Source organism: Neofelis nebulosa, chromosome X, assembly GCF_028018385.1.
Source record: "Neofelis nebulosa isolate mNeoNeb1 chromosome X, mNeoNeb1.pri, whole genome shotgun sequence".
NCBI lineage: Eukaryota > Metazoa > Chordata > Mammalia > Carnivora > Felidae > Neofelis > Neofelis nebulosa.
In genome coordinates, this window is record NC_080800.1 from 126,086,355 (window position 1) to 126,289,641 (window position 203,287).

The 203,287-nt window shown below is 53.4% G+C and overlaps 7 protein-coding genes and 6 long non-coding RNA genes across 21 annotated transcripts; 6 read left to right on the top strand and 7 right to left on the bottom strand.

Annotated features, from left to right (window-relative positions):
• Window positions 1-14,340: 14,340 nt before the first annotated feature.
• LOC131502167 (paraneoplastic antigen Ma6F-like) lies at window positions 14,341-19,004 on the bottom strand. Its single transcript, XM_058712746.1, is given in 4 exon segments — window positions 14,341-15,940; window positions 17,002-17,401; window positions 18,242-18,297; window positions 18,418-19,004. Coding segments are annotated over 4 exon segments (2,190 nt in total). The 5' UTR covers window positions 18,968-19,004; the 3' UTR covers window positions 14,341-14,756.
• Window positions 17,723-18,209, bottom strand: LOC131502441 (uncharacterized). Its single transcript, XR_009257054.1, has 4 exons — window positions 18,094-18,209; window positions 17,902-17,937; window positions 17,825-17,847; window positions 17,723-17,752 (listed from the first exon to the last, which is right to left on the bottom strand). It is a non-coding gene; the product is annotated as an uncharacterized LOC131502441 (long non-coding RNA).
• Window positions 19,005-36,764: 17,760 nt separating the features above from the next.
• ZNF275 (zinc finger protein 275) lies at window positions 36,765-53,643 on the top strand. The gene is given in 6 exon segments (XM_058712319.1): window positions 36,765-36,880; window positions 45,691-45,783; window positions 46,244-46,352; window positions 47,110-47,124; window positions 47,127-47,214; window positions 47,544-53,643. Coding segments are annotated over 6 exon segments (1,557 nt in total). The 5' UTR covers window positions 36,765-36,781; the 3' UTR covers window positions 48,697-53,643.
• A 2,628-nt stretch (window positions 53,644-56,271) lies between these two features.
• On the top strand, window positions 56,272-58,589 carry LOC131502456 (N-acylglucosamine 2-epimerase-like). Of its 2 annotated transcripts, none has more exons than XM_058713224.1 (2): window positions 56,272-56,521; window positions 56,824-58,589. In XM_058713224.1, the coding sequence occupies exons 1-2, from the start codon at window positions 56,312-56,314 to the stop codon at window positions 56,905-56,907; spliced, it is 294 nt and encodes a 97-aa protein (XP_058569207.1). In that variant the 5' UTR covers window positions 56,272-56,311; the 3' UTR covers window positions 56,908-58,589. The 2 variants fall into 2 exon arrangements, with proteins under 2 accessions (XP_058569207.1, XP_058569206.1); XM_058713223.1 differs by having other exon boundaries at window positions 56,274-56,521; window positions 56,841-58,589.
• A 31,603-nt stretch (window positions 58,590-90,192) lies between these two features.
• Window positions 90,193-98,149, bottom strand: LOC131502412 (paraneoplastic antigen Ma6F-like). The gene is made up of 4 exons (XM_058713153.1): window positions 98,026-98,149; window positions 93,527-93,942; window positions 92,946-93,166; window positions 90,193-92,810 (listed from the first exon to the last, which is right to left on the bottom strand). Exons 2-4 carry the CDS (start codon window positions 93,924-93,926, stop codon window positions 91,551-91,553), a joined length of 1,881 nt encoding a protein of 626 aa, XP_058569136.1. The 5' UTR covers window positions 93,927-93,942; window positions 98,026-98,149; the 3' UTR covers window positions 90,193-91,550.
• A 6,612-nt stretch (window positions 98,150-104,761) lies between these two features.
• Window positions 104,762-110,585, top strand: LOC131501985 (uncharacterized). Of its 4 annotated transcripts, none has more exons than XR_009256937.1 (5): window positions 104,763-107,712; window positions 108,005-108,435; window positions 108,631-108,757; window positions 109,562-109,722; window positions 110,092-110,585. It is a non-coding gene; the product is annotated as an uncharacterized LOC131501985 (long non-coding RNA). The 4 variants fall into 4 exon arrangements; XR_009256938.1 differs by having other exon boundaries at window positions 104,763-105,529; window positions 105,871-107,712; window positions 108,005-108,757; XR_009256935.1 differs by having other exon boundaries at window positions 108,005-108,757.
• An 87-nt stretch (window positions 110,586-110,672) lies between these two features.
• On the top strand, window positions 110,673-115,213 carry LOC131501986 (uncharacterized). 2 transcript variants are annotated; one of them, XR_009256939.1, is made up of 2 exons: window positions 110,673-114,496; window positions 114,910-115,213. It is a non-coding gene; the product is annotated as an uncharacterized LOC131501986 (long non-coding RNA). The 2 variants fall into 2 exon arrangements; XR_009256940.1 differs by having other exon boundaries at window positions 115,057-115,213.
• A 3,430-nt stretch (window positions 115,214-118,643) lies between these two features.
• On the top strand, window positions 118,644-119,920 carry LOC131501975 (uncharacterized). Its single transcript, XR_009256934.1, has 3 exons — window positions 118,644-119,162; window positions 119,605-119,636; window positions 119,712-119,920. It is a non-coding gene; the product is annotated as an uncharacterized LOC131501975 (long non-coding RNA).
• Window positions 119,921-127,541: 7,621 nt separating this feature from the next.
• TREX2 (three prime repair exonuclease 2) lies at window positions 127,542-129,210 on the bottom strand. Its single transcript, XM_058712425.1, has 2 exons — window positions 129,099-129,210; window positions 127,542-128,568 (listed from the first exon to the last, which is right to left on the bottom strand). The coding sequence occupies exon 2, from the start codon at window positions 128,532-128,534 to the stop codon at window positions 127,824-127,826; it is 711 nt and encodes a 236-aa protein (XP_058568408.1). The 5' UTR covers window positions 128,535-128,568; window positions 129,099-129,210; the 3' UTR covers window positions 127,542-127,823.
• A 1,917-nt stretch (window positions 129,211-131,127) lies between these two features.
• On the bottom strand, window positions 131,128-157,357 carry HAUS7 (HAUS augmin like complex subunit 7). Of its 3 annotated transcripts, none has more exons than XM_058712423.1 (10): window positions 157,209-157,357; window positions 156,216-156,331; window positions 151,677-151,744; window positions 148,645-148,706; window positions 139,623-139,714; window positions 138,928-139,086; window positions 138,715-138,811; window positions 137,946-138,158; window positions 136,794-136,908; window positions 131,128-131,224 (listed from the first exon to the last, which is right to left on the bottom strand). In XM_058712423.1, exons 1-10 carry the CDS (start codon window positions 157,305-157,307, stop codon window positions 131,157-131,159), a joined length of 1,089 nt encoding a protein of 362 aa, XP_058568406.1. In that variant the 5' UTR covers window positions 157,308-157,357; the 3' UTR covers window positions 131,128-131,156. The 3 variants fall into 3 exon arrangements, with proteins under 3 accessions (XP_058568406.1, XP_058568405.1, XP_058568407.1); XM_058712422.1 differs by having other exon boundaries at window positions 138,928-139,089; XM_058712424.1 differs by lacking the exon at window positions 157,209-157,357 and adding an exon at window positions 156,787-157,181 and having other exon boundaries at window positions 138,928-139,089.
• Window positions 157,358-175,515: 18,158 nt separating this feature from the next.
• On the bottom strand, window positions 175,516-178,661 carry LOC131502746 (uncharacterized). The gene is made up of 2 exons (XR_009257157.1): window positions 178,552-178,661; window positions 175,516-177,846 (listed from the first exon to the last, which is right to left on the bottom strand). It is a non-coding gene; the product is annotated as an uncharacterized LOC131502746 (long non-coding RNA).
• A 1,297-nt stretch (window positions 178,662-179,958) lies between these two features.
• On the bottom strand, window positions 179,959-181,693 carry LOC131502745 (uncharacterized). The gene is made up of 3 exons (XR_009257155.1): window positions 181,218-181,693; window positions 180,842-181,112; window positions 179,959-180,062 (listed from the first exon to the last, which is right to left on the bottom strand). It is a non-coding gene; the product is annotated as an uncharacterized LOC131502745 (long non-coding RNA).
• A 295-nt stretch (window positions 181,694-181,988) lies between these two features.
• Window positions 181,989-196,683, top strand: BGN (biglycan). 2 transcript variants are annotated; one of them, XM_058712641.1, is made up of 9 exons: window positions 181,989-182,132; window positions 189,468-189,595; window positions 191,622-191,873; window positions 192,208-192,320; window positions 192,663-192,876; window positions 193,430-193,540; window positions 193,757-193,850; window positions 193,936-194,074; window positions 195,448-196,683. In XM_058712641.1, the coding sequence occupies exons 3-9, from the start codon at window positions 191,624-191,626 to the stop codon at window positions 195,643-195,645; spliced, it is 1,119 nt and encodes a 372-aa protein (XP_058568624.1). In that variant the 5' UTR covers window positions 181,989-182,132; window positions 189,468-189,595; window positions 191,622-191,623; the 3' UTR covers window positions 195,646-196,683. The 2 variants fall into 2 exon arrangements, with proteins under 2 accessions (XP_058568624.1, XP_058568623.1); XM_058712640.1 differs by lacking the exon at window positions 189,468-189,595 and having other exon boundaries at window positions 181,990-182,132.
• The last annotated feature ends 6,604 nt before the right edge of the window (window positions 196,684-203,287 follow it).

The following is a 203,287-nucleotide window of genomic DNA, read 5'->3' on the forward strand; positions in this document are numbered from 1 at the left end:
AGTGTAGTACACACTATATTACGGTAGTAACATGCATGTGATTTAGAAATAGCTAAAGTTCACACATATTTAGGAGAGGGGGGTGTCAGTTGAGTCCCCCAGGGACACTGAGAAAGCCTTAGGAGTGCAGTTTCTGTCAGCCCTGAACAGATAAAAACTTGGTTCCTTGGTTTACATGCACACATTCTGTATATATGTGTACAAATCTGCCCTGGGGAAGTCTTCCAGACCACCTGCACTAAGCCAGTTCCCTTTCATGCACCTCCATTGCCCTGGGGACCTCTCAGTTTGATGGCTATGACTGTAAATAGCATTGTGTGGTTATTTGAGCAATGTCGCTGCCCCCACTATGTGAGGCAAGGGGCTGTGTGAATTGGTGCTTACTGTGGTGTCCTCAGAGCCTAATGCTGTGGACACACAGTAGGAGCTCAATAATAAATACTTAAATGAAAGTGAGCAGACAACATCATCTATTTGTTCTAGCTCTCCCACAGCACTGAGCACCAGAATATGCACTCAGTGAGAAGATACTCATGTAGCTCAACCTGTGAAATCATATATATTCTAAAATGACTCCAGGGTGAACAAGCTCAAGAAGTAATGACTACAAAGGGAAATTATGGTGATTCAATACATGTAAGAAGAGGTCTTTGATAGGACTGGGAATGCAACCTATGCCCTCTTCCTCCTTACATGTGTTGCGCCTCCATAATTTTACCCTTTGTAGTCATTACTTCTTGAGCTTGTTCACGCTGGAGTCATTTTAGAATGAAGCTCTGGCACCTGCATCTGTATAGGCCCCCTGAGGATCTGGATGCTCTGGGTGTCCGCAGTCCTACTCTGTGGGAGTCCAGCCCTGCTGTCAGTCAGAGTCTTGGCTCTGGGAAGGCGCAGGAAGCACACGTTCCTACGTAAAACCCGCGGTTGCTGGCCTAGAGCCTTCAGACTCCAATTTGCCCACTTGGCGACCCACAGATCGCCGTAGGCCACGCCCAGGCCACGCCTCCGCAACTTGGTCACACCCGGCGCTTTCTGAACAGGAGGCGCCGCAGTTAGTGTGGCTGAGTCTGCATATCAGGAGGCGGGTCCATGCCAGTGGTGGGTGCTGGTAGGGTTTTCAGATGTCCTCTGGGAAAACCGCAAGGCTTCTTCCCACTATAGTCCTGAGCGCTGCTGGCATGGTACTGCGTGCGAAGGAGTAGGGGACACAGTGCCCAGCACCCAGAAACGCTCCTGCTGAAGAGTGATGCTGAGGACATGCAGAAGGACAGTACCAGCAGCGAAGAAGACCGAGAGAAGGTTGACAGCCAGTGCGCTGGAGAGACCCTCTCCTGTAATCCCACTTCCCTGCTTCACCTCCAGAGTGCCTGCCTTTCATGGTCTCCATTCTGAGTAATGGATGAGGAAACTGAGGACCACAAAGGAGAAGGGAAATGGTGTTTACTGGGGGGCGAAATAGGTAATCATCAAGAAGCAAGTCAACTGAGGATTGGGACATACTTGAGTGTGCCTGGTTTCATGTCAAGAGAGAGTTCCCCCGTCTGTCAGCTCATACATGGACAGTGCTCATGGAAGCAACTGAGGAATGCATCCAAGACCAGACTGAATTCTGTATACACACTGTTCCATCCAAGCCTTCCTGCATGCCTGTCAGGGAGAGATCGTTATGGTCATTTCATAGTTGCAGAAACTGACGTTCAAAAAGGTTGAGAGTATTGCTCAGGATCACAAAGCTAAACTAAGCGGTGGAACTGGGCTTAGAATCCAAACAGTCACACAAAACCCTACACTCTTAACCCAGTGCTGGGCTACAGTGGTTCTAGAACTGTCTTCCCTGTCAGAACTACCTGGAGAGCTTGTTAGAACTTAGAGTGCTGGGCTCACTCCCAAAGTGTTCAGAGTGGGGTGAGGCCTGGGAATTTGCATTTCTGAATGTTCCCAGGGGATGCTGATCCTGTGGTTCCCAGGCCTCCACCCCACCTCACAGCCTACCTCCAGCACTAACCTGGCTGTGATGTCAATACTGCCTGCTTTGGGACAGGTCCTTTGCCCTTTCTGGAATGTTCCCTTCTAGGGCCACCCTAGGAAAATCCTCCATCTCCATTGGAGATGTCTTTCTCTGATCCATCCACCCCCTACAACAATCCTCCCCAACATTCTACTGCTACTCCATGGAACAATGATCTTGTGGTTTGGCCCATACTAAACTTTAGGCTTTATCTTTCCCCCCTGCTGGGATCTTACTTTTTTTTATGGAAGGAAGTGATCTTGTTCTATTTGTCTATTTATGCTCAACAGCAAGTACACATTTACAGAAATGCTTGTTGATGAGTGCATGACTCCAGCCTGCCTTTCAGGTCCCTCCACAGCCCTGGCCTAACCACTGTTTAATTTTTTTAAAAATGTTTATTTATTTTTAGACTGAGAGAGAGACAGAGAGACAGAGAGAGAGAGAGCACTCACATGCGTGCACACACATAAGCAGGGGAGGGGCAGAGAGAGGAGAGAGAATCCCAAGCAGGTTCTTCACTATCTGCACAGAGCCCAACGTGGGGCTCCATCCCACAAACTGTGAGATCATGACCTGAGCCGAGATCAAGAATTAGCCATTTAACCCACTGAGCCCCATTCTTATCTTTCGACATTCCTTTGACTCACCCTGCAGCTCCAGATTGCTTTCCATGCAGTAACAACATCAGACAGGATAGATGGAGTGAACATTCATGAATATAACATGTATAATTAATGCTAACAGTGACCAGGGCCAGTGCAATAAATACATCTCAAAGACCCAGAAAGTATGGAATAGCACTGGAGTTCTCAAAGCAGAGTCTGGGGAGCCCCCAGGGGTCCTTAAGATCCTTTCAAGCATGGGTCCAAAAGATCAAATCTCTTTTCATAATGATGCTAAGATATTTTTACCTTTTGCACTCTCTTTCCCAAGGGCAAAGTGGGGTTTTCTAGAAGCTATCTAACTGTGATATCATGGCAGACTGAAGTCAGAAACAGATATGATTACTCAGCTGTCTCCTGTTAATCCAGACAATAAAGAAAGTTGCAAAACCTAAAACTCTTTCCACTAAATTTCATTTGTTTTGTATAGATTTTCTTCATAAAATATTTTATGCTAACATATAATGGTTTTATTGCTGTCATATTTAAATGAGTGAATTTTTTAAATTTCTCACTTTAAATTTTAATACAGTAAATATTGATATGTATAACTCACATAAACAAAAGTTCTTTGGAGTCATCAATAAATGTTAAGAGTACAAAGGGGTCCTGAGAACAAAAAGCTTAAAAACGTGCTTTGATACTCCACATCGGAATGAACAAAAAAAAATATTTCATGGTATATTAAGTCATGGGGGAAGATCTTCACTTTTTTAAAGATGACTTTATGTTTTGTTTCCCTCTTGATGATGGTGCAGGTACCACAGAATGCAAATTTAGAAGGGCAAGCATGGGAGATTTTTGCAATCAGTGTAAAACATCGGATATTTTCACTAACAATTTCTATACCTTAATTTAAAATTTTTTCTTGGGGCACCTGGGTGGCTCAGTTGGTTAAGCGGCCAACTTCGGCTCAGGTCATGATCTCACGGTCTGTGAGTTTGAGCCCCACGTCAGGCTCTGTGCTGATAGCTCAGAGACTGGAGCCTGTTTCAGATTCTGTGTCTCCCTCTCTCTGACCCTCCCCCATTCATGCTCTGTCTCTTTCTGTCTCAAAAATAAATAAAAGTTAAAAAATTTTTTTTTAATTTTCTTAATTTGCTTTTATATGGGAAGGGTATATAAATGGAGTAAAAATAAGGAATTATGGCTTAAGCTTGAAAACTCCCTGAGATAAAGAAATGAGTTGCATGAGTTTGCTAGAGATGCTGTAACAAAGTACCACAAACTGAGTGCCTTAAACAATGGAGATTTATTGTCCCACAGTCCAAAGCCAGAATTCCAAGATCAAGGTGTTGGTAAGTACCTCTACAGGCACTGGGGCAGGGCATGCTCCGGGCTGCTCTCCTAGCTACTCCTTGGTTTGTGGAAGCATTACTCTGATCTTTACAGAGTGTTCTCCCTGTGCACACGTGTGTTTCCAAATTCCCCCTTTGTATAAAGACACCTATCCTATTGGATTGGGCCCATCCTAATGACCTCATTATAACTTGATTATCTTTGTGAAGATCCTGTCTCCCAAATAAGGTCACATTCTGAACCACTGGGAATTAGGACTTCAACATATCCTTTTAGGGAGACACAATTCAGCTGGTAAAAATGCACAATGATACAAGTTAGAGAAATTATAAAAGAAAGAGGTATGAGTTAAAATCATGGGTTTGAATCAATGAAGCCAATTCCATATTTTGGTTCATGATAATTAAGAGCTGAGTTTCCTGGGTCCAAACCTTAAATTTCCTTGTTGTATTGTTATTTGTCACCACATGCATGGAAATGTTACTTGGCAACTGGGTCTTCTGCTGTTAAGCTCCTTGCTGGGCCTCACAGATGCTAGGAAGGTCTGCTGGTCTGGCAGAGCAAGTTCACATTCTTTTAAGTCATTCCTGCTTAGGTGACTCGGGTGGCATGGAATGATCTGGACCTGCAAATTGTAGAACCAATTCTAATACCTTTCCATCAAAAGTCTGGGAGTGGAGTGGGGCATGGAGGAGGAGAAAGACAAAAAAGAAAAGTGGAAGCTTATAAAACTAAAATATTCTAAAACTTGGGACCTCACAGCCATGTAAAGATGCAACTTGTGATGAGCAATGTCACTAAGAAGGAAATGAGTTTAGTCTGTGACTGTACGGAAAGAGAACTTGTAGAAAAGGACAAAAGAGGCAGAAACTCCTGTTGAACTGTGCATTGTTGCAACCACAGTAGTAGGCTGAACCAGGAAAACAGTTAAAAGTTGACCAAAGGGAGCCAGGAGCCTGAGGGACATTGAAACCAGCACCCACCATTCCTGAGGGCCTTAGCAAGGAGGAGAAAGCCACACTGAAGGGCCACAAACATTGGAAGGAGCTGCATTTACAACAGGAAAGCCATGCTGAATACTTAATACAGCTCATGGAACAAATCACTACAAACTTAAAAGCTTAAAATAATGCCCATTTATTATGCACAGTTGCCCTGGGTCAGGAAACTACCTCCTAAGGCTGCAATGAGAAAGTCAGCTGACTGGGGTCTTTTCTGGAGGTTTTGGGGGAGAATCTTTCCAGCTTCACTAAGGTTGTTGGCAGAATCCAGTTCTAGTGGTTGTCAGTTTGGAGTCCCAATTCCCTTGCTGGCTGCCATCTGGCAATTACTCTCTACTCCTAGGAGCCACCCACATTCCTTTACAAATTTGTTCCCCTCCATCTACAAACAAGCTTCAAATCTCTCTGAATTCCCCTTGTGCCCTCAGCAGGGATAAGGCTTTGGTTGAAGAGACCCCACCAGAGAATACTAGATAATGTTCCTATTGTAAAGGCAACTGATTAGTAACCTTAATTACATCTGCCATGCACCATCGCATATTCATGAATGTGACACCAGGAGGCAAGGGTCATGGGACCAAAAGCCTATCTACCACAGAGGGCAAGCCTGTGTCTCAGGGAATGCTGTCTTTGGAGTCTACATTTTTCATTCATCAGAGGATTATTTTGGCTCTGTCCTGAAAATCTCTCCATCATTCCAAATTGCTTGCCAGCCACTTTTAACTTGTATCCATCGCAGTTCCCTTAGCAGCAAGTGGAGTTGGCCACCTCTTCATGAGAACCACCCTTGTGTATTTTACCACAGAATGCTTTTCCACAGCAGCTTTCAAAAGAGTCCTCAACCTGTTATGAAAAACTTCATTATCAGTTCCTGCTTGCTGAAGAAGCACCCTAAGATGTGAGTGAACAGGTCAGCAACAGACCCCACGGATGCACCCCCCACCTCTTCTAGGACCTCCCAGTGCCCATCTCCTGGAGAAGAATGCATTAGGCATGGGACACCCCCTTGGCAACCAGTGAAAGAAGCAGACTCCCAGGATGTGTCCTTCACCTCTCCTCTGAGCAGGTGTGTCTCACAGAGGTAGAAGGCAGTTTTTCACCACTAGATCTGCTGGGGCCCTGAGTCACCATGGAAGCCACCTATAGGGCAGGCAGGATGATGCTTGCCTCTCAGTCACTCCCTCTGTCCTTGTCTCCTTCTTTTCCTCCTGGCCCTTCTGGCCCTGGCAGCCCCCTCAGCCCTCCAGGCTTTCCCTCTTCTGTTGGGGGTGGTGCCTAGAGACCTACACAGAAGGGACTTTGCCACAGTCAGAGCCCAGGGCCACAGGTACCAGAAGTCTTTGCCCCTACCCAGTGATGCCTTGGCTCTTCCCTGATCCGCTTCCTGTCTTGCCCCTTCCAGGCCTTCCCAAAGGCCTCATGGGCCACTCTACCTGTCAGCCATCACCCTGGGTTCCCACCAGGCCAAGAAGTTCAAGAGAGGCAAGCATATCTCCCACCCCCCTCAGGGGCCCTTTCCCACACAACCAGGCTGCTTCTGTATGCATTCCCTGAAGCCTTCCCTCCCAGTGCAACTCCCCTCTGGGAGGATTCAGGACCTGATCCTGCAACTGGAGCCCCCACATGGGCGGTCTCCTTGTCAGTCAGACTGGGGCTGCAAGAACACAAATAAATACACATATGCCCCTGCCCACCAGCACCAGGGCAGGGGCCTGCTCGGGGCATGGAGCAAATAGGCCAGCCTGACTTCTTCCAGCAGCATCTCAAGCCCAGGACAGCTCCCCATCTGCAGCGCCTCATGGCAATTCTAGATATGGCTCTGGATCCACAAGACCATGCCCACAAAGCTGACCAGAATGTTTGCACATTGGTCCTCAGGAAGGCATAATGAGGGGTGATGTGAAGGAAAAAGGAGAGGGGGTTGAACTGATCAAGGAGACAATTGGTCTTTAAGGAGTTTGCACCAGCTGTCTGTTTAAATGTTACCATGCAATGACCATGTGGGAATATAGTCCAGGGTTACCTAAATGTAATCTTACCATCATTTAATGGTATGGATTGGAGGAGTTTGATACAGCTTTTTCTTTGTGCCCTGAAGTACCAGATTCAGGTGATGCTCCCTAAAACTAGACAGATGTGATGTGAGAATGGAAACAGTCTTTGGCATATGTATAGGAAAGAGCTATGGTGGCCACTGCCACTTCACAGTCTGGTTCTGTGTGCACTGGGGTAGGGTGACTTAGGAGCTGCTGTGGCCTCCAGTGTAAATAAATAATTTGGTCCTGGATCCATATGTGGAAGGAGAAGAGACTATTCCTACAAGTGGCAGGGGCTGCATGGAGGAGGCCCCTAGCTTCTCCCCACCCCTCCACCCAACAGTCCCAGCACCCCTGAGCCCCCACGATGGAAAAGGTGCACTTGGGCCCTCTTTGGGCCCATGTTTGGCAACATGAAAGGGGAGCCTTGGCCCTGGGCAAGGCTGCACTGGATGGACTCTGTGGGACAGTGCCCTCTGAACTAGGGTGTTGCGAATGCCACCACTGCTCCTCTGTACTTGAATGACAGAGAAAAAGAAGACCCCCTTCCCTTGTCCACCAAGTTGTGCCTGGACACAGCCACTAAGAGCCTAAGGTTCCTCAGGAAGTCCTGGAGAGACAGGGACATGGCCTGAGGTAACAAGTCCCAGCTTGGAGCTGTGCAGCTGGAGCCCCAGGAGAGGGAGTTGTCCCAGATCCAGCAGGGGTGTGGGCGAGGGGGTAGGGCAGAAGGGGTTGTCCTGAGGGCTGTGCCTGACGAGGTTGAGGGCCTCCAGCAACAGGCGATGTGCTCCGCTCCGGGGCAAGGAAGCACAGCCCTGGGAACACCAAGTACAATCTAAGGGGACAGGAGCTCCTTGTTTCAAACTGCATGGTTGCTGCAGGCTGAGGGGGTCGGTGAGAGGACTGGCAAGGGACACGGGGTCCACAGGGTCTGCGTATGTGGGCAGTGGCCTGGCCCTGATCACCCCGAGGCCCTGTGGCCTCTCTGGGGCCTTCCCCAGGCCTCTCCCAGGGACCAGTTTCTGCCCCAGGAAAGACCCCAAAGGCTCTGGGACAACGTGGGCAAAGGCATCCCCTTGTGCCAGCTCAAACCCACTGGCCCCACAGGGGGCTCCCCATCTTCTTGTGCAGCCTCACCTTGCTTCCTGCCCATGTGTCCAGATCCCCTCCAATTTTAAAGCTGTGCCAAGCCCTTTCAGTCCTGTTGCTTGGTCTCTACTAGGAAGTCTGACTCCCAGGATGGGGTGGGAGTGGAGATGGGGACATGAGTCCTGCCTGACATGCACTTCACACCTGAACCACTGATCTGCCTCCCCTCTGGGAGTCCGTTTCGCCCTGGGCTTCCACAGAGCCTGGTGCTGGTCCCCACATCTTCTGGTCTGAGGACAGCCACAGCATCAGACGGAGGGCCTGGGAAGGACATGAGGGTCCCCCAAGGTCAGGTACGGTGGGAGTAGAGCCCACGTCTGCAGGCCCCGTGTCTGGCGTCTGGTGTGCTTTCCGGAACAGGGACTAAGGTGAGCCGAAAGGTCTGTTCCACTTCTGCCTTAGCCCTTCTGTTGCTCTCTTCCTTTCCATTTCCAGGGGTCCTGGCCACCCTTGCTTGTCATCACACTTGGACCAGGGTACCATGTGTGCAACAAGTTTGACCTGGCTAAGAGTGAGCAGGTGGTGTGCACAAAAAAATGGTGCACAAGGACACACCCAGTAGGGCCCCAAGACAGGGAAGGGATGACATCCCAGGGGACGCCAGAGAGACATCCCAACACCTGCCCCAGCAGAAAGCTGGCAACAGGGCCATGCCTAGGAGCATGTGGGAGGTGAAGGCTAGGGCACACCCCACTGGGTCTCTTCTGCCACTGTGTCTAGGAGTGCACGCTTGACTAAAGGCTTCAGAAGGCAAGCTGAGAATTCACCATCATCGCATCTCATAAGCATGCAGTTGCCGTGAGTGTGCGACACGTGTACATCCAACCTCTTTCTTGGAGGCTTTAAAAAGACATCGACGTTCTTGAGTTTTTGCTTTGATGGCAGAAGCACGACATACTCCCCACCCAGGGAGCATCCATCACTGCTCCCCACGTGCGGTATGTCTTTCATTCAGCTATTTCTCAGGGCTGTCACCATTAGCAATCTGCCGTGTGTCCGTCGGCTCTGCTTCCAGGACCGTCACTGCTACCCACATGCTTCGAGGTTCTTTCCGTTGTTTCCAGGGGCCGGGCTGTGTGGTCTTGCCAGCCTGACCTAGAATCCCAGCACATCCACTGAGGGGCTGTGGGACTTTGAGCAAATCTCTGCATCTTTCTGCACCCAGTTCTCATCTGGAGAAGAGGGGCCATAACAGTGCCCACCTCCCGCCAGGGCTCCTCTGAGGACTCTTGGAAAGAGCGCAGGCCCAGTTGCTCAACCCAGTGCCTGGCATGTAATGAGAATTGACGTTACTTTTAGTTGTTGTTTGTTTGTTTGTTTGTTTGTTTTCATAGTTAAGGCTATGCTATTTATGTGTACAATTTCATGTTTTGGCTTTTTTCTTTAGCACTATTAACCATGTACCTCTGTTCTTTAAGTCTTTGTTTCTTTTTTTAACTTTTTAATGTTTATTTATTTTTGAAAGAGAGAGAGAGAGAGAGAGAGAGAGAGAGAGTTGGGGGGAGGGGCAGAGAGAGAGGGAGACACAGAATCTGAAGCAGGCTCCAGGCTCCGCACTGCCGGCACAGAGCCCAATGTGGGCTTCAAACCCATGCACCATGAGACCATGACCTGAGCTGAAGTGTAACGCTTAACCGACTGAGCCGCCCAGGCACCCCTGCTTTCACTGTTTTTAAGCTCAGAATATTCTTTCCTATCCAGAGTCGATGTAAGTACTCACTGGTATTTTATTCTAATATTTGTCTTTACATTTAGCCTTTAATCCTGTGGATATATATTTTAGAGTACGCCATGTGTTAACGATCTGCTCTGTTTTCCTCCAAATTGCTAAATGTTCTGATACCATCTCTGAATCATCCTTCCATGGTGATGACTGCTGTTTCCTTCATTTATATTGTACATATATGTGCATGTGTATACCACCTGTAGTCTCTTTCTAAACCATTTGTTTGTTTATTTTGATGCCACAGTGATTTGGTGACTCTACAGTCTAGAGTTCTGTGTTGTAGCACTAGGAGACGTGTGAAATTCTGGCATCAAGTGAACCACAGGCAAAAATAGATGAAAAACAATTTGTAAACATGAAGTTTGTTGTGAAGGAAACCTATGGTGGCATTGTGTTAGTACCTAAGTTTTAGTTTGCTTTAATGAATAGAGTTCAGTTTTGTACCATATTTTGGCAAGGAAACTTAAGCAAGGAGGCAGGAACTCCCTCCTCCAAATATACAACCCTGAGGGCCACAGCTCCCAGAATTTACTGTCTGAGCTGCCCCACTGGCGACAACATTCAATCATTACAAGGCAATCACTAAAAGGTCTACGTGTCTTAAGTGAACCAAGTGATTAGCAGCTATGTAATGTGAAACACACAGTTAGTGAAGAGAAAGGAACCAAGGAGCATTTGCAAGAGGCCCAGAAGTAGCCAAAGCTACTGGGAGTGTAGCACAATGACACAAAGCAAGTGGCTTGTGTGTGTAGGGCCATTAGTGCTAGGTTTCTGCTGTCCATTGTTTAGCCAGGTGGGATCATGGCTCTCACACTGTTAAGTGGGACTAGAAGCAAAGTGTAGGGGTGCCATGGATGACATTGGCATGGGCAGTGCCACAGAAAACACACCATGGAGGGTATGCAGCATGGGGATCCCCCTGTGCAGAGCCCAAGTGGGCATGTGCTAGAACACCTGCATCTGGGCTCAGGGAGAATATCAGAGCCCAGTCTTAAGCAGCACAACGTGCCCTGGAACAAGCCCAGAGGCCCCAAGGGTACTCAGTGGTGATCTAGGCTGGCTGTCAGCTCTGCCAGAGAGAAATCTACCCTAGCCATACCCTGGAAAGGGAAAGCAATCTGCTTAGAGGGCTGATCTTTCCTCTTTGTAATGTGAACCACGGCTTACAAGGAGAGCTAAGGACATAGGGACCTATGGATTTCTACTGTGAGAATGGGAACCGTGAGTTTGAATTCAGATGGTCAACTAGGGCCAGGAGCACTGCAGCCAGAAATGCTGGCAGCACCCAAAGTGCTCATGGAAGGGATTCCCGTGTTCAGGGATAGCATTCTTGGTTGGAAATAATCCCTGCTCTGGGATCCATGAGGAAAGGTTGGGATCTAGAGGAGGATGGTGGCCTTGAGAGGGGCTGCACCCCAAATGATGGGGCTTTGGCCATGGAACAGTTCAGAGGATAAGACAGGCTCCTGGGCCTGGGGAAAGCTTGGCTGAGGAGGAATGCAGGGCACACAGCTCTGTGGGGTCTCCAGCAACAGGGGAACTGGGCTAATCACCCGAGCCTGGGGAAGTGGCTGGCACCTAGGCTTTGAACCTGCCCTACTAGCACTAGGTGAAGTGCCCAGGGGCCTGGACATGGCGATCCTGCAGAGTAAGCAAAGGGAAAAGGGAGAAAAGGCCACATTCATCTCTTTCCAAGTTCTCTCCCTACAGGGGTGAGATGATGAAAGGCCAGGCTAGAGTGGCCACCAGGGGCCTCTCTCTTCTAAACCAGCCCCAGAAGGAGGAGGGCAGATTCCCAGGGCCAGACTTGGGCCAGCCTGCCTGGGGTCCAGCCCTCCTCCTGTCTCCCCTCCTTGAAGAAGCAAGAACAGAGCCCACCTGGGGACCTCACCCCAATCCTGAAGCACACTCTGATGGGACACATACAAGGGTCCCCACAACACGGGGCCAAGCTCACTAGGCCAAGGAGGCTGCAAGCATGGTCCTGATGACCCCCTTCTCAACAATCCCCTGCAACCCTCATTCCATTGTCCATTTGTCTCATTACCAAGCATCTCCAGGGGCCCATCTATCCATGCAGCACCACTGTCTGCAGCTCTCACCACATGGCCTGGGCCTCCCGAGATGCACAGCTCCTGAAGGCTGGACAAGCAGCTGTGGGCCTGGGACTCAGCTTTCTGCAAGGTCCTCACTCATCATTGGCTGCTTTGGGGAATCTGTTCTTCATCTGTACCATGGGGTTGGTCAGAGCCACTGTTCCTTCAAAACAGCCGGAGAACACCTCTGGGAACAGACTGAGTGAGCCCCCAAGGGGCCTTCACAATTTCCAGGTCAACAGTACTGTTCTCTCCCCAAACACCTGCAGGGAGAGGCCCTATTGTTCCTTCTGTCTCTTAATCAGTTCAGAGGCAGATGGAGGCCTGCCCTCAGTTTGTGGAATGCAGGGCCCTAGAGGGTTTTGGCAGGCTCCTCAATCCTTATGATGGCCCTCTCCAAGAATTTCCCCTCCAGCTGCAGCATGCAAGTAAGGAATCCCTGATCAACAGTGCCTTCCACCCTGGATGGGTGCCTGCCTCAGGTGGCACCAAGCTCTCTGTGAGAAGCAGAGATCCAGAACTCACCTCCAAGCAGGAAGAGGCCCACTCCTCAGGCCACATCTGCAGACCCCTACTCGTGTCCCACTACCCCGTCTGCTCCCAGGACACATGACTGGTGCCCTCAGAGTTGGCTGGAAGGGGAGTAGGACAGGGAGAGGGTGCTCCCTCCCCTTTGGGGGCCACCCTGCCCAGGATTAAGATCAGAGGACAGCTCTCCTTGCCTGTCCTCCTTCCTGGCAAGGCAGAAGCACTGTGGAAACCCAGCCCAGCCTGCCCTCTGTCCCTTGACATCATAGCCTCCCAAGTACCCCCAACATCCCTCAGTAGCTAGACCATGATGGGCCAATTGTCAGCTGGCAGGGGTAGGTTGATCCCAAATGGAAGCGATAACCCCCAACTTGGAGTCCTGCATGCAGCTCTCGGCAGGGGTGTCTAACCTCATGCACAGGCCTTTCTGTGCCCATTGGGTCTCTGGGATTATACACGTGAACTCTCTGACCCATCTGGATGCCCTGAGCTGCTCAGCCCTGCCCAGATAATGGGCCTCAGGCCCTATCTGCTATCCCTCCCCCCCAGAATACCTAACCCACTTATTCCTGGGGTGTTCCCTGAGATTTATGGGGACCCAATCAGACACTTCTTGTGCCCAAAGTTCAGGTCACCTGGCTCTATCCAGCCAGAGGACCAGAAGCAACTCTTGGATCCTGCCCTGGCCACACCCAATGCCAATGGCAGGTACCAAGCCACTGTTACTCCCCAACCCACCCCCAGGTGACCCTTCCCTCAAATGCCCACAGCAGAAGTGAGACTCAGCTCAAACATTCAATGAAATTTATTGAAGACAAACATTTACTGAAACCATTGAAAAGACCCTTCCCTCCAATGCCCACAGCAGAAGCGAGACTCAGCTCAAACATTGAATGAAATTTATTGAAGAGAAACATTTACTGAAACCATTGAAGAGAGGGAATGACAACACAGAAAGGAATGTCGAACAGCCACTACAGCCCATAGGACACGAAACCCCTCCTCCTGGGGTCCCAAAGGATGTGCCTCTGTTCCCCCCAACACCGTGGCCCTCCTGCCGTAGTCTCCCTTTCTGAGGGCCCCATGATCAGCCTTTGGCCAGGATGATGGATGCTGGCCATGGCCCCTCACTCCATGGCACTCTCCCCTCTGGCCGACATGCTGGGGCCTGGCCCTGCCCTATGGCCTGCACAGGACAGTCACAGGACTCTGCAAAATGCAGCATGGGGCACTCAGACAAGCCAAAGAAACTCAGTCACAAGTAACAAGAGAGTGGCAAATCACAGCACGGTTTCCACAGAGACTCCCGCAGGCCACCTCTGTCCTTGGTCCAGTTCCTCCTTCCTGAGGTCGTGGGGTGAGCACCAGCCATGCCTTCTTCTGTCCTTCCCGCCAGCTCCTGGGACTGGGCTTCGACAGGTCTCCGGGGTGGGGTGGGGGCGGCTGCTCAGATAAGAACACACACACATCTCCACAAGAACAAGCAGCAGTTGGCCTAAACCTACACCCAGGAAGCAGAGGCTGAGCTCACGACACCACACGACAGCGAGCAGAGCCTGGGCTCGCACTGAAGCTCGTGCCACACACCCGGGGCTGAGAGGTGGCTGCTGTGTTAGGCCAGGACACCCGCCGCGGGCTCCTGCACACCTCAAGGCTCTGCACGGGAATGGTAACTAGGGTGCGTGTAGGGGGAGCTGGGGGTGTCACTTGACACGGGGGTCACTAAGGGGCCTACAGAGGCACAAGTGGGCTTCTCAGAGCGTGGAGTGGCGTGCTCCACGGGTCAGTGAACGAGGGTCCCCCTCTTGGGTGGCCCGAGGGGCTGGCACCCTTGAGACGGCCCCTAATATCTCCCAGGCCAGTGTGGGTGGCAGACATTTTCAGGTGCCCCTCACCTAGGCTAGGGCCAGCCACTCAGGGGTGCTTCCCAGGCTGGCTGCCTGGACTGGCAGGGTTTCGGGCTGGGGCTGGGGCTGGGGCTGGGGTGGAGCTGCCATGGGAGGGGGCACCTCTCCCTGCCCCACTCTGCATCAAGTATGGTCATCCTGGTCCGTTGGAAGGGCTGATGGTGGTGGCCATGGGGTCACCAAGGCATGGTGGTGCCTTGGGAAGATGGGGTCCTGGGAATTTGGGCTGGGTGGGTTGTTGCCTCCATGTGGGGAGAGGCTGCTGCCCTGGCGTGGCCTCCCCCTGCCTCCAGAGCACTGCTGCCTGAGAGGAGAGGGGGCCCCTGGGCCTTCTGAGCCTATTTGCCCGAGGAGGACTTGGGGGGCCTCACCTCCCCAGCCCCATCCTCGTTTCCCGACTCCTCTGGGATGGGCTTGGGCCCCTCCTCCAGGGGCTCCCCAGCCTCCTGGTCTCCTGCCTGGGCGAGGCCCTCCGGCTCACAGCCAGGACCTCCCGGGCCTTGCCTGGAAGCGCTGCCCATCTGGGCAGGGGTGAGGCCCCCAGGGGCCTCTGAGGGCTTTGCCTGATCTAGGCCCGCAGAGGCGGGAGCATTTTCATCTTCCTGCGTGGCAGGGAAGATCTTGGGGGCCTCCTCAGGGACGAGGGCTGCCCTGGCGGCATCATGGGCTTCAGGAGCAGCCGTATCAGCTTCGGCACTGCCAGGAACTGCCTCACTGGCCCCCAGGTTGGCCAGGGCAGCCTGGGAAGCATCTTCCCTGGCTGGGGAGGCTTCGGCAACCTCTCCACTGGCCCGGGCAGCGGCCAGGCCTCCGGTGCCCACACGGGCCCCCTCTTCCACTTGCAAGTGCTCACTCCTAGCTGCGGTGGCCTCCCATGCCTCGGTCTCCTGAATGAGCCGCAGCATCCCCAGGAAGCCAGGTGGTCTCCTGTCCAGCCGCATCCTCCTCAGCTTGTTCTCGAGCATCTCGTTGGGGCGGGCCCGCGTCAGCACCTGCCGGGTGCGTAACTGGTCCGCAAGGCTGGGATGGATGGCCCCCTTCTCCACGGCCGACTGCAGCAGGCCTTCCAGGCGAATCACATAGACAAAGAGAGTCTCCTGGGGCCGCTGGCCACAGGTCAGGAACTTCAGCCGTGCGGTCGTGGGGGTGTCCTTCCTCCCAAACACCTGGACCAGCGCGGCCAGGCAATCCTGCGCAGGGACGTCAGGGTTTTCTGCCAGGAGGCCGCACACCAGATCCAGTGCGGGGCCACCCAAGCTCTCCATCAGCCTCCTCCTCCTCTCCCTTTCTGTGATGTGGCACCACAGGTACAGCATGTCGCTGGCGTGATCCAGCCAGCTCTCAAAGGACTCTTCTGCTCGGTGTGGCTCTTCCATTCCAGGAAAGGTTCTCAGTTCCATAGAGGCCCTGTTTTCCAGCACAGGCTGCCAGGCCGGGCTCCAAGGCTGGGTCCAGGATCTTCCCGCAACTATGGCTCCTGCCACACCCACAGCTCCTTCCTCACCTGGAGGTCCCGCCTCACCTGCAGCTCCTGCCACACTCACAGATCCTAACCAACCTGCAACTCCTGTGTCCCCAGCGGCTCCCTCCTCATCTGACTCTCCTGCTTCCTCTTCAGGCCCTGCCTGGCCCACAGTGGCTGCCCTGCCTCCAGCTCCCTCCTGGCCTCCAGCCGCTGCCTCCCCTCCAGTTCCTTCCTCACCTCCAGCTCCTGCCTCACCTCCAGCCACTACCCCGCCTCCAGCTCCTGCCCCGCCCCCAGCCGCTGCCTCCCCTCCAGTTCCTTCCTCACCTCCAGCTCCTGCCTCACCTCCAGCCGCTGACTTGCCTCCAGTTCCTTCCTCACCTCCAGCTCCTGCCTCACCTCCAGCCACTACCCCGCCTCCAGCTCCTGCCCCGCCTCCAGCCGCTGCCTCCCCTCCAGTTCCTTCCTCACCTCCAGCTCCTGCCTCACCTCCAGCCACTACCCCGCCTCCAGCTCCTGACCCGCCTCCAGCCGCTGCCTCCCCTCCACTTCCTTCCTCACCTCCAGCTCCTGCCTCACCTCCAGCCGCTGACTTGCCTCCAGTTCCTTCCTCACCACCAGCTCCTGCCTCACCTCCAGCCACTACCCCACCTCCAGCTCCTGCCCCGCCCCCAGCCGCTGCCTCCCCTCCAGTTCCTTCCTCACCTCCAGCTCCTGCCTCACCTCCAGCCACTGCCTCGCCTCCAGTTCCTTCCTCACCTCCAGCTCCTGCCTCACCTCCAGCCACTACCCCGCCTCCAGCTCCTGCCCCGCCCCCAGCCGCTGCCTCCCCTCCAGTTCCTTCCTCACCTCCAGCTCCTGCCTCACCTCCAGCCACTGCCCCGCCTCCAGCTCCTGCCCCGCCTCCAGCCGCTGCCTCCCCTCCAGTTCCTTCCTCACCTCCAGCTCCTGCCTCACCTCCAGCCATACCCCGCCTCCAGCTCCTGCCCCGCCCCCAGCCGCTGCCTCCCCTCCAGTTCCTTCCTCACCTCCAGCTCCTGCCTCACCTCCAGCCACTACCCCGCCTCCAGCTCCTGCCCCGCCTCCAGCCGCTGCCTCCCCTCCAGTTCCTTCCTCACCTCCAGCTCCTGCCTCACCTCCAGCCGCTGACTTGCCTCCAGTTCCTTCCTCACCTCCAGCTCCTGCCTCACCTCCAGCCACTACCCCGCCTCCAGCTCCTGCCTCGCCTCCAGCCGCTGCCTCCCCTCCAGTTCCTTCCTCACCTCCAGCTCCTGCCTCACCTCCAGCCACTGCCTCGCCTCCAGTTCCTTCCTCACCTCCAGCTCCTGCCTCACCTCCAGCCACTACCCCGCCTCCAGCTCCTGCCCCGCCTCCAGCCGCTGCCTCCCCTCCAGTTCCTTCCTCACCTCCAGCTCCTGCCTCACCTCCAGCCACTGCCTCGCCTCCAGTTCCTTCCTCACCTCCAGCTCCTGCCTCACCTCCAGCCACTACCCCGCCTCCAGCTCCTGCCCCGCCTCCAGCCGCTGCCTCCCCTCCAGTTCCTTCCTCACCTCCAGCTCCTGCCTCACCTCCAGCCACTACCCCGCCTCCAGCTCCTGCCCCGCCTCCAGCCGCTGCCTCCCCTCCAGTTCCTTCCTCACCTCCAGCTCCTGCCTCACCTCCAGCCACTACCCCGCCTCCAGCCCCTGCCCCGCCTCCAGCCGCTGCCTCCCCTCCAGTTCCTTCCTCACCTCCAGCTCCTGCCTCACCTCCAGCCACTACCCCGCCTCCAGCTCCTGCCCCGCCTCCAGCCGCTGCCTCCCCTCCAGTTCCTTCCTCACCTCCAGCTCCTGCCTCACCTCCAGCCACTACCCCGCCTCCAGCTCCTGCCTCGCCCCCAGCCGCTGCCTCCCCTCCAGTTCCTTCCTCACCTCCAGCTCCTGCCTCACCTCCAGCCACTACCCCGCCTCCAGCTCCTGCCCCGCCTCCAGCCGCTGCCTCCCCTCCAGTTCCTTCCTCACCTCCAGCTCCTGCCTCACCTCCAGCCACTGCCTCGCCTCCAGTTCCTTCCTCACCTCCAGCTCCTGCCTCACCTCCAGCCACTACCCCGCCTCCAGCTCCTGCCCTGCCCCCAGCCGCTGCCTCCCCTCCAGTTCCTTCCTCACCTCCAGCTCCTGGCTCGCCTCCTACCTCGCTTCCAGCTCCTGCCCCGCCTCCAGATCCTTCCTCACCTCCAGCTCCTGCCTCACCTCCTGCCTGGCCTCCAGCTTCTGCCTTGCCTCCTTCCTCACCTCCAGCTGCTGCCCCGCCTCCAGTTCCTTCCTCACCTCCAGCTCCTGCCTCACCTCCAGCCACTACCCCGCCTCCAGCTCCTGCCCCGCCCCCATCCGCTGCCTCCCCTCCAGTTCCTTCCTCACCTCCAGCTCCTGCCTCACCTCCAGCCGCTGACTTGCCTCCAGTTCCTTCCTCACCTCCAGCTCCTGGCTCGCCTCCTACCTCGTTTCCAGCTCCTGCCCCGCCTCCAGATCCTTCCTCACCTCCAGCTCCTGCCTTACCTCCTGCCTGGCCTCCAGCTTCTGCCTTGCCTCCTTCCTCACCACCAGCTGCAGCCCCGCCTCCAGACGCTGCCCCGCCTCCAGCTGCTACCCCGCCTCCAGCTCCTTCCTGGCCTCTACCTCCTGCCCCGCCTCCAGCCCCTTCCTTGCCTCCAGCTCCTGCCCCATCCCCAGCTCCTGCCTCGCCTGCCAGAGCAACCCCTGCTTGCCTCTGGGTCTGTGCAAGGAAATTGAGTGTATCCTCTGACTCTGATTCCGGGGCCTGGGGCAGAAAGACCACAGTCCAGGGTCCTCCCATGCCTGGTATTTGTCGGGGGATCACACTTCGGTTTAAATACTGAGCCATCTCCACCAAGGCGACCTTGGATCTGAACTCCTTTTTGAACACCTTGTCCAGCACTCGTTATCTTCCCAGGGGCTGGAGGGCAGCCTGCGCGGCCTCCTGGAATTCCTGGTCCTCACAGTCGTGGGGAATGCCCAGGATGAGCAGCGAGCGCTGCTCATCCACGCCCATCCACCTGCACCAGCCAGGAAGCATTGCCAGTGCCATCGCGGATACCTGTGCGGGGGAGGGGCGCGATCGCACAGGGGCGCGCAGACTGTCACAGGCTCTGCAGTGGAGGCCTGTGGGTGCAAAGGGGAGAGAGGGACACTGGTGCCAGACAGCCCACCGCACCGCCCCCCACAGCGACCTGGATCTCCTCCCTGGCCAGTTCACGTCTTCCAGGCCACGACTCCGAACCCCCACCATGCAGCCCTTCACCTCTGCAAGGAGAAGGTCCCCTTTCGCCTTGTCCGACACCCCTGCTGGGGCCACTGCAGCCGGAGCCCCTCCCACCATCGTCTGCAACCCCGCAGCGGCCGGGAGCCCTCCCTTCCTGATCCCCACAGCCAGGAGCCCTCCCATCCTCTCTTTCTTAGGGCTGGACCCAGGGCACCCCTGCTCTGCCTGGGCGACCTAGACATGGGTCCCGCCCTCTCCCACCAGCACCTGCCCCTCTGCAACTGGAGCCGCCCTCCGCAGTCAGGAGCTCTTCCCACCCCTCCCCTCCAGCGCGGGCTGGGTTCCGCCTCCTGCCCCCACTGCCTGCCTTGGCAGAGATCCAGCCCTTACCCAAGGCGCTCGGTACTTCCAGGGTCCCGTTGGAGCAAAGCCCCTGGTCTCCGGCTCACTTTCTCTGACTCTGCAGGCGCTGCCTGGCAGAGACACGCCGCCTGCGGGCTGCAGGGCGACTCTGGAGGCCACCTCAAAGCCCTGGAGCGAGAGGATCACAAGAATGCACTTCAGCTTCACTGCCCAGGACTGCACAGTCCAGCAGGTCTCCCAAGTCCTCGGTACTAAGGCCACGTGGGCTTCCCGGTGTTCCCAGAATCCCCAGGTGGATGAGGGAACAAGATCTCGGTATCTCAGTGCAGGGCAAATGCCAGGATCAGGAGAGCAGGAGAAGAGGCATCCGTGTTGCCGTGACAACGGGACCTGCTTGGTTAGGGCTTGATGTGACAAGCCTTGGAGCCTCCAGAAGCAACAAGCACACCCTTTGGCCCTCCAGCTACAAAATAGACCCATCAATAATTGTGGCCAATGTGTGGGGGCTGCAAACTAAGGGTTAGGGGACAGAGGAAACTAAGAACAGGTCCCCATTACCACTCTGCACTCACAGCTTTCCCTCATTAAGTCTGAAATTTCCACAGGAGACACAGGTTATGTGTTCCAGGTTAGGAGCCCCGCCACACCTTTTTGCATTGTAAAGCCAGCTCTCAACCACCCAGGCTGCCATTATGTTGGAAAGTGTGTGGGCATTGTGTCATATAAATTATAGATTCACCTAACAGCTGAGTTGCGAGTCACTGAACACTTGTGCCCTGAATCCATAAATAGGCAATAGAAAAACTCCTTTTTATATAGTGCTGGATTTGATTTGCTGATAGTAAAAGATTTTTGCTATATTGTTCTTGAAGGTTGTTTTTCTGTACTTCTTTTACATATTTTATCAAGATTTATCATAGCTTCACAAAAATGACTTGGGAAGTGTTCCCTGCTCTTCTATCTTCTGAAAGTGGTTGTGTGAGATTGATGATGTTCATTCCTTAAGTATTTGCTAGAATTCACCATGAAATCATCTGGGCCTGAATTGTTCCTTTGTCGTGTTTGTTATGCTTTTAGGAAAGTTTTTGATAGAAAATTAAATGTATTTATAAGAAATTGAGCTATTCCTATTTCCTATGCAATCTGCCGTCATTTTCAGTAAATTGTTTGGTTCCAAGGAATGTGTCACTTTTGTCAAAGTTATCAAAGTTATTGGCATAAGGACCATCCTAGTAGTTGCTCATTATTCTTTTAATACCTATATGATCTATTTGCTATCCCTATTTCATTCCCGATATTGACTAGTATACGTTCTCTTTTTTCTTAATTAATCTTGCTAAGGGTTATATAATTCATTCTTCTTTTAAAAATGTATGGCTTTATTCTTATTCAACATAGTATTGGAAGTCTTAGCCTCAGCAATCAGATAACACAAAGAAATAAAAGGCATCCAAATCAGCCAGGAGGAGGTCAAACTTTCACTCTTTGCAGATGACATGATACCCTATATGGAAAACCCAAAATATTCCACCAAAAAACTGCCAGAACTGATCCATGAATTCAGCAAAGTCGCAGGATATAAAATCAATGCACAGAAATCGGTTGCATTCCTATACACCAACAATAGAGCAACAGAAAGAGAAATCAAGGAATTGATCCCATTTATTCAAAAACCATAAAATACCTAGGAATAAATCTAACCAAATAGGTGAAAAATCTATACACTGAAAACTATAGAAAGCTTATGAAAGAAATTGAAGAAGACACCAAAAAAATGGAAAAGGATTCCATGCTCCTGGATAGGAAGAACAAATATTGTTAAAATGTCAATACTGGGGCGCCTGGGTGGCGCAGTCGGTTAAGCGTCCGACTTCAGCCAGGTCACGATCTCGCGGTCCGTGAGTTCGAGCCCCGCGTCGGGCTCTGGGCTGATGGCTCGGAGCCTGGAGCCTGTTTCCGATTCTGTGTCTCCCTCTCTCTCTGCCCCTCCCCCGTTAATGCTCTGTCTCTCTCTGTCCCAAAAATAAATAAAAATGTTAAAAAAAAAATGTCAATACTACTCAGAGCAATCTACATATTCAGTGAAATCCCTATCAAAATAACACCAGCATTCTTCACAGAACTAGAACAAAAAATCCTAAAATTTGTATGAAACCACAAAAGACCCTGAATAGCCAAAGCAATCTTGAAAAAGAAAACCAAAGCAGGAAGCATCACAATCCCAGGCATCAAGCTATACTACAAAGCTGTAATCATCAAGACAGTATGGTACTCGCACAAGAACAGACACTCAGATCAATGGAACAGAATAGAGAACTCAGAAATGTACCCACAAATGTATGGCCAACTAATCTTTGACAAAGTAGGAAAGAATATCCAGTGGAATAAAGACAGTCTCTTCAGAAAGTGGTGCTGGGAAAACTAGACAGCGACATGCAGAAGAATGAATCTGGACCACTTTCTTACACCAGACACAAAAATAAACTCAAAATGGATGAAAGACTTCAATGTAAGACAGGAAGCCATCGAAATCCTCCAGAAGAAAGCGGGCAAAAACCTCTTTGATCTTGGCCACAGCAACTTCTTACTCAACACATCTCCAGAGGCAAGGGAAAGAAAAGCAAAAATGAACTACTGGGACTTCACTGACAGAATGGGAGAATGTATTTGCAAATGACATATCTGATAAAGGGTTAGTATCCAAAATCTATAAAGAACTTATAAAACTCAACACCCAAAAAACAAATAATCCAGTGAAGAAATGGGCAAAAGACATGAATACACACTTCTCCAAAGAAGACACCAGATGGCCAACCGACACATAAAAAAATGCTCAACTTCACTCATCATCAGGGAAATACAAATCAAAACCACAGTGAGATACCACCTCACACATGTCAGAATGGCTAACATTAACAACTCAGGCAACAAATGATGTTGGCAAGGATGCAGAGAAAGAGGATCTTCTTTGCACTGCTGGTGGGAATGCAAACTGGTGCAGCCACTCTGGAAAACAGTATGGAGGTTCCTCAAAATATTAAAAATAGAATTACCCTATGACCCAGCAATTGTACTACTAGGCATTTATCCAAGGGATACAGGTGTGCTGTTTCAAAGGGGCACATACACCCCAATGTTTATAGCAGCAGTATCAACAATAGCCAAAGTATGGAAAGAGCCCAAATGTCCATTGATGGATGAATGGATAAAGAAGATGTGGTATCCATACACAATGGAGTACTACTCAGCAATCAAAAAGAATGAAATCTTGTCATTTGCAACTACATGGATAGAACTAGAGGATATTATGCTAAGCGAAATTAGTCAGAGAAACAAATATCATATGACTTCACTCATATGAAGACTTTAAGAGACAAAACAGATGAACATAAGGGAAGGGAAGCAAAAATAATATAAAAACAGAGAGGGGGGAAAACATGAGACTCTTAAATATGGAGAACAAACAGAGGGTTACTGGAGAGGTTGTGGGAGGGGGAATGGGCTAAATGGGTAAAGGACATTAAGGAATCTACTCCTGAAATCATTGTTGCACTATATGCTAACTAACTTGTATGTAAATTTAAAAAATAAATTAAATAAAAATTTTTAAATAAATAAATAAATATGGCTTTGCTAATATTCATCATAGTTTTTTATTTCATTTATTTCTGCTCTTATCACTATTATTTCCTTTACTGAAACTTATTTTGGATTTACCTTGCTTCTTTTCTAGTTTCTTTAGATGAAGCATTAAGGCATTGATTTTATGCCTTTCTTCTTTTCTAATATAAACATTTAAAGCAATAAATCATCCTCTAATCACTTTGCTACCTGCCTGCCACTAATTTTGATGTTTTATTTTTATTGTTATTCTATATGAAATATTTTCTATGTTCCTTTGTGTTTCCTTCTTTCACCCATGGGTTTTTGTAGAAATGTAGTGTGAAATCCAGATATTTGGAGATATATTATTGCTATTAATTTATAATATAACTCCATTGGGGACTCAAATAACTTATTTTGTAAAATTTCAGATTTTCTAAATTTGTTGAGACTTGTTTTACGGCCTAGCATTTGCTATATCCAGGTGAATGTACAATGTGCCGATGTAAAGAATATATTCTGCCATTGTTGGGTATGATGTTTTATAAATATCAATTAAGTAAAGATGGTTAGTAATGTCATACAGATATTCTATATTTAATTATTCCTTGTCTATCTATATCAACTGCTGAGGAAAGGGTGTTAAAATCTCCAAATATAATTTGGAAATATCGATTTCTCTCCCTGTTCTGTCAAATTTTACATATTTTGAAGCTCTGTTGTTGGGTGCATACAAATTTATGAATTCTTTGTGGTTCTGATTGACCCTTATATTTTTGCCTTTTATCTCAGGTAATAATCTTTGTCTTTAATTCTACTTTGTCTAGTATTAATATAGTCATTATCACTTTTTATGCTTACTTGTTGCATGATATATCATTTTGCATCATCTTACTATCAACCATCTGTGTCTTATATTAAAATTGCATCTCTTGTAGACAACAATAGCCTTGCCCATTTATCTGTTCTAACAAGTTCTGCTTTTAAGTGTTTAGCCCATTTACACTGAATATAATTTTTGTATGGTTGGACCTAAATTGGTCCTTTTACTATATGTGCCCTCTATTTTGTTCCTACATTCCCTCTTTCCTGCCTGAGTTAATCAAAATTTTTTTAGATTTCCATCCATCTGTTATATTTTTGGCTACACCTCCTTGCATGGTTTTCTAGTTGTTGCTCTAGATATTAATATATATCCTTAATTTTCACTATCTACTTAGAGCTAATATTGTACATAAATGTAAGAATCTTTCTACCATACAGATTCAATTCCCCTTCTAATGCATCCTTTATGCTATAGTTGCCATATGCATTACATCTAAATATGTTATAAAACCTATAATGCACTATTACAGTTTTATTTTTAAAAGTCATATGTACTATAAAGAAATTAAGAGAAAACATTCCTTAATATTTACTCAAAATTTTGCCATTTCTGGTGTTCTTTATCTCTACCCAAAGATCAAGATTTCCTTCTACTATTATGTTTCTTCAAATTGAAAGACTCCCTTTAGCATTGCTGTTAGTGCAGGCTGTTGATTAATTCTCTTAGCTTTCACTTATCTCAAAATATTCTTATTTCACCTTCATTTCTGAAGAATATTTTTCTCAGATATAGAGTTCTGGGTTGAAAGTGTTTTTTTTTTCTTTATTACTTTAAATATGTTGTTCCAAATAATCCTAAAATTTGTATGGAACCACCGAAGACCTTGAATAGCCAAAGTTATGTTGAAAAAGAAAACCAGGGGCGCCTGGGTGGCGCAGTCGGTTAAGCGTCCGACTTCAGCCAGGTCACGATCTCGCGGTCCGTGAGTTCGAGCCCCGCGTCAGGCTCTCGGCTGATGGCTCGGAGCCTGGAGCCTGTTTCCGATTCTGTGTCTCCCTCTCTCTCTGCCCCTCCCCCGTTCATGCTCTGTCTCTCTCTGTCCCAAAAATAAATTAAAAACGTTGAAAAAAAATTTATAAAAAGAAAAAGAAAACCAAAGCGGGAGGCATCACAATCCCAGACTTTAGCCTCTACTACAAAACCAAGACAATATAGTATTGGCACAGAAACAGACATATAGACCAATGGAATAGAATAGAGAACCCAGAATTGGACCCATAAAGGTATGACAAAGCAGGAAAGAGTGTCCAATGGAAAAACGACAATCTCTTTAGCAAATGGTGCTAAGAGAACTGGACAGCAACATGCAGAAGAATGAAATTGGACCACTTTCTTACACCATACACAAAAATAAACTCAAAATGGATGAAATACCTAAATGTGAGACAGGAAACCATCAAAACCCTAGAGGAGAAAGCAGGAAAAAAACCTCTTTGACCTCAGCCGCAGCAATTTCTTGCTTGACACATCTCCAAAGGCAAGGGAACTAACAGCAAAAATGAACTATTGGGACCTCATCAATATAAAAAGCTTCTGCACTGCAAAGAAAACAATCAACAAAACTAAAAGGCAACCGATGGAATGGGAAAAGATATTTGCAAATGACATATTGGATAAAGTATCCAAAATCTATAAAGAACTCACCAAACTCCACACCCATAAAACAAATAATCCAGTGAAGAAATGGGCAGAAGACATGAATAGACACTTTTCCAAAGAAGACCTCTAGATGGCCAACAGACACACTAAAAGATGCTCAACATCGCTCATCATCAGGGAAATAAAAATCAAAACCACACTGAGATACCACCTCACACCAGTCAGACTGGTTAAAATTAACAACTCAGGAAACAACAGATGTTGGCATGGATGTGGAGAAATGGGAACCCTCTTGCACTGTCGGTGGGAATGAAAACTGGTGCAGCCGCTCTGGAAAACAGTGTGGAGGTTCCTCAGAAAATTAAAAATAGACCTACCCTATGACCCAGCAATAGCACTGCTAGGAATTTATCCAAGGGATACAGGAGCGCTGATTCATAGGGGCACATGTACCCCATTGTTTATAGCAGTGCTATCAACAAAGCCAAATTATGAAAAAAGCCTAAATGTCCATCAACTGATGAATGGATAAAGAAGATGTGGTTTATATGCACAATGGAATACTACTTGGCAATGAGGAAGAATGAAATCTTGCCATTTGCAGCAACGTGGATGGAACTGGAAGGTATTATGCTGCGTGAAATAAGTCAGGCAGAGAAAGACAGATACCATATGTTTTCACTCATATGTGGATCTTGAGAAACTTAACCGAAGACCATGGGGGAAGGGAAGGGAAGGAAAAAAATAGTTACAGAGAGGGAGGGAGGCAAACCATAAGAGACACTTAAATACAGAGAACAAACAGAGGGTTGATGCGGGGGCAGGGAAGGGAAAATGAGTGATGGGCATTGAGGAGGACACTTGTTGGGATGAGCACTGGGTGTTGTCTGTAAGCAATGAATTACAGGAATCTACCACCAAAACCAAGAGCACACTGTATATTAGCCAACTTGACAATAAGTTATATTAAAAATTAAAAATAAAAATAAAAATAAAGATGTTTTTCCACTGTTTCCTGGCTTCAACTGTTTCTAAGGGCAGTGCTGAGAAAAGTCTTGTCAATGTACTTCCATATGTAATGCTTCATTTTACTCTGACTTCTATTAAGATTTCTGCCCTGGCCACACTGCCATGATGATGGTCTGGGATTTAAGTCCTCTCACACTGTGACCCAGCTATTAGAAGTTATTAATATACATTGAGCTCTGGCTGTGCATATGCGTTCAGCAATTGAATGTGACCTCAAAACTCAGTTGTGTATGTCTGCCTTCATTGAAATAGAAAAGATTTTTCTGTTGTTTTCTGATGTGTGCATGTGACTAGAAAACATGTTCAGACCCTGAGGCTCATGGAACCTGACCTTTCTGGCAGGATGCTTTAATTACTGGTTTTGATTTCTGGCTTAATTTTTAAAATCTATTTGGCAGTTTATGGCCCTTTTCTGACCCTTTGTAAAGATTTTATCATTTCTAATAAATATCTCATAAATCAATAAAAAAAGGTTTTTCTCATTAACCTTGTTTTCAGTAGTTTGACTACAATGTGCCTAGGTGTGGTTTTTCTTTGTATTTATCCTCCTTGGAGTTCATTGAGCTTCTTAAACCTATAAATAATCTTTCTCCAAATTTTGGAAATTTTCACTTCTAATTCCTTCAAGTAGCTTTTCTTTTCCATTCTCTCCATCCTCTCCTGGGATTCTAAACACCCACGCATTAGAACGTTTTTATTACTGCACAGATCACTGCTCTTTTTTTGATCCTTGTTCCTTTTGGTGTATCAGAATGAATCATTTCTATTGATATATCTTCAAGTTTGTGATTCTTCTGTCATCTGCAATCTGTTATTAAGACCATCCAGTGGGGCACCTGGGTGGCTCAGTTGGTTAAGCATCTGACTTAGGCTCAGGTCATGATCTCACTGCTGGTGAGTTCAAGCCCCACGTCAGGCTCTGTGCTGACAGCTCAGAGCCTGGAGCCTGTTTTGGATTCTGTCTCCCTCTCTCTATGCCCCTCCCCTGCTCACCCTCTGTCTCTCTCTCAAAAATGAATAAACATTAAAAAAAATTTTTTTATTCATTTTTGAGAGACAGAGCGCAAATTAGGGTCAGGCAGAGAGAGATGGAGATACAGAATCCGAAGCAGGCTCCAGGTTCTGAGCTGTCAGCACAGAGCCCAACTTGGGGCTCAAACTCACAAACTGTGAGATCATAACCTGAGCCAAAGTCAGGCGCTTAACCTACTGAGCCACCCAGGTGCCCCAATATTAAAACATTTTTTTAAAAAGACCATCCAGTGAATTTTTCACTTCAGACATTGTATTTTTCAATTCTAGAATTTACAGTCTGTTCTTTTCAATAGTTTCTTTTTTGCCTGTTAAAATTTCCTATTTTCTAAATTTGTTATTATTCCCTTGGAGCATGTATTTTTTGCATTTACATTTTTACATTTTACGTTTTTACATATTACACCATACATTTATATTTTACATTACACACTTGATTGTGTGTAAATTATAATAAACACAATAGCCAAAGTGTTAAGTAGTAGGGTTGGTACATATAATCCATTCATTTATTTATTCATGTATTCATCCATTCGAAAAGCATCTACCATGTACCTACTGTGTCAGGCTTTGTTCTAATTCCTAAGAACTTGGAAACAAACTATAAATGGTCCCTGCTCCCAAGGAGCTCCCAGAATGGTAAGGAGAAGCAGGCATATAAATAAATTGGCTAATATGATATTATGGGTGGTGGTGGTAGGGTGCATACAGAGTATAACAGGGACACCAGGTGGGCCAGTCTACCTTGGGAGGGTAAGAAAAGCCCTTACATAGAAAGTGACGCTTGCATTGGCATAGAGGAGCTTGAAGAACATCGTAGGAAAGTGTCCAGTGGGCAAATTAACATTGGGATTTGAAAAGCAGAAGAGAATTTAGTCCTGGATACCCAGGTTTGGTAGCCCAAACTTTGAGCTTTGAGGTCGTTGTGTGAGGCTGAGGGAATGGCTGAGATTCCTCCAGATGGGATGACAGGCAGCCTAAGAAGATGAAGGTGAAATAAAGTTTGTCTGAGCCTTAGTCAATCAGGAGACCGAAGCAGATTGGGTTGGAACTGAGGACCAGTCTCCAAGCCTGAGATGCTCCGAGTACATTTATCTTAATACTTTAAGAACACAGACCTTGGACTCAGACAGATCTGAGTTGTAATGTCAGCTGTGTGGCCTTAAAGAGATTGCTTAAACTCTATTTGCCTCAGTTTCTATAACAATAGAATGGGTATAACAACAGTACCTGCTTCAGGGTTGTTTAAGAATAAGATAAGATTTATAAACAGTGCTTGGCACATATCAAACAATCTTCAAATAGTAGCTGTTGTTATCAATTCATTAGTAAAATGGATGTGAAAGATAGGAACAAATTTTAATTTCTTTACCACTAGATTGGAACACAGATGCACTCATTTATTTAAGAAATATTTATTGAGGGGCGCCTGGGTGGCGCAGTCGGTTAAGCGTCCGACTTCAGCCAGGTCACGATCTCGCGGTCTGTGAGTTCGAGCCCCGCGTCAGGCTCTGGGCTGATGGCTCGGAGCCTGGAGCCTGTTTCCAATTCTGTGTGTCTCCCTCTCTCTCTGCCCCTTCCCCGTTCATGCTCTGTCTCTCTCTGTCCCAAAAAAATAAATTAAAAAAACGTTGAAAAAAAAAATTTAAAAAAAATAAATAAATAAAAAATAAAAAAAAAAAAGAAATATTTATTGAGTACCTACTGTATTCCAGGCATGGTTTTTTGCTGTACTTGGGAAAAACAGTATCTGTGACCTTAAGATCTTAACCTGACATTAAGAACTCAAGGGATCTGAAACCTGAATGGGGGAACATGTATTATTTTTACTAAACTAACTAAAATTTAGCATTTCCTTCAATTATGAATGTAGACAACAAACCATGGTAGCATCACAATATATGTGACTTTGTCACCACCAGAAATATTTTCACATCACATTATAGTTATTGCAAATATCTAGAAATACTTACTAGAAATAGCATTACTTCAAAGTTGGGGAGTTGGTAGACCATTTTAGATATTGTTAATTTATCTTGTTAATGATGAAGTACATATATCACTGTAAAAATTTAATAATGAGTATGCTTTATGTCCATAAGTGTATTTATAATAGCTTCTTTGAAAATATTGTCTGTGAATTACAATGTCAGGGTCATTTCAGGGTCAGTTTCCCTCGAACATTTTTTTTCTTAAGTGTCACCACATTGTCTTGTTGTTTTCTTTTTTTTTTTCTAGTAATTACGCATCATATCCCAGACATTGTCAATAATGTTTTCTAGTGGTTCTGGCTTCTCATTTTCTGCTATATTTCTACAGAGAGGTGTTGTTGTTGCTGCTGCTGCTTTGGCATGCAGTTAACTTCGCTAAACTCAAGCTCCAAACTCTGTCTCTCCAGCGTTGGGCATCAATGGAAATTTCTGCTCCATTCTTTCCTTGGAGTCTGCCCTATTCATACACCCAAGGATGACCAAAGATTTGGGCAAAGTGTATATGCCAAATTTGGGTTCCCTGACTGTGGTTCTCTCCTCTCCAGGATTTTTTCTCTTGCTTTCCCTCTGAAATGGTCACCCTGAACTCTGTCCCCTGGATCTCTGAGTTTTAGCCATCCAGCTTGGCATCCTCTATGGCCTGCCCAGGAAACTCATATTCTACCAATTTTTAAAGGAAGAAATAATGCCAATACCACACAAACTCTTCCAGAAAAGGGAGGAGGAAAGAATACTTCCAACTTATTCAATAAGGTCAGCATTATCTTTACATCAAAACCATACAAAGACATGAAAAGAAAACTACAGACTGATATTCTTTATGAACATACTTGCAAAAATTCTAAACAAACTTTTAGCAAATTGAGTTCAACAAGATACAAAAATGATAATATAATATGACGAAGTAGCCTATCATGTGAAAGCAAGTTTGGTTTAAACATTTGGAATTTTATCAGTGTAATTCAGCATATTAATAAACTAAACAAACTAAAAATTTTTAAAAAACATGATTTATGTATTAGTCCATTTGGGCTGGATACCACAAGCTGGATGCCTTGTAAACAACAGAAATTTATTTCTCACAGTTTTGGAGACTGGAAGTCCAAAATCAAGGTACCAGCATGGTCACATTCTGGCGAGGGCTCTCTTCCTGGTTCATAGCCAGAAACTTCTTGTTATGTTCTCACATGGTGATGGAGCAAGGCATCTCTGGAGCCTCTTTTGTAAGGGCATTAATCTTACCGGGACCTACTTACTTCTCAAAGCCTCCACTTCCTAATACCATCATTTTTGGGGGCTACAATCTCAACATATGAGTTTTGGAAAGATACATTCAGACTATAGCAATCTTCTCAATAGATGCAGAAAAAGGATATGACAGAATCCAACATCCATTCCTGATTTAAAAAAAACTCGCAGAATACTAGAAGTAGAAGGGAACTTCCTCAACTTCATAAAGAACATCTAAGAGCTGCAGCTAATGTCATCCTTGGTGCTGTTAAGACTGTGCTTTCCCCCCAAAATCAGAAATAAGACAGGATGTCCACTTTTACACTTTCTGTTCAACATCATGTTTGAGGGCTGAGCCTGGGAAATTAGACAAGGAAAAGAAACAAACAGCATCCGTACTGGAAAGGAAGATGTAAATTGTCTTTTTTCACCAAAGACAAGATTATCTATGTAGAAAATGCAATAGAATTGTCAGGAGTTACTAGAATTAATATTTGAATTTAACAGGTTGCAGGAGATAAGATCAAAATACAAAAATCAATTGTATTTCTATATACTAGCAATGAACAGTCAGAAGTTTAAAAATTTTTAAATAACACTACTTACAGTAGCATCACAAATATGCAATATTTAGGAATAAATCTGACAAAAGATATAAAAGACCTGAACACTGAAATCCAAGACCAAACTGAGAGAAAGAGACCTTGTTCAGGGGTCAAAATATTCAATATTGTTAAGATGTCAATCTTCCCCAGGGTGCCTGGGTGGCTCAGTGAGTTAAGCTGTAGAATTTGGCTCAGGTCATGATCTCACAGCTCATGAGTTCGAGCCCTGCATCTGTGCATCTGTGCTATTAGCACAGAACCTGGAGCCTGCTTTGGTTTCTGTGTCTCCCTCTCTCTCTGCTCCTCCCCTGCTCACACTCTGTCTCTCTCTGTCTCTCAAAAATAAATAAATATTAAAAAAAAGATGTCAGTTCTCCCCAAACTAATCTACAGATTAGTCCTAATCCAGTCCTAATTAAAATCCCAGCAGACTTTTTATTTTTTTCTGGAAACTAAGATGATTCTAAAATTTATATGGGAATGCAAAACACCTGGACTAGTTAAGACAATACTGAAAAATACAAAGTTGTAGAACTTAAATTACCTGATTTCAAAGATTATAAAACTATACAAATCAGGATGCCTGGGTGGCTCAGTTGGTTAAGCATCCAGCTTTGGCTCAGGTCATGATCTCACGGTTTGTGGGTTTGAGCCCCGCATAGGCTCTGTGCTGACACCTCAGAGCCTGAGGCCTGCTTTGGATTCTGTGTCTCCTTCTCTCTCTGCCCCTCCCCCACTCACACTCTGTCTCTCTTTCTCTCAAAAATAAATAAACATTAAAAAAACTACACAAATCAAAATTGTATGTCATTGTTGTAAAGATAGAAAATACATCAACAGAACAGCAAAGAGAGTCTTGAATCCACACATTTACTGATATTTAATACAGGCACCAAAAAAAGACAGTAAAGAAAGATAGTCTCTTCAACAAATGATGCTGGAATAATTGAATAACCACAGGCACAAAAATGAACTTTGACTCTTATCTCACACTACATACAAAAATTGACTCAAAATGGATGAGAAACCTAAATAAGTATAAAACCTAAAACCATAAAACTTCTAAAAGAAAACAAGATCTTTATGACCTCGGGTTAAATAAAGATATCTTAGGGGCACCTGGGTGCTCAGTCCGAACTTCAGGTCAGGTCATGATTTCACAGATCATGAGTTTGAGCCCCACGTAGGACTCTGTGCTGACAGCTTAGAGACTGGAGCCTGCTTTGGATTCTGTCTCCCTCTCTGCCCCTCCCCCACTTTGTGTGTGTGTGTGTGTGTGTGTGTGTGTGTGCGCGCGCTCTCTCTCTCTCCCACTCTCTCTCTCTCAAAAAAAAATTAAACAATTTTTAATAATAAATAAATAAATAAATAAATCTTAGATGTGACACCAAAAGCACAATCCATAAAAGAGCAGACTGATAAATTTAACCTCATCAAAATTAGAATTTCTGCTCTTCAAAAGACACTGTTAAGAAAATGAAGAGACAAGCCACAGACTGGGAGAAAAGGCTTGCAAAGCATAATACCTGACAAAAGACTTGTATCTAGAATATATAAAGAACTGTTATAACTGAATAGTAAGAAAAGCCACCCAATAATAATAACAGGGCCAAAAGGTTTAAGCAGACATTTCACTAAAGAAGATGTATGATGGCCAATGAGGACATGAAAATATGCTCAACACCATTAGTCAGGAAAATCTAGATTAAAACCAGAATGAGATTATACTATACAGCTACTGGAATGGTAAAATTCAGAAGACTGACCATACCAAGTACTGACAAGAATGTGGAACTGGAACTCTCCTACAGTACTAGTGGGAATGTAAAATGGTACAACCACTTTGGAAAACAATTGGTAATTTTTTGAAAAGCTAAGCATACCTCTACTGTATTATCCAGTCATACTATTGTTGGTAGTTATCCAAGGAAATATATGTATGTATAAAGGAATATACACAAATGTTTGTAGCAGCTTTATTTGTAGTTGCCCTAAACTGGAAACAACCCAAATGTCCATCAACCAATGAATGAATAAACCCATTATGGTACATCCAACAGAACATTGATTTTATGATTCCATTTATATAAAACCCTAGAAAATGCAAACTACCTTATAGTGACAGAAAGCAGATCAGTGGTTGCTTGAAGACAAGAGGGGCAAAGGAGCAAGAAGAGACAGGAGAGAGGGACTACAAAGGACACAGGAAAATGAGAGTAATGGATATGTTTATTGCTTTGATTGTGGTGATGGTTTCATGGAAATATATATGTCAAACCTCATGAGATAGTACAGTTTAAAGACGTCTGGTTATGTCAAATATACCTCAAAAGATTTGTTTAAAAAAAAAACACCTACAAGAGTAAATAATAAAAAGACAAATGACCCTATAAAAGTGGGAAATCTATTTGAATAGACACTTTACAAAGAAAATATAGAAATGGCCAGTAAGCACAGAAAAACATCATCCTCAACATGATTAGTCATCAGGGAGATGATAATTAAAATCACAATGAGTTGCCACTTCACACCCACTTAAATAGCTAAAAATAAAGGTTGACATCCCTAAACGTTAAGGAAGATTGGAAAGAAAAGGAACTCTTGTACATTTCTGGTAGGAACATAAATTGTACAACCACTTTACAGAATATTCTGGCAGTTTCTTATAAAACAACTATCCTATGACGTGGCAATTCCCTTTCTAGGTACTTATCCAAGTAAAATGAAAGCAAATGTCCACACAAACTTGTAGACAAATGTTCAGAGCAGCCTTATTTATCATAGTCCAAAATGGAAACCGCCCAGATCGTAAACTGGTGAATGAATAAACCAACTTGGATATATCCAGACAATGGAATACTACTCAGTAATAAAGGGAAAGAAGCAATAACACATTCAACAACATAGAAAAATCTCAACATCATACTGACTGAAAGAATCCAGACACAAAATAGTACCTACTGTATGATTCCATCCATATGAAGTCCTCAAATAGCAAAAGTTACCTATGCTGGAGAAAACTTAGCACTGTGGTTGCCTTTGTGTGGGATTGTGGTGGTGACTGACTGGAAACGGGCACAAGGGAAATTTCTAGGGTGTTGCGTCTTCTGTATCTTGACAGGAGCTTGGAGTATGCATTTGTCAAAACTCACTACATGGGGCACTTACGATTTGTGTGTTTTTCTGTAGTAAATTTTACCTCCCCCAAAACAGTAAACAGGTATCCATCTCTAGTTAATGCTATGCATGCTGAGGTGTTTAGAGGTGAAGCATACTGATGTGTGCAGCGTGCTTTGAAATGTATCAGTAAATTAAGGATGACCTGGGGCGCCTGGGTGGCGCAGTCGGTTAAGCGTCCGACTTCAGCCAGGTCACGATCTCGCGGTCTGTGAGTTCGAGCCCCGCGTCAGGCTCTGGGCTGATGGCTCGGAGCCTGGAGCCTGTTTCTGATTCTGTGTCTCCCTCTCTCTCTGCCCCTCCCCGTTCATGCTCTGTCTCTCTCTGTCCCAAAAATAAATAAAAAACGTTGAAATTAAGGATGACCTTACAATCAAGCAAGTAGAGCATAAGGCTAATTGTAGAATATTGGTGATTGGTACCTGGGTACAGATCTTTGAATTGATCCATATGTTGCAAAGCTGTCATAATAAAATCTGAAGGAAAATAAGAAAAGAGTTGTTAACATCTAAAATGGTTACAAGAATATTTAAGAAGTCTGTTATCACTGGGGTGCCAGGGTGGCTCACTCGGTTAAGCATCTGACTCTTGATTTTGGCACCTGTCAGGTAAGTTCGAGCCCCGTGTAAGGGCTCTGACAGCACAGAGCCTGCTTGAGATTCTCTCTCCCTTTCTCTCTCTGCCCCTTCCCTTCTCTCTCTGTCTCCTTCTAAAAGTAAAAAAAATAAACCTTAAAAAGAAGTTGGTTATCATTATCACTAATAAAGCATTAAATGCTTATTAATAAGGAATAAAGAAAAATGTTAAATCGTGTCCTTCAGACTCAATTTCAAGTGCCCAGCTTCACCCCACCTGTGTGGCTCTTTCTTTCCCTTGGCTTGCTACACTTCAGCATTTTCCTTTTGATCCTAGGATATACCCAATTTGTTCTTGACACATGGTCTTTGCAGTTGCTGTCCCTTTTGCCTGAAGATGTCCTTCCTCTCTTCCCATGGTTGAGTCCTTGTCATTGAAGCCTCATATCAATGGTAGCCTCACCCAATTCCTCCACCCATCACTCCCAAACATCACCTTAAATGATGCTCTTTACAGTTCTTACCACTCTTATGCATTTTATGTTGATCCTTGTTAATTATAGTCTTCCTTAGGAAACAAGAGTCTTCAAGGAAGCACTAACGGGCGTAGCACACTGCAGGGCAGCTGCAGCTTCCTAGATTTCTAATGACTGGCAGCGAATTCTTCTGGAACTGGCTGTCACTACTTGCAGCGCCCCCCCCCACCCCCATCGAAGAATCCTGTTGGTTTTTCTTCATAGTATGACCTATTTTGAAATTAACTCAAATGCCTTTCCCCTCTACCCCTATTCCCACATGGGTGCGCGCCTACACACACACACACACACACACACACACACACACACACACACACACGAGCTTTTGGCGCCAAATACGCACCCCCTGAGGGCAGGGATCCGGCCTGGTTTTGCTCACAGCTGTATTCTTACTGTCTGGCACAGTAAGAGCTCACAACGGCATTGGTGACTCAGTAAGGAGCTTTGACCCCTCCCGTGAGATCTGGCTTTGCTCTGCTTCGCTTTCGGTTCCCGTCCCCCCACCGTCACTAGCATCCAGAAGGCGTCCGAGGGGGCAGGGTTCTTTCCATTGCTTCGTTCCTTCTTTCATGGGCTGGTTGCTTCGTTCGATCACTCATTCATTCATTCATTCATTCATGCATTCATTCATTCACTCACTCATTACCACATTCATTCCACTCCTCCCTCCTCCACTTAGGAATCTGGCCCGCACGCGCAGATCCCCAGCAGTCGCGCCCGCCCCTCCCCCTGGGCCTGAGCCCCGCCCCCGCCCCGCCCCGCCCCCTCTCCGGGCCAATTGGGGCTGGCTGACCGGGCGGGGCCGGGGCCGGGGCGGGCCTTGCTCCCCCACTACCCCCGGCTGCGCCCGCGGCTCCGGAAACGCGCCGCGGGGCTGCTGGGCTCAGCCGGGCGCGGGCGGCTCCGTGGCGTTTCCTGCCACGCCGGGCCTGCCTGGGCCGCGCCAACGCCGCTCTGCCGAGGTCCGAGCGTCGGCCGCCACGGGGCCGGGGTGAGCGTGAAGGCCACGGGAGGATGTGCGCAGGGCGCGGGAGGGTGTGCAGGATTGGGCTGATCGTTTGGGCCACGCGAGGATTCGCAGGGGGGCGGCCTGGGAGAGTGCGCGAAGCTAGGGTGAGTGTTCCGCAGAGTGTGCGGTGGGGGGCGGCCAAGCGTTTTTTGGGGGGCGCCTCGGGGCCCGCTCGGCCCTGAGGCCATCCGGAGTGAAGGACGAGTCTCTTATGGCGGGTACGAGGAGGCCCGAAGGCCTTCTCGCGGGGGCCGGCGCTCGGAGCGGGAATCACGGATGTGCCGAGGCCTACGCTGCTTTTGAGGGGACACGATGAAGTGGGAACTGGTCGTTATGGGAAGGAGGGGACCCCTGCGCCAGCGCAATGGAGGCTAAGGGGGAGGGGGCGTTGGGAAGGTTAAAGGGCTTTTTCCCGGTCTGGGGGAGGGGCTGAGACGCAGTCAGGGGCGCTGGATGGATGAGCTGAGGACGGTTCCTGCTGATGGAGTTCCTCCTTTTCTTTTGGGTGGGGGTTGAGCCTCAGGGTGGCGGGGAGGGATGGGGGACTAGCCCAGAGTCCAAGAACTGTGAGGGAGCGCAAGGGGGGGCAGCCCTTGCTGGGTGAAGATGAGCTCTAGGCTCTGGGTCTGAACAGGGCTTTTTCTGTCACCCTTCTGGGGGGCCATATCTCCTGCTCCTGTGCCCCCCCCCTTAAACTCCTTTGCTGCCTCCTCTAGTCTATATTTGGGTGATTAATTACATGTCTTTTTCCATCCTACCCCCCCAAACACACGCTTGCCTGCGGCCCAAAGCCCATGGTCCCATTCAAACACCACCCCCCTCCCAAAATCCTGGCCCTCTTCCCGGAGGTCCCACCCTGTTCCAACTGACGCCCTCCAGCCAGCGTTGGCCTAGCCTGGCTGCCAGCCCCCTCCGGTCTCTTTGGTCAGTGAAATATTTTCTCTTAAACCTCAGACCCGACATTTTTCATTTACCAAAGGATTTCAGATGAGATTGCCAGAACAGCACCCCCTCTGGGTACTAATGCTGCCTCACCCCATTCCCCATCCTCCCTTCCCCATTGAGCCTTTAAGTAGAAGCAGCTTGCACAGTCCAGTCCATTCCCCAAAAATGTCCCTGGATCTATGTTTAGAATCCTGATGAGCAGTGATTTTCAGCCTTCTTTGGGTGAGAGACCCCTTGGAAAATCACTAGAAAGTGTGAATTCTCTTCCGAGAAGTCTGACAATCAGCAAAGACAGTGGGATCCCATACTGGAGGCTCACAGGCCAGAGTCCTGTCTTCTGAGTGCTGGAGGTAAGGAAGACTCCAGATGCTAGACAGGCCCAGCACTAACAAAGTGCAGCTCCACATTCCAGTCCCAAGAGTGCTGGTTGAAAATGCAGATTCCTTGGCCCCACCCACACCCGCTACTCTGCCCTTTGAGTTCTTAGCAAACCCCAAGCCAGGGTTCTAACACACTGATCTAGCCCTGCTCCTAACCTGCCTGGGCTCCCCAAATGAGCAGCCCCCCATACCCATGTAGAATCTCTCATATCCAGGGCAATGTAACCTAAATGAATCAAAACTTCACAATTTATTTTGATTTTTAGTAAGATGCCATGCATCTTCTTGGGGAAAGGGCAACATAAACCTTTCCTCAGTTAAGTACAACAAACACTACAAAATCCCCTTCTGGTCTACCTTCTGGCTTTTAATAGAAGGAAAAGAAAACGGAAACCTAAACAGAGAGGGACAGGTGCCCAGGCAAAGTGAGAGAGGAAAACTGGGGAAGATGGAGACAGATGCCTCCCACCCACGCACATGGAAAAAGACACACACAGACACAAACATCCCAAGAGAAACAGACTTTCCTGGTGAAACACCCTCTCTTGGCCCTTTAGGATTCTGCCACTTCTAGCAACAGCGCGCTTACACGGTATAGGCTGGGCCCAAACAAGACCTTCATGGCCACATCCTGACGAGACAAGTTGAGAGCATGTGAAGGGCAGGCTCAGCTCCAGCCCAGAGGCTCGGGTCAGCGTCCTGGCCTTGCCTGGCTGGGGTGAATCAGGATCTCGGCAGTGTGTGTTGTCTCGGTCTGTCCTTTGGTTAAGTACTCACGACCCAAACAGACACGTTCTCGGAAGATGCATCCAAGTCTGCTTCTGTCCCCCCAAATTATTTCAGTCTAACAGGTGGGACCTTTCCTGCCTGACTTATCGCTCAGAATTGTCCCAAGACACAATGAGCTATCCTTGTATGTCTCTTTTGGGTAAGTCTGGGTGTTTACAGACCACGTCTGCTGGCCTTAAAGCTGGTCATGCTGTTAGGGTGAGGATGCCCATGGGTGAGGATGAAGATGGTGTGAAATATTCTTTGCATTCTAGAAGTGCTTGTATTTTCATGTATGTCAGTGTCACTAAACCGTCTTTGCCCACAGACAATTCTCAGTCTAAGCAACAAGACTCAAAGGAAAACAGATCTCTAATAAGGAGAATTGGGAATCTAGGTAATCATTTGAATGGGACAGAAAGCTGCAGGCACCCATCTGAATTAGATGCTGAAGAGTGAGGTCTCTTGTCTGACCTATAAAGACACCCTCCAGGGCATTTTTGCTCTGGCCCAGAACTGAACTGAACTGAACACCATGAGCTACCTATTGTCTTCCAGGGCCTGAGGACATTCTGCTACAGGTCCTTATTTAGATGTTCCAGGGAGTCCAGGTATTTCTGGCACCCCTTAGAAGTTTCTAGAAGCTGCCAGATAGATCTAGTTTGGGTGGCCTTGCTACCTCACCCCTGTTCCCCTGTGCAGGGAAAAACAGTACCTGCTAGGGAGGTTGCATGGCTGTTTGTGCCACGGACTTGGTCAAACACTGATCTTTTAGGCTCAGAAGTGACCCTTACTAGTAGCCAGACATCCTGAGGAGGGATTCTGAGCTCAAATGCAACCAGAAGACACCTAATTATTCACTACCTTTTTTTTTTTTTTTGACATGGGTTATTTTTTGTCTCCATTGAATTCAACTCTTAATTTCTGTTCTTTCATATCAGAGAGGAATGATTATTCTGGTTCTCTGAATGTTTCTGGTTCTATACAGAAAATTCTACATAAGTAAGTTGACTAAAATTTACATTGCCATCTAAAGTACATATCAGGGCTATTTCTGCACTCACATGAGCTCTCATGTTGTAGAATACATTATTCAGATTGTCAGGCACTGGATTAGCATTGAGAGGATTTCCCTGTGCTCATCAAGCAGCTGCAGTGTCTAGGGTGGAATCTGCAGTCAACCTTTGATAGGGCCTTCACTCTCAAGGAGCATGTAGTCATTAGACCACACTTCAGATCACACTTAAAGAAGAAAGATAATATTACTTTATATTAAGAGGCAGAGATTTGCCCCATGTCAGGCTCAATGCTGACTGCGTGGAGCCTGCTTGGGGTTCTCTCTCTCCATCTGTCTGTCTGCTACAGGTACTTCGTTACATTCAGTAACTGCCTGTTCTCTGGATACGGCCTGGTGTTAGAAGGCTGCCTATTTCTTTTCTCTGGTGTGGCTCAAAAAGTCTTAAATCTTAGGAGCTGGACCTTGGGCAAGTTACTTAAGCTCTTGGATCTATAACTCCCCTCTGTGTAAAATGGAGGTGGTAATAACTATAGGTTGCAATAATGAAATTATGTGAAGGGAAGGAGAAGCACAGTAGCAAACACATAGTAAGTGCTCTGTAACTGAAGGTTTGCACCATTTAACATGCCCCTCCCCCCACAGTTTATCCCGTGTCCACTCAGTGCCAGGGGCTCCTAGAGATGCTGGGGATTCCAGGGGTGACCAAGAAAGAGCAAGTCTCTCTCCTGTGGGAGGTGACATTTCTCCTGGGGAGTCAGGTAAAAACAATTTCAGAGGATTTTTAGGTAGTGAAAAGTGTTATGAGTACATCGTGATAGGGCTGGAGAGTGAAGACACTTTGAGGAGGTTGACACTTGAATGAGGCCTAAATTCTTAGAAGGAACCTCCTGTGGCATGTTCAGAGCCCTGAGGGGCATCACCTTGGCATATTTAGGACAGAATGAATGCCAGAGTGTCTGGAAGGAATGACTAAGATGCGGGATGAAGGATATGGGCCTGGTGGCCTGGGCAAGGGTCTTTTTAAGGAGTTAAGGCCTTAGGTCTTTGGCTTGAGGACAGTGAGACAAGTTTATAACAGGCCATCTTTCTCAGAAGGTAAATATGAGCTATTCTGTCCATTCCACTTATGAGCAAAAGCTCAATGTCAATGGAAGTGAACTTTTTCAATGAATTATATAAGTAATCTCTGACCAGTTTGTTTTGTATTGGAAGTCAAAGTCAAACCAGACATCAAATATATACCAGGAAGAATCCAACTGCCCAGAGGGGGCCTACCCAGGTGACAGTGGGACATGGAGGGCTTGGCTGCTGGGTACCTAGGGCTTCACTCACACACCAAGGAACCACCCGTGCTGGGCAGTGGGTTAAAGATGAGAATGGGGCTTCTGTGGGCATTTAGACCAAAGGATGCCTTCTGCTCTCACCTGTGCGTGACACTGAGAACCTGGGGAGACGAGCCCAGGAAGTCCCAATCCCATAGTCCTATCTCTAAGCTTTCTGGAACTGCCCACACATTCCTAGCAGCCCTTTCCCCTGTATCTCCCTTGACCATGTCAGTATCTCAGGATGTTGCTCAGCTCCCAGGGCCATTCCCCATTGTCTCTCTGGCCTTAGCCCTGCCCTCTTGCATGCTGAGCATCTTTCTTATCTAAAGTCTACCCAAATCTTTTAAAATTGTTATTCTTTTCTGATTACCAAAGAAATACAGCTTGGTCACTAAAAATTCATATGTTTCAGAAACAGAAAGCAGAAGACCATTCTAAACCCAGACTCTTCTCCAGTGCGGCACACGTTACAGTATAGGTGTGCTCATTTCAGCTACAAGTCACTCTGTTTATTCCTTTTTTTCTCCTAAAATGCAAATATATACTTAGCAAGTCACTCCCCTTCCCCCACGCTCTTTGGAGTTTTTAATAAACAGTTACTGTTGGTCTACATCTTCTATGAAGGATTTGCATTTTTGTAATCTGCATGTCATCCATATTGGCCACCTGTTGATTTTTTTTTTTGCATTTTTTTTCTTGTTTTCTACCACTTGTTGATTTTATGTTCAAGATCTCCAGTTTTCTTCCTGCTCCGAGTGCTAGGACTCTTCAGTAAGGTCTCCTGAACACTGCACCACATTCACCATTCACCCTCTCTTCTTATTTTGGTCCTTGGGATTATTTAGACCCATAGTATATTGTTTTCCATCGTTTTATTTTTCACCTATCTATGTCTTTACATTTAAGGCCTTTATATGTAAAGCTTCTTATAGACATCATAAAGTTGAGTATTGTTTTTTTAATGCAATCTAATAACCTCTGTCTTTCAATTGGAGTGTTTAGTCCATTTACATTTAACTTAATTATCCATGTGCTTGGATTTAAGTTTGCCATCCTGCTGTTTGTTTCTTTTTGTCCCATCTGTTCTTTTTCCTTTGTTTCTTTATCTTTCTTCTTTTGGATTTTTTTTTTTTAGAATTGTATTTTATCTTCACTACTGGCTTATTAGCATGCATCAGAGTCTTGGAGGGCTTCCTAAAACACACAATCATATGTTTTACTTATACATATGTTATAAAACCCCACACTACCTTAATATTATTATTGTTTTAAATGATCAGTTATTTTTTTTTTTAAGATTTAAAAATAAAGTAGTAGGGGGTCTCTGGGTGACCCAGTCAGTTAAGCGTCCAACTCTTGGTTTTGGTCAGGTCATGATCTCACAGTTCATGAGTTCAAGCCCTGCACTGGGTTCTGCACCAACAGTGCAGAGCCTGCTGGGAATTCTGTCTCTCCCCTCTCCCTCTGCCCCTGCCCTGCTTGCTTTCTTTCTCAAATAAACTTTTAAAAAGTAAATAAATATATATAAATAAAAATAAATGAGGTAGAAGTGTTTTCTACTTCCTCACATATTTACATTCCTGTTCTTCTTCATTCCTTTGAGTAGATCCAGGTTTCCATCTGGTATCATTTTCCTTCATCTGAACAACTTTAATATGTCTCATAGTACAGGGGCGCCTGGGTGGCTCAGTCGGTTTAAGCATCTGACTTCAGCTCAGGTCAAGATCTCATGGTTTGTGAGTTCAAGCCCCACATCAGGGTCTCTGCTGTCAGTGCAGAGCCTGCTTCAGATCCTCTGTCCCCTCCCCACATCCCACACCCCTCACCCCTCATCCCCCCACCCCCGCTTCTCTGCCCTTCCCCTGCTCACATGCTCTCTCTCTCTCTCAAAATTAAATAAAAACATTTTTAAAAAATGTGTCTCATAGTACAGGTCTGCTGGTGACCAATTCTCTCAGCGTTTTGTCTCAAAAGTTTTTATTTGCCTTCATTTTTAAAGGCTATTTTCCATGAATATAGGATTCTAGGTTGGCAGGTTTTTTTTTTTTCCTTTAGCACTTTAAAAATGTCATTCAGTTGTTTGATGGCTTGCAAATTTTCTGATAAGAAGTGACTCTTATCTTTGTGCCTCTGTAAAGAACAGGGTCGTCCCCACCCCCCACAGCTGCTCTAAGATTTTCTCTTTATCACACTAGTTTTCAGAAATTTCATTGTGTGGTTTTTTTGGTTTTGTTGTTTGTGTGTTTAGTCTGCATAGGGATTGGTTCTCATCAAATTTGAGGGAAAAATTCCAGCCATCATTTTTTCAACTATGTTTGTATCCTTTTCCCTCTTTTCCTCATCTCAGATTCCAATCACTTATGTGTTAGGTGATTTTCTGTTATCCCAGGTCACTGAGACTGTTTTTTAAATATCTTTTTTTTCTTTCTGATCTTCACTTGGGATAGTTCCTATTGCTATGTCCTCAAGTTTTCTAATATTGGAGGGGAGGGGATTCATTGTCTAATCTGCTGTTAATCACATCCAGTGAAATTTTTATTTTAACTATCATAGTTTTCACCTCCAGAAGTCCCATTTGGATCTTGTTTATATTGCCCATTTTTTCATTATGTTTCTGTTTTTCTTTCAATACTTATCCATAAACTAGCTGTTATCCTTGTCTGTAAGTTTCATTTTTGAGTGTTTCCTATTGACATGATTTTCCTTGCCATGGGTCACATTTTCCTGCTTCTTGGCATTTCAGTAATTTTTTCTTGGATGTTGGACATCATAGAGATTATATTGTTGAGTGTCTAGATTTTGTTGTTTCACTTTGAGAAGTGTTGGACTTCCTTTTTGGGAGGTAGTTATTTATGGAACAGCTTCATCACGTTGAAGCTTATTTCTAAGCTTTTCTAGAGCAGGTTCAGGGTAGCTGTGACTCCAGGGGTCAGTCAGTCGTACTACAAGGCCTGGCCCCTCTGATTCTATACTGAATGCCCCCGGTGATCACGGAGGACTCTCTACCCTGGCTGGTTGGATACTGAACATCTCCCTACCTTTGTGTGTCCTGGAAATTGTTCAGCTTAAAGCTTCCTGGTCATTCTTTTCCTAGTCTTTGGGAGTTTTATTATGCATGCATGTTAGGAAAAGTTCAAGGGGAGCCTTCTGCTGATTTTTTGGAGCTCGTTTTTCCTGCATAGCTCCCTCCTTTCTGGAACTGTGTTCTGCAGCCTCTAGCTGCATCAGCTGCCCCAAATGCTAGTCTGTGTCTTGATGGAGCCACCAAGCTCTGTTTGAGTCCCCCCCTTCCCTACACTCTCAGTCTGGCAGTTGCCTCCAGGCAGAGCCGGGCAATGATAAGGCTCATCTCCATTGTGTTTCTTCTGTTGGGATCATGATCCAGCACTTCCTGCTGTCCAATGTCTGAAAACTTGTTTCACAGCTATTTTGTCCAGTTGTCTACTTGTTTATGGCAGGACATCATTTGTTCCTTGTTACTCTATCATGACCAGAAGTGGAAGTCTCTGTCTATCCCTTTTAATATAATATCTAATTTTATGCAAAAGTCTTCCTGGAGTATCTGGGTTTTCTACTCCTTGAGCTACTGGAAAAATGCCTCCTTCTCAGTCAGGTCTGGATTGAAGTGAATTGACTTGATATCAGAACAGAAACCATAATCCTGTTTCTTTGAACTCACTGAAATGGGAGGCCTATGATGCATACACGTTTGTGGTATCTTAATTACAATATTTCACATATTTTGCAATCTGGGAGAAAAAGGTAAATTGTACATATCGTTCAGATCTTTTATTTAGCAGCTAGGTATTTGAAGATCTTTTCTTTGCGGCTTCTTTTTTTCCAGCAATTTTGTTCAACTTTTCATTTTGTCAGACATACCACAGAAATGGTCTGGTCTGCATCTCTCTCGCTGTCACCTGGTTCATTGTTTCAGTAGAATGCGGTATGGCCTCTACAGGGCCTTGCTTCTGGTCAAGAAGACATAGCTTCTCTTGCCTCCAGTGGCCCAATCTGGTTTCTCTGTTGCCCCTACAAAGTTGGAAAGGTCTCTCACTTCTCACTCAGTTAGTTCTTCTGATATTCTTTTGGGGAAGCTTCGTTCCTGGGCAGTGTGAGCACTGACCTCTTTGAGGCTGGCTGCTAAGGAAACCTGTGGCCGGCCTGTCTCTGAGAGTCAGTCTCGCTACCTACCATTCGTTCTGCATCTGTGTCTATATTCTCTGGGCTGTTCCTGGGCCAACATTCATTTGTTTTGTTTGGGTTCTCTCTGGCCTGCCTGTATTCTCTGCTAGCCTGTTTTCTCCACTGTTTGGGGTCTGTTTTCTTAGGCATACCTGTGGCTCCGGCTTGTCACTCAGCTGCTGTGCAAGAGAAGACTGAATAAGATTTAAAACCAGGGAAAAGGAAATCACTAGTCTTGTCCTAGGTGACCCAGAGACAGGGTTATTGTCGCTCATGGCTCTTTTCACTTTCCTTAGCTCTGCCTGCCCCCCCAGGGTCTTGCCCTTCCCCAGGATGGACCCCCAGGAAACCAGGTCCTGGCAGGCCCTCTTGAGATCCTTGAGGCCCAGGTGAGCTGTGCTTCCCCCTGCCTGGCTTGGGAAACTGTCACTGCTCCCTGAGTCTGCCTTAGCCTCTACCTCTTTTCCCAGCATGACACACTACAGGACTTGAACCCCTGCTGCTGCCTTCCATCCCTCTGCTGTCCTGAGAGTCTACCAAGAAACGGGTACCTGCTGGGCTTATAATTCCCATTATGCTGGTGCGGGAGCTGCATTTCAATCCAGGAAAGTGATTGAACTGGGGTCTCTTGGGAAGACATTGGGAGGCCAAAGCGAAGGCCATGGCCCAGGTCTTCTGGTGCTTGGTTAGTTCTCTTTCCAGGATTTCTTGACGCTTGTGCTTAGATCTCCACGCTAGCGATGCATATCTACTCCAGACCCTCACCTCTTATCCCTGCTGTTACTAGTGCTGCCCCTGCCTCATTCTAGAATGCACAGAAGGACTGCTTATCCCTGGGAATTCTTACAGGATTCAGTGACATTTGATGACGTGGCCCAGTACCTCACAAAAAAGGAGTGCCTGAGACTGGACGCTGAGCAGAGGACACTGGCATACTACAGGAATGTGAACTCCGTGGGTAAGGATGCCCCTGGCCCTCCACCAGCTTCCCCACAGCTTCGTGGTCCTGTGCAGCCGAGTGAGGGTTGAGGGGCACCTGGATTACCCCTGCACAACCTTGCCTTCTGGGGGCTTATGCCCCCCCACCCTAGGGATCAGCTGTAAGAAAACGCAAAGGGTCTGCCAACCCTCACCATTTCAAATTGGCAGGGCCCCCTCCCAACTCCTAAGGGCATGGAAAGAGGCCTCCTCAGGTTTTTACTGGGAAAGAAATTAGAACAAAGTGGCCACTATCATTTGGAAAACTTTTTTTTTTAATCCTAAATTGCACAAAAACTGAATGGCCATTTTATTACAGTTTGTTGTTGAGAGAGAGATTGGCACAGCAAGGCCCTATGCCCTGTTGAGGGCTGCACATGGTGGGAGGGGCGAGACTGCTGAGTCACTTTGGGAGTCGTGGAACAGTAGGACTTTCCGTTTGCAGGCACTGAGGAGTGTGAACAGGCAGAAAGGGAGGACCAGCTCTTCACAACAAGTCCCTGGCACTCCACCCAGGTGGGCCCAGACTCTGCCTCATCCAGTCTCTGGCGGGAGCCAGCCCTTGGGAAAGGGCAGGGATGAATGAGTTGCCTGAGGGCACAGCCAAGCTACCTACGCTTGGTGGATTAAAAGAGTTTCGACTTTGAAGGCCGTGCGCCCCGCCCCCCTCCCCACCCGGCTGTGTTCTGATGGTATCTTTGGCTGCCACCAAAACCCTTTTCCTTTTCTGCCAGCAGGAGTTCCTGTTTTGATTGCCGCCTGGCTCCTCACCTGGTACAAGGCCACTTGGTGCTGGCATCTGAGCCATCCCTGAACACAGATTGAGGTAAGCATTCCGCTGAGTGCAAAAGAACCCTGGAAAGTGTGAAGAAACTGTGGAGGAGGCCCCCGCCGAGCCTTTGGGGAGGCGGTGTGGCTGCTTCTCAGTCACAGGAGGGGAGACCTCCTCAGCACCCCTTTGGTAGGGGGCGTCCAGCAGTGACACCTTTCTGCCCCTTTCCTCTGTAGTCCTTGCTTCTGGTTGGATGGGCACTGGCCACCTTGCTGCGTGGTCTCTGGGCCCTGTGCTCAGCAGCTGTCTCAGGAGGAAGGTGATTGTTGACCAAGGAAAGTAACCTCCTTCCCTCCTCCTCTGCAGAGTACAGTGTCTTGCGGTGCCCGTCTCCAAAAGCATCTTGGTGACGCAACAGCAGAGAATGGGTGAAGACGCTCAGCCCCAGGAGATGGCGTCCACCAGCTACCCGATGGCCGGTGCACCCAGCCCTGAGGTCAAACAGAGCAGAGACTCGGAGGGGAGTGGGGGGAGCCCCCAGAACCTGCCCATAGAACATCACTTTGCATGTAAGGAGTGTGGGGATGCCTTTCGGCTCAAGGTCCTCCTTGTGCAGCACCAGAGAATTCACAGCGAGGAGAAGGGCTGGGAGTGTGGTGATTGCGGGAGGGTCTTCAGGGGCGTCTCTGAGTTCAACGAGCACCGGAAGAGCCATGTGGCTGCAGAGCCCCAGCCGGGGCCCAGCCGAGCGCCGGAAGATGCCATGGAGGAAAGGGAGCAAATGGAGAGGGAGGCGAAGCCCTTCGAGTGTGAGGAATGTGGGAAGAGATTCAAGAAGAACGCGGGCCTCAGTCAGCACCTGCGCGTCCACAGCAGAGAGAAGCCGTTTGACTGCGAGGAGTGTGGGCGGTCCTTCAAGGTGAGCACCCACCTCTTTCGCCATCAGAAGCTCCACACTTCCGAAAAGCCGTTCGCCTGCAAGGCATGCGGCAGAGAGTTCCTGGATCGCCAGGAGCTCCTCAAGCACCAGCGCGTGCACACCGGCCACCTGCCCTTCGACTGTGACGACTGCGGCAAGTCCTTTCGGGGTGTCAACGGCCTGGCCGAACACCAGCGCATCCACAGCGGGGCCAAGCCCTACGGGTGTCCCCACTGCGGCAAGCTCTTCCGGAGGAGCTCGGAGCTCACCAAACACCGCCGGATCCACACGGGCGAGAAGCCCTACGAGTGTGGCCAGTGCGGCAAGGCCTTCCGGCAGAGCTCCAGCCTCCTGGAGCACCAGCGCATCCACACCGGGGAGCGGCCCTACGGCTGTGGCGACTGCGGCAAGGCCTTCCGGGGGCCCTCCGACCTGATCAAGCACCGGCGGATCCACAGCGGACTGAAACCCTACGAGTGTGACAAATGCGGGAAGGCCTTTCGGCGGAGCTCCGGCCTGAGTCGCCACCGGAGGACCCACAGCGGAGCGAGACGCTGCGAGTGCAGCGAGTGTGGCCGCGTGTTCAAGAGGCGGGCGGCACTGCAGAAGCATCAGCCAACCCACCATGACTAGACGAGGCCCCGAGGCCCACGGCCCCACGGCCCCGCGGCCCCGCGGCCGGCGGCGGCTTCCCGCGGGGGGGCGAGTCCCTAGAGGGGAGGGCAGAGTCAAAGGAGACGACCAGTTTTGTAGCGCTTATGTCTGTTCTCGTCCGGAAGGTTGAACCCAATTTATACCGTCACCAGCAATTTATAAGTGCACACGTTTCCCATTTTGCCTGTTGAGAGTTGCTTCTACGACATTCTAATTTATTTTGACTCGTTTAACTGGCAGGAAGTACCCTCAAGGTATTTGACATCCACGGGCCTTGAAGCAGGAGGAGAGAAGAGACACCTGCCTGCGGGGGTGAAGGGGCTCGCAGCACCTCTTCTCCAGGCCGCTCCCTCAGGAGCGACTCAATGATGGCCTCCGTGTGACGGGACCCAAGCTCTCCTGGAGAGAACAAAGCCCCAGAGTCGTTTGGCCTACTTGAATTTATAAATTTTTAGGGATGTAAATAGAATACTCAAATGTCTTATAATATTTAATTTATTAATTCAGTTATACATGCATATTGTAAATCACATACTACATAGAATAATATATTAATTTAGAAAAGCCGCCTGTTTTCCCTCACTCCGTTTCACAAGATCATTTTATCCTAAAGCCTCACACGCAACTCTGACCTCACCATCTTTCCCAACCTCGCAGCCCCCTCTTGAGTCATCCGACAGTTTCAAAGCACATCCAATGGCTTCAACTCATCTAAGCTGTGTGCCATGTAGCACTGTGACAATCCCTGCACAAAGCTCTCGCTAGAAGTTTCCTCCCAAGCCATAAGTACCTGTTCACATAACATTAGGACGATTGTTGGTTTCTTCAATTTGTCCTGTAGCCCTACAACATAACCACTTGATGTGTTTGCCTTTTCAAATGACCTTTAAAAGACTTTTTTGAAGCATCTATAACTTGTCGTTGTGAGGTCATACTCTTATGAATAAGTACTGAATCTGGGTTACATTTCTTTTGCATCCATTTTTCTTGAACCAGTTCATTCCAGTGACTTCCACGTGTGTCCAAAACTAGCATCGGTTGGGGTCTGTTCCAGGCTAATAGGTCTTGTCCTCAAGCAGCACTGTTTTCTTCAGAATTAAATAGCTGAGGGCACCCCCGTAACAGGGACGTCTCCAGGACTCAAGTATAAGGTGATGCCTCTTGTTCGGGAATGGTAGCCTCTCATACAGAGCCAGCCCTCTGTTTCGAGCTCTGTAAAACAGGGGCGATCCCAGGACTACCCCTAAGGTTATCGTGGGAACTGTGATGCCACGCCTGGCCCGAAGGCACACACTCAGTGAAGGTCATCTCCTGTCATCACCATAATTAATGCCGTCATCCTATGACTCATTAGTACCAGAACTGGGGATGGACCCAGGCCTCCTGACTCCTAGTCTCATCTTCTTTCTCTCGTGCAATGACTTTAATACTGTTCCTGTTTCCTTGCATGCAAACCGTACGTTCATCTCCTTTGACCAGTTATCAAGTTACCTTTGGACATAATGACTTTATACAGCAGTCCTTTCTACATCGATTGTGACGGTCTCTTTTCCAGTTTTATTGCTTTGCTCTTTGGAGCAGTTTTATTACATTTTTGTTGTGCGAGCTCTTAATTTTTACATACCCGGGCATTCACTGTTGTCCGTGAAGCCGTAACTTTCATTGCTTCAGTAGTTAGATATGATGATGTTTTTTTCTAGAATTTTAATTACAAGTGAAAAGTTGAAAGCCCTGCCCCACCAGAAGGTGGATGCACCAGGTGGGCAGGCTGGATGGGAACGGGCCCCAGAAGCAGGCTCTCTCCTCATCCACGATGTGGACTCTGCATGTCTGTGGGCAGTACTTGACTATCCAACCTGGCCACTCAGACACGCGAGAGAAACTTCCATCTCGGATGGCCAGAACATTCTGACTGTTCCTCAGTATAGCCCTACCTGGCAGCAGCAGGGCTGGGCCTCAACTAGATCAATGGGGCGGTCCAAACGTGGTCTTGGCCACAGCTGGCTGTCCTCCAAGCTCCAGGGAGCTTTGGCCATGCCCAGCACGGATTCAGTGCTTGAGCAGCAGACCCACCAGAGACACATCTCCTCGAACACAAGAAGACTCACTTGACCGATGCTGTCATGTGGATTGCATCCTCCTCCTAGCGAGTGACTCTGGAACTAGAAAGAGGTCAGTTTGGTGGCTTTTGCTTTGGGCAACTAGGGGGAAATTCACCCACGTGTTCTGATGTTACCTCCCGCAGCCACACCCAAGGAGCAGCAGAGCAAAGGCTCGGAGAGGAACGGCGCCCCTCCAATGCCCGGTGTGGCCTGGTGATAGAAGCTGGCCACCACGGGCCTGGGCTGTGACTTGCAGCAGCCATGCCCGGGAGGGGTGACAGAAGAAGGGTTTGGAGGGCACCGATGCCTTTCTGACGGCCCGTGTGGCATAGAAATAGAAGCTGGTCATCCCGGGGCCAGGCTGTGGCTTCCAACAGTCTCCCCCGGGGGGAACAGCAGCAAGGGCTGGCCAGAAACCTGGCCCCCGGTGGCCTGCAGAACCCGCAGGTAGAAGCCAGCCATGCTGGGGCTGTGGTGTGACTTCCCAGCAGCCGCGCTTGGGGGGCCTCTCGAGGGCCCACAGAGGAAGCGTACGCTTCTGATGGGCCCGCCAAGGCTGAGGCCGAGCTTCCTGGCAGGCACATCTGGAAGAGCTCCTCAGGACCCCATCCTGGGAAGCAGGGTCCCATGGCGACCCCTGTGACCTTAGCCAGAAGGTCCTCTGGAATGGCCCCCCGGGCCACAACCGTGGCTCTCTGTGACGTCTCCAGCCTGACCCTCAGGCTGGAGAGAAGCCAACAGCACCTGTTACATAGCAACTCCTTTTGCTCTGTGGGCTTCAGTTCTCGCAGTAGTTGTGAAACTGTGTCTGCCATCACCGCTTCCTTCGGCATCAGTTTTCTCTCTTCAAGCTGTCAGGACGTGTTTGACACCACTGTCATTCGGGAAAGAATTTGACGTTCACGGGGGGCAAGTCTGGCAGCTTTCACTGGGAGCGCTCTGCCATTTCTTGCTTGTTCGCTAGCCATCTGTCAGGTTTTATGAAGGATCCAGATACAGTATTAACTCAGAACCTAGCATTGTCGTCACTGCTCCCTCTCTCCCAAGCCAGGACATGGCATCCTGGCATCCTGGCCGCCTGTCCTGCCCTCCTTGACTTTTTTCCATTCCCTGTTCTATAATTTTCTCCCAAACCCTCTTCTAGAGTTAACACTAAAGACCGCATCTTCTCTGTCACTGTGTTTGCGGGTGAAGTCTGTGCTCTCTCCGGCGCAAGCAGTCTGTGGCTTTAATGTGTGTCCTGTAGTTGTGCCAAGCTCAGTTTTTGCCTCTGGTAACTTGGGGGTGGATTTCCTTGGCTTCTGTAGGTATACTGCTACATCAGATGCAAAATGTGATCAAGCTTCCTATTGTGTGGGCTCGTCTATGCATTTGTGTATCTACCTCATTTCATTTTTTCTTTCTAATCACCCGTATTTCTTTTGCAAGGGAAATGAAGAGCAGTTGGGTTACATAGAATGCCGACTCGCGTTAGAAATATATCCTTTTCTTATATTCTGAAAGAAACCTTCCATTGCTTTTATTAAAGTTTTGAATACTTGCTGAAATTTTTAAATGAAAGTTCCTGTTTACCATTTTTGCTGCTTATTAAGATTAACTGTGTTGATTAGTTGTGTCGTACCCACTTCTGCATTTCCAGAATGAGCCCCACCCAATCACAGAGGGTACCTTTGTCTCACAGTGTTGGCATTCCACGTGCTCTGGGCTTCAGCCCTGTTGTGTGCCCTGTGACCCTCACTCCCCTTCCAGGCCACACTAATCAAACCAGAACTGAACACTTGACTCAAGGGCAGCACCTTGTCATCGGAGCTGGCTGGCAACGACAGGCTGGGCCTTTCGGGTTCTCTGTGAAGTGCAAACAAGAAAAACGAGAGAGAATCTTCTCGTTGGTACTGGAAGGAAGAGGGAGCCACGCAGCATTTAGGGGAGTTGACCCGATAGGTGGCACCAGCTTGAAGATCCTGCTAAGCACTCCAGAGCTGTCTCCCTGAGGCAGTCCAGGCCCCATCATGTTCTTGGATTTCTGGCAACTGCCCTCACCAGTTCATTTGTGTCCCCACCAGAGACTCCCTTGACCTGAGCCAGCCTGATTGGGTCTCTGCTTTTTGCAATCTGTCAAGAGTCAATTGCCTTTTACCAGTTGGCTGCTTCCTGAGAAGAATCACATGGCTGGTTTCCCTCATGTTCTACCTGACTCTAGTTCCTGGCCCGAGTCCCACCTGACTGTTGTAGACACCTGTTTAAATGTGGTACTCTGTTCACTCAGATGGGGAAAACCTATGCCTTTTAGTCTCAGTGAGTTTGACCAATGCCTCTGTCCGGGTGTTCCTGTACGGATCCCATGTGTGCCCCATGAAATGATTTAAGTCAACACCCACCCTGTTCTTTATTTTGGAAGTGTCTCGCTACTTCCAGAAAATCTGTGAGATTGGGGAATTGAGAATTTCTCTATTACTAGCATACTCACATTCTGTACTTCTCATGGTATCAGTTTAGCTGTTTACTTTGGAAACTAGAAATGGTCTCTTTTAACTTGGCCTTTAATGTTATTTGCATATCTAAGAAGAGTAGCTGTGTCCGCCCCAGTCCACGGTTCATTTGTTGGCGCTTTTTTCTCATCCCTCCCTGATCTCCTTAACTTGTCTGTTTTATGGCACTTACTATAATCAGCCTTGCACTAGAGCTTCGCCCTCCCCACCCTCTCCCACCTGTTAGATTGTGAGCTCTTATAAGACAGGGGTGACCCTTCATGTCTGATTCCCCTACCAGATCTAGCACAGTGCCTTGCATCAAGTAGATTTCAATAAATATATGTTAAATGGCATTGGTCTTCCTTGACTTATTTTGTCAGAGTTTTGGTTAACAGCTCTTCCCTTGCTCCTTTCTCTGCCCTCTAAAGTTCTTGCCCCACCCCCCACCCCCACTTACTGGATGCCTGGAGGGGACAGGAGGTGCCCCGATTAGAAGGGCTGGTTTCCATGGACATTTGAGCTGTCCCTTGGCAGAAGAGGCCTGTCATTCAGCCAGGTCCCTTCTCCCACCCTGGCTAGGGCTCTCCTCAGAGTCTGAATTCCGGGCGGGAGCAGAACACCAGGCTGGACCCTGAGCTCCTCCCTTAGGGACCAGAAATAGAGTGACGGAAGTGGCTACTAGGACTTGAGGATCAGCCAGCCTCTCTGGTCTAGGTGAGGGTGGGAGTGAGGAGGTCAGTCCTCTTGACCAGTGGCTGGCCCTCTCTCCAATGATCATTGCCTCCAGAAAGGCAGGTAGTGAGGACAGGCCCCTGGCTTCCTGACCCCCCTCACCTGCCAAATACAAACAAGGCTCAGCTGTGGAGTCAGCTGCCCAGTCCCAGAAGGGCAAGCACCCAGGAGCCCCATGAGCACTTGGGTTGGGATCTCAAGGGCCATGGTGTGCTGTAACAGCAAGGAGAAACTGTTGGAAAGGAACACGCCTTCCCCCACCATCCCAATCTCCCTGGAGGTGCCCAGGAAAGACCCATGTCATCTTTCCCCCAGGGTCCCATCCTCATCACTCTATCAATTAATTTTCCACCCCAAATGCAGCTTCTTGGCAGGTGGTGGTGATACGACCACACCCCACTGCCATCCCAGCCATCTCTGCTCACAAGCCAGTTGTTTGGAGAGAACCATTCATCTGCTTTGCTAGTTTCATGATGTACTTGCCACTGAGAAGTCCACCTATGTTTCCCTCAAACATACGCAAGCTCTGTTCAGGCAAATTTCAGTTATGCGAAAGCCAAGGCCACAGATCTGTTTGGACAACTAACACTGGGCCCAGAGGGTAGGGGATATCCTGGGACTTCTTGTAGGGGGTTGAGCATCTTCCTTTCTGACCCTCTCCTAGGGCCCCCTGACTTCTGGAGCCCTGTAGCCTCTCCAACAACACCCTCCTCTGAGACCCCCAATAACTTTTGCTTACCTGAGAGTTGACAGTCCCCAGACGCCCACCTCCCGGGCCAGGCTCCTGCCCACGGCCATCTGCCCCAACCCACTTCTATCCAGCTCGCATCCCACCTGGGAGGGGCCGCTAGCCTTGTTGTCTGTTGAGGCTGCTATCACCAAAATGCCATCAAGGTGGCTTATAAAACAACACTCATTTGGGGCGCCTGGGTGGCGCAGTCGGTTAAGCGTCCGACTTCAGCCAGGTCACGATCTCGCGGTCCGTGAGTTCGAGCCCTGCGTCAGGCTCTGGGCTGATGGCTCGGAGCCTGGAGCCTGTTTCCGATTCTGTGTCTCCCTCTCTCTCTGCCCCTCCCCCGTTCATGCTCTGTCTCTCTCTGTCCCAAAAATAAATAAAAAATGTTGAAAAAAAAAATTAAAAAACAACACTCATTTATTGCTCACAGTTCTGGATGCTGGGAAATCCAAGACCAAGATGCTGGCAGAGCCAGCATCAGGTGAAGACCTGCTTCCTGCTTCATAGATGGCTGTCATCTGGCTGTGTCGTCACATGGCGGAAGGGTGAGCAAGGTGCTTAAGGCCTCTTTTATAAGAGTGCTAAACCCATTCATGGGGACTCTGCCCTCATGACCCAATCACCTCCTAAAGGCCCCACCAACTGATGGGGTCACACTGGGGGATAGGATCTTAATGTATGAATTTTGGGGGACACAGACATTCAGAGGAGAGGGTACTTGGGCTTCTCATGGTTTCATGCACTTATTAGTTTGATTTATACATTGGTGAACTGTTTCAATTTCTTCCCACTGAGCCCATAATATTGCTTTGATTAAAAGATTTTAAAATATATAATAAAAAGCATGGTCCCCATTTTTTTCTTCAGGGAAGACAGGTCAGAAAATCCTTGCATTCCCTCGCCCCACACCCCTTTTCTGACTTTCATCCAACAAGCATTTATTGAGTACCTGCTGTGTGATAAGCTCTCAAAGCGGATGACACAATCCTCACCCCCCTTTAAGGACAGAGCACCAGGGCAAGACAGACACGTTGCCAAAATGTCACAAGTGGGACCTACATTCACCAAGCTGGGCTCCTAGGATTTGTATACTTTAGTGGATGCAGGTTACACTTAGAAAAACGACAGACCTAAACACAGAAGTTCAATATTGGCAAATGAACTCCCTTCCTCTGTCCGCAGGTCCTGCTGATTTCACACCTCCACCTCTACACCCTGCCCTGACCCTGAGGGAGCTCTCCCTCCTCCGTGGAGCCCCCTGTGCTTTCAGATCTGACATGGCTGCCTGACAGTGGCCTGCATCCACACACTGGGAACCCCCGAGGCAGGGTGGGGCAGATCCACCCCGGCCCCCAGCACCCAACACGATGCTGGGCGCAGAGTCCGCCCTCGGTGAAGGCGTCCCACCAGTGCGTGGAAGGAGAGGGCTCTCACCCCACCCCACATCCCGGTCAGGAACCCACCCCCAGGCAGGACCTCAGGGACCGGGATGCGTCCTCAGCCCGGACCTTCCCCTCGCCTCCCTTCTCCCCACCCAGAGCGAAGCAGTGGAGATGATGGAGCAGATCGTGTACTGGGTCCGGGAGGACCCATCGGGGCTGGGCCGGCCCCGGCTCCCCGGGGCCCCGGCCTCCGAGTCCATGGCGGTGCCCATGATGCTGCTCAACCTCGTGGACCAGCTGGGGGAGGCGGACGAGGAGCTGGCGGGCAACTACGTGGAGCTGGGGGACTGGTGCGCCCAGAGGATCCTGCAGCATGTCCAGGTTGGGGACGCGTCCGGGGAACGGGAGGACGACGCTGGCCTCCAGGACGGGTCCCCCGCTCCCCACCCCCTGCAGCACCTCCTTGGCTCACGCCCCACCACCGCCACTCCAGCTGGGCGCCGATGGTCCCCTTTATGGATGGGGAGACACGGAGGCCGGGGAAGCGCAGGACCCTACACCCTGGGGAAGGAGGAGGGCCCAGGGGAGCTCGAGGGGGAGGGGCCAAGGGCAGGAGGGAGGGTGCCGGAGCCCCTGGCGTGTTAGAGGGAGCAGGAGACCCGGCCAGATCCAAGTCCTTCCAGGCCTCTGTGTGTTCCAGGACAGCCACTTTGGTGGTGGTAGCAGGATATCCTGCTTGGAGATGGTCGGACTTGGCAGGTGCCTGAAGGATGAACTTCAGGAAGGCGTGGGAAATGCATTTGGTCAAATGTCACTATCAGGGAGCGAACTTCTAAAATTCAAGAAGAATTTGGAACTCTGTCTCCAAATGCAACTGTTATTATAATTTTGTCGTCCACTTTCACCCTCCGACTGTCAGGGTCGGCCTTCCGCTCCAGGGGCCATGGTCTCAGCTGCCGGCACCTGTTTCTCGGGTTCCCGCACCATGTGCTCTCAGGCTTTACAACGGCAGCTGCATGATGCCTAACGCTTTTCAAGCAGCCCACTGGATTTCGGAAGAAAAGTTTCAGTAGCATGTTTCCCAGAAGGAACTTTGTACCTAGGATAAACAGTTTGGTCAAATCTCAGAAAATCTTTGTGTTTAGTTACTATAGCAATCCTTGTGACAGCAACTATTTCCCTAAAGCACGTTATAAAGTCTGGTGTGAAGTGTGTTTAGTCGAGATCAAATGTGTTTTAAGAGCCTTGTTTTTCTCTGAAACTTGGTTCCTTTCTTCATGTGTTACATTCTTTATTATTTCAAGATCAGAGATGATTTATCAAAGAAACAGTTGTATACAAGTTGGGAGATATTTCCTCCTGGAAGTTCTGCTTTATTTCATCCTGGCAAAAATGAGAATTCTCCATAGGACTTTTTCCGAAAACACTCACGGCCTATGTGGAATCAAACAACGGAATGATGCATCCCATTCTGAAAGTCGTTCTACTCAGTGCTACGATGGGGTCCTCAGGGAAGTGGAGGGTCCCGGAGCAGCTGAGTGAAACTGAAGGCAGGAGCGAGGGGGCCAGAACCCGAGGGCATGTTAAAAAGCAGGAAACCCAAACCACTATGCGAGTCTACCAAACCAGCGAGTGAGGAATTATTCTGTGTCATATTATTATTATTAACAACACATAAACACTCTCTATTTTATATTCTTTTAAATTTATTGTTAAATACACAAGCAAAACATGAATATAATTCTCATTTTAAAATATTAAACAAATGGGAATAAAATAAAAGCTCCTTTTAGCCATTCTCTAGGCCCCTCTCAATTCCCCCTGTCCCAGACAAGGGGATCCTTCCCAACATTTCCTGCACGTTTACATGCATATATGTACAGACACACTGGAGAGTTTCTCATACTATATGCTTATTCTGCAACTTGCTCTCTCTCCCAATTCCCCCTTTCCCAGAAGATCCATAAGGAAGCGTGCCTGGGAGAGAGTTTTTAATTATAGCTCTGTACTCCACAGCATGGATATAGCAGACGTTGTTCCCAGCTTCCCCTCCTCGGTGCACATTTAGGGGTCCTGCAGGGTTTTGCTGATGGGCACAATGCCGCATGGACACTCTTGCCCCATCACACACACACACACACACACACACACACACACGAACACTGCTGTAAGATTGAGTCAGGGAGGGCAGCGCTAGATGGCTCCAACCAAGAGACCAGCAATGATGCAGCTAGTGGCTAAGAGAAGACTGAACATTGTTACTCGCTCTCATAAGGGTCAGCCGAGCACTCCAGGTTGAAAGGACATCTCTGTTCCACGCTGTCACTCAGGAAGCCCAGTGCTTCTCAAACCATTTGTGGTTAAAGACCAGTTTATGTCCACCCACCCCCCCAATCCATTTTGCCTAAGGCTTTTGTAAAATGCAATAAAGATATCATGGTGATGTTGAGTTGCTATAAAAAGCTTCACGACACTTCCTCCTGATGGGCTCGCCTCATCCTGGACCCTAAGGGCACCTTGTGGCTGAGCAGTGGTCCAGGAACCACGCCCAGGAGCTCATCTCGAGGGCATTGCCTTGACTGCTGGGTCAGCTCCTGCACAGGTGTATCTGTGCTCTGGATCCTGTGAAGTGCAGGGAGGACAACCGTGCGCATCCAGGGTGAGCACTTGTCCCCTGAGCAGGTGAGGGAGAAGTTGGACACATCACCACTCACTCTTGCATTCCGTTGGTGAATTCTTACTCCCATGGCCACCATACCTGCCCCCAAGGGAGCCTGGGAAACAGTCTAGCTGAGCCACCCAGCACCCGGGAAGAACAGCCTTGCACAGAGACAATGAGCAGTCTCCCCCATAGATACCCAGAAGTGGGTTCAAATGGTACAGGCATTTGAAAAATACATACCGTCAAACTTCTCTCCAAAAGGGTGTGTACCAAGCATGTACAAGAGTTCCCATCCCCACACACACACAGTAGCCAATACTGATTGCCAGAAATTATGTCTCCTTGTCATCATTGGCATTTTTCATGATTACTAGTGTAGTCGGGGTGGCCATCTTTTCAAATATTTATCGTTCATTCATACACTTCGGCAAACTGCTTGTTCTTATTCTTTGTCATTTTTCATATTGACTTGTAGGGATTTTTATATGCTGGACATGAACCCTTCATTTGTTATACATGTTGCATATGCTTTCTTCCACACTGTCACTTATTTTTAACTTAATTTATAGTGCTTTTATTGCGATGCAAATGTTGTAGTTTTCCTCTTTATGCTGTCAAATGTATCGCGTTTTTTTTCTATGGTGTCTGCTCGCTTCAGCATCTTCTTTATCCGAAGACTAGAAAGATATATTTCTCTAGTTTTTTTTTAAATAACTTTTTATAGTTTTACTCTCACAGTTCTTCTCATGTTTAGATTTTTTAATCACTTAGGAATCTCTTTTCATCTATGGGATCTGTTTAGAATCTACTGTTTTGCCCAACACCATCCTTTCCCCTGTTAACTAAAATGCCAAACTAATTCTGTAGACTGTAAGCTCCACACTTTTATGAGAACAAAGGCTTTGTTTTATCCACCCCTAAAACAGTATCTGCCACATCATAGACAATCACTGTTTGTCAAATGAATGAAGGGATGGATGGATGGATGGATGGACACTAAAGTGCCAAATTTTCTTCAGTGTATTTCTAGAATTTCTGTCATTCCATCAATTAGTATGCTGATTCTTGCATCAATGCCATTTCAATTACTCTAACATTATAATATGTTTTGATACCTTTCTTTCAAATTTTGGGGCCTGTGTTGTGCATTTCGCTTCAGAGTGGATTTACAAACCAGCTTATCAGTTTCCATTAAAATCTTCTTGGGATTTTTATTGGGGTGCATTGAAGTTATAGATTAATTTCAGAGGAACTGACATCTCTCAAAGTTGAGTCTTTCTTTCCAAGAACATGATATATCTCGTCTTTTATTGAGGCTTGCTTTTATGTCCTATAATGAGTTTTTGTATCGTTCTTCACATCTGTCTTAGACATTTTAATACATTTTAGTCCAAAGCATTCAATAGTTTGTGTTGCTCATGGGATCAGGAGGTTTTTTGTTTTTGTTTTTGTTTTTGTTTTTTGTATAACATATTTGTCAGTTGCTAATTGCTGGGAAGGTAGAGCTTGTGAAAAGCTCTCATATGATTCCCAGGTCCTTCTTTAAGATTCTCTAGACAAATGAGCATAACATCTCTGAATAATTAGGTTTTTCTCCACCAATACATTCATCCTGTATTTCTTTCTTGTTTCATAGTAATCAGGACAACTCCTTTACGGAAGAGTAGCAAGGATACTATGAATTGGTGTTGAATTTTATCAAAAGTTTTTCCTACATCAATTGAGATAATACATTTATGTTTCCTCTTTAACCAGTAATAAGGTGAATTACGTTAACAACTCTGTCAGTATTAATTTAGCATTGCATTCCTGGGGAAAACCCTACTTGGGCATGATAAGGGATATGAGTTAGTGTCTTTTCATAAGAAAGATTGGTCTACACAGAACTTTTACTCTGCTAGCTCCATCCAATTGGTAGTCAGGGTTATGATAGCCTCAAAGAATGTCTTTGGATGCTTTCCATATTTTCCAGTGCAGACAAGGGTTTGAACAATATGATTACCTGTTCTTTTACGTTTTACTAGAATTTAACAAACCCACCAGGGCCTGAGGACGTTGTAAAGGATAGATCTTTGACTATCTTTAAGTTTCTTCTGTGGATATTGGTTTATTCTGATCTTACACCTCTTGACCTATTATTATTATCATTTCTATTTTCCCTCAAGGTACCCATCTTATCTACAGTTTCCAGTTCATTTACATAAAGCTGTATGCATATGTATTCTTTTCCAATTGTTTAGACAACTTGTATCTGCCTCTAAAGTTATAGCCCACCCTGTTTCTTACGATACTTATTCATTTCTTCACATTCTTTTCTCTTGACCAAAATTACCATAAGTTTGTGCCTTTTTAAATTTTGCTTACTTAACTAGTCTCTAGCTTTTTGCAGTGTATTTGTTTCATTAGTCATTATTTTCAGGGTCAGTGGCTTTCCTTTGGTCAAGAACTTCTAATTTTAATGTTTTGGATTCAATTAATATGATTTCTGCCTCTGAACTTGTTGGGATTTTCTTTGTGACTAAATACATAATCACTCTTGGATAATGTTCCATATACCTCTGAGAAGCATCTGTATTATCTGATTCTAAGGGCAGTTATATATACACCGTGTATCTCTTATGTGGAGCTCATGACTTCTGTTACTCAAATCTTCCATATTCTTACTTGTATTTCGTCTCCTTGGTCTGTTAATTCCTGATAGGAGTACAGTACGTCTTTCCTGCTCTGATTACGTCCAGTTCTTTTTGAATTTCTTTCAGTTTTTTGCTTCATATATTATGAGGCCATGTTGGGCACAAACGTTTGTCCCTGTCATAACTTCTTTGGCCTTATGTCTTTTCTTTACAAGGATATTTATATTTGTCTCTTTCGAAGCATTTTGCTTTGGATTCCATTTTACAGGATAGTATTGCTCTACCTGCTTTTTTCTGTCAGTATTTTTCTAGCATTTTTTAATCTATTTATTTGGCCCTTCTCATGATTTCTTTTTTAACAAGACTCTCAGTTTGTTGGGGGTAACAATGTGCCGAGTTTCCAAACTACATTTCCCAGCCTCCCTTCTAGATAGGGACGACCAATGAAATGAGAGTGGAAGTCATTGGGTAAGGGTTCTAGAAAGTTTTTTACAGTGATCTGAATTAGTGGGAGCTTCCCCCTTTTGGTCCTCTTTTGCCCCTTTTTCTTTCTCCCAACCTGCATACACATATTCGATGGCTGGAGCTTCAGCAACTCTCTTGTTACAGTACGGAAAATACTAAAAGAATCATAAAGACTTCTTTTGATGCTCTTGAGGAACTAACCAAAGCCAGTCTACTTTCAAACATCTCAATACATGAGAAAAATAAACTCTGTGTTTAAACAACCACTGTTGCATGTCTGTTCTTCCATCATCACTGTTCCTGTGTTTTAATGCCTGTGGAGGTAACCAGTGTTATTAGTTTCTTGTGTACCCTTCTAGAGATATTCTTTTTATTTTTGTTATTCTAAGTGTACTTTTTACTTTACATTATGAAAATTTTCAGACATACACATAAACAGCAAAGAGTATAATTTGGTACCTCCATGTACCCATCACCCAGCTTCAACAACTATCCATCAATATTCTATGCATCACCCTGCTTCAACAACTATCCATCAATATTCTATGCATACACACACACACACACACACACACACACACACATTCTTGTTTTATACAAATGCCAGCACATTATTCACATTCTCCATTGCCTTCTTTTTTATGTTTTGTTTTTTCTTTGTGAGAGAGAAACAGACAGGACGTGAGCGGGGGAGGGGCAGAGAGAGAGGTAGGCACAGAATCCGAAGCAGGCTCCAGTCTCCGAGCTGTCAGCACAGAGCCCGACGCAGGGCTCGAACCCACGAACTGTGAGATTATGACCTGAGCTGAGGTCAGGCATTTGACTGACTGAGCCACCCAGGTGCCCCACCATTGCCTTCCTTTTTAAAATTAACATGTATGATGGAGATGGTTCCCTATCAGTACATAGTTTCTTCATTCTCTTTAGTGTCTATCAATATTTCTTTATCATTTCACATGTATCCAATTATATGTGTAGAATAAATTCCCAGATGTGGAGTTGCTGGGGCCAAAGGTGTATGTATTTGTAATTTTGATGGATGTCGCCAAAGTACCTGCATAGAAGTTGTGCCACAGCTCCAACCCCAATTAGCAGTGCAAGAGAATGCCTGCTCTCTTTGCCCACACCTTTGTCAATCATGTATATGTGCAAACGGCTGTACTTTTGCCAACCCGATAAATGAAAAAAGGATATCGCATTGTGGTTTTAATTTTGGTTTCTCTTATTTAGAAGTCATTTGTATTTCTTTCCTGTGAGCTGCATTCACAGCTTTTGCCCATTTTTCTATTGAGTTGTCGGCATTTTTCTTACTATTTTGTAGGAGCTATTTATATAATAGAGAACTTAGCCCCCTTGTCTCTGATATGAGTTGCAAATAACTTTCCTGATTTATCGTTTTCTTTGGCCTTTGTAACAGTAATCTTTGTATTAAAGAAACTTTTTTGTTTTTGTGTATTGAATGAACCAAGCTTTGCTTTTCTGGTCTTCTGAGGTCTACATTGTACTTTACTTTTCTTAATGTTTATTTATTTTGGGAAGGGGGGAGGGGGGAGGGGCAGAGACAGGGAGACACAGAATCCGAAGCAGGCTCCAGGCTCTGAGCTGTCAGCACAGAGCCCGACGCAGGGCTTGAACCCACGAACCGTGAGATCATGACCTGAGCCCATGTCGGCGTTTAACCGACTGAGGCACCCAGGTTCCCCTAAATTGTACTTTAAAAAGTCTTTCCTCCTCCAACATCATATTTTAAATCTAACACGGTTTCTCCTAGTATTTTTATAGTTTCACTTTTTTAATCTTTAAGTCTGATTTATCTGAAATTTAGTGTGCTGTATATTGCGAATAGTGATCCAACTTTATACTTTGCCAGGTGACCACCCACCTGTCCCAACGCCATTTACTGAGAATCCATTTTCCCCCCAGGGAACTGAAATAACATTTTATCATATACTAAATTCCTGTCTGTATTTATGTGTATTTTAGAGTATCTATTTTTTTCTATTTTTCTGTCATTTGATTCCTACACCAGTACCACACTGTTTCCTAATTACTGTCCCTTTATTATGTTTTAATATCTGATTGGACCAGTGCTTCTCTCATAGTCTTCCTTTAAGAATATCTCTGGCTATCTTCACGCCTTTAGTTTTCTATATTAATGTTAGAAGCATCTTGAAAAGTTCCAAGAAACTCTGTTGTCATAAAATGTTTTAGATCATATTTCATTTATAGATTGATGTTGGGAGATTTTCCACCTTTATAAAGCTACAGTTTTCTAAAAACAGAGTAGACTTTTGCATTACTTTAGGCCTTTCTATGTCTCTGAGGAACATTTTAATGTTTCTGTACGTAGATCCTGCATAGTTCTTAAATTTATTTCTACATACTTTATTTCCTTTTTGTTAAACAGAGATTTTTCTTTTATTATGTCTTCTAACTTGTCATTTGTCTCAATGATTTTGTCCTGGCCCACTTACTGTATTCCTCTTACAAGTCCTTGTAACATTTTTTAAGAGCAGGTTCTCTTGGATTTTCCAGATATAGAAGACATAGCATCTGCAAATAGCCATCACTTTAATTCTGCTTTTTCATGTTTTAACCTGTCAGATTGTGAGGTACAGCACAGACGCAGACACAGGTGTAAATCCTATATGGTTTGCATGCATTTCCTGTACTTTACATAAAAGAACATACTCTTGTAACCATCCCCAGATCAAGAGCTAGAGCCCCACTCTCCAGCCCCAGCGTGTCTCCCCACAATCAACTCCCTAACTTCTACGGTAACCCTTCCCTTCTTTTCATCAGAGTTTTGCTACGTAAACATCCATCCATCCATAAATAATATGGTTTACTTTTTGCCTGTTTTTAAACTTTACATAAATGCAATTCTAATACATGTATCCTTCTATGTCTTGTTCCTTTCACTCAGTGGTATGTCCTTAAAATTTAAACATGCTGTAGTGTATAGGGAGTTTATTCCTTTTTATTCTAATAGAGTATTCCATGGCATGACTTTACCATAGTGTTATTTATCTATTCTATCCCTGCTGGATATCTGGGCTGTTTTCGGCACACAAATTCTGTGGCAAGCCATTGTATTAGTTTCTTGTGGCTGCCATAACAAAGCACCACAAACATGGTGGTTTACAACAACAGAAATTCATTGTCTCGGTTCTGGAGGCCAGAAGTCCAAGATCAAAGTGTCAGGAGGGCTGTGCTCCCCCTGAAAGATCTAGAGGAAAATCCATCCTTGCCTCTTCCAGTTTCTGGTGGCTGTGGGAGTCAGTCCTTGGTGGTGAAGTCACATCACTTCCATCTCTGCCTGTCCGATCACATAGCCTTCTCCTCTTGTGTCTATCTCTAATTTCCCTTTGCCTTTCTCTTGTGAGGTATCCACTTGTCACTGGGTTTAGGGCTTACCCACATATCCTAAGATAATCTCATCTCAAGCTCCTTAAATTAATCGCAACTGCAAAGACCCTTTTTCCAAATAAGATCACATTAACAGGGTCTGGAGGTTAGAATGCACACATATCTTTTGGGAGGCCACTGGTGAACCCATCGCAACCATTTACACTTGCTTCTTGGTGCCAGGGTACACAAGTTTCTCCAGAATTTGTACACTTGGTATTGAAATGCTGGCTCCTCGAAGAAGCACGCTTTCATTTTTTCTACAAAATGACAGCCAGTTTTCCAACACACACTCCCATCAGCAGTATGTGAAAGCTCGCCCGTTCCATGGCCTTGCCAACTCTTAGAATCATCAGACTTTTTAGTTTCCACCAATCTGGTGGGTGTGTACTATCTCCCGGTAGCATTAAGTTCTGTAATGATAAATGAAGTTGAGCGCTTATATTTGTACACCATTTGGGTTTCTTTTACTGTAAAAAAAAAAAAAATGTCTGTCCAAGCCTTTGATCCATTTGTTATATCGTGCTATTTGTATTGGTCTTGTTATTTTGTTCCTTCAATCTTCTCTTTATTAGAACGTTCTCGGTTACATGCATTTCCCTTCTCTTCTCCAAACCTTCCATCAGAATCTTTCCTATGGCCCACCTGAACTGAAACCTAGACGAAAGGGAATTCTGGGAAGTGTAGTTCAGTTGACACATTACAAAGCCATCCCAACCCCTTTATGTGACTCTCCTCAAATTACTTAGCTTGCGTGTGCCGTGTGCTTCCTGTCAGACCGCTTACTGATTCATGTGTGTAGTAATGTTTTAATCATTCAATAAAATGTTTCCTAATTTCCATCATGTTGTTGTCTTTGAACCATAGGTTATTTAAACATTTATTTCTTCCTTTCTAAACATGTGAGGGTTTTTCTCATTATCTTTTTGTTATGAGTGTCAATTCTCTGCTGCCAAAGACCCCTGGGGAACCCGTCCGTAGGTGAACAAGTTGGGCCAATTACTCTGCACTGAGGGAGAGCACACCATGCAGAACCGAGGGTATCTCAGAAAGAGTGTATTAGAAAGAACCTACTGTAACATCTGGGCTTTGTGTGATCTTGGGGGGAGTCCAAGGAGGCAAGGGTTTGCTCTAGATGCTGTCAGAAAGCAAAGGCAATTCTGTGATTGAAGCTCTCAATAAATCTCCTTTACAGGGAGGGCAGACTATAGCAAGGCTAAAGCTGTGATCGGGACACCAGCAGCAGGCAGCCATATTAACCAAGCAGGAGGGAGGTGTTTGGTATTTGTGGGGTGCACATTGACCTTGGCTTTATCTGTGCTGAGAAAAATGTACGAAGTAGCCTTGCTTCATCTCTTTTCATCATGATCTCAGAGCAACCTTGTCTGAGGTTCGGTATTCTGTGAGATTGTTTATGTCCAGTACGAGAACAACATCGCCTGGCTGTGAGCGCTCGGCCAGCTTGCAAATGTCAGAAGCCGCTGTTTTGTTCTTTTTCCCCCCTTGCTCATGGGTTTCCAGCTCAATTACACTGTGGTCAGAGGTCATGCTCTGAGTAATCTTAATCCTTTGAAACATCTGAAGACTTGCTTTAGGTCCCAGCACATGGTCAGTTTTGTGTAAAGTTTCCATGTGTGCCCAAAAGAATGTGCAGTCTGCAGTTGGGTTCAATGTTCCGTACTTGCTCATGAGATTAAGCTACCAATGGTTCAAACTCACATCCTTACTGACATTTTGTGTGCTTCATCTGCCAATTACTCAGAGAGGTACGTTAAGGTCCCCCAACTCCACATATGAATTGGTATTGCTACAAAAAAAAAAAAAAAATATATATATATATATATATAACCCAAATATGATCAGCCCTCTGATTCCAACTACTAATTTACAAGAAATATGAAGTTCAGAGGAACTCTGCATGTACAGAGATGCATTCAGCAACATTCAGACCATGGGAACTCTACAGTACAAACAAAACGACTTTCTCAACAAATAAGTTGCAAGAAAAAAGTAGAGCTAGAAGGAGAACCTGCAGATTAAAAGACACTCAAAATCATCTCGTTCCACATATGGACCCCAATTGGTTCCTCATGCACACAAACAAAGGAGAAAGGGAAAAAATGTGACAACGTGCAGGATATAAAACCAATACACAGACTTCTGTATGTTTCTATACGCTAATAAAGAAGAAGCAGAAAGAGACATTAAGGAAACAATCCATTTACAATTGTGCCAAATATAATAAAATACCTAGGAATAAACTTAAGCAAGGAGGTGAAAGACCTATACTCCGAAAACTGTAAAACACTGATGAAAGAAATTGGAGGTGACACAAAGAGATGGAAAGATATTCCATGTCCATGGGTTGGAAGAACAAATATTGTTAAAATGGCTGTATTACTCAAAACAACCTACAGATTTAACGCAATTTCTATCCAAATACCAATAGCGTTTTTCAGAATAAAGAACTCAGATATAAGCCCACGATTATATGGTCAATTAATCTTTGACAAAGCAGGAAAGAATATCCAATGGACAAAAGACGGTCTTTTCAACAAATGGTGTTGGAAAAACTGGTCAGCTACAGCAAAAGAATGAAACTGGACCACTTTCTATCACCAGCCACAAAAACAAACTCAGAATGGATTAAAGATCTAAATGTGAGACCTGAAACCATAAAACTCCTAGAAGAGAGCAGCGCAGGCAGTAATTTCTCTGACAGCGGCCACAGCAACTTCTTTCTAGGCGTCTCCTGAGGCAAGGGAAACAAAAGCAAACATAAGCATTCATTTATTCGTTTATCTCTCGATTATTGGTTTGCACTCGGAAGTTTCCGTTTTTCAATGGTTTGTAATTCATTACCGTCCTTTATTATCTGATGCTCAAACTGTCCCAGATTTAGCCAGTATAAGCTCACTGAAGCTACTTCCAGTGTCCCTTTTACACACCACTATCATTTTTTGAGCCCTTCCTTACTTTCTGCCCCAGTTCTGAGATTAGCCATTTTTCTGAGGATCCCTGGTTTCTTTCAGTGAGGAGTAGTAATAGGGACCAAGATATGATTGCTGGGTGGGCCTTTTCAGCGGCAGGAACTGAGAAATGTATGCATGCACCTCGAAGTATACACACATACATTATTTACATTTACATATACATATGCACATATCCACACATACACGTCTATCCCTTCATTCCAAAGCCCTCCCCACAGGCTTTTTCTTGTTTTCAAGTTTTTATTTCAATTCTAGTTAGTTAACATATATGTCCACAGGCTTCTTTTTTATCTTCCTCCATTTCATATTTGTATCTCCATTCTTCCCCCGTGAGAACCCTGGCTCCCAACATTTACTCACTTGCCCAATCCTACAATACATCAGAGATAGTTTCAAAATTGCTTCAAGCTCCCCAGTACCAAAAACAAACCCACTAAGAGCTTGGAATCTCTGGGCAGTCCCCCTTGCCTCTGCAACCTTACCCAAGACTGAGAGTAGATCGTCAAATAAGCTTTAAAAAGAGTTTGGGGTGGCTGGAGGCTCAGTCATGTAAGCGTCCGACTCTTGGTTTCGGCTCAGGTCATGATCTCACGGTTCGTGAGTTTGAGCCCTGCCTCGGGCATTTGCTGTCAGCACAGAGCCCGCTATGGATCCTCTGTCTCACTCTCTCTCTCTCTGCCCCTCTCCCCTCTCAAAAATAAATAAACATTAAGAAAAGAGTTTTCAAAAATAGCTTTTACGAGTTACTTGGTGTTTTCTTTCCCTTTCAATGTGATTATAGTGTGCACTTGATAGACAATTAGGTTCATTTGCTTGCAGTTTTTAACTTTTTCCCCTTCCCCTTCCCATTCCCATTGATTTTTCTGTCTGAATATGAAGAACATTCACATGTTCACAAAAGTCGAAACTAATCAAAAAGGCATACTCAGAGAAATACAACTCCCTCTTGTACTCCTGCTCCATTTTCCCCATCCCTTGTAGGTAACCAACTTCTTTGTTTTCTGGGTTATCCTTTCCGTGTTTCTTTTTGTAATGACTAGCAGATGTGTGTGTTTTTCCTTACTTTCCCGTCTTTATTACACAAAGGACACCACACTATAGATGATCTTTCCACTTTGCCCTTTCCACTCAACGATGACCCCTATAAAACCACTCCATATCAATTCACAGAGAACTTCCTCATTCTTGTTTATAGCTGCTCAGTCTTCTATTGCATGTATATACCACAGCCTGTTCAATCGCTCTTCCATATTTAGACATGGGGGTAGTTTCCAACTTTCCAATATTTTTCAAGTACAAATAAAGCTGCAATAAGTAACATTGTGTATATGTCTTTTCATATTGCTAAATGCCTATCTTAAGAGTACATCCTTAGAAGTGGGATTGCTGCTTTGAAGGATAAACTTACCACCCTCTGATAATCTATACATACATGTTTATTGTCTGCCTCCTTCCTTTAGAGTATCTGCTCCATGAGGACACAAACTTTATTTTATTCACTGACTGGAATACACTTGAACAAATGGATCGCTGTGCAGCATTTCATCATATAATTAAAACATGTCTTATTCACCTATTCTCTTCCAGACGGATGTTTAGATTGTTTCCAATTTCGCCCTATTATTTTAAAAATGCCTCAGTGCAAATCCATGCGTATGTCTCCATGTGTAAATGGACAAGAGTTTCTCAAGTGTGTATCATAGCATTTGCTCTTATCTTACTTTTTATTGTCAAATTGTTCTCCAGAATGGTTCTATCAATTTACATCCTCCCTCAGAAATGTAAGAAAATACCATCTTTCATGCACTCGGCCAGCATTTGACATTTCTTTCGGCGGGGTACCTGGGTGGCTCAGTTGGTTAAGTGGCAGACTCTTTTTTTTTTTTCAATTTACATCCAAGATAGTTAGCATACAGTGCAACGATGATTTCAGGAGTAGATTCCTTAACGCCCATTACCCCATTTAGCTTATCCCCCCTCCGACAACCCCTCCAGTAACCCTCTGTTTGTTCTCCATATTTAAGACTCTTGATTTCAACTCAGGTCCTGATCTCGCAGTTTGTGAAATCAAGCCCTGCATAGGGCTTGGGCTGATAGTGCAAGGAGCCTGCTTCTGATTCTCTCTCTCTCTCTGTCTCTCTCTCTCTCTGTCACAATCTGTCTGGCCTTCTCCCACTTGTGCTTGCTCTCTCTCAATATATGTAAATAAACTTAAAATTTGAAAAAAAAAGACACTTATGTGGTCAACTTAGTGAATACAAATGGTAACTTGTTCATATTTTAACTTATATTCCTATGATATCTAATCATATCTAATATCTTTTCACAGATGTATTGGCTATTTTCATTTCTTCTTCAGTGACTTTTCTGCTTATATCTTAGCCTATTTTTTCCATTGTATGGTTTGTCATTTTCCTCCTGATCTGTAGGAGTTCTTCATTCAGGCTTGAAATGAATTCTTTGTCTGGTTTATACTTTACTAATGTCTTCTTCCAGTCTGTCATTTGGTTATAAGCCATGTTAATGGTGACTTTCATCAATACGATTTTTAATTTTGACATAGTAAAATGTATCTCTTTGCCTCTGTGCTTCTTATGTCTCATTTAAGAACGTTTCAGAAAATTTCCTACCACAAGGCCATCTGTCTTGTATTTTATTTCAATGGTATTGGAATTTTGTTTTTCACCTTTATATATTTAACGCCTCTGGAAGTGATTTTTGACAATAGAGTAAGATAAGAATGTGTTTTATTTTTTGTCCGTGTGGAGCACTGAATTGTCCCATCATCGTTTATTGAGGACACTCTCCTTCCCTACTTACTCATGATGCCTCCTCTGTCATATACTAGGTATGGAAACGTCTCTTCCTTTTTCTGAGCCAATACCAGGCTGCTTTAATTACTCGAGCTGAGAAATTTCTTACTATCTGGTAAGGCAAATACTCTTCTTCGTTCTTTTGAAAAACATTCTGTACGATCTTTACCACTTTACTCATCCATATAAATTTTAGGATCTGTTTGTTAGCTTCCCACAAATCTATTGAATTTATACTTAATTCAGAGATCAATTTGGATAAAAATTGTCATGTTTGCAATGCCAAGCCTCCTCTTTCATGAGTATAGTATATCTCTTCAAATATTTACTTAGGCGGACTTTTACATCCTTCACTTAATTTTGATAATTACCTCCATGAAGGTGTTGCACATTTTCTGTTAGGTTGACTCCCAGATACCTTGTCATTGGTATCGCTCTTGTGAATTGTATCTCCTTTGTCTCTGTCTCATTTTCTACTAGGTGATTGATAGTATTTAAGAAGACGAATGATTTATCTTATGCTCAATGAAACAACTCAGTCAGAGAAAGACCTCTACCATATGATTTCACTCATATGTGGAATTTAAGAGGCAAAGCGGATGAACACGTGGGAAGGGGAGGGGAAGAAAAGAAAGGGAAACAAAGCAAGTAGGGATACGAGGATCATACCTCGATCATAAAAGCCATATATGAAAGACCCAATGCTAATATCATCCTCAGCGGGGAAAAACTGACAGCTTTCCCCCTAAGGTCAGGAACAAGACAGGGGTGCCCACTCTCGCCATTGTTATTCAACATAGTATTGGAAGTCTTAGCCTCTGCAATAAGACAACACAAAGAAATAAAAGGCATCCAAATTGGCCAGGAGGAGGTCAAACTTTCACTCTTCGCAGATGACATGATACTCTATATGGAAAACCCAAAGGATTCCGCCAAAAAACTGCTAGAATTCAGCAGTTCTAGGATATGAAATCGATGCACAGAAATTAGTTGCATTCCTATACACCCACAATGAAGCAACAGAAAGAGAAATCAAGGAATTGATCCCATTTACAATTGCACCAAAAACCATAAAATACCTAGGAATAAATCTAGCCAAAGAAATCTAACCAAAATCTATCCACTGAAAACTATAGAAAGCGTATGAAAGAAATTGAAGAAGATACCAAAAAATGGAAAAAGATTCCATGCTCCTGGATAGGAAGAACAAATATTGTTAAAATGTCAATACTACCCAAAGCAATCTACGTACTCAGTGCAATCCCTATCAAAATAACACCAGCATTCTTCACAGAGCTAGAACAAACAATCCTACAATTTGTATGGAACCCCAAAAGACCCCGAATAGCCAAACATATCTTGAAAAAGAAAACCAAAGCAGGAGCCAACACAATCCCAGACTTCCAGCTGTATTACAAAGCTGTAATCATCAAGACAGTATGGTACTGGCACAAAAACAGACACTCAGATCGGTGGAACAGAATAGAGAACGCAGAAAGGGACCCACAAACATATGGCCAGCTCATCTTTGACAAAGCAGGAAAGAATATCCAATGGAATAAAGACAGTCTCTTCAGCAAGCGGTGCTGGGAAAACTGGACAGTGACATGCAGAAAAAAATGAATGTGGACCACTTTCTTACACCAGACACAAAAATAAACTCAAAATGGATGAAAGACCTAAATGTAAGACAAGAAGCCATCAAAATCCTCGAGGAGGAAGCAGGCAAAAACCTCTTTGACCCTGGCCACAACAAGAGACTTTTAATGATAGAGAACAATCTGAGGGTTGATGGAGGGAGGTGAGTGGGAGATCTCGGGCTAGATGGGTGACGGGCATTAAGGAGCACATGTGTTGTGATGAGCCCCGGGTGTTGTATGTAAGTGATGAATCACTGAATTCTACTCCTGAAACCAATATTGCTGTATGTTAACTAAGTAAAATTGAAATTAAAAAAAAAATACTAATGATTTATATATGCTGATCTTCTATCTGGCTACCTTGGTGCAGTTGTTATTAATTTTAACAAGTTGTTGATTGATTCTCTTCTCTCTTTCCTGTAATATAGACTCCATAATTCAATAGTTTTCAAATGCTGGTAATTTAGTCGCCTTTTGTAAAATCTCCATCCTGCTCATTTCTTTTTCTCATTGCATTGGTACTTCCAGTGCAAAGGCAAACAGCAGTGGTGGTAGCAGACAGAGGGAATTTATTCTCTAACAGGTACGATGCTACGGTCGGCTTTTTGGTAGCTAATCTTTATTAGGTTAAGGAAGGTGTCTTCATTCTTCGTTTGATAAGACTTTTCATCAGGTACAAGTATTGTTTTATATTGAATCCCTTTTCTGGATCTATCGAGATGGTAATATGATTTTTCTCTTTTAATTTGATATTCATTGAATGACAATGATATATTTTTTTCTGACGCTGAACCATCCTTGTGTTCGTGGGATATATCTTATTCAGTTGTAATGTTGTGTGTGTGTGTGTGTGTGTGTGTGTGTGCAATGTGTGTGGGTGGGTGTGTGTGCACGTGTGTGCGCATGTGTGCTTAATATACTTCTGGATTCAATGTTTTCATAGCAACTTTATTGAGATATAATCCATACACCAAACAAGTCATCCTTCTAAAATGTACAAACCAGTGGTTTTAGTTGCTGAATTCAAGTTGTTAATATGTTCTTTAGCATTTTTTACCTATAAATTCCTACACTTCCTATACTTTTTATGTTATACTATATTCATCAAAATACATTTTTGGGAGGCACCTGGGTGGCTCAGTCCATTAAGCATCCGACTCCGGCTCAGGTCATGATCTCACGGCTCATGGGTTGGAGCCCCGCGTCAGGCTCTGTGCTTACAGCTCCAAGCCTGGAGGCTGCTTCAGATTCTGTTTCTGTCTCTCTGCCCGTCCTGTGCTCTCTCTCACTCTCTCTCTCTCTCTGTCTCTCAAGTATAAAATAAAACATAAAGAATTGGTAGATATTCCTCATTTTCTTGTAGCTTGAACAGTTTGTACAAGTTAGGAAATCCTTGAAATCTTGGGGATTTTTTTTTTAATACCTGGAGCCTATTTGTTTCTGGGAAACGTTTGAATACTGCTTTAGGTTCTTTAACGGTGATTTTTTAAAAATTCGGACTTCCTTCCATCCATCCTTACTTAGGGGCTGCTTCCAGGAGCACTGAGCCTGCACATTCAGATGAGAACACGGCCAGCCAGTAAGTGGATCACAGCCTGGTGGCATCCTGAGCAGAGGACCAAGTACACCCACACTTAGACGTCAGGGAGACTGGGAGATAATGAATGTGTGCTGTTTTAAGCCACTAAGTTTTTGGTCATTTGTTATGTAGATCAGAAAACTCACACACCTGTTACAGAGTTGAAGGGTGGTTCCCCCAAAGACGTGTCCACGTGGAAGCTGTGTATGTGAGCTTACTTGAGCATACGGTCTTTACAGATGTGATTAAGTAAAGGATATCAATGCGCGGTCATTCTGGATTAGGGTGGACCGTAAACCCAATGACCAGTGTCCACATAAGATGTAGAAGAGGCGAAAGACACACACAGAAACGCAGGAGAAGACCGTGCGAAAGCGGGGGCAAGAGAGTTGAGTTAAATGGCCACAAACCAAAGAATGCCTAGGATTGCCGCTACCACCAAAACATGGAGAAGCAGACTCTCCCTCAAAGTTCTCAGAAGGAGCCAACCCTGCCCACATGTCAATCTCAGACTTCTGGCCTCCAGAGCTGGGGAGTTGGGGCCAGTCCTACTGCCAGCCCGGGCCTCTCTGCTGGTGGCAGCAAGGGGCTACCGGGCAGCTTTAAGTGTGAGGGCAAGATGCGGCTCACACTTGTCAAGGACCTCTTTGCTTCTGGGTGACGAGGGGTTTGCGGGAGACTGACCTCGGAGGCTAGGCAAGCCAGAGGAGACCGTCACAGTGGTCCGGAGGACAGAGGGGGGACATGTGAGCAAAGTGAGATGGAGGGGGTGACACACGGGAAAGTTGAATCAGCCAAACAGCAAGAGGAAAGGAGGTAGGAGAAAAGATCCTCAAGCCTTGAACCAGGGTGACAGAGAGAACCTGAAGCTGACAGGAGGGACAAACTGTAGAGGGTGCACAGAGCCCTTTTGAGATCAAAAAGGGGCCTCCATTTTGGTACCAAAGTAGACATTGCTTAATGCTTACTAAGCATTAAAGAAGCAGGAAAAGCAACTTAAACAGGTAATAAGCCGGTTACGAGAGGCCTCCCCCAAGCCTGTCTGAGCCCCTAAGCCGTCCCCAGTGGACTGATCCGTTCACCAACTTCATCCCTGTTAGGTGACTGCAGTGGCCTTTCCTTCCATGGAATGTGATTCTGAGGTCATTGGATTCCAGCTGGGCCAGGGCCTTCCCAATCCTTCCCTATTCCCAAATATGCATAATTAACTTCTATGTACATGGGGCTCAGCTGTTACAGGGATTAAATCTTCTCGGCCTGTTCCCCAATTCTTACATTCCTTTTGAATTGTGCTGTAAATCCTGGCAGAGAGCAGAATTTTCCAGAGGGGGCAGGCTCTGCCCTGGCCATGCGCCCAAGCTTCCGTCCCTCCTGTACGCTCAGGGCCCGTGTGGCCAAGGCCAGTAAACATGTGGTAGCTCCTCCCCTCCCCCCAGCCAGAAATCCTCACGTTCTAATCCCTGGAACCTGTGAATGTGACCTTAGATGGCAACAAAAACAAACAAACAAACAAAAAAGCACTAAAGATGTGATTGAATTAAGGACTTGAGATGGGGAGGTGATCCTGGATCATCTAGGTGGGCCCGAGCTGCAACCATGTGGATCACCTTAGAAGACGGTGATTTGAAAGACAGAAGTAAGAAGGCAACGTGATGGAAGCAGAGAGAGATTTGAATATGCTCTGCTGCTGGCTTTGATAATGGAAGAAGGAGCCACGAGCCAAGGAATGTGGCTCCAGAAGCTGGAAAAGACCGGAAAATAGATTCTCTCCTAGAGGCTCCAGAGGGAACATGGCCACGCCAACACCTGGATCTTGGCCTAGTAAGGCTGAACTCCTACCTCCATTGCTGACTGTCTAAGCTCCAGGTGCTGAGATGGGCCCTAACAATTTCATAGCTATAATTTTACATTCTTTTTCTTACAGAAGGCCCTCCAAACTGCATAAGCTTTAGACCCCACAAACCATGCATCCACCCATGCCCATGCCTAAACCACCCACTGCCACACCGAATGAGACCCTCACGAGTAGTTTCCTATGTCAGTGACATTCCAAATGGCCCAGAGAGAATGGCTAAAATTAACAACACAGGAAACAACAGATGTTGGCAAGGATGTTGAGAAAGGAGAACCCGTTTGTCCTGTTGGTGGGAATGCAAACCAGTGCAGCCACTCTACAGAACAGTATGGAGGTTTCTTCAAAAACTAAAAATAGAACTACTCTATGATCCAGCAATTGCACCATTAGGTATGTACCAAAAGGCTACAAAAATACAAAATACAAATCATGATTTGGCCCCTGGCTAGAGACAGCTGAGCACATGGCTCCAGCAGGCTAATACTAAAAAGACGGGGGCTCTTCTCCTCCCCTTTCGGCAGGTTGTAGCACAGAGGTCACTTCCTCAGCACCCCAATGTTTATAGCAGCATTATCAACAATAGCCAAAGCATGGAAAGAGCCCAAATGTCCATCCGCTGAGAGATGGATAAAGAAGATGTGGTTTATATGACAATGGAGTATTACTCAGCCATCAGAAAGGATAAAATCTTGCTATTTGCAATGACATGAATAGATCTAGAATGTATTATGCAAAGCGGAATAAGGCAATCAGACAAAGACAACTACCATGTGATTTCACTCATGTGTGGAATTTAAGAAAGAAAACAGATGAACATAAGGGAAGTGGCGGGGGGAGAAGAAAGGGAAACAAACCATAAGAGACTCTTAACAATAGAGAACAAACTGAGGGTTGATGAAGGGGAGGTGGGTGGGGGGATGGGCTAGATGCGTGATGGGTACTAAGGAGGGTACTTGTTGGGATGAGCACTGGGTGTTGTATGTAAGTGAGGAATTTTACTCCTGAACCAATATAGCACTGTAGGCTAACTAACTAAAAACAATTTTAAAGAAAATAAAAATAAAACGTTAAAGTTAAAAAAATAGGAAAATAAAATGTTGAAGTTAAAAAAAAAAAATGGGGGGCGCCTGGGTGGCGCAGTCGGTTAAGCGTCCGACTTCAGCCAGGTCACGATCTCGCAGTCCGTGAGTTCGAGCCCCGCGTCAGGCTCTGGGCTGATGGCTCAGAGCCTGGAGCCTGTTTCCGATTCTGTGTCTCCCTCTCTCTCTGCCCCTCCCCCGTTCATGCTCTGTCTCTCTCTGTCCCAAAAATAAATAAATGTTGAAAAAAAAAAATTAAAAAAAAAAAAAATGGCCCTGACAAGGACTCTCTCCTTGATCAAACTCTAGGCAGGCTCCTCAGAGCCCTCTTCCTGACTAAGCTACTAGGCACCAACCGTGGCCTATAAAGACTTGAACAAAGCACAAACATAGTTTCTAACAGCTCAAGTCTCTATCTCTAGGATGACTCCAGCCCCCGTAAAGGGCCTGCCTGAGAAAATTCAAGGCTACCAAAAGAATCTCCATTTTGTTCCAGCCAATATCTGAAGATAAGACTCCCGTCTCTCAGCCTCTGTGGGAGAGCAGAAGCCTAATTTTGAGAAGTGCCAATTAAGAAACTCAGTCAGATTTCATATGGCCCGCACCCCCTTCCCACTTCTTGTAACTTTTCACTCCCTGTTCTCTACTGAGCCCACTTACTGCCTTCCTTTGCTCTTTCCTTCCCCCTTGAAAATGCCCTGTCACCTCCCATGAATCAAGTTGTGTTGAGTTTACGCTGGGCTCTCTTCCCTATCGCAATAGTATCTTACAGATTAAGATTTGTCCTTGCCACTTTAACTAGGGTCCAGCTCTGATTTTCTTTGACATCCCCCAAGTCCCTGCCCCCTGGTTTATACTCCCTATGTGATGCTACAGCCTGCAGATCCAGTACGCAGCCATGTGTATTACCTAATCCCAGGAGCCCTTTAAATCTGGGTCCAGAAGCCAGAGACTCAAATATGAAAGGGGCTCAATGAGAGGGAAATTCTCCTGCAGGCTTTGAAGATGGAGGGGTCCACATGACCATGAAAGCAGATTATGTATGGAAAGTAAGAGCAGCCTCTGGTTGACAGCCAGCAAGAAACAGGAACCTCATTCCTCTAGCGACAAACAGCCAAATGTGGCCAATGACCTTCACGAGTGTTCAGAGCAGAAGGCAGCCTGGCGACACCTTGGCTACAGCCTGTGAGGCCCTGAGAAGAAGGCTCAGCCATGTAATGCCTGAAACTTTCACTCGACAAAACTATGAGCTAATAATGAGAGCTGGTGAACGCCACTGGGGTTGTGGTCATTTGTTATGCAGCAATAGCTAGCTAATATACTTACCAATCATGATTTGGCCCCTGGCTAGAGACAGCTGAGCACATGGCTCCAGCAGGCTAATACTCAAAAGATGGGGGCGCTTCTCCTCCCCTTTCTGCAGGTTGTAGCACAAAGGTCACTTCCTCAGCATCCCTTTTTCGCCTCCCTCTTCTCCTAGGCGACATTTGGACTCTTTTCTAATCTCAGGTGCCTGGCATTTTCCTACATAACAGTTATCACCCTTTTTAACCACACATGTAACTGTGAGCTTACTTTTCAATGTCTAGATTATGACATCCACGAGGGCAGGGAGCTGATCGATCCCGGGTCCCCGCTGTATCCCAACAGCGAGCAGAACACCTGGCACACAGTTGGTGCTCAATAATTGGAATGAATGACCAGGCACAGGGGAGGCAGAGATGCTGAGGAGGTCGTCAGAGAAGCAACCCTGGAATCCCAGGCAGTGAAGAAAGGGAGCCTGGAAAGGGCTGGGCAAAGGTGGGTGGAGGCAGGGACCGGCACTGTCTCACATCAAGGTCAAGGGATTGTAGAGGAGCAAGGGTGGGTGAGAGGATGCAAGGAGGAGGTATGGGCCCAGAGAAGGCACCCAGGCAGAAGAGGTTGGGGTGTGGGGGAAGGGCGGTAGGCCCAGGGCTGTGCCCTTTACAGCAGGGAAGCAAGGCAGCTATAGGAGGAGAGGCTAGACACAAACAACAGGGACACTCAAGATGGATTTAACTAGATGAGGTGAGCCTAGAAGGGCCAGATTTCACACGTGGGTGGAGGAATGCAGGTACAGGAAGTAACACTGTAGGGCAAAGAGGGTACCAGCCCTTTCTTTTGCCCCCATGGTACGTGGGGCAAGAGATGGAGTGTAAGGTGGTGGCCCCTCAGTTGAGGTAGGAGGTGGAGGAGAAGGAAGTACGAAGGCCAAGGGTAATCGGCACAGTAGAAGGCCCGGGGAGGACAAGAGCAAAGGAGGTGATGCAGGTCCAGTGCAGAGAGGGAGTGGGGAAAGGACGGATGCCCAGCATCTCAGTGCCAACCGACAGGAGTCAGGGAGTGAGTCTGATACAGTCAACTGCAGGCAAGATTTCCCAATGGACCTCTGTAGTCGCTGAGAGAGTCCTTCTCTCCCACCAAACTCCGAGCACCACGTCTATGCCCCAAATCCCTAGCCCAGGCTGGCCAAAGCGGATGCCCCACCAATGTCAGTGTCTTTGAACGATACTTACTATGCGCGCCAGCCTGAGGACGCCAATGGCTAGGAGCTGGGGGTGCCTTAGGGAGCCATGCATTCCCTGCCTTCACCGAGCTTATAGTCGCAAAAGTAAAAGGGGCATCTCTCCAGGAAGACAGTGGGGTCATGAAGTAATGATGCTGGCGACAGAAGCTCTGAGCAGAGCAGGACTCTGTCACAAAATCCAACACAGCAGAGCCACTCCCTGATGGTGCCGTCTTGGGCACAGCATTCACCGACGTGAGCCTCAGTTTCCTAACACATTCCTCATTTTGGCCGCGCGTATGTAACCCATGAGGCTTTGGCACGTGCATCCCAATTCTATGGGATCCTCTCCTGCCCCTGCTATTCATCCTTCAGGCTTCAGATTCAAGGTCAACTGCTCAGAGGCCTTCTCTAAGCCCCACCCACAGGCAGAATCAGTAAAGGGAGGGCTTGTAAAAGTGAAATGTGGAAAAGTGCTACAAAGTGCTTTCGGTATTTCCTTGAACCGTGCGATCTGAACGGAATGTAACTTTCGGAAAGTTGGTAACCAAAGCAATGGAGTTGAGAGTGTTTCTCAGCAGGGTGGCTTTAAGCACTTGACCATGTGGCCACAGAAGCTGCCTCTGGCCCTTCCTGGGCCACCCTGGCCTGAGTCACGGGACTTTCTAGGTTAGAACATATGTTTCCATCAGCCAAGCTGCTGATCAAAGATCTTGTCACCAGTGGCCACTCTACCACCCGCTACCTTTGGAACTGTGCTCACTGACTGAGAGCCAGTTCTCAACCGTGAAGCCTCGGGGTCCTGAAGTAGAAACCACCAAGGCAAGGCTTCTGAAAATGGTGCCTTCAGATGGAAGAGAGATTACCTGGGCTCTCAGGAGCTCCCAAGGAGGTTAAGGACAGCGAGTGAGACACAGGTGGCCCACGATGTTGCAGGCACTAACAGAGGCAAGGCGGGAGACACTTGGAGAGGGTGTCTGTGGCAGAAGGGGTCCCAAATGTGGGAAAATGACCCAGCCTGAGGAGGCAAGGGCACCAGTGGCCAGTGGGGATGCCAGCCTGCTGGGCTGTGTGATTATGTTGACAAAATATGCCAGCTACCTCCTCTGGGCCACCTTCTTTCCAGTTGGGGCACTTGGAGATGCAAAGAGAAGGCAGCCATGCCTCTTATCACTTCTCTGCCTCCAAAGGTCCCTCAGATACCCCATCACCTGCCCTTGCCTGGAGAGGGTACTTAAAACTGGCCTTCAAGGCCTCAGGCAAGACCCAGGGCCCCCGGAGGCCTGAGAAAATAGCCCTCACAATCCCCCTTTCTTGGACGCTGCAGCGTGGGAGCCCTGCTACCCTCTACATTTCACTTCATCTTCAGGTAGTACAGTTTTGAGAAACATGTCATGCCTTAGGCACCAAAGAAATGGCTTTCCTCCATCCCTCAGATCCTAACTTGAATCAGGGCCGAGGGACACCCACCCTGATATCTGTGGATTGTCATGCGCATGTATTTTTGAGGGCTCGCTAATTCAACATGGCTACCTGAGGCCTTTTCATTGGCCACAATAGATGGGGGTGGGGGGTGGGGGTCTTTAAGAAAATGCCACTGCTGGAGCGCCCGGGTAGCTCAGTCGGTTGAGCATCTGACTTTGGCTCAGGTAATGATCTCGTGGTTCATGAGTTTGAGTCCCGCATCGGGCTCACTGCTGTCAGCACAGAGCTCGCTTTGGATCCTCTGTCGCTCTCTTCTCTCTGCCCTTTCCCCACTCACGCTGTCTCTCTCAAAAATAAATAAACCATTTTGAAAGAAAGAAAGAAATAAAGAGAAAGAAAGAAAGAAAGAAAGAAAGAAAGAAAGAAAGAAAGAAAGAAAGAAAGAAAGAAAATGCCACTGCCATAGGACCCCATTATAGTTCAAAAGTCTGGAGTGCCTTGGGACAGACAGGAGAAGTGACGGAGAATTGCTGTCCTTAGTTGTAATATCAGCGACATCGAGAGTACACAAAGCCACTCACTTCCTCCACCAGATTCCCCAACATGCAACACACACATGCACATCAACCATAGTCCCCAAGTCCTCACCTAGCATGGCCAGCCTCATGCCCAGGTGGCCCTCCTTCCTGCCCATGTTCTCTTTTCAGCCTTTACTCCTAGGGGCTGGGAGGGAGATCTCCTCATTGGGGTGGGGGTGGGTTTGAGGCATATCCACAGGAGACCATTCTAGGTGATATTTGTGACTCCACAGGCCTGTGGGACTCCCCGGCTCGTCCTTGTCTCCCTCATCCAAGCATGTGGCCCACAGACTGCATAGTGGCCCCAGACCCCCACTTACCAAAACAAAGAACACACTGCCAGAGAAGAGAAGTGTGAGCTAGGTGGTGACTGACAATTGGCCTTGGGCCCAGAAATTAGGAGCGAGATCAAATCTTAAGCTGCAACGTTTTGTTCTAGAACCACTATCTGTCAGAACTCATTGGTCTGAGACCCACAGAGGGCGGGTGCCTTTAGTCCCACAGGGAACTAGTGTTAGAGTTGATCAAATGCTTAACTTGACCGGGAGCAGCGCAGGCTTGTTTACCAAGGGCAAGGTGACTCATATGAATCTTCAGATGGAACTAAACACCTAAAGCCAGGTCAGGTAGGATGGCTCCTGTTGTGATATATTGGTTACCAGTGGCACCGTCTGCCTGGCTGGCTCTCTCGGGCAAATTACTTCCGTTGAACTTTTAAAGGATTCTGTGCCTTTTAAGGCTGTGGATTCCAGATTCCACCGGAGTAAAGCCTATTGTGTGGTGCAGACTCATTGTACCTAAAGGCGAGATCACTTGGCTGGGAAGCAGCTCTCGGCATGTGGTTTTTCCCTTGCAAATCCCATCACCCATGTCACAGGAGTACTCTGCTGTGGCCATGGTGAATTAGAGTTGTACCGCGACCTTGATTCTGAGCAGAAATGTGCGTTGCCTTGACCATGATTACACAAAATGCGTTGTCTAGGAAACAGAACAGGAAGGGCTAGATCATTCTTGGCTTTGACTAAAAGCCACACAGGGTTACCTTGTACCCAGTGGGGTCTCAGCTTTCCTCCAGGGTCTCTAGGCTTTGTGTTTGTGTGTGTGTGTGTGTGTGTGTGTGTGTGTGTGTGGCAGAAAGACTGACAGACAGACAGACAGAAAAGGGAAGAACGCTAGCTTCCCTCTACACACGTTGGGAAGTTTCAAGCCAAGCCAAGCTTGTGCAGCTGTTGTTTGGAAGCAGAGGGGGCTTGCAGAGCCCTCTCCCGTCTCTTACTGGGAGGCTGCTGGGGAATGGAGCAATAACAACTCTGGCCTCCTGCGTGTTCTGTCACGCAATGCAGTTCCAGAGCTGATGAGGTGTGACACTGTGGGAGGGCCCCACCGGGCTCTGGAAAGTGCTGGTTTCCCATAGAGAGTGCCTGGATCCATCTATGGGAAGCTCCCACACACTCTCCTCTCTCCCTCTTCTCTCTCCCTCTTCTCTCTCTCTCTCTCTCTCTCTCTCTCTGTCTGTCTTTTTCTGTCTAACACACACACACACACACACACACACACACACACACACCCCAAGTGCAGATTGACACAAGAGTAGCTTGTTGAGACTCCAATCTCTTTCTTTCCTCACAGAAATCATGTGTTCCTTCAGGGCTGGTTTCCCAGGCCAGCCACAAAAGCCACCTTGATCTAGAAAAGAGCCTACAAAGACGGACCCGATGAGCCTGTGGCCATACATGCTGGTGTGGTGGCAGAGGCCATTTCCAGCAGGGCACGCTGAGTAAGGCATTGTTTGACTTCTGGCCCAATGGCTTCCTGGTGCCCCTAGCCCAGGGCCCCTCCTTCTCACAACTTGAGAAAAGCCCAGGTTAGGAGCACATCCACTCCTCTCTCTCCCCCAACCACAAGCTCACGTCCCTCACCAATCTATCAGGAAGTGCTGTTATTTCAGCACCTTGGTGGACTCGCAGTCCAGCCACCTACCCCTTTCCATTCTCCCTGCTTCTTACTGTGTCCCAGGCCCTGTCCTCATTCAGTTGACAAGTGCATATAGAAGGGATACGGGAAATACTTCCCAGAGAAATAAGCAAGAGACAAAGATCACCATGAGGCAACTAGCCAGGAGAGGAAACAAGAGGTTACATTCATGGTGGAACAAGTCAAGTGTTCCAGAAAAGTCCAGAGAGGAGATCGAATCCAGCCCAAATCCTGGCACCCAGAAATTCCCATCATTAACACTGCCCCAGATGTGCATTGATAGAAAGATGCACAGATGCATGAAGAGGTAGGGGAGACAAAACTATTTCCCCAAAATAGGATCACCCAGTATATTCTGTGAGAGAAGCCAGGCTCAAAAGCCACATGGTGTATGATGCCATTGATAGGAAATGTCCAGAACAGGCAAATCCACAGTGACAAAAATAGATCAGTAAGTTCCAGGGGCTGGGACAGCAGAGAATGGGGAGTGCCGGATAATGGTCACAGAGTCTCCTCTTAGAACAATGGAAGTGTCCTGGGAGTCAAGGGAGATAATGTCCATACAGCTTTGTGAATATACAGCACTAAATACACTGAATTGTACACTGAAAGGGTAAGTGTATTATATCTCAGTAAAAATGGAGTCATGACACATGCACTGTTTAATATGAAGTATTACACACAAGGGGCACCTGGATGGCTCAGTTGGTTGAGCGTCTGACTCTTGATTTCGGCTCGGGTCATGATCCCAGGGTCATGGGATGGAGCTCTGTGTCAGGCTCCACACTCAGCCTGGAGCCTGCTTAAGATTCTCTGTCTCCCTCTCCCTCCCCCTCTCCCTCTCTCCCGCTCAAGCTCGCTCTCGCTCTCTCTCTCTCTCTCTCTCTCTCCTCTCTGTAAAATATAAATACATAGGGGTACCTGGGTGGCCGACTTGGTGAAGCGTCCGAATTTGGCTCAGGTCATGATCTCATGGTTTATGAGTTCAAGCCCCAAATCAGGCTCTGTGCTGACAGCTCAGAGCCTGGAGCCTGCTTCAGATTCTGTGTGTGTGTGTGTCTCTCTCTCTGCCCCTCCACCCTCTGTCTCTCTTTCTCCCTCTCAAGGATAAATAAACATTAACAAATTTTTAAAATTAAATACAAATACATTTAAAAATAAATAAATATATTACACACAAATACACAAGCGTTTGTGAACAAAGGAAAAAACAGAAACTGAAAAGAATTGCTGAAATTGTAATAAATGTTTCTTTACCAGAGGTCTTAGTTCCTAAAAGATCTCACAAAAGTTAAGGAATGAAACTATGGAAAACACTAAGCTTTTTGAAATACTGGAAACATTATGCTCGATTTCCTGTTCCAGCACAGTATCCAGTGACCCTGCTCTAACAGATAAAGAAATCCTCCCAGGCTCTTCCTCCCACCCCTCAGTTTTCTACCTCCGGTTTGTGCTACATGACGACTTCTACATTGTCAAGAATTCTAAGATTTGCATCATGTCTCTTTATTGTTCTCTTTTATAGAAACACCAATTTTTTGTCTGTGTGTATGTATACGCGCGCACACACACACACACACACACACATTTCCTTGCCTAGCTTCTCTCCAAGCCTCTGCTCTCATTTTGTACAAGACAAATATGTCTCCAGGTGGCCATTGTGTATGTGGTCTCCTTGGTTGTATTTACTCCAAGTGTGAATTGCTCTTAGTGTGGCTTTTATCTCAGTAATATTTGTATTTCTCTCTTCCAATTCTTTTCTGAGTACTACTACCTTCCTCTCATTTCCTTCTATTTTCTCATCGTTTGTTTAAATTCTCTTTTCTGGGGCGGCTGAGCGGCTCAGCTGGCTAAGCATCCAGCTCTTGATTTCAGCTCAGGTCATGATCCCAGGGTCTTGGGATCTAGCCCCACATCAGGGAGCTCTGTGCTGACAGCACGGAGCCTACTTGGGATTCTCTCTCTCCCGCTCGCTCTCTTCCTCTCTCTCCCTCTCTCTCTGTCTCTCTCTCAAAATAAGTAAATTGAAAAAATAAATTCTTTTCTTTTGAGAAATCATCTTTTCTGGAATTGCTTTGCACCTGTGGAGGTTTTTTGTGTTTTGTTTTGTCTCGAGTCTTCCTGTATATTTTGTGCAATTTCCCCTTGTGATGTGCTTTTCATCTGCTGTTTGCTTCTGTTCCTTTCCTCCTCTTACTATGTTGCCAGTTCATGTATAGGACCCACGATGGGTTGTGAACACACTTGATTTTGCCAACATGTCCACACCGTCTCTAGCTTCCACATTATCTGACTGGGTCTCTGCAGTGACGCTCCACACTCCTGCGGCCTGTCCCTCAGTTTCATCACTCGAACCAGAGATTCGTTTTCTATTCTTCTATGACTTTGCAGACTGTGACCCCTGACTCGTGAGCAGTCTGATTCTTGCTCCCTTCCTGAGGAGGCATCGCTGACCCAGCTGGCTCCCTACCCCGTCCGGACATAGCAGTGTTTGCCTGGAGAGCATCTTAATTTGTGGTTTGGAGTTGCTGCGGTTCCCAATGCCATTTTTCTCTTTGAAGCTGTCTTTGAAGTGAAGCCAGCCCATCATTCTTCTGTACGACTAGAGAGGAAAAGAGCCCAAGGCCTTGAAGGAATTTCCTTTCTTAAGTGGGTATCTTTTGCAGGCAGCTGAAACTTAGGCATGAGCGCAGAGCACCCCTGGCTAGTCACCAGGGGGCTCTGTACTAGCTCTGGCCCTTTTGACGGGCAAGATAAGGCTTCTTGGGCAATTCCTGAGTCTGAGCTGTTCTTAAACCAGGACCCAGCAGGGCATTAGATTGTGGACCTTCCCATTCACTTCGGAATAAGTTAACAGAGAAGCAACCCCCGGCAGGCAAAAGTAAGAAGGACAATGAGGCATGAAAGCATGCCCCAGGAGGACACAGTGGAGCAAGGGGCAAAAAGGAGCCAGCAGCCATGGGCTGGGGGCAGCCAGGGCAGGGCAGCCCCCAGGCAGGGAGGTCTCCGTGAGCCGGGTGGATAAGGGCCTGGTTCAAGGCCGGGCCTCGGTGTGCCTGCCGGTTAAGGCTCCTTCGAGATCAGAACGCACTCCCTAAGGGATACAGATGATGTAGCACAGGGATTACACCCCTCTCGGTCAGGGGAGCTGCTCCTTTGGGGCCTGATCTCAGAAGAGCTGGCATGAGGGAAGCAGAGAGGGTGAGCACCGCAGGGGTTAAGAACAAACTGGAAGCCACATCTGTGTCCCACCACTTCACCCCTGACCCAGCACTTGGAGAAGTGGAAGGAGGCAATTTGGTGGCAGCAGCAGGGCCATAACACCTGGCCTCACTGCTATACTGGCCTCGGGAGTATGTTTGTAAATGACCCTTGCTTCATTCATCTGTCCCTTCCAATTCTTGTGCAGATTGCTCCTGGGGTCAACCCTAACCCGGACCGGACCATACGGGGCAGGGAATTCTGGGAGAACTAGTTGCAGCTTAGCCCAGTGGACACGGTAAGCCTCATAAATGCTCTCCTCTATCTGGGGGTGCCTCCCTGCCTCCTCTGCCCCTCCCCAACACGCCCCTATGTGGTGAGGGGTCACCCATTTTGTTTCCGAGGGACATGTGCCTTCGGCTCCCTGAGCCTCCTCCCACAGTGCTGTGGGCGTCTGTCTCCTCCGGTGCTGGTGGGCGGGGCTGGGAGAGAGGATCCCTGAGGGGAAACTGCCCAGGGCCAGTCCCAAGGAGAGCACAGCTAGGCAGCACCGCCCCTGCCCCTGCCGCACCGCTGGCACCAGCGGAAGCCTGAGCTCCTGGTGCAGCCCTCTTGGCAAGCTTCCCGAGGCCACCTGGATCCCAGCACATCTGGAACGCACCAGACGGCAAGAGCGGCAACTTAACACAACGATGAGGGAAGCTGGCCACCACGGGAACAGGCGTGCGCTGCGTCTCAGCCCTAAACCTTCGAAAAGACGGCTCTGGGGCCCGCGAGGTGGCCACTGGGCACAGGCTCACCGAGGTCTCCTTCAAGCCACCCTCAGCCCAGATCCCTGCATACCCAGAAGTTGTTGGCTCCCTGGGCACCTGGCTGCCAGGACGGTCTCTGGAGCCCCGCCCCGGTGGACTTGTCCCCTGAAGTCGTGCGGCCACCAGAATGTGTGTGCAGAGCAAGACTCAGCCCCCCGCGCCAAGCCCCTGTTGGGGGGCTGCTCATGGCCAGCTCCTGAGTGCCCTCCAGGGGCAAAAAGCCGCGCCCCCCCCACCCCCCACTCAAGCAGCCAGCAGGCTTCCCTCTGTTTCATTGTTCAGGGCACTCCACAGTGGGGTCTTACTGGTCCTTTGCTGAATACAGTCACCCCCTGTACAGACAGGAGCTGGGCTGGGACTGGAATAGGCACGGGGCCAGGTGGGGGTGTCAGCAGCGTCTGCACTAGGCTTCAGGGAGGGCAGTCCTCTCTCCAAGCTGCCACCCCTTAGCCAACTGTCAGCCATGGATCTGCCCTCCCCACACCTGGAAAGGGTGTGACCGGTGGGGCAGAGGGCCCCCCCCACCAAACCTCAGGACTCTACCAGCCGCCCCAGAGTACAGGCAGGGACAGGAAGGGGCTAGACCGACACGGACTTGCACTGTGGGCCAGACAGAGGGCACAGGAAGGAAACTGAGAAGGAAACGTGCAAGATGTTATCGAGGCCTGTGAGGATGTCCCTGACCACCCCATCTGGGACACGAGTGAAGCACCGGAAGCTCCGGGGAACTGGGGTCAGGAGTTCCCCCGAGCAACCAGGCTCCTCGGCCCCCTCAGCTGGCTGCTGTCAGCCAATGGAGTCTTCCTCTAATTCACACACAAACTTCACCTGGGCCTGGGAGGGGTTCTCAGGCAGGGACGTGTGCCCTCACCCCAAACCGGGGGCTCCCCGCTCTCCACCAGACTGGCTCCCCCTGGGACGTCAGCTGTAGCACTCAGCCCCAAGACACAAGAGGCCAAGGCCCACCCACGCTGTCCCATACCCCAGGGGCCAACACCTTGAGCTCCCCCACCCTGCTTGCCCCCAACCTGCCCTGGAGGCACGAGACATGGCCCCAACTGCCAGCTGCCCAGCAGGAACTGCAATACAAATACCTACTCCTGTGCGGACACTGGATGCTCTTCTAGCAGGTGTCATCGGGGGCTCCCGCACCATGCGGAGTCTTTAGCAATCGCATCTCACTGCAGCTGATGGCAGCACAAATTAGCTGAATAGCAGGTGTCTCGTGGCTGTTTGGGGAGGGCTGGAAAGCCAGGCTTGGGGGCTTTGCAGAGAGGAACAAGGGTCTGAATCTCACTGCTGTGCCGCACTGAAGGCACTCCTATGGCAGTGGGCACAGACACTGTGACTTGCGGCCCTGATGCCAGACGTGGATGCTGCCATGGGACCTACGGCTGTGGCTGCTCCTCAGGAGACAGGTCTCACTGCCCCTACTGCCACCAGCCCCCCTGAGAGCAATCTGGGGGACCCTGACTCTTTCCCGTCTCTGGCCCCAGATTCATCTGATTGATGGGTCCTGCTCATGTGCCCAGGCCCTAGCTGTCAGGGAGGCTGGAAGAGTGCCAACCTGGCATTTTCTGCTCATTTCACAGGTGGCACATCAAGGGGCAAATTCCTGGGACACCGGGCTCACCCAAGTGGTCTGACGGCTTCCCACTGCCCTTAGTGTGAAACCCAACTACCCGCCCTCCCCCATCCTTGAACATGACCCCTGCAGACAGCAAACCTTCCCCGCCCCCAGCTAGTGTGGGTCCTCCTTCATTGTGCATCCCAGTAGCCCCAACTTTCTCTTTGCCTTGAGAGCAAGTCTTTTTGCAGGTGGAGGGGGTAGGAAAATGTACCCATTTTCCAGAAACCCCTCAAGTGTCTCATCGTTTGCTCAGTAAGTATTGTCAGTGTTGTTGCATGCTGAGATTTTCACATTTACAATACCTCAAATTAAAATACATTTGGGTTTCTTTTTTTTTTTTTTCCAAAAATCCTATCACTTTTTAATGCTGGCATTCTCACCAAGGATGCTATAGGTTTTGGAAGCACGACAGCTCTTGGTCGCATGGCCCCACTCCATGCATCACACACCTTAAGCAATATTCAATCCCAGGAACTGGATGCCAGTGACCCCTTTAGCATAGTCAAGGGAAAAAAAAGCATGACTACACCCGCTCAATTTCAAAGGTGACAGGACCATCCCAAGATGAAGACCAATGGGACCGCAAAACTTTGTAATTCACCTGTAAAATAGAACGGCCCTCAAAAACATCCTATTTTTCCTGTCAAAGTGCCTACCCTACCCTGTCATTGGAGAAGTCTCCCATGGGTGCCAAACAAGAATATTTTCTCTGGCTCCCTCTCCCAACCCCAGCTGACCCCTTCCTCGACTGCCCACAGCAGAGGCAGCACTCAGCTGAAACATTCAATGAACTTTATTGAACAGAAACATTTGCTGAAACCATTGAAGAGAAGGAGTGACAACACAGAGAGGAACGCCGAACAACCACTACAGCCCACAGGTCACAGCGCCCCTCCTCTTGGGGTCCCAAATGAGGTGCCCCTGTTCCCACCAACACCATGGCCCTCCCGCCATAGTCTCCCTTCCTGAGGGCCCCACGATCGGCCTCTGGCCAGGATGATGGACGCTGGCCATGGCCCCTCACTCCATGGCACTCTCCCCTCTGGCCGACATGCTGGGGCCTGGCCCTGCCCTATGGCCTGCACAGGACAGTCACAGGATGCTGGAAAATGCAGCACGGGGTACTCAGACAGGCCGAAGAAACTGAGTCACAAGTAACAAGAGAATGGCACATCAGAGCACGGTTTCCGTGGAGACTCCCACAGGCCACCTCTGTCCTTGGTCCAGTTCCTCCTTCCTGAGGTCACGGGGTGAGCACCAGCCATGCTCTCTTCTGTCCTTCCCGCCATCTCCTGGGATTGGGCTCGAGAGGTCTCTGGGGTGGGGTGGGGGCGGCTGCTCAGATAAGAACACACACACATCTCCACAAGAACAAGCAGCAGTTGGCCTAAATCTACACCGAGGAAGCAGAGGCTGAGCTCACGACACCGGACGACAGCGAGCAGAGCCTGGGCTCGCACTGAAGCTCGTGCCACACACCCGGGGCTGAGAGGTGGCTGCTGTGTTAGGCCAGGACACCCGCCGCGGGCTCCTGCACACCTCAAGGCTCTGCACGGGAATGGTAACTAGGGTGCGTGTAGGGGGAGCTGGGGGTGTCACTTGACACGGGGGCCACTAAGGGGCCTACAGAGGCACAAGTGGGCTTCTCAGAGCGTGGAGTGGCGTGCTCCACGGGTCAGTGAACGAGGGTCCCCCTCTTGGGCGGCCTGAGGGGCCGGCACCCTTGAGACGGCCCCTAACATCTCCCAGGCCAGTGTGGGTGGCAGACATTTTCAGGTGCCCCTCACCTAGGCTAGGGCCAGCCACTCAGGGGTGCTTCCCAGGCTGGCTGCCTGGACTGGCAGGGTTTCGGGCTGGGGCTGGGGCTGGGGCTGGGGTGGAGCTGCCATGGGAGGGGGCACCTCTCCCTGCCCCACTCTGCATCAAGTATGGTCATCCTGGTCCGTTGGAAGGGCTGATGGTGGTGGCCACGGGGTCACCAAGGCATGGTGGTGCCTTGGGAAGATGGGGTCCTGGGAATTTGGGCTGGGTGGGTTGTTGCCTCCATGTGGGGAGAGGCTGCTGCCCTGGCGTGGCCTCCCCCTGCCTCCAGAGCACTGCTGCCTGAGAGGAGAGGGGCCCCTGGGCCTTCTGAGCCTATTTGCCCGAGGAGGACTTGGGGGGCCTCACCTCCCCAGCCCCATCCTCGTTTCCCGACTCCTCTGGGATGGGCTTGGGCCCCTCCTCCAGGGGCTCCCCAGCCTCCTGGTCTCCTGCCTGGGCGAGGCCCTCCGGCTCACAGCCAGGACCTCCCGGGCCTTGCCTGGAAGCGCTGCCCATCTGGGCAGGGGTGAGGCCCCCAGGGGCCTCTGAGGGCTTTGCCTGATCTAGGCCCGCAGAGGCGGGAGCATTTTCATCTTCCTGCGTGGCAGGGAAGATCTTGGGGGCCTCCTCAGGGACGAGGGCTGCCCTGGCGGCATCATGGGCTTCAGGAGCAGCCGTATCAGCTTCGGCACTGCCAGGAACTGCCTCACTGGCCCCCAGGTTGGCCAGGGCAGCCTGGGAAGCATCTTCCCTGGCTGGGGAGGCTTCGGCAACCTCTCCACTGGCCCGGGCAGCGGCCAGGCCTCCGGTGCCCACACGGGCCCCCTCTTCCACTTGCAAGTGCTCACTCCTAGCTGCGGTGGCCTCCCATGCCTCGGTCTCCTGAATGAGCCGCAGCATCCCCAGGAAGCCAGGTGGTCTCCTGTCCAGCCGCATCCTCCTCAGCTTGTTCTCGAGCATCTCGTTGGGGCGGGCCCGCGTCAGCACCTGCCGGGTGCGTAACTGGTCCGCAAGGCTGGGATGGATGGCCCCCTTCTCCACGGCCGACTGCAGCAGGCCTTCCAGGCGAATCACATAGACAAAGAGAGTCTCCTGGGGCCGCTGGCCACAGGTCAGGAACTTCAGCCGTGCGGTCGTGGGGGTGTCCTTCCTCCCAAACACCTGGACCAGCGCGGCCAGGCAATCCTGCGCAGGGACGTCAGGGTTTTCTGCCAGGAGGCCGCACACCAGATCCAGTGCGGGGCCACCCAAGCTCTCCATCAGCCTCCTCCTCCTCTCCCTTTCTGTGATGTGGCACCACAGGTACAGCATGTCGCTGGCGTGATCCAGCCAGCTCTCAAAGGACTCTTCTGCTCGGTGTGGCTCTTCCATTCCAGGAAAGGTTCTCAGTTCCATAGAGGCCCTGTTTTCCAGCACAGGCTGCCAGGCCGGGCTCCAAGGCTGGGTCCAGGATCTTCCCGCAACTATGGCTCCTGCCACACCCACAGCTCCTTCCTCACCTGGAGGTCCCGCCTCACCTGCAGCTCCTGCCACACTCACAGATCCTAACCAACCTGCAACTCCTGTGTCCCCAGCGGCTCCCTCCTCATCTGACTCTCCTGCTTCCTCTTCAGGCCCTGCCTGGCCCACAGTGGCTGCCCTGCCTCCAGCTCCCTCCTGGCCTCCAGCCGCTGCCTCCCCTCCAGTTCCTTCCTCACCTCCAGCTCCTGCCTCACCTCCAGCCACTACCCCGCCTCCAGCTCCTGCCCCGCCCCCAGCCGCTGCCTCCCCTCCAGTTCCTTCCTCACCTCCAGCTCCTGCCTCACCTCCAGCCGCTGACTTGCCTCCAGTTCCTTCCTCACCTCCAGCTCCTGCCTCACCTCCAGCCACTACCCCGCCTCCAGCTCCTGCCCCGCCTCCAGCCGCTGCCTCCCCTCCAGTTCCTTCCTCACCTCCAGCTCCTGCCTCACCTCCAGCCACTACCCCGTCTCCAGCTCCTGCCCCGCCTCCAGCCGCTGCCTCCCCTCCAGTTCCTTCCTCACCTCCAGCTCCTGCCTCACCTCCAGCCGCTGACTTGCCTCCAGTTCCTTCCTCACCACCAGCTCCTGCCTCACCTCCAGCCGCTGACTTGCCTCCAGTTCCTTCCTCACCTCCAGCTCCTGGCTCGCCTCCTACCTCGCTTCCAGCTCCTGCCCCGCCTCCAGATCCTTCCTCACCTCCAGCTCCTGCCTCACCTCCTGCCTGGCCTCCAGCTTCTGCCTTGCCTCCTTCCTCACCTCCAGCTGCAGCCCCGCCTCCAGACGCTGCCCCGCCTCCAGCTGCTGCCCCGCCTCCAGCCCCTTCCTTGCCTCCAGCTCCTGCCTCGCCTGCCAGGGCAACCCCTGCTTGCCTCTGGGTCTGTGCAAGGAAATTGAGTGTATCCTCTGACTCTGATTCCGGGGCCTGGGGCAGAAAGACCACAGTCCAGGGTCCTCCCATGCCTGGTATTTGTCGGGGGATCACACTTCGGTTTAAATACTGAGCCATCTCCACCAAGGCGACCTTGGATCTGAACTCCTTTCTGAACACCTTGCCCAGCACTCGGTATCTGCCCAGGGGCTGGAGGGCAGCCTGCACGGCCTCCTGGAATTCCTGGTCCTCACAGTCGTCGGGAATGCCCAGGATGAGCAGCGAGCGCTGCTCATTCACGCCCATCCACCTGCACCAGTCACGCAGCACTGCCAGTGCCATCGCCACTGCTCACAACCTGAGGGTGGAGAGAAATGACTGGAGAGGGGCACAGACTGTCGCGGCGTGAGCCCAGCCTGTGAGGGCAAAGGGGCGAAGGGTGTGTCCAGAGCACCCCACCCCCCGCCCCACCGCACAGCCAAGCCCATCCTCCTCACAGTGGTGGCCCGCTCTGCCTCTCCTCCTGTTTTGTTTGATTTTTCAAAAACTTTTTTGATATATACTAGTTTATTTACTAGATACAGAGCTAGTCACCTTTTCTATTTTTTTCTGGCATCACCTTTAGGAATTGCTGTTTCTCCCGAGGAATATGTCAAGGTTTCAAATTTTTTATGTACATTTTTCCATAATATTCTCTCCCTTCTCTTTTTGATGTCTGTCTGATCTATAGGGATAGCCCTCTTTCATTCCTGATACTGGTAGTGTTCCCTTCCTTTTTTCTTGATTACACTCAACAGGGCCTTACCACTTTTGTTTCTCTTTAAAAAAAAAATTGGGGGGGGCACCTGGGTGGCTCAGTCAGTTAAGCCTCCGACTTCGACTCAGGTCATGATCACATGGTTTATGAGTTCAAGCCCCATGTCGGGCTCTGTGCTGACAGACAGCTCAGAGGTGGGAGCCTGCTTCAGATTCTGTGTCTTCCTTGCTCTCTGCCCCTCCCCCATCCCTTCTCTCTCTCTCTCTCTCTCTCTCTCTCTCTCTCTCTCTCTCTCTCTCCCCCCCCCCCCCCGCTTCTTTCTCTCTCTCAAAAAAAAAATTTCTTTTTTTAATTTTTTTAGGTTTGGGGCACCTGGGTGGCTCAGTCGGTTAAGCGTCCAACTTCAGCTCAGGTCATGATCTCCTGGTTCACGAGTTTGAGCCCGGCGTCAGGCTCTGTGCTGACAGCTCTGAGCCTGGAGCCTGCTTCAGACTCTGTGTCTCCCTCTCTCTCTGCCTCTCCCCTGCTTGCGCTCAGTTTCCCTCCCTCTCTCTCTCTCTCTCAAATGAAAACATTAAATTTTTTTAAGTTTATTTACTAATTTTTGAGAAAGAGAGAGCTAGGGAGTGTCAGAGAGAGAGGGAGAGAGAGAATCCCAAGCAGGCTCTGCACTGTCAGCACAGAGCCCATTGTGGGGCTTCAACTCACAAACCGTGTGATCATGACCTGAGCCAAAACCAAGAGTCGGACACTTAACCAGTGAGCCACCCAGGCTCCCCTTGTGTCTCTCTTAAAAACAAAAGCCGACACAGTCGGTTAAGCGTCCGACTTCAGCCAGGTCACGATCTCGCGGTCCGTGAGTTCGAGCCCCGCGTCAGGCTCTGGGCTGACGGCTCGGAGCCTGGAGCCTGTTTCCGATTCTGTGTCTCCCTCTCTCTCTGTCCCTCCCCCGTTCATGCTCTGTCTCTCTCTGTCCCAAAAATAAATAAAAAACGTTGAAAAAAAAAATTTAAAAAAAAAAAAAAACAAAAAAAAACAAAAGCCGGCATATGGCTTTGTTAAATGTCTCGATAATTTGCTTTCCAGTACTGATTTCTTTTCTTAGTTATAGCATTTTTTCAGCCAGCTAATTTTGCATTTACTTTATTCTTCTTTTTATAGTTTCTTTGAATGCACCATTAGGTCATTGACTTTATGCCCTTCTTCTTTTCTAATATAAATATTAAGAACAATACATTTTCTTCTGATTGCTTCTTTAGCTGCCTCCCAATAATTTCAGTAAGTCGTAGGTTTATTATTCAGTTTGAAATATTTTCCAAGTTCCTCCGTGCTTTCTTCTTTGAGCCACGAGTTTCCAAATATTTAAAAATATGTTACCATTACTAATTTTAAATAAAACTCCCCTGTGACCAGAGAACTTATGATGTAAAAGCACAATCCTTTAAAACTCATAGAGACTTTTTTATGGCCCAACATATGATGTATCTGGGTGAATTTGCAAAGTACTTTTGTAAAGAATCTATATTTTCTGTGGAGAACAAGGTCTTGCCCCTGCCACGGCTAGAATCCTTATTCCATCTCCCATCTCCCAGGCGACCCAGAGCTCCCCGGGACCCCACCCAGAACCCCTCCCCCATGCACCCTGGGCCAGTGGCAGTACCTTCCAGCCCATCCCCCTCCCCGCACCCAGGCTCACAGCAAGGCGGCAGCACCCTTCCAGTCCCCGGAAGCAGGGCTCCCCGACACGCTTAGACACGCTTAGACATTAACCTTCGTCTCCCACCTCCTCACAACCGGGAGCTCTCCGTCCCCCCTCCCAACCTTTACCCCTGGCTCCCTTGCTCTCCACACCCTCAGTCAGTCACCCTCCCTTGTGGTCCTCCGAGTCGCGCACCCACGTTAGCCGTCCCCTCTAGCCTCCCCACACCAAGGAGTCCTCCCACCAGCGCCTGCTGGCTGGGGCCCTTCCCCCCGCCCCCCACGCACACCCCGAGCAGGCGCCCCCTTCTTGCCAGGGGCAGTTGGCGCCCTTCTTTCCCCGCTCCCCCTTCCGCCCCGCACAACCCGGTAGCTTCCCCCCCCCGCCACGCCTCCCAAGTCCTGGGGTCCTCCCTATACCCCCCACCTCAGCAGGGCGCTCTTCCCCCTCCCCCTCCGCCCCCCCCCCCAGTAGCCGTTAGTCCTCCCACCCAGTCTGAGCGCCGGGCACCCTTCCTCTCCCGCACCCCCGACACCAGTAGTCAGTAGCTCTCTACCCCTAGCCCCTGAAGCTAGCCGCCACCGCCTAGCGGCCAACCCTGCCCTCTCACCACCCCACCAGGGAATCGTCCCCGCCACCTTCCTCCCCAGCGGTGCTCCCCTCAGGCCTCCAGCCTCTGGCACCAGGGAGCCCTCCTTTCCTGCTCCTCACAAGCTTAGCTATTAGGCCCCACCGGAGCGCCCAACCAGACACCCCTCAGCCAGCGAGCCTCCTCTGGACCTCCGACATTGTGGAATCTTTCGTTCCCTCGGCCGCCTCCCGCCCCGCTCCCACACCGCCACGGGCGTCCGCGTTAGTTCTCCTCTCACCCGGAAGCATGCCCACCGTCCCCCCACCCCCCACAGCGAGGCCTCCATTCAGGCCACGAGGCCTCTATTCCACCACCGCCCCCACACAAAGCCGCTATTCCGGACACCAGCGCACCCCCCCCCGTGTGTCCTGTATTCCGGCTACCGCCCCCCAGCCCTCTTTTCGGGCCACGAGCCCTGTATTCCGGCCACCGCCACCCCCCCCAACCACGAGCCCTCTACTCTGGCCACCGGCCCCCCCCACGAGCCCTCTATTCGGGCCATGAGGCCTCTATTCCGGCCACCGCCCCCCCCCCACGAGTTCTCTATTCCGGCCACCGTCCCCCCCCTCACGAGGCCTCTATTCCGTCCACCACCACCCCCAGCCCTCTTTTCGGGCCACAAACCCTCTATTCCGGCCACCGCCCCCACACGAGCCCTCTATTCGGGCCACCGCCCCCCACCACGAGGCCTCTATTCAGGCGACTGCCCCCCACCCGAGCACTCTATTCAGGCCACGGCCCCCCCCCACGAGCCCTCTATTCAGGCGACTCCCCCCCCCCACGAGCCCTCTATTACGGCCAACGCCCCCCCCCCCCACGAGTTCTCTATTCCGGCCACCTTCCCCCCCCTCACGAGGCCTCTATTCCGGCCACCGCCCCCCCCCCCCAACCACGAGCTCTCTACTCCGGCCACCGGCGTCCCCCCACGAGCCCTCTATTCGGGCCACGGATCCCCCCCACAAGCCCTCTATTCAGGCGAATGCCCCCCCACGATCCCTCTATTCGGCCCACGAGGCCTCTATTCCGGCCACCGCCCCACCACGAGCCCTCTATTCGGGACACCGCCCCCCCCCCCAGAGCCTTCTATTCAGGCGACCGCCCCCCCGACGAGGCCTCTATGCCGGCCACCGCCGCCCCCCAACCACGAGCCCTCTACTCCGGCCACCGCCGCCGCCCCCCCACGAGCCCTCTATTCGGGCCACGAGGCCTCTATTCGGGGCACACACCCCCCCCCCACGAGCCTTCTATTCCGGCCATCCTCACCCACCTCGGCTCCCCGCCAGGGCACCCCCACCCGACGCCGCCGGGAACTCCGAAGCCCCGGCGCTAACACGGCCCGCGCCCACCCTCTTACCTTCTCCAGCTGGGGGACCAACCCCACGCTCCCACTCACAAGGGTCTGAAGAACTCGCCTCAGCCGCACAGCCGGGAACTGCGTGGCCGCCTCTCCCAAGCACTCGGTGCGAAGGCCACGCGGGCTTCCAGCTCTCCCAGAAGCCCCCAGGCCGAGAAGCTAGAAAGTTCTCGGCGACGCGCTCTTTACGGAGCAAATGATTGGACCAGGAGGGCACGTGAGGAGGCAAAATGTTACTGTAGCGACTGGGCCTCGCGAGCCGTGGGGGCTCGAGGTTCCAAGGCTCGGAGCCTGCAGAAGGCTCCCCGCCTTCACTTTGCACCCGTACGACGGCCTACCGACAAGGCAGTGGCATCGGAGGGACAGACCTGCAGACCCAGGGCTCATCGTGGCGAATCGGGCAGAGTTTCTTCAGAGGTGGCTTTCTATGGTGGTTGGTAATGTCACAAACATATTCTCTATTTCTGTTGATTTCGGATCTAGCTGTTTCAACTGCTGAGGCAGAAATGTTAAAATCTCCACCTATACTTGTGGGAAAGTCTGTTTTTCTCTGGAGTCTGTCAACTTTTGTCTCATATATTTTGCAGCCCTTTTATTGGCTGCAAGGACGTCTATCGGTTCTGTGTTCCTGATTAATTGATGCTTACATCATCATTACCTTTTATGTCGGGTGATAGTCTTTGTCTTTAAATATATTTTGTCTAATTTAATAGAGCCATTCCCACTTTCTTAGGCTTACTATTTGCATGCTATATAATTTGGGATTCTCTCACTATCAACATATCAGAGTCTTTATTTTTATTATTTTTTTTTAATTTTTTTAAATGTTTGTTTATTTTTGAGACAGAGACAGAGCATGAACAGGGGAGGGGCGGAGAGAGAGGGAGACACAGAATCCGAAGCAGGCTCCAGGCTCGGAGCTTTCAGCACAGAGCCCGATGCGGGGCTCGAACTCACGGACTTCGAGATCATGACCTGAGCCAAAGTCGGACTCCCAACCGAATGAGCCACCCAGGCGCCCCATATTTTTAAATTGCATCTCTTGTAGACAGCAAAATCCTCGCTCCTTCTTCATTCTGACAATCTGTGCCTTGCAGTTGCAGTGTTTAACCCATTAGCTTTGACTATACCTTTTGAACGGTTAGATTTAGGTGTGTCTTCTTACTGTCCGTCTCAGTCTGCTCATCAGGCTGCTATGACAAAATATCACAGACTGGGTGGCTTATAAACAACAAAATATTTCTTTCTCACAGTTCTGGAGTCTAGGAAGTCCACGATCACAGTCCTGGCAAATTCTGTGTCGGGTGAGAACCCGCTTTCACAGTTAACAGCCAGCCATCTTCTGCCCGTGTCCACAGAAGTGGGTGAGGGACCTTTCCGGAGTCTCTCTTATGATGGATGGCACTAGCCCCATTCAAGGGCTCCTCCCCACGACCTAATCACCTCCCCAAGTCACCTCCTAACTCACTGCGATTGGGATTTAACATGTGAATTTGGGGGAGGACATGAACATTCAGTCTGTAGCACTGTCTGTCCATCTATTTTTGTTCCTATGTTCCCCTTTTCCTGCCTGAGATAATGAATTATTTAAAATTCCACCGTAACTTATCTATGGCTTTTTTAGGCAATTATCATTTTGCATTGTTTTTACAGTGGTTCCTCTACAGACTACAACGTATACCCTTAACTGTTCACTTGTCTACTTGAGGTTAATGTTGTACCACTTTACGTAAATGTAAGAACCTTCCCACCATATGGATTCATTCGCCCTCTACCTCATCCCTCATGCTGTAGTCGCCGTATGTATTACGTCTACCTCTATTATAAAGCCTACAATACGCTAGTATAGTTTTTACTTGACATGGTCATACGTACGATAAAGATATTAAGAGCAAATAAGTATTCTTTAATAGTTGCCTACATGTTTACCATTTCTGGTGTTCTTCGTCTCTAACCAAAAAAAAAAAAAATCAAATTTTCCCTCTACTGTCATGTTTCTTTAGAAAGACTCCCTGGGGTGTCTGGGTGGCTCAGTCGGTTGGGCGTCCGACTTCAGCTCAGGTCATGATCTCACGGTTTCTGAGTTCAAGCCCCAAGTTCAAGGTGAACAAGGCACACATCCTCAATTTTGGGCCTTTCACATGGGGATTCCATTCACTGTGGCTGGGGACTCAGGGAGAGCACCAGCCTGGGTAGAAAAGCATGAGTTGCATTTTGGACATGTGAGTTGGACGCATCCAAGTGGAGATGTCTAGAATGCAGCTGGATAGAAGGGGCAGGGAGTCTGAGGAGACGTCTGGGCTAGGGAAAGAGTGGGGCATTATGGAAAGCTCCAGGTGGCCCGGGGATGAGTCCACCTACAGACGTGTCTCACCTGCCCCTCCTCCCAAGTGTAGACATAGGCCTGGGGACGGGCCCCTAGTGGGAACAGGCAGTGGGGGGCGAGGTGCAGCTGGCTGCAGGTCGACCTCAGGCTGAGTAGCTGCCCTAGGCTGCTGGAAGGTGAGCCTTCCGTCCGCCAGGACACCTCGGAAAAGCTGGATAGCTCTCGCAGGTCCCTATGATTGGTGACCCTTCTGGCCACAGCCCCTGCCGCCCAAAGGAATGCCTGGAGACAGGACACTGCTGGCTGCTCTCCCAGCAGCCATTCGCCCTTACTTCTTTGCTCTGAGGACCCCCTTTTTTGTTTAAGTCTCTGTCCCTCCCTCACACAGCTCAGGGCATGATAACCCCCAATCCCCAAATCCAGAGGCAGGTCTGATTGGTCCACGGCCAGCGGCGCATGGCATTCCTAGGGCAACTATTAGTGATCTGGGCAGCCCACCACCCAAAAGGCCCAGCAGGGTGGGAGGAGAGGACTCACATTCTGTGTGAGGAGGAGGGTTTCTCTTTCTTCGCGCAGGGTCAAGGAAGCAAGTGGTCCCAACTGCTGCTGACAGACCTTCCCCAGAGCACAGAGAGCAGCCTGACTCTGGAGCCAAGACTCGATGCTACAAGGAGGCTGGGTCGGGGTGCCTGGGGGACTCAGTCGGTTGCGCGTTCCACTTCAACTCAGGTCATGATCTTGTGGTTCACGAGTTCGAGCCCCGCGTCGGCCTCTGTGCTGACAGCTCGGAGCCTGGAGCCTGCTTCGGATTCTGTGTCTCATTCTCTCTCTGCCCCTCACCCACTTGTGCTCTGTCTCCCTCTGTCTCTCAAAAATAAATAAATGCAAAAAAAAAATTAAGAAGCAGGCTGGGTCTTGGGGCAGTGTAACACCTAAGGACACAGAGTGGGGGGGGGCATGAAGGGACAGTGGTAGGCACATTGGGAGGGTCAGTGAAGGGACGGGGTGGCCATACTGGAAGGGACAGTTGAGGGACAGTGGTGGCCACACTGAGGAAGGACAGCAAAGGAAAAGTGTTGGCTCCCCTCTGGGAGATTCAGCGGCCAAAGCAGCAATGCCGTCATCGGCAAAGCCCCAGCTCCAGCCTGAGCTTCAAGCCCACAAAGGCCAAGGTGGGCTGTTTGGAAGGGAGGGTTTTGCTCCCTCCTGGCACCCAAGCCCGACGCCACTGCCCCCACCATCCTCGCTACGAGCGCCCCATCAAACCTTAGGGACCCCAAGGGTATGATGACTGGCCCCCCATGTGACATAACATCTCCCCCCACACGAGCCACTTAGTGTTCTGACCCTCGCGCCGGGTAAGGAGCAGCCTCCGTGACCCAGCACACTGCCACGCGCATTCCCAGCTACCGCACACCCCAGGGCCCCCGTCTCCCAGCAGGACGGTTTGGACCGCCCCCTCCTCTACCCGCAAGCTCCACTCCATCCATGCCACCTTCACCACAGGGGTGCGCAGGTGCGGGGACCTGCCTAGAAACAGCTTGTGCTGTCCATCTGTCCACGAACCAGCTCACCTCCCATGTCAATCCCGGGCTCTGTCTGTCACCCTCAGTTGGTGTCAAGGCTCCGCACGGGCCCCAGACCGCCCTCCTCCATGGGAGGAATGGGCTGGCAGAGCAGGTCGGCCACAGCGTAGGTGGCATGGGGGGCAGGGGTGGCGTCCTCCCGCAGCACCACCCCAGGCCAGCCACCTGCGACTTTGTCCCACGGCCTCCTCGGGCCTGACCTCCCTGCACCTGGCTCAGACCCCACCCTCCCCAGCGAGAGGTTCACTCACTTCCACTGATGACTTAGATTCCCCTGGACTCCTTCTTCAGTCCCCTTCCCCACTGGGGCCCCTGGGACCTGCTGCCCTCAGGGCACCATCCCCTGACTGCAGTGGGTGAGGCTGCCTCTCTCCAGGAAGGTTCACCCTCCTCCCACAATGAGGGGAGGCACATGGGAGGAGAGAGGGAGCAGGATGGCCCTGTGCAGGTCACTGTTGGAGCTGACCGGGGCGTCCACAGACTTTTGTCATATTACACTCTCCGGGCTTGGCGTGTGTTTGAAACTCTTGGGAATAAAAAACTTGAAAAAAGGCTAGAAGGGAAATTTTCCTCCTGCTACGATGGTGGGCTTATCAGTTTCTCTTCGTAGGTCTATCACCTCTGCTTTAGGCATTCTGACGCTGTCCAGGCTAAGTGTATAGTAATGCCACCACCGCCGACGTGAGAAGCCCAAACAGTCGAATACAATGACACATCGTCTCTCTTTTCTTTGTTTTCACAGCCCTGTTACAACCATTCCACAGTGGGTGCTGGCACGCACTCCTAGAACCTGCTCCTGGCCTGCGGCTCTCACGCCCATCCTTCCATAAAGGTTGAATGTTCCAGGCCAAAGGGGCTACCTTCCCTGAGTCTGTCCCACCCTCCGCCATCCAATGACTGCCAGCTGATGTGGGGCGGAAAGGCCCAGTCCCTTTCCCTCAGCAGGCTCAGCCCATTCCCTGGGATGTGGGTTTTCTGGGGCTGCTGCCGTGAGTTCCCACAAGCCAGGTGGCTTAAACCTCTAGGAGTGCACGCCCTCGTGGCTCTGGGGGCCAGAAGGCCAAACTTAAGGGTGTTAATAGGGCTGCGCTCCTTCCAAAAGCTGGGAGCAGGGGAGCGTCTTTCTCGCCTCTCCCGGTCTCGTGGGGCTCTCAGCATTCCTGGACTCGTGGCCGCACGCCTCCATCCTCTGTCTACGCCTCCGTGCGGGCTTCTCTCCGTGTGTCTCTTCTGTCTCTCACAAGGACCCGTGTCATTGGATTTAGGGCACACCTGCAGAACCCACGATGACCTCTAGATTCTTAACCTCATCACACCCGCAAAGACCCTTTTTCCAAAAAAGGTCACAGTCACAGGTTCCAGGAGTTAGGATGTGACACATCTTTTCAGGGGCCACCGTACACCCAACTAGACCTCAAGAGCCCAGGCCCAGGCCTGCCCAGCCAGTCTCCCCGTGGGAGGGTCAGAGCCCGCAGCGAAGGACCACAGGGGACTCTTCTGCCTCTGTTCCGGGGAAGGGCCCCCAAAGCTGTGTTGCCCTTGGCCACCTGCGAGGCCTGCTCCCTGCAGCCAGAAGTACCCTGAGTGAGTGTCCCAGCTCTCCCCCTGAGCCAGGGGCAAGGAGCTGAAGGCCTCTGGCTGCAGACCAAGGCTCTCCTGGCCAGGGCCTAGGGCCATTTGAAAACAAGAGATGCCCGAGCTCTGTTTTTGTGAGGAGGGGTACAGCTCAGAGGCAGAAAGGGTGCCCACCTCATACTCACTTCCCAGCCCCCCGCCCGGGCAGGGGGTGAGGGGGGTGCTGGGTGGGTGAGACACGCAGTTCGCCGGTTCTTCCTCGTTGCTTTTCTTTGCCAGCCTCTTTCATAGTCCTGACCTCAAGTAACCCATTATCAGTGGAGCAAGTGTCCCGAGTCAGCCCTGCATTCCAATCCTGGCTCTGCCACATGGACGGTGGCCTGTCAGAAAATGGAGACCCCGGTGCCCAACCTGCAGCCCAGCTCAATGGTCACGAAAAGGTCTGGGGGGTAGGGGCGGCAGATGGAAAACGGGTGCGGCTCTTTCCTTCATCTGTCTGCACACGGACTTCCCCAAGGTCCCGCCTCAGTGCACCCCCTTTTCTCCTCTTTGCCCTCCCGGCTTAAGTCCGTTGGTCTCTTACTGGATGCCCCCACAGCGTCCCATGGATCCCCGATGGATGAACAGATGACTGGATGGACGCAAAACCCCCGCGGTCTGACCCACGGGAGGTGCTCGGCCAATGCCGCCCCTCCCCTGGCCCCTTGGGGTGGGGGGACCACGGCGGGCGGGCCACTGCTACTCAAGTCCTGGAAGCAGCGCAGATGGGAAGCAGAAGTGCCCCTGGGTGCGCTGGCAATCAGGCCAGATCCCCTCTTGGGGCGCGCTGGGATCCGCGCGGGGCCCAGCCGCCCTCCGGCTGCGACGCGCATGCTCCTTGCCCCACCCGCCGCGCCTGGTTCCCACGCCGCCGCCGCCGCCGCCGCCGCCGCCGCCCCCGCCCCGGCCCCGGCCCCGGCCCCGCCCGCTCCCCGCCCGCCTCCCAGCCCTGCTCCAGACAGAAGACGACGACGGACAGCCTCGCAGAACGCGCCTCCTGAGAGCGGCGCCCAGGGACCAGGTCGAGACCGGGCAGGGAATCCCGCCATCTCCTGGGGCCGCTGTCCCCGAGGGCTTCTCGGAGGCGGCAGCCTTGGCCTTGGGCCTGCCGGGGGCGGGGGGCAGGGGGTGGGGGTTGGGACCGACAGCCCGGCGGCGGCCCGCGGAGCCCAGGTACGCCGGCCTGGCAGGGCTGTGGCGGCCCAGAGCAGGACGGGGCGGAGGCGGGGCGGCGTCTCGGCAGGCAGGTGGCCGTGGGGCGAGGGAGAGGGCCCCTGGAAAGCAGCCTATGTTTATTGACTGCGATTCGCCTCTGATCCTGGAGCTGGCAAGGGAGCCCCCGGCGGGTAAGTTTGGATTTTGCGCCCCTGTGTGTGGGTGCGCTTGGCAGGCTGGCAATGCGAGGTGGCGGCACTCCTGCTCAGGGGCACCTGGCAAACTCAGCAGGCACAGGCGGTAGGGATCCCAGACGAGTCCTGGCCGCTAGCTCTCAAGGGGGCGGGGGGCGGTGGTGCCCCGCTTTGGTGAGACCGCTGGTGGTGAGGAGCTCCCCAGAAGAAGGTGTAAGAAGAGGAAGCCAGGGGTGGGATGGAGGGCCCGCAAGATCAAGAGAGGGAGGGAGCGAGCTGAGCAGGGAAGGAGCTCCAGCAGTCCTCCGGTCCCACAGATGTGTGCCTGGCAGCCCCTGCGGGCCAGGCCCCTGCAGACATTGGTGATATGGCAGGGAAGAAAATGGCAAAACTCGCCCCACGTGGGTCCAGGCCTAGTGGCAGGGCGCACACGACAGGATAGCAAACATCTTAAATGAAGGATGATAGAGTGTGTTCATCGGTGGTAAGTGCCCTGGGGAAACTAGAGCAGAGGGAAGGAGGTGAGGGGTTGGGTCACAAGTCTGAGTAGATGAGGGTATTTCAGAAAACCTCGAAGGAGATGAGAGTGTGTACCGGGCAGAGGGAACAACCAGTGCAAAGGGCCTGAGGTATGAGTGGACTGGTGTGTGGAAGGGAATGCTCAGAGGGTGGTGTGGCAGGAGCGGAGGGAGCAAGCAGGTGGGCGGGGGGCAGGGCGAGGCCAGGAGGGGCCACATGGGTCTACTCTGAGTCAGATGGGCACCCCGGGGAGGGCCGTGAGCAGGCAAGGACAGAACCCCATTAGGAGGTGGCCCTGTTTACCATCAGTTCAGCCTCTGCCCCTCCCCCGCCCCCCACCGCCCAGGACGGGGGAGACCCCAGTTGCAAGGCTGATCCTTAGATGATCCTTAGGGGGCTTTGTTGGGTGGAGCAGCGTGGAAGGCCCTGGGGTGACCTGCGGCCTCCCTAGGCCCAGGGCCCTGGGGCCGACCCACCCAGCGGGCTGCAAGCGCTGCGGTCCCCAGGGAAGGCTGCCGGAGCCAGGAGGAGGCAGCCGGGGTCTCCAAGTGCCAGGCCTCAGAGGAAGTCCACCAGGAAGGAAGAAGCCTGACTGCAAGAGGCCTGGCGCCACTCCTCCTCACAGATGAAGAAACCCCAGTTCCTGATCCCGCCTGTGTGGGGTCGCCTCCTGCCTTTCCTGGGGTTTGTGTTCTGTGTTCTTTTCCCGGGGAAATAGCCCCATCTCCTGGTCTTCTGTAGGCACCAGCACGAAGCCCACTCACTGGCTGCCTCCTTTTTTTTTTTTTTTTTTTTTCAATTTTGTTTAAATCTTTCTCTATTTTTGAGAGGGACAGAGAGCCACAGAGCACAAGCAGGGGAGGGACACAGAGAAAGGGAGGCACAGAATCCGAAGCAGGCTCCTGGCTCCGAGCTGTCAGCACAGAGCCCGACACGGGGCTCGAACTCACGAACTGTGAACTGTGAGATCATGACCGGAGCCCAAGTCGGAGGCTTAACCGACTGAGCCACCCGGGTGCCCCTCCCTTTTCATTTTGAACACCAGCAAGCAAACAGACGAAATCGAGAGGACAGTCTAAGGCAGCGCAGGTGCCCACCCCCCAGGGCTAGCGGCAGCCTCCAGCTTGCCTTGTTTGCTCGTTTCTCTCTTTCTCGGTTTCTCCCTCCCTTTGTCCTTCTATCCTTCGCTCCCTGCTTTTCTCGCTCTCTCGCTCTCTCTTTCTCTCTCTCCTTTTCCCTTTCCTTTGTTTTTGCTGAAATAGTTTACAGCAAGCGTGCATACCATTTTCTCCCTACGTGCTTCAAGAAGGAAGGACATTTCCTCCCATGACCCAGTGCCGTTATCCATCCAACCCATGCCCAGCGCGGGCTCCTGCTGTCGTCTGAGAGCCACTGCACAGTCACCCTCCAGGCCCCCACTGCCTTTGACTCCTCTTTCCTTCACACCAGCATCTCATCAAGGACTTCGTTACACTTGACCATTGGCCATCTGGTTATCCTTTCATCTGAAGCAGCCTCTCTCCCCGGCCTCGTCTTTTCCCCCTGACGCTGAGACACGCAGGAGACCGGGAACTGCCCACCTTCTAGATTGGGCCGGTTGCTCCCTTGTAGCTAGTGTCTTGAAGTGGTCCCTCTGTCCCCAGTATCCTTTATAAACTGGGTGTGGGGGCACAAGGCTGCATTAGAATTGGGTCAAGCTTTGGCAAGAGCCTTCCTTGTGCCCTCCCTGGGGTGGCATCGTCACAGCAGGCATGTCCGACCTCTGTCCAGCAGCCATTCGCTTAGCTTTCTGTCTCGTGACCAGCGGTAAGCAGGGGAAGACATCTTGACATCGTGCGGCTATCCACGCCTCCTAGGTCTGTCACCCGGCGGTTTTCGTGTCCACTCCACCTTAAGGGATTCTTTCTATCCGATTAATGTAAATGTCGCCATCAGACACATGAGTTTATTTCTTCTGGGCTAGTGTTGATTGACGGCTCGTCACTGGCGAAAAGGGACCTTCTTGCGGCAATTTAAATGCTCCGGGACCCCGTCCCCCCATCCTCTCTCCTGTAGCGTGAGTAAGCTGTAGTCACCCACGCAGCAAAAGCATCCTGGACCCGCTCCCCACCAGCCACTGCCTGGCTCTTCCGCTTCCCCACCGGGGAATTGCACATTCTGGCCTCCAGCTGGGTGCAGAGCACATCCTTGGAGCAAACTTTCTTTGGCCCCGCTGTTTCCTGGCACTGAGAACCGATGCGGAGGAATCAGACACTGCCCACTCTGTCCATGACAGACTCTTCCTGCCCTTGGTGTGAGCCCCCGCTCCCTCCTGTCCCCAAGGCGCACACGTGGTCTCTCCCCTTTTGCACCCCCACCCCGGCCCCAGCCTCAGCCCCGGGACCACCCGGCTTGGGCCCACCCAAGGGCCAGATATGAGCCATGCCCTTAGCCTGCTACTCTCTTTGCTCACCCGCAGCCTTCAGCTCTCAGCCTGAACGTGACTCCTTCAGAGAGCACCCCTCCCCTAGCTATTGTGGCGCCCTCCATAGTGCGTTTCGCTAGCCTGGTCTTCCTCTTTTCCTTGACAGTGAGGCTGTTCACAGGTGGAGTGGTATGTGTGTGTTGGGAGGTTTTCTGTAAGGACCCTGACCTGAGAGGAAAAGGGGTCAGCAGTGGAGCTTCCGGGGATGGCTGGAAAGTCGGGGTGCAGGGGTCCTGCCCCCATGGGAAGAAAGGAATGAGAAAGAGGAAGCCAAGGCTCGCCGGAGGTGGGCAGGACTCCCTGTCTGGCAGCCCACTGCCCAGGTGAGGGGAGAGGGCGGCAGCTCGGTCTGGGAAAGTGTTATGGGTTGGATTGTGTCCCCCAGGAAAGATGCGTTCGAGTCTTGCCCGCCAGCAGCTGTGACTGGGACCTAACCTGGATGAGGTGGTGCTGCACTAGGGCGGGCCTCATCTCGCACTTGGCTTTTGCCAATCCCCTTAGCTTGTTTGTACCCCCGCGGTGGCAGCCGTTCTCTTGAAGGCCGGACCCAAGGTGAGCGGGGCTCCCTGACCGTCTCCATCCGCCCCCTCATCATGCCCCAGCCTCACAACTCTGGCAACCCCGAGTCTCCCCTTAGCTGCTGAGTTCTCTGAGTCCCCACCCCCACCCCATGTTTGGTTGCCGCCCGCCCATCCTGCGACCCATGGGGGTGAATTCCCCTGCAGCCCCAGGAATTTCTCATTTTAGGTGCCGGTATCGTTTGAAGACGTGTCTGTGTACTTCATCAAGACAGAATGGAAGCTTCTGGACCTCAGTCAAAGGATCCTCTACAAGAGAGTGTTGCTGGAGAACTACCGCCATTTGGTGTCACTGGGTAAGGACCTCACACCCACGTCCAGTCGCCGTTACTGGATCTCTGAACGGAATCGCTTGTTGGTTACTGTAAGCCCGAGAATACGTGCATTGACCCGTAAGTGGTAACCGCATGGGCCCCCATCATAGTACTTTTGCATAGAAAGTCGTGGGTTGACTAGACCTCTTCTACCCAAAAGGTGGACGCACGTTATCCTTGAATGTGTATGTGCGCTCTTTGAGACTTCATTTATTTTTATCAAGGCTGCACTGTACAGAGTTTAGCAGTTTCTGCTCCTTGAGCCAAGCCAGGCGAAGAGGCCCAGGAGAAGAAGTGCGTTTGGTTTTGCAGCATGAATCAATCCAGAAAGGAGCTGGGGTGGGCCCCCCCCCTCCCCGCACTGCGACTCACTGCGACTCACTGCGACTCACTGTGACTCACTGAGACCCACTGCCTGCGGGGCTGCAGGGGGCCTGTTTCCTCCATTTCTTCTCTCCAGATTTAAACTCTATAATCTAACCACACACAGGAGGACTACTTACTTCCCCTTGGTTCCTTCTGACCCTCACTGGGCAGATGCAGGGTTCACAGCGCAGTTCCGGAATCGTCAGTCCATGCCACATGTCCCAGCAGCCTCCTGACCTCCCTGCAGGCCAAGGAATAACACCGTTATCCTGCTGGCCCCAATCACCACCTGCTTGGGGCTCCTCGGGCCGCCTGGCCCCCACGCATCCAAAGTCCTTTGCTTCCTTAAAGGGACTCTGCACTTTATCGGGACCTTCCCGGGGCAATCTCTAGAGAGTTCTTTGTTCTCTGTTCTTGAAGATGCTGACGCTGGGCTGAGTTCAGGAGTGACTGATCTGCTTCGTTTCCATGGACAGGACTTTTAGCCTCCAAGCCTCACCTGGTCTCCTGGCTGGAGCAAGGGGACGAGCCCCAGGCAGCAGACATCCACGGGACACGGGCTGCTGCGGGGGTGCGGACGGGTGAGTGAGGTCCGTGAGTCTGGCTCGCCTGAGCCTTTTGGCAAGAGCGGCCACCCGAGCAGGGCAGTGCGGCCACCTCGGGTGGGAAGTTCCCGTTTGTGCCAGACTTTACTCTCCCAAGGAGTCCCTGTTGAGGCGCCAGATGGAAGGAGCGCCTCCTGCTGCGTCACACCAGTTCTGGTACTTCCAGCTTGTTCCCACCACTTCCCCTCTTGCCCTCCTGTCCACTGACGGTCATCTTGCCTCTTCCCCCATGTCTTCGTCTCCCCCATTCATTCCTTCTCGGCTTTGGTGTGAGGGTGACAACAACAGACCCTAAACAGAGCTCCGGGGAGAGGGTGACACTGTTTGGTGTCTCTGTCTCTGTAGGTGACGGGATAGAGAACAGGACGTCGACTTCAAAGCAGAAGCATTGCCCCCAAGAGCTCCTGAGGACTGGCCCTCGGGGCGGTAACAAGAGCCAGGTGGCCCGGCCAACAGGGGAGACCGCTAATCACACAGGGAAACATGCTCGTTCCCCACAGACAGGTTCTGGCAGGGGTGATCAGCCTGGGGAGAGAGGTCAAGGCGGCTCCTCCGGCGAGGGAAGAGCGATGAGGTAGAGAAGACAGGACGGCGTTAGGTGGGATTAGGGTCTCAGGCCGCGGGGTGCGCCGGGCGCCGACAAGCAGCACCTGTGTCCGCAGTGTGGGAAATCCTTCAGTCGCAGTTCCAACCTCCTCAAGCACCGGCGCACCCACAGCGGCCACAAGCCCTACACGTGCGGCTAGTGTCTCAAGGCCTTCAAGGGCGCGTCCCAGTTCATTCACCGCCAGCGCGTCCACAGCAGGGAGAAGCTGTTTGCGTGCCAAGAGTGCGGGAAGGCGTTCTGGGGACGCTCGGGTGTCAGCCTGCACTGCCGGGCACACGGCGGCGGCGAGCGGCCCTACGCATGCGGCGAGTGCGGGAAGGCCTTCGGAGGCACTCCCCCCTCTTCAAGCGCCAGGCGACTCGCGGCGAGGGGCAGCCCTGTGGGTGTCCGCACTGCGGGAGGGTGTTCTGGAGCCGCTTGTCCCTCCCGGAGCACCGGCGCGCCCCGGGCGGCCAGCGCCGCCTAACCTGTGAGGGGACAGTGTGGCGCGGCGGCCCCCACGGCAGCCGCGGCGGTGGGAAGCCCTCGGAGAAGAACGACGGGGGAAAGGCGCCGGCCTCTTTGGGTGCGAGGGCCAGAAAGTCTGGGGACACCGCGAACGCGCAGCCACCGGCAGTGCAGCCTGCTGGCCTGGGAGAGGGCCCGCTTTAAAGCCTGGGGCCTCCCGCTCCCCTCTGCCTTTGATCGCTGAGGACGCGACTGAAGCACAGAGACCTCAGAACAGATCCATGTTCTGTGCTGGAACTGCCCAGATGCCCCTACCCGACGCGGGTCAGAGCCGCGCTCCAGCAGGGCCCTGTCATGGGCACAGCCGCCTCCGGTGAGGGACGAGCGGTCTCTCTCGTGTCGTGGGACCATCCGCTTCGCCCCAAGACTTCTTGGTGTTTCCAGGTAAAAGCACTAAAAGCACTTTAATCCTTTCAGAGCTCATAAACGGGGGGGGGGGGGGGGGGGGACGTGACGGAATTCTACAACTAGACTGTGGCCGGCCCGTGACATCACCTCAAATGCATCAAGAAACCGTCCGAAAATGGCCTTGGGCGAACACATTCGTGGACAGCTCACGCCCAGGTGCCAGGCTGCGGGAAGCGGTGTCTCCTCTCTAAGCCCGCAGCTCCACGGGAAGAAACGGGACACGCTGCCATCATGCTGACTGGTGACCCGCTCTTTTTCCAGGCCCTCTGTCCCCGTGCCAGAGAGGCGCAGGCTTCCTTTGAGAAGCAGCCCCCTGGGCCCATATTCTCGGAGCCCTGGGGCGGGGCAGAGGAGTCAGGGGACACTCTGGTCCCTCGCAGGAGCGGGCTCCGGGCAAAACCCCGCACCAGCTGGCCTGCTGCTATCCGTCTCCTCCTGCCCGGTCTCCCGGGCTCACCCTACTCACTGCCGTCTGCCTCCCACACCCCAGCAGCAGAGACCAGCCTGGCCTCTCTGCCCCTCCTCCCCACCCTCAGTGCCTAAAGCTTCATACTTAGCTGCTCTTCCTCAAGCGGCCACCTCTTGTGGCTGGTGCCGATCAGGAACAAAACGAGACGGGCTACGAATTTGCACAGAGCATGCCCAGTGATGGCTCTCTCATCGGACCTTTCGTATGATATTTCTTACAATACTGCACGTTCCCTTGCTTTCAGCATTTTTGTATTCAGGAGTAACGTAAGCTAGAGATTTGGGCCATATAAGGAAGGGTGTTGGTGAATCGCTCCTGAAATAAGAATCCCGCCAACCCTCTGAGAAGACCTCAGGCAGGAGAAAGAGACACCCGATGGGTGTGGTGGTGAGCCTGGCCGCTCTTCTCCCTCCTCCCCCTGAGCCCCACGGAAACAGGGTGGCCCCTTCAAATGGCACTTTCCTGCAGCCTCCTGCTGGCCAGGGGGTGGCGGCTGCTGGCAGGCTCTGCCCTGTTCTGTCCGCACAGTCCCCAGAGCCAGGTTCAGGAGTTCGGCCCCTGGGTGCTCTCAGCCCAGCGTCCTGGTTGGCTTGCCTCCTCCTTCCAGCCCCCTCCACTGCCGGGACCTCTGGCGGGCAACTGGTAGGTATGCTGGGCACCCCCATGGGCCTCCGAGGATCGTGTGTGCCTTCCCTGCCACACAGTGAGAGGCTCAAAGCACCCTCAGGACAGTGTGGGGAAGATCTGGAAATACAGAATTTCTTCCGAGCATGCTTCTTGGAGCTCCAGTCACTAGGACGACTCCAGGAGCAAGAGATACAGATAGATCGATAGAAACACATTGACATAGAAGTTTTCTATAGCCATATTAAAATGATTTTTAGACACGACTTACGGAAAGTTCTAGAGTTCTGGCAACTTGCTTTTATCTCAGAGCCCCTTTCACAGGGTCTGTGTCCCCTTGTCCTTCGATCGCCTTCTGCTCTTTGTGTCACATTCATCTTTGCCGGCACTTCAGAAACAGGAAGTATTAAGGCCACTGTCTCTGAAGTCCACGGACAGGGCATGTGGAAGCGCGTGTTTTTATGAGGCGCAATCTTTGCCAGGGCTGGGGTGGATTCAGGAAGCCAATCCCAGTGCAGAACAAGAGACAGTGGCAGGAGGCATTGGGGCGACAGCTGCCACGCGGTGGTGGGAACTAGAAAGAGATCAGATCCCGGGGCTCTGATGTCTGTTTCCATCACCGTAGTAAGTGAGCCGTCTCAACTCTGCAGGCCAGTCAGTAACCGGCTTCACTAAAGAAGAGTCGTAGCCCCCCGTGGAATGTCATCCCATGGGTTCTACTGGATGAGCCACCTTGATTTTGTGGTTTTCTTTCTAATGTGCTCTGAAATTGGGCTCCCACACAACTGGATGCAAAAGCTCACGCTACTGAAGGACATCCTGCCGGCTTTCCAGTCCCTTCCCCAAGAACTTCACTGGACGTCGGCCCCGTCGCGCTTCTCGACTGGTGTGCTTCAGGGATGGCCCCGTAAGACACGGTGCCAGCGCACAGTGTGTCTGATGTTGAGACCACTCGCCCTGTGAAACTGTGGAGACTTTCCAAGAGCCATTTAAATGCTGTGGCGGTTCCTCCACGTAACTGGTGAATAGCCCCGGCCGCATTCATTTACTTTGGGCGCGAGCAAACGAGGGTCTAAGAGTGCTGGCCTTAAAGGAGCCCTCTCGTGGTGTCAAGTAACCAGATGGCAGTTGGGCCAAAGGTCCCAGGAAAAACTCTAAGTGTGGAATCGTGGGGGAAAACCAAGACACTATGTTGGCGTGAAGGGAAGGCAGAAACCCTGGAGGGCGAGACACATGGGCATCAAGAGCTGCCACCCCCGGCCGGTGGGACACCGTGACTCAGATCAGGAAGGACAGAGTAGCGCATCAGTCCCCCGAGAGACCCAGCTGGGTCTTCCTCCCAGTTGCTTCTTCAGACAACATGGCGGCACGCACACTCACTCAGGTGGGTGCCCCGTCCAGCCCCGTGCGGGCCTGTATAGAAGGTGGCTCCACCTTCACCCTTCCGTGGTTTGCTTTGTGGCCTCCCGCTGTGGGGGGACTCCAGGGTGGACACCTGTCTGTACTATAGGCCCTGCGACCTCTCCATCTCCGTCTTCCCCCAGCCATGTTTGAGGTCCTCGGCCCTTTCCTCTGTCCTTTATCTCTGATGGTCATTGAGCCACCAGATCCCTTCCGCCCTCGATTGTGGTTGCCCCAGCTGTGCCTGCCTGCATGCGGCCGTGTTTGAGTTGCAAGGGCGGTCCTGCAGTTGTCACCTGACTGACGGAAGCATCCTTGTCTGGGGCTTTATGTAGGCCCGGGAACATAGCTCTCTGCAAAACGGACCATGTCTACAACCTTGCTCAGATTGTAGCTCGCGAGACTAGCTCTGCTTTGCGAAGCTGGCAGTGCTCCAAACAAAGAGGGAAAGCTGTGTTCCCTGTGACTGTGTGGCTATAATCCCAGACTTGCCCCCAAGGGAGGGAAAAACAGGCCTGGGAAGGGGGCTCTCAGGATTGTGTTGCCATTGTCGCCAAACATCCTTAGCTTCTACATGTTTTCTTTGCTCTCGCTCCCGAGGTTGGTTCTGCTGGTGTTATGGCAGCAGGGGCGCAGCGGGATGCCTACGGCATGGCTGATTCTCCGTGAACGTCTCAGGACGGGCCAGGACCTTCACTCCTTTCCTCAGCCGGAGTTGCACAGCAGGCTTTCAGGTGGGGATGCTACATGTATGTCTTGTCAGGCGGCAGGGACAAGTGTGTCTTGAAGCCACGGCCAGAGCGAGCAGCAGGGGAGCTCTTGAAACGGGAAGGAGAGGTCGAGGGATTTCAGGCAGGGTAGGGGGAAGAAGAGGGGGCACATGGTGTGGTCAGGAACCCCCAAAGAGCAGAGGGATTTTGGTAGGACTGTTGGGGGGCAGATGGTCATGAGAAGCAGAGTGCAGAAAGCCTCGGATGATCTCCACCTGCTTCCTGATGAGGAGCGATTTTTTTTTAACATGAAAGAATTATTCTAACATTGAGGAGGGGACGTTAGTGTATATTATAACCGCTAGAGCGCGTGACTTTCAAGGCTGGCCACCAAGTATACACACGACAGTCAGCCAGATGCTTCTGATGTTCATTAGGTGTTGACCCGGGATGCTTTGACGTGAGCACCTCAAATGACGTTCCCAGGAATTGCCACTTGCTGTGGGCTCACTAGATCATCCATCCTCTCATGCTCCTACTGATGTGTCTATAACTTCACAACACAGGGACCCCCCCCCCCCCAGGACTTGCAGGTCGCCGATTCATCTTTCTTTGACCGCCTCATGTAGAGGTATCATCCTGCGTGGGCCACAAGACCTGTTGAATGCTTGCTGGTGGACCTTTGGGTTGTTTCCAGCCCGGGGCCATGACAAATAAAGCTGCTATGAGCACTTGAGTGCAGTTTGTGTGTGTGTGTGTGTGTGTGTGTGTGTGTGGATATGTCTTCATTTCTCCTGGGCGTACGGCTAGCAGTGGGGTAGGTCTTATGGTAACTCTACATGTAACTTGCTGACGAGCCGCCAGACTAAGTTTTCCTAAACACCTGCCCCGTTTTACATCCCTACCAGCAGCGTCTGCGGGTTCCGGTTACGACACGTCGTCCTTAACGCTTATCTGTCCTCTTCATTCCAGCCATCCTGGGGGAGGGGGGGCGGGGGCGATGAAATGGTATTTAATTGTAGTTTTGATTTTTATTTCTCTGTTGGCTAATGATGTTGAGCGTCTTTTCCTGTCCTTCTGAGCCACTCATATATCTTCTTTGGTAAACAGTCTGTTCAAAGCTTTTGCCCATTTTTAATTGATTTATTTGTCTTATCATTTAGTTGTAAGAGTTCTAGATACAAGTCCTTTGTCAGGTATGGTTTCCAAATATTTTCTTCCAGACTGGGGCTTTGCATTTCTATTTTCATAACAGTGAGGGTTTGTTTTGTTTTTGTTTTTGTTTTTGTTTTTGTTTATTTATTTATTTTTTTTTTGAAGAGCAGAAGTTGGTTTATTTGACGAAGCCCAATGTCTGGATTTCTTAAATTTTATAGTTTGCACAGTTAAGAAGTCTCTACAAAACTCAACTCCGTACAATTTGATCCTGTTTTCTTGTAGAAGTTGTAGGGTTTTTGCTCCTACATTTAGGACTATGATCCATTTTGAGGTAATTTTTGTGTCTAGTGTGAGGTGAATTCACATTTTACTTATTGTTTCTATACGGAGATCCAGTTTCTCCAGCACTGTCTGTTGTAAAGATGATCTTTTCCCCAATTGAGTGGCCTTGACATCTTTTTAATTATTTTATTTTTTTTAATTTTTTTAACATTTCTTTATTATCGAGAGACAGAGAGACACAGAGCGTGAGCAGGGGAGGAGCAGAGAGAGGGGGAGACACAGAATCGGAAGCAGGCTCCAGTCTCCAAGCTGTCAGCACAGAGCCCGATGCGGGCCTCGAACTCACAAACTGCAAGATCATGACCTGAGCCGAAGTCGGTCGCCCAACCAACTGAGCCACCCAGGCGCCCCAAATTGTCTGGACATCTTGCTTGAAAATCAATTGGCTGTGTGAAAGTCTACTTCTGGACTCATTGTGGTGCCCCATCAATTGGCTTGTCTATTTTTGTTACTTTTTTTTTTTTTTTTGGTTACTGTCACTTTATAAATAGTCTTGAAATCGGGTAATGTGAATCCTCTGAGATATGGTTCTTTTTCAGACTTGTTTTGTCTATCCTAAGTGTGTCACTTCTGCATGAGTTTTAGAATACCTTGTCCATTCCTGTGGGGCGGGGGGTGGGAAGCCTGCTGGGATTTTGATTGGGATTGCATCGAATGTATACATCCTTTTGGGGAGGACAGACATCTGAACACCCTGAGGCCTTCAGTCTGTGAACCTAACATAACTCCTCATTCAGGGGCCTTCCCTCCTTCCTCTCGACAGCAGCTTGCGATTTCAGTGTCCAAGCCCTGCACACGTGTTAGCATCTCTTGATTCCCGTGTTGTTGCAAAGGCCCTATGTGTAAATAAGGTCGCATTCTGAGGTACTGGGGGCTAGGACCCCAACATACCTTTTGGGGGGACATGATCCACCTCATAGCATCACCCAGTATCCATTCCAGCCTTCTTCTCTGGGGATAAGATCCCAGTTTTGTTCAGGGCATCAGTAGGCTCAGCCTCAAGTGACAGGTCATGACAATCCTGTATCCAGCTTTCTCCAGCCTCTCTTCCAGCTAAGGGGGGCAGGGGGCATGTGATCCGCTGTGACTGAGACTTAAGTGGAAGTCTGCTGGGAAAGTTTCTGGAAAAACTGTTGCTTTCTTGATACAAGAGGACAGGTGTGGTTATCCTTGCCCTTTCCCCCTTCTGTCCTTGAATGTATATGTGATGGCTGGAGCTTCAGCAGCCATTTTGTGATCATGAGTCAGCACACATTTGTTCCTATGATGCCTTTGCGTAGCCCAGCCCATATTTGATAACAGCTTCAGCTATAATATGAAACAGAACTGTGCATCCCATGTTCGTGGTTCTGAGAACCCATTGTTCCAAGATTAAAAAAAAAAAAAAAACAGCTTTCTGGCAAAGACTTCTAACAGGAAAACAAAATCAAATTGAAACAAGGAAGTAAGAATCAAATTAATCTTTTGTCTTTTTTTTCTTTCAGTTAAAATATTCCTCGCTTAATATATAACTTACTTTCTCCCATATTCTGGCTAGTTCAGTGGGAACAAGGTGAAAGGAGGTGGAGAGAGAATGAGTCAGGCAGGCAAAGAAGAGGTGGGGAGAGAAAGAGACAGGAGGAAAGAGAAAAGCAAGGTTGAGGAGGAGAATGGAGATCTCGGCTGTCTCCTCAGACTATGAGGGTGGAATAAAGAAACAAACAAATGCAGTGTATCAGGAAAGTGGCCACAAGTACAGGTGACCACTGTGTGTTAAATACAGATTTTCTCTGTGTTGAATACAATCCAGGACTGTAAATGTCCTTTCTCTTCCTTGCGATTTTCTTAATAACATTCTCTGTTCTCCAGCTTACTTTTTTGTAAGAATGCAGTATATAATACACGTAACATCCAAAATATATGTGTTCGTCGACTGTCTATGTTATTGGTGAGGCTTCTGGTCAACAGTCAGCTATTAGAAGTTAAGGTCTGAAGAGTCAAAGTTACACATGGATTTTCAGCTGTGCAGGCGGCCAGCACCCCTAACTCCCATGCTATTCGAGGATCATCTGTAATAGAAAACCTGACTGTGGTGATTAAATCCAAGTTTAATTTTCTTATGTAAGGAATCTGGAGGGTAGCTTGCTCATTCAGCAGCAGGGCATTGGTGAGGCCCAGTATCTAATTAGCTTAGCTTTGCCTCGTGATCACAAAATGGCTGCTGAAGCTCCAGCCATCACATATACATTCAAGAACAGAAGGGGGAAAGGGCAAGGATAACCACACCTGTCCTCTTGTATCAAGAAAGCAACAGTTTTTCCAGAAACTTTCCCAGCAGACTTCCACTTAAGTCTCAGTCACAGCGGATCACATGCCCCCTGCCCCCCTTAGCTGGAAGAGAGGCTGGGGAAAGCTGGATACAGGATTGTCATGACCTGTCACTTGAGGCTGAGCCTACTGATGCCCTGAACAAAACTGGGATCTTATCCCCAGAGAAGAAGGCTGGAATGGATACTGGGTGATGCTATGAGGTGGATCATGTCCCCCCAAAAGGTATGTTGGGGTCCTAGCCCCCAGTACCTCAGAATGCGACCTTATTTACACATAGGGCCTTTGCAGATATAACTAGTGAAGATGAGGTCATACTGGGAGAGGGTGGACCTTTCATTCAGTGTGACTGGTGTCCTGCGAGAGAACACCACGTGAAGACCCAGACACGGGGAGAAAATGGCCGCATAAGGATGGAGGTAGAGACTGGAGTGACACGGCCACAAGTCAAAGAATTTCTGGGGCCTCTGGCAGCTGGAAGAGGTGAGGACTGATCCTCCTCTAGAGCCTCTGGAGGGTATGCAGTCCTGCTGACCCCTCCCTTTCTGCCGGTCCTGCCTGAGTGCCCTCCCACGTGGCTGCTGCCGAGGTGGGTGCCATCCTGACCCCAGACCCCGGGACACCAGCACCACGGCTCTTTCCACTGTGGCCGACTCTGTTCTCGAAACTAGAGGGCACCCGGCTGGCCGCCTCGGTTTCCCAACTCTGCCCCCCTTGGGGATGGCTGCTTGCAGTTCCCTCCGTCACTAACAACCGGTCGTGTGGCGGGCCGTGCACCTCACTTTTCTTCCTGCGAAACTGAGGTTCTTTCACAGACGCAGGTTGTGATAAAGGGGAAGAGAGCCTGCGTACTTTCAGTCAACGGATCGACACTGAGGCCACGGTGAGCAAGAGAACATCCCTGCCCTTGTGGAGCCGGCCTTCTCTCCAGGGACTGGGCTGCTGTGTGCAGGGTGGGGGTGGGCTGGAATACGGCCGGGAGCAGAGGAGAGACAGTGAGAGGTGGTGGAAATGGCGGCTCGGGAGAGTGGACATTGAAGCAGGGACCTGGTTGAGGGGGGTGTCTGGAAAAGCAGTCCGGGCGGAGGGCACAGCCAGTGCAAAGGTCCTGGGGCAGTGCATTGGCCTCCTGGGGGTGCTGTAACCAGTACCACAAATCGGGTGGCTTAAAACAATAGATATTTAGTCTCTCACAGTCCTCACCTCTTCCACCTGCTGCCGGTCCCCTGCATTCCTTGGCTTGTGGCTACATCATTCTAATCCTTGCCTCCGATGTCACCTGGCCTTCTCTGTGTCTGTGTCCCTCCCCTTCTGTCTCTTATAAGGGCACTTGCCATTGGATTTAGGACCTGGGTAAGTCTGGCTGATCGCATCTCAAGATCATCTCAAATGTAACTGTATCTGCAAAGACCAAATAAGGTCATATTCACAGGGTCCAGGGATTAGGACGCGGACGGACCTTGCGCATGGCCCCCATTCGGCCCGCCACGGATGGGAACGTTCGTGTCGCATTGTTCCGTGTGGCTGGAGCTCAAGGAGCCGGAAGAAATGATGACGGGGGCCGCGCCAAGAGTACGTGCTCAACACCTAATCACCTTCCGGCCACACTGCGCTGTCGCCGTTTACAGACGAAGGAAGCTGAGGCCAGCTGGTCACAGAGTTGGGGAACAGGGAGCGGAGGGGCAGGACCCAGCACCCAGGCCCTGCCGCTGCACAGCCCATGCCAGGTCCCTTCTCACCGCCCCCCTGGGGCCCAGACCAGAGTAGGCACATGGCGGGGGGAGGGGGGGAAGGGACGGGGGGGGGGGGAGGTCAATGCAATGCCTCGTTGCTCTTTGTCAGTGAGCAGGCTCTCCAGGTTCTCAACCTCTCAGGCACCGGAGGGCAAGGACGGTGCTCCATGTACCCCAGTTGCCGGGGTCTGAGAACAGGTTTCTAGCTGTCAACCGGAGAAGTGGCCGGAAAGTCTGCGCCCAGCCCTGTACCAGCCGGCCTCCTCCTGCCCTCCTGCCTGGTGGGCCACCAGCCCTTCCCTGCCGCCATCACACCCGTCATCCTGCGCCAGCGGCCCCACGCTTCCTGCCTTCTCTTCCCGGCCTGTGTGTCAGGCCCAGGGCAGCCAAACAAGCGCTTCCCCAGACTCCTAGTTTGGCCAAGTTGGTGGAGGTGAGAAGAGGCAGGGAGCCAGTAGGGGAGCTTGCTGGGGAGGGGACAACCCACCTAGGCATTTGAGAGGCCACGCGCCGAGTGTGCGGGCAAGCTGACTCTGGCATCCGGCGGACAGCGGCCCTCGCGAGCGTCTGAGCAGGGCCGTGCGCTGAAGGGCACTCCGGGCCTGAGGCCTACACCGCGGGGCTGCGCCCGGGGCGCCACCTAGCTCAGCCTGGAAGCCTCGGCCTGCGCCGCTGGAAAGGCCAATCAAATGCAAATGAGGCACGAGATTCCCCATTGGGAGACCTTTCTCTTGTCCCTTCCTCAGAGCACCTGGGTGAGAACCCTAAGTAAGCCTCTGGCCAGCCTTTCAGCCCAGGAAAGTTCTTCTTAAGGGCCCCTTTGAAATGCAAACCCCGAGGAGAGTAGGCCCCTAACGCCGGCTGCACTGAGAAAGCTGTCATTGTCCTTAGGATAAAGGGAGTGCGAGGGCACAGAAGGCCCCCTTGACTACCAGGTGAACTGGCCGCCAGCTAGGACGGCGATCTTGAGAAGTGTGCAAGGTTTTGTACACTAATTATACCCCAATAAAGCTGGGATGAAAAAATTTCATTTTAGGGGCGGCTGAGTGGCTCAGTCGGTTACGCATCCGACTTCGGCTCAGGTCATGATCTCACAGTCCGTGAGTTCGACCCCGTGTCGGGCTCTGTGCTGACAACTCGGAGCCTGGAGCCTGCTTCGGATTCCGTGTCTCCCTCTCGCTCTCTACCCCTCCCCCACTCGTGCTCTGTCTCTCTGTCTCTCAAAAATAATAAACATTTAAACAATTAATGAAAACAATTTTTTTCATTTTAAATTAAATTAAAAGAGACAAGCCCGGGGTGGCAGCTAGGAGACAAAAAATAAAGAGCAGGCTCCGAAAGGAAGCAAGGTAACACGTGAGTAAAGAAAACCTCGCTGAGGACACCAAGGCCCCTCAGCTGCTCCAGCCCAGACCCGGGAAGCAGGCGGTGCCTGGTGAACGTTGCTGGGCTCCCCGGAGAGCGGGAACATCTCAGAAGCCTCCAAACAAAAGGGAGCGGCCACAGCAGAAGCGGATATAGGTGGGCCAGCTCCCCAGGCAACTCTAGAAGCTGGAGGCTGGGGAAGTGACGGCAGCCAGGTGCACTGCAGCCTGCAAGCCCCACTCCCAGCCGAAGGCACTCACTGGGCAGGGTAAGGGGAGCAAAAATTTGGAAACTATGTCCTAGAGGCTGTTATGCCCAGAATTCGTGATCCCCAAAGACCACCAGGGAGCCGAGTCTGATGCAAAAGCAAAGAGCCTTTATTCGAGCTACCTCGAGCTCAATCCCCTACCTGCACCGACGCAGCGGTGAGATGCCGGGGAGAGAGAGCGAGTTTCAAAAGCACAAAGGTTTTATTGGGGTCTACGGGCAGTTGGTGAGGTAATGGCTGTGGCCTCAGCCGATTGGCTGGGGAAGGCTCGTGGCCTCGGCCGATTGGCTGGGGAAGGGTCGGAGTCCGGTTACGCAGGTCGCCGGGCGTGTTTTGATTGGGAAGTTTGAACGGGTGAGCGGGAGGTTACTCAAGGGGAGGAGGCGTGGTCAAGGTGAAGGACACAGAACAAGATGGAGTCGGCCAGTGTAGGTCTGCCCTTTCGGAGGCCTCGGGAAGCAGTGGCGGGCCATCGAACTGGGCAGTGCTGTCTCAGTGAGTGACAGAAGGCCCAGGGAACAAAGCCCGGAGAACAGGCATTGCGCTGCTTCGTTCTCTGGGTCACCTTGGCTAGGCTAGGGTACCCACTTTTTGGACAAACGTGACTGTAAACGTCACCGTGAAGGGATTGTTTCAGATGGATGGACACCGAAATCAGTAGACCCTGAGGAAAGCAGATCAGCCTCCATGGCTCTTTCCTGCGTCTCCAGCCCCCAAAATCGTGTGAGCCAGTTTCTTGTACTTATATCCCGCTGGTTCCATTTCTCAGGAGAATCCTGACGGATACGGTCCTCGAGCCATAAGCACGAACACACAGCAACTACACGCATAGAAACTGCAAGGCGGGCAGGCAGATGTCAATAGCATGCCATCATAACAGCGTATTTTCATATAATGGCCTAGAACGGGATCGATGTCATAGTCCAAAACAAGTCAAAACGGAAAGGAGTCAAATAGCACAATTGTCGAACGAGATTCTGGAGGAATATAGATAAGTGCACATGTCTTAAGGAGACACACATTGTCACAGTCTGTGCAATGTGTTTTCAAAGTTATTTATACACTTGGCCCCTGTTATGGGTTGACTGGTGTCCCCCCCATGAGAACGACATGTCGGGGTCGTGACCCCCAGGACCTGTGGAGGGGACCTTATTTGGAGACGGGGTCTGCACAGAGATGATCAAGTTACCGTGCGGTCATTAGCACGGGCCCCAATCCCGTAGGACTGGGTCCTCACGAAAAGGGGTAGTTTGGACACAGAGACACGCACACGGGGAGAAGGTCACGTGAAGATCAAGGCCGAGATCCGGCGATGCTTCCACAGGCCGAGCAACGCCGCAGATGGCCGGGAAGAGCCAGAAACCGGAGGAGAGGCCAGGAGCGGACTCTCCCTCGGAGTCGCCGGAAGGAGCCAACCCGGCCCACACCCGGACCTCAGACTCCTCCTAAGCCAAGGAGTTTCTCTTGTGTGAGCCACTCAGCGTGCGGTGCTGTTACAGCCGCCCTACGAAACTCACACAGCCCCCAACAACCTTAAGCAACACATCCTCAGACCACTATCCAATACAGTTAGAAATACATAGTAAGAGATGGTCACAAAGTCTTGACAACTCAGAAATTAAGCTAAATTCTATTCTGCAAGCATCAGCTCCGGGAAAAAATGAAAGCGAAAGGAGAAACATTTGTAACACAAAGCAAAGAAGAATGTTTCATAGCAAACCATAGAGACACAGAAGATCTCACTGGCAGAAAAGTTAGTCTTTGGCCTTAGTTATTCAAGATAGAAGACAAGAAAGATATGAGTCTGCCCCTTAAGAAATTAGAAAAAAAAAAACAGAAGAAAAAGTAAACCCAAAGAAAATAGACAGTTGGATTTAATAAAGATAGAAGTTGAAGCTAATGAAGCAGAAAACCAGAGGGAGAGAGAGAGAGGATGATCAAAATCCTGGGGGTTTTTTCTTTGAAAAGCCCAATGAAATGTACAAATGAGAAAGGAGAGATCGCTGCAAACACTGAAGAAACAGGAAGAATTATGGTATCGCACCTGAACGCCTGGCAGAAAGTGACTTTATAGAAACAATGAAGACGTGCTTGTGATATTTGTAAGCAGAATCTAATGAGATCCACTCATGCAGAATCATAAGCACGTTTGTGTGAATGGGGCGCATCTAAGTATGTGGGGGGGCGTCTTGAGGGGTGTGTTTGCACACCCGTGTGAGTCGGTGTGTGGGTGTGAACGGGGAGGAACGTGTGGTGGCGGGGTGCATGCGTGGGAGCTGAGGTGCAGAGAGCAGGGTCCCCACGATGCCAACACTGCTCTCAGGGACAGGGATCCACAATATGAATTTCTTTTCCACACACTCGTGTGCCCCGTATGAATCCCATACAAGGCCAAGCATCGTTTAGAGAAAACACAAACAGCGGGTAGCTTCCCTGAAGAAACAATGGCAGGAGGGCCGGCCGTGTCCTGTCTCCAGCTTTCTGCTCGAGGCTCGAGGTTCGGCTCGTGGTGGCCCGCTTCACACTTTGCCCTCATCACCTTGTTTCCTGCACAAAGACAAGCTGAAAATGCTCCTGGCCTTGTTGTTTGGGTTCTCATCCCTGTGCATGGATACTTCCGTTTTCAGTTGGCTTGCGTCGTGTCCCCCAGGAATGCTCCTGGTCACAGACACATCCCTATTGGCAGCCACTAATGTGGCTTCGAAGCCAGTGACACATCTTGACAACAGGCAGGTGGGTGGCCAGGGTGAGCTGGAGTAGTGGTGTTGTTTCTCTGGGTCTGTCCCCTTTCAAGCCACGTAATTACTGTGAGTGCCCCCCCCCACAACCTGCTGTGTCTCAAACGCTCGCTGTCACTGTTCAGTGGGGTGCCGTGGTACGGATGTGCTGCTGAGGGACACTTGGATTCTTTCCAGTCTGGGACTGCTGTGAATAAAGCCGCCATGAACCGTCACGTGCAAGTCTCTGTGTGGACACATAAGGTCATCTCTGTTGGGTAAGTAAATACCTAGGAATGGAATCACTGAGGCATTATGGGAGGTGCACGTCTCACATTTTAAGACGCGGCCAAAGTGTTTTCCAAAGTGCTTGTATCATCTTACATTGCCACCAGTTCTGCCACATCCTCGTCAGCACTTGGGATGGGCAGTTTTATATTTTAGCCATTCTAATAAACGCTAAACGTTCGGGAATTTGGGGAGCTGATTGGGAAACACCACCATTATTAGAAATGAAATTATATGAACTCCCACTCACATTATATTACAAACAAAGGAGAAACTAAAACCCCATCATGTCTTATTTCGCTGCACTCTACTGTTATGGATGCATTGACATCCATTTGGTAGGGACGTACATTAACAGTACGTTACGGTGAATCTCTTCCCAGCTCCACATTTGATGACGTCGTGTGGGTAACCTAGAATCGGCCTGGTGAACGTATTCACACCATGGCAATCAGCATACACAACAAACCAGGGCTTGGTCCATTATTATTTGTTGATTGTGTAAACTCGAGCCTGTAGTCAGTACATTGTGACTAGCAAAAAAAAAAAAAAAAAAAAAAAAAAAAGAGGAAATACTCTTCCAATAGCAGAAACTATTATCCAATTCAGCTTTGGTGCTGTGTCTCTGTTTCACTTCCTCTTACTCATTGAGATAAATGAAAATAGCAACCGACATTTACGTGGGAACCACGCTCGCTCGTTCACCAGCTGCAATCACGGGTTGGGTGTAGATACAAAAGTTCAGCAAAAGTCAATGAAGGGATTTGGTAAGCATGTTGCAAGATTTGTAAGGGATTTTGCAAAACTTTGGCCATATGGAACTTATAAATAGCATATTGTGCATTTTATTGTATATTTTGCGTGTGTGTAGTATTTTATTATTGGTAAATTGTGTGTTCATTCTTCATATCGATAAAACTTATAATGAAGTTATTTATGTATGTACGTGTGTGTATATACACACACACATACACACACACACACACACATATATATATATATATAGAGAGAGAGAGAGAGAGAGAGAGAGAGAGAGAAACAGATATACCTACGTACACAGATACACGCATTCATGGGTTTACATTTACTTCCCAGGAAAGCTGCTGTCACCCCCTTCTGAGCACATTGCTGCTTTCCAGCAGCAGCACGGCAGCCCTAGCCTGGCTGTGTGGCACACAAGGCATGACGTTCGGCCTGGCCCGCCAAGCATGGGCCTAAGGAGGGTGCCTGAGGCCAGGCCACCAACAGGTCAGGGGAGCCCAGAGTGCTGAGACAGACGCATCTGGGCCCAGAGACCACTCTGGGGCAGCGGCAGTAGCCACAGACCCGGCTGTCACCTGGTCTGTGACAGACCCTGCCCACCCGGGCCTGGACTCGAGCCCCTCCTGACTTGCCCGGCGAGTGAGAAGGGAGCCTTGTGGCATCACCGCCTCTGCGAGTCGGTGGCCTGGAGCCTGGCCAGCTAGATAATGGACACCTGGATCTGCTTGGGCACCAGAGGACCTGAGCGTCCCTGGCTGCCTCGAGCCTGGTGGCGTCCCCTACTCTTTCAGCTCCTGCCTGGTGAAGGCTCTTGGACTGAGGACCCACTTGGGCCCGGCCTCGGGGCATCCTTCCAGGTGGGTGCCCGCGGGGGCAGGGATCCAACCAGTCTTCCTCGGGAAGTTCAATGGCGCACAGACCACACTCCGCAACTAGCCCCCTACAGGTCTTTCCCTTACCGTGTACCCTCCCCCACCCCCACTATTCTGTCCTTGGCCCGGCCAGTGGCGCTCCCTGCAATAGAGCCCCAACCCCACTGCTCCTCTCTCCCTCAGTTGCCAACCTCCCGGTCCGAGGCCTGCTTTAGTCCATCCTCCACAAAGGAGCCCGACAGGCACTGTGAAAACTTAAACCGGATTTTGCCCCTCTCCTGCCGACAACTGTCTGCGCCTCCTCATCGCCCCCAGGGTCAATGCAGACGCCCTGGCCCCGGCAATGGGAATGACCCGACGGGGCCACTGCCTGTGTTCTGACGTCACCGTTCTTCTACCTTCCACGTTGCAGTGGCTCTAGTCACTCTGACCTAGTTAGAGTGTCCTGAATGGGCTCAAGGCTTCACTCAAGCGAATCACACGGGTGTGGCCGCCCCACCCACCCCACCCCTTCTCACCTGCTCTCCCTGTCTCCCGGACGTCCCGCCCCTGCCTTGCCCCATCGTTTGGTCACACAGGTGGGGCTCCCGAGGCAGGTTAGCTGGCTCCTCAAAGCCCAGCAGAAGCAGCTGCTGAGAAGCTGTCCTCCCCACAGGGCAGCCTCCTGGCCCTCCTCAGGCCAAGCCACAGGGGCCCAGGACAACCTCCTTCCTAGGTATTGCCCCCACTGCGCCGGCCACCCCACCTCTGCTATGCACCCCCCCCCCCTGCTGCAGGCCCTCCTGGAGCTTTACCTGCACATATAAGGCCCCTTCTGCATACATGTCTGTGTGCGAATGGGGGCGCTTCCCATCTTGTGTGCCCATCTTGTTTCATCCTGTCGTCACCTTGCAGGGCAGGGTCAGGGGCTCCAGGAGAGGAAGGAGATGCCCAGGGCCCACAAGGGCGAGGACTGGAGCTGGCCTTTGCACCATCTCCCTCCCCAGCACAGACTCGGGACCAAGGCACATGTTCCTGAGGCCCCGTGCACTCATTTCTTGGGCCTCCGGGGTGACAATGCAGGGAGGGGACGATAGGCCAGGCAGCAGCAGACCAGCCAGGGAGGAGGCCCACGGCCCCCACCTGACAGTCACCCACCGGGTTCTCAGCAAGGAACGGCCACAAGGAGGCAGCCCCAGGGGGCTCTGCTCCGGCCCCTGGCCTGGCTCCCTGCCTGCTCCCTCTGAGCAGGGTGGAGAGGGAAACTGGAGGTTCAACTGCTGAGTACTCGTCCATGTTTATTGAGAGGCCAGGTGAGGGGTGGCCGGCAGGGAGCTCTGGGGCTACAAGGCTGGGCAGGCCTGGGCAGGGAGAAGGCCCGGCAGGTGCGCAGGCCCAGGGCTAGCCAGCTCAGAGGATGGGGAGAGGGACAGTGGGACACCGGTCCGCTGCCGGCTCCGGGCCCCAGGGCCTGACTGAATGGTCAGAGCTGGCGCTGCCCACGGTGCTGGGGGGTGGGCCTCACGCCCCTGGGCGGTGGCGTCACCGAGCCCCCGGCATTCAGGCTTCAACGCTCGGACCATCGGGTGGCTCGTACATGGGCTCGATGCGGGCCCAGCTCCGGGCCTGCTCGTCTGCCCAGCCGAGCAGCTCAGCGGCGCGGTGCAGGAAGACCATGAGCAGGGTATGTACATCGCCCTCGGCTGAGTGGGCGGCACTCGGCTCGGCGTGGAAGTAGCGGCGGAAGAGGCTGCCCAGGCTGTAGCCCTTTAAGCCCTGGGCCCGGGTGCCATGGCCGTGGGCGCGGTCCAGGCCCCGAAGCGCAGGCAGTGTATCCAGGCAGATGGTGTCCGGGGGCAGGTGGGCACCCAGGCGCCGCAGCTCTGTGCACAGCAGGGGGAAGTCGTAATCGAAGCCATTATGGGCCACGAGGCAGACGGGGCCCTCCTGGCGGCTCAGGAAGGCCTGTAGAGTCCGCACGACGGAGCTGTCAAAGCCAGCCTTCCGGCACCGGGCCAGGCTGTCACTGCTCAAGCCGGTGATCTCGCTGGCCTTAGCGGTGAAAGGACGCTCTGGGCTCATGCACAGCGTGAGTTTGTCCAGGACCCGGGGCAGCACGGGGACACCAGACTCATCTCGGTCTGGGTTCTCCAGGGAGGAGCGGTGCACCGCGAACAGAGATATCTCGGCCACCTCGGGATCTATACTGGGGAGCCCAGTGGCTTCCAGGTCCAGGAAGACGAAAGTCTCGGCCCGGGGCACCTCGGACATGGTGATGTGCTCGCAGGGACAGCAAAGCCTAAAGCTGCCAGAGCAAAAGGCACAAAACCTGAGGGCCGAAGTGATGGGGATGCCTGGGCCCAGCCACACACAGCTGACCCCGTGGCCAATGCTCCAACCCCTTTGTCGACGGTGAGGCCTCCTAGGGCCACGTCACCCTCTCCATTCTGTGCCCCAGTCCCTCCCTGGCCATCATCACCACCACCAGCTAGTCAACGGCAAAAGGCAGGCCTGATGTGCCCGGATCCCGGCCCAGAGGCCTCTGCTGCCTGCCTCCAGGTACAGGAGACACAAAGTGAGCCACGTCCACGTCATCAGGGACCCGGGAGGTGCTAGCCCAGGATGGCATCTTCACTGAGACACCTTAGTGAGGAGCCTCAGGCACAGCACCCTGCGCCTGCAACCCTAGGGTCAGCTGTCGGGAAGCAGGCAGCCAAGCCTCCCTGGTTTGGCCTCCTCTGGCCTTCTCCCTTGCACACAGGTGCGTTCCCCGACCTGGTCACCTGCGTCTGGGCTCCCGGCAGCTGTCCTCACCAACCCTGCTGGCCGGCTTACCTGGGGCGGCTGCTGGCCGGCTTCCTGGGCTGCTGGGCACCTGTCTCCACACAGGCTGCTCCAGGCGGCCTTTAATCAGTGGCCACGGCCCGCCCCCAGCCGCCTGTTGGGCAACGAGGAGGCCTAAGGCCGCAGGACCTGTGCGGCCGGCTTGCCACCCCCTCGCTCACTCACAGCTGCTCAGACATACGCCCCATGTTTACAGATTGGAAAGCAGGCTCCCGGGCCACACGCAAGGCTCCCCACAAGCTGGAAGAACGTGTCATCACAGGCACGAGGAGGAAACGCGAGTCTGAGCAGGGCCAGGACACGGCAGCCGAGCCGAGGCCCCTCCCGCCAAGGTGGCAAGCCTTCCCCTCCAGGGCACCGCTCCACCTGGGTCACAGGGGACCCAGCAGCCCCTCGTGAGGCTAAAGGGGGCCTAGGAGCAGCAAAGAGGTGCTTGCACAAGCCATGCTCGGCCAGTAAAGGGAAGGGTGCATTCCCTGAGGATGGGACCTCAGTGTCGCCCCAGTGATCTTGGGGCGGCTTCCGTGCTGCCTGGCCATGGCTCGCACATCTCACAAGCTCGTCCCCACCGGGAAGGGAAGATACTACCCGTTTCACAGGTGCAATGACCAGTACTATCTAAGAGACCCTTAGCAGAGGCCGCCAAGGAGGGAGAGAGGCGGAGCCTGACCTGGCAAGCCAGGTGGGCTCCAGCTGAGCCAATGTGGCTCCACATTGTGGTGATGAAGGACGGGCAACCCGAGAGGTGGGGGTACGAGGCGGCCTCGGCAGCGACCCCAGCCCCAGGACCATGGGAGGAGAAGTGAAGCCCAGCCCCTCCCGGCCCAGGCTCTGGGGCCCTCCCGGCCCACCTGGCTCAGTCAAGGACAAAAGGCACATTCAAGACAGGTAGAAAGCAAGAAGGCCCTCCGTGGCCAGAAAGTGGGTGGCACCGTCCCGAGTACCTCGTTCCAGAGCAAGCTATGCCAGCCCTTGGTTGGTGGGTGCCCGCGGGCCCAGCCTCCCACCAGGGGCACGGGGAGGCAACAAAGATGCTGGCTGTGGCCTGCCTGCCACAGGCCTTCGTGGGTCCCTTGGACCGTGAAGCTGCTGGCACAGCTGGACAATGGTGACCCAGGCCCGCCCGTCCCCCTCCCTCCCTCAGCAGCCTTCCTGTCCGGAGCAGCCCCAGGGAAGTCGAGGAGGAGCGGGAGCAGGAGCAGGGGAGGCTCGCAGCCAGGGCAGGCCTGTGTGGTGGGCCAAGTGTTTAGAGGGAGGCCCCTCCACAAGCCCCTTCCGGCCCGCCGCCAGGCTGAGGGAGGCAGAGGCCCCGCCAGTGGTGCCTGTTCCCATGCTCGGAGGGAGGGAGGTGGCCACGACGGGCGCACTGCTCAGGGAGATACTGGGTCACCCTGGGAAGCCCAGAGAGCAGCTTCCTGGACAACCAGTCAGGCCACTGGCAAGAATTTCCCAGGCGGGTGCAGGGAGGGAGGGAGGAAACACGTGCCCGCCCACTCAATTCCAGATGCGCTGGGTGCCGGGTGTCGGTGGCTGGGCCCGGGGTCTGCAGGGAGTCCTCACGTGGGACCCCAAGGCCAGTCACAGTGCAGACGGCAGTAGGGCGGTCAGGTCCCACGGCAAGGTGGAGACATCTGAGGCTTGGTGTCCCCAGGTTTCACCAGGCAGGGGCAGGAGCAGGAGCAGAAGCAGTGCCAAGGCCGCCTGGGACAGCAGGAAGCCCAGAGCCCGGGATCTGGGACACCACCACGGGGAGAAGGGCAGACTGAGCAGTGGGGGAGCCATGGCCCCCTCAGCCCCAGCCAGACGGCAGAGGGGAGGAGGCAGTCAGGAGGCGGCTTCTTGGAACCCGAGCTTTCCTTTCTGTCCAGCTCAAGTCTGCCCTCTCCCTCCTTCTGTCCCAAGCCGCCGATGGGGCTGATGGGACTGCTCCCGCTGAGCGTGTGGCTGTAACTGCCTCTCCCGCCTCAGGGCTGGCCCTGCGCCCCACCCCCCCTCCGCCCCCTGCCCCCGCGGCCCTGGCTCCTCAGGGCAGAGCTTCCAGTCCCCAGACTACTCCATGTCTTTCAGACTGTCATTGAAGATCTTGTATTTCTCAGTTAGTTCTTCCATTTTGGTGGCTGCAGACAGAAAACAAAATACAAACAGCAAAGTGAGCCCTAGTGCTTCCCGGCCCAGAAGAGGCCACTCCGCACCCCCCTCCCCCCCAGCCAGGCCTACACTGTGGTTCGCTGGTTCTCCTCCGGCCCCGGGCCCACCTGCGCCTGGCGCTCAAAGGGCTTGCAGCCCGGGCGCCCGGCTCCCAGCGTGCCCCCAGACACCGCCGGGCCAGGAGCCGCCCCTGTGGGTGCCAGGCCGAGCCCCAGCTCAGGCTCCACTCACTGGGCCGCGTCCGTGCCCGTCCCCACCCTCGCTCCAGAGCCCAGGAGCTGGGGCTTCCTCTGATTCTGCCGGTGTGTTCGATCTCGGTCAGAACAGCAAGCTACGCACGCAAGCAAGGCAAATGCCACGCGCCTTAGCTGCCCTCCAGCCTGCAGGCGACTGCCACAGCCCGCTACCCGGCTCTCAGGGAAAGGGGATGCCACCATAATTCGCAACTGCCTCCTGAGGTACCAATTTCAGACAGTGACCCCTGGGCATGACATACAGGGACTTTCACTCACACCCCTCCCCCACCCTGGGGACTCGGGGCACCACTCTGGGCTCTGCCTTAACTTAAATAGACACCTTCTTCCTTCTTCCGTCTCCTGGCTGGCCCTCTGCCCTCCCACTTGGCAGGGTCTCTCACTGACATTTGGTCCTGCCTGTCTGGAGGGGGACCCTGAGGCTCAGGCATCACGGGCACCCACGGCCCTCCCCACTTGTCACCAGTGCTCCCACTGGGTGCAGTTTACCGCCCTGATCACACTTCTCCACCGATGGGCTTTTCCTAGGTCCCTCTGGGTGTAACCTGCCTCTCCCGAATCCTCAGGCCATCCCCACCTCGAGCCCCACTCCAGCTCCACTCCGCCCTCCGTGGGCCGCCTCAACCCCGGGTGCTCCATCAGCCCGCACCCCTCCCCTTTGTCCTGGGCTCACGTGGCTCAGAGCTGTCTGGGCTCTGGGTTTAGGCCAGAAGCCCCCCGCCCTCCAAACGTGCAAGGCATTAGCTTCTGGAGGCTGCGGGCTTTGTGTCCGCAAGCCTGGACCCCAGCACTGGACCTAGGGGTGCGTATTTTCAGTTCTGTCCGCGGTGCACTTGGAATCCAGAGACACCCCGTCAGCTCTGCGCTCACCGGTCCCCGCCCTCTATTCTCCTTCCTCGCCTTCTCTGGAGGGCCTGCTGGCCACGGGCCGCTGAGATTGCTTATGCTTGCTGTCACTTTGTTTGCCTGTCTCTTTTCTCTCTATTCTCACAGATTTGTTGCTGCTCCTGCTGCCCCACCCCCCACAGAGCTCTTTCCCCGTGATGTTTTTCAACACTTTTAACTTCTAAGAGCGTGTGCTTGTTTTTCTCTTTGTTGGTGTTTCCTAGTTTTCTAGGTTAGGGTTTGCTGCAAAGTTCTCTTCTCTCCAAGACCCACGAGCCCTGCTGGTCCAGGTCTCTCTTCTCTCTTCTCTGGCGTTGGTCCAGGCTGGGGAGAGGGGGCCGCCCCCGCTCCACTCTGGGGGAGACACTCGTGCTCCCCAGCAGGAGCCCTGCGGGGCGCAAGGCAACGGAAGTGGCCTTCCTGCCGTGGGCCCTCGGGCCAGACAAAGGCGGGCTTCTCCTGTGCTGCCGGCCACACCGGGGGCCCGGGCTGCCGTTCACGTCAATCATTTTCTTTACGTGACAGCAGGCTAAGGCCTCACTGGCAGCACCGACCTGCCTCACTGGCCTGCTTTGCCTGCTCTCTCCCCTTCTGGCCCGCCCACCACTGCCCCTCCCCGGGGCCGCTGGCCGCAGGGCCCTGGGCCAGCGGCAGCTCTGGCAGACAGGATCCCCCTTCTCCCTTGGGCCGTGGCTTTCTCCATCCACCGCATGCGACCGACCGCTACCATCCACCCCTCCACGCCGGTGCTGTCAGCTCCCCTCCACTGCTCTCGGCACCGAGGCAAAGGGGGCTTCGGGTCCACCGGGTCGACACGGTGACTAGTGAATGACGACGGGGTGGGCTGCCCGCCCCACGTCACCGAAGCCCGCTCCGCGCACGCAAGGGCACAGCTCAGGACACAGGCCCGGCAGGCACTCCAGCCCCTCGCTTCGGGTTTCTTATACTGGGAAGGGAGGTGGCGCAGACACACAGACCTTCCCCCGCCGCAGAGCCTGAAGAGGTCACGGAGGCCGAAGCCCTCAGTTTGTCAGGTGGGAACAGGGAAGGCGGGAAGGCCGTTCCGACTGGCCCTGGCACAGAGGTGGCATTAACCGCTTCTCTGGGGTGCGTCTGCAGCCTAAGGACTCATGTCGAACAAAACCTAGGAGCTGCAGCGATGAGAGCCAAGCCCCGGCCCTGCGCCCCGGGCGCGGAGCTTTCCCTCATTACTGTCCAGACCTACAGGACGCCAGGCTCTCCAGGGCGAGCAGGCAGTCCTGTGCACCCAGCAGTCCTGCAGTCAGGTGAGACGGCACACGGCAAAGGGCAGTAATGACCGCTGTTCTATTAATGACAGCACGGTTCAGAAGCATTTTATTAACAGCAATTAAACACAGTGCAGGGGGGAAGTCACAGTGACAGTGGTGACCAGGAGGAACATTACGACAGCTTTTCAAATGGACGATTTTGTGGGAGTCAGTCAGGAAGAAGAGAGACCTTTGAGTGCCCGGTATACACGTGGCAAGTATTCATGCCAAGGCCAATGCCGGCTGCCTGAGGAGAGGGCTGGCTGGAGAGTCCATGCAAAGGGATGACTCAGAAGATCTGTGACCTAGCGCCACTCCTTGGGGCTGTGCTGGGGGGGGGACACATTTATAGGCGAATGCATCCACTGCTACCACCTGAGGCCGTGGCTGAGAGCTGGAGCCTGGGAGGAGAGGCAGGGGAGCAAGGACTTCCGACAGTCCTGGCGGGGCCGCATGTGTGCCCACGGCTGTGCACGTACCCAGGAGAGACCCAACAAGGACCCGAGCAGTCACCTCGGGCTGACCTCAAGGCTCGGAGCAAGCAGGAAGTGAAGGAGAAGGAAACGTCGTGAACTATCTGGCTGAGTGTTGATGAAAAATGAAGCTACACATCCAAGAAGCTCAAAGAGCTCCAAAGGGGCTAAAGCCGAAGCAGTTCACACCAAGACAGATGATAACGAAAGTGTTCCAAGCCAAAGACCAGGATGATCCTGAGACCAAGAGGAGAAGAGGGGCTACAAAAGGGTCTCCATGAGATCAGCAGCTGGTCTCACATCACAGGCTACGAAGGCCTGGACACAGACTGTGGCCCACACAGCCTAACGGTACAACCGGACCCTCTACAGACCGAGCTTGCCACCCTCAGCTCCATGGCGATGAAAATGAACCAATTACGGAGACCGACGTGGTAGATGCGTCTCACGAAGACGTAATCATCAGGGTCAGGGTGGCAGTTAGCCGTAGACAAGAGGAGACACACGACCTGGGACAGGGCGGCACCTGAGCCCGGCAGGGGTGGGGGGTGCGACTATTTCGTATTTCCATCCCTATGAGTTCAGGTTCCTCCCTAAACACTGTGTTTTGTATTAAAAAAAAAAAAAAAAGACCTTTTCTGAATGCACATTTCCATAATAAAACAATAAATGTACTCGGCCGAAACTTTAATTGAAACTAAATGCAGACACACTTTTGGCCCATCCAATAACAGAAATGCCAGAAGGGCCCGATCTAGCACTGATGAGGACGCAGGAAGACGGGTACCGCGTGGCCTCAGCGACGGAGATGGGCCTCGCTGCCGTGACGCCAAGAACCACATCCTAAGGACACGATCTAACATGGGAACACTGCATCTCCTGAGCAGACTGCTGGGGGGAGGGCACGTGGAGCACATAAGTGAGCCGTGCTCATGATGCAGACTGTGAAGACTGGGGAGCAGGATGGACGAACCGCGTGTGAACTAGACCGCCCCTGCCCCTGCTGCAGAAGCTCGCCCTCTGCCAGGGGCTCATCCACATTATATTATTATATTATATTATATTATATTATATTATATTATATTATATATAATAGTAAAAAGCTGAAAATGACCTACAGGCTCAATAATAAAAAATGTTAAGCAAATTACAGCAAATACATGGATAGAATAGCGTTTCACAATTAAAGATATTATATTACTTCAAGGGGTGCCTGGGTGGCTCAGTCAGTTAAGTGTCCAGGTCTTGATTTTGGCTCAGATCATCATCTCATGGTTTGTGAGTTCAAGCCCCACATCAGGCTCTGTGCTGACGGTGCGGAGCCTGCTTGGGATTCTCTCTCTCCCTCTCTCTCTGCCCCTCCCTGGCTCATGAGCGCGCTCTCTCTCTCTCAAAATAATTAATAAACTTTAAAAAATGTTACTTCGAGAACATGGGAAAATGTTTATAACATTTTTAATGTGTTTTTTAATTGCTTTTAATGTTTATTTATTTTTGAGAGAGAGACAGAGACAGAGACAGAGCTTCAGTGGAGGAGGGGCAGAGAGAGAGGGAGACACAGAATCTGAAGTAGGCTCCAGGTTCCGAGCTGTCAGCACAGAGCCCGACGCAGGGCTCAAACCCACGAACCGTGAGATCATGACCTGAACCGAAGTCAGACACTTAACCGACTGAGCCACCCAGGCACTCCAATGATGCTTTTTTTTTTTTAAGTAAGCTCTATGCCCACTGTGGGGCTTGAACTCACAACCCCAAGATCAAGACTTGTGTGCTCTAGTCACTGAGCCAGCCAGGCATCCCAGGAAAATGCTTTATAAAATGGTCCCAGGGAAAGAACATAATATAAAAGTGTATATGCGGGGCGGCTGGGTGGTTCAGTCGGTTAAGTGTCTGACTTTGGCTCACGTCATGATCTCATGGTCTATGGGTTCGAGCTCCGCATCGGGCTCTGTGCTGACAGCTCAGAGCCTGAGGCCTGCTTCGGATCCTGTGTCTCCCTTTCTCTCTGTGTCCCTCCCCCATTCATCCTCTGTGTCTCTCTGTCTCTCAAAAATGAATAAACGTTAAAATAAATAAGTAGAACTGTATGTGTGCTGTGATTACTTACACAAAAAAGTAAAAAATGATGAGAGGAAAAAGAATAGAGATAAACAGACCAAAATACTAACATCAATCATCTCTGGGTCATCAGGTCATAAACTGTTTTTTTTTGTTTTTTGTTTGTTTTTGGGGGTTTTTTTTGGGGGGGAGGGGAGCACAAGCGGGGAAGGGGCAGAGAGAGGGGAATAGAGGATCTGAAGCAGGCTCTGCGCTGACAGGCTGACAGCAGTGAGCCCAATACGGGGCTTGAACTCACGAATCGCGAGATCGTGACCTGAGTCGAAGCCGGACACAACCAGGTGAGCCACCCAGGTGCCCCAACGAACTGTTTTTACCATACCTCCACACATCTCTGGGTTATCACAATTTCCCACAATTAATTTTTTTTATTTTATATCCATAGAAAGCATTTTTTTTCAAAGGAGGGAAAACCTTATGCATCCGAAGAAGAAGAAGCGAGCAAGGGGCAGTCCCCAGCTACTCCCCAAATGCTGGTCGAGCAAGAAAGGGCCACACACGAGGCGGGCGACCACATACCTAGACTTGTGAGAGGGTTGCTGCCGCCCCAACAGATGCGCTCGTCCTGCTGCTGCTTCACCATCTGCACGGCTTCTGCCGAGGTGTCCGCGACCTGCGTGACCGCTCTCAGCAGCTGTGAGGGAGGGGGAGTGGCACAGAGGCATCAAATGCTGCTGAGCCCACCTGCAGAAGCCATCCCCTGCTTCCCCCAAGGGCAGCTGGAGAGTCACCAATCAGAGTTCTCCGTCCTCACTCCTTTCTTCTGGGCCCAGTGGGGATGCTGCGCTATTACGTGTCCCATCCCACACTAGTGGCCCAGCAAAGCCAGGGCACGATGGGAAAACCCATGTCCCAAGATAACAGAAGGGCCTCTCCAGTGAGAAAGGCCTGTACCCCATGGGACCCTGTCGGCAGAACTGTGGAGGACAGGACGGACGGAGGTTTGGAAAGTCCAGGAGTCTTTGTCTTAAACCGACATGGTTCTCGCTTCAGCAGCACTTAAGCTAAAATTGCAAAAAAACAAGATAAATCCCATGGAAGCCCTGGGCCAATGTCAGAGTTCCACGTGTGGCAACTGCACTCATAATCACAACCAACCCAGTGTTTTAGGTTGGACTCTAGGGATCTGAAATGTGAAACAACAAATGAGGAGGTAAATATCTATGTAGTCAGCTGAGCAGCGTGAGACCACTTTTTCCCATCTGTGTGAGCTGGGTCACAGGCAGGCAAACGTCTGGCCATCTGGCTGGCTGGCTGGCATAGTTCCTGGTCATACACAAGAACAAACTGGCCACGATACATTTGGGTATATCATGAAGACAGAGTGGCCCCAATACAGGGACAAAAAAGCTAGAGGCTGGGCTAAGGGTCCCATATGGTCCACTAGGACCCAGCACAGGCAGTACACAAACCTCTTCTGGCCCCAGGGTCTCAGCTCACCTAACAGCCCCCTGAAATGCGGTAGGATTCTCAGGGAACATCCACATCAGCCCTCCCCCTTCCATGGCACCAGGAGAAGCGCCCTCCCCAACCTGTCCAAGCCCCAGGCTGAGGGCCAGAGCCCAGCCGTGCCAAGCCCGGCCCAGGCCCCTGCCCTCATGTGTGCGGCTGGGGGCTGCGGAGGCAGCCGGAAGGGAGGGGGGGAGCGGGGCAGGAAAGGGTGATTCTTACTTGGTTGCACGAAGTCAGGGTCTGGTGCACGGCCTGGACGATGGGGCCACACGGGTGGAGGTAGGGGCCCGGGCGCCGGCAGCACTCACCCAGCTCGTCGTCGTAGACTTGGAGGAAAGCCACAACGAGCTGGCGGAAGTCAGAGACGACCAGGCGCAGCTTCTGGTCCAGGGTGCTGGTGTCGGCCCCGCTCACAGCGCCCCCTTGCTTGTGCTGCTCAAAGCACAGCGAAGCCAGAGGTAGAGGGGTCCTCGAGGCCCTGCCTGCCCCTGGGGCACCAAGTCTCCTCCCGCGTCAGATACACAAGACCGGAGGCAGAGAACTCGGTTTTGCGCAAAGCCGCCTAGCTTCCAGCCTCAGCGCAGCAGCTGCCGCCTGTGTGCGCCTCAGTCTCCTCCCCAGGAAGAAGAGGACAGGCCAAGGACTGGTGGGAAGGCCACGTGCAAGAGAGCCCATGAAAGCCCAGACCTCAGGACCCGGTGCACAGCCTGCGTGAGGCCGATCTCTTCCATTCTTCCGAAAGCCTCTCCACATCTGCCCAGTCTGCCTGCCTCTCCCCTTCACATGGGCTGAGCACCCACAGCATCCTAGAAGCCACGGAGCCCTGCGCGCACACCACCTCACTTAACCCTCACAGCACATTCGCTGTAAAGGTGGGGCCCCTGAGGCGGGGGAAGTCACGTTCCTCGCCCTGGGCACAAAGCGGGGCCCTTGCAGTCGGGCCCTCAGCCCCAAGCCCCATGGCCCCCGGGGAGCCGACAGCCCTCACCTCCACCCTGAGCGCCTGCAGTTTGGCGGCGCTCTCCTGCAGCTGCCTGCCCAGCTCCACCACGTTCACGTCCTCCAACTCCACGCAGGGGCTGGCCCTGCAGGGAGAGGAAAGAGGACGTGCCCAGCTGTGTGCCACCGCAGTCATCGGAGCACCCACCGGCCCCACGGGGAAGGGCGTGTCCCGGCTAACGGGACCAAGTGGGACACGTACCTCTGCCAGGCACCGCTCTGCTGCCTGAGGAAGGGCTGAACGTCTAGGGACCATGGCTCACACTCGGGGCTCAGGAGCGTCTGCAGGTGGGGGCTGGAGAAGAGCTCCCCCAGAAGCACCTCGTTCTTCTCTCTGGTGTCCTCTAAGAGCTCCTTCACACTGCTGGGGCATCCCCAAGGCCACGCTGTCACTGGCCACAGCACAGCCTCCAGATCTGCTGAGGCCCCCGGCCGAGGAAGCCCTCAGTCCCCCAGGGGAGACCCCAGGGGCAAAACGAGACCAGGCAGAGAGGCTGGGAGACGATGTCTCCGCCAGTCCCTGCCCTGCTTTGGTGGCCATGCCCAAGCCCCGTTCCCGTGAGAGCCCGCCTGCCTGCAGGGACAGCGCGGGCACCCGTGTTCCTCCGCAGGCCAGCCTGTCTTCTCCGAGGCCTGCAGAGCACCTTCACACCGACAGCCCGGCAGCGGGAGCGCTGTGCTGTGAGCACTGTCCCACGGGGACGTCCTTCCCGGGCTCGCACCTCGCCGCGCGCCAGTGTGCAGCTGCCACCACCAGAGTGGCGAGTAAGACCCCAGCTGGAGACGTACGTGGTGGTGGGCCTGGGTTCCCAGTGGGCCCCCCAGCCCTACCACCTCCACATGGAGCTCCAAGGTGCCCACCGGCCATTCTGTGGAGAGCCCGCCCTGAGCCTTTACCTGGAGCGGCTGCAGCATCCGGCAGTCAGGCTCTGGACCCCATCCAGCAGCTGGTTCATGAAGCACAACTGCTTCTGGGCGCAGGCCCGGCCCTGGGCAGGGAAGGGCGCACCCACTCACTAGGCCAGACGTGCTGGGGGGTCCCCTGCCCCACACCTTGCCCTGCTGGGGCCAGTGGGAAGGAGTGGCCTGCACCAGCAACTCCCTGCGCCCGACCCGGCAGCATTTTGGAGCGGCTTGGGGCCCACAGCCTCAGGGGCTGCTGTCATTGAGTGCTCCCAGCCTCGGGTGGCGATGATGCCCGGGACCAGGCTCTGGGAAGTGCAGCAGAGATATACGGGAGCAGGGCCCCGGGGCAGGGGCTGGGGGCTCCGGCGGTGAAGCACAGGACTCTTGATTTTGGTTCAGGTCGTGGTCTTGCGGTTCGTGGCATCAAGCCCCGCGTCAGGCTCTATGCTGAGAGTGAGGAGCCTGCTTGGGACTCTCTGTCTCCCCCTCTCTCTGTCCCTCCCCTGCTCTCTTTCTCTCTCACTCTCACAAACAAATACACCTTTGAAAAAAGAAAGGAAGATACACGAGCACGTGCCCATCACACAGCCCACAGCACAGCTTCTTGGGCGGCTGTGTGGAGCACGGCAGGGCCTGCCGAAGGCAGAACACGGCCCGCAGGGACTGAAGCCGCTCTGTTCCTCAGGAGCGCCCCCGGGCGGAGGCTTATTCTCCCTTCAGACTGACCTCTGCAGCCAGGAATGGCCTGTGATGACCCTTCTCCTCACAGGAAGAACAAGTGGCCAGACTTCACGGCTGACAGAGCCCCCCGGCCTGAAGGCAGCTGGGATTCCCAGCAGGGACCCGCCTGGCCAGGAGCTCAAGACTTCAAGAAGGAGAGGAGACTCACAGGACCCAAACACTTACAAGCTGAGAGGCCCAGTCCACTCCAGACAGCCTGGTGTGAGCAACGGTATCAGAAAGAAAGCCGGAGCCTGCCTCTCCATTTTAGATCTTCCCTGCCGCTGCCCTCACAGACCCACTATTCTGAGGGATGCCACAAAACGATTTGCTCAGCTGGCATCACTATAAAGCCCTCCGAGAAGCATCTGCACTTAAAGTGGGCATGGAAGGCACAGGCTGTGGTAGAAGGGCTGTGCGGTTCCTGGCAGCATTTCAAGCCAGGCAGCCCTGGCTTGGGGAGTAGATTTGGGGACAGGAACATGCTCTGCTACGTTTACAGCCCAGCTCCCTCTCCATGGGTGCCAGGCCTCCTGCCTATGGCTGCCTGGCACTTTCCTACAAGCCTGGCTCCCGGCTGTGTAGCCACGTCAACAGGATCAGTGGCTCTGCAAGCTTCTCAGTCTAAAACTGGGCGACTGGGCCCGGTCAGTACCTCCTGTTGACCCATTCTCCCAATCTGGCCAAGTGACACTGAGCCCGAGTAACATACCTGAGGGCAGCATGAAAGCAGAGACAGAGGTTGGGACACTGTCTAGACAGGAGACAGTCCAGACAGAAACATGACAGCAACTATCACTCAGGACCTCACGAAGCCTTGACCAGTGGCCAGGGCTGGGCCACCCTGCCTGCTGTGCCCTCCTCGGCACAGCCCTGACTCTGGTAGCCCCCCGAATGCCCGGGAAGAGATTGGTATCCCTGCTCTGGGCTCTGCCAGCCCGGGTCAGGACCGGGACTGTAGTGCTGAGCCCACTGGGCGGTCCCAGCCTATGTGTCCTGCCCGCTCCCTGGTCACGCTCCGGCAGCCTGGGGCACTCCTCTCCCAGAGGTGTTCCATTCCATTGAGCTGCGCTGGTGATTTGTATTTGAGATGTAACGCACACACCATGAGTTCACCCTTCTTAAGTACATAGTTCAGGGCTTGCTATGACAGTCACGGAGCTGCACAGCCCTTACCACTAGGTAAGCACAGGACATGACCATCACTCCCCAAAAGCAATCCAGTCCCCATGAGCAGTCACTCCCCATACCCCATCCCCCCACCCCCGCCAGCCCTAGCCCCTAGCACCCACTGATCTCCTTTGGCTTCTATGCATTTGCCTCTTCTAGACACTTCCTATAAATGGAATCTTACATACGTAGTCTTTTGTGACTGGCTTCCTTCACTCAGCATAATGTTTTTAAGGTTCGTCCACGTAGTAGTTTATTCTTTATTATTACTTGTTTATCCACGCACCGATTAATGGAGATTTCAGGGTTTTTTCCTACTCTCTGTCTACTAAGTAATACTTCCTGTTCATGTACAAGTTTCTGCGTGGCCAGTCCTGTGGGGTCCGCAGCTGGCAGTGGAAGCACTGGCCGTGAGGCACTCTAAACTGTGAGGCACGGTTTAGAGGAACCAGCAGGACTGTCTGCCACGGTGACTGAACCGTCGGACACTCCCAGCAGCAACGGATGAGGGCTCCAACCCATCCTCATCCTCACCGATGCTTGTTACTTTCCTTTCTGTTTGTTTTTTTAAATCCTAGCCCTCCCACAGCACATGAAGTGGGATCTCATCGAGGTTTTGGGAAAAATGTATTCAGCTCCTCTGCCCAGTTTTCTGTTGGCTTCCCTGTCTTATTATTATTGAGTTGTGAGAACTCTTTATGGATTCTGAATACCAGACCCTTATCAGATACATGATTGACAAAGATTCTCTTTCATTCTATGGATTATCTTCAATTACCTTCAATTTCTTGATGTCCTTTGAAGCACCAGAGTAGCTCATTTTAATGAACTCTAATTGATCTATCTTTTTCTCTTGGTTTGTGCTTTTGGTACCAAAATGACTTTTTAAAACTATTATGAACCCATGGATTTGAAATAATGTTGACAGGCCTCAGTCTACTGTGGTCATCATCCTTCCGATGCATTCATCATCTCACGATGTTCCCTCTCTGGCCAATGAGGGCTTCTATTGATAGCTGCCTGCTGAGTCCTTCAGATGTAACTGTAAATTCTTGGATGCCTGCCTGGTTCTCTTGTGTAACAAAGTGTTCCTGACTCAACTGGTACATTTCCTGCCCCAGGCCTTTGTTACAACTGGACTGTCATTGTTCTTGTCCTTTTAAGAGGATAAAGCGAGGAAACACACACACACACACACACACACACACACACCACACCACACACTCAGGTTTTAAGTTAAAATACATTAAGAGCTCATGCTGATATTCCCAATTCAAATTCCTACAGGGTTTGACCAAACCTAATTATCTTATACCCATATCTCCATATCTCCTTTCTCCCATGCTCCCCACCAACTCCCAGCTCTCAACAATGCCAACATGAATTATTTTGTTTTTATTTTTTATTCCATAAAAAGGAATGAAGAACTGATCCATGTTCCAGCATAAATGGCCCTTGAAAATATCGTGTTAAGTGAAGAAGTCATTACAAAAGGCCACATACCATAAGACTCCATTTATATGAGATAAAGACAGGAGAGTAGCGGGTACCAGGGCCTGTGAGTAACAGGGAGTGATGGCTTAATGGTCACAGGATCCCCTTTTAGGGCGATAAAAGTGTTCTGGAACTAGACAGAGCATACTATGGTTGCACGACAATGCGAACGTACTTAACGCTGATTGCACACTTAAAAGTAGTTCAGACGGTAAATTTTACGTTATGTGTATCTTACCACAATAAAAAATATTTTTTAAAACAGAATAGAACCCTTCAGAGCTTGCTGGGAAATTTTTTTAATGGTTAAAATGGTAAATGTTATGCTATGTGCATTTTACCACAATGAAAAAATCTTTAAAGATAAAAAGGAAGGGAGGGGTTCCAGTTCCAGGTAAGATGAAAAGACCAGCTTCCTCTCCCACTAAATACTCACCTCTCAGAGCAGGACAGAATGCATGTGGCAGGTGTCTATAGTCTCAGAAGGGCAAGTATCAGCAGGCATGTCAAGGACACATGCCAGAATCCTAGGTGACCATCGAGGCTGGCGACGATCTAGCATGTTCTCTCCTCTGGTCTCTCTAGACCTGCACTCAGCCCAGCTCAAACCCAGAAGGGAACATAACAGTACAGACAGAGAACTCCAGAAAAGGAAAAGGAAACCCCTAACACTCAGAGAGAGTAGGGAAAATCTCCAGGCTTTTTTCTCTCCTTCTGCTCTGTGACCCCAGACCCCAGGCAATATCATGGCAGTGGTGGCCGCAGCAACAAAGGTGGTTACTAAAAGAAAACTGCAGAAGCCAATACTCTGGGAGCAGGGAATCTTCCTCTCCATTCAGTGTGGTGCAGTCACAGAAGTGGGTGCTTTATGGCTGCAGGGCAGCAAAGGAGAGCCCTTTCCCCCAGGAACCAGATAGTATCAAAGAGAGGACAGGGAGTGACAAACTAGAGAAAGGGATCCCATAAATCTGTTTTGAATGTCTGGGCTCACCCCCACCCGTGCAGGGATAGATCTGATCTCCAGGAGCATACCGACAAATGATCACAGGGGAGAGACCGACACCAGATCCCAGGCTGACCGTCAGGCGGTCCACATGCAGGGAGGGCCTGAACAGTAGCACAAAGGCTGTGGAAAGCGGGCCGACCCTGGAAGCACAGGCCAGAGAAGGAGGCAGAACGTGCAGCTTACGCCTGACCAGGTCAAGTACCTGCTACAACACAAGTATCAACATTCTTCATAAAACTCAACAAGACCCAGAGTCAAAGTCAACGTGCATGAGAAAAGACAATGAACAGACGCCAATCACAAGATGGCACTGATGTTGGAATTACCTGACAAATTTCAAGCAGTCATTATAAAAATGCCAAGTAAGTAATCATGAGTTCTCTTGAAACGAAAGTTAAAATAGAAAACATCAGCAAAGAACCAACTTTTTTAAAAATATTTTTTAATTTATTTTGAGATAGAGATAGAGAGAGCATGAGCACGGAAGGGGCAGAGAGGCAGGGGGAGGGGGAGAATCCTAAGAGAATTCCCAAGAGAATCCCAAGCTCTACACCATCAGCACACAGCCCAGTGCAGGGCTTGAACTCCTAAACTGTGAGATCATGACCTGAGCCGAATTCAGACCTTAACCAACTGAGCCACCCAGGCACCCTAAGAAACAATTTTTTAAAAAAGTATCTTTTTTGGGGCGCCTGGGTGGCGCAGTCGGTTAAGCGTCCGACTTCAGCCAGGTCACGATCTTGCGGTCCGTGAGTTCGAGCCCCGCGTCAGGCTCTGGGCTGATGGCTCGGAGCCTGGAGCCTGTTTCCGATTCTGTGTCTCCCTCTCTCTCTGCCCCTCCCCCGTTCATGCTCTGTCTCTCTCTGTCCCAAAAATAAATAAAAAACGTTGAAAAAAAATTTAAAAAAAAAAAAAAAAAGTATCTTTTTTAGAGCTGGAAAATAAGAATAAATGAAATAAAAAACTCAGTGATGAACACAATAGCAGAATTGAGGGTACAGAGGCAAGAGTCAGTGAACTTGGAAACAGATTAACAGAAACTATCCAATGTGAGCAACAGAGAAGGGAAAAACATTTAAGACCATCATGGACTTGTGGTACAATAATAAAAGGTCTAATATGTGTGTCGTAGGAGGCCCAAACGGAAAGGAGACAAATGTGTGCACTGATAAAATATTTGAAGGAATAATGGCTGAAAACTTGTCAAATTTGGGAAAAGACACAAACTTATAGATTTGAGAAGCTGAACGAATCCAAAAAGGAAAGCCAAGGAAATATTCGCACAAACACATAATCAAATTACTGAAGACTGATAACAAAGAGAAAGAAAAAAAAGTTTTAAAGTAGCAAGAGAAAAACAATGCATGACCCACAGGAGAAAAATTACCCAAATGACTGCAGATTTCTCACTGGAACCCGTGGAGAGAAAGAACTGCCAGCCCAGTACCCAGTACCCACCAGGAATAAAGGGGAACACTAAGAGAATTTGGACCCAGCAGACCACTTCTAAAAGAATTGCTAGGGGTACCTGGGTGGCTCAGTCGGTTAAGTGTCCCACTTTGGCTCAGGTCATGATCTCATGGCTCATGAGTTCGAGCCCCGCATTGGGCTCTTGTGTTGACAGCTCAGAGCCTGAAGCCTGCTTTGGATTCTATGTCTCTCTCTCTCTATGCTCCTCCCCTACTCTCTCTCTCACTCTTGCATGCGCTCTCTCTCTCTCTCTCTCTCTCTCTCAAAAATAAACATTAAAAAATTAAAAAAAAAAAAAAACAATTGCTAAAGGCCATCCTTCAGAGAGAGGTGAAAGGATACCAGAAGGAGACTTGGAACATCGCAAATAAAGGAAGAATAAAGGACAAAACCAGATAATCAACTCAGTAGATGCAAAGAAAGCATTTACAAAAATTCAACACCCTTTCATGACAAAAGCACTCAACAACTAGGAATAGAAGGGAGTATCCTCAACCTGAAAAAGGGCATCTATAAAAAATTCACAATTAACATCATAGTCAAAGGTGAAGATCAAATGCTCTCCTCCTAAATCAGAAAGTAGGCAAGGATGCCCACTCTTGCCACTTCTATTCAACATTGTACTGGAAGTGCTAGCCAGAGTAATTAGGTACGAAACCGAAATCAAAAACACACAAATTGAAAAGGCAAACATAAAGCTATCTCTATTTGCAGATGATACAGTCTTTTATATAAAAAATCCTAAGGGAATCCACTAAAAAACCATTAGAATAAACAAGTTCAGCAACGTGGCAGGATACAAGAGCAATGTGCAAAAAGCAATTGTATTTCCACAGACTAGCAATGAGCAATACAAAAATGAAATTAAGAAAACAACTCCATTTATAATAGCATCATAAAGAATAAAATACTTAGGAACAAATTTAGATGTATATACTGGAAGCTACAAAAAAGCTTTTAAAGAAATTAAAGAAAACCTAAATAGGGATGCCTGGGTGGCTCAGTCAGTTAAGCACCTGACTTTGGCTCAGGTCATGACCTCACAGCTTGTGAGCTCGCGCCCCACGTCAGGCTCTGTGCTGACAGCTCAGAGCCTGGAGCCTGTTTTGGATTCTGTGTCTCCCTCTCTCTGCCCCTACCCTGTTCGCACTCTGTCTCTCTCTCAAAAATAAATAATAAAACATTTTTTTTTAATGTTTTAATTAAAGAAAACCTAAATAAATGGAAAGACAGTCCATGTTCATGGACAGAAAGACTTAATATAGTTGATGGCAATACCTCCCAAAACAATCCACAGATTCGACACAAACTCCATCAAAATTCCACTTGGCTTTTTTGCAGAAATTGACAAGCTTATTGTAAAATTCATGTGGAAATTCAGTGGAATCACTAATAAAAGCCAAAGCAATCTTTAAAAAGAGCAAAACTGAAAGATTCACATGTTACAACTTACTACAAAGCTACACTAATGAAGACAGTGTGGCATAAAGTCAGACATAGATCAATGGAACAGAATGGAGAATCAAGAAATAAACCTTCACATTTATAGTTAACTGATTTTCATCAAGGATGCTAAGACAATTCAATGAGGTAAGAATGGTCTTTTCAATACATGGTGCTGGGAAAACTAAACAGCCACATGCAAAAGAATGAAGTTGGAGACACACTTTACACCATACATAACTAACTCAAAATGGATCAAAGACCTAAATGTAAGAAGTAAAAACTATAAAACTCTTAGAAGAGGGGCACCTGGGTGGCTCAGTCGGTTGAGCATCCAACCCTTGATTTTGGGTCAGGTCATGATCCCAGGGTCATGGGATCAAGCCCCGCGTCAGGCTCCACACTGCTTAAGATTCTCCCTCTCCCTCTGCCCCTCTCCCCCACTCATTCTCATTCTTTCTCTTTAAAAAATTTTTAAAGACTCTTAGAAGAAAAGATAGGTATCCATCTTCATGACTTTGGATTTGGCAATGCATTGTTAGCTATAACGCCAAAAGAATAAGCAACAAAAGAAGAACATACATAAATCGGACTTCATCAAAACTAGAAAGTTTTGTGCTCTAAAGTATAATTCCAGGAAGCGAACAGACAATCCACAGAATGGAAGAAAATATTTGTAAATCTGATATCTGACATGGCTTGTATCCAGAACATATAAAGAATTCTTACAGCTCAACAATAAAAGACAACCCAACTAAAAAGTGGGCAAGAGAACTGAACACAGACATTTCTCCAAAGAAGATATCCAAATGGCCAACAAGCCCATGAGAAGACGCTCAACATCATTAGCCACCAGGGAAATGCAAATCGAAACCCACACACCAGGATGACTGGAATGAAAAAGATGAACAAATTTTGGTGAGTACGTGGAGGAACCGGAACCCTCACACACGGCTAGTGGGCATGTCGAATGGTGCAGCCACTTTGGAAAACAGGTTGGCACAACATTCTTCAAACCGTTAAATGTACTCCATTTACTACATTGACCTGTCACTACCACTCCTAGCTATGTACCCCCAAAAGAACTGAAAACGTGTCTTCAGTTAAAAACATATACACTGACATTCATCTTATTATTTAATAGCCAAAACGTGAAAATAATTATTTCAAGAGTTTGACAAGATTCTAAGGGTAGGGGTAGGGTTCCTTTGACTGATGCGGGTGTAGATCAGGGTCACTTCTGTTCAGAAAGTTGCAGGGGGCCAGCGAGTCAGGGAAAGTGCATGGGCTTGGACCAGAGGCCTGGGTTTGAGGCCAGGCTCTGTCACTGGGTGACCTAGAGCAAGTTGTCTGACACTTCCCCTGTGAAATGGGGCTAAGATAAGTACCTACTGCCAAGGGTGAGTGTGACAGCTACTCCACCACAGTGGCAGTGCATATGAAGTCACTGACCGAGGACAGGATGTGCTCTGTCCCTTCAGTCACCATATCCAGAGATCTGCCTCAGGCCTCCTCAGTGGCCTTCGCCGCTTAGCCCTAGGGGTGGCTGGGGTCTGTGCAAGGGAATCCTACTGATTCCTGTCCCAGGGGGCTGAGGAACAGTGGCTGGGATGCTGGCTTCCTGAGGCCAGAGGAAAGATACCCCTCCTACCCCTAACCCAGCCTCACCAAGGTCCCTAGCCTGTGGGGATGGAGAGGAACCTCTCTTACCTTTAGGAGCTCCTGGTCATCCAGCCCACACAGCATCAGCTCCTGGCCTAGTCTCACCATCTCTGTCAGAACACAAGGATCCTATTACCGCAGAGGCCCACCCAGGCAGGAGAGGACACCGTGCGCTCAGGGGCACACCGACACGCAGAGTGCCGAGCGCCACTCTGGGGACAGTGCTCCCGCTCCAGCATGGGTGGGCCGGTGTCCCAGAGGCCAGGCTAGGCCCAGAAGGCCTAGGTGGACAAGGAGGCAGGGACAGGATACCTAGGAATGCCTCTGGCTGTGTGACCCGCATCAGTTTCCTGGGCTGAAAATAGGGCGTCACATCTGACGTTCTTCCATATAAGGAACACTGTCTGGCTTCTAGGAGAAGCAGCCAGCCTCCTGAGGAGCTGACAGAGGTCAGGGAACCTTCCTACAGGCTTTTATCATCATCGTCTCCTTTCACCTTGCCAGCAGCTCTAGGAGGCAGACCTCAGCTCCATGGTACAGATTGGGAAACTGAGTCACTGCCTGGTGCCCAGCCATACCTTATCGGGTGCCCTGGGCATTTTCTGAGCAACCATCTGGTACAGAGACAAAGGCCCGGACTTGGAGCTAGAAAGCCTGAGGCCAATGCCAGCTCTGAACCCCCGAAGTAGCTCTGTGGCAGTGCCCTTACTCCTTCATGGGCAAAGCCCATCTCCTATGCCGACATGGCTCAGTGATCCAACAGGCCTAACTCTGGCATCTGCTTTGGAAGGTTTGGTGCAAGAAACGAGCAGAGCGTTTTTGTGAAAGCGCTAGTAATCCCGGAAACAGAGTACAAATACCCTACTCTACCCACAACCCTTAACCCCAAACCCTCGTGTCCTCCACAGCTCCTCTCCTGCTTAGGCCACGTCCAAGTCTCGGTGAGCCCGGCCAACCCCCGCTTCAGGATAAGCCCGGGATCTGGCCAACACTCTACCTCCACTGCCGCCCCGTCCCCATGTCTTGCCTGCATCACCGCAACATGCCTCCAGGGCTCTCCCGGCCTCCGCCCGGGCCTCCCGTTCTCAGCTCAGCGGCTGTAAGGCCCCTGCGACACCACAGCTTTAAGCTTAAGTCAGGCCACAGCTTTCCTGACAATAAAAACTGTCCTTCCATGGCCCACAGACCTAGCCTGATCCGGCCCTGTGGCCTCTCTCTCTGCCCTCGCCCCACCACTCTTCCCTTGCTCTTCGCTCTGCAGTGGCCACCCCGGCCTCCTTGCTGCTCTTCACAGCTGCAAGACACAAGCAAGCCTACCTCAGGCCCTTTGCACTTGCTGTCGTGTTACCCTGAACACCATTCTTCCTGAGATCTGCCAGGCTCGCTTCTTCCCTTCCTGCAAGTCTGTGTTTAAAAGGGAGGCCTTGGGCACCTGGGTGGCTCAGTCGGTTAAGCGTCCAACTCTAGATTTTGGCTCGGGTCACGATCTCACGGTTTGTGAGATGGAGTCCCATCTCTGCGTTGACAGTGTGGAGCCTGCTTGGCATTCTCTCCCTCTCTTTCTCTGCCCCTCCCCCGCCCATACTCACTCTTTCTCTCTCTCAAAATAAGTAAATAAATATTTTTTTTTAAAATTTTTTTTTAATGTTTTTTATTTATTTTTGGGACAGAGAGAGAGACAGAGCATGAACGGGGGAGGGGCAGAGAGAGAGGGAGACACAGAATCGGAAACAGGCTCCAGGCTCTGAGCTGTCAGCCCAGAGCCTGACGCGGGGCTCGAACTCACAGACCGCGAGATCGTGACCTGGCTGAAGTCGGACGCTTAACCGACTGCGCCACCCAGGCGCCCCAGTAAATAAATATTTTAAAACGAAGAGAGAGAGGGAGGCTTTCCCCAACCATCTTATATCCACAGGAGCACCCTTCACCGCCCATGCACCACTCTGCCCTCACCTGGCTTGCTTTATGGCACTTCTCACCATGCAACACAGAACTTTGCTGCCTCCATCTATCACCTGTTTCTCCCAGCTGGCATGTAAGGGCCGTGTGAGCAGCACCTAAAACGATGCCAGGTGCGTGGGAGACACTCCACAAATACCGGTCAAATGAATTCATGAATTGTCCGAATCCTCTTTGGAGGATTATACACTTTGACAAGCACCCATGTCCTACCACCTGCTCTGACACTTGGCATGCTTCCCCGGGTGGGCGAGGCTGAGGCTGTCACCCCAGCTCTACAGAAGAGGAAACTAGGCTGGGGATGGCGAGGTCGAGGCTTTGGCTGGACTAAGGGCACGGTTAGTACCTATGGGTGGGTGGGTGTGAAAGAATTCAGATGCAGGCTGATGGCCAGGCTCACCTGGCCTTGACGTAGTCCCATCAGTAGGAAAGTGCCGGCCATAACACACTGGGGAAAGGGCAGCACCGCTGTGCAGCCCAGGCCGGTCCTTCACGCTCCAAGACACGACACCCTGTTCTTCTGGGCCATTTCAGCCTCGGGGACAACTGTCCCTGGATAACTAATCTGGCAGTGACAGCCGGGGCCTGCACTGGGGCTCCAGGGTCCAGGTCACCCACCCTGGAGTAGATGGGCCAAATGCAGGCCCACGAAAATCTGACCTTCGGAGACACCATTGTGAGGACTGTTCCCTATCCCCTTTTGCCTAACGTTCATCACCAGATTAAGAACCGTTTTTGCCAACAAAAGATCGAAAAGAAGCAGTTACAAGACAAGCCCTATGGAGAGCTATCGAGCGTGCACATGGCAGAAAGATGGGGACGGAACCACCAGTGGCATCGGCAAGAACCAGTCCCCGCCTCTGGTGCCCTGGCGGGTGGGCTGGCAGGGTGACACATTCTTGGTCTCATTCGCATGCCCCTGTGAGAGGAACTCTCCCACTGGCCTACGCACAGGGTGTGAGTGTGCCCTGATTCTAGAAGGCTCTGGCAAGATCTCCAGGGTGTGCGCTGGCCAGAAGTAAACACCAATCCAATGGGAAATTCACTCCATCTTGCTAAGGAGGGCACGCACAAGCTCAGAATCCACCCCCCAACTCCAAAGTCCTGTAACGCAGACTCACCTTGGATCTTCACCTCGACTGGGGCCCCCCTTAGTGAGCTGAACTTGTCCTGCCAGGAGGGGCAGACCCTGCAGGCAAAGAGCAAAACTGGTCAGTCCTGAGCGGGCCGCAGAGGCTCCTCGTGACCTCTCCCCGCACGTGCTCTAAAAAAGTGAATTACTTGTGCATGAGCTAAACACCACTGAAATGTTCACTTTGAAATGGACGCTTTTATGTGATGTGAACGTCAACTCCATACGTTAGCAGGGGGAAAAAAACCACAAGATATTTCTGCAAGTGAACCTCAGAAATGTGGATTTGAATACTGAAATTTAAATTCTCATGATAAACAAAATGACCACCCAAGAGGAAAATCCTGATTTCCTCAGAGCTTGAAGCTCTTTCTCAGAAGGAACCGAGGGGCTGGCTTTTCTTTCAACCATGCTGCAGGTTCATGTGAAGGCTGTCCACCAAGGCCCTTCCTGCCCGGGCATCCTTGAAGCCCTGCCTGGGTGTCCCCTGGGAAGCTGGGGGAGGGCCAGGCCCACAGACATCCTGGCATCCCTCCATCACAGCAGGACCCGGGCACTGACCTCCCACTGAGCTCCCATCTCCCAGACCGCAGGCCCACTGAAGCCAGGAGCCAACTTTTCATTTTATACATCTGGGCTCTAATGCCATGGCAGCCAGCACAGAAAAGGCAGCCAGTGTGTATTAACAAATGAATAATCAGGGCCTCTTGCCATGGAATAATGTGCCATTAGTAAATGCCCATGCTTAGCTCTTTCAACGGAAGGACGTTTTCTCTTTTTTGAAAATCTTAAATCAGCAGGACATTAGGCTACTCCAGTTCACACCTTTAAACCATTTGGGGGCTCCTAGTGTGATAGGTTCTGGGATCACAGCCCCAGCCCCTGGGTTGGGAGACAGCAATCCCAGCTGTCCCCCTAGGTCCAGCAGAGCCCCAGCCCTGATGATACCAGATAGATACATGGGACGGTGGCCACTCATAAGCATCTTGCCTTAAGACACCGAGCTGATGGGCAAAACCGTTTCCAGAGACCACATCCAAAGGCAGGCGTCATAAGCAACACACAGCAGGCCCCCCAGACTGGGTCTCCTCCATGATCACGAGACGGTCTGAACACTGCACCCCCAGCCCCTAGCACCAGGCCTAGCACAACACCAAGGCCGTGGGGACGTTGCTCCAGCTGCTGAGACTAACACCTGCCTGCCAGGGAGCCTCAGGAGCTGGCTGCCAGGGCAAGCCCCCCCTACAGAAAGATGAAGAGGCTCTTTCCACAGGACAGCGGGGACCGGGACTCCACTCTGCCATCATGGTGTGGTGGCCTGCCAGCCCTAGGGACCTGCTGACTTTGCATGGTAGAAAAGGGCAGGGCAGCTGTTCCACGAAGCGGGCTCACTTCTCCATCCCTGGGGCCACGCCTCCGAATGAATGCCTGCGTCCCAGGCCACACCTGCCCTGACAATACTGGGACCCTGGGAGCTGGTGGGGCCACCCTGCACCTGAGGCCCTGGGCCCCACGCCGCAGAAGTACAGCAGAGAGGGAGCCTCAGCTATATCGCCTGTCTTCAAGACTCACTGAGGCAGCCAACTTTTCTGCCAAAAAGGGGTGGGGCAAAAGGAGTGGGAGAAGGAGCCCCCCCGCTGTGTGAAACGCTAGGAGGCTGGGCCCTGGGCCTGGTTGCTGGGCGACGCTCCCACTCATAAGGCGCCAAGGAGCAGAGAGCACTCAGCAATCCATCAGGCTGGACCACAGCAAACCACTTCAACACACTAAAGAACAAATCCACAAAAGTCTAAGCGACCTCACTTGGAAAGGGCTTTCATTAAAGTTGATTTTCCTGAAGCAGCAGGGAGCAGGGCAAAAAGGAACGGCACTCAAGGCCTTGAAAAGCAAGCACAGCTCTTCAGGAGCCAAGGAAAGCCAGGCGCCCTGAATTCAGCAACGCAGGGGACCCCGTGGCCCTGCTCCACCCCACGCTGCGGGCCAGCTCGGCACACGGGCCGGCCAGAGCCAGCACGCTGAGCCCCACGGCCGACACTGGCTACAGCTCCCAGGTTCCACCCGGAGTGGGGTGAACAGAGCGGCCGTAAGCAAGAGCTGAAACGCAGAAGCCACGTGCAAAGAAAGCCTACATGAAATATGGGAGAAACTGAATTCTATCCAATTCTCTTTTCAGGCCCTTGAAAGGCCCAGGGCACTTTTGCCAGGTTGCGATTGTAAGAAGCAATTATCCGTTCCCTGCCTATTCCTTCAGAGGATTCAGCTTCTTGTATTTATAAAAGTACTAAAAGCACTTCAGGAACGTACCCATATACTCCCACGCATCGCTCTCTGGGCAGCAGGTGACCCAGTCCCCAGCATCAGATTGGGCCAGGCAGATCTGGGCTCTGTCCACGAGAGCCTCTCCAAGACATGGCTGTGGCCTCCCTAGTTCTGGGAGAACGCTCGAGACCCCATTCCCACTACTGCCTCTCCTCCTGGATTCCTGGACCATGCGCTGGTCCTTCCAGGGCTGGCAGTGGCTGTCACATGAGCCATGTGTCATTCCAAGCCAGCCTCCTGCCATCCTGGGGCTGTTGCAACAGTCTCCATCTTGGTCTCCCTGCCTCCAGCCTCTCCCCTCCAAACCCATCCACCACAGAACCCCCGAGTCACCTTGCCAAAACTGCCAACTCCAGAAGGTCGCTCCACGCTGGCCCTGCCTAGAGCGTGAGGTACAAAGGCCTTCACGCGGCTTGCAAGGCTCTGCATGAGCTTCCCCGAAGCTGCTCTTCAGGACACTGCTGCCCAGCTCTCCCTCCCACACCTCAGTCCCTCACCCCTGTTGAAATGAGCACCCGCCATTATCTGTCCCCTCCCAGATCAAATGCCACCTGCTCCTTGCCAGCACCCATAAGATTCAGAACACAGAGATATGCCCAAGTCTGGGGCTCATGCCTGAGCCCTTTGCAGCACTGGAGTCCCCGTTCCTTGAGGACACCCGTCCGAGCCTGAGGCGCCCAGAAGGACACACGGGTGCGCATGTGTCCATGCACCTGCTTGTCAGCCCACAGCCTGGACCACACGTGCGGCCTGGGGCTGATGCAGGAGTCCTACCTGCTACCTGCCCTCCAGCAGCTCCCAGTACTTTGCAGAGCCAGACAGGACAGCAGGCCAAGACAGAACTCATGGGCTGAGGGCTCTGGTAGCGGTATGCTCAAAAGGTTGTGGGTATCCAGGGGAAAGATGGATATGTTTTGCCCTGGGAGCTGGGGAGAGTTTATTTTTTTTTTATTTTAGAAAGAGAGAGAAAGAGAGAGGGAGAGAGGGAGAGAGAGAGAGAGAGAGCGTGTGAGCCAGGGAGAGGGGCAGAGGGAGAAGGAAAGGGAGAGAGAGAGGGAGAATCTTATGCACGCTCTAAGCTCAGCATGGAGCCGGACTTGATCCCACAACCCTGGGATCATGAACTAAGCTGAAATCAAGAGTTGGATGCTCAAGTGACTAAGCAACCCAGGCGCCCTTGGGAGCTACTTTAAAAGGAGTCGGGCCATGTGAGCTGGGTCTTTGAAGGCCATGTAAGAGAATGTGTAACATGCAGAGACCTGAAGGGTGTTTCCAGGAGGGAGAGAAAAGGTTATGAGAGTGCTCTGAGGCCTGGAAGACAGGACAGGCTGCTGGAAATGCAGAGGCCCTAACATGCAAACGCCTCCTCTTCCTCCCAGCCATTCATTGGACACCCAGCCCAGGGCGAGGCCTGCTGCCGTCCAGTGGCCTGGCAAGTACACCAGCTGGGTGCAGGCTGGATCCTTGCTGCTCCAGTACCGGGCGCCTGCCCGGGCATCTTCCTTAGCTGCAAGGGCAGACAGGCAAGGCTGAAGAGGAACAGGCCCACGCCTGGCCTCCTGAGAGACTCCTGTACCAACCGTGGCCACTCCAGAGAGGGCCCCGGGGTCACGCCCAACAGTACAGGAGGCTGTTCTCCATGAGGCTTGGTCAAGCCTTCCGCACTGCAGCCTTAAGACAGATGCTCAGCTCAGGGGCTGCTGCTCCTAAGGAACAGACTTCCCTTAAGACTTTCTGGATCTTTGCCCTTGCCATCTGGGCAGGCTTTGCTCCCCTTGCAGAGTGCCAGGCACACACAGCAGGGCACACCTTGACCTGAAGGGCTGGGAAACAGGGTCTCGGCCCTGGTTGTCACTCCTCAGTGGCAAGACGTAAGACAGTTCACAACTCCAGACTGAGAATGAAGGGATGGAGGCCCTGTCAAGTCTGAAACTAGTAGAGCGAGAAGAACACTCAGAAGCACCACGAAGCACTTCAGCAGGGCAGCAAATGGCCCAGCTAGAGCCCTGGTGTGGGGGTGCCAAGGCAAATTTGAGCCCGGCTTTCGTGGCTGGCACTTCTTTCCCAAACAGCTGCTCTCGTGATGTCCGGGGGTAAGGTATGAAGCCCTCTGGGAGTACCACTGCTTGTAAAAATATCAACCCCTCCCCCTTCCCCAGGTGGCCCCGGGGGTACCCCAGGGACTGGGAGGAAGAAACAAAGATGTTACCGAATACACATCCACTCCAGGATTTCCAAGCGGTACTTCGAGGGACTACACAGCAGTTCCTGAATGGTCTTGGGTTCTGTGATATAAAGACCCTCCAGGACCGGGCAGTTGAGGTCCTAAGCAAGGAAAGGGAAAACCAGGAAGCTTTAGAAAGTCTGACCGAAGGGCAAAGATGCACTTCTGCTCTCATGCTCTCCATGCACCCTCCCTCACACCAGGCTGGTGAGCACACGCGCTCCCCACCCCCGCGGCCGACACGCGGCCAGCAGCGCTGTCCCTCCCACTGTCCTTCCGTCTTGCCCAGAGGTCAATTCCCCTCGTTCTCAGCCCACCTGCAGTGGCCTGCCACCCCGCCTCCTCAAGTACGCCCCCTCCGCGCATTGTAACCTAGTAGCAACTAGGGGCTCTGACGAGATTGCGAGATTCTGATCCCGGCTCCCGGCTAGGAGACCCAAGGAAAAGTCGAGTGAGAGCGCCCGTAGTGCCGGTCTGCAGGGAACGGGGAGGGGGACCGGCGAGGGGTGGGGCGGAACAGAAGCAGGGCGTGCGGGACCCGGGCCGGCGGTCGGACCTGGTGGAGCGGGTCTCCTCCCCACGGGCACCTGACTCCCACTCGACAGGGTGACACGGACCCCGCCCGTCCGTCTCCCCCTAGACCCCGCGAGCTCCTGGAGGCCAGGGCCCGTGCCCTCCCCGCGTCTGCACTTGCTTCATGCGCCCAGCCAGGTCCCGCAGAATTCCTGCAACACAAGTTAAGGGGCAGCACCCGCGTGGCGCCAGCCCGAACTACCAGGCACGGACCACGCAGACGGCAAGCGTGGAGGCCCAAGGAGCAGAGACAGGTGCCCCCCAGCCGCCCCTGCAGCGGGACACAGGCCGCAGCCGGGAGCTAACACAAGGGCGGGCGCGTCGCGCCGCCGACTTCCGCTGTAGGCCCTGCCCTCCCCGCCGCCCGGCCGCCGCTGTCCGGGTGGCTCCCTGGGCCCGCGGCACCTTTAGCTTCGCGAACACCTCCACGGCCGCCTTGAGCACGCCGTCGTCACCCTCGTCCCGGTAGCCGCCGCCGTCGCCGCCAGCACCCAGTCCAGCCATGTTTCGCGCTCTGAATCGCGCCCCGCCCCCGCCCCAGGCTCACCGGCTGACCCGGCTGCCAATCACACCCAAAGCCCTGCGCCCGTCCCGCCCCCCTGCCTGTGCCCGCCCCCCGCCCCTCCCACCCTCTCCGCGCCCCCATTGGGCTGCCGCTCCACGCGCGCTGTGGCACCACCCAGGAGGCCGGCCTTGGGGAAGGGGCGGGGCGCGGGCTAGCGCGGCCTGGCTCTCCGTGGCCCCCTCGCTCACGCCGCCTCTGCTAGCTGTCTGGGCGGAGGAGGCGTCCGGGCGAGCCTTCTCCGGGAGAGGGCGCTCCTGCCTTGGGCGGGTTGTCCTCTCGAGGATGGAGAGGCGCCTTGTGGGTGGGACGTAACTGGGACTTGAGCATCCCGCTCCCCGCGCGGGGCTCTAGCTCCCGTTTCCCACGCTCACGGCTGCAGCTAGAGGGACGTTTCTTGTGCTCCAATCCGGCCCCACGACTCACTAGCTGGATCACTGTGGGCAGCCTACCCAATCTCTCCGTGCCTCCTTGCCCTCACCTAATGGGGAATGACGAGAGCGCTTACCTCATTGGGTTGCAATGAGAGAATAATTCCTCTGACAATGCCTGGCACGTACAAAGCACTGTGTAAATGTTCACTATTATGCTGGGCCCTGCTACCGCCCCCACCTCCTCCTCGGCTCTCTTTCATCTTCCTGGAAGGTTCTGTGGCTCCTTGCCTCCCTGTCCACTTGTAAATTTCTTAGCATCTCTCACAGCCCTCAAACTCAATGAGTCTGGCATGAAATTTCACCACCCATCTGCCCCCAGACCTCCAACGCCCCCATCCCTGCGACCTGTTGTTCAGACGAGGTGGGCAGCTGCTGTCAGCTCCATCCTGTCCGGAGCCTCTCCCTCCTCTGTGCCCTGTCTGGCCACGTCCTGGAGACAGGGATCAAGAGGCAAGTCTAGAGACCGGGAGACCCAGGGCCCTGACAGGACACAACTGCAGTCATCTGAGTGATAGCCAAGGGCTCTCAGCTCTGTCCTAGGAGGCGGGGGGACGCAGGAGTGTAAGTTAACAGAAAAAGACCCCAGCCCGACTTTGTGGGGCAGGGCCTGATTCCCTACTGAATGCTTTGGAATTGCAAGCTATTCTGAGGACCCAGCGCCTTGGAACTGAGCTGAAGAGACACGCAGGGCACCACAAGGCCCCTTCCCCTGTCCAGCATGGCTGCTGCCTTGGGCCCTTCTGGCAGCTGAAGGCTATAGGGGCTTTGGGTGTTTTTTTTTGTTTTGTTTTGTTTTGTTTTGTTTTAATTTTTTTGTCTCTTTTTGTTTTTGTTTTTCTTTCTTTCTTTTTTAAAAATTTCATTTCAATCACAGCTCCAGCTCAGACATTCAAATTCTTGTGGGTTTTTCTGTGGATCTTTCCTAGGACTGGGGAATTTGGCGGGAGAAACCACAGCAGTGTGGTGGCCTCCCCCACCCTCCCCATATCCTCTGCTCCTAAGGATCAGGAAGAAACCAGCTCCTGTGTATTCTGGAAGAAAATTCCCCTTCTCCACCCAGCCCGATGGAGCCAGTACTCCTCTAAGCAGCCCTTCCCCAAACTCAGCAGCTCTGTCCATGGCATGGGGTGGGATGTGGAGGGGTTGGCAGGGCCTCGAAGCAAGAAAACCATCTTGAGAGGTCGAGGGGTCCATCCCCCTCCATGAGGGACGTGCTGGCTGGCCCTCAGCTCGGGGAGATGGCTGCTGAAGACACAGCAGCAGGCCGCAGCCTCCCTGTGCACACCACCCCTAAATCATGGTGCCTCCCAAGCTTCCTCCACTGGAAAGGCTGGAGGCTGGGCTGGGAACAGAGGCTGCTGGGCCCCTCAGGGAGGGGGGAAAGAAGGGGCCAGCTGGTAGAAGCGTCTGGAAACTTGGACTCAAGCTCAACACAAGGAAGCACCTCTCCCAGAAGACACTGTCTAAACACTGGCTGGCTGCCTGGAAAGGGAGAGCACTCCCTGTCTTGGGAGGTGTGCAAGCCCAGAGAGGTGGGTAGGGATGTGAAAGGGTGGATAACTAGAGTAAAGAAGGAGAGTGCAGCCCTCTGAAGGGCACTCCTGCCCAAATCGCCTGTGTCTAGGAAGGAGGCTTTGGTGCATCAGGGGCCAAAAATGAGGCTGAAGAACGCATCCACCTAGGAGGGGGTTGGGTAGGGGTAGGGGGTCAGTGGAGAGTGCGGGTCCCCAGGCGGACCTAGGCACTTTGCGCAACAAGAGCCAACCTCCTGATCGTGGGGGAAACTTGGCCATGGGTCCCAGCGGGGCCTCAGCCATGTGTCAGTACTTGGAAAACAGGTTGGAAAATGAGGCCAGTTGACAGGCACTGGCCCCACTGTACCAGGGATGGGCTGGCGGGCAGTGGAGGCCAAGGCGGTCAGCCACGTGAGGCACCTCGCCTTGTGCAGTGGGCACAGAAACGTAAGCCAAGCAGATGCCCTCACCCACTGGCCTCCCTGCCCTGGGGCAGCAGCTGTTGGCGGGAGGTATGCAGGACATCCGGCAACAGGAGGGTCCGTGAGAGCATCTCCACTGCAATGTTCAAGCCGTCCTTAGCAACAGACCCCAGGGCTCAGGGGGAACCTTAACCAAGGCCCCCCTCCCCCAGCAGACACGGCCAATCACAGGAAGCTGGAGTTCAAAGGTTTGCCTCTCCATCAAGGAAGAGAAAGCAGACTGGCTTCTGCTGCGTCTGACAGGGGCCGAAGGCCTTGTTCCCTAGAAACTCCTGCCCCCGAAAGAGGGCTGCCTTTGAGGGACAGAGGCCCCCTCTAACTCCCTCTCTTCTCACCCCCCTCCTCCTCCCCAGTAGGGAGAGATGGAAAGACTCCTCGCCACGTCCCCTGGTGAGCACCAAAGGCAGGCTCTTGAAGAAAAGGCAAGTGACGAATGTGTGTGACATTTCGGAGGAAGAATTCAGTTCTTCTCCACCCCGTGGGAGAAGTAAGTGGCCGTTCCTGACTCTGGATTTGGGGGCGAAATGAGACAGGGTAACGAGGTCAGGCTGAGGATGGTCTGAGGTGCAGACTTTCCACAGGCGAGGCGAAGGCTGCCTTCTCTGCCCCTCCCTCTCCCCTTCCTCCTTCCCCAGCCTTATTCTTCTGCCCCTGACCGAGCTACCCCACCGCACTGGGCTGTGGGTCACCGCCCACCCTCGTGCCCAGGTCTCGAAGCCAGCGCCCACAACATGCATGCCAGCCGGGAGCCTGCTCAAAACGAGCCGTCTTCACAGGTGGGAGGGGGGCTGGAAAACCAGAAAGTAAGGGCTTTTGCAAATGAGACCCGGAGGAGCCACAAAGACTGCAGAGACCCCAAACTGCCACATGGGCAACGAGGCCTAAAGGGCTCCTGGAACAAGGGTGATGTTGACTCTCTTTCAGGTGGCTGTCATTCACCCACCTCAGGGCCCTGGGGACTCGCCTGGCCAAGCACACACACTACTGGAGTCTAGTAAGTCCAGAGGACTCCAGAGCTGCCACTACGGGCCCGACAGATGTGAGCCTGCCACAAGTACTGGGTGGATGAGGCTGTCAACCTAGGAGCTGACTGATGACCATCCATTCGTGAATGCTGTCATTCTACACCTCTGTGTGGACACCGAGAGTCTGGCACATGAGGGTGGGGAGGCTGTCCTGGGAACTTGGCATTCCTCTTCCTATCCTTTCTGGTCCCTGTGCTGGGGAAGGGACCATGACAATAGAAGGCAGGGGCAGCTGGCTCCCTGCCCACAGGAACACTAAGGAAACCTCAGCCTGCCTTAGGCCTCCTGATTCAGAGCCTCGGCCTCACCTCCCGCTGCTGAGGGGCCCTCAGAGCCGAGGGGACGCTGGGACTTCCGAGGCCACAGCCTCCTGCAAGGGCACACTTCACATGCCTAGAACCCAGATCAGATCTCAGACTACTCCTAGGGTCTGTGAGGTCCGTCCCCTCTGCAGGCATTTCTGGGGGTGTAGACGGAGCCAGGCTGCGTATTTGGGGGTGGACCCATGACTCGTGAGGCTGATCCTAGCCCCCATAGATCCGGGGGTGAGAATGAACAACGTCGAGTGCGGCGGGGGGGGGGGGGGCATGGTCAGGGTCTTCACTTGCCTTCTTGAGCCAGGCTCTAAAAATGGGGGGTGGGGAGGGGGGCCCCTGGAGGCCTTTGGGATCCCAGCTCCAGGTCTCATGCTCCCCATCTGCAGCGGCCCAGGCCACGATGCGATGCGCCGCCCTGGTGAGGGGTGGGGGTGGCCTCCCTGTGCTGGCGACAGTGCTCAGTGGAGGCAGGGGCGGAGGGGCGGGGGAGGGGGCGGCCCCACACATGTGTGGGGGCTCAGTCGCCCCAGGCAGCAGAAGAGGAAATGGCGGGCGGGATGGCCCCCTCCGTAGGGAGACACTCGGGTCTAGACGGCTTGGCAAAGCCAGCAGGGCTGAGTCACATGCGTCTGGAGCTGGAGATGCAGGCGCCAGGACTGGAACACGACCGTGCCCACTCCGGAGGGCCAGGCGGGGGAGGGGCGCTCAGCCTCGTCTTCCCGGTGCCAGGCCTCCAGCTGGCACCCAGCCTTGCTCCCTGCCTGAGGCCCCTCAATGCCCACCTGGCAGTCGAGCGGGGCCCAAGTTATTGGTAGGAACCAACTGAGTTTTAGGCGTGGCCGTGCTCCCTCAACCCGGGCCGCAGCAGCCTCCTGGGACCTTTGTGCCCCAAAGCCCCCCTTGTTGCACTCCACCCCCTCCGGCCCACCTTCTACAGGCACCTTCCCCCGGGGAAGCTGAAGGTGATGGCCCCTCTACCTGACTGCCAGTGTACCTCGCTCCCCACCACCCCATCCGCAGCCATCGTGGTCCTGCTCGGGGTTCTGTGTTCCCCTTCCCTCCTTCTCCTTTCTCTGTCTCTCTGCCTCTCTCTGTCTCTGTCTCTCTTGCCCTCCCCCCGCCTCTTGTCCTCCCTCCTCCTTCACTCACTCAGGAACACCAGGTCTCTGGATGGGCTGATGTATTTAGTGCTCACAAAAGCATCTGCAAAAAAAGTTGTTTAATTGGGACCAGATCCTCTGAGGTTTTAATGGCATTAAAACAAGATGGGTTTTCTCTGGGGAAGAAACTGCTGGCAACAGGAAGAGGGCACAGAAAGTTTGGCTTTTTTTCTTCTCAAAGCTTGAAGGGGAAAAAGGCCCCTGCACCTTTCTTTATATACTCTAGATGTGTGAGCGTGCACCCTGAGAGTGCGTGCCACACATTCCCATCGACAGAGCCGGGCACCCACGTGTGTTTGCACCTGCACACAGGCACACACGTCAGCGCTGGTTTCCATGTTACTTGAACACGAAATGGAAGACTCAAGGACAGGGCTGTTCCCTTATTCCCACGGTCACCCCAAGGGTGTGTCTTTGGCTGCAGAGCCACTGTCCCTCCGTGGTTCCTTGCAGAAGGCCTGGTCTATAGTGGGGGCTTGACGCACTTATCAAATAACAGATAGAGGGAGGGCTGGACCAGCAGCCCAGATCTTGGCCCCGAGCTTCAGATTCATCTACGGAACTGCCTTCTAGATACCACCGCCTGGCTGTCTCCTCACCAACCTCGCACCTGACCGGATCGTGAGGTAGATTCCTGAGCTTCTGCCCCAGGCTCACTACCCCCTCAGCCCTTCCGCCACCGGCAGCGTCTACCTGGAGCCAGCCACCTTCCCCTCTCCCCCAGACTGCCTCCCCTAGCTGCCTCTGCCCTGCCTGCTGTCTTCTCCCTCGTGGCCCCGCCAAGTCTGTTCTCTGCCCTGCAGCCTGTGAGATCCTTTTATAATGGAAGCCAGATCATGTGACTCCTCTGCTCAGAAGTCCACGGTGGCTCCCTGTTTCCTTCAAGGTTATAGGCGAGATCGGCCCGCCATCCATAGACTGCCCTATCAAGCTAGCCCTCCTGCCCTTCCCAGCCTCACCCCTCACTCGGCCTGCTGGTTCTCAACTTGGGCCACACCCCTTTCTGCCTCGCAGCCTTGCTCTGGCCATCCTTCCCCTGGGGAGGACTCTGCTGGAGCTCTGCTTGCGAGGTTTTCTGCTCTTCATTCACATCTCCACCCAGATGTCACTGTCTCACAGTCCTCATCTGATCCCCTGTCCCTCCAGTCACCGCGGCCAGTCTCTTTCCTTCTGATGGGGGTCCCTGTGCTCCCCCAGTACACGGCCAGCCGCCGGGGGAGCACAGGGGAGGTGGCTGTGTGGCTCCCGCATGGGGCCCGGCCCACAGCAGGGGCTCAGGAATGTTCCCCGAGCCAAGAATCCATTTTCCAATCCTCCCTTGATGGGAGGAGAGCTCTCAGCTGTGCAGTTCTGAGGAGGCCTGAGAGATGAGGGGTGTTGCTTTGGCATCCCCCCGGCCACCGATCGGAGCCCCAACTGATGAAGGTATGTGTGCACCTGGGTGTGCACGAGTGTGTGGACAGTGGGCCACGTGGAAGGTAAGGGCAGGAGGAGAAGAACCAGGAGTCCGTTCCTTGCCCTTAGAATCCCAGGGTTGTGCAGCTAGAAGCAACCTCAGATTCTAGAACTTTGTAAGGAGCCCACACCCACCACATTAAGACGGAAAGACCGAGGCCTTGAGCACAGAGACTTGCTCCCGACATCACATGGCCAGTCTGTCCAGGGCAGAGCTGTGAGCCCAAAACTCTTTCCAGCAACCCCCAGGCTGTATCCCTAGTTCCTGGAAAATCCCGACACCCCTCCCACCCTGCGCTCCAGACATTAGGCTCAGGGTTAGTGTTGGCTGGGGGCCCTGCCTGTCCCAGCCCAAGTCCACGAGTGAGCTCTGTGTGTAGGAGGGGTGGGCGTGGGAGGGCACCTCAGGTTCTGCTGAGCACCCCCCACCCCTGCAAGCTGGCTCTGCTCTCTGGGAGTTTTCTCAAGGTCCCCATGATGTCCAGGTGCCCCAAGACTGCCCAGAATAGGTGGCCAGGTGGCCACTGGGTCCCCAGCACAGGAAGGACAGCAGGACAGAACTCCACAGGAGCTGGGGAACTGAGAGGGCCCAGGCCTCGCCCCTTCCTGCCTAGGTGGGTAGGAGCGGGGTCCCTCCCTCCTCCAGACTGCTGTGCCAGAGAAACCTGGGAGCAGGCTTCCTCCCACCCCCAGCCCAGCTAATGGGAACCAGATGGCAGGATGTTTAGTCAGCGCCTGGGGAGCGGCACGAACAGGGGAAATGGGTTGGGGGCCAGGATTCCAGAATCTATCCCCAGGCAGGGGGAGGGTCAAAGCAAGGGCTCCTGCCACAGTCCCGGTCAGACTCCAGGGGCCCACTTTGGGAAGGGTCCTACCCCTCCTCAGGCAATGCCTGGACTGGGAGACAGGAGGCCCGGCCTCCAGCATCTGACCTGGGCAAGCCCTACCCCCCTCTTGGTTCCTTCTCTGTACTGGGGAGGCTGGGAGCACTCAGACTTCCAGGATCCCCGCCACACCTGCAGCCTCCATTGCCTGAGTGCTCCTGCCCCCCAGAGCCTTAGCAGACCACCAGCTCAGGACATCCTGTGTCCCCCAGGGCCACACAGGCACACTGATGGCTTCATCTCTGGCTCCCAACGTAGTTGCTCATGCTCAGTCCACAGACAGTCTCTGTCTCTAGTCTGTGTGTGGCACAGTCCCAGATTCAGGCCATAAACCAGAGCCCTGGATGGGAGAAGGGAGAGGGTGCCAGCGGCCCCCATGTGCTTCATATGGGACTGTGAGCTGGCACGGGGGCTCCTTGAGGGCAAAGGTGCAAGCGTGCGAATGCTGAGGAGCCCGGTGAAGACCCTCTTGCTGGAGACTTCCGCCCTGACCCACCCCCACCCCCTCCTGCATCTCACACCACCCCCAGCCCCGTGGCCCTGGACAGAGACCTTGAACCCCAGATGGTGGTGGGAAGCTCCTTCCAGATGGCCCTTCTTGGCCCTGCTCCCCCCTCCCTGCACCCTCCCCCAGTTTCCCCCTCTCCCCTCCACCCAAGCCTTGCCCACAATTAACTCATTTTTTCAGATTGCTTCCAAACATAAGTCAACGCTGGACAGAGCTGTAGGAAAAGCTTCCTCAAAGCTGGCCCCAAAAAGCCATGTGGTGAGACGGGGCCTCTTTGCCAGCCCCCACCCGCCCGCCCTCGGCTCTCGTAGCGGGGCCTGGGGCTGGGGCCCTCTGAGGGTTGGCCCGGAGGCCTGTGGTCAGATACCCCCTTCTTCGGCTCACGCTCCGCTCCACGGCCCCTTCCCTCGGGCCCGGCTTCCTTTCCCCCTGGTCCACAGGTGTCCCTCTGACCAACAGGGGAGGCATGAGGCCTAGAGGCATCTTGGGAGTGCCCGATGACGGTGGTCACACTGGGACCCGGCAGACCCTGGTTCACACGCAGTTTACAGTGGGGGTGGTGGCACAGCTAGGGAGGCTGCAGGACGGGTAACTGTCCCCCCCACCGACTTTTTCCAGAGGAGAAAATGGAGGTCTGGAGGGAAGGGAGCTGCCTAGAGGTAGTCAGGGAGCTGGAAGGGGGACCAGCCTGAGGCGGGCCTTGTGCCCAGGTGGCACTGGAGACCCAAGGGCTGGGGTCCATGCTCGCCACCCTAACTCTGCCCAAGTGTGGTTTCCTCCGGAATTGGGAGGCCTCAGCACTGGCGCCCATGGCAGAAGCCCACAGGCTTGGCAGGTTCCAGGCGGCCCTGGCACCTGCCCCCTATCCCGGGGACCCAGGAGGCCCTGAGGCCTGCTGCTTGCAAGGCCCGGCCCCTCTCCTCTCCCAGCCATGGACGGAGGACCTGGCAGCCTGGGGTGGGCGCCTTGCCCTGTGGTGGGCCTCACAGGCCCACTGTGTGTGCAGACAGAAACCCCATTCATGGGGGCCACTAGGCCTGGTCCAGTGGAGAATAAATGCGGGCCTTACAGCAAGAAACCAAGAACACTCAAGTCCAAGAAAAACTCAATCTCTCTTTCTCTTCAGGTGGGAAAAGAGGACATTGGGGGAAGTTGGGGGCAAGGGTGGGGGGTATTTGTTTGGGGGGGCCTTCCTGGGGGAGGGCTGGGTCAGGGAGGCTCAGAGCACTGCCACCAGGGCCAAGAGCCTAGGGAGCGGGACTGCTCGTGTCCCATCCTGCTGTGGCTACCGCTTTCACCTCTCCCAGCTATTCACGCCCTCTCTGGGCCCAGGAGGCCTGCACGGCCCAAGCGAAGTGGCCATGAAGAGTATGATGTTCCAGTCACAGCTCTTTGGGTGGGGTGCTGCCCTGGAGGGGTCCTGGCCAGGCAGGCACCGCCGACTCCCATGGGCATGCCGACCCTACAGCCGCTGCCGCCCAGCCAGCCAGGGCCCCCCAATGGTGAGTAGGTGGCACCAGCAGGAAAACTCTGGCAAGCGGGGAGCAGTCTGCCTTGTTATTAGAATTCCACCCCCCCAACCCTGAGGCTGGCGCAGGAGAGAAAGCCGGTCACCCCAAGGCTGCCCGCCTGGTACTCACCTTGGGGGTTTCAGCAGGAGCTAGGAGGGACCCAGGGCCTCAGGGAACCCTCTCCGGAGGGCAAGGAGGAGTTACAGACTCTGGGAGGCCTGGTGCCTGTAGCCCAGGGTGAGGGCAGGGGGAGGAAAGACACCCCCTTAGGAGGGTCCCCAGCAGATGGGGCTGGAATAATGGATCCAGCTTTGCTGGTTTGGGAGCCAGCTGCCCCGAGTCCTACTGAAGAGACCTGGAGAAGTGTGGGAGGCTGACAGTGGCGGACCCAGGGCTTGGGTGGGATGGCACAATGGGCCCCAGTAGACCAGCTATGGTGTGACCTTTGTCCCATATGCCAGCGGTTGGCACCGTACTTGGTCGCCCCACCCCAAGGCCTGAGGGCGGGATGAGAGAAGCAGTGGGTGGGCCCAGGCCCCCACCCCCCGCAGATAGCAGGATCTGCAAGGGAGGCCCATGGTCAATGTCACCATGTGTTAGAGAGGAAGGAGGCAGGCAGGGTGACCCGCTGGCCACCAGTCTGCTTGTGACATTGAGCAGCACTGTTTCTCTCTCTCTCTCTCTCTCTCTCTCTCTCTGTCTCTCTCTCTATTTCTCTCTCGTGCTTGGGGTCCCCCACTCTGGGGCTATGAAAAGGCGTGCGGGAGACCAAGGAGTCTCTGATACTTGGTAGCCTGGGAGCGGCAGGGGTGGGGGGTCTATGACAGAAGGCTGCAAAGTCCTGAGGGCAGGAGAGAGAGGCAGAAGTGAGGCCTAGGCAAAGAGAGGAGGGAGGTGGACCAGCCTGTGACTGGTCTCCCCACTTAGGAAGGAGGTGTGGCCTCAGCCACACAGGGGTCCCAGCCAACTGAGCCCACACTGGCTCCTTCTGCAGATCAGGTGCGACCCACCTTCGGGAACCGCGGCCTGCACCAGCCACAGGTGCAACCCACTTCCAAGGAAGGAGCCCACAAAGCCCCCGCCCAGCCCCCAGCACCCAGCTCGAAGGCCCCCGCAGGCCAAAGCTGGCTCAGAGGGAGGAGTCACCCCGAACAGCCTGGGAGCAGGAGTGGGGTCACAACAAGGGGCCCAGCAGCAAGCGGGCCCAGCCACAGGCCATAGCCAAAATGGGGGCTGAAGCAAGGCCCCAGGCCACCAAGCTCAGACCCTTTCAGGCCAGCGGGGCCTCCCGAGCCCAAGAAGGGACAGTGGCCACCAAGGAGGGCCAGGGCAGGAAGGCAGGAGGCCAGGCACCAAGGCGATAGGGCCCAAAGCCCAGAAGGCCCCCCAAAGGTGAGAACCGGCCAGGACAGGTAGCCCCCAGATGGAGCCTGCAGGGGGTGATGGGGCTGTGCCTGAATCTCAAGTGGCTGAGGCTTGGTCACACATCTCCCAATCATACCAGCGTCACCAGCCTCTCGGGCCCCCACCCTGCTGTCAGTGTGCCCAAGCTGAGTGGCCCTGCGTACAGGGCCCCGGGCGAGCTCCTGTCCCTCAGCAGGCCCCTGTTGCTACATGACCAGGCTGGGGCTGTGTCTGTTGTCCTCTAGGGGCCTTCCACCAACCTGGCTCAGGGGGCCGGCATCGAAAGAAGGATCATGGCCAAGGCCAAGGTGGCCGCGGCACCAAGAAGACCACAGGCCATGGGCAAAAAAGGCCTAGAGGCAGGCACAGGCACGGGTTCACGGACCTGGGCACCTCACAGCAGGCCATGCCATCCCTGCCGGCCTCCTGCCTCCTGACCCAGGAGGCCATCACCCGCAGCAATGTCAAGATGAAACACGTCCCTGCCCTGACTGACCCTGGCCTAGCCATGCTCCACCTCGCAGGTCGGTGACCCCTTTCCTCCACACTCACCCTTGTGGCAGGAGTAAGAAGGCCACGCACTTGGGGTTCTCCTCTAGTGGGTCCTCGGCCACTGTGGCTGCAGCATCGCTATGCCTGGAAATGGCCCACCTACCTGTGCGTCCTGGTTAGCAGTGAGAAGATGCCCCGATGCCCAAAAGCCAGCTCCTCCGGTCCACGTTGGGGAGGAACCGAGTGGCAGAGGGGAGGGGGACAAGGGAGCGCGGAGTCCAGCTGCCCTGTGTCTGCACAGAGCATGAAATGGCCAAGATCCCATCCCACACGTTCCCTGGGCTGCCAAATCTGCGGCGGCTGGACCTGAGTCAGAACAAGCTGGATGCCCAAGGCCTGCACCCCTGTGCCTTCAAGGTGTGCAGCACCCTTCCGCTTGTGCTCCTGGGAGGAGGGCCGGCAGGTCTGAGATGGCTCCAGGCGGCCACCGCGCCTCTCCCCACCCTGCCTGGGGGGATCAGGCCCGGAGGAGGAGCTGCACAGACCACCCAGCATGGTGGGCTTCAGTGATTTGGGACAACACGGTCCACAGCTGGGTGTGGAGAGCAGCGCGGATCCTCGGGCCCCCACAAGGGATCCTTGCGTCCCCACAGGAAGTTCTGGGAGAAACCGAGCAGCGATTCTCAAAACCCGCAGACAGACCTGCTCCAAGCCGCAGTGCAACCAGATAGGTGTCTCTCGGGCAGAATCAGCCCAAAGCTATGCTCAGAAGGCCTAGCCTGCCTAGTGGCACCGCGGTCCCCAGCCCCCTCTTCCCCCTGCCCCCCAGAATCTGACACGGCTGAAGCTGGATGGGAACTCGCTGTGCACAGTGCCAGCCCTGCAGCAGCTTTCAGAGTGTGGGGGTGGGCCCTGGGGGCAGGGGTTGACAAAGCCAGGCCTGGGAAGGGGGGCGGGGGGCAGGGGGGGCGGTTGGTGAGGCAGAGGAGAAGTGCAGGCGAGGGGAGGGCCGCCCGGGGCAGCCTGGCTGGAGGACAGAGGAGGGAGGACTGGCTGGGACAGTAGCCCTGGCCTCTAGGAGCTACACAGGGAGTTCCCAGGGGGCCCCCAGACCCCTGCAGTCAGGTCTCGTGCCCCTCCGCCCACCTGCCCTGCAGGGCTCAGCCGGCTGCTGACGCTGGAGGTGGAAGGGAAACAGCCGCAGGGTGGCAACATCTCATCCCTGGCCTTTCAACCCCTACACAGCCTGCTCTACCCGGGGCTGGACCGAAACTGTCTGCGGACCATCCTACCTGGCCTGCCAGCCTCCCTGCAGGTGAGCCAGTGGGTACAGCTGCCCATGAGGATAGTTTTAAAGATAAACCCACAGAGCCTCGGTGCCAGAGGGCCTCTCCTCTGACTGACCTAACCTTCCTGAGGCCCACAGTCGGGCCTTGAGGACCGTCTTGGGCCTTCTGGGTGTCCCTGAACAAGGCTCAGGCCCGCCCTGGGCCACCTGGCCCCCCTGTGCTGGATGGTGCTCTTTGAGGCCGTGAGGAGCCCTGGCACAGCTGGCAGGTGTTGCTGGGATCCTCTGCAAGATGGCCATGGCCCTGAGGGACAGACATGGCGACACCTGCAAGGGGATAGGGAGCCAGGCCAGGCAGGTGGGCCCCTCACCCTCACCCTCAGCCCCGGCCCTAGGAGCTGTACCTGGGCACCAGTGTCGTCAAGGAGGCGACAGAGGGCATGCTGAACCACAGCCTCGGCATACTGGTGCTCTGGGAGGACCTCCTGTCACCCCATGCTTGGATTGACTTTCCGAGAGTGCTGCTGCCCACCCTGGCACTGCATGAGCTTTACCCCGACGGGCACGCAGATGCCCAAGAGGGAGGATTCACTCAGAAGGACCCAGAGAGTCACAAGGAGGGGTGGCTCCATTGCTTTCGGGCCTGGTCTCAGGTGGGTCACCTGGGTCATCTGCCTCCCTGCTCAGGGCTCAAGGTGACCTGGGCCCTGAGCCACCCACCTGCTACTCCAAGAGTTTCCTCTGTCCCTCCCACCCAGCAAGATCCCCAAAGCCACAGAAACCCCTTCCTTTGCTGGGAATTGCCCTGTAGGCCCCCAGCCAGCTCCCCTGGGAGGTGGCGTGGGAGGGGACAGAGGGGCAGCAGGGGCAGCGGAAACTGGCCAGGTGCTGAGTGAGATCAGCTAGGAGGTGACAGGGCAGGAAGGTGCATGGAAGAGGTGGTGGGCACGGGAAAGAACAGCGTGTGGGTGTCCTGGGGTGTACCAGACAAATGCCACATACAGGGTAGCTTAAGATAACAGAGATTTCTACTCCCACAGCTCTGGAGGCCGGAAGTCTAAAATCGAGGCGTTGACAGGGTCACACTTCCTCCACAGGCTCTAGGGCACAATCCTTCCTCGCCTCTTCCAGCTTGGTGGCCCCGTGTGTTCCTTGGCTTATGACCACACCACTCTAGTGTTGGCCTCCATTGTCACATGGCCTTTTCCTCTGTGTGTCTCTGTGTCTGTCCTCTTTTGTCTCTTATAAGGACACTTGTCATTGAATTTAGGGCCCTCCCTAATCCAGGATGAGCTCGTCTTGAGATCCTTCACTTACATAGGCAAAGACCCTTTTGCCAAATAAGGTCATGTTGACAGGTTCGGGGCAGACATATATTTGGGGGCTACTATTCACCCCACTACGGGAAGGGTCCAGAATGAGTCCTTATGATCTGGTTTGGACAACTGGGTGGAGGTGCCAGCAGAAGGGATCCCGGAGGAGACTCGGCTCTTACAGGCACTGCCTAAGGAGTAAGGACGTGGTCCTGGGAGCAAGCAGCAGGAGGGCTGGGAAGTACAATCCGTGGGGTCTGGTGACCGCCATGGCAGGGCAGGGGGTGGTAGGCAGGGGTCAACAGACACTCCAACCGTACATTCCAGGGACCAGAGCCTCCCGCCCTGTACCCTCATGTTCCAGGAAAATGTTACCAGGACGTTTGGGTTTAATTATTCTTTTTTCCTCCCCCCCCCCCTTGCCAAGGGGGCAAAGGAAAGCAGACAGCAGCCTAGGGAGGGGCCTCCCAGCCGCTGTTCCACTCCCACCACGGGGCCTGGGCAGGGGGCCGGCAGCCGGTCAAGGCCTGCTGGCGCCGCCCCGCTTTCCTCTGGCTGGTGGAAGAGGAGGGGGCCCCTCTGCTGGCAAGGCGGAAGCCCTGGAGCCCCAGCCCCCGTGGGCTGAGGGGTGGCATGGGCCCCAAGGCCAAAGGGCTGGCCCCGCCCACAGGAGCTGGGGATGTCACAGCCCGCGTGGAGTGACCTGGGCTGACGTCCACCCAAGCTGCACCGCCTGCTTCCCTGATCCCTCAGGGTCCCAGCCACGGCCCCTGGGAGCCTTAGTTTTCTCTCCGTCCCCATCCGTCTTCTGCTGATCAGGCTGAGTGAGACAGGAAGAGGACGAGAGAGCGTAGGGACGAGAGGAAAGGGCTCTGGAGCTGAGCGGGGCAGAGTGGAGACAGACTGAAGTGGGCCAGCACCTGTATCTACACTGCTTTGTCCCCTGGACGTTTTAGGAGCCCCCGAGGCGGGGGAAGGAGTGGGAGGACGCTGGCCTCACTAGCCCTGTGGTGAACCAGGAAGGGCCCCACCCAGATCCCCTTTTCCCAGCCTCTTCAGACAGAGGAGGACGCAGAAGCCAGACAGGGCCTGGCCTGACTCACGGTCAGGCTGCAGCTGGCCTCCCGGCCCTTCCCAACGGTTGGGAGCTCTGGTGGCCTCTGCCACCTGGGAGCCAATGCCCACTCTCTTCTTGGGTGTGGACCAGGCACCTTGATTTGCGGCTACGGCTGTGGCTGCGGTTCCTCCTGGGCACCACCGGCTCACCCCACACCTGAACACCCATCCCGCAGGAAGCTGGAGACCCTCGACCTGTCCCACGACCCGCTGGTGCACGTGCCTTCCTTCCGCCATGGGGCCTTCGGCGCCTGCCACCGCACCACAACCGCACGAGCGCATCCCCGGCTACGCGTTTGCGCACACGAAGCCAGGCCTGGAGCTCCTGTCCCTGTCCCACGAAAGCCTGTGCACCGACGGCGTCCATGGCGTGTGCTTCCTCAGCCTTCGCGCCTCCCTGACCGGGCCGCTGCTGGATCGCAACCAGCTGCGGGCCGTCCCCCGGGGCCTCGGGGGCCTCAGGGGGCTGCAGGGGCTGCGTCGGAGCCACAAGAAGATCAGGTGGGGCTGTACGCCTGTCCCACCACGCTGTCCCACCACACCCCACTGCCAGCCAGGGGAGAGAAGGACAGCTGAGGCCGGGGGCGGGGGGACCCTGCCTGGCAGGTGGGCCCATGGGAGGAGCCCATCACTGCTCCTATCCATATCCATCCTGGTTGTCACGACGGGAGGCCGTGCCCAGTGGTTGGCAGGCCCGGGCAGCCACGGTGGAGGGCTGCAAGCGGCAGAAATCTGGGCAGGGGGTGGCCAAGGGGGAGGTGAGAGGGCCCTGGCCCAGAGACACGAGGGCTGAGCCTCCAGTGGGGAGGTGGCAAGTGGTGGCCGTGACCTGCGTGACCAGCTTCCCTGGGTCTGTTTCTCTCCTCTTGTATGACCTGCCTCTGCTTTCTGGGGTCTTCACTCCTCCGCTTGACCCTGCCACCCCACTCTATAGACAAGTGCCCCTGAATTCCATCTGTGTGACACTCCAGTGGCTCAGGACTCCAACCTCATCCCCACGCACCTGGAAAACAGCCTTATTGACCGGTGCCACATCCCGCCCACCGCCTTCTCCTGCATCTGAACCTGCCTCGGCAGCAGCGTGGTCCTCCAGCCCCAGCAGGGGGTGGGGGCTGGGGAGGGATCCTGGGATTCCCGCCCCCCACCGCTCCTTAGGACTGGTTGGGGGGGGGGGGGCCAGGCCTACCTCCACTTGATCTTTGCACTACTAACAGAAAGATCTAGAAGACCCAGTTGTTTCAGATGCTCCCACTTCCCATTGACTGCTGAGGCCCCTTCACTTAGTAAATGGCCCAGCAGGGTACTGCGCTGGTCTGGACTGGAACATAATAAATGCATCTCATTCAAGCCCAGAAGCCTCCATCAGCCTCCCTCTCTCCCTCCTGGATTTAAGCTGCACTTGCGTGCTGGCTGTCTATTGTGCAGGCAGTTAAGAGGGCCTGCTTCTAGAAGCTTCTCCAAGAGCCTCCCCAGCCCCACCCACCCCGGCCAGGGTACTGAAGTCCCCAGTAGTTCAGCCCCAAGCCGTCTGGGGGCCAGGCTTAGCTCAGTTGCTCAGGACAGTATCAGTACCTCTCTTCAGGAAGCATCCCCATCCCAGGTGTGGACCGACAGAGATGGGCTCTGCTGGCAAAGCAGGCTGATGTGGAGGCCCCTGGTGCCTGCCCTTCGTCCTAAAGCCACTCACACTCACACCTGTACCAAGGCCGGGGACACCCCGCATCCCTCCTCCCCCTAACCCAGGTCCCAGGGCCCTCACCCTGGTCCCCTGCCCATCCCTGGTGCATACACATCCCCATGCCAGCCTGAGGGTCACCATGGCCCCACCCAAAGCCCTTAGAGGCAGGGGCAGGCATCAAAAGACGTGGGACCCAAATGTACCTTTATGAGACCTGGTACCAGGGAAGGGTAGGGAGTGCTTGGTGTGTGGGAGGCCAGACCTGGCCGGAGATGCTGACCGTCTGGTGGACGAGGCAAATGCACACACCAGCAAGCTGTGAGGGCTCAACCCTGCCGAGCGCCGAGGACAAGACAGAACCCCCGCGCTGGGTGGGGACACGGGCTTTGCAGAGCCCCCTGAAGCCACTGGGGCAGTCCCTCTGCTTGTGCGAGGGGACCACTGGGAGCAGGGTAGGGTCACCAGGTCAGCCTTGACAGCTCACGGTGCCACCATACCTGGTGCTGGGGCGGGTGAGGGGTTGGGGGGGGCGGGGCACAACCAGCCAAGAGCACAGCTGACCCAGCCCCTGCCCCAAGGGAGTGAGAAGCTCATGGTGGTGTGAGGGCCAGAGAGAGAGCCAAGTGACAGGCATCAAGGATGTGGCAGGAGCAGGACAAGCCCCAGATTTCAGTGCTGCTGGATGTGGGTGGAGTGAAGGGAAAAGGGCACCAAGTCCCCCAGTGCAGACGCCTTGCCCTGCCACCACCTCTGGCTGGGGTCTAGGACTATGAACTGCAAGTCTTATGTGGGTCCCATTCCCGCAGCCAGTCCCCCACCCCCAACCCTCATCCCCACCCCCACCCTGGAATTCTCAGCAGAGAAAGGGCCAGACTCAGGCAGGGGGCGGGGAGAGGCCTGGGAAGCTTGGGGAGTGTTTGCTTTGGACTCATCTTTACATTCCTTCTCCTCCGGGCCCGGGCCCGCAGATATGGCACTTCCTGTTTGGGCTGGGTCAGAGGTCAGCAGCCCTAGAGGCACTGGCCCGATGGGAGGGAGGGCCTGCCTCGTTCCCAGCTCTCATGAACCCTCCTCCCCAGCCAGCTGCCTGGCCTGGGCCCTGCACTCCTGCTCCGGTCAACCCCCGGTCCCCTCCTCCCCCATAGTCATAGAGGTCAGGCCCTAGGAAGGCACAGGAAGTTCAAGTTAGGTGACCCCCCCCCCATCCCCCGTGGGCCTCCCCTTCCTGCTGCTCTTACCTCTACTGAGCAGATGAGGCCAGAGGGCCTGGGAGAAGGGCCACACCCCAAGGCCCACCTGCTTGTCAGGGCAACCTGGCCTTGAGGGACAGAGAAGGGCAAAGGACACAGGAGGCAGGCAGCCCAGGTAGTTACTGGGGTAAATTCCACTTCAGACGGGCAGCTACTTGGCCCTTGGGGCTGTTGTCAGGTGGGCTGAACCCAGGCCTGGAAGCCTGTCCTTGATCTTCCCGAGCAGAGCTGGGCCCAAGACAGCACAGACGCAGCCAGACCCCTAGTGGATGTCTCCCATTGGGCTCCCCAGAAACACACTAGGACTAGGAAGCAAGGGTTAGCTCACAGGGAGTTTACTGGGATGTCTTGGGGCCACCACCTGGGGGAGGGGAGGACAAGAACAGGAGTAGCCCAGGGAGAAGGTGGCCTGTGACTGATGACCGTCCAGGCAATCTCCACGGGGGCTCTGGAGCTGAGCCAGTCCTGAGTGGGGGCAAGGGGACTGGGAGTCCATATAACCCATCATCCTTACGTGGGGCTGCCCAGCGGAGAGTAACATTCTCTCCTGAAGGCACGGGGTGCCGGCAGCTGAAGGCCAGGACCTTCAGTCCGACAGGGGAGATGGCCCAGGCAGCACGGCATGCCCACAGTGGGACATCCCCGGACAGAGCCCCAGCCGGGGGGTGGGGGTGGGGGACAAGTACAGTGTAGCCGAGACCTGCCGGTGTGACCAGGCCCGCCCATTGCCCTGCACCCACGCCTTCCTCACCGGCATCTCTGACCCCATATCCTCTACTCATGCATGCCAGTGTAGCAGCGATTACTGTGCTCCTGTTCAGGGCAGAGCTGGCTCCACTGGGGCATACGGTGGTGGGCACGGCCCGGAGCGCTGGGCATCTGAGGGGTGACTGCAGTCAGGTGGCAAGAAGGGCGGCACTCGTCCGCCCTCTGATTGAGACGGGGGTATTGAGGTGGTGGGGGTGACACTGAGGGGAAGGACGGTGGGGACAGTGCAGACCCAGAAGGGGACACCTGGGCCAACAAGTGCAAGCGGTGGAAAATACGGACATGGAGCAGACGTGTACCCCTTGGGGCCAACCCCCCGTCTCCTTCCCCGGGACCTCAGTGGAATGTTGTCCCACTGCCCACCCCTCCCAGCTACAGGCCCAGAGTCCTGCCCATCGGCTTCCAAATTCTTCTCCGACCTGCCTGCTCCTTTCTGTCCCCGGCGCCCCCAACCGAGGGCCTGCCTCCCGCCCCTTGCCAGGCTCTCTGCTTAGCTTTGGGCACATTTGCTTCCAAGCCTTCCTCCTGCCTCGTACCGTGGTGGCAAGCTTGGTTCACGTCCAGGAGAAACAGGCCCCGGAAGGAGCAAAGGATACGCCCGGCATGGTGTGCCCATGCCTGGGCTCCCCTCCCATCCCTGCCCGTGTAGCAACTGCCACCAGGGCAGCCACACAGGGCCGATCCAAGAGACGCTGGCCACCCGGCCCCTTCCCCTGTGCCTGCCCTCACCCACTGCCCCCGCTGGAGCCTCCTGGCCCCACAGGCAGCAGGAAGACCCAGGGGCGGGTCCTGGGTGCGGGCCTCCCCCAACCTGGGGAAGACCATGGCAGCCTCCCCGTATCTCACCGGCTTCTTGGGCAGCCCACAGATGCCTCCCTGAAGCACAGCCCCCTGTCCACCTTCTCTCATCTAGCCACACCCCAGACCATGCCTCTCTAAAGATAGCTAGACACAGGCCCAGCCCCCATGGAGACCCCTCTGGGCCCTGAAATTATAGCCCTGACGGCCTGGGGCAGAGAGCCACTGTGTGATTATGTCCTCAGGGGCAGGTCAAAAAAAGCTCTGGCATAGAGAGTGCCAGCTTTCACTGGCCGCACCTCAGCTATCGGAGCTGGGAAACTTCCAGATAGTGGAGGCTCGGCTCACTCTGCGGCAGCTCAGTTTCCTCTTGGGCCTGTTCAACATGAGCCTCATCCGGAATGGTTCTTAGCCCCCTGCACCCAGAGGGTCCCCCTGAGCACTTAGGCTTGGAACCTCAGGGCTTCAGGATGTTACGACTCCAGCCTCCAGGGACCCTCGAGGTGGGAGGGGCTGCCTCCTGGTGACTGTGGGCCTGGTTCTCACCCTGTCCCTGCCCAGCCACTCAGAGTGTGGAGCTTGGGAGTGGATGAAGCCAGCGGGCTGCGAGTGACAGTCACGTGCAGGGCTGTGAACTTGGAGATGCTGGCTTGCCTTCAGGGGCTGCAGCACCCAGGAGTCCCGAGGGCTGTCTCTGAGATCTCGGCTGAGTTCCGGGCAGGGTCACTTGCTCGAGCAGTGACCTTGATATGCATGATATGTCCCTGCCTGGGCGTTTGTCCAGAAGGCAAAGGCGTCAGGGCACTCCCTTGGTGAGACCACTTGCTTTGGGCCGGCTTTGCAAGGGTCCTGTGTGGGCACCCCAGGGAAGGGCTGGAAGGTAGCCCAGGGTGCTGCTGGAGAGCCACCTCCTCCCAAGAAGCCCTCTCTGCAGTCCCATCCAGCGCTAGTACCTAGGCCTGTGCAGTTTCCTTTGTAGCACTCATCATAGTTGGTCACCATCATGCTTCTTCTAGCACATCCTTGCTTCTGGTCCAGCAGCTCATGTGCTCAGGGGGGCAGAGAACAGTGAGGCTGACTGACTCTGTGCCCAGGGGAGGGAAAGAGAGACAGACGGGAGATCTAAGGAAGGAGTGAGGAGCCAGGAAGAACAGACTGGGGAGCAATGCGTAGAGGCAGACAGGGATGAGCAGGGGCCCAAGCAAACAGTGCAAGGCAGAGAGGCCAGGAAGGCCCCAGAAGGGGGCTGGCAGAGGGCCCCCAGAGCTCAGGGCCATGCTGTTCTTTCCAGGCCCCAGAGGCTCACGGGGCCAGCAGCTGGGTGGGCTGGAGCTCAGGAGGAGCTCCCTCAGCTGCCATCACCTTGGTAGGGGCCCTTTCAAGCCCTTGGGAGCCCCAACTGCTGGGCCTCCTCCCAGGGCCCCAGACTCTGCCCTCCAAGCAGCCCTACCAAAGGCAAGGTTTCGTGCCCCAAGAGGAGCGGCGGCTCGAAGCCTGCCTGCTGTGTGCCCCACTTCTTTCCTGGGCCTCCCCCCTCTAACTTTGAAGGCAGGGCACAAACAGCTGCAGGCCAGCTGTTAGGGGATGGGCTGCCGCTGACTCCAGGTCCTTCACACACAGCCCTACAGGATGGCAGGGGGCTTGGATTGCCCCACCCCAGGAGCCCCCCACAGCTGCTTACGGGCCCTGCCTTCCCCTCTGCTCCCTTCAGCCTGCACACACTCCCACCTTAGCACCCCTGCCCCTGCCAGTCCTCCTCTCTCCCGACCCAATACCCCTGCCCTGCTACCTTCGAGCACCTTCCCTGCACCCTGGGGCTGCAGGCCGGGTACCGGAGAGCTGGCTGGGGCAGCTAGGTGAGGGCTCGCTGCAGTCTGATCTGGGGCACCAGGATCACCCGGCACTCTGCAGCCATTTGGGGAAAGTGTCCGGGCTAGGGCTCTGGGGCCCTGTGTGCTGGTATCCCAGAGTCCGGGGCATGCTGGGAGAGGACCCTCATCACCCATGGGTCCACGCTGGCGGGGGCCGGGGTCTGCCTCCCACGGCCCCCATGACCCCCATGACTTGGCCGGCCCTGTCCACCGAGTGTTCTTGTGGAGCTAAGACAGCTGTGCCTTGGCCTCCTTCAGAGCCTGGGGGCCTCAGGAAATGCATGCACTTCCTTCCTGCCTTGCCCTCCATGCTGCCTTCCCCTGCCTCCTGCCGCCTCCTCCCAGCACTGGGAGGCCAGAGGGCAGGAGGCCACTGCTCCTGCTAGCCAGCAAGGACTTGCTGTCCCCGGCACAGCTTCAGCTGGGGTTGAGGTAGTTCCTTGTGCTTCAGGGAAAGCCGAAGCCTGGGGACAGGGGGGGGAAGAGGGAGGCCCAGGACTGAGGTGCTGCCTGGCTGGTCTGGGAGTGGCCCCCAAATTAGAGGGCCAAGCCGGCCGAATGACTCAGTGGGCCTTGGGCCGGGCATGCAGTTATGCCTTATTGCAGACTGCAAACCACAGACACAAGAGCCTTCCAGGCGCAGGAACCGTATTTACAGAAATATTGCCCCAGATGCATCCCCCAGCTGCAGGAAAGAGCTCCAGGGTGCATAATGTGCCCTGTGCACAGGGCGTTGCCTCATGGTCACCCCCAAGCTCCCTCCAGGAACGTGCCTGGCTGACGCCCAAGGGTGCGCACTGCGCGGGGGACCCTGAGGCTGCCCCACCTACTTGCGGTGATACTCTCCCCTTCCCTGCTCCCCACACCCTCTGCACCTTGGTATGTGCTGATCCTTCCACTGCCAATATTTCTCTTCCCTCCTCTTTCTCTTGTCTACTCCAAGTCACCTCCTCCAGGAAGCCTTTCTAAGCCCCCCGTGGCGCTATGTGTGGCTCTGAGGAGGCAGGAAACAAAAGTGCCCCCGTCCCCTCCCCACAGAGCTCAGAGCCCAGCCCCGGAGCCCCCAGAGTGGCCTTTCCCTAGCAAAGCTCCGGCCACTGTATTCAGGGCTCTTTTCGCTCCCACTGGGACTCCTGGATGCTGAGGACCTGAGTGATGGCTCCTGGGGTCCCAGCCCCCAGAGCAAGGCAAGGCACAGTGGAGGGCGGCCTGGGGCACCAGGCTGGGTGGGGCCTTGGACGCAGCTAAAGGCTCCTGGGGCAATGGGCGTGTCTTACATGGCTTTTTCTTTTTTCATTTTTAAAAACATCTTTATTAAGATATCATTCACATACCATAAAATTCGCCTATTTAAAATGTACAGTTCGGTGATTTTTAGTATATTCAGTGCGCGACATCACCGCAGTCAACTTTAGAACGCTTTCATCCCCTGTAAAAGAAAACGGACGCCTTTAGCTGTGGCCCTCTCTCCCCCCATTGCCCCCCGGGCCCCCAAGAACCCTCTAATGTACTCTCTGACCCTATAGATTTGCCTACTCTGGATGTTTCGTGTGGAATCACAGTATGTGGTCCTTGGCGACTGGCTTCTTTCACAGAGCACAGTGTTTTAGACATGTTGTGGACACGTTTTTCCTCCCATGCAGCCGTGGTTGGGGATATCGCAGCTAAGGGAGGCTATCTTCTGTGATATAGTTTTTCTACTGCCAGCGATGTTGGGAGTGTGTCTCCCATAAACAGGAAAAAACAAACATGGAGACAAACGACGCGTGCTCCCAGCCAAGACCCTGTTTTTCCCACATCTCCCTTCTCCATGGTCCAGCCTGGAAGCTTCTTGAAGGCAGGCACCACAGCCTGGTCAGGCCACCATGTGTCTCATGTCCCCGGCCGGGGCCCCTGAACTGAAGCTGGTGCACATGGGAGGGGGAAGCCACACCCCCAGGCGGAACCTTCTAGATCCCACCTGCACGTGGCCCGGGACAACTGGCCAGGTAGTCAGGACCCTCAGACCTCATCCTATTCTCCTTGGACCCACCTCTTCCTGGCGTCCCTCAGCCTCTGCCCGGCTGGTCCTCTATGCAGTTTTCTCTTTTGATCCCTGGGGCATTGTGTTCCATCTTGTGGCCCGCTTTACTTTCCCCCCTCTCTGTTTCCTTTGCAGAACTCGGTGTTGCTCCCTACCTTGGTTTCTAGCTCCATCTAAACCCTCACCTTTGTTCTGGGAGCAGCGCCTGCCGGAGTCTTCCTCAACGCGGCCAGGCTCTTGGCCTCACTCCGCTGGACGCTGGGGCACAACAGACCAGGGGAGGATTGGGGCCCCCCTGGACGGGGAGGAAGTGTGCTAAGGCCCTCGGCTCTACCCACAGGTGGAGCTGGGCGCGTCCTGGCCCTCAGGAAGCCGCTGAGCTCCCAGCGATCACGTGGGGTGGTGGCTGACGATGGCCTCTTCCTGGGACGCTTGGCAGGCTGGCCCACTTCGCCCCTGTCAGTGGCCAGCACAGGGCTCAGCCCAGAGGAAGTGCCCACCCACAGAGCATTCATTGCGTTGCAGGGGACCGCACGGATTGAGCAAAGAAAGATGACTCACTCTTCCACTCTCAGCTTGTCTGAGCCTCAGGGTTGGCAAGCGAGGGAAGACCCTCAGAGTCTGTGATGCCTTCCTGTCCGTCCCTCTCGGAGTCCCGTCTTGAGATCACACAGAGAGGACCCGTCCTGTGTTTTAGGGCAAAAAGGGCTGCAGCGGGGTGGGGGGCTGGGGTGTCCAGAGTACCTGGGAGCCTGCCTCAAGCCCTTCCAGAAATCCACAACAGCCGCCTCCCTGACTGCAGAGAACCACCTCCTTGTTCAGGCCCAGGCTGCCGGAGGTTCTGGGCGGGCTCAGAACAAAATTCCAGGGGCCACTCGCTGGACTAGCCACCAGAGGCCGCCTCCCCCTTGTCTCCCTTCCCTTTCTGCCATCTCGCCTTCGCCTGCAAGTGCCAGCAAGATAGTTCCCGCCCCTCTCTAGGCCTCAGTGTCCCTATCTGGGCAGTGGAAAGTTTGACTCTCTAAGGCTGTGCCAGCCCGGAGACACCAAGGGTCCTTGTGGGAGTAGGAGTGTGTCCCTTCCCCATGCGCGGGGGGCGGGGGGGGGTTGTGAGGGGGAGGGGGTGCAGCTAGCCCAGCCGTCTACAAGAAAATTGCTCCCTTTGAAGCTTCCAGGGGGGCCGGGAGGCCTGCCCCCTCCCTCCCTTCTTCCCTCCCTCTCTCCTTCCCTCTCCGCCCCACCAGCCCCCTCCCTCCTTTCCTCCCTCCCCGCCCCCTCCCGCCGTCCCCTCCCTGTCGGCCAGCCCGCCCAGCCTTTAGCCTCCCTCCCACCGCCTCTGTCTCCCTCTCTCCACAAACTGCCCAGGAGTGAGCAGCTGCTCTCGGAGGGCCCGACGGAGACGGACAGACACACTGATTGCCTGACACCCAAGCCTGCCAACTAGCCAGCCTGTGCCCGGCCGCTTGCCCTTCCCAGGTAGGGCCCCCACGCCAGCCCCACACTGTCCCCACTGTGTCCCCACGCCGGCCTTGAGCTGCCCTCCTTGTCTCATCCCTGGTTCCACTGTGCCCTCGCCATCCTCAAAATGCCCCCACCATCCGCATCCCTACCTTTGTCCCTGCTGCCCCCTCACCCCCCCCCCCACTCCTAGGCTGCCTGTGATCCCCAGATTCCCGCCAGCGCTGCTGCGGGCTCCTGGCCCGCACCCCTTCGTCGCCACCCTGCGGCCCCCTTAGTGCTTGTCCCTTTTTGCATTTTCTCCCCACCCCCCTTTCCTCTCCCCTCTGACCTCACTCAGCTGCACTCCATATCTGCCCTCCCTGTCTCCCTCTCGGGTTCTTCCCCGTGACTGGCCCCACAGAGCATCGCTCAGGGCATGGCTGGGTGGCTGGCATCCCAGCTCGGCCAGCGGCTCTTCCTTCACCACCGGTCCCGAGTCCTGAGCGTGCCCCGAACTCCTGCGCTGTGCCTCCACACTGGGAACACGGGTGGGAGGGCTCAGCGCTAGGGAACAGTCCCCACTGTCCCTGGTGTGGGCTCACAGACTTGGTTTCCCAGGCTGCCTGCCCAGGTATTTCTCCCTTACCCACAGGCTAATTCCATTCCTCTACGTCCTCCTGGCTGAGGTGGAGGTCCACAGGGCCCTGGCCCCCGGGGGCCCTGGGTGGGGCTGCCCGGGTGGCTCGGCTCTGCCTGTCCCCAGAACCCCCTTTGACTGAGACTCAGAATGCGGGGTTGTGGGCAGAGAGAAACTCAGGCAACCGTGCCGTGTTACCCTAGGCAGGCCTGGCTTTGGGCCTCGCAAGGCTTCTGGGGACCCTGGGGAGAAGTGAGGCCACAGGCCCACTTCCAAACTAGGACACCATTGTCCCAGGATGGGTGCCTTTTTAAAAAATGTTCTATTTACTTATTTGTGAGAGAGAGCATTAGCAGGGGAGGGACAGAGGGAGAGGGTGACACAGAACCCCAAGCAGGCTCCACACTATTATCCCAGAGCCCGACACGGGGCTCGAACCCACGAACCATGAGATCATGACCTGAGCCGAAATCAAGTTGGACGCTTAACCGACTGAGCCCCCCAGGTCCTCCCCAGGATGGGTGCCTTTAAGGATCAGTGAGGTTCAAGAGCTCTCTGACCAATTGCCCTGTCCCCCAGAAGCAGCCCCTCCCCAAAGGGGGGATGGGGCAACTCTGAAATGGAGAGAGAGCCTCAGGTCAGAATCAAAAGTGTAGTGCAAGGTTACCCCCAAAGTTCTCTGGGAGGGGCCAAGCGGTTCCTGCTGGTCTCACTCCCACTCCATCCATCATACAAAGGGGGCAAGTGAATCCCAGAGACGGGCAGGAACCTGCCCACAATTGCACAGCAAGTCAGGTGCAAAGCTGGGGCCAGGACTCAGGGCTCCCGACTGACAAACCCTGGCTATTGACCCCATACCACCCAAGGAAGCCTCAATGTCACTGGGGCATTGATAATGACAGCCTGTGGCCAACTGCACCTCCTGGGGATTGGAGTCAGAGGTGACAGGGCCACTGGCCCCTGTCCTGCAAGCTCCCAAGATGGCGGGCATGCTGAGGGGCCTGCCAAGCGACTTAAAAGAAGAGCAAAGGAGAATGGAGCTCTCTGTATGTGCCACCAAGTGCCATGGAAGGTTGGGGGATGGGAGCACCCCCTCACTGCTCCGTGGGTGCGGCTGGGGCCTGGGCACTGGTTGGTTCTGCTGAGTGGAGCAGGAGGCCCAGAGTACTCCAGGCCAGGGTCATGGGTTGGGGCAGGTAGGGTAGACCTTGCTCAGGCCAGAGAGACTGTGGCGGAACAGTGTTCACTAAGGGCCACTCTGGCTGCAGATACGGGCCAGTCCTGTCCTCAGCGTGCTCCTGCATCCGTGTCCTCCCCCACTCGTTGGCCTGCCAAGTCTCCACCCTGCAGGGACTGATTGGAATTGAGACAAGCGGGAGATGCTTGGGGCTCCCTGGATGCCAAGAAGGAAGGTTCCTGGGGATCTGCATCCAGGGGCAAAGGTCGGCGGGGAGTGAGAGTGCTTAGGCGCAGCTGCAAACACGCACGTGAGCGCCTCCTGGCGACACGCAGCTGCCCTGAAAGAGTGTGCAGGCTGCCCACGTCTGGCCCATGGGACATCATGGCTAGCCTTTGAGGGCAGGACTGGGGGGGCAGGGGGGATGTTGAAAGGACGGCACCACGCCGGACAGCGAGAGCAGACTGGGAGCCAAGGAGCCGCTGCGGAGTGCCGCCCCGGTGGGCCCGGCCCACCCGTTCGCTCCCTGGCCCACCTTTAAGCCCCAAGGACCCAGGGCACAGTGGGCATTAACCACCCACCGCTTTCGTGCCCTGCCCCGAAGCAGGGTCCGGAGTCCCCGTTTAGTAGACGGGGAGCCTGAAGCCCAGGCTTTTCGCTGCCGGGCTGGTGGCAGTTCTGTGCAGGCTTATTTCAGAAGCCCAGAAACCTGGCCTGCCGGCCCCTGTGACCAAATTTCTCCCCAGCCCTACCAGTAGCCCTGGCCCACTGAAGGAGTGCAAACGAGGAAGGACAGGAGGAAAAGGGGCGTTTGAAAGGCCCCAGAGCGTCCCTTCCCGGGCTGTGCCAAGTCCCCAGAAGGAGGCGGAGCCTTCCAACAAGGCCCTCCCATCTCTCCCAGCCCCCCTCCTTCCTGGACCACGTCCCTCTTCCCCTCCTGGGAGAAGCCCCGCAGACACCACACGGTCTGGACTGTTCCAGCAGTCACTTCTGCTCAGTTGCCTGGGGACACAGCCGTGGCACGAGAGAGGGGCGGTCTCCCAGGATTTCCTTGGAGCACACAGGCACAGGCAATGGCCCAGGCGTGTCCACCATGACCCCGCAGATAGTCCCAGCTGCAGCTCCGGGGCCTCATCTGCTGAGCCACTGGGTCCTTTGTCCTGCATGACCCCAGGGCCCTTCCCTCACCTTCCTTGCACACCTTCCAACACCCTTAATTGTGAGAGAAGTCTTCACATCCCCACCCACCACACCCTCCCCATCTGTCACCCAAGAGTGACAGAGCTTGTTCTCTGCCCAGAGCTGCCTCCTTCCACACCCGTGGGCCCCACTGGTGGGAGGGGACATACCTGCCCAGGGCTTCGCTCAAATTGAGGGGGTGGGGATGATGGTCGCTCTCCCAGGGCATCCTCCTATGAGCCGGGGAGGGGGAGAGGGGGGTAAGCAAAGGCTCCCGCCGAAGGCGGGGTCCTGGCAGCTCTGGCCCCTCCTGTCAGCTGGCACCTGGGGCAGTCAGTGCCCCTCCCCTCCCTCCTGTCGTCTTCTGCCGAGACACTGGGACCCACACCTTGGTCACCCACAGAACGCCTTCTGTAAATCCCACCTTAGAGGGAGCCGGTAGGGAGCAGGCAGAGGGGGCTCAGCTGGAGGAATGGGGGGGGGGGGTGTCTGCTCAGTCCTGTCCCCCCAGGCCTGAGGCCCGTTGAGGCTAGCTGGCCAGCCCCGTGGTCAGGCCCTTCCATCTTCCAGAGCCCATTTCCCAGTGGCCCCTGCGGGAAGGCCCCTGTGGGCGCGGGGCCTCCTCAGCCACTTCGTCTAGGGGGTGGGTGGCTGTGATCCATCCCCCCAACCTGGGCCCACAGCCCCAGGGTCCCCCGGGGCCTCCTTCACTCCCTCTGGGACTCAAGGCTCCTGGAAGCAGCCTCAGACCCACCCCATTTGGCTCCCCCTCCCTCGCTTTGCTCTGGGTCGGGGCAGTTGTGGGGTGGCTGCGGAGGGGGCCCTCTCCCCAGGGGCCTACCAGCCTGCAGCATCACTCGGATGACTCACCTGCCTCCTCCCTGTGGTAACACATCTTGAAGTTTTGAGGGGCGGGGCTCTCTACCCAGCTTCCTTGCACCCAGCTCTCCCAGTCCATGGCATGGGAGAGCCAAACTCTGCAAACACCTGGGGCTGACCTGCAGTGTCCCCCCCACCACCTGCCCCTTGAGGGTCAGATGGCCAAGGGGGACACAGCAGTCAGAGGCCCAGGTGGCCGCTGGATCGGGAATTTGAGGAACAGACGTGCGACTTCAAGGAGAGAGGCAGAGGGCAGAGAGAGGCTGGTTCTGGCGGCCCTGTCCTAGGAGACCAGAGGCAAATGTGAGGTTCACCTTCTTGCAGTCTGAGTCCCTGCCTACCCTTGATTACGGTCTGCCAGGACCTTAGAGGCCACCTGGCTGCAAGCAGGCATGCACTGGGGGAGCCCTGCGAAGGGCTCTGAGGGGCCAGAGCCCCTGGCAGAGAGCAGGGAACCTGATGCAGGGAAGGGGATGCAGGAAACCCCGGGCCCAGGAAGGCAAAAGCCTCACTCGCAGGTGCCTGGCCACTCTCCTACCCAGAAAGTGGGGCCAAACCCCCTTGTCTTGGCCTGGCTCAGGTGGGGAGCAAGGCAGGTGGGGCGCCATGCTCTGGGAGCCAGGCTGAGAGCATCTCGCTGTGGGGTCTGGGGCCTGCTAGGACCTAAAATGCTTCGGGGCAGTTCCCTGGCCTGGTGACCAGGGGGCTTGATGCCTTTTCCGTGTGACATCCCTGCAGGCCCGTAGCCAGCACAAACAGCAAGGTTGCGATTGGCCTGGTGGGTGTGTTAGGGCCAAGGAGGGGTGTATGGCCCCACAGCCAGTGGGGAGCTCCTGATATTGGCAGTCAGAGAGAGGCATCACGTTGCCAGAGGATTCATGATGCAAGCAAGGGGGCAAAGGACCCAAAGAGCAGGGCCCTGCTTTCCAATGGCATCACCTCCCAGCCTAGGTGAGGGAGCTGCCAAGGAGTCTTTCCCAGGGCCCCAGAGGCTGGTCCGCCCCCACCCCCCACACACACACACACTCCACAGCACAAAGAGTATAGGGTCTTGTGGCTTTGGGACCTGTGGCAAAGTCTGCAATGACAGAGGGTGGGGCCAGACACAGGCACAGGTAGACAGAGAGTGGAGTCCCAGTTCTACCATTTCCTTATCTTGTAGCCTTGGGCAAGAGTGTGGGGCAAAGTCTGAGCCTCCGTTTACCTATTCAAGCCTCACTTTCTACTTTTGGTCATTGGGAGGGCCGTTAAGAAATCATTTGAGTCCCCTGCCCCGCCTCTGGCAGGTAATAGCATCCTCCCTCTTCCCCGAAGATTCTAGAACGTGGTGAGCAGGGGCTCAGGATTCCTTGTGAGTGGGAGAAGAAGGAAGGACACACAGCCCAGGTGTGAAAGGACCAGGAAACTCAGGATCCCCAGCTGGCTTGGGTCATCTGCTGCCTGACTCCTGGCCAACAGTTTGACTCTCCTGTTTTCCAGAGGTTTCCTGGCAGGGTGGGGGAGGGGTGGATGGCTCTCCTGGATGCTGTGGGGAGAGAGGTCCGGCCTAGCCGGCACCGGCCACCCCACCACCTCCCCGGTACCAGCGCTCTGCACGCAGCCAGTGGGTTGGCTCCCGGCTGGCTCCCTGGGGCCTCCAACCCCCCACATCCAGGTCGAATCCGTACCTGAAGGCTGACAGAGCACAGGACCCAGCTCTGTCCAGTCACACCAGCAGTGCCGGGGCCATGGCAGTACACGAGCAGCTCGCGCTGTAGCCTAGAGGGCATGCGGGGGCAATAGCGGAGGGCCCAGCGTGGCCCGGGGCGCAGACGCAGATGGGGTGGGGCTCAGGGCCCGCCCCTCCCCTCTCCAGCCACCAGCCGCTCACGCAGTCACCCCGCATACGTGTGCACGTGCAGGCTTCAGCAGACCCATAGCTGGCACCCAAGTGTAGATGAGATGCTGTCCGGGGTGGCAGGCTGGGGCCTGGGAGGGCAGCGAGGGGCAGCTGGGCGTCAGCCTGCGCACCGTGCCCACCTGTGCAATACAGTTGTGGACAGCGCCCCTGCCCCTGGCCTGTTGTTTGAAGCTGGGCCCTGAGGGCTTTGGTGGACGGAGCGGGGCAGTGGGGGGTGGGGAGGGTACCCTCTGCTCAGCCCGTCTCCCTCCCACCCATCCCCATCCACGTAGTCCTAGGGATGGGGCAGGGCTAGGGAGACGGTGGCACGCACGCCGGAGTTCAGGTCGGGTTGCTCGGTGGGGCCAGACACCCCGGGCTGAGGCCTCGGGACAGTGCCCAGCGTCTACGACTTGGCAGCTGCGGGCCACGCATCTGCAAGCAAGCTCCCAGGGCATGCCAGACCTTAAGTCCTGCTCCCGCCGCCCTTGGCCTGGCCTGAATGCCTGGCACGGCACCCCCATGTTCTCAGAGGCCGCCAACGCGTCTTGTTTGGCGCTGACCTGGAATGGTCATGCTCCGAGGACTGCGCTGGCTTTCGGAGGGCTAGACAAGGAAGGCCCTATTGGTTTGGCGGCACAGCCTCCGGGAAGCCCGGCCTTTTCCCTTGCTCACACCTGTGGGCACCGGGCCGGAGGCCTCACCGCCATTACCACTTCTTTCCTTGGCCCTGAGGGGCGGGGTCCGGTGAGCTCCAAGCACACGGCGATGGGGCTCAAGGCCCTCCCCGAAGTCCTTGGGGACACCCCCTCGGGTTCACCGGCTGGCCGGCCCCCTGCTCCCCGTGCAGTTCTACCCGCCGAGTCTTGTGCCAGCTCCGGAAGTGGAAATGAGGCTCTGCTGGGAAGCCTGCCCAGCCCCCACCCCGCCGGCCTGTCCACTGCCTGGGCCGGGCCAAGAGTGGGGGCGGGGGAGAACCGGCCAAACCTCATCCTCTGCCTCTATTGCGGGGGCCCTGCTGTGGGACCTCCAAACCCTCGGCCTCAGTCCCTCCCCCCCAAGAGTGAGCCTGCGCTGGAGCCCAGGGCCCCTCCCTTGGCCTCTCTGTGGCCCCCAGATGCAGCCATGTCAAGCACGGCCGGTTTGAGCTGATTCATCTCCTCTAGAGTCCCCATTCCCCCAGGACGGGTCCTACGAGCCCACTTGGAGCCTGGGTGGCCAGTCCCACCCCGGTGGGCCTTCCCAGAGCCTGCCCGTCCTCTACCCTGGGGGCGGGGGACAGCCACGGGAGGACAGAGGCTCCCTGGGGAGACCCCCAGCCCTTCTCAGCCCCCCCAGGCCAGAAGAGGCCTGTTTCTGCCCACTTTGCCTCACAGCCGCCCCTGGACCCGGCCCGACCACCCCAGCCACCTCCACCTGTCCAGGTGGACCGTGGATCCCAAAGCCTTCCAAGGCTCCCACTGGGCGTTCCAGCCCTGACTCATCCCCCCGTGAGGTAGCGGCTTTGGCAGGGGTGCCGGGCAAGAGGGGAACAGTCTCCTCCCTCTCTCCCATTCCATCTTGCTCTCCTGCCTCCGTTCTCCCCTTCCTGTTCTCTCCTACCACTCCCCCTCCTCCCAGCCCTGGGCATCCACTGGCTCCCAGACAAGGGCCCCAAGCAGCGGCAGCAGGCACTCGAGGCCTCGGCCTACCCTGCTGTGTCCCGGAGGTTGCAGAATCAGGGGAAGAAGGAGGGACACACCGTCCAGGTAGGCAAGCACAGGGCCTTCTCCCTACTCGGCCCCATGAGCCTCTGGGGGCTCCCCTGGGTCCTGCTCGGCCAGCCCGGGGCTGGCAGGACCTGGGGCGTGATCGTGGGATCTTGAGGCCCAAAGGAGCCGGGGAGACGGGGTCCTCTCCCGACATGGGGGATCCTCACTCTGCTGTGTGACCTGGGACAGGCAGGCAGCTTCTCTGAGCTCATCACTGGGGGCCAGCCCTCAGGAGGGCTGTTGGGACGTACTGCGGATGCTCCGGGGCTGACTCTCCAGCTGAGTCCACTGAACCATGTCCTGGGTCTGTGACCTGTGCCTGACAAGCACACCGCAGCCCTGGCAGCCAAAAAGGCGGCACCCTTCTCTCCCACTCTGTCCTCGGGGATGGCGGGAGCCAGGGCACACTCTATGACCCACTCGGGGCTGGCCTGAGGAGTGTGGAAGGGGTTGGCGAGGCTGGGATGGATAGAAAGCCGAGGCTCGGAGTAGTTGTGCCCAGACCTGGAGGTGGCCCCTGGGCTGCCGGTGGGAGGAGCCCAGGGGAGCCTGCAGGGGCCCCGGGCTGGCCCAGGGAAGCGGCGGCCAGGGCCACACTGTGCACAAGGTGCCGGCCTAGAGGATGCGGGCTCCGCTTCCCGAGGACTCCTTCCACATTTGCAGCCAGCAGTTGGGCTTAGGGGTCACCCAGACCCACTGAAGCCCCTGACAGCCCCTCCCCCATCCAAAGCGGGCCTGAAGTGAGGAGGGGCCACTGGGGGTGGAGCCCAATGGGGGCTACAGGAAGCCCCTGGAAGCCAGCCAGGCTCACTGCCCACAGATGTGCCCAGGGCAGCCTCAGTCACCCGAGCCTGGGAGGGAAGCAGGGCAGGCACACATGCCTGTTTCACGAATGGGGCAAATGAGCCTGGCTGGGACTTTCCCGGGAAATCCGAATTGGTGAGGACGGCAGGAGAGGCAGGGGCCCCGGCCTTTTCCTGTACAGGAACTTCTGGATGGGAGAGGGGAGGAGGTGGGCAAATATGGGCACCTGGGGGCAGGTTCGGGCAGAGGGCATCCTCCCCCTCACGCCCACCCCGCTGCCTGGCCTGGGGGAGCCTTCAGACAAGCCTGATCCTGCCTGCCACCCAGCGGCAGCCTGCTCCCCTCTGGTGGCCTCTCCAGGGGGCTGGGCCACAGGCAGAAGGAAGGCAGGAGCAGATGTGGGAGCCCTGGGGCTCTGCAGGCCAAGCCAGGGGAAGTCTTGTGGGCCAGGAGAGGGTGCTGGGGCCCCGGGGAGCAATGGGGGGGGCGCACCCCCTCCACCTCAGCGGTTTCGCCCTTGCCAGGGAGGACGCTCCTCTCTTTCTCCACACGGCCTCCGGGGCTAGCCCAGGTGTCAGCCCAGCGTGCCCAGCCTGGCCTCTTGGCCTCTTGATTTTCTTTGAAAAATGTGGACGTGCTGCAAGGGGGAGCTGAGGCAGGAAAGGAAGTGACTCATGGTGGTCTAACTCCATCCCGACTGCGCCCACATTGCCCTGAGCATGTGGGATTGGCCGTGGCCACAGTAGTACATTCAAATCCAAAGTCTTCAAAGCCTGTAGGGGGCAAATGGCTGCCCTTCCCTCTCTGCCTCCTCCACTCCCTCCACTAGCCTCCCAGAACCCCCCACCACCACCACCCCGGGCAGGCTGCCAGCTGACTCAGTGGTGCGTGGAAGACAGCAGAGGAGGGGGTTAGTGCTGCAGACTCGCTAACTGGCAAGGCGATGCACTGCCCATGAACCCCCCAGGCCTGCCTGCGATCAGAGGGGAGCAGAGGGAGGTGTCTCCTGCCTGCCCGCACCGCCTCCCTCTGCCGCCTCCTTCCCTGCCACTCCCACCCTGGGGTCTGGCCGTCCGCAGTGAGGGATGGCGAACGCGGTGCCATCACATGCAAAAGCTCAGCCCCTGGTATTTGGAGGTTTGCCAGGAGGGGACCCCGAGGGCAGGGACCAGTGGTGGCTGGGCCCTCCTGACAGCCCCTCCTCACCCCGGCCTCCCAGGCATGCCCACCATGTGGCCCCTGTGGCTCCTCGCATCCCTGCTGGCCCTGAGCCAGGCCCTGCCGTTTGAGCAGAAGGGCTTCTGGGACTTCACCCTGGACGACGGGCTGCCCATGCTGAACGATGAGGAGGCTTCAGGTGCCGAGACGACTTCAGGTGTCCCGGACCTGGACTCCCTCACGCCCACCTTCAGCGCCATGTGTCCTTTTGGCTGCCACTGCCACCTGCGGGTCGTTCAGTGCTCCGACCTCGGTCAGTCCTGGGCCCAGGGTGGGACGGGTGCATGAAGGCACAGGCCCGGCCTGAGCGCCCTACCAAGGAGACACATGTCTGTCCCGTGGGATGGGCGTGAAAGGGTGGGGTCGGGGATGGGGTGACCCCACACAGGGTCCGGGGACTCCTGGTTTCAGCGTGGAATGCTGTCCAGCTGTTCGTTTGCAAAAGAGCAGGGAGTGAGGAGGGCCCTGGTCTACGGCGGAGGCCTTGTGTGGGTGTCCGTGGGCGCCCGTGTCCCCGCGCTCTGAGCTGCTGTGGGGCTGGGGCTGGGGCTGGGGCTCATGCTGATGACCGCGGCCCCGGCCCCCAGGTCTGAAGTCTGTGCCCAAGGAGATCTCCCCCGACACAACGCTTCTGGACCTGCAGAACAATGACATCTCCGAGCTCCGCAAGGATGACTTCAAGGGCCTCCAGCACCTTTACGTAAGCCCACCCTGGCCCTTCTGAGGCGCTGCGAGGAGGTGGGCAGTGTGCAGCTGAGGAGTTGGGTGCTTGTGGGTGTGCACACGTATGTGTCGGGTGCGAGAGGGGACTGGGGACCCACGGAGTCCTGCGAGAAGTCTGGAGGCGGGCTTGGTGGGAGCGCCCCAGGTCACGGGTCACATGTGCGGATGTCAGCAGCTGTAAGCACGGGACAGAATCGCTCCGCCTCGAGGCCTCACTGGCAGCCCCACCGATCACCAGCTAGGGCGGCAAGGGAGGGAGGAAGAGGTGAGGGCAGGGCGGGGAGCTTGTGCCTTTACTTCCCACGCCCCCCTACCCCAGGCTCTCGTCCTGGTGAACAACAAGATCTCCAAGATCCACGAGAAGGCCTTCAGCCCCCTGCGGAAGCTGCAGAAGCTCTATATCTCCAAGAACCACCTGGTGGAGATCCCTCCCAACCTGCCCAGCTCCCTGGTGGAGCTCCGCATCCATGACAACCGCATCCGCAAGGTGCCAAAGGGCGTGTTTAGCGGGCTGCGCAACATGAACTGCATCGGTGAGTGTGGCACGGCCTGTGGCAGTTGTCACCCTGTGGCCAGCAGGAAAGGCTCAGGGAGAGGGGCCTCTTGCAGCCGGAGGGGCTGGGTGCCATGGACAAGCCTGGTGGGCCTCACAGGACATTTTGGAGGCTTGTCTGGGGACATGCCCCAGAGCTGCCAAGGCGAGATGAAGAGAGACCCGGGGACCGTAGAGGGAGGGAAGGGAAAGGGCTAGTGCAGCCAGCCAGCCAGCCAGCCAGGGGCCACCAGAGGCCAGGCCAGAGGAGCTAAGCAGGCTGCGGTGGAGCCCCACTTTGATCTCTGGCTCCCCTCCTTTTCCTCCTGCTCCCCTTACCTTACCCCCTGAGGTCAATGCCTGGGCCAACGCCCTTGGGAGCTGATGGTCTTGAACAGCCAGGAGTTTGCAATTAGCCCAGTAAATCACTGGAGCTGCTTTCAGGGGTATATGGGGGAGCAGGACCCATCAGGCCAGCCCAAGTCAGGACCTGGGGCTGTGCGCGCAGCCACCCGGCTCTGGCGTCAGGGCTGAGTGGGGGGCGTCTCTCCTAGAGATGGGCGGGAACCCGCTGGAGAACAGTGGCTTTGAGCCTGGAGCCTTCGATGGCCTGAAGCTCAACTACCTGCGCATCTCTGAGGCCAAGCTCACGGGCATCCCCAAAGGTAGGAAGACAGACCTTTTCCCCCATGCTGTCCAGCCTCCATGGCACAGATGGGCACAGATGGGGGGATCCGGGGACATCTGGAGCCACCAGTCAACTCAGGGAGGGCTTTGGTAGCCCTCTGTTCCCATCTGTGCCCCCCCCCACATACAGACCCAGCCCGCACACATGGCCTCCCCTCCCGCATTCAACTCAGAGCACCCTCTTTTCCTGGCAGACCTCCCCGAGACCCTGAATGAACTCCATCTGGACCACAACAAAATCCAGGCCATCGAGCTGGAGGACCTGCTCCGCTACTCCAAGCTGTACAGGTGGGCTGCGGGTCCACGTGGGGTGCCCTGCCCCACTGCTCTTTTCTCCCCCAGCGTCTTGGTACATGTCATGTGCCCTTTGCAGGTTGGGCCTGGGCCACAACCAGATCCGCATGATCGAGAACGGGAGCCTAAGTTTTCTGCCCACCCTGCGGGAGCTGCACTTGGACAATAACAAGCTGTCCAGGGTGCCTTCTGGCCTTCCGGACCTCAAGCTCCTCCAGGTGAGAGGAGGGGGGAGCCCCCATGCCAGGGGCTGTAACACAGAGTGGCGCGGGACCTTGCCGTGCGGTCGGCCAGCTGTGTGGTCTGGGCAGCTACTCCTGCTCTCTCTGCCTCTGCCTCCGCATCTGGAAAGAAGCCATCACAAGGATCCCTCCCTCAGTGCCAGCGAGCTGTGCTGAGGAAGTAGGGGAGGCAAGCGGGGACTCCCCCGGGGCTGGCAAGGAAGGCGGGTCATGGGTGGAGAGAGGGTGTGAGGGATGAGCAGGAGCCGGCCTGCTAGACATTGCAGCTGAACGTCTCCTAGGTGGGCGGGACACCAGAAAGGCACGGCAGAGCTGGGGAGGTCAGGGAACAGTGTGCGCACTGGAGGTGCACGGATTTGTGGTGAGACGGGTCCAGCTAGGGGCAGGAAGTAGGCTGATGAGGGGGTGCAGGGTCTTGCCTGGGGTTCTCAGGATCCCCCCCACCACCACCACCACCACTCCGGTCCTGGCTTGGCTTCCAGTCTCTTCCTCGGCCCCAATCACACTAGCCAGGAGACCTGCCATTCCTACAGGCTGTCGGGTCAGAGCCAAGTCGGGACAAGCTCTGCATCCGGGGAGGGCGGGGGAGGGCGGAGCAGCCCGGAAGCTGCCGGGGCGAGGCCCAGGCTCGGCTCAGCGCGCCCTCTAGCGGCCGGTGTCCTCTCTGCCTCTAGAGGGCGCTGCTGCAGCCTGAGCACCTCCCCCCGCCCATCGTGGGGTTCCTTACCCTCTCTCTCCTGCTTCCTCTGTCCCTCCCCTAGAGAGGGGCTTCGGGAAGTTGAGAGCTGCTAAAGAGCAAGTACCCCTGCGCACTGGACGGAAGAGGGGGCCACGTGCAGGCTCCTTCTCCTGTCATATCTATGGGTCTCTGGAGTGAGAGGCTGCTGCCCCGGGGGCAGGCCCGGAGCCCGGGGAGCCCAGAGGGAGGGCCAGGGACCCTCTGTGAGCCCAAGGTGCCACCTTTCCTGCATCGATACCCACGTCCCATCCCTTGACCCCCGCGTGCCCCTCCCTTCCCACCCACCACACACCATACCGGGGCCCTTCGTCCTGGCCCCTGGTCACATACCAGTGCCTTAATCCCATCCAACAGCCTCATGACCACCATACCCAAACCTCGCTTTGCTCCTCCCAACAATGGAAGAATCACATCCTGGACCTCAAAGGGCAGGCGCTGTGATTAAATCACGCCCATGAGGTGGCCAGGCGGGACCCAGCCCGGAGGGAGGGCCCAAGCCCTCTGTCGTCTGCCCTCTACTTGGCCCACCCAGGCCGGTACAGGTTCGGAGGGCAGTCAGGGGTGACTGGGCCACCGGCACTGGGCCTGAGCCACCTCCCTCTGCCCTCAGGTGGTCTATCTGCACACGAACAACATCACCAAGGTGGGCGTCAACGACTTCTGCCCCGTGGGCTTCGGGGTGAAGCGGGCGTACTACAACGGCATCAGCCTCTTCAATAACCCTGTGCCCTACTGGGAGGTGCAGCCGGCCACTTTCCGCTGCGTCACCGACCGCCTGGCCATCCAGTTTGGCAACTACAAAAAGTAGACGCAGCAGCAGCCGCTGCGGTGGCCTGGGCGGGGTCTCTGGGGAGCGCAGCAGACATCCCGAAGGGGAGGGCAGAGTGAGGGAGGGAAGCCAGTGCCCAGCTGCACCCAACCCAGCCCCCGCCCTTGATCCTGGACCCCAACGCGCTGCCTCCTGACGCCCTCATCCCGGCTCCCAGGCGTGCAGATGGGGCACAAGACCCAGCCGCCGTCACGTGTGCCTTGGCTTCAGAGCTGCCCCTGCCCCCCACTTCATAGCCACTCAGAGCACCCTCATAAAACTTTCTTCCCATTCACCCTGAGATCAAGTCACCCAAGGCTCCGGTCCAAGGAAGACGGTCCCTGGGTCTAGGGGGTGGGAAGGGGCTAAGAGGGAGGAAACAGCCCACCCCACCTGCCTGGCACGCATTCTTTCTTCTCATGTACTTCCAGCTTCCAACCCTCCTTAGCCTGGCCTGCTACCCCTGGCCTTCCATGCTCCCCCTGCCCTTCTGCAAGTTCACGGCCCATCTACCCCAGCCTCCTTGCTCTACTGGCCTCTAGACCAGTGTCCTCCTGTCTGTTTCTCTGTCTCTCTCTGTCCCTCTCTCTGTCTCCATCAGTCTCTCTCATCCTCCCTCTCCTCGCTCACATCGCTGAGCTGGGTCTGGTGTCTGTCTCGCTGGGCTTCTGCCCGGCCCCAACCTAGGCAAGCCAGGGGGCAGAGGGCAGCTGCCCCCAAGCCTGCCCTGTCCAGACTCTGCCCCCCCCTCCCCGAGTCTGGACAGTCCTGGAGGAGGCCAGCATGTGGAGGTGATGCACCCTGCGCGCAGTCCACAGTCCGAAGGGGAGCACTGGCCCAAGAAAAGGCCCAGCATCCCGCTGGAGTCGGCAGCCAATTTTCCTTGGCCTTTCCCGCCCCGCACGATGGCTAGTTCCCCCCTCCCTTCACCTTCTGGCCCCTGGTATGGTGGGGGTTTCGAGCAATCACACCCAGCTTGAGGAGGAGCTGCTTCTGAGGTCGGTTGTTGTCTTTCAATTAAAGAAACACTGTGCACTATGGCTGTGTGTGCCGCCGCTCTCGGGTGGCATTGGGGACTGAGCAGACAGGGGGTGGAGGGGCACGATGTGCGGCTGCGGCTGGCGGCCAGGCTCTGCCTGCTCGTGTCCACTCTAAGCCTCGGGCTTCCTCTTTCTTGCTTTCCCTGCACTCAGGCAAGAGTCCCCAGTACCTCCATGTCTGAGACTGGACAAGAAGGCCCCTTCCACTTCTTTCTAGGCACTTCCATTGCCCCAGCTGTCCTTCTCCTGGGCTCCTAAAGCAGGCCTGGCTGAAGGAGCATCTGCCCACCCAGAGTGGAGCATTTGCCAAGCACCAGCCAGCCGAAGAGCCCCAGATGAGACTCTCACCCTGAGAGGGGAGCCTGGAAGTCCTAGGGGCCCCGCATGCCTGTCCTAACGGGATTTGCCGGCTCAGAATGAGGTTAGATCCTGGCTGCTGTCAGAGCTGTGTGCGGCATCCAAGTCAGCACCAGGGGGCGCACTGCCACGCAGGCCGGGCCTCCTAGGGCCACAAGTTGTGCGAGGCCGCCTGTGCTGGCCTGGCCTGGCCTCAGGGCAGACACACTGTGTGCCAGCAGAGCCAAGCCCAGGTTGCCATATTCTGTCAGTGGCTGCCAAGAAAGGACCCAGAACATGGCCCGAGAAGCCTACTAGCTGGGGATACAAGACTGCCCCAGAAAGGGCAGCATGAGACAGACGGTCCCCGGAGCGATGTGCCCTCAGACGGCAAGCCCAGAAGACCATCAGCATCATAGCACTACTCTGGGCCATGTGCTCCACGGCAATTTCTGCTGAGCTGGGCAGGCTCAGGGCAGGGGCACTGGCCAGGGTCCACCAGTCACTGCCTCAGTCAAGTCCCCTCACTGGCCAGAAGAGGGACAGCCGGTACTGGGGCCCGGAGGAGACAGAAACATGGAGTCCGGTGGGAATGGTGGGTCACCCAGCAGAGCAGGGGACAGCGCCCTGCAGGCAGGACCCACACTCTGCCCGCACCAGAGGCGTCGAGGCACCCAGGGGACCACTTGGGCCCGTGGCAGGAGCCCAGGGAGGCGAACAGGGCCACACTCCACAAGAGCTTGTGAGTTGTGGTTGGAAAATGGGGTTCCCTACCCAGAGCAGTTGGTCAGAGATGAATCACTTAGTCTCACTCTGCCGTCCAGTGTGTTGCAAACTATTGGAGGAGGATGATGATCATGGTCATACAAAAGGTGAGAGTGATCGGGCTTAAAAATCAAACCCATGGCAACCCCAAGGCAATCTGTGCCAGGCACCAGCTGCCAGCCCCCGTGTACTGTTCCATGTACACGTTATGCCAGGCAGAGTGCCCTCCTCATGGAGCTCCGCACCTGGCTGAGGTCACAGGAAGCCCTAGGTGGCAAAACCGCAGAGGGCTGGGGGGGGGGCACCCTGAACTGTGAGTACCTGCATGGGCTCGGGGGCGCCCCGTTAGAAAGCTCCAGCAATGCCAGAAAGGTGGCAAGAAAGACAGAAGGAGCGGCCGGGTTCCAGCCCTGGACTTGGGGACAGATTGAACGTGGGGCGACAGGAAGGGAGTGGGCAGGATGGGAGTGTGGGACCCCCCACGTCTGAGGCCCCTGGAGGAAGAGGAAGGGGCCGCAAGGAACATAACCTGCGGGGGAGAGCACCCCAGGCGCCGTGGGGGTGTGGGCGTAGCTCAGGGGGAAAGCCTAAGGCTGAGAGTGAGCTGAGGCAGGCACGTGTGCGTACTCGCGCACACACGCACACTCGCACATGCACACGCGGGGCGACAAAAGTCCCGGGAGCAACTTGCTCAGGGAGGGCTGTCTTGTGAAAGCAGCGGCTGCCAAGCAGTGGACCCAGGGACAGGGGGCTGGGCTGCAGGACATTTCCAAGTACTCACCGCAGGTCAGGTGCCTTCTGGATGTGGTGCGGCCCAGCTGGAGCCTAAGCCGAATCCACTGCTTGGTTTTAGACAAGTCAGGGCTTGTTGAAGGGGCAGCCAGCCAGGCGTCCGTCTGTAGATCATGGCTGGGGATGGGGGCAGGGCACCTCAGAAGGACAACCCCTCCTTGAAGGGCCTGAAGGGGTGGTGGAGGGGCTGATTTGAGAACTTGGGGGGGTGGTGTTCATTCGCTTCTGGTCCCCCCTGCGGCCTCCAGGCCCCATCCCCATGGGCTCCGGCTCCAGTCTTGGGAGGGCGGAGGCTGCAGGCAGAGGCAAAGCCAACTCCACTCTGGACACGTGGGGTCGGGCGCCCTCGCCAGGGTGGCCCAGAGCCACCGCAGCCCTAGAGAGCCCGGGGCCACCGCGGCACCACGGGGCCCAGGGCCTGCTGCACACTGGCTGCCAGGGCAGAGGCGGGGTGCCCGGGGTCTGAGCTAGCCCCCGAGGCTGGAGCAGGCTGGAAGGAGGGCTTGTGCTCAAAAGGCCACCCAGCCGCAGCCAGGCCTGAGTTGTTCCTGAGCATGAGATGCAGCCCAGGCTGTCCAGGACCTCTGGGGCACAGTCTATTGAGGCTGAGCACCTGAGACACCCAAAGGGAGGTGTGCTGCAGGCAGGGTGCTGGGGGGCCCAAGACTTTCTCGGGGACCAGGTCAGGGACTGGTATGAATTTCCCAGGGATGCTGTAACCAAGGACCATGAGCAGGTGGCTTCGAACGGAGATTGACTCCCTCCCAGCTCTGGAGGCCACAAGTCCAAAATCAAGGTGTCAGCAGGGCCGTGCTCCCTCCAAAAACTCTAGGGGAGGATCCTTCCTGCCTCTCCCAGCTTCTGGCAGCTCCAGTCATTCCTTGGTTTGTGACTGCCACTCCAGTCTCTGCCTCTGTCTTCACATGGCTTCCTGCCCTGTGTCTGCATGTGTCAAATGTCCTTCTGCCTCCCTCTTATAAGGACACTTGCCACTGCACTTAGGGCCCTCCCAGATACTCCAGAATCATCTCTCCATGTCAAGATCATTAAGCACATGCGCAAAGTCCCTGTTTCCAAATCAGGTCCCACTCTGGTTCCGGGGCTGCAGGTGAACACTGACCCGGGAGGCCCCAGCGTGATGGTGGCCCCAAGGCCTTGGAGGAGTAGGGGAGGAAGAGTCTGTGACGTCAGCCAGGGAGAAAGTGAACACTCAGAAAAGAGAGGGCCCTGGGACCCAGCCAGGAGTTCCCCCACTTCAACGCTGGGCTGAGGAATTGCTGCCCCCAGAGGCGGCTGTGACAGCCACAGCAAAAGTGGCAGTAGAGAAACCAGGCAGGGGAGGGGTGGCAGCTGCTGGGCCCAGGGGGAGGATCGTGGTGGCAGGTGGCTTAGGACCTGGGAGAGAAAGCATCCGGGCAGTGGAGGAGATGGCGGGGGGGGGGGGGGGAGAGCGGTGAGGTGGAGGCAGGTGACAAGGGGGGGTGGCCAGTAGGAAGAGGGAGAGTGGGTTCCTCTCCCACAGTGCGTGTGTGAAGGCTGGAGAGAGATGGGCCTGAGGCTGGGCCTCTGGTTCTTGGCTTTGTTTCTTGGGCCAAGAGTGCCGTTGAGATGGTCCCAGGAGGAGACAGATGACAGGGATCCATTGACAATATAAGAGTGAGGGAAACTGACCAAGGCCCAAGGCTCCTGATGGGGCGGGACAGGCCAAGAGCACAGTGGGGACGAGGTGTGGGGCTGAAACGAACAGGGGAGGGTGCAAGGAAGCAGGGAGGGCTGTGCCACTAAGCCAAACACGTTCCCCTGTTACGTACATGCCGAACCCCGGCTGTGGGCCTCCCTGGGGCTGTCCCCCAAGCACTCTCAGTACAGAACACAGGGCTTGATGTAAAGAACTTTCTTGAAAGCTCTCCCCGCCCACCTCTTTATAGACAGAGAAGCCAAGAGGGGCTGGCCAATGAGCAAGCAAAGGGCCATCAGTGACCCTGGGACAGCTTCCCTGGTACCCAGGCTCCCTCACTCCCAGATCTGAGACTTCTCTCTTGGCCTCAGGGCCACAGGCAAGGGACCAACTATTTTGAACCACAGAAAGGGGGCCACCCCCTCTCCTGGCTCATTAGCTGTTTGAGGATTGCCATTTGCTAGAGACGGGATTTTCATGACACCCCGTGGGGCTGTGGCTCAGTGCCTTCAGCTCTCCTACAGGCCACATACCTTGATCCTTGGCCAGCTGACTGTGACCACAGTGGGCCTCATCACAAAGGCATGTACCCCTGGGAAAGAGGCAAAGGGGTGGTGCTGGGTGTTCCCTGCTATTGATTTTCTCCCCTCAACCTGTTTCTTCCCCCTCAGTGTTCAAGGGCAACCCCAGCAAACAGGTGGCCTGGGCATAGCACAGGGAGAGGGGGGCCCATGTAGCTGTCCAAACAAGGCAGCCAGCTCTGAGCTCTGGGAGCAGGATGGACTTCGCCAGGTGGTGCTGATGCCCCCACATGGACAGCAGCCATCAGTAAAATGGACATGGCCTCAGGGGCAATCAATACGTCCCCTGGTCTCTGGAGGAAGGCAGTGACACAGTCCCAAGGGAGTCTCAGCTCTTCTCTTCAGCCGCTCCCAAGCCTGCACATGGAAGACTCTCCCCTCCCCCTCAGCACCCATTTCTTCCCCACTGTCGTCCCATAGCTGCCTACACCCGTCTGCGAAGAGGCTGACCGATAACTGAATGTCTTCTATCAGTCAGAGCATACCCCTTGCCAAAGGGAGGCTCCCGTAAGGGCCGCCGAGGAAGGCTGGGCCCAGCAGCCTGCCCCATCTCCCCTGGCTCTAGAGCCTGGGGCCTGGGACAGAAGGACGTGCGGCTGGGCCACACTGCAGGGAGCCCGCCACACCCTGGGGGGCCAAGAAGGGAACCCAGCTTGAATACGTGGGGTAGAGGAGGCCACAGGCTTTCGGGAGGTGCTCCAACCGCTCAGGGCTCCACTTCCTAGTGCGGATGCCACGGGGGGTGGGCTGGCACCCTATCCCCTGGCCAGGGCGAAGGCCCGCCCAGCTTCCCAGTTGGCTCCAGATGGGGCGTGGCGCCCCTTTGAGTGTGGGTTCCAAGGACAGCGCTGAGCTCGCGATGGACGCTCGGGAAATCAGGGACTCGCTTTGGCTTTTAGCTTCCATATTCTTGGCACAGCGCGTCAGGCAGGCCGGGCACCGGGGCTGCTGTGGGGCCAAGGGAGCCAGAGTTGACGACAGCTGACCCTGTGTGCTAGTGCAACCCACCCCCCCACCGCCCTCCGTGGGACAGCCAGCTAGCTTTCCAAGAGCAGACACCCAGGAAAAGTGCATAAGTATCAGGTAGGAATGCATGTGAGCGAGCAAGTAAGCATGTGTGAGAGAGCGGGTGTGAGCTCTCGTCAGCGTGTGTGAGAGAGCGGGTGTGAGTCCACATCAGCATGTGTAAGACAGCATGTTGAACCCGTGTCAGCGTGTGTGAGTGAGCGTGTAAACCCGCGTCAACGTGTGTGAGGGAGTGGGTGTGAGCCCGCGTCAGCGTGTGTGAGAGAGCGGGCGTGAGTGTGCTCGTGACCTTCGTCTACACTGCGAGGGGCCAGGTCTCAAGGGCTCTTCGTGGGAGCAGCTGCTTCCTGCGGGCAGGTCAGACTTTGGGGAGGTGTGACAGTCCCCTGGCCAACCCTTTTGTCCTTTAGGTGTCTGTCACCGTGGCACCTCCTCATAGAAGCCATCCCTGAGCCCCCAGCACCATCTTTCGTGTCCCCCTATCAATATTCCCCGAGGGGCCCTTACCCCAACCCGTGACCTCACCTTCACTCTGCCCGCCAGCCCCCTGTTTTGTGGTCACTGCTGCGTCCCCAGTGCCCAGTCCGGGCCTTGCATAGAGGACACCCCGGGGCCCTGTTTGTCCAAGGCAAGAAAGAATTTGTGGCTGTGTCCACATGTCTTCTACCTGACACACTCTTGGGCTCTGAGCCCTGCCTGCTCTGGGACGGTGATGTCACTGTGGGCCTGTCACTTCTCTCTCCTACAGAGTCAGCCCCCTTGTACTTCTGCTCCATGGTCACAGATGGTGGCAAAGGCCTCATCTGAGTTTGGAGACACCCACTGTCCCTGGAACTGGGAAGCTTGGGACTCCGAAGACAAGCAGCATGGGTCAGCCAGCTCCTGCCTGGCTGCTGAGCGTCTGTGGGCACGCACTCGGCTCTCTGTCCACGGGTGTGGCCGAGTATGTTTGTGGATATGGGTCTTCTCAGCACCGGGGTTGTGTGTCTGTCTCCACTTGTGTCTGGGATGTTTGTGTCCCTGTGCATCTGTCCCCGGGTGTCCACCCAGGGCATGCAGTATCTCTGTGTCCTGTGTGACTGTGTTTATGTGATAACTTTTTGGGGTCACCAACTTTGAGAATCCGTCATAAGCTCCAGCTTCCTTCTCAAAACTGCTTTCAGTTGTCAGACTCCCAACAGCAGGCAGTTTCAAGAGTTATCACAAACCCCTGGGACACCACAGGGGCCCAAGAACCCCCGGGGCTACGAACCAGCAACCCAGCTCCCCACTCCACTTGACTGTTAGGGACAGGACCCAGAGGGCAGGGGTCTTGAGAGGAAGCGGCAGCCGATGCCCCAGTCGCGTGCTCATCGCTCTTTCTCTGTGCTCCCAGGTGCCAAGGCCCCCAGGTTTCCAGGCCAGCCCGCCCCCCACCCTCCTTC

What these genes read in the sequence shown, in the direction of transcription:
- BGN (XM_058712641.1), top strand. Translation starts at nt 191,624, where the DNA reads ATGCCCACCATGTGGCCCCTGTGGCTCCTCGCATCCCTGCTGGCCCTG. An exon ending in CGTTCAGTGCTCCGACCTCG is followed by an intron (nt 191,874 to 192,207) that starts GTCAGTCCTGGG and finishes CCCGGCCCCCAG; the next exon opens with GTCTGAAGTCTGTGCCCAAG. An exon ending in GCTCACGGGCATCCCCAAAG is followed by an intron (nt 193,541 to 193,756) that starts GTAGGAAGACAG and finishes TTTTCCTGGCAG; the next exon opens with ACCTCCCCGAGACCCTGAAT.
- HAUS7 (XM_058712422.1), bottom strand. Translation starts at nt 157,307, where the DNA reads ATGGCTGGACTGGGTGCTGGCGGCGACGGCGGCGGCTACCGGGACGAG. An exon ending in CTGGAGTGGATGTGTATTCG is followed by an intron (nt 151,745 to 156,215) that starts GTAACATCTTTG and finishes CTTTGCCTGCAG; the next exon opens with GGTCTGCCCCTCCTGGCAGG. An exon ending in TGCAGGCGCTCAGGGTGGAG is followed by an intron (nt 138,159 to 138,714) that starts GTGAGGGCTGTC and finishes TGCTTTGAGCAG; the next exon opens with CACAAGCAAGGGGGCGCTGT.
- LOC131502456 (XM_058713223.1), top strand. Translation starts at nt 56,312, where the DNA reads ATGATGGAGCAGATCGTGTACTGGGTCCGGGAGGACCCATCGGGGCTG. An exon ending in GGATCCTGCAGCATGTCCAG is followed by an intron (nt 56,522 to 56,840) that starts GTTGGGGACGCG and finishes TGTGTGTTCCAG; the next exon opens with GACAGCCACTTTGGTGGTGG.
- LOC131502412 (XM_058713153.1), bottom strand. Translation starts at nt 93,926, where the DNA reads ATGGCACTGGCAGTGCTGCGTGACTGGTGCAGGTGGATGGGCGTGAAT. An exon ending in AGGCAAGGAAGGGGCTGGAG is followed by an intron (nt 93,167 to 93,526) that starts GCGGGGCAGCAG and finishes TAGTGGCTGGAG; the next exon opens with GTGAGGCAGGAGCTGGAGGT. An exon ending in GGGCAGGAGCTGGAGGCGGG is followed by an intron (nt 92,811 to 92,945) that starts GTAGTGGCTGGA and finishes GAAGCAGGAGAG; the next exon opens with TCAGATGAGGAGGGAGCCGC.
- TREX2 (XM_058712425.1), bottom strand. Translation starts at nt 128,534, where the DNA reads ATGTCCGAGGTGCCCCGGGCCGAGACTTTCGTCTTCCTGGACCTGGAA.